The 220,694-nt window shown below is 40.9% G+C and overlaps 4 protein-coding genes across 5 annotated transcripts; all 4 read left to right on the forward strand.

The window, feature by feature from the left end:
• The first annotated feature begins 2,356 nt into the window (after positions 1 to 2,356).
• Positions 2,357 to 2,551, forward strand: LOC121168411 (translation machinery-associated protein 7-like). Its single transcript, XM_040998512.1, has one exon. The coding sequence runs from the start codon at positions 2,357 to 2,359 to the stop codon at positions 2,549 to 2,551; it is 195 nt and encodes a 64-aa protein (XP_040854446.1).
• An 11,728-nt stretch (positions 2,552 to 14,279) lies between these two features.
• On the forward strand, positions 14,280 to 62,797 carry BRDT (bromodomain testis associated). 2 transcript variants are annotated; one of them, XM_040998525.1, is made up of 21 exons: positions 14,280 to 14,329; positions 17,438 to 17,501; positions 24,326 to 24,470; positions 24,609 to 24,848; positions 25,593 to 25,730; positions 27,998 to 28,120; positions 33,788 to 33,791; positions 34,144 to 34,316; positions 35,545 to 35,889; positions 37,251 to 37,379; positions 37,977 to 38,165; positions 39,257 to 39,429; positions 39,514 to 39,803; positions 39,893 to 40,006; positions 40,379 to 40,534; positions 47,476 to 47,537; positions 49,225 to 49,399; positions 51,501 to 51,601; positions 54,253 to 54,458; positions 54,912 to 55,092; positions 62,603 to 62,797. In XM_040998525.1, the coding sequence occupies exons 4-21, from the start codon at positions 24,660 to 24,662 to the stop codon at positions 62,669 to 62,671; spliced, it is 2,817 nt and encodes a 938-aa protein (XP_040854459.1). In that variant the 5' UTR covers positions 14,280 to 14,329; positions 17,438 to 17,501; positions 24,326 to 24,470; positions 24,609 to 24,659; the 3' UTR covers positions 62,672 to 62,797. The 2 variants fall into 2 exon arrangements, with proteins under 2 accessions (XP_040854459.1, XP_040854458.1); XM_040998524.1 differs by lacking the exon at positions 33,788 to 33,791 and having other exon boundaries at positions 27,998 to 28,112.
• Positions 62,798 to 75,397: 12,600 nt separating this feature from the next.
• On the forward strand, positions 75,398 to 116,928 carry EPHX4 (epoxide hydrolase 4). Its single transcript, XM_040998881.1, has 7 exons — positions 75,398 to 75,724; positions 78,304 to 78,389; positions 94,303 to 94,460; positions 98,209 to 98,337; positions 102,605 to 102,708; positions 106,382 to 106,530; positions 116,474 to 116,928. The coding sequence occupies exons 1-7, from the start codon at positions 75,494 to 75,496 to the stop codon at positions 116,703 to 116,705; spliced, it is 1,089 nt and encodes a 362-aa protein (XP_040854815.1). The 5' UTR covers positions 75,398 to 75,493; the 3' UTR covers positions 116,706 to 116,928.
• Positions 116,929 to 130,939: 14,011 nt separating this feature from the next.
• BTBD8 (BTB domain containing 8) lies at positions 130,940 to 199,408 on the forward strand. The gene is made up of 18 exons (XM_040998950.1): positions 130,940 to 131,088; positions 137,437 to 137,634; positions 140,435 to 140,631; positions 147,258 to 147,375; positions 163,939 to 164,028; positions 171,032 to 171,112; positions 172,504 to 172,600; positions 175,094 to 175,182; positions 175,608 to 175,710; positions 183,274 to 183,456; positions 184,196 to 184,333; positions 185,142 to 185,271; positions 187,619 to 187,680; positions 192,174 to 192,885; positions 193,425 to 193,515; positions 193,903 to 194,036; positions 194,964 to 197,267; positions 198,546 to 199,408. The coding sequence occupies exons 1-18, from the start codon at positions 130,940 to 130,942 to the stop codon at positions 199,013 to 199,015; spliced, it is 5,346 nt and encodes a 1,781-aa protein (XP_040854884.1). The 3' UTR covers positions 199,016 to 199,408.
• Positions 199,409 to 220,694: the final 21,286 nt, after the last annotated feature.

Below are 220,694 nucleotides of genomic sequence, written 5' to 3' on the forward strand. Positions count from 1 at the left end.
TGTTTTTGCCTACAAATTCTACCATTATGAAAAGCAAAATAAACAAATAAATAAATCTTTAAAAAAAAATCCTGGGCAATCAATATACACAAAATGATAAGGTGAAATTTTTCTAAAAAAATAAAAAAGCTAACCTTAAAGGATATGGAAATGCTAACTTGCCTGCGTGGGGCATCACAGCGTGAATACATGCCTCAAGCTTCCCATTTCACCCCACAAACTGGTGCAGTTTAAGTAACCATTACAGATCACTTAAAACCAAAAAAGACCCTGAAACTTACCTCTATGCAGTGCAAGAGCCCAGATGGCTACAATCAGGGCACTGGTAGTTTCGTGTTCCCCCTGCGACCCTAGGGAAGAATCTTCCTGGCCACTGGCAGCCCCTGATGGCCCCCGGAACCCTGGGGCCACAGCGCAAGGTCATTTCCATTCAGGTGTGTGTCCTTCTTCCATCTCTCTCTTTGTGCAATATTGATTCTATTTGTTTGAAAGGCATAGAGAGAAGGAAAGAGATCTTCTATCTGCTTTTTTACTACGCAGAGACCTACAAGGATCAGGTCTTTGCTAGGCCACAGCCAGGAGGCAGAGGCTTCTTCAGGGTCTCCCAGGATTTGGCTCCAAGGATTTGGATCATCTTCTGCTGCTTACTCAGGCACATTTGCAGGGAGCTGGATCACAAGTGGAGCAGCTGGGACTCAAACCAGTGCCCATTTGGGACACTACACCATATCACCTGTGCATATGTTACAAGAACAGCTACCATTGGATTTCAGCCACTCGATGATCAGGATATCCTAGTTCAGATTCCTAATCACATCTGCAAACGTCCCTGTTCCAAAGAAAGTCACAATTTTTCGGGAGCCAGGATTTAAGCCATTCCACTTTCCATTGTCTCTGAAAGCCAAGTCATCCACAAGTCCAATAAATTCACCTTCCAATGATCTCGTCTGACCCTCTGCCTTGGTTCACTTCTACTGACGCAGAGAGCATTGAGTGGCTTCCTTTTGTTGACCTACTCTTGTTTTTCCCCACCTGCATCAAATCACTCCTCCTTCATCAGCCTCTCTTACGTCATTCTTTCCTGCCTCTGGGCTCTCTCCTGTTGCTGAGTGCTCCCGGCTAGATTCCAATGCATCTCACTGATTTCCCCAGCTGGACCACAAGACCTGCAGCTAGTTCCCTGCCTCCTTGAACCCGTTACAGGGTCTGAAGCAGCCAATAGTTCTGGACACCAAGCAGGGCTGTCAGTGAGCTTCAGCCTGGCCTTAGGCACCTGAGTGCTGCTGAGTTTGTTTTCCAACCTTGTAAAGTGAAGCCACTGGGCCAAAGTATCCAACCAGAGGCTCCTCCAGCCCCCAAACCCAGGATTTTATGAGCAACAAATCCACTCCCAACATGAGCAGGAGCCGTGAGTGACTTATTTCAGAAGAACCTTACACAGTGCTCAATCAATGGTTTGTTGATTACTTAGGTTTTTGTCCAGTTAGAAAATCAAGGTTTGCCAGTATGAATAAAGCTAGCCGCAGGTCACGAGCTAGTAAGGAAATGCCCAGGTTGGCACACTTCAAAGCCTGTGCCTTCCCTCACTCCGAGCTAGCAGCATCCCCTGCATACCTGTCTGCTGGTGTGCAAGCTTTGTAACAAACTCCCCTTCTTGGGTAAGATCCTAAAAGATATGCATTTCAGGGTTCATACTATGTGCAACACGTAGAAAGCTTTCTTTATTTATTTGGGAGACAAAGAGGCAGACAGAGCTCCCATCCTCTGGGATGTCTGTAACTACCAGGACAGGGCCAGGTGAAGCTGGCAGCTAGCCTCTGCCACGCAGGAGCATGGACTCAGCCCTGTGAGTATCACTGACCGCCCTCCAAGGTGCCCATTAGCAGGCAGATGGAAGAGATGGAGCTGGGAATAGAATCCAGCTCCTCCGGGAAGGGATGCTGGGAAATATCCACCCCTAGTCAGTCTTTAAAAGCTAAGCAGGATGTATATTTCAGATTAGTTGATCAGAACAGCTTAAAACCAACATCAAATTTCCAGGAAGGAGCTGGTGTCCTGGCTTATCAGACTAAGCCTCTGCCTGTGGCATCCAGATGCTTGTTCCAGTCTCAGCTCCCTGCTTGTGTTCTGGAAAGCAGCAGAGGGTGGCTCAAGGCTTTGGGTCCCTGTATCCACAGCAGGAAGATCCTGACTCCTGGTTGCTGTGGCCATCAGGGGAGTGAACCAACAGATGCAAGATGTCTCTCCCTCTCTCTGTGTAACTCTAACTTTCAAGTTATATTTCTATATACAAAGTGAATGAGGCAAAAAAAAACTACTGGGTAGGGCAGGGTCTGGGGAAGGGGCGGCAGGCACCATGTCCGGCCAGGAAGGTGACAAAAAGAAGCCCCTGAAACAACCCAAGAAGCAGGCCAAGAAGATGGAGGAGGAGGATAAGGCTTTCAAGCAGAAACAGAAAGAAGAACAGAAGAAACTGGAGGAGCTGAAAGCGAAGGCCGCGGGGAAGGGCCCCCTGGCCACAGGTGGAATTAAGAAATCTGGCAAAAAGTAATCTGCTCCTTGGCACTTGAAGTGATGTCCCCACACGTGTCTGAACATCTGGTGTTTCGGCCGGAGCATCTTTAGCCGCCCATAGTTAGAACGTAGTGTCACCTCGGACGCCATTGTACATTTAGAAATAAACTTTTGTAAAAAAAAAAAAAAAATGGGGAAAAAACCCCACCACTGTGTGGTAGCTGATTGTCTCCTAAGTTGTTTCATCCAGCCATTCTTAGCTGCGCATGTAAAGTAGGCCCAGCTGAGAATCCTGCCAGAGGCTGCTCTGTGGTCTCTGTTCTCGAAATTCTTTATCACCTGGAAATAAACTCATTGGAAAGGCAAAAAAAAAAAAAAAAAAAAGAAAGAAAGAAAGAAAGAAAGAAAAAAACAAAACTAGTGGGTACTGCGGTTGACCCTCTTGGGATGTTTGCAGCCCAGATGACACACCTGCTTTGAGTTCTAATTTGGCTCCCCATTCCAGAGTCCTGTAATATAATCCCTACAAGGTGGCATTTGGTGACTGATAGACTTGTGGCCCTGCCACCCAAAGGGAGAATCCTAGATTGAGTTCTGAGCTCCTGGCTTTGGCCTGGCAGAGTCCTGGCTATGTTGGATGGAAGATCTCTCTGCTTCTCAGCTTTTCAGAAAAAGACATAAATAAATAAATAAAATATAATATATAAGTATATAAAAGCATATATATAAGCATATATATATAAAAGCATATAAAAACACATGTCTTCCTCTCCTCTCTCCTCACTGGATACTATTTGTGAAAGTATTTTGTCAACTACAAAGTATTCTTCAAATGGAAGGGCTCCATTGAGAAAGTATGTGTGTGCATTCTGCCACCTAGTGGCCACAACAATAAATTGTTTTTATTGTTATTTTGATAAGCACATTGTAGGTGGAGTATAGTGCAACATTTCAGCACATGCATACAGCATAAACTGGTCAAGCAAGGCAACTAACTTTTCTAGTTCCTTATCTTTGGAGCTTATCTTCCCTCCAGGTATTTTTTTTAAAGATTTATTTTTATTTTTATTGCAAAGTCAGATATACTGAGAGGAGGAGAGACAGAAAGGAAGGTCTTCCATCCGATGATTCACTCCCCAAGCAGCCACAACGGCCGGTGCTGCACCAACCCGAAGCCAGGAGCTAGGAACTTCCTCCAGGTCTCCCACACAGGTGCAGGGTCCCAAGGCTTTGGGCCATCCTTGACTGCCTTCCCAGGCCACAAGCAGGGAGCTGGATGGGAAGTGGAGCTGCCGGGATTAGAACTGGTGCTGATATGGAATCCTGGTGCATGCAAGGTAAGGAATTTAGCTGCTAGGCTACCCCATCGGACCCTAAAATTATTTTTAATACACTTATATATGTATTTATTTGAAAAACAAAGAGACAGAGAGTGAGCTCTTGTTGGCTGATTCACTCCCTGAATTCTGCAACAAATGAGTCTGAGCCAGGCTAAAGCCAGAAACTGGAAACTCAACCAAAGTCTCCCATGCAAGTGGCAGAGACTCAATTATTCAAACCAGCAGGCCTGCCTCCCAGGATGGGCATTAGCAGGAAGCTGGGATTGGAAGCAGAGCTGGGACTGGAGTTCAGGGGTTCCAATGGCATCTTAAGCATCAGGCCAAACACCCACCCTTCCCACATACTGAGACTCTATCGTTTCTGGGGACTGACTAGCCCAGACCCTAACAAATGGTGTTTGTATTATTTATCAAAACCAATGCAATATAAATGTTACGGAGGATAAATGCCGTAGTGTATTGTTTAAAGAATCATGACAAGAGAAATGTCTGTGTACGTAGTCGGTACAGATCCATGCTTTCAAATACTTGTGTTGCACATGTTGACTGGATTTGGTCTTTGGCCGTAGCTCCCAGTAGAAATCTCCTAAAGCCTGTGGAATTTACTAATAGGAGCTTTGCTGTGCACTAGGAGCCCCTTGGATCACTTCTGTTGGTACTGACAAGGTGGCTCAGGGTGGAGCCCCTACATAGTCTCAGGGTAGCAGCCAGGCTACAAAAGGCTGCACAGTTGATGACAGGCTTGGCACACTCTCTCTCTGTTCCTACCCTTGGATCTCCAGGGGGGGATAAGAGGGGTGCACACTGAGTTGTCAAAACCCCTGGAACCTGGAGACCCAGAGAGCGCCCCAAATGCTGAACAATTGGGAGTTCTTAGAGGGGCCCCGCCTGAAAGCCTGTGACACTCCTCCACGTTGCCCCTGGCTCTGGGCGCCTCTTCCATCTGCCTACAATGCAGCCACAGCCTGACCTTAAAACTTCAGAAAGGCTAGTGTTGTGGTGCAGCTGGTAAAGCCACCAGCTGCGACTTCAGCGTCCAACATGAGCGCTCTGTTTGCCACTCAGCTGTCTGCTAGTGCCCCTGCAAAGTAAGCAGGGCCCAAGTGTTTAGGCCCTTGGCTATTGGCCAGTCCTAGTTGTTGTAGATATTGGAGGAATGAGATAGCACATGAAAGTTATCTCTCGGGCCCGGCGCGGTGGCGCAAGTGGTTAAGTCCTCGCCTTGCACGCCCGGGATCCCATATGGGCGCCGGTTCTAATCCCGGCAGCCCCGCTTCCCTTCCAGCTCCCTGCCTGTGGCCTGGGAAAGCAGTCGAGGACGGCCCAAGGCTTTGGGACCCTGCACCCGCGTGGGAGACCCGGAAGAGGCTCCTGGCTTCGGATCGGCATAGTATCGGCCCGTTGCGGCTCACTTGGGGAGTGAATCATCGGACGGAAGATCTTCCTCTCTGTCTCTCCTCTCTGTATATCCGCCTTTCCAATAAAAAATAATAAAAATAAATCTTTCAAAAAAAAAAAAAAAAGAAAGTTATCTCTCTTTCTCTCTGTATCTCTCTATTCTCTCTGTAATTCTGTGTTTTAAATAAATAAAAACATCTTTAAAAAAAATAAGGAAGGAAAGGGCTTGTCTGAGTTAACTGACTTGCTCTAGTGAATTATTGAGCCTGAAGAGTAAGATACAGAGCTTCATTTGGGGCTGACATCTTTTTCTTTTCTTTTTTTCTTTTTTTTCCTTTCCTTTTCTTTCTTTGTTTTCTTTTTTTTTTTCTTTTTTTCTTTCTTTTTTTTTTTTAGATTTATTTATCTTTATTGGAAAAGCAAATCAGCTTTGCAACAGAAGAAGAGACAAACATCTTCCATTATGGGTTTCACTCCCCAGGTGAATGCAGCAGCCGGAGCTCAGCCAATCCTAAGCCAGGAACTTCTTCCATGGCTTCCATTGGGGCGCAGCGTCCCAAGGCTTTGGGCCATCCTCTACTGCTTTCCCAGGCCACAGGAAGGAAACTGGATGGGAAGTGGAGCAGTCGGGATAGGAACTGGTGCCATCTAGGATTCTGGCACTTGCAAGGTGAGAGTTTAGCTGTTGGACCCTTGTGCCAGGCCCCAAATGCTTTTTCTTTAATAGCGCATTACAGGTATAGCCAGAATTACAGAATGGGGGGGGCGCTGCAATAGTTATGGCTTAGCCAGATCAAAACCAGAAGCCCAAAGCTTCTCCTGGATCGTCCAGATGTACACAGGGGCCCGGACACTTGGGCCATCTTGCACGGCTTCTTCCAGGGAGCAGAGAGCTGGCTCGAAAGGGGAGGGATACTGATGTCGCAGGTGCTACCTAAGGCAAATGCTTTGCGAACAGTGACATTGTTATTTAGGGGATAACAACAAGGAGAAGTGTGCCCATGTGCAGTTGAGACCAATTTTTCTTTTTTAAAAGTCGGCTGGATTTGCAGGAACCAACAAAGGATCAACTTCAGTTAAACAAAAGCAATTTCATGTTCACGAGAGCTGAAACCCTGAGGAAGAACATGGCCACAGAGGATGAAAAGGAAAGGCCTTGATGAAACTACTTTTAACACAGGCTATGGTAGGTTTTGTGCTATCTTTTGCATTAAAGTTTACCTCCATATCATTAAGAGTTAAGGAAATGGTTGGGTGTTGATGTGTAATTGTTGAGAAACACCTGTTAGAACTCAGTAGCTCAAAATTACTGAAACTGGAGGCTGAAGTTGTGGCACAGTGCGTTAAGCAACTATTTGCAGTGCCGTCAAATCACTGGTTCCAGCCCCAGCAGATCCACCTCTAACCCAGCTACTGGCTGATGCTTCTGGAAAGGCAGAGGAAGATGGTCTGGGTCCTTGAACTCCTGCTACCCATGTGCAAGACCTGAGTGGAATTGTTTACTATGCGCCCAAGCCATTGCAGTCATTCGGCAAGTGAGCTGCGAGATTAAAGCTCTCTGTCTTCCCTTCTCTTTTTCTCTCTCTTAACTGCTTTTCAAGAAAGTAGATTTTTTAAAAAGAACTAACAATGAACACACAGCCTATTACTTAACAAATGAATAAACAATAAAATTATTTTATTCTCATACATTGGTTTGTATTCCTTCAAATTGGTTTTCATTTTAAAATAAAAATATCTCCTGTCCTGGTCACAGTTCTGGGAAAGATCTAAGTGGTCTGCGGCTACTGTGGCCTGTAGATCCGAGCCGTGACTCCTCCAGCTTCAGTCCCATAGCAAAGCTAGTGTCATTCTACAGAGCTAAGTAAAGACAGCGCAAAGGGAACCAAACACGATTACGGTTTCTTTCATGGGTGACTTCTGCTGTCCTCCATTGCACATTTCTGTGGGATCGAACATTCCCGCATTGCCACTCGGCAGCATAATGAAACCATTTAGATTCCGAGTGGCAACAGGTCAGTTGAGAAGGAAGATGGGCCAGGGCAATGAAACAAAGCATCAGTAGGAGACAAGGGTATGGCCAATCAAGTCTCGAATGACCCACTTGTTCAATTTCCAGCTGCAGGATCGAGCATTCATGCAGTTCATATCATGAAGAAGATGAGAGGGACACAAGCGAGGCTCGAGATGAACAGTGCGGCCTCCCCAGCCCCTCCTCCTCTTCCGCTCCCTCCGTCCCCTATTTTATTTCTATCAAAGAATTCAGATGTTGTGAAGACCCCCCTCTCACTCCGACTCAATGAAGGACTTCAGTCCCTTAACAAAGAGGAAGCTCAGCCTTTCCCACTCCTCCCCTCCTCCTCGCCGCCATCTTGATGGCTGCACCAGGTGGGCGGTCCATCCCGCACCTGCGGCAGGAAGATGGTGGCTGCCACGAAGACAGAAAAGTCGCTGGCATCCATCAACTCGAGGATCCAGCTGGTTATGAAGAGCGGAAAATAGGTGCGGGGCTTTAAGCAGTCTCTGAAGGTGGTCCCACAGGGCAAAGCAAAGCTGGTTCTCCTCGCCAGAAACTGCCCAGCCTTGGCCCCAACTGGTATCCATCACGACAGTGGCAATACCACAGAACTGGGCATGTGCAAAACCCTACAGAGTGTGGATGCTTAGTATCATTGGCCCAGATACTCGGATATTATCAGAAACATGCCAGAATACACTGGTGAAAAATAAATCATGGGCCCAGGGCTGTGGCCTAGTGGCTAAAGTCCTTGCCCTGAACGCGTCAGGATTCCATATGGGGGCCGGTTCTAATCCCGGTAGCTCCACTTCCCATCCAGCTCCCTGCTTGTGGCCTGGGAAAGCAGTCAAGAACGGCCCAAAGCCTTGGGACCCTGCACCTGTGTGAGAGACCTGGAGGAAGTTCCTGGCTCCTGGCTTGGTATCGCTGCAGCGCTGTAGCATCAGGCGTTGCGGCTGCTTGGGGAAGACCTTCCTTTCTGTCTCTCCTCCTCTGTGTATATCCGACTTTCCAATAAAAATAAATAAATCTTTAAAACAGAAAAATAAATCATGGCATGTTTTCTTTAATGAAAACTGCTGCAGCTTTTTTTTGTTTTCTTGAGGGAGCCCAAAGGCCAAGTACAAACCCTTGTTCCGTCTATTCCCATTCGGTTTGTTTGCTTTTTAACTGTAACCAAGAATATTCTTGTTGATTTCTAGCCACTTGGTTGGAATTTAGTATATTTAAGTTTTTATGATTTCAACACTGAATGCTGGTGACCTGGTTGAATTGTTGGAAACCACTAACCCAGTCTTTCCTATGCCGATAGAGCCATGCAGGGAGTCTCTGACCTCTTGTTAAGCCACCAAACTAGGGCACAATCTTGCACTTTTTGCTTAGCAAGTGGCATTCTCTGTGTTCCTTTGATTTTGACCTTTGGTGAAGAGTGGTCTTTAGGCGTAACTTGTTCATTCATTATTAGATGCTGATTCACTCACCAAATGCTAGATACGCTCACGGGTATTGAGGGCAAAACAGTGAACAAAACAACAGCTATCACTGCTTCCTGCAGCTTCCTTTCTGGGAAGAGGCAGACATTACATAAACAAGGGCACACGAAATCACACAGATTGTTGTTGCATGGCAAAAAATGATGTGTAAGGACGGACAGGAAATATGAAGATCCCTGCGATTGCTCTGTTAGACAGACGGGTGGGAGGTCTCATCAGGAAGGTAAGTGAAAAGCTAAGAAATGCAATACCGGGCCCAGTGCAGTAGCCTAGCAGCTAAAGTCCTCACCTTGAACATGCCAGGATTCCATATGGGTGCAGGTTCTAATCCTGCTGACCCTGCTTCCCATCCAGCTTCCTGCTTGTGGCCTGCGAAAGTAGTTGAGGACACTCCAAAGACCTTCGGACTCTTCACTCATGTGGGGGACTCAGAAGAGACTCCTGGCTCCTGGCTTTGGATCAGTGCAGCTCTAGCTATTGTGGTTGCTTGAGGAGTGAATCATCAGATGGAAGATCTTCCTCCCTGTCTCTCCTCTTCTCTGTACATCTGCCTTTCCAATAAAAATAACTATATATTTTTTAAAATGTAAAATGATTGCCTGTTTGGAATTCATGGCCATTAATTTACAGAGAGACGTGATAGCAGGATTCTACAGATTTCTTCACTTCTACTGAGCCACAACGCACAAGATAGATACAGACTCTGTGAGAATCTAATGAAATTTCCGAAGGGTTTTAGAAAGCGTGTGATGTTGCCATGCATGAAATGAAGAGACTCAAAGAGAAGGCAAAAGAGAGGCATGATTGCAAGAAGAGATGAAAGAAGAGCTGCTTACGAAGGAAGAGCGGCTTCAGGCAGGTGAGCGTTAGTGAGAAGGGAGGCGACTGAGGGATTCCTGCTCTCCAGCGATGCAAGCTTGTCAGACCCCACAGACTCCTGAGTTCCAAACCCCAGCGAGGTAACAGGGAGGCCATCGGCTCAGCTCCTTTGGAGACCCGACTGGATCAAACACAACTCCTGCTCTGTGATGGCTTCTCTTGGGCCAGACCACGGGCAGCCTTCTCATCTCAGAAGGCCAGGAATTCATGGGAACGCAGAGTTCTCTGTACCTGTCAGCCAGGCCTGCTGCATGTTGCTTTGCTCATACAGCTTCATCGTACTAGTAGTAAAACTAGTTTTTATTTCATCTTTTTCTTTTTTAAAGATTTATTTACTTTTATTGGAAAGGCAGAGATACAGAGAGAAGGAGAGATGGAGAGGAAGATCTTCCATCCGATGATTCACTCCCCAAGCAGCCACAACAGCCGGTGCTGCGTCGATCTCAAGCCAGGAGCCAGGAACTTTCTCCAGGTCTCTCACACAGGTGCAGGGTCCCAAGGCTTTGGGCCATCCTTGACTGCCTTCCCAGGCCACAAGCAGGGAGCTGGATGGGAAGTGGAGCTGCCAGGATTAGAACCATATGGGATCCTGACACATTTGAGGCGAGGACTTTAGCCACTAGGCCTCGGCACCGGGCCCATTGCGTATCTTTTAATCTTAGAACTCTCTCAAAATGATAACCTGTTTTCTTCAGCTTTGTGATGGTACCATAAAAATGCTATGGCTTTATGGGGCTGGTCTTGTGGCACAGTGGGTTAGGCTGTTGCTTGTGACACCAGCGTCTCATTGTGGTTGCTCCACTTTCAATCTAGGACCCTGCTAATGCCTCTCAGGAAAGCAACAGAAGACGGCCCAAGTGCCTGAGCCCCTATCACTTCACATGGGAGAGCGTGTGGCCTTCCTGGCTGCTGTTTTCTTCAGCCTTGCCCAGCCCCGGTCATTGCAATCATATGGAGAGTGGACTATTAGATGAAAGATCTCTTTTTCCCTTTCTCTCTCTTTCAAAAACAAAAAAGCAAATAATTTTTCAAAGATTTATTTGTTTTTATATAAAAAAGGTAGATTTGCAGAGAGAGAAGAAGGTAACAGAGAAAAAGATATTCCACCCACTGGTTCACTCCCAAAATGGCCAGAACAGCTTGCTAAGCTGATCTGAAGCCACAGCCAGGAGCCACAAGCTTCTTCTGAGTCACCTGTAGGACGACATTGTGACCCTAGAGGGTCAGCGAGCACAGGATTACAGTTGATTGGATAATATTTGCATGAGAACCACCGAATGGCTAACTCTTGTATACCTGATTGGATATCATTTGTATAAGAACAGTTGAATGGACTGTATGTGTGTGAGAACACTTGGTGGAATATGCAAGACAAAAGGAGTTCCAAACAAAAGCATAGAAACTGTTACTGGGTTTTGTTGGTGAGCTCAATACTTCCTCCCTTATCCCATACGGCCCTCAGTGTATAAAGTCTGATGCCGCTAATAAACTTCGGCTTTGACCATCACTCAGGGTCCATGCGTGCACCAAGTCCATCGCTGCGGGACAGCGACAGTCACCTGAGTGTAGAGTCCTAAGGACTTGGGCCATTCTTGACTGCTTTCCCAGGCCATAAACAGGGAGGTGGATCAGAAGTGGACCAGCCAGGACACAAAACTGGTTCCCATATGGGATGCTGCCACTTGAAGGTAGTTAGGGATGGCACTCTCCCCCCCCACCCCACCAAATTAATCTCTAGAAAGAACGTTTATGGCTTCTCACAGATGTGGTCTGTGCTTAATGCTCTCCCCAAATAAATACATCTTTAAAAAAAGAAAAAGAAGCCATGGTCTTGTGGCTCATCTTAAGGTTGTTGCTATTTATCCTCAAAAAAAGGGCAATCGAAAGAATTCAGGGCAAGTGACATGAGGAGATAAGGCTTTCCAAAAAGATCCCTAAGCTGCTCTCCCTAGCAGCAGCCTTCCCTTCCCCGCCTCAGCTTTAGTCCCAAACAGGCACCCATCAGCGGGGTCAGCTTGTCTCTGGCCTCAGGGCATCCTTCACAGAAGCGCCACACCCTACTTCTCAAGGTTGCTGCCTTTCCCAGAATAACAAGATAGGCAAGCCCCACCCACCCCCAAAACAAACAAGCCAAGAACACAGAGAGCCCATTTCAACTCTCAAATCCTGTTGCATAGCATTGCTTCTTCAGAACATATTTTAAAATTTATTTATTTATATTGGAAAGGCAGATTTACAGAGAAGAGAGACAAAGATCTTCCATGTGCTGGTTTACTCCCCAAGCGGCTGCAACAGCTGAAGCTGAGCCAGGAGTTTCTTCCAGGTCTCCCACACAGGTGCAGGGTCCCAAGGCTTTGGGCTGACTTCTATTGCTTTCCCAGGCCACAAGCAGGGAGCTGGATGGGAAGTGGAGAAGCCGGGACATGAGCCAGTGCCCATACGAGATCCCTGGTGTTTGCAAGGAAAAGACTCTAGCCACTAGGCCTGTGCGCCAGACCCAGAATAATTTTGGATCCTTCTGGTCCTTAAACACATCGGAAACTGCTTTGGACTCTCTCATCCATCCCCTGCCTCTTCCCCCATCCACCCACCCATCCATCCATTCATCCAGAAATGAGCACCAAGAATGCAGACACTGTTTGCAACAGAATCTCCAAGGCCACTACTGTAGGTAGTTTTCAAGTCCTAGCACTATCAGCCCACAGTTGTTTCCAAACAGCTCTTCAGGGCTGTTTCCCAGATAATTAGCTCGCACAGGCTCCAGCCTCAGCTGCTACCTACTAAACACTCCCTACAAGAAACAGGAGATGGGGGTGGGGTGGAGAAAACCTGAAAACTCAAATCACCACTAAAACAGCCCCAGGCAGACTGAAAAATAGTGTTTTTTTGCCAGCAAAAGCCTCCAGGGCGGCGCTCTTCCTTCCTAATACCCTCTAGCCCCAACTCCCTGTGTGGCATCTGGGAGGGCTCAACCCAAGCGCAGGTGCGCATCCTGGAAGGCCTTCTGGCTGCGCCTCCGCCCCGCCCACTGCAGCCACGTGACGCACGCGGGCCAATGGGCGTGCGGCCCGCCTCGCGGCCCCTATAAAGGCGCGCAGTCCCTCCCAGCAAGCGGCCGCCATTGGGGAGAAGGCTGGCGGCGAGTGTCGGTGGAGAACGGCCTGCCTGCGCCGCTTCATCTTTTGCACCCTGACGGGACGGTCCCGTGAAGTCCTTTTCTTAAGAGGTAACACAGCCTCTTCTCACCAGGGTCCTGTTGGGGCTGGCTTGGGAAAGCGCCCTTCCGTGGGAACAACGGTTTTTGTTCTGTTTTGCCTCTCCCCTCCCCCCTGGGCGTTGAAGTACGTGCAGGGCCGTTGGGGAAGCCCTCTGGGTGGGTGCTCACGGCCCGGGGGAGCCGTTGGTGGCTTTTCTTCGGCCTTACCATCTGTAAGATTGTAGCCAACTGAACCCTTAGTTTTTTTTTTCTCTGTCCCTTTCAAAATGCTTGTTTTTTTTATGGTGGGAAAGGTGAGAAGGAGGTTTCGAAAAAGTGGTAGAAGTTGGATTCTCAAACTGCGTGTTCTCACCCCACAATAAACTCATGGTTGCAGCTAGGAGGTAGCAGCCTCGTAGCTCTTGAATGTGTTTAATTGGTGCCTGCACTGTCTTTGTGAAGTACAGAAGAAAGGGAGTTGTAACTGGCGGCCTTTGGGAGCTCATTCTAGGAGTTCTCGTTTGGGACAGAGAAAATCCTGTCTTTGACTCCTACGTCGGTAACGGACTTTATTACCGCCATAAATTGCTATGCCGTGTTTTGTTGGGTAGTGCCAGAATCGGTGGTCAAGCACTGGCCGTTGGAAGACAAGGTAAGTTACAGGGTGCTGCGGCACCCGTGGGAACAGCTTGAGTGGGTCGAAGAGGGTGAGCGTGATTTGACAGTGGAGGCAGTAAAAGCTGGCTCTGGTGGAACCCATGGAAGTTAAGCCCAAGTGTTAATGAAGAAAGTCGGTACAGAACGTTCAAGGCTTGGGCTTGTGAACAGTGAAACACTGGTAAAATTTGAGTGGTGCGGTGTTGGGAGTTTGTGCAGTGGCAAGAGTTCAGGGAGAATGCCAAGGTGGCTCAAAAAAGTTTGTCATACAACACAGGAGGATCTTTGCGTTAAGTTCATGCAGGAAGTGATAAGTGATTTTAACGGAAGCAATGGCTTAGGGCTGCAGAACCAAAGCACAGTAGGTACCTAGAACACTAAATTCAGATTGTGTAGTTGGTATTTGGTACCTTGGAGTGGGTAAGTTGGCATAGGGCAGGGGTGTATGTAAAGAGAAAAGGAAAAAAAGGGGGGGGGTGCGTGGGTGGGTGGGAGAACCTCTGGGGGGCCTGAATAGATTAGCAGGTGATGGGATTAAGGAGGGAGACCCACCCTGCCCCTCCTTTAGTGCTCCAGTCCCATCTCTGTGTAAGCATAAGTACATTGTGATGGCCTGTTTCTAGGCTTTCTAAGCCTCTGAGGACACTGTGTGTGTCTCAATCCCTGGTTTTGTGGTTGGCGTCCTTGTAGGTGCTTTATAAATATTTAACAACTAACACATAGAATTTGGGAAATGGTATCCTGGAAACCAGAGGAGTTTTAGGAGCATCACAATCATGGTCTAGAGACAGATTGCTGACAAGTCAAGGAAGACAGGATTTAACGCCGAAGTATGGTAAGTAAGTGCTCACCTCTGCAAGAAGTGAGTTTTAGAGGACTGGGGAAACTGGGAGCGGAATGGAAAGCAAAGACACAGGTTTATTTTATTTTTAAGATTTATTTTAATTGGAAAGGTAGATTTACAGAAAAAAGCAGAGCTAGAGATCTTCCATCTGCTGATTTACTCCCCAAATGGCTATAAGAGCTGGACCTGAGCTGATATAAGGCTAGGAGCCAGGAGTTTTCTCTGGGTCTCCCTTGTCGGTGCAGGGACCCAAGGACTTGGACTACCTCTGCGGCCCTTCCCAGGCCATAAACGGGCAGCTGGGTCAGAAGTAGAGCTGCCAGGATATAAACTGACACCCATATGAGATGCCAGCACTACAGGTGGAGGATTAGCTTGGTATGCAACTGTGCCATCACCAAAGATACCATTGTTTTCAATGCCCTGGTATGAAATACAGAAGACAGGCAGTGAGGCTAGCATAGAAATAGTGATGATTCTGAGCAGGTCATTGGGGGGTGCAGGGACATAAAACAAAAACTGAAGGAAGCTTATTGCATCAGCCCCTGGGAAAAGAAAGTTGTGTATTGATTCCTCAGCAGCACAGAACGTATTTTCTCACGTTCTGAACTAAGACAGAAGGACTAGAAGCTGCAGGTGCAGGGAAGACACAGGGACCTGCAGTGGATATCGTCTTGGCCTCCTTGGAGAAGGAGTCTGAACAGGAAGGGCACTTGGCTCTAGGACTGAGGAGCAGGTGAAGCACTGGAATTGTAAATCTTTTGGGTTTCCTAAGGGCTTCCTCTATTTGACCATAACCAACTGACTGTTCTGTTCACTCTGTTTTCTCCTTGAAGGGGAAACTGCTCATTTGATGATGCCACATTTGGAGCAAATGTGTGAGTTTATCATAGAGCAGGGAGCCCTAGAAGTTTGAGTGTGCAGGCCATATACTGCACTGCTTCCATGCCTGGGGAAGACCCACACTGACATTTGGCCAGTTACTGAAATGGAATGTTTTGGAAGCAGTCATTCTTCAAAGTTTCCAAAAGATCTGCTGTTATCTAAAATTGGATGCTTCATTGTTTTCAATAAGCTTCAGGGTACATATGGAGCGACACAATTTAACCCTGAGCACTGTGGTTAGTAATACTAATCACTGGGAATTGGAAAAACAAGTGTTTTTATTGAAAGGAGGGGAATCTGTCAAAAAAGTGGGACCTTGCTGACACATCCCAGTGACCCTTTATAATTGGAGATAAATTTTTATGCTTACTTGGAATAGTCTGGAAACATTTTTTTAGAAAGTCTCCTATTGTATTTTTAAGGGGCAGCTAAAATATTCATAGCCGCCTCAAGATCTTGCTTTGTCGTAGAGGATTACTTCTATCTGTACACATAAATGGTGGAAATAAGCTGAACTAAGCTCTGGGGTAATAAAGACTTGACAGCTCTGACCCATACATTGTAAATAGGAATGTATCCAGTGATGTTGGTCTGTATATACAATGCTGTATTTACTAAGATTTGCAATAGTCCTAAAATCTGCATATAGATGCAGTCATTAAAAAGAAGGGGCAGTAATGAGTCAGCTGCTCTGATGAATTAGGTTTAAAAAAAAAGCCTAGTAAGAGTTAATTTCTAAGCAGGGGATCTGATTGACTATAGGACAAGATAGAGCAGTATATAGTTCACAAAGTTTTTGTCAAAATTTCATATCACATGAATGTCAAAATTCAAACTGATGTTTTAAAAATTCTTCTGTAGTACGTTATCTTTCCCCTCACCCCAAGATTATGAGTTACTGGGAGGGCAGTGGAATAAGACTTTTCAGCAGTTTATTCATGGGATCACAATGTTTTGACTTGATGGTGGCTACACTGTTACAGGATTGTCTTAAAGAAGAACTGTAATCATGCATGATACATTGTCATTGAATAATAACTGGTGGTTACTACATAGCATATTCTTGGCATTAGATTTTGTCTGCCCATGACATCCTTCATTTTAGAAATCTTTCCATGGGCAAAGTACTTTTGAAGGCAGAAATAACAGTAAAATGTCATGTTCTCTGCAAATGTGCAGAGTGACTATGGATTGTTTGCAGTGACACATGTAAGTATAACTCCATACTTTTTCCCTCATGTATAGTGTATTAGAGTGTAAGTGATTTCAAGAAAAACTGTATATATGTAAAATAAAGGACAAATTGCTTGTGACACATCACAATTGGTTATGACTCACTGATTGTTGTCAAGATAAGCTGAAAACTGTCTGATCTGTTACCGGATCATTGTGCTGGCATTTTAAATTTTTATTAGAAATGATTAAATTTTTAAGAAGCTCTTAAAGCTAAGGACTTATTTATGCATTGAAATGTGGAGTTACAATAACAGGGAGAGAGAGATAGCCACTGGGTCTGGGCACACTGAAGCCAGGACCTGGGAACTGCATCTGGTCTCCCACGTGGATTACTGGGCCATCTTCTGTTTTTCCAGGCATGTTAGCAAGGAGCTAGATTGAAAGTGAGGTAGTGGGAACTCAGGCCAGGGCTCATGGCCAGGACTTTTTCTAAAAGAGCTGCCTGTTGTCCTGTAGAATATTCCTTATCTGGATTTGCCCCTTTCCTAATTGCTTCATTTTGTGTATTCTAATACCATCCCACAAAACTCTGCCATGAGTGCAGTCTCACTTGCCTGCTAGTTAGTTAGCTCTTGAAATGTTGACAAATGTTTTGTTTTATTTAATCTTGGATGCTTTAAATACTTTGACATGGTCAGGAACTTTCATGTTGGGAATAGCACAATTTCAGCCCCCAATTTCTCTTGTTAAATGAAAGATAGGTCTCAAAAATTTGATATTCAGTTAAATATTTTTGACAAAAACTTTTATGGTTGTGATGTATTTAGCTGAGGAAGACCAGTGAGAATGTGGAGTGTTGCAGGGTATGAACGATTTGAAGGAGAAGAGTTTCAAGAGTTGGAAAAGCCAGATGATACCAAATCTTGGGTGGAAAGATTTTATGCTAGCAGTCTAGCAGATGGCAGGAGAAGGGATTGGTTTGTTTTTAAAGACAACCTTTTTTTTTTTTTCACTTTATTTTTCTTTCCTTTTTTTTAGATGAGATTAACCACCCAGCGAAATTGAAGCCAAAACTAGTTTTCAGTCTGTGTTTAAACAGCAGGTACTAGATTTATACAGCCTCTGCTCCCAAAAACAGTTTCCCTGAAATCGATCTCTCATAGCAGGGTCGGTGTAATAAGACTGGGTGAATCTGCATTGACATGGCAGTATCCAGCAGGGTTCACCTGTAGCACTGTGCTGTCTGTTGAATTGTGACAAATGTATCCACCATGGTCCTAGGGCACTGGATAGCTTGAGAGCTTTAGAAATCCTCTGCTCATTGACCTCTTCCTCCTCAAACCCCTTTCTAATGTCTTCATGGTTTTCTAGAAGGTAACATAGTTGGAATCCTATAATTTATAACCTTTTCAGATTGGCTTCTTTGGTTAGTCAGATTTCCTTCATGTATTTTTGTGAGTTGATAGCTCATTTTGTAGCCGTTGCATGGCTACACCACAGTTTGTTTATCCACCTACCTGCTGAAGGGTGTCTTGGTTGCTTTTGCTGTTTGACAATTATGAATAAAGCTATTAGAAATATTTGTGTGCATGTTTTGTATGGGAAGGAATTTTTAATCAACATTTAAGTGTTGACTAGAATGTGAAGCAGAAGCTAATTCTAGATTAAAGCAAATGTTAAAAATAAACCCATAAGACAAAACAAAACATACTGCATAATAGTTACATAAATCAAAGTGTGCGGTATGCTAATTTTAGTTATACATCATATAATGAGTGTCAGTCAGATGAATACATCCATCACTACATATGCCATTACTTTCTTAGATTCCACAGATAAGTGGGACCTGCAGTGTTTGTCTCTGGTCTGTTCATAATGTCTTCCATGTTGCAAGTGAAAGATTGCCTTTGTTGCAGCTCAGTAATACTATGGGTATTTACTAGTGTCTGCACTCATCTGCCATTGGACACTTGCATTGTCTCCATCTCTTGACTATTTTTGAGTTATTCTACAGTGAATACAGGTGCCCCTATATCTCAACACTGATTTCATTACTTTTGGATCTAAATACACATAGAAGTGGTAGATCATATAGAGCAAATATTTTTTGGTGAGTTATCTGTTTGGGAGAGCTACAGAGAAAGTGCTTCCCCTCTGGTACACTCCCTAAATGTCCGTAATGACTGGGGCTATACCACTGGGAAGCCAACAGCATTGTGGGTTTTCCACACAGGTGGTAGGGTCAAGCACTTGGATCATCTGCTTTGCCAAGACCATTGGTAGGGAGGCGGATTGGAGGTGGAGTAGCTGGGACACAAACTGGTATCCATATAGGATGCTGGCATTGCAGGCTGTGGCTTAACTAGCCGTGCCAAGCAGTGACCCAGCTCTTAAATACATATATGTGTGTGTGTGTGGAAGGCAGAATGACAGGGCCCAGTGTGATGCCTCAGTGGCTAATTCCTCATCTTGCATGCACTGAGATCCCATAAGGATGCTAGTGCATGTCCCAGCTGATCCACTTCTCATCCAGTTCCCTACTTGGGGCCTGGGAAAGCGGTCAAGAAGGACTCAAAGCCTCGAGACCATGAACCCACAAAGAAGAGCCAGAAGAAGCTCCTCATTCCTGGATTAAGATCAGCTAAGTTCCAGCTGTTGCAACCACTTGGGGAGTGAACCAGCGGATGGAACATCTGTCTCCTCCATAAATCTCACTTCCCAATAAAAATAAAATAGATCTTTTCCTTCTGTTTTCCTAACCAAATGATGACACCAGCTAGGTACGGGTTAGGCCATAGTGAGGAGCTGGGGACTCCATTTGGGATTCAGTTAAACCTGCCTCCCCAATGCATCAGTAGGAAAAGGATTGGAAGCATAGAGAAGGGACTTGATCCCAGGCCCTCATATGTGAGGCAGGTGTTTCAAGATTTTTATTGGGAAGGCAGATTCCAGGGAGGAGGAGACAAAGATTTTCCATCAGCTGGTTCTCTCCCCACATGGCTGCAACAGCCAGATCCAAAGCCAGTAGCATCCACATTTCCCATGGAGGTGCAGGGTTCCAAGGCTTTGGGCTGTCCTATAGTGCTTTCCCAGGTAATGAGCTGGTAGTTGGATGGGAAGTAGAGCAGCCAGGGCACAAACAGGTACCCATGTGGGATTCCACTGTTTATAAAAGGGAGGATTAACCAATTGAGGCATCGCACTGGGCCCGAGGCAGGTGATTCTGAGTAGGGGCAGGCAACAAAATCTCTGCACAGATGGGACTGGAGGTGGGTGAAGGCAGGGAACCATACAGTAAACAAGTCCTTATAACCCGTGGTCGTGCAGCTGTGGAGAAGGGGAGAGAAGGACTGCTTAAGCTACAACTGCAGTTGTGAATAGGTCTGGGAGGAGAGCATTTCAGGCTAACCTAACCTAACCTCACTTGAGGCTGCTATGTTGTCAAGAAGAGAGGCTTGAATCAGTTGGGTGAAAAGAGTAAAAGGAAATGAGATCAAAGAGACAAATCGACCAGGTTATTTTGGGCAGTGATGCCATCTGTCCTTGTAAGATGTGAGAAACAGTGACACTGGCCTTTATTTTGGAGAAGCTGAAGGATTTGCTAGTGCACTGCAGCATGCTGGGAGTTGGGAAGTACTTGAAAGAAGGAACATACTGGGGCTGGTGCCATGGCTTGGTGGCTCAATCCTCACCTTGCATGCTCAGGATCCCATATGGGAGCTGCACCACTTCCCACCCAGCTCCCTGCTTGTGGCCTGGGAAAGCAGTAGAGGACAGCCCAAAGTCTTGTTAGCTTGCACTTGTGTTGGGAGATCCATAGGGAAGCTTGAGGTTCCTGGCTTCTGTCTTCAGATTGGCACAGCTCACACCATTGCAGTCGTGTGGGGAGTGAATCAGTAGATGAAAGATCATCCTCTCTGTCTCCTCTCTATAAATCTAACTTTCAAATAAATAAATCTTTAAAGAAGGCACATACCTGAGTCTGCTTTGAGAAGTCTGTTGGTGCAGTTAGATGCTAAGGGGGAAGAGGGAGACTCCCAGCTAGCCTAGTTGATTTTTTCTGTGCTCTGTAGCTGGATTAGCTCCGAGCCACTAACTGGTTTCCCTGCTTCATCTGCCTACATATAAAAAATTATATTTCAGTCCTTACCCTGGATTGGGCATTGCACCCCACTGGTTTGAGCCACAGTACTGGCATATCTATGTTCTAGGTTCAAGTGCTACTTCTGCCTCCTGTTAATGTGTCCTTGGGAAGGCAACAAATGATAGCTCCAGTCTAAGTGCCTGCCACCTACCTGTGAGACCCAGATGGAGTTCCTGGCTCCTGACTTGGATCTAGAGCCACTCTGGCTATTGCAGCCATTCGTTTGGGCAGTGAGCCAGCAGATGAAAGAGTTCTGTTCATAGTCTCTCACTCTCTCTCGATCTGCCTTGTAGTAAGAAAAACAAAATTAGCCAGTTTTCAGAACTGAGAGAAATCTAACATCTCACTGCCTGCTCCTGCTCCACTCCCCTGTCCGCCCAAACCACCATCTTACTCTGCTCTCCTATTTTCTGTGCTCTTCTGGAATTGTACTTCCCTTTATTTAGGTTACTCAAAATTGCTAGTAACATTGAAATGCACCAGTTTTTTTTTTAAAGATTTAACTTTTTATTGCAAAGGCAGATTTATAAAGAGAAGGAAAGATAGAAAAAAAATTGTTTCTGTGTGCTGATTCATTCCCCAAGTGGCTGCAGTGGCCAGAGATCCACTGAGAACTTTGAGCCAGGAGCCAGGAGCCTCTTCCAGGTCTCCCACATGGGCTCAGGGTCCCAAGGCTTTGGGCCATCCTCGATTGCTTTCCCAGACCACAAGCAGGGAGCTGGATGGGAAGTGGAGCCCCTGGGACACTGGGATCCTAGCACTTGGAGATGGAGGATTGGCTAATTGAGCAACTTCGCAAGATCTAGAGATAAGACTTTTTAAAGCCTACTATGGTTCTCTGCATTTGAATTTTGTAGCTAATAAATAAAAACCACCCAAACTGAACTTTTCCAGAGAGATTCATTCAATTTCAGAATATCGTAAGTAGATAAATGTTCCTCATTAACAGTAACTCAATTCATCTAAGAATACTGTTAAGAGACTGGATATGTGATCCATCACGTGGAAGATGTGTGCGCATGCCAGCAGTGGTGTTGGATTCAGAATACATGAAGAACTCCAGCACATCCATAAGACAGTGACAGCTTGATGGGAAAAGGGTAGACTGCTTTGCAGCTGTTTGAGAAATTGTGACCAGTAAACAAAGAGGTGCTCATGAGAGAAAAACAAAATTACAGATTTCTTGACACACCCAGCAAAATGGTTGAAATGGAAAATTAATAATAATTGTAACAATGATATGGAATGATTGGCATCCTGAAACTGCTGCTGCAAATAAATTGGTACAATAATTTGGAAAACTGTTGGTAGCATCTACTAAAGATGAACTTATGCATATAACCCATGAACCTGGGTTCATTTGCAGCACATATGCATAAATACATATTTGGTAAAGCATATTCATAGTATTATGTAGTATAGTCAAAAGCAGGAAATAACCCCAAAGTCCCATCAGGAGTGGTTATAGTCTGCTAATAATTCCACAGTAGAATATTATGCAGCAATGAAAATGAATCAACTATTAACAGATATATCTTACAACAAGTTTGAGAAAAGAAATGTATTAAAATGTAGCACATAGTACATGAACTTCAATGGCAACAACTTAATCTGCGATACAGTTCAGCCTGGTTAGCCTTTGTGGATAATGGAAGGTATAGCGGTTGGGACACCCAAATTAGGCTCATTTTAAGTACAAACCCATGGGTAAAAGATAGTTTAATTGTAGCACCCTAGGACATCCTCATCACTTTCTCTCTCTTGTTATTTTTTTGTTTCATATGTGTGAGATGACAAGTGAAATCCATAAGAGGAAAGTAATTATGACATTGACAGTCACCTCTGGATTTCAGTGTAGTGGTAGCCAATCCTAAATGCCCATACAAATCACCAGGGACCTTAAAAACAAGTGTATTCCCAAGCCCTGTCTCTGAACATTAGGGCCTTAAATCTGGTATTTTTAAAAACAATTTATACTTTTTTAGGATCGTTAAAAAAAAAAAACTGTTGGTGAAAATGTAAACTATTAAAGCCACTATGAAAAAAAAAAAAGAGATGAGGGTCCCCAGAAAGATTAGAATATACTATTCCCCACTCTACAGCAATTCCACTTTGCATTTCTGGGTGTCTAAACCCTAGGGTCTTGAACACAAGGTCTTGAGAGGTTAGTACACCCCTATTTATAGGCACACTGTTTACTACAGCTGAGAGATGGACATGACCTTAGGATCATTCATGGATAAATGGATAAATAAAATGAAACACATACAACCAAAAGCAAAATGGTGATGTTCAGAAGAGGGAACTGTTCTTAATGGATGGAAAATTTCACTTTGGCAAAAATGAAAAAGTATCCAAAAGTTGATTTCACAGAAATCTCTCTGCTTAAGACGACAAACGGTTTACTTGGAAAAATGGTTCAGATATAGGACTGTATTTTGGCATGGTCAGTAAAGCAACATCTCATATGGATCTGGTGTCCTCCCTGCTCTGCTTCTGATTCCCTTTCCTGCTAGTGGCCTGGGAAGATGCCTTAGTGTTTGGATCCAGCCACCCACTAAGGAGACCTGAATGAAGCTCCTAGCTTTGTTCTGCCCCGCTGTTACTGTTAATGGCCAACTGGGGGAGTGACCCAGCAGATAGAAACTCTTCTTTGTCCTTCAATTCTGACTTTCAAATAAATATATGAATCTTTAAAATGCCAAAGCTGCCAGCACGGTGTTGTAGGTGGGCATCTAATATGTATACTGATTTTAGTCCCTGCTATCCCACTTCCAATCCAACTCCCTGCTAATGTGCCTGGGAGGGCAGCAGAGTTTGGTATGGATCCTTGGGCTGCTGCCACCACATGGAAGGAAAATGCAGATGAAGCTCCTGGTTCCTGGCAGAGTAGCCCAGTTCAGGCAGTTGAAGACATCTGGGGAGTAAACCAGTGGATGGAAGATCCATCTGTCTCTTCCGTCAGTCTCTTAACTCTTTCAAATAAATACACTTAAAAAAATGGCTAAGATACATATTTCTAAATACCTTTGGTCACAATTAAAATGAAAAATACCTCCAAGAAATTGATGTACAGTCAGACTAGAGAACTGACAATGCTTTAATGTGAGCAGATACACTGGCTGAAGGCTAGGGTCAGTTTCTCTGAACAGCAATCCATTCAGGAGTCTTACTTTTCATCTTGCTGCTGTATTGGAGATGATGTATGCATTGATAGTCCCCTAGCTCTTTTATCCTTAAAGTGAGAGTGTAGTGTAAAGATGCCATATTAGATACCATCTTTCTGAAATACGAGATTTAGAAGTGTTTTATTTACTTAAACAGATAGTGTAGAGACAGACCTCCCATCTACTGTTTTATTCCATAGATGCCCACCAGGGGTGGGATTGGGTCAGAGCTGAAGCCAGGATTCTGTAATTCAATTCAGATTGCCCACGTGAATGGCAGTAACGCATTCAGTTGAGCCACCATCATCGTCGCAGATTCTCAGGGCATGTGAATTAGCAGGGAGGCCGGAGTTGAGGCAGGTGCCAAAATCAAGCCCTCTGTAATGGGTCATAGATATATTAAGCTTTAAGCCAAATACCTACCTCATGTTGCATTTTAGAGGTAGTAATATATACCATAGGATGGCATGTTAATGAACATTTGACAATATTCTAATTAGTTAGGTTTAAAAATTAGCCAGAAAAATCCCTTATTTTCTCCCTTCATTGAATTAATAATTGCTGAATGCCTGTCTACTGGCAATATAACAATTTCCTGTAATTTCTTTTTACTAGGAATTTATCTGTTTTTCCTGCTGAGACTTCACATTGTGTCTTTAAAAAGGCAGAAAGTACTGTGAAATGCTGAAACAGTTTAAACCACCTAGGACTAAGTAAGACATACATAATGAAACCATTTGTACGACTTGTGTAGGAAAAGGTTTGTGTTTGTTTAAAATTGGTCCAGCCATCATTTGGAGGGTTTCTCCCCACTCCCGCAGCCCCCCACTTACCGTGATGCGTTTCAAAATACAACAACTGCTGTTCTGGTTTTTAGTTTTTTTTTTTTTTTTTTCAGGACACGTGCTTGTAGAACACATTTGGGTATCTGGAGTGAAAGCAGTTAAGAATGTCTCTGCCGAGTCGACAGATCTCTGTTGTGAACCCTCCTCCCCCAGAGTTTATAAATGCCAAAAAAAATGGGCGAATGACCAACCAACTGCAGTACCTGCAAAAAGTTGTCCTAAAGGCTTTATGGAAGCACAGTTTCTCCTGGCCTTTTCAGCAGCCGGTTGATGCCGTGAAGTTGAAGCTGCCTGTAAGTGTGTCTGCAGTTATGCTAATTATCACTGAAAATGCCTGTAGCTCTTTGTAAGAAATAGTCTGTAATATTATGAAATGCACTTGGCTTAATACATGCCTGACTTGGTAACACTAAGTAAACTAAATAATAATAGTATCAATAAAAGAGTAGCCCAGTGAATATTTTCCCCTAAAATTCAAACTCTTTTTTCTAAAGATGAAGAATTGGTGTTTTAATAGTTTTGTGATAAATTTTAGAGTGCATTTTCTTGTTGCTGTAGTGGATGTTGCTTGACCTGTTAAAGCAGGGTCTTCATGGAGGGTACCTCCTGCTCGAGTCGGTCTTGGTTCTTTGTGGCAGAGTTAGTGGTGTCACACACACAGTCACAGAACAGTTAAGTACTGGAGAGTGTGTAGCTAGTTGGTTGTAGAGCTGGAATTTTACCCTGGCTCTGCCACGTGCAAATACTATTTCTTTTTCCTCATGTCCTTCGGTTTTTTTCTTTTTCACAGTCGTTCTACTCTTTAATTCTTGGTTAATCCCAAGAAAAACAGCTTTTTTTTCCCCTCTGAAAAATAATGCCACAGGAGTCATCATCTTCATGTCCCTTTTCCTGTTTTCCAGAGTCAGTTTGCCAGAATATGACTTCTTGAAGATACTCAACTGCTCTCCCCAACTAAAGTGTATAGCTATTAAATTTCTTTGTGTACCAATAGTTGTAGTGAATATACTGTGATGACATGTAATATTTCTTCATAGGATTATTATAGCATTATAAAAAACCCAATGGACTTAAATACAATTAAGAAGCGCTTGGAGAATAAATACTATGTGAAGGCTTCAGAATGTATAGAAGACTTTAATACAATGTTTTCAAATTGTTACTTATACAACAAGGTATGTAAGCTTTGGATTATCCCTGTTCATTATTTGCTGTTACATTTAGAAGAGCTTTATATGCCCTATTATTGTATAAAAGGGTGACTTCAGATTTGAAGTCTTACTTTGCAGTTTTTCATAATTTGAAGGGTAATGAATGTCTTTTTCCGGATTTCATAATTTTTTGCAAATCAGTATATGTTCAATTTGTTATATTTTGCCTGAATCATTGTAATGACTTTTTATGTTCTTAAGATATAAAATAGCAATAATAGCTAGTGTCTACAAGCAAATTATTTCAAAATATTTTCTCACTGAATTCCTACTATTTTTTAGAAGATAAATGGTAAACCTTATCTATTATATACTAATCTTGGTTAAATTCTGTGGTAGGAGACCCTGGCCATAACCTAAGCAGCCAAATAAATTAACCATTTCTAAACTTTCTTTTTTTTTTTTAAAGATTTATTTTTATTATTTTTTTATTGGAAAGGCAGATATACAGAGAGGAGAGACAGAGAGGAAGATCTTCGTCTGATGATTCACTCCCCAAGTGAGCGCAACGGGCCGATACTATGCCGATCCAAAGCCAGGAGCCTCTTCCGGGTCTCCCACGCGGGTGCAGGTTCCCAAAGCTTTGGGCCGTCCTCGACTGCTTTCCCAGGCCACAGGCAGGGAGCTGGAAGGGAAGCGGGGCTGCCGGGATTAGAACCGGCGCCCATATGGGATCCCGGGGTGCAAGGTGAGGACCTTTAACCACTTGCACCACTGCACCGGGCCCATTTCTAAACTTTCTAACAAGTTGATTTAAAGATCAGATACATTATTATACCTGATTTAATGCTTGCATTTGTGTTAAAGCATTAGCCTGTAAGATGATGTGTGCAGACTTTAAAAAAAAAAAAGATTTATTAAATTTATTAGGAAGATTTACGGAGGAGAGGCAGAAGATTCTTCCATCCACTGGTTCACTCCCCAGGTGGCCGTAAAGGCAGGAGCTGAGCTGATGAGGAGCTGGGAGCTTCTTCTGAGTCTCCCACACAGGTGCAAGATCCCCAAGGCTTTGGGCTGTCCTCAACTGCCTTCCCAGGCCACAAGCAGGGAGCTGGGTGGGAAGTGGAGCAACTGGGATTAGAACCCGTGCCTATATAGGATCCCAGTGCCTGTAAGGCAAGGAGTTTAGCCGCTAGGGTACCACACCGGGTCCTTGTGCAGACATTTTAAACAGTCTCCGTGTTTGCTCTCATCCGTCTGTGTGCTTGAGTTTTCCCCCACATAGAACTAGTATGAAACTAAAAGTAAAATACCTTAAAGGAGTACTGTATCATTTTCAAACTTATACGGTATCTAAGTTGTTTATTAAAATTTTTATTTATTTTAATTTGCTTTCCTCAAAGAAACAGTGTGAGATAAGGAATTTTATATATATCTGCATCCCCTGGCTCACTTCTCAGGGGACCCCAACGGTCAGGGCTGGGCAAGGCTAAAGCAAAGAACTCAATCCAGGCCTCCCACGTGGGTGGCAGAAACCAAAGAGCTTGACCCATTGCCTGCGGCCTCGTGGGGTGTGTATTAGTGGGAAGCTGGATCAGAAGTAGAGAAGGTGGGCCCTAACCCAGAGATGGAGAATTAGCCATTTGAGCCAAAGTGTTGGTCCCGTACATAAAAGATTTAAAACTATTTGGACATTCTGAACTTCAAAAAAAAATTAGTATCAGTGATTCTCTTGATTATTACCAACTTCATTTTAATTTAGCGACAGTTCGAAGGGGTCCTTTTTCACTCTAAACATCTTTAAATGAAGTTGGGTGATTTTCCCAAGGCACCTACCTTAGAAGTAACTGTTCTTCACTTCAAACTGTTGTTTTATAATTTACTTTGCTTTAAAAAAAAAGGCAGAAGAGTTGAGATATAAAAGGCGTCTGCACTCCAGTGTTGACTTAGTATTTGGTTAATTGAAAACCAGAACTGTTGAGGTAAAACCGTAAGTGACCCTCATGGCCAATGAGCAAGCTTTGTTTTAACCTGCGTGTGGGGCGAGATGTCAAGTCTCTGCTCCCTTTCTGTGTCAGGACTGGCTGGGTTGTAATTTTGTCGTGCTTTCTGGAAGATGAAGACTTGCCTGATAGAATTTAAAATGCAAGCTGTCTCACTGTTTCTCAAGTTCATTCATAGTGTCTAGTGGTCCTGTGTCGTGGCCTCCTCTCCGAATGCCTAAATTCAAGCCATTTGATGCAGTGACCAGAAGGTGTTGTTCCTCACAGTGAATGTCCTGTATCTTGCAGCCTGGAGATGACATCGTTCTCATGGCGCAGGCTCTGGAGAAGTTGTTTATGCAGAAATTGTCTCAGATGCCACAAGAAGAGCAAGTTGTAGGCGGTAAGGAAAGAGTAAAAAAAGGTGAGATGGTGAAGAGTTTTTTCCCTGCTGCACATCTGTATGTTGAAGTGACCTGAGCTGAGTCCAGATTCCCTCACTGGCACATCCAGATGTCCTTCTGGATCCTATTGTGCCTAGTTTCTGCTGCCAAAATGTCCCATAGAAGCATTCAGCTAAGCCTTAATCACAGGATGGCGGTCATGCAGGAGGAGAGAGGAGTGCCTTGATTTTGGCATGGAACAGGTTTCCCACTGCCTGGCCACATCGTGTTGTGGGTGCTCAGTACAGTGCCCAGTAGCTGCTGTTACTATTCCCAGTGGCTCTTCAGTGTTAGTGCTGATGTGTCCATCCTTCTCTGTACCCAGAGATCATGTACCTGATGAAGAAACATTGTTGGGTCTAAAGAGAAACATTGATATATTTGATGATTAAAACAAGCAAAAAGGTTTATTTTTTATTTTAGAAGGAAAGTGATGGAGGCTGATGTGGTGGCTTAACGTGTTAGTCCTTCATCTCAGTGCTGGCATCCTCTGTGTGGTGATTTGAGTCTCAGCTGTTCTGCTTCCAATCTTGTCTCAGTTTATAGGCTGAGACAGTATGGCTGAAGTCCTTGGGCTCCCAGGCTAGTGTGAGAGGCCTTTGAGGAAGCTCCTGACTTTGAATCAGCTTGGCTTTGGCTACTGTGGCCATTTTGGGCATGAACCAGCAGATGGAAGCTGTTGCTGTCTGTTTCTCTCTGTAAATCTCACTCTGAAAGGACATGCTGATGGGGAATACACTCACTCTCCTTACTTCCATCAGCTGGTTCTTCCCGATAGCTGGGCACCTGTTACTGCATCTATGCCTCCCTCATGTGTAGCAGGGCCCAAGTACTTGAGCTGCCTGCTGCTGCTTTCTCACACATACTAGCAGGAAGCTTGATTGTAAATGAAGCAACAGGTATCTGGATTGGTTTACCATATGGGATGGCAGTTTAACTCATGGCATCACAGTGCTGATCCTTGATAAATACTATTTGAATACACAATTATTAAGTGAATATTAAAACTCAGATGGATCTGTTACAGATGCTAAAACAAGAATGTCATACATCAAATGTTGGTTTATATTTGGGCAACTCAAGTTGTATAATTTTGCTTAAGTTTCTTTATCATTCTGTTACATCATTCATAATATTAAAAATAAAAATTTTGGCATTGTGGTGCAATGAGTTGAGCTGCTGCCCGAGATGCCAGCATCCTTGTTTGAGTCCTGTCTGCTCCTCTGCGGTCCAGTTCCCTGCTAACACATATGGTTAATAATGGAAAATGGCCCAAGTTCTTGGGCCTTTGACACCCATATGGGAGACTCAGAAGGAATTCCAGGATTCCTGTTTTGGCCTGACTTGGCCCTTACAGTTGGGGAGTAAATAGCAGATAGAAGACCTCTTTGTCTCCTCCTCTCTGTAACTCTGACTTTAAATTAAATCTTAAACAAAAAGAAAAATCAAGAAGGTGATTTCTCTTTGATGGTTGTAAATGTTAAGTATATGGTTAAGAGGGTGTTATGGGAAGCTTTGTGGTGGGTTCATGGTAGACATTGTTTTGTTGGTAGTAATCTGTACTTTATTCTTGACAGACCTTGAAGGTGGGTCGTGACTTGTAGTTTGTTTTAACTAATCCTAAGTCTGACATTTTAATGAAAGGATGAAATTAAACCCTTGCAAGCTAGCTAAGACATAGATCCCTGTAAGTAGCACTTACGTTGTTGAAGCCAGCTGGTAATTATTGCTGATTTAAATTATTATCTATGGCAAGGTAAAACCTATTTTTAGTACGTTAATTTTTTTAAAAAGCAGTATTTAAAATGGTGTGTGGGGAGTGGGAATCTTCTATATATTGCCTCATTATCCCAATTTCCACATCAGCTGGAGCTGAATCAGTCTGAACGCTGAGACCATCCTGCTCTCACAGTTGTGGCAGGAGCCTTCTGTTGTCTTCTCAGGAAGCTGAATGGGAATTAGAGCAGCTAGGTCTAGATGTAAGGTTTAATCTCCTGTGCCACAACAAGAAATCTCCCCCCCGCCCCCTTTCTGTTTCTTTTTAAAATTTATTTGAAAATCAGAGTTAGAGAACAGGAGGAAAGACAAAGAGAGAGGTCTTCTGTCCATTGGTTCACTTCTCAAATAGCTGCAATGGACGAGCTAGGGCCAGGCCAAAACCAGGAGCAGGAGTTCCCTCAAGTCTCTGACATGGTGCAGGGATCCAGGCACTTGGGCCATCTTCCTCTGCTTTCCCAGGGACATTAGAAGGGAGCTAGATGAGAAGTGGAGCAATTGGGACTCAAACCGGCACCCAAATAGGATGTCCGCATTGCAGGCAGAGGCTTAATCCGTATGCCACAAGTGGTCATTTTGTAAGACATATTCCATCTGTTGTCACAGAGTTGTTTGGTTGGATTAGAGGAGTTGGTTGTCTTGTCCTCCATGTGCATCAGGAAATGCACTTCATTCTTTTTCTGGAGTCAGCAATGAGGGTGGCTAGGTCCTGCAACATGTGCTCCGTGATTGGACCGCAAATCCATAGGATGTTCCCTGAGATTGGGGAGCCTTCCAGGTGAAGGCACTAAGGCCTCCCCCCCCCACCAGACCAGATCATCCTGCCAGTTCTCAGGCTCCTTGGGGGGTAGCGTGGCCAATTGGAGTGACCCCCTGAATTCCTACTAGGCCCTTCTCTGGATCCAACTCTTATGTGTACCAGCAGGTATGATGCTGTAAACTGGCCCACTCTAGATTCGTGCCCACGGCAGGATTCCCTGGCCTGGGCGAGATGACCTTCCAGAACCCCGTGAGGCTAGTCTCCAGACCCAGCTAATGAGTGTTATGACCTGACTTGTCCTGCCCCCAGACCCAGCACTTGTGTGTGCTGTTGGGTGCTGTGGGCCTGGTCTATTTTCTATTTAATAGTAATGTGATATCTTAGAAATAAGGTAGGACACATCATGTACATGTTTAAAGGATCTCTTTGGCTTTCAATGAAGAATGAAATTGGAATTCCATCCTGCAGCCTTTTATGAGCTGGCTCTTGCCCAATTCTCTGAGCTACTTTCTTGTCACTGTGATCTGTGGCTTCACTAAATGTATCCTCCAAATCTCATGTGTAGGAACCTTGTTACCAATGAGGGCAGCAGTTCATGTCCCATCCAGCTTCTTGCTCTGGCATGAGAAAGCAGTAGAGGATGGTCCAACGCCTTGGCATCCTACGCTCATGTGGGAGACCTGGAAGAGGCTCCCAGCTTCTGGCTTCAGATATGCTCAGCTGTGGCCATTGTGGCTATTTGGAGTATGAGCCAGCAGATGGAAGATTTTTCTTTTTTTTCTTTTCTGCATAAATCTGCATTTCCCATAAAAATAAGTAAATCTTTACAAAAGAAAGAAAAGACCTCTGTCATCATGAAGCTATTACAGTATTCATGGCTTGAATTGCATGAGTGTCTGTCTCTCGCTATGGGATGGCTCCTGTCATGAATGATACACACATGGCTCTTGCCAGTTGGGATCAGATGCTGATGCCGAGCTCTTGGACTTTGCCTGCAGACCGTGAGCTCAGCCTGGTTTTCAGAAGACTGACAGTGTCACTAAGGGCTTTCAGCCACTGGTTCCCTCGGAGTGCGTTTGCGCTGCCACCCTCTCCACACTTAGCCTGTTCCCTGGCTGGCTTACTGCTTCACCGTGTGATGGCTTTCTGATTGTAACTGTCGGGCCCTCCTTGGCCATGACAGAGCTCTGACTTCCTCAGCACCATGCTTATTGCCTTTCTAGGACCTTGTATCACTTGATATTCATTTGATTACTTGTAGTTTCTGTTTTTTACACCGAACAATATGCTCCACAGAGAGAGAAGCTGTGTCTGTCTGATTCATTATTGTGCCCTAGAGATGGTAGCCAATGCCAAATAAGATGTAATAAATGTTTATTGTGTTTCTCTTACTACCAAGTACTGTATTTGGGGTAAGAGATGGGGATGACCAAACAGATTCCCTTATTCATTTAGAATTTTTTTTTCCTATTTGGAGATGCAGACATAAGTAAGTATACATGTTCTTTTCTATGCAGATCTGTTTAGCTCTTGAGTTAAAAAGAACAACAGTTGGAGTATCAAGTATATAGTTATATCTGAATCTGTTGGGTACCTCAGTTCTAGTTAGTGGTGAGACATCAAATATTGAGGAATATCAGTGGGATTTCAAAGTGCACTCAGACCTGCTTATTTCCTGAGATTATCGAGAATTGCAGAAGCAGGGATACTTTGTGTAAAATGTGACAATGGTGTAGGAACAATGCAGCAGAATAAAAGAGCCAGAAGTAAACAGTGGTAGGATAGCCAAGAGAAGGTTGTTCTAGTGGTTTGGCTAAAAGTCTGAAAACAGTATTGGGAGATGCCATGAGGATATCTTCTAGCAGAGCAAACACAAGGGTTCTTTCAGAGAATTTTTGGATTAAGAAGAATTAAAAGAGAGGCCTATTTTGGTGTAAACACTTTTTAAATCCAATATAGTTTTTTTTTTTTCATAATAAATGTATTTTCCTGGGAGCCTCCCCACCCCCTCCTTTTTTCCGTTTTGTTTTTTGTTTGTATGAGAGGCAAAGACAGACAGAACTCCCATCCTCTGGTCCATTCCCCAATGCCTGCCATGGCTGATGCTGGGACTGAAGCTGCCAGGAATTCACTCCACATCTTCCATGGGTGACAGAGAGCCTTTTACGTAAGCCAAGCCTTGCTACCTGTTGGGATCTGTATCATCAGGAGTCTGATCCTGAGCTGAGGCCAGCACTCAAACCCAGGTACTCCAGTGCAGAATGTTCACAACAAAAGCACTAGGCCAACTGCCTGCCCACCGCTTTTCCCTCCTGAACATTTCCAGGAGTCCTCATTGCAGGAGTTAGTGCATGGTATGGCAGTTGAGCTGTTCCTTGTGATGCCTCTTTCCCAGATCAGAGAGCCTGCTTCAAGTCCTGGCTGTGGCATTGCTGATCCAGCCTCCTGCGAGTGTATGCTCTGGGAGGCAGCAGGTGATGGCTCAGGGAAACCTGTCCTTGCCACACATGTGAGAGCCCTAAAATGAGTTCTGGGTTCCTGGGTGCAGCCTGGCTCATCCTTGGCATTAGGAGAAAACCTGTGGATAAAGGATTGATCTTTTCCCTCTTTGCTTTACTGTCTCTGCTTTTCCAGTAGAATGAAAATAGTAAATAAATATAGTGACTCTCAAAGACTGCTTGTGCTTGCTAAACTTAAGGTCACCAAGAGCAGTCAGTGGGTTTGTGTGAAATAAGGGAGAGGGGAAAGTCGTAATAGGAAGTTGTTGTCAGAACTTTGGCCTTTCCTGGGACCAATGAGGAAAAGTAGGGGAGGGTGTGAAACATTTGATCTGTGCTTTAAAACATCGCTCTGGTTTTTGTTTTGAGTATAGGCTATAGATTGTACCAGCAAAGAAAAGCCTTTGAGGATGCTGTTGCAGTAATCCAGTTGGGAACTGGTGATGCCTTTGACCATATTAATTACTACTTGTGTGAGAGGTGGTTGGCTTTTAGACAGGAAGATAAAGCTAACAGGGTGTGCTGGATTTGATAGAAATGACTCCAAAATTTTTCACTTGAGCAATTAGAAGAATGAAATTGTGTTAATGGAAGGAAGACCTTTTGAAATACTGTCTTTCAGGGTGGTGTGAGCTAAATAGTCCTAGCATTTTCTGAGATGATATAGGACCAAGGAACATGTACAGTTACTCTGCTGGCAGAACTGTTTGAGAGATCTCTTGAACAGAGAGTCATATTCACACCTTTTATTCTGTCAGCCAGTGATGGAGTATCTGTAACAATTTTAAATTCTTAGATATTGATGCAGAGCGTTCTGAATGTTACCTTTGAATTGGTCTAACACTGTCAGCAACAGTATGTTTGGGAGGATTTCAGAGGACACAGGGAGTGCAACTGTTTTGCTAAAACTTTGAAATCAATGAATTAAACCAGGATACTGAATGTCTTACATTGTTTGACTGATTCATTCTTTACTAGGCGCCCAACAGGATGTAGCTGTTAGTTCCATTAAAGAAAAAACATCCCCCAAGATAACCGAAAAAGTACTTGCTCAGCAAGTGATACCCTCTGTATTTCCAGAGACATCCATTTCTCCCTTGAATATGGCACAAGGAGCTCCACCCAGTTCTAGCTCACAAATGATGACCCAAGTAAGTTTGCTATAGTTTTCAAATAATTGATTACTGAAATATTTCAGTGCAACTCTGAACATTGCCTGTTCTTTTTTTTTTGACAGTTATGAAAACTGGTCTTCAACATATAGCAATCTGTGTTTAAATTTTATTTTTAATATTGCTTACATAGTTGAGGGGGATGTATGTCCATGTCAGCCTCTGACTAGGAAGGAGAAGGTCAGGTATGGGGGAAGATGAATTGGATACATGTTTCTGGCAATCTTAAACTGTACAAGTTCTGCTTCTCTCTGTATTTTGTGAACACAGACACCATGTTTTACAGATTTTCTAGGTGGAGCTTAAAATGTTAAAGTGTCTTGATAGTGGAAGAATCTGAAGTTGTCCATGTCCATGATTTTTGTTTTGATTTTTCTTCTGGTGGGGTCTGGGTCACCTGGTCTGGGTCCTCAGGTCCACCTGCGCAGTGGGTGCCTGGTCCATGAGCCCTGGAGATGAGGGCTCTGGAGGGGTCTGTAGGCAGGGGTTGCCTGGGTCCTTAGGGCTGCTGCTTGGTGGATGCTGGGTCCATGAACCTCATGGGTGTAGGGTCTGGCAGGGCCCAGTGGAAATGACAGAGCAGTGGATCATCACAGGCCCAGATGCACACAGAGGATATGGTGACCTATTGGGGCCTGGGGGCCTGCAGAAGACATCTGGTACTACAGCAGGGGAAGGAGGGCAGAACAAAATGGACAAGTACCCCAACCAAATGATGATATGAAATATCTGGATAAATGGAGACTATGTTAGCCAGTGGACATTGGAAGGATTTCCTCATCCTTGGATTGGTGATATTCACAGCATTTCAGAACTATAAAAACCGCTTAAGTAGATGCTGCACATCAGGGGACCCTGGGTTGATATCGGGTGGCCATTCCCCATCCCTGGGTACTGGAAAGGATGGGAGGGTCAGTGTGTCTCCTCCCCTCATCTCCCTCCTTCCCCCCCCCCAGATTAAGGAAGAAGAAAAAGAAAATTTGGAAACACTGGTCTCACCTGCTTTCCCCTAACCCTCGATTCTTCCGCCCTGATCAACTATGTAAACATTATCAAAAATAAAAGTTAAAAAAAAGCCATGTCTGCCTATCAAAATATTGACTGACAGCAATATCCTCTTTTTTTTAGCTGATAAGGATGCTGATCAAAAAATTTTTGAAAACTATTGCTGAAGATGTCACTTTAAATCATTTTGGTTTTGTTTTAGGTTACCAGGGGTGTCAAGAGGAAAGCAGATACAACAACTCCTACAACTTCTGTGATTAAACCAAGTAGTGAATGCCTTACTGAAAAAAAGTCTGTGGGAATGCCACAAATGAAAGAAAGTGTGCTAAACAATGTTTTGCCGGATTCACAACAGCAACATAAAGTTGTAAGAAGTGTTAACGTAACGGAACGATTAAGACACTGTGGTGAGATTCTGAAAGAACTGCTTGCCAAGAAGCATTTATCGTATGCCTGGCCCTTTTATAATCCTGTTGATGTTAATGCTTTGGGACTTCATAACTACTATGATATTGTCAAAAATCCAATGGATCTTGGAACTATTAAGGTAATTGTTGCCCTAATAAGTGGAACAACTTTTCTTGGTTATAAAAGTAATTTGTCATTATGAAGAAATTTTAAAATCCAGGAAGATGAATACAGTTTAAGTCAGCAGAGTGATAATGCATCTTCTCATTTTTAATCATTGGGCACATGCAAAGTTTCTTTGTCGTGCATCTCAGTGACCATATCTAATATAATCTATACTCTGAATTAGACTGCATTTTAGGCATTTTTCTGATACATTTTTAAAACAAAATTTGATGTCTAACTGTAGCTTTTTGTTTTATTTTGGTAAGACATTTAGTTTCTAATTGTCTTCCTGCCTTTTAATCTATCTGATTGGTAAGAATTATCTTTTTAAAAAAGTTTCATTTACTTATTTGAAAAGCAGAGTGACAGAGTTTGCATGTATTGTTTAACTTCCCAAATGACCACAACAGCTGTGCCCAAGCCAGGCCAAGTCCAGGGACCTGAAACTCCATCCATGCCTGTCTTGTGAGGGGCCAAGTGTTTGAGCCATCTTCTGCTTTCCCAGGTTAGCTTGGAGCAGGCTTAATGTGTACCTTGCTCGTATGGGATGTGGCGACCTGTGGCTTAATATAATGTACCACAACACTAGCCCCTTATTCATATTTCTTGGATTCTACACTTCTGTAGAAATGTTCTTTGTGTTGAAATACAAAATTAGTGACTATCCATGGGAGTTTTTAGGTTGTCCACTCTTAACAGTTATGTATCTTAAAGCTGTCATTTTGAATAGTTTTTACACTGACTACACTTCTAGAATGGCAGACTATAGAATTCTGGAATGACAGATTACAAGGTTCTAGGATGGACAGTTCTTTTCCATTAGCATGCGGCAGCTACATCCTGGCATCTGTTGGTGCTAGTATAAGATTCCTGCTCTCTTTGGTAGGTAATCTTTCCTTAGTTGTACATTTAATTTTACTCATCTTGACTGGAAATTAACACTTCCACTTTGAAGACTTATGTCTTAATTTCTGTGAATAAGTTTATTCTCCAAAATAGGAATTTCTGGGGTGGCCATTTGGCCTAGTAATTAGAATGTCAAGACTATACTGTGTCCCATATCAAAGTTTCTGCATTTCTGCTATCAAATATGCTTACACATGATTTTCTGAAAATACTCTATTCACTCAGCTTTTGTGATTTTGTTCTTAATCTGGAATGCTTTCCCCCACTGTCTATGTGTCACATCATCAGATGGTTTTCAGAGTCTAAAAATTAGGAATCGTATTTTTTATGTTCTTGTGTGTGTCTGTATTGTTAAACAAGATAGATGTTCAAATAATTACTGAATTCAACTGTATTGTTTGTAAATCCTAGAACTTTTTCTTAATCTAGGGGAAAATGGACAATCAAGAATATAAAGATGCTTGTGAATTTGCTGCAGATGTTAGGTTAATGTTTATGAATTGCTACAAATACAACCCTCCAGATCATGAAGTGGTGGCAATGGCAAGAACACTGCAAGTGAGTTCTTACCGGTACTCTGAAAGTGTACAGATAAGTTTGAAAGTTTGAAAGCTTTAAACCATCAACTCAAGAGATGAAGAACAGCCCTCACATCCTTGCTTGAATATTCCAGAACTACATATAAATTATATTTTTGTTACTGGGAGATTGTTTGCTTCTTGATTTATAGCAACTTTTAGTAGCAAATCTTTCATGAACCTTCATACAAGGGATATTAGGGAAATATCAATAAAGAGAAAATGGTAAATGCCTAAGATAACGTTGATTGGAACCCATGTTTAATGGAAGGGAATGTTCAAGAACTCCCAAGGCTAAACCACTGAGAGGCAGAAGGGTGCTCCAACAAATCGTAGGACCCTTGGAAGAATGTCTCCCATATAAATTAGGAGATCTCTCTTGCCTTAAAAAAAAGGAGAAAAATTCCTGTTAAAAAGCGAACATATGAAAGCATTAAGGCATATTTTATATTTTGAAGTGAAAAAAATCTGTTCAGAGAATGATGCTGTAGTGTACTTTTTGTTAGAGGGTGTTATGTATTGCTACCTTAAGTCAGAAAAGCAATAGACTGTTACACCATCTAATTTTCTGTTATAGGATGTGTTCGAAATGCATTTTGCGAGGATCCCAGATGAGCCTGTTGAGAGTATGGCAATGTGCTTCATTAAAACAGAAACAGCCAAACCCATTTGTAGAAGAAGCAGTAGTGAAGCTTCTTCTGAAGACAACTCGTCTGGGGATTCTGAAGATGAACGAGTGCAGCGACTTGCAAAACTTCAGGAGCAGGTAGTTAGCTGTGCCGCTGCAAGTGCCCATGGCGTCTTGATTGTCAACATACCTATGATTTGTGTAGATTCAGATCACTTACCAAATGTGGCTTTATATACAATTAGCTTGTTTTTCATGTTTGGTAGGTTTTTCTACTCAAATAACTGTATAGTATTAAAATGCTGTTATTTTTTTAAAAAAATCTTCTACTGGTGTTGTGACACAGTGAATTAGGCTGTCGTTTCCAGTGCCAGCATCCCATATCAGTGCTGGTTCAAGTCCAGGCTACTCTGCTTCCAATTTAGCTCCCCAGATATGCAGCTGGGAAGGCAGCAGGTGACCTAAATAATTGGGCTCCTGCTAAACCTGTGGGAGACCAGGGTGGAGTTCCTTGCTCCTGGTTTCAGCTGTAGGCATGGAGCAGTGAAGCTTCTTTCCCTGTCATGAACATGTTTAACATTTGCTGCTTTTCATGAAACAGTTAGCTTACTCTGATCTTTTTTTAAGATTTATTTTTACTGCAAAGTCAGATATACAGAGAGGAGGAGGGACAGAGGAAGATCTTCTGTCCAAAGATTTACTCCCCAAGTGACCTCAATGGCCAGTGCTGTGCCGATCCGATGCCAGGAGCCAGGAACTTCCTCCAGGTCTCACACACAGGTGCAAGACTTTGGGCCGTCCTGATTGCTTTCCCAGGCCACAAGCAGGGAGCTGGATGGAAAGTGGAGCTGCTGGGATTAAGAATGGGTGGCCATATGGGATCCTGGCGTATTCAAGGCGAGAACTTTAGCTGCTAGGCCACGCCGCTCGGCCCGCTTACTCTGATTGTAAGCCTCATTAATTAAAAACTTAAGATGAGCTGGAACTGTTAATAGTTGTTGATCTGCATCATTTAGATGAATATTTGGGTTTATAGATTGAGTACTTGATGGTGTTTGCAGTGTAATATGTACTTTTCAAAACAGTGAGTTTTTGAAATGCGATAAAAACTTGACGGAAATTCAATATAAAATGAATTTTGCCCAGAGTACTCTTCTATTTTAGAGTGTCTTCATCTAGTGCTTTTAATTTTTCAGCCATGAATGTTTAAAATTTCTTTCTTTTATCAGCTTAAAGCTGTTCATCAACAGTTACAGGTTCTATCCCAGGTACCTTTCCGTAAGCCAAAGAAAAAGAATGAAAAGTCTAAAAGGGACAAGAAAAAAGAAAAAGTAAACAACAGAGATGAAAATCCACGGAAAAAACTTAAGCTAATGAAACCGAAGGAAAAATCCAAGAGCAAGTGAGTATCTTTTTCATGGAGGTGGTGAAGTAAAAAATATCATTAGCCAAAGTAAATTTGGCTGGATCTAATTTTTTTCTGCAGTCAAACTAAGAAGAGGAAGCAACAGGTCTCTGCTGTGAAATCTGAAGAGGAAGATAACGCCAAACCTATGAACTATGATGAGAAAAGACAGCTAAGTTTGGATATAAATAAACTCCCTGGGGAAAAGCTTGGGCGAGTGGTTCACATCATACAGTCAAGAGAGCCTGCCTTGAGAAATTCCAATCCCGATGAGATAGAGATAGATTTCGAAACACTGAAAGCCTCAACACTAAGAGAACTAGAAAAATATGTTGCAGGGTGCTTGAGAAAAAGACCACTGAAGTATCATGGTATGTATTTGCATTTATTAACAGAAATCAGTCCAATATTTGTGATAATTTTTGCCTGTTCTCATGGTACTTCCTCCTGAATCCCACAGCCAAGAAAACCGGGAAGTCCAAAGAAGAACTCAATTCACAGAAAAAACAGGAGCTGGAAAGGCGATTACTCGATGTCAACAATCAGCTAAATGCTAGAAAACGTCCAGTAAAACGTAGGTGTCAGTTTATAAGTTGCTTCTGTGACTATTGACATTTCAATGCGTTTGTTATTCTGTAATTACAAAAGTTTTGAAACTGTATTTATCTGAGAGACACAATGAAGGAGAAATGGGACAAGAGAGATTGCACCCTTAGTCACTCCCCAAATGTTCATCCACTGTGGCGAGGACTGGGAGGGACAAGGGTGGAGCCAGGAACTCAATCCCGGTCTCTGTATGAGCAGTGGGGACCCAGATACTGAGCAGGTCCACTGCCACCCAGGGTCTGCATTGTCAGGAAGCTGGAATCCAGCCAGATGTGCTTAGGAGAGATGTGACAGTTGAGCTGTTCTGCTCAGCGCCTGCTCTTGTTCCCCAATGTTGTAGCTGAGAAGACAGAACCAGCTCCAATAGTTGGAACGGTCTCCCGTCTGAGTGAGAGCAGCAGCAGCAGCAGTAGCAGCAGCAGCAGCAGCAGCTCTTCAGGGTCCGAAAGCAGCAGCAGCGACTCCAGTTCTTCCGACAGCAGTGATTCCGAACCAGGTTAGCTGTCTCCTTATCCATATCTGTTGGCAGGGAAATGTTTTTTTTTTTTTTTTTTTGTTATATTAACACTTACATACATTTTGAAAAAATATGTATTTAATTATTTAATTGCATGCAGACGATCTTAACTGTTTTCGTTAACGAGGTACTGTATAAAATGAAACTACACGTATATTACTTGTAGGTTTGTCATGTTAAAAGTAAGTTTGCTCAAGATAGAATAGTCTCTTAAGAAGTGATTGCAGACCTGAAAAACAAAAAATGTCAGAAAATAAAATATGGGTCTTCACTTTTCATAAAACACAAAGACTTTTTGAGAGCACCTTTCTCTTTACTCTCCATGGTGTTGCATGATCTGTCCCATTCTGATGCAGCATTCTGAATTGAATTATTTTTTTAAGAACGATCATTTCAAGAGCAAGAAGGGAGATTTTTTGTTTACTTTCCTGGTTTCCTCACTGTTGAATATTAGAAAAATGTATAGAAAAATGTACTTTAAATTGGTATGCTCAGTTATATTAAAGAACTATATTTTCTTGTTTATCAGTTGTATTAAGCTTAGATCATTCATGCTTTCTTTGTGTGTGGATTTGTTTCATTGTTAAGTTGTATAGATGACAATCGCTGCCCAAGGATGCTGACCTGGGTATGTTCCATCATTAGTGAGCAAAAAGCAGATTCAGAATATAAGGCACTTTTATGCCTAAAATTTGCTCAATTTTTAGATGTTTTTACATGAAGTGTTTCTTTGTATGAAATTCAGTTCTTTTAAACAAAAAAGGTCCCTTGCAAAATATTGTGACGTTAGGAATTCTTATCACTTGTATGACCATCCCAATTTTTCAGTTTAGTAAGAAGGATCTATTGGCTTGCAGTGTATTCTGTTTCACTCATGCTTCTGTTTAGTAATATGGTGCAGATTGCTACATTTTGTTTTGATATTTTAAAAATATATAGTAGGAAATAATTTTGTAAGAATGAGCAAATATTTAGCTTTGTTGGAATTTGTCATACTGGAACATTTTAAAATCAATTTAGGGCTCTATAAATATTTCCTTTTTTAACATCTAAGCATACAACAGCACTGGAAAAATCTAAGTTGGATTTAGCATCTTAAATTGTAATTAGCAGCTGTAACTTCATCTAATAAAGCATTTGTGGCCTAATGAGTTAGAGCACTGTCTTTTATTTTATCTTATTTTATCTAGTAATTTGAATTACTTATAATTACATATTGACTGTTGAGCAACAGGTGCTTTGAGTACCATATGCAGAAGTATTCAATTAAATACTTTAATATGAATGATCAATTTCTGAGAGAATATTTCTTTATGTTATCTGAAGAATATTAAAATGATGGGATATGTGTGTATACACACATACACATATGTATATACACCATATTATATGTCATATATACACACACATATATACATATGTATATATACACCATATTATCCTTAATCACAGAATAACTCAGCCCTAATCTCACTTCTATTCTTAAAGCAATACCATTCAATTTTTTTATAACTGATTTTCCTAGACAATGTCATCTTTTTCTAATTAAGCAATTCAGACACTGTTGTTAAAATAAAAGCAAGAGACACATTTTAAAATATCTGCCTACATTATGGATGATGCTGACACAGTTTGTGACAGTAAGGTTCATATAACTTTGAATCTAATAGTGCGAACTGTTGTTTATTCTTGAAATTTTAATTATTTTATGTGTGTTGTAAGTTGCAAAATCTAATTGCTTAGTATAATAGATAAATATTAACTTCAGTTATACATATTAAAATTCTTTAAGGATCTTAATTTCTCAAGTATAAGCTAAAAGCACTTTTTTTGTTTCTTTGAAAATCGCATCAGCGAAAATGTTAAATAATACAACTACATTGTGACTAGGCAAGTCAGACCATATCAGTGGGAATGATTATTATCAAATAAGGTATCTGTAATTTGCTAAATTATGGAGAAAACATTGTCAAAAAATGGATTGCAAATTTTATGTCAAAATTTCAGGGTTGGGAGAATAAGAGAATATGATTATGACAATTGTACGCCAAAAACTTTATCTGCTGTAACTATTGAAACATAACCTAAAATATCAACCGGAACTTAGCTTAACAATTATGATTCATATAGAACTGATCAGTACAGTTGAGAATCATGGTTCCCAGAGCCTCAGCTCATAGGGTTTGAATATCCAAGGTATGACCTGCAGGCTTATTTCTTTGATATTCTATGAAAGAACTTTCTTTTTGAAAGCTTTTTTTGTGACAAATTATGTTCTGATAACATAAATATTGATGTATAGTAATTTTTTCAATTTCTTTTAAAATAACTGTCTTCCTGGATATTTAGAGCAGTGTGGCCATCTGCAGTTATCCTAACCGAGTTATAGTCCTAGGATTTCTGTTGTCAGAAACAGATCTCCACAATAGCTTTTCTAAATTCCCTGGTATTACTACTGACTTGTTCACCATCATTATGTATTATGAGCTGCTTTCATTGCTATAATACTCTATGTAGTTATTGCCCATGTGTTAAGGTTAATAACTGGAAAACATTTGTGTTATTAAGTAGTGTTGGAGTTACTTATTCTACCTTAAATGGTTAACTTTTTCTGTCGTTTTAGAAACTTCAATTGATGCACATTTGAAAATTTAGACTTAAAGTAGCATTGACTATATAGCTAACCAATGATTTCCAAGCAAAGTTTGACATATGAAATTTCATTAAATTCTCATTTCAAACAAGATATCATCATTTTCAGATAGTTTCATGAAATTTCAAATTCTTGAAAAACAGAGGTTAAAAAGCTGTATTCTGAAAGTAGTACTTTGTTGGATATTTCAAAGTCATTTGATATTTTTTCATTTAAATTATGTTCTTGGTGGACGTGAAAATAAGCAAATATCCTATGCAGAAAAGTCAGGCACATTGATTAAACATTGGCATCAGTGTAAAACCTTTGAAAAATGTTTTTCATAGCTTTCAAAACATTAAATGTTAAATTAAAACGTGTAGGAGCCAAGAAAAAAACCAATTCCAGCATGCATGTTCTGTGTTGGCATGCACATGTGAGCTATTGAGGGTTTTCTGATGCTCAGTAACCTTTAACATAACATAACTGAGAAAGAATGTAATTAATGGTTTTAATCTGGTGGCTAACAACAATGCAGAGAAAAATCAAGCAAATGGCGTAGCTCTTCAGTAATGGTGCTTTTGATTGAAACCTTACAGTTCTTACAATTCCATTGAATGTCTCAATGCTTAGTTTAGGTACTTGCTTAGTGACAAACAGAAGTTTCACTTGCTCTATATAGTTAAACACAAAGAGACTCAATAGCTATGACAGAAATACACTGTTTTCTTTTACTGGGTTAATTAATTCCTATAGTGTATTTGTCACCTAAACCTAAGCCTTTTTGCTTCTGGCTTTAATGTAAATCAGAGAGTAGAATCTTTGAACTGTTTACCTAATACTTATTTTTAAATCTTTCTTCATCATAGGTGAAGTCAGAATAGGAATAATTTATCTTTGTAGAACTACAAACTAGGTCTTCTACTGAAGTGAGGACATAATTTCTTTTTTCATGTGAGCTTTGAAGACTGGCAAACTTGATGTGAAATTAGATCATTATTAACTTGCTGAGGAGGATAGGTTTGAAAAGGGCTGGGAGTAGGCAAAAAAAGTCTTACATTATTCTTTGACATGTGAAATAGAACGTTTAAAAGAAATGATTAGGTTTTATCACTTAACTCATACATCTTTCAGCAACAAAGTGTTTCAGTTCACAGGAAAAGAAATCAGGACCCAAACTTGATTAAGTAGTGATAAGTTCTGCTCCATGTTTGTAAAATTTTCTGTTCAAATGGCTTCCTGAATTGAGCGTGGAGTGTTACAAGTATCCTCAGAGCTTGTTTTTAAATTATTTTTTAAAAAATTAGTTGACTGCATGTACTTGAAAATTTTCCATCCTCTACGTCCCTGTCCAAATGGCTGAAACGGCTGGGGATAGGATAGTCCAGCCCAAAGCCAGGAGCCTAGAACTTCATCCAGGTTTCCCATATGGAACGCAGAAGCCAAAGCACTTGGATCGTTGTCTGCTGCTTTCCCACGCACAGTGGCAGGAAGTTGGAGTGGAAGCAGGGCAGCAGGGAGCTCAGTTGGCACTCTGATGTAGGGTGAGGGTATTGCGAGTGGCAGCTGAACCCACATACCACATCGCCGACTGTGCTCCTAATGTGCTGCGTGTTGAGACCCTCAGTCTGAGTCCTACTTTCCAACTCTTGATGAATTGCTTTCAGCAAAAAGGAACAGGTGGTTTGCTATTGGTTTGTTCCCTTAAAGATTTATTTATTTATTTTTGTTGGAAAGTTAGATATACAGAGAGGAGAGAGCCAGACAGGAAGATATTCTGTCCGATGATTCACTCCCTAAGCGACCACAACAGCTGGAACTGCGCCAATCTGAAGTCAGGAGCCAGGAGCCTCTTCGAGTCTCCCATGTGGGTGCAGGGTCCCAAGGCTTTGGCTATCCTTAACTGCTTTCCCAGGCCACAAGCAGGGAGCTGCATGGAAAGTGGGGCAACCGAGATTAGGACCAGCGCCCACATGAGATCCCAGGTGTTCAAGGCTCCAGGCCTGGCTTGCTCTTAATATTGAAATAACTACCCACACTTTGATGAATATTGCCAGAACATTCTAAAAAGGGAGTGAAGTTTTATAGTTCCAAAACAAATTGCTTGTTTTTACCAAAGGAATATAGTTTGGGTGATGAACTTTGGGAAGTCCTCCAATATCTACAGTTGATACCTGATGTGTTTATGTAAAATACAGAAGCAGGACCAGGCACTCGTTTTTCCTGTGTAGGACGTCAGAGTGTGTTTTGACATTATGTTCTTATTGAAGTCTCAGAGATTTTAGTCCAAAATGACTTGTTGATGTTTAACATTGATCTCAGTGCTTTGTGGGTGTTGGATATTAAATAAAGCTTTCAATCAAACCTCCTTCATTCTGATATTAAAATTTCGGCAAGCTTTAAAATGAAAGTGTTCAGTTTTATATTGAAATTTTAGGGGGATGTAAAGTTAGACACTTCATATGATTTGAGTGATATGCACGTATTTAGTGCTTTAAGGATGTCACCCAGTTTGAACCTGTTAAGGTAGGTATGTGTGTTTCCACAGTTCTCTGCAGAAGTGAGTTGACATTGTCATTATTGTTTTTCATTTAAAACTACACACATCTGTTCCTTCACAATTCCCTAGCCTCTGAAATTGAGAAATAAGCATACTTCCTAAGCTCAAGATTGTTTCCATTAATAAAGAGCTCTGCTAGGATTGGCAAACATCGAGTTTACGATGCCTTTGTGAAGTCAATTATGTAAGAATAGAATGAGAAGCCAATTTATATTTAAGAGTTTTATGACAATATATAAACTGGTTGGCTTTTCTTTTAAACTGTAATTGCAACTGCTTATTGCAGTATGTTCAGATTTTGAGGTAAATTTTGTAATAATTTTGAACTTTAATGTTATGTGTCAGAAATCTAAGGTGATATCCTTGAATATTTTTAGCAGAGCACTGATGTGATATGTCATTTTGATTATATTTAAGAGTTTATATTATAGGATAATGTAGCTTAGGGGTGTATGTTTGAATAATTAAGAAATGAATAGATGTACATAATTGATATTAATGAAGTCTTTTTTGCTTTTATTCAAAGCTAAAACTAATTTCTGTCTTAAATGTGAAAAATCTCTCTGGATCAATATCCTTCATCTTTTCAGTCTGTCTCCTTTTCTTCCTCTTTCACCTAACTGCAACACTCAAGTAATACTTAGCTGAGTGACATTAAGATGACTCATGTCATTTTATAGACTTGATTTAAGTTAAAGTATGTCATGAGTGGCATTTAGCAATTTTAACAGTGTCCAGCATCAAACATTTTAGGAGAGGAAAGAACAGTAACACATCCAATGGAAACTGATGGCATTTCAGGAGGCAGAAGGTAATTATTGAAATTAGAGCATGTTAAGTTTGAATGGTATTTGGTGTTTACCGGCCTTAGTGCCCTGAAGCCTAAAGCAAAGAACACTCATGTGGTTACTGAACCCTGGGTTGGAGAGATGGATCAAGGCAGTGATTTGCACTTTGGTACTTTCTATTGCTCTGACCTAGGCTTATCACTGGGGAGGATAGCTCCAGAGGTCAGGTGTAGGAGAAAGAGGAATTTCTTAGCACCCTGACATGGAGATACCTCTTTTCTTACTTATCAGCTGTACAGATATTTCTAAAGGTAAAGGAGGTACTACAACACCCATTGGTTGCTATGTAGTCGAGTCTGCAAAAAGGCTTGAAGAGTGTATTAATTAGATGGGATCTTTATTAGTGCTTTATAAGCAGAGCAGACCTGAACTCAGAAACCAAATTATTTCATTTTAAAAGACTGTTTTATCTCAGATAAACAACATATCCCTTCGCTTATAATAAATGATTAATTATTTTAATTAAGCCATGTATGGCTTTGTTTATTACTACTTAGCAAAAGATGATGTTAGTCTGTCCTGCTTGTTTAAAACGTTAACCTCTGTTGTTGCAATTTGTTCCTTTTTAAACTATCACTGATTTAATTCTTTGCTGTGAAATAATATACTGCTCTTTTTGGCAGAAACATAACACACAGAGAAACCGTGAGTGAATGTTTATTCCATGATGGAAAAAAGAAAAAAGCTCAAAAGCAGGTGTCTCTGTAGGAAATTTGACTAAATTCAAAGATGCCAAAAACCTGCAGTTTTAAGAATTTCTTGATGTAACAGATTGACATGAGCGGTGTTCTAAAAGCGCTTTGTATCTTATATGAAAAACTGTAAAATGCTCATTTTCCAGCTGATAAATATTAAAATATTTGTTTATGTGCATTTGCAGAAATGCCTCCTAAATTTACTGAAGTAAAAAAGAATGATCCTTTATCTAAAGAAAATGTAAAGGTAAGTTAATTATTTCTTTTTCTTGAGTTACCTTAGTAAATTATATGTAAAAATGCACTGAAATAGTGGAAACTTTTAAACAGTTTTCATTTACATGAAAAATATTGTCATCTACATATTCAAAAACTTCTTCCCAAAGGACATTAAATAGAGAACCAGTTTTTTGCTAATCAGAGATAACTGTTAAACATATCATAAAATAAATTCTAGAAGCCTCAGTTTAGACTTAGGAAGAGGCTGTAGAGGGAAAGCTTTGATGATTTCTAGTGTGTGCAAGGCATATAGTGTCTTGAGTGTGCAGTAAGGTGACATTTTGGTAGGAAAATAAATTTAAAGTTCTTACAGTGCATCTGGCCTGGCCTTCCGTAGGACAGGCATCATGACATTTTTTTAAAAGGTGGGGAGGAGGGGTCAGTCAATGTTAGGATGCAGCAGGTTAAGTTGTAGCCTACAATGCCAGAATCCCATATTGAAGGGCTGTTTCATGCCCTCAAAGCTCCACTTCTGTTCCAGCTGCCTGCTGGTAAGTCATGAGAGGCAGCAGAGAGCGGCCCAAGTGCTTGGGTCCCTGCCACCCACATGAAACACCTGTATGGAATTTCAAGTTCCTGGCTTCCATTTGTCTCAGCTTTCTGTCACTCTGCCTTTCAGACAGATGGATAGATGCATAAGATGGATGGATCTTTTTAAAATTTTTCAGAATTTCATCAAGTTATAAAGAAATCTGGGAACACTCCCTGCATGCATGGCTTGTGGACTCGGTCTTTGTGACCAACAGTTTTCCAGTTTTACTCGCTGAGCAACAAGGGGATAAATACCGCACTTCTGTACTTCAGAAAGTGATGTTTTTGCTGACTTAATCCTGAAATTTGGCTTTGGAGATTTGTGCCACAAATCTGTTAAGAGAAACATTCCTATGATATTTGTTTTATTCAGGCTAGCAAAGCCTAGGTGTGACTCATACACCTATGTAGCCTCACCTAAGCCTCATACTGGACCAAATTTGAGTTTTACAACTCAAGCCTAGCGGATAGGGTCACTGGGCTTCGTTACTGTCAAAAGTTGTCACTACTTAGCTGTGAGATTTTAAAGCATTTCTCTTACTGGAAACACTAAATGGTGATAATTTTTCTTAATTTATAGGACTGTTGTCAGAATTAAAAGCTATATTAAAGACTAGGCCTGTTATTTTACATATAGTAAGCTAGCAAATGTTAGCTGTAATGGTGCTGAAGCTGGTACTTCGTACTTGCCTGAATGTAACATCAGAATTTGTTGATGGCCTTGTGAGCCAACCCACATATGATTTTAACTTACTCGGCTAGAGTCTGATTCTGGAAGGATGAAGGCGTAAAGTGAAAGTGGATTGCTCTCTAGACTTGGAATAAAAACTGCTTTGATTTTTTATTGCGTCATGGAAAAGCTTCATAAAGGAGTAAAACCTAGATTAAACAAATCACTAGTAACTTAGAACGTTGCTTTTGACTAGTTCTTCCTCATACAAGCCGTAAAATGTCTTACTAAATCTCTGTTTCTTTGTATAATAGGGATAAACATGGGTTTATGTGCATTAAGCCATGTGATATTGAAAAGATATTATTATACTCTTGCTTTTTATGTTTCTCTTCTGGCTGCATACCTTATGTGGTTAAACTTTGAATAACCAGTTTACTTAACTCTGCCTTAGCAGGTACAATCTTCCGTGCAAGACACTACCCCTACTACAAATACTCTTGTTCATCAGGGCATACCTTCGTGTGGAGTGCCGCCAACTCAACAGCAGTTAGCATTTACTTATCCAGAATTGCAGCAATCACAGATTGTGAAAAACATTTCACCTTTACAAGTTCTGACTCCTTCAGGTATGACATTCGTAGGTCAACAATCTTGATTGAGAACTGATTGCTAAACCTGTGTGTGAAAATGTTAACAACTATCTGGGCAGAAATGCTAAAAGTCACAACTAGGAAATGCCTTGTTAGAAATCCCCGCTGAGAGGTAGGCGTGAAGCCTAACTGTGAAGACACCACTTGGGATGCCAGCCGCCTTGGGCAGAGTGCCAGGGTTCGCACCCTGGCCGTGGCTCCAGATTCCAGTTACCATTAGAGTCTGGCAGGCAGCAATGATGCTTTAAGTGATTAGGTTTCTACCACCCAGGGAAGAGACTTGGATTGAGTTCTCGGCTTCTGCCTGACACTTGTGGATATTTGAGAAGTAAAGTTGGAGTTGGAGCTCACTCTTTCTTTTCTGTCTCTCATTCTATATCTCATGCCCATTTTATTTCCATATAAGCTATATAAGTTGAACTGTGAGCTATATAAGTTCTAAGCAGACTTGGGAAATACCACTCTAACTTCCATGACACCAACATGTGTTGGAAATGGAGGATGAAATCAGGAAATGACATTTAGAGATTATGAAGGTAGGAAAATAGATATATATCAAAGATAGTTCATGTTCTTAGTTAAGGGGATTGGAGTTAGGAGTGCTTGCATAATCATCATTTCTGCTTACCAAAATATCTTCTCAAACTGGCTAGATTGTGGTTTTTAAAGTATCCTATCTGTCCTGATAGACGTGAAGATGTTGCCTGTCCCAACCTGATGTTAGGGGTTGAGGAGATATTAAGCCCATTGTGGATAAGGGAATAAGGTTCAAGAAAGCAAATATCTAAGGCAAACTGGAGGGCTTCTCAGGAAAAGCTGCAGATGTCTGAATTATGAAATATTTGTATGCACTCTGCTGGGGAAGTAGAATTTTCAGATATTTTGAGAATGACTGGAGTATAGTAGTTCTTTGTCATGATTTACCTTGAATCCTAGTGTTATTTTCTGTTTGGTATACAACAAGGAATTTCAAACCAGGAGCATAGCTAATGCTGCTCATTAAATAGAGAATAGATTAAAATGAGAATGCCCTGATATAGTTGGAACCAATTAAGGAAGCTGAGTTCTATAGGAAAGAAGTTATTACAACTAAACTTAATGCAGTGAGTATGGAAGGGATGTGGATACATTGCAAAAGGTATTTTTGCAATGAAATTTATAGACATTGTTGGAGTGAGTAAATGACCAACAGGTTGGCCATCAAAAACACAAGATGTTTGGGGCAGTGTGTGATAATATAGAATATGTAATTGAAAATATACAGCTAGAGATGAGAAGCATAATGTATAACAGGAATTATAATTTAAGAACTGACAGTGTATGGAAGCTCTGGGAAGCCATGTGAATGATTGAAAATACCCAGGAAATGTAGCAAATACTTTGTTGGCATATGTCATAAAGTTGTCCAAAGATAGCTTAATCTCGTGGTTTGATGAGGTCTCAAACATTTATTTTTATCATTTTCTTCACCTATGATGAAAAATGAAAACTTCAGAAGCACCAAGTTAGCATAGTTTATTCTTAATCTGGGAGTCAAATTCTGTACTTTTCTCTGTCCTCTAGCAAGCTGTCATCACTGGCTATTCTGTCTACTGCCTTAGTTCTTCGTGTTCTGTATTTTATTTATTCTCAGATGATCCATTCAGGCTGTATTTTGTACCAGCATCTCTGGACCAGACTGCTGCTAAATGCATGAGTTCCTTGTATGGGGACAGAATGATAGGATTGGCATGGTTGCCATAACCAATCTGAGCACCTCTGGAGCCAACATTAAGCCTGCCAACTTCCAAGGCGTGGTAGCTCGAAATCAAAAGATTTTTAGTAGGTCAGCCACAATGTCAGTTGGACTCTGTGCTGACAAGAGCCAACACTAACAACAGTAAACCTCAAGCTTGAAGCTTGAGGGAGAAATGTTTGTTTCACAGTGTACCCAGTCCTCAACTAAGAGCACTAAGTTCAAGAGCACCAAAAAGTTCATTGCTTTGTGTTCATAGTGTGGCTGGAAATGAAAAAGGGCAAATTCTGCAAGAGAGGAAATATATTCTCACTGTACTCTTCTAAAAATGTCTGCCTCTAGGTAGCTCTGAACAACTTTTGAATGGCTCAACTGCAATGCATCCATCCGGTGAAAACACTACACTGGTGCCTGAATCTGAATGTCAAGTGCCTGTGCAGAAGGTAAAAGTAATGCTATTTTTGCCTCAGGAATCTTGATGGGGTTAACACTGAGTGTGGAAAGGGAACAAAGGTATTTTATGCCATAGCTTGAATATGGGTTTGGACCTCTAGGTCTCCTTTTTGCCTGTGTTAGTAAAAATAAAACTTGCTGTGAGCAACACCTTTTTCCTACCCACTGCCTCTAGTCCTCGTACATATTTTTAATCACAGATTCTATCATATTGACATTTGCCTGCTACCAACTATAAATCATTTCGTAAAAACTATCTTTTAGATCCTGGTATAGGAGATGCCCCAAAGGAATTTTAAGCGAACTTAATCTCCAAACGGTATACACTGATATTCTTTCAACAAATATTCTAGATGTGTGGGATACATTGTATACATCAGGTACTGTTGTAGGTGTTTGAGTCTAATTCTCAGGCACCATGAAGGTAATAAGTATATATTACCCCCACCCGTTCATTCTCTTCTGTTTTCTTCCTTACAAATTCTTCAGATGATAAGTTTTTACATTATTGCTTCATGTTCTTTGTTGCATATTTCAGATTGTTTTCTTCCTTACAATTCTTCAGATTATTATATTTATGAAGTGGGTTTTCACCAGGAGTAGCATATTGCTTTGGTCCTTGTACTTCAACTGGCCTCTGTGCTTTTTTTGATTTTCCTAACATAGCACTTTGCTAATGTGATCAAAGACTGTGTGTAGTGTAGGTTTATTATTATTGATGGATATTAATAAACAATTATTTTAAATATGTCTTTTGTAACAACCAATATTAGCTTTTAAATTTTGTATCTTGTCTCACTTAATAAGTGTCATGCACTATCATTAGCATGAAAAGAATACAACTAGAGTTTTGTAAATGTGTTATAGCATGAACTATGGTCCTTATATTGTAAATTAGTAAAGCTTTCATTTGAGTGCTGCAAAAGTGTTTGATAATTTTCAAAGGGTATAGAGGAAACAGCAAAAGCAAGTAGCAAAACATCAAGTGGATGTCATCCATTGTAGTATGTGCCATAGATAAAAGTGGCATGTCTACTCTCTTTGTTATTTTCAATGTGTAGCCAGAGTAGAACATGAAATATTGATAGTTTAAGAAGAAATAGGGTTGTGTAGCTTGTTTGTTTCAGAGGAGGGAACTGTTTCCATTTAGCATATCCTTTTCTCCTACTGTCAGCACTGTTACCACTTACTGAAAGTTTTGGTGTCACAAGAAACACTTGAGAATTAGTCTATGTAAATATACTGTGGCCCACGTGGTTGGCACATCTTGCCAAAAGAGGTGGAATTAAAACAGAGGATTTTTAACAAGCCCTCAACTTTTTGTCTTATCCTCCTATTCCCTAGCTTTGACATTGTTCTCTCTAAGAGCAATCCTTCCGTCCACTGCTCACATCTTGAACTGGAGTTTCTTAACCCTAGCACAGCTTTTGTTGGAGTGAATCTATGCCTTGTGGGATGCTTTACAGAAATCCTAACTGCCAGCCAACTAACTAGCAGCATCCTCTCTCTCAAAGGAAAAGGTGACAAACAAAAGGTGTTTGTGACAACTGAAAATGTCTACTGACATTAGCAAATGTCACCTAGCTCCAGTTGAGAACCAATGCCATAGCTTTGGCTAGCATCTGGCTGTTGCCTGTGCCTGTAATGTGCATTCACAGGAACCAGCAAACTCTGAAGTAGCTGAATTCCACCTATCATCTTCATGAGGTGTACAAAGAGAGTCTTCCACCTCTTTTTGTAGAATGTCTGCCTGAGCTAGGGGCTCTATGCACATGACTTGAATGTATAATTCTAGAACTGACTTCCTACAAGTTTTCCCTGCATTTCTATGGGAGGCCTGGGTGAAGCTCCTGATTGTTTGGCTTTAGCCATTAGGGAGTGAACCAGCAGACAGATCTCTTTTCCTCTCTGTCTAGCCTTCTCTCTCTCACTTTTTTTTTAAAGATTTATTTATTTTTATTGGAAAGGCAGATGTGCAGAGAGAAGAGGAGACAGAAAAATCTTCCATCCACTGGTATACTCCCCAAGTGGCCACAACAGCAGGAGCTGAGCTGACTCAAAGCCAAGAGCCAGGAGTTTCTTCCGTGTCTCCCATTGGGGTACAGGATCCCAAGGCTTTGGGCCATCCTCGACTGCTTTCCAAGGCGAAAGGCAGGAAGTTGGATAGGAAATGGAGCAGCCAGGATACGAACTAGTGCCCATATGGGATCCCAGTGCATGCGAGGAAAGGATTTTAGCTACTAAGCTATTGCTCTGGGTCCAATAAATCTTTTTTAAATGAATCAGAATATTTGTTATGAAAAACTATGAGCAAAGTGTACTTCACCAAAATAAACTTGCCTTTTAATTCCATCTTACACAAACTTTTTGAAGTAACCTCATATACTCACTTGTCTTAAATTGAAATAGCTGGCAAGCATGCAGCCTTAATTTGGTCTTGGATGAATATTTGAGTTTAGGGGATCAGTGTTGGAACTTCATTTTTCCTCTGACTTTAGCAACCTTTAAGTTTAGCAAATAAGGTTATCAAAATTATTCAGACTGATTCTTTACTATCTATATTTTTAAAAATCTTAAACATTTTCCTCCCAGAATATGATGGAAACATATGGACACAGATTAAATCTAATATTTATTTCAGGATATAAAGATTAAGAATGCAGACTCTTGGAAAAGTTTAGGCAAACCTGTGAAAACATCAGGTGTACTGAAACCTTCTGATGAACTCTTCAACCAGTTTAGAAAAGCAGCAATAGAAAAGGAAGTAAAAGCTCGGACACAGGAACTAATACGGAAGCATCTGGAACAAAACACAAAGGAAACAAAAGTATCTCAAGAAAATCAGAGGTTTGTAATCTACGGGATTAAATGGGTGTCACAGGTACAGAGTTGTGTTTCAAATATATTTTTTTGTTAGGTGATCATAATTGAGCTCTTCAGTGAACACATCAAATCATTGTATTAGTCTAAGCAATATTATCTTTTGTAAATTGAAGTAATCAAGTACTAAGGATGTTAATGTTATTAAATTATTAAGGTATCATTTTCTATTATGTTGAGAGCTTTTCCATTTGTATCTAAAAGAAAATTAATAGTATACTAAAGTCAGTTCTCTAAAAATCTTTGTTTTATTAACAAATTATCCTGTGTAAAATTTGAGATAGCAGAAATAAAGCTTAAAAATATGTTATAAATTAAAAAATAATAATGTCATAACATAAAACTGGGTATCTGCTGCACTGCCTTCTAGGCTTCTATAAGGAACTTGAACCTTACTTAGAGCTCTTCTGTTTCGTTAAGGGACCTTGGAAATGGATTGCCTCTGGACTCGTTTTCAAATAAAATGCCCAACAAATGCCTTTGGGAAGAGCAGACAGAACATCAGCAGTCATTGGAAGAGCAAGAAAAATGCAAACTCCAGCTTCTCAAAGACCGGAATTTAGCAAGGGAGAAAGAGCAGGAGCGGAGGAGGAGAGAAGCAGTGAGTCATTTCCACTTACTACAACCGAAGGAAGGAGCCCTGGTCTGGCAAGATACTCTTAGGGTGGCTTGTCAGTGACCATGGCTTTTCATCTGTGCTGATGATCTGGTTCTGAAGTAGCAGCACAAAATAACAATTCAGTTGTCAAAAGAGATAGGTGTGAGGCAGTCATGGTATTGATCTTGGGATTCCTACACTGCCTAATTCTGCTGACTTGGGGCTTGACCGTTTTTCTTCGGTTTTCTCATCTGTAATGTGGGAATAGGAATAAATGAACATGAACAAGTATTAAGCACAAGTGCTTAGCATGTAACTGAAATGACTTATGACTTATTATTTGTTCCTTTTTTCTGGTAAATTATTTCAGGAATTTAAAATTTTTTTAAAGGTTTATTTTTATTGGAAAGGCAGATTTGCAGAGAGAAGGAGAGACAGAGACAGATCTTCCATTCACTGGAATACTTCCCAAGTGGTTGCAATGGCCAGAGCTGAGCTGACCTGAAACCAGGAGCCAGGAGCTTCTTCTGGGTCTCCCATGTGGGTACAGGGTACCAAGGCTTTGGACCATTCCCTACTGCTTTCCTAGGCCACAAGCAGAGAGCTGAATGGGAAATGGAGCAGCCATGAATCAAACTGATTTCATAAATATTCCTGTCACTTACTTTGGATTTCCTTTGTGCTTTCTTTTTTATATTTTTAATTTTTGATGTTGTTCACACAGTTGATCAGGGTGAGAAGGATTGAGGATCAGGGGAAAGTGGGCAAGACCATTGCTCCAAATTTTCCCTCTTCTTCCTGTATCTGCGGGAGGGAAGAGATAAGGGGATCCCGAAGCCACACACCCAGCCTCCCAAACACCCCAGTACCCAGGGATGGAGAACAGCCACCCAGTGTCAACCCTGGGTTCCCCAATATGGAGCATGTCCTGAGGATTCTGCTTAAGTGGTTTTGATAGTTCTGAAATGCTGCCAGTTTTGCCAATCCAAGGATGAGGAGATCCTTCCAAGGTCCATTGGCTGACATAGTCCAGCTTAGAGTCTCTGTTTGACCTGATATTTGCTGTCATCACTTAGAGTAGTTGTACAATTTGTTCCACCCTCATTATTCTGCTATGTTACCAGATGCAATATCCTCAGTGTGCATCTAGGCCTGCGATCCACTACTCCATCTTTTCCACTGAGAAGGCCCAGTTATGACATATGCATTTTACAGTCAGACCACCAATCCTGGATGTGAGTCCTCACATCCCACACACCCCCACTTAGGCCATCCCTCAGACCCCCTGCAAGCCCACACACCAAGTCTCCACAAGTGCACCACCAGTGGCCAGTGTCCTTTGCCCAGCACCATTTGCACTGTAGGCCTCCAGGACTCCTAATCAGGGCTCGTTGACCTGGAACCCACTGAGCAGGTGGGGCTAAGGACCCAGGCCAGGGGATCCAGGCCCCACTGAAACCCCTGACCCTGAGGCTCCTGGACTCAGTAACCATCCCACCACATGCATATCTTTCAAAAATAAATAGAATAGGCAAGGGACTATGCTGGCACACTGGTATGGTTAACACACATTTGATGTGTTTATGTTTGTTCTCTCTATGTAATATGTCTTAAACTGCATTTAACATATTTTATGTATCACTAGATTTTAGCTTGTTGTTTCACCAATTCTTTATGCTTCTTATGCTTTGTTTAGTTTACTGGAGATGTGTTATAGTTTTCATCAAGCTTGGGAAAATCTAGACTATTGTCACCCTATTCCCTTTTGAAGACTCCCATTTCTCATATATTAAGCCATTTAAAATTGTTCCACAGTACACCGACGTTCCTTTACTTATTCAAATTTATTTATCCAGTTACATTCTGTTTTTTTTAAAGATTTATTTTATTTTTATTAGAAAGTCAGATATACAGAGAGGAGGAGAGACAGAGAGGAAGATCTTCCATTCAATGATTCACTCCCCAAGCGATTGCAATAGCCGGTGCTGGGCCAATTCAAAGCTGGGAGCCAGGAACCTCTTCTGGGTCTCCCATGTGGGTGCAGGGTCTCAAAGCTTTGGGCCATCCCCAACTGCTTTCCCAGGACACAAGCAGGGAGCTGAATGGGAAGTGGAGGTGCTGGGATTAGAACTGGACCCCATATGGGATCCTGGTGTTCAAGGCGAGGACTTTAGCTGCTAGGCCACGCCACCGGGCCCTTACATCTGTTTTGAACCAAAGCACTAATGCGTACTCTCCACTCTCTTGGGTAATCACATCAAGTGAATTTTCTGTGTTAGATGCTGTTGTTAACTCTAGAGGTTTGATTTGGGTCTTAAAATATTTTTTATGTCACTATTAACCTTGTTTGTATTGTAAAGGGTTTCCCTGCTAGCTTTAATATCTATGTCAGTTCCAGGTCATTTTCAGTTGATCAATTTGTCTCTATATGAATAACATTCTACGTCTTCCAGGTCTCCCCTATGGGTACAGGGTCATCCGAGGCTTTGGGCCATCCTCAACTGCCTTCCCAAACAACAAGCAATAAGCTAGATGGGAAGTGGGGCAGCTGGGAGACAAACCAGCACCCAAATGGGTTCCCAGTCCTTGCAATGCAAAGGATTAACCAATAGAGTCAATTGCACTGGGCCCTGATATTTTTGCTTGACAAAACATGTGAATTCTTACGACAGATAAAACGTAGGTTTATGGGGGGGGGGCAGAGTCATTGGCTTTGGCTGGCATGTTGGTTTCAATACAAATTATTTCCATTTGGTGGAAGGCCAGACTGTGCCGGGCACTGGCCTAAAGCCAATGGCATGTATGAGAACTGGGTCTGGGAGTGGATCAAGTGGAGGAACTTGGGAAACTCCCCTGGCAGGTCATAGCTCCCACTGGTAAAAATGTGGTCCAGACCTGGGGCTTGGACAAGCTGGGCAAAGTAGCTCCAACAGCTGGCAGATGTGTCAATTGGTAATGGAACAGGGTAGATCAGGCAGGACTGAGCAAACCTTAGCCCACAAGCAAAACTAGAAACCAGGCTGGAGCACAGGTCATGCCGAGCTAGGCTCTTGTACCTACTGGTCTGCGTGAGCCAGGAATGCTAAGCCACAGTGTCTAAGGCAGAGATTAGGACAGGTGAGGGGCTGTGCCAAGCTGAGTCAGAGCAACCACTGGCATGCGAGTGATATATGGCTGGGAACAGGCCCAGTTGGGGAGCTAAGGGGATACCCTAGCTGGGTTGAGGTTCCCACCAAGGGGTGCATGGGCTGGAATGGGGGCTGTGTCTGATCAGGATACGGTTGTAGTCTCCCTTGGCACAAGTGTGGACTGGGATTGGATGCACCGAACAGGGCCAGACTCCAACACCCTCTGGTGTCCTGGAGGACCAGGGTAGATGTGGGATGGACTAGGCAAACCCCTACTGAGCCATGTGTGAGCCATATGTGGGTATGGACAAGCCATGGCTGGGCTGAAACATCCAACAGCAAGGACCAGTTTGGGTTGAAGGTCAGTCAGGAAAGGCCACTGTTCCTGCTATGACAGGAGGTGGACTGAGTAGGGCTGGCTCATGGACGCCACTGGTAAGCATGAGACCTGGCACTGGGAGAGGTTCTGATGGAGGAGCCTGGGCAACTCCTCTGGCAGGATACAGACCCCTCAGGTAAGCACAAGAAGCATGATAGGAAACAGCCCAGAACAGGCCATGGAAAGTTTCCCACTGGCATACAATTGACAGGGGTCGGGGAGAGACCAGGCTGAATCTGTCCACATCATCCACTGGCAAATCCAAGCACCAGAACAGAGTGAGGGTTGAGCCGGGTTCGGTCACGACAAAACTCAGTGCACAATATGGAATGCCAAGGTGAGGTTACCTGTACCGGAAGGGACCGCAGTGCCCAACCAGCAAGCATGAGAACCAGAAAGGGAGAGGGCAGAGCCGGCAGGGGAACATGGGGGGAGGTTCCCCTGCTGGACAGCTACTCCCGCAGGAGAGCATGAGCTGGGTTGGGGGCAGACCAGACTAGGCAGGGCTACAACACCTGTGCGCCTCATGTGGACTAGATCAGGGAAAAGCTGGGCTGGGCTGATTATTCCTATTGGTGCAAACAAAATTAGAATGGGTGAAGGTTGGTTGGGCTTAGCCGCAGCATCAGCTGGCAGAGGCTGGCACTGGGGGCTAGTTCTGTCAAGTCAAACCACAGAACTATCTGGAGAGTGCATCATCCAGGAGTGGGAGAGGCCTGGGAGGGAAATAGTGGGCTCCTTCCTCTTAGGTTACCACTTCCACGGGAGGGCATTAAACTAGGACAGGGGCTGGGGTGGAATGGGGTGTGGGACAGACCGGATTACTGCTACACATACTGGCAAACCAGGGTAGGGGGCTGGCCTGGTGGGGGTTATTGTGGGTCACTCCAACTAGACTGCAGCTCACAATGGTTTATGTGAGGGCTAAGTATGTGCTGGACAGAACCAGGCTGGATTGCAACACCCATTGGTTCCAGTGGAAGTCGGGAGTGAAAACAGAACCAACCCAGCAATTACAACTACCAGCTGATCTATGGACTGTACCGTGCCCTGTACTTGCTAGCACATACAAGAATCTGGTTTGAGCACACCTCAGACAGTTTCTTTGGAGATCTCTCTAATCAAAATGCTGGACTCAGAACCCTAACCAAAAAAAGAGAGAAGACAGAACAGTTCAACCAACCATCTCAGCTGTGATGGACTATGTCAATCAGTGAATTCTTCAAGGACCTCATAGTGCTTGGAGTGGCAAGATTGGCAGCAGTTCATAACTGTTGAAATATCAAAACCACTTGAGCAAGAACCTCAGTGCATACCCTACATCCAGGACTGGGGAAGGGTGGGAAATTGTGTGGGCCTTCTCCCTTAATACCCCCCCTTTAATCGTGAAGGAAACAATATGGAAAAAATACTAGTGTTACCCACTTTCCTGTAGCCCTTGAACTTTTTTTACCCTAATTAACTATGTAAAGATTGTCGAAATAAAAAATTTCCATTTGGTTGCACATGGTAGAATTTCATTGTTTTTGATGGCTGAATAGTATTCCATTGAGTAGATATACCAGTTTCTTTATCCACTCCTCTTTGAGCCGGCATCTGTGTTGTTTCCATGTCCTTGATATTGTAGATTGTGCTGCTGTGAATATAGGATTACAGGCTTTCTCACATGTAGACCTCATTTCCTTTGGATATATTCCCAGGATTTTCAGTTCTCTTAGCACTCTCCATATTGATGTCCATACTGATTGTACTACCCTACACTCCCACTTACAATGAAGGCAGGCATCTTTCTCCCCACATCCACGCCAGCACGTGTTGTTAGAGGAGTTCTGAATGTAAGCCAATCTCACTGGAGTTAGGTGGAACCTTAATGTGGTTTTCATTTGTATTTCCCTGATGGCTATGAAGTTTGAGCATTTTTCCGTATGTCCATTAGCCATCTGAATATGTTCTTTTGAAAAATGTTTATTTCCTTTGCCCAGTTTGTTACAGGGTTGATTCTTTTTCTGTCCCTGGGTTTCTGAAGCTCTTTGTAAATCCTTGGTATTAGTTTCCTATCACTTGTAGTGTGCAGAAATTTTCTCCCATTTCATTGGTTTCTTCTCCATGTTTTTCGTTGTTTCCTTTGCAGTACAGAAGCGTTTTAGTTTGATGTAGTTCCATTTATTTATTTTGGCCTGTACTTTTGGTTTCTATTCCAAGAAGTCTCTCCCCATTCCTGAATCTTATAGTGTGCTTCCTATGTTTTCCTTTAATAGTTTGATGGTTCCTGGGTGCAGATTTAGGTTCTTGATCCATTTAGAGCTGAGTCTTGTATACTGCAACAGGTGTGGATCTTCTTACCTCTGCAGGCTGCTTTCCAGTTGCCCCAACAGCATTTGTTGAAGAGACCAGACTTTTTCCCTGGATTGTTTTCAGTTTTCTTGTCAAAGATTAGTTGTCTATACATGAATGGGCTCTGTTCTGGTGCTTCTATTCTGTTCCATTGATGATGATCTCTGAGTCTGTACCAGTATAAAACTGTTTTGATGACCACTGCTCTGTAGTATGTCTTGAATTCTGAAATTGTGATTCCTCCAGCTTGATTTTTATTCTTCAAGATAGTGTTGGCTATTCTTAGTCTTTTGTTTCCAGATGAACTTTTTTTATCTTCTGTTTCTGAGAAGAATGTTGTAGGATTTTGATTGGTATCACATTGAATCTGTATATTACTTTTGGTAATATGGATAGTTTGATGATGTTGATCCTGCTGATCCAGGAACATGGTAAATTTCTCCATCCTTTAATGTCTTCTTCTATTTCTTTCTTTCTTTTTTAAATGTTTTACAATTTTCATCACAGAGAGCTTCCACATATTTGGTTAAATTAATTTCGAGGTTATTTAGGGTTCTTCTCCAATATTTTAAAGGGGATTGTATTTATAATTTCTTTTTCAGCCGTGGAGTTACTTGTCTATAATAGTGCCATTGATTTGTGTTCCTTAATTTTGTATCCTGCTAGTCTGCCAAAGTCTCTAATGAGTTTCATTTGTCTTTTTTTTTAAGATTTATTTATTTATTGGAAAGTCAGATATACAGAGAGGAGGAGAGACAGAGAGGAAGATCTTCCGTCCGATGATTAATTCCCCAATGAGCACAACGGCTGGTGCTATGCGGATCCAAAGCCAGGATCCAGGAACTTCTTCCGGGTATCCCACACGGGTCAGGGTCCCAAAGCTTTGGGCCGTCCTTGACTGTTTTCCCAGACCACAAGCAGGGAGCTAGATGGGAAGTGGAGCTGCCGGGATTAGAACCGGCAACCATATGGGATCCCGGTGCGTTCAAGGTGAGGACTTTAGCTGCTAGGCCACACTGCCGGGCCCTCATTCATCTTTTGATTGGGTGTTTTGGTTCTCCTTTGTAGAGAATCATGTCATCTGCAAGTAGGAATAATTTCAATTCTTCATTTCCAATTTGAATTCCTTTAATTTATTTTTCTTCCCTAGCACTTATATTATGATGGATGGTTTATTTAAATTAAGTGTTGTGCTATGTATTATGCTAGCAAACTGATTCATTCTTCATGAATATTTTTACATAGAAAAAACTTGATTAGAATAATTATTCTTCTTTTACACAATAAGTGACAAAATCAAGGAAACTCTTTACCTTAACATTACACATTGTGATTCTCTCAAATAGATAAAATAGTGGCTCATTCCGAGAATAATTTTATGTGTCTAGCATTGTGTTGATTTCAAAAACAAAAGAACATGTACTGAGAGATTTCTTCCTTGGAGAGAGGAGTCAAACTTAATTTTCTCACATTTTGATTTTTCTTACATGAGCAATTATATTAGTAAAAATCAATAATGTGAGAATAGAAGTTTTAAAATATCGACAGATTCATTATTTGAAATGAACTGCTTTTAGTTTACATGTTCCAAAATGTTTTGTAATCATTTCATATATAGATGTGATAATGACATGCATATTTAAAGTAACGATAAACTTTTCCCTTTTTACAGATGGCGGGTACCATTGACATGACTCTTCAAAGCGACATTATGACAATGTTTGAAAACAACTTTGATTAAAACGAAGGATACAAAAGGTTTAAATGCATATGGTAAAATGATTGCTTGCAGACACCAAGATATCAATCTTATATTGTATTTTGACTGCTCTAAAATGATTAAACAATTTCACTTACATTTTTAATAGCTCTATGCTCATTTTTTTAAAGATTTATTTATTTTTATTGGAAAGGCGGATGTACAGAGAGGAGGAGAAACAGAGAGGAAGATCTTCCATTCGATGATTCTCTCCCCAAGAGGCTGCAATGCCGGTGCTGTGCCGATCCAAAGCCAGGAGCCAGGAACTTCCTCCATGTCTCCCACACAGGTGCAGGGTTCAAGGCTTTGGGCCGTTCCCAACTGCTTTCCCAGGCCACAGGGAGCTGGATGGGAAGTGGAGCTGCCAGGATTAGAACAGGCCCCCTATGTTCATTTTTTAAATGATAATTTATAGGAACTTTTACAAATTTAGATCCTTAAAAAAATGAATAAAGTCCCAGATGTTATCCATTCTATCAATAGTTGTGTGGTACATTTCATACAAGAAAAATGAAAATAGAAGAAAGACAGTTTTGCATGTTCAAAAATACATGAAAATGTCAAAAGCAATAACTCCTGCTCGGTTTTTATCTTTCAAAAAAAGTAGTTATCTGCCTTCAAAAGTATTTAGAGCTTCTAACAAATGAAACTTGGTTTTCTAGACAGGTTAGATCAGAGTCTGTTGGTTCCATATTCAAAATTTATGTTGAAATCTAAAGACACAGTATTTTACCTATGACTTAGAAGATGTTAATTTTGATGCAGAGGACACTGTAAGAGAAAGTTTATATAGGAACTTGGTATTTGATTACAATGAATTTTTATAAATTTTACTTACATTCTTATTTAAATATTCTGTAAAATTTTTTTTAACATTTTCAGGTGTTAGTTATGTGTAACTCAGAATCATGTATTTTAAAATTTTGAGCTCTTGAAGTGTAACATGATTCAGGCACTATTCTGATACCATCTGAAGTAAAATTCCAACTCATGTATTACAGATAAAAAAATGTTTTCTTGGTTTATTTTTATAATTAATCTGACAAAACCTTTGAGATATGTTTGAGCTGTCAGCTATTTTTTAAGAGTAGTTATTTGAAATCAGAGTTAGAAAAATATTTTCATCTGCTGGGTAACTCTCCAAAAGGCTGCAGTGACCAGAGGCGCCCTCAGAACTTGGCACAATCTTGTGCCTTTCCTGGTCCATCAGCAGGATGAGAAGTGGAGCAGTAGGAATTCACACCATCATCCACTGGTGGTGGCTTCACCTACTACACCACAACACTGTCCCTGTGCCACTGATTTTAGAAACATGAGTGATATTGGCTAAAATGGTGGTGTTACCTTCATAAAACAGCCAGAATCTAAATGATCGTGTGTCTACTGAATATTTCTATCCAAGAAATCAGTATGTGTATACTAAATAAGCATGTATTGTTATTTTTCTGAAAGATTATATGTACTATGTATATAAAAATAAACATATAGGGTATACAAGTAATATAGTATAACAAAAGTATATTATATTATAAAAATTAAAGTATAGTAAGAGTATAGAGAGCTTTAAAACACTTAACCTGCAATTAATCTGTTAAGATGCACATTGTATAAACTTTTGGTTGATAGTTTAATAGATTAAAATTGGCTTATATAACTTACTGTTTACATTTATTTATTCATTTGCTTGCTTGTTTAGGAAAGGATTGTTTGGTTTTTTCCTTGCATGTAACTGTCTTCATCCGCCATCACTGGTTCACTCCTTGTTCCCAGAGATTTTGAACTGTCTCACACTCTTTGGTTGCTACCTGGCAGTCCCTGACCTCTACACATGATCCTTTTTTTAAAATAATGTTTGCATAGTTGAGAGGGACCACTCATGATCTTGAATAGCAAGATTGGCCTTAGCCACTCACTCCTGTATCATTTCATTACTAAAACCCTTCTGTAGTGTCAGGTTCAAGCACCCTGTTCTCACATTGCATCTTTTTTTTCTCTTAAGGATTTTATAAATTTTTTTAAAGATTTATTTCATTTTTTTTTGGAAAGTTAAATATACAGAGGAGGAGAGACAAGAGAAGAAGATCTTCCATCCATTGATTCACTCCCCAAGCGGCCGCAACAGCTGGAGCTGAGCCAATCCGAAGTCAGGAACCCAGAGCCTCTTCTGGGTTTCCTACGTGGGTTCAGGACCACAAGGCTTTGGGCCATCTTCCTCTGCCTTCCCAGGCCACAAGCAGGGAGCTGGATAGGAAGTGGGGCCACTGAGATTAGAACCAGCGCCCATATGGGATCCTGGTGCATGGAAGGCAAGGACTTTAGCCACCAGGCTACTGCGCCAGACCCAGATTTATTTATTTTTATTGGAAAGTCAGATATACAGAAAGTAGGAGAGACAGGGAGGAAGATCTTCCATCCTTTGATTCACCCCCAAGTGACCACAATGGTTGGAGCTGTGCCGATCTGAATCCAGATGCCCAGAGCCTTTTCTCCTCTCCCATGCAGGTCCTACAGCTTTGAGCCATCTCGACTGCTTTCCCAGGCCACAAGCATGGAGCTGGAAGGGAAGTGGGGCTGCTGGGATTAGAACTGGTGCCCGCCCATATGAGGTCCTGAGATGTTCAAGGCAAGGACTTTAGCTGCTAGGCTACCACGCCAGGCCCCTGTAAATTGTTTTTGAAAGGCATGGAGGAAGACAGGCAGGCAGATAGAGATCTTCCATCCAATGATTGATTCTCCAGATGACCACAATAACTAGTCCAGGTTTAAGCCAGGAGCCAGGAACTTTCATCTGGGTCTCTCACGTGGATTATAGGGGCCCAATTACTTCACCAGTCTTCTGCTTTCCCGAGTTGCTTTTCAGGGCACCAGCTCAGAAACAGAGTGGCTGAAATTAAAATCAAGTGGCAGCTTAGTCTGCTGCATGCCAACACCAGTCCCTCTTTTTCTTTGCTAATTTACACTATAGTCCTCATCTTCCACTTAGGACTCAAACCAATGCCAACCTTTTTTATTAACAGTCTCTGCTACGAGTTGCTTCCTGTAACAAAAGCAGTCTGAGGATAACTTCTGTTAAACTTCCCGTCCCGTATTCACAGGTATCGCGTCCTGTGCTCTGCTCTCCATGTATGTTCTTAGGTCATGGGTTTCTCGTGGGTTTTTGTTAGCTCCCAGGTGTTGCTCTAGCAGTCTTGATTTCTACCATCTGGGATCGCTCCTATAGGTAATTACCAGAATGCAAACTCACTAATCTGGAAGATTAGATTTGGTTTTCATCTTTAGGTTGGCTCCTTGAGTCCTTTGTCCAATCTTTGTCTTATGGTTCAAATAATTTGTTTTTCAATTATTAAGATAATGTGCACCTTGTTGCAGGAGTGGGGAAGGTCCAGCCCACAGGCCATGAAAGGTCCACAAAATCATTTAATCTCTGGCTCTGCCAAGGGAATTGCAGGCAAACATGAAATTCACTAAGCCAGGCAGGTTAATTTTTAGGTGATAATTAGGTGTGATTCTTAAATTGTGTTATAAAATCCAAATGGCCCTTGACAGAAACAAGATCCCTTACATGTATAAGTATACAGCTCAAGGGTAGGCATTTGGGGCCGTGCTGAACCACCGCTTGGGACGCCAAGTCCCACTTCCACTCCTGACTCTTGCTTCCTGGGGCACAGCAGGTGATGGCTCAAGTACTCAAGTCCCCTGCCACTCCTCACCTGGGTAACTGGATTGTGCTCCCAGCTCATGGTTGTGCCTGGTCCAGCCTCAACTGTTTTGGACACTTCGGCAAGGAAAACCAGCAGAGGGGATATATTTGTTTCCCCCTTCCAAATTAATAAAGTTTGAATCGGTAGGTTTTAATGTATACAGAAATTTTTAAATTAGTTCTTTATATATTCTAATTGTTAGTATTTTGTGTTAGAAACAGTATCTAAACATGTCACTTTCTAACTTATTTACGCATAATTGTGTAGAGGTCAACAGTTGAAACCAATCTGTTGGTCCAAAATTCATGTTACAAGTCATTTATATATGAAAGTTACATTCAGTTTGAATTTACAATTTTTCTTTTACAAAGCTTTTTGGATAAGATTTAAAGATAAAATTGGGGAGTGAACCAGCAGATGAATGATATATCCTCCTCTGTCACTGCTTTTCTTGTAGAGCAAAATAAATGTTTAAACATTTTTTGTATGTATTTTCTATGTTTTTTTTTAAGATGCATACATGTTGCTTGGCAAGTATACAAAGATAAGCTTACCATAATATAAGTAATTATTATAAGCAAATAATAATTGTTGATCTAGCTTGTGTAGCACAGAGATATCATCATTCATGTAATAGTCCCTTTGGATTATATTGATCTCTGCCTTTTCCCACCATGAAGTGCCGAAGTACCTTGCTTATAGCGCCTTCCATGCTTGAGCTAATATTTCTAAAGGATAGAGATCATAAAATGGTATTGCTGGGACAAGGAGGCAAAAATCAGTTTCCATGTATCATGCAGGATAAGAATTCCAAAAAAGTTACAGCAGCTAATATTGCTCTGAGTTTGAAAATCCTGCTTTCCCATCTTCATCTTTGGCATTGGTTATTTCCATGTGTGTTTGTTGATCTGTATGAATAGTTCACTTGCATTCCCTAGACTACACGTAGAGTTGACCGTCCTGTCTTTGTTTGCCTGCTCATTCTGTTTGAATTATCCTCTCCTTATCAATTTGTACCCTTTAGATGTTGGTGTTTTATTTTGGAAGCACTTTCTTATAATCTGTTGTTTGTCTTTTGAGATTTATTATCTCTTTTGCCATTAAAATTTTATATCGTATGTAATGTTATGTCTGAACTTTACTTTATAGTGTCTGGCTATTCTGCCTTGTTTAGGTACACAGTCCCACATCAAGATGATAAAATCTTCTTAGGTTTTGGGAACTTAGAATCTAGTTTAAAAGATTTTTAAAACATTCTAAAATTTCAAGTGGCATGAGTTGGAAGGCCAGCTTTCCTTTCTGGTCCTCTGAATTGTATAACTCACTCCATGTGAAATGTTGCTAGATGTATCACTTTATCTAACTTGTAAAATTGTATGAGCTTAAACTCCATTGGGATTTTGATTAATATTAAATAGATACTTAATTTTATTTCCAACTTTAAAAATACATAGTTTCTGGAACTCTAAGTATTGCCAGTCAGTTGAAATCTGGAGAAAAATTTCCAGTATTGGTAATGCATGAATTATTCTTGTAGGCTATGTTCTCATCATGTACTTACGCAGTCATCCCTCTGTATGTGCCAGGGATCCATTCGCAGATGTCTCACAGATAACCCAAGTCAGCAGGTGCACAAGCCCCTTACATAAGATGGCACAGTATTTGCATAAAGCTGAGTCACATCTCTCCAGATATTCTAAATCATCTCTATATTACATTTAGTACCTAATACCTTGCAAACATTGTAAGTGCTTGCTAAAATGAAGTATTTAGGGAATAATGAGAATAAAAAGAATTTGCATGTATATAATACAGGCATAGCTTTTTTTAAAAAATAAATTAATACACATAATTTTGGTCCAGGCTTCTTGTATCCGGCTGACTCTCTATGGCTTTTTTCTATACCAGTTTCTCTTTGGACAGTTCTGTTAGGGCACCTAAGTTGTCAGTAACTGTATCTTCATCAGGACCACTGTTTTTTACATTAAGGGTTCATATATATGTTTACATAGGGTCTGTTTGCACACTGTTTAAACATGACTCATTTGTTGCACACAGGAGAGTGTAACCATGAGATTCTGAGTTTATATGGTTTAGAATTTTGAATTGAGTGAAAAGCTGTATGCACTTCAGTGTTGACTACATAACATGTTCAAAGGTCTATGAGTATACAGTATGAGAGTGCTATGCCATATTGTGCTGTATTTATGTGTTAAATACAAAGGAAAGAGTCAGAATAGTGAGCTCAGCAAAACCAAGATGGGAGTGAACAGAAATGTGCTACCTTAGAGGAATGTGTAAGGACTGTCCAGTTTTTTAGAAGGGAGAACAGTTTGTCCCTGTTCAACTTAGTAGCTGTTTGGGACATGTGCTTGCCAAAGCTGAAGCAGCACAGGAAGATAGGTTCTGGGATCCATCCCACAAAACGTTTTTAATGGCCAGACTTGACAGTTGGAACTCTTAATGCTCTCAAGGAAGTACACACATCAATAGCTTTTTCATGTCCTACCATTAACCAATTAGAAATTGAAACTACATCCATAGAATTCAAATGAGGTAAACGTTATATCAGGATCCAAGGAATTGGCCCCGACCTGACTGGAAGCCTGGGATGTTTAGAGAAACTTATGGGGACTGATAACGACCTGCCTCACACCAGGCATTCCCTTCATAGGAAATGCATAAGGCTGAAAGGCATGGAAAGGCACTCACCCTTTTTAAGCTAAAATGGTATCCATAGCATTAATCAGATGTTGGATAGGCTCAATGGGAAGTGATACATAGATGGTCAGGACTGTGAATAGCTTACCATTTCTCTTATCTTTTTAATCATTGTCCATTATATAATTTTGTAGCTATAGGGATTCCTCACGTCCTTTTCTCCCACTATTTTACTCATATTACTACAGTAGTATACTCCAATAGTAACAGTTGCAAGCTTAGCATTCTGCTATTTAGGTTGATGTGGCCATTTCAGAAACAGTTTGATATTTTAAGGCTTAATGGATGTGCTGTCATTACTCAGCAAGTATCTTAATGAAATTCTTACAAACCAGTGGAGGACATGTGCAGGAGCTTACCTAAAATATGTATAATTGTAGTGAAATGGGCAAAAGACAGGAAAGAAAGAACCCAGAAATACCGTTAGTAAATGGATAAACTCTAGCATAACCTCACAAAGGAATATTAGCATCAAAAATAAATTAACCTTGTGGGCAAGTGTTTGGCCTAAGAAGTAAGCCACCAGTTAGGATGCTTGCGTTGCATATCACAGTACCAGGGAAGATTTATTTTTCATTGGAAAGGCATAGTTACAGAGGACTAAGAGAAATCTGTCATCTGCTGGTTCACTCCATAAATGACTGCAATGGCCAGGGGTGAGCTGATCCAAAACCAGGTCTCCCATGTGAACCAAGGACTTGGGCCATCCTCTGCTGCTTTCCCAGGCACAATAGCAGGGAGCTGTATGGGAAGTGAAGCAGCCAGGACTTGTACAGGGACTCATGTGTGATGTCTATGCCATAAGCAGAACCTGCTTGGCCTGTACACCAGTCCCCACCATACCTAGCTCTTGAGTCCAGCTTGCTGCTAATGTGGATCCTGTGAGGCAGTGATGATTGCTCTTGCCCATCGTGTAGAAGACATGGATGTCTTCCTGGCTTCCAGCTTTGTTACCCCTCCTGCCTTCACCTCTTGCCCTTTGAGGCATTTGGAAAGCAAACCAACAAATGAGACCTCAGCCTGTCCCTACCTTTCTGTCTCAAAAATATGTTTAAAAATAAATTATTCATAGTTATATGCAATATTGTAGGGAAAAGATAAAATATTAACCTCCCTTGTGATGCAGTTTCAACTTCCAGTTGGTTCATGCTAGGTTATGACAAAGCTATTGATTTTATATGCTTATCTTGTATTTAGACAGCTTGTAAAAATTTTTTATTAACTAAAGTTTTTTTTAGAACTATAGGAATATACTTGGAAATATGTATGTTTTCCTCCATGTGTGAAAAGAATTACAAACTATTACTACTGAGTTATTCCATATATGAACAGCCAGTGCAACATTTGAAAATCAGTGCAACCTACTTGAGTAAGCTAAAGAGGGGTTGGTGGGGTTGGTGTGATTGCTCAGTTGGTTCATCTTACCCTGTAAGCTCCAGCATCCCATGTGGGCACTGGCTAAGGTCCTAGCTGCTCCATTTCCCATCCAGCTCCCTGCTTGTGTTCTGGAAAAGCAGTGGAGGATGGCCCAAAGCCTTGGGACCCTGCCTTCACTCCTGGCTTCTGCTTTTAAATTGGCTCAGCTCCACCTGTTGTGGCCATTTGGGGAGTGAACCAGCTAATGAAGTATCTTTCTGTTTCTCCTCTGTTAAGCTTTCTTAGTAAAAATAAAATGGATCTGTTAAAAAAAAGGGGGGGGGTGTGTAGGCACTATGATGTCAGAATCCCATTTGGATGCTAGTTTGGGTCCCAGCTGTTCTACTTCCATTAAAACTCCCTGCTGATTTGCCTGGGAAAACACAAGGATGGCCCTGGTGCTTGGTCTCTTGCTACCACAAAAGAGACTCAGATGAAGCTACTAGCTCCTGGCTTTGGACCATCCCAGTTCTGGCTGTTGCAGTCATTTGGGGAGTGAACCAGCAGATGGAAGGTGTCTCTCTGTAACTTTTTCAAAATAAATCTTTAAAGGGCAAATAAGCTAAATAAGAAATAGCTGATAAAATTTTACTCATAACTTTCTAGTATATCACATGAAGACTATAAGATAATTTTATCAGCTATTCCATAAAAGTAAATTGTACGCCTGCATTGATATTTCTTTACCACCCTCCCTCCCCAACACAGTATTTGCTGAAATCTTATATAGTCATTTTCCATATAGTTAGAAGTAAAAACAAGTGAATTCTGTTGCTTTTGTCATTTCATGTTATTTTCAGAAAATTGTAGCCAGTCCTCCAACAAAAAATTTTATTCCCTTCCAACTTGTCTTTTGTGTTCATGCTTTGTTACATAGAATTTTTATTTATTACCTTTCAATATATGTATTTATTTTGAAAGGCAAGAACTTATCTGCCGGTTCACTCCCCAGATAGCTGCAGGAATTGGTACTGAGCCAAGTGGAACTCCATCTGGTCTCCTCTGTGGGTGGCAGACACTCAAGTGCTTGACCATCATCGTTGCTGCCCAAGCACACTAGCTGGAAAAGCAGGAGAGGGATTGTTCCAGTCGACACTCCACTGTGGGCTGCAGTGCCCCAAGTGGTGGCTTAAGCCACTGCACAGGCACACCTGCCCTTGAACTGGGGGAAGTCCATGTGGAGAGGATGAGCATCCTTTACTTGTTCCCAAGTGCAAGAGGACAGCATCAAGTCTTTCGGCACTAAGTATAATTTAGTTTTAGGCATTTCATAGATGTTCTTTTCATTAAAGTAATTGCCTGTATTCTTAAGTTGCTAAGCGGGCTTTTTTTAGATCATGAATGAGTGATTTCTTAAATGGTTTTTCTGTCTCAGTTGATAGGATTGTGTGTGTTTAAGCTTATTTATTTTGTGGTGTTAGTGAAGAGGTAACTCAGTGACTTTGTTGGAGAATTCTATCAGACATTCAAAGAAAAAAATAAATTTTATATAAATACTTCCAGGATATATAAGAATATACAGACAGACACTAAATGTTCAGCCAACTATTAAGAAATTGAATTTAGCAATGTGTGTAAAAGATTGTCGTTTTGAAAGGCTGGTTGAAAATACAAAAATGTGTTAAAATAGGATAAAGTCCTCACCTTGCATACTCTGAGATCCCATATGGGCACCAGTTCTAGTTCCAGCAGCCCTGCTTCCCATCCAGCTCCCAGCTTGTGACCTATGAAGGCAGTTGAGGACGGCCCTAAGCCTTGGAACCCTGCACCCATGTGGGATATCCGAAAGAAGCTCCTGGCTCCTGGCTTCAGATCACTACAGCTCCAGCCGCTGTGGCTGCTTGGGGAGTGAATCATCAGCAGAATTTCCTCTATCTCTCCTCTCTGTGTATCTAATTTTCTAATTAACAAAATAAAAATAATGAAAAACATGTAATCCACTTGTATCAACAAATTAAGGAAGAAAAATGGTGATCTCAATAGAAGTAGAAAACCCTTTGACAAAATTGAACCTCTATTCATGGAACAAGTTTCAAAAACCAGAAATAGAAAGGATCTTCTGCATAAATAGCACTAAAGAATATACAACCGATTTTATGCTTAATAGCAAAAGATTTTATGTTGCTTTTCCCCTAGCATCAGGAAGGTGTAAAAATGTCCACTCTCACCACCCCTACCAAATACTGTAGTAGAATCAATAGCCAGTGCAAGAAAAAAGGGCTCACCAATTGGAAAAAAAAGAAAAAGAACTGTTAGTCCACAGACAACTGATTACATGGAAGACTGCAGAAAAATCCTTGAAAAAGCTGCCATAACTCATCAATGAATTTAGCAAGGATTCTGCATCAAAGATCCAAGATTTAAAAATATCAGCTATATGTGTGCATCCAGACTGGTCATCCCACTTCAAAAATCTGCAATGCTCAAAAATCCAAAAATGTTTTGAGTATCAAATGACACCAAAGTTGGAAAATTCCTCACCTGATGCTAACAGTGAAAATGTAAGCCACAGCAAAAATATTATACAAAATTACCTTCAGAGATATGGATATTAGACTGAGTTTAAGGACCACACCACCTGAGTTCTAGATTTACCATACTTCAGAACAATCACGGTAAGTTCTCACGGAGATTCCCCAGTCCACGGTTTCACCTTTCTCAGTTTCAACTGCCTCTATCACAGTTGTCCAAAGTATTTTTACTTTTGACTCTATCAAGAAAGGCAACATCCATGTATCTTATATTAGTGTACACATTCTATTATTATTAATAGAATAATCTGTACTAACTTATAAAACTTTCCCAGATATGAATACATAGGAGAAAATGTAGTATATATAGATTTTAGTACTATTCGTCGTTTCAGGCAAAAAAAATACCAAGGATCTTAGAACGTGTTTCTTGCAGACAAGGCGGGACTACTGTAATGCAGGAAACATCCCTGTTCAGGTCAAAGAACTATGCTGGAGTGTCCAGAATAGATTCATGTCAATGAACTGATTTTCAACAAAGGTACATAAGCAATTCCATAATGAATATTTCCAGCTTGTGGTACCAAAACAACTGGATAACACTTTGTGAAACATAAACCTCAATCCACACCTTGTCCCATATACAAAAATCAGCTCAAAAAAAGTCATAAACCTAAACAGAAAACTTCTAGAAGAAAACAGTTTAAAAAATTGGTAGATTTGGGGTTAGGCAAAAATTTTTTTCAAAGTTCAAAATAATCAGCAATAAGGAAAAAAGATGGACTACAAGACTAAGAAGTTTTACTCTACAAGCACATTACAAGAGACAAAAAACTGAAAAATATCTACATCACATGATGTATAGTTAAAAAAAACCTCTGTAACCAAAATATGCAATGAATTCTCAAAATGCAATAGTAAAGACACATATCTGTGGTGTATGTGTGTGTTGTAATGAGTAAAGAATTTGAACAAAAACTTTGTAAAGAAGACTATATTCAAGTGACACAGGTGCGTAGAAGTCATACTAATATAGGCCTGGCACAGTGGTCTAGAGACAATAGTCCTGCCTTGCATGCGTCGCGATCCCATATGGTCTCCTGTTCGAATCCAGCTCCCTGCTTGTGGCCTGGGAAAGCAGTAGAGTTTGGTCCAAAGACCTGGGACCCTGCACCTGTGTGGAAGACCGGATCAGCTCAGCTCTGGCTGTTGCAGCAGACGGATGATCTTCCTCTGTCTCTCCTCTCTGTATATCTGATTTTCCAACAAAAATAGATACATCTTTTAAAAAGTCATACTAACATGTAGGTGCATATTAGACATTACAGAAATGTAAACAATTATCTCAGATACCACCTAACGTATCTTAAAATAATGGTTAAATTAACAAGGTTTTTTTTTACAATCCATGCTTTCAATTTAAAATTGTACAGTGACTTGGGAAAGCAGTTTGACTGTTTCTCCCACAACTAAATGCTCTTAGCACCTGACCCAGCACTCCCGCCTCTGAATATTTAACCAGCGAAAACATACGTGCACACAAACACACACAGATTTTATGAGAATGTTTAGAAATTAGCATTGAAAAGATTACAATGCCACAGTGTGGTGTAATCAAAAATACCTTGTACTAAGAGGTGTGAGAAATAAAAGGTTACTTGCATAGTTCCTTTTGTACGAATGCTATCTCTTACGTATTTACTTATCCATCCATCTTCTACGTAATTTGAAAGGCTGAGAGAGCCAGCGACGCAAGCAAGCTTCCGCAGACTGTTGAACTTCTCCAGTGAGATCTCAAGAGCCAAAGCCAGTGGCAGGAACTCAATTGGGGTCTCCCAAGTACTTAATGTTTTTGCGTACACACACATTCACACCCTATCAGAACAGAAAACAAACTGCGGGTTGTCACCAGCTTGTCTTTAGAATCAGTGTGATCGACTTGCCACCTCGTAGAATACCAATATCTTCCCAGGGGACAGTGCCCAAGTAGTGATGACCAGTACGTAGCTGGCAAACAGGTCACCGCCTTCTCCACGCGCCCCACCCTTCCTCCACCCCGTAAAACGCCTTCACGAAATCGCCCCCAATAGCCAGGAGATGGAAGATTTGAACGCTATAGTGCCGCTTCCCTGGGCCGGTCTGGCAGTCTTCTCCCTTAGTTTTCCAGCCATTTTTTTAAAAACGGGATGTCTCCCCTCACCCTTCTCCAGGGAGGAAGGGTCACGGCCTGCACCCGGGCCTTGTCCCGGGCCGCCCCCAGGCCGGGGTGAGGCGACGGGGATCCCGTCCGGCGGCGCTCGGGAGCGGGGGCGGCAGCCCGGGGCGCGCCGCGGACGAGCTGGAGGCCCCGGCGTGACTGGGGACGCAGCCCCGGCGCCGTCGCCAGGGCCGGGGGAGGCGCGCGCCGAGCCGGCGACGGCGGGCGGGCCCTGACGCGCCGCGGCGCGCGCTCTCTCCGGCTGCCGAGCAAGGGCCGCGGGCCCCGCCGCCGCCCGATGGCGGGGCTGCGGGACTGCCTGCCCCGCCTGATGGTCGCGATCCGGTCCCTGCTCTTCTGGTCCCTGGTCTACTGCTACTGCGGGCTCTGCGCCGCCGTCCACCTGCTCAAACTTTTGTGGAGCATCGGCACGGGACCTGCGCAGACCTTCCGGCGGGTCGCCCGTGAGCACCCTCCCGCGTGTTTGAACGACCCCTCTTTGGGAACCCACTGCTACGTGCGGATCAAGGTGAAGGCCGGTGCGGGCCTGGCGGGGACGGGAGGGAACGTGACGGCCGTGAGAGTGGAGGGCGCCGGGCTGCCGGTTTCGTGGCGTCCGGCTCGGCATCTCTGGGTGAACCCGGCTCCGGGGCGTGCTGTGGGCACCGGGAAGACGCCAAAACGGGAGGCTTGAGGGGCGAGGTGTGGCGGCAGAGAGGTAATGTGTGAGGCAGAGAGGGAGAGGGAGCGATGGAGCAAGAGCGCTGACCAGGTGTCTTGGCTGTTTTCTGCATGTGGAGTTTCTCTAGCAGTGTCCCCTTATGTGGCTGTCCGTCCCTCCAAACCTCTGCCACAACAGCCGCGCGTAATTCCGCTCTCGCTTCCCCTGTCAAGGGGCCATGCGCCTGTCACCTCTTTGCCCTCTGGAGCGCCAAGCAGCTGTGGGGAATTGTCCCTGGTGGCGCCCTGCTATCTCAGGAGGCAGTCCTCGCGCAAATGTTAGACAAGAGGACAGCGGATTGAGTCTTTGGAAACCAGGTGTTTATTCTGCCCACAGCCGCCCTGGGCAGTGTGTGAAACAATAAATGGTGCGTATTTGTGGGAAGGGGAGCAGATGGGTGAAGTTGGGGACCAAAGGAATGGCATACAGCGTAAATGTCACCTGTGCCTGCGGGTTTTAAATTGTCCATGCCCACCCCAGCCCTTCTGCACAGCCCACGGATATTCTATTTCCTGAGGCTCCAGGTGGTGAAAGAGTCACCATCATACACTCCACGGGCTGACTCAGAAGCACTTCATATTGGCCAGGGGCGGGGGGTGTTACCACGTCCTGAATTCCTCTTCGGAATTGTACTGCCCAGCGACTGGAGTTCAGAGGGGCTCTGATTGAGCCTGGAGTTAACATGAGAACTGCACGAGCTAGTATTTGAAAATATAAAAAAGCAAGTTAGCACAGTGAACGGCACACAAGTCAGTGCAATGAAGCATCTGCTCATTAAACCCATGCAAGTGGTCACAGCATTTTGAGCCTTCAAGATTCACCACCCAAAAGAAAAGTTACTCAACTTCCAGAAAGACATTCTGCAGTTGGGTTTGTTAACTCTATGCCTCTAAAGTGGAGAAAGTAGTACAACAAGCCTCCCAGGAGCAGGTGTCTGGCCTGGAACCATGCCTGCATCCCACACATTGTACCAGTGTTCAGTTTTCCTGGCTCCAGCTTCCCACCAGTGTAGTTCCTGGGAGACAGTGACAATGGCTCAACTCGTTGGGATTCCTGCCGTTCTTGTGGGGGAGCTCAATTCTGTTCCTAGCTCCTGGCTTTGGCCTTAGCCATTGTGAATAGCTGGAAGGTCTTTTGGTGTGCCTGACTGTGTTTCTTAAATTAGAAGAAGAATCTTCTGGAATTGCTGCTAGCCCCTTTCCCGTGCCTCTATGGGCCTGAAGAGCTTCCCTAGAGACACAGAACCCAGGGGTGGGAAGAACCTTATCCTGGGGGTCTTGTCCCCAGCCAGCTGCCCGTCATCCTGGAGACCCATGTGCACATCTTTGGAGCTGACCAACTAGCTCTGGAACATGGTGCAGTCAATCAGGTGACCTCTAAGATTGGTTGTTTGGTTGTCTAAGGACGGTCTGTGCTCAGCTTTTATTCATGGTTTTGCTGTTGGCTTGCTTTCTCTCTCCCTTTCTCTCTGTCTCTCCCTCCCTCCATTCCTTCCTGTTTTTTCTTCCTTCCTTCCTTCCCTCCTTCCCTCCCTCCCTCCGTCTCTCTTTTCTTTCCTTCCTTCCTTCCTTCCTTCCTTCCTTCCCTCCCTCCCCCCCCTCTCTTTTCTTTCCTTCCTTCCTTCCTCTTGCTCTCTCTCCCTTTCTCGTTTCTTTCTTTTTTTCTTCCTTTACTCTCACTCTCTCTTCCTCTCTCTCTCTTTCCTTCCTTCCTTTCCCCCCCATCTCTGCTGTTTCTGCACTTTGTTTCCGTCTGCTCAGAGCATGCTCATTCGTTATTTTTCGTCTTCCGTGGGCTGTCTTGGTCTCCCTGCCGAGTAGAGGGACATCTCGAGCACTCAAGGCCTTCTGCTGTTGAAAATGTACACTAACATGACGTGAGGAGCAGGCGCGAGGGGAACAGTGCATGCAACACTCAAAAAATAATAACGTGGGAAGGAGAGACCTAAAAATAAGGGAAGGAGGTGTGATTTATGTAACTGATGGCGCAGCTTTTGACGGGGCAAGCTGAGAAAAGTACATGACTGGGAGGTAAATTTGGCAGGATTATAAATCCATAGTCATTTGCATGTACTGCAGAATTTGAATGGGATGAAAAGTGACACATCAGTGAGATGGAAGTTACAAGTGGTGACATTGCTTTGGAAGCTTGTAATGCATGAACTGACCAAAAGAAGGAGGGGTGGGTCAATGATGGGAATGTTGGCAATGACTTTCTAATAATGTGGATAAATTATTCATTTTTGTCTTTTTGAAAATTAATGACATTTATTTCTCAGCATTGAAAATAACACAGATGAGTATTTTAAACTGTAGTAAATGTACTAAATATGCTATGGTGACAATCAGCGTAAAACATCACTAAAACTTCGTATCTTCCATTTTCAGGATTCAGGATTGCGATTTCACTATGTAGCTGCTGGAGAAAGAGGCAAGCCCCTGATGCTGCTGCTTCATGGATTTCCAGAATTCTGGTAAGCTTCCAACAAGCTTTATCCTTGCATTCAAAGGTGTTGGCCTATTGTCTTAGTGCTTCTGTAACAGAATGTCACAGAACAGCCTGAGAAGAACAGAAATCACTTTGCTCATGGTTCTGGGCACTGGGAAGTTTGAGATCAAGGCAACGGCACCTGCAGAGAGCTTCTTGTTTCTAACGTGGCAGAAGGTAGAAGGGCAAAGAGGTTGAAGGGGCCTGGAGTTGATAGGGGAGTGAGCAGCTCATATGTCCTGTCACTTCTTAAAAATCTCAGCTATTAATACGGTTACAATAACATTGAGGGCCCGGCAGCATGGCCTAGCAGCTAAAGTCCTTGCCTTGAACGCACCGGGATCCCATGTGGGCGCTGGTTCTAATCCGGTAGCTCCACTTCCCATCCAGCTCTCTGCTTGTGGCCTGGGGAAGCAGTCTAGGACAGCCCAAAGCCTTGGGACCCTGCACTCACGTGGGAGACCTGTAAGTGGTTCCTGGATCCCGGCTTTGGATCGGCATAACACCGGCCGTTGCGCTCGCTTGGGGAATGAATCATCGGACGGAAGATCTTCCTTTCTATCTCTCCTCTTCTCTGTATATCTGACTTTGTAACAAAATAAAAATAAATCTTAAAAAAAAAAATAACATTGAAATTCCCACTTCAGCTTTGGAGGAGACAAATGTTCAGACCATAACAGTTACCACAGTGTCACTTTATTACAGTGACGTGACAGGCCGTGCTGTCTCCCCCAAATGTCCCTTCATCTCAGCAGTGGTTTTCCTCAGGCTAGGGAAACTACATGCTGCCATCCTAAATTTGTACATCTTTGAGGATGAAAAGAGGTATCTTGGAGTGTCTCAGATTTATGAAATAGTTACAAAATCGTTTTGGAGTTTTTTTTTTCTGCAATACCCACTGTGGACAGAATGTGACAGTGACTGGGGAAAGGAGATTTTACATAAATCAAAGGCTTGGACTGTTTGGTACCAGGACACATTCGGTGAGGCTTGGAGTGGGAAAGCAGAAAAAGTAGCTTCCTCGAAGCTGAAAAGTGAACTATTTCCTAAGCACATAAAAGAATGCATGAGGAGTTAAAGACCTACATGTTTCACATTACAGAATAAAAATCTAAAGACAAAAATGCACAGTTGTTACTTTTTAAAAATTCATTTATTTTTATGGGAAAGGCAGATTTACAGAGAGGAGAGACAGAAAGATCTGTCTGCTGGTTCATTCTCCATGTGGCCACAATGGCTGGAACTGGGCAGATCCAAAGCCAAGAGCCAGGAGTTTCTTCTGGGTCTCCCATGCAGGTGCCCAGTCCAAGGCTTTTTAAAAAACAATTTATTATTATTATTATTATATTTTTGACAATCTTTACATAGTTAATTAGGGTAAAAAGGTTCAAAGGCTATAGGAAAGTGGGTAAATCTATTATTTCCATATTGTTTCCTTCATGTATCTGGGGTTAAGGGGGATATTGAGGGAGAAGCCCCACCCAGTCTCCCACCCACCCCAGGTCCCTGATGTGGGGCATGCTCCGAGGCTCTTACTCAAGTGGTTTTGATAGTTCACCAGTTATGAATTAATGCCAATCTCACCACTCCAAGCACGATGAGGTCGTTGAAGCATCCCCTGATTGATATAGTCCTTCCTAGAGTCTCTGTTTGCCCAGTTTTTCACTGCCAATATATGGCTAGGTGGTTGATTGACTTGTTCTGTCCTCTGTCTTTTCATGGTTAGGGTTCTGAGTTTGGCAGTTCAACTGGGGAGATCTCCAAAGAAACTTTGAAGTGTTCCCAGACCAGATTCTTGTATGTACTAGCAAGTACAGGGCCCAGCACAGTCCATCGCCCTAATCAGCTGGTGGTTGCAATTGCTGGGTTGGTTCTGTTTCCAGCCCTGTCTTCCACTGAAACCAATCAATGGATGTTGCAGTCCAGCCTGGTTCTGCCCAGCACATACTTGGCCCTCACATAAACCAGTATGAGCTGCAGTCTAGTTGGAGTGACCCACAATAACCCCCACCAGGCCTGCTCCCTACCCTGGTTTGCCAGTATGTGCAGCAGAATAGTCCAGTCTGTCCCACATCCCAGTCAGCTCTCATACATGTCAATGGGCATTGAAGCCTAGTTCCATCTAACCAGCTCAACTATCCAGCCCTCACGGATGTTGTTGGATGCCTCTCTGTCTTGTCATCCCAGCCCTTGTCATGGTTTTCGTGCCCTCCAGTCGGAGTGGTAACCCGAAAGAAAGGACCCCACTATTTCCCTACTAGGCCATTCCTACTCCTTGGGAATGCACTCTCCAGGTGGTTCTGTGGTTTAACTTGACAGAATTAGCCCCCAGTGCCAGCCTCTGCCATCTGATGCTGTGGCTAAGCCCAACCAACCATCACCCACTCTAATTTTGTTTGCACCAGTAGGAACAATCAGACCAGGCTGCCTTTTCCCTGATCTAGTCCACATGAGGCGCACAGGTGTTGTAGCCCTGCCTAGTCTGGTCTGCCCCCATCCCAGCTCACGCTCTCCTGTGGGAGTAGCTGTCCAGCAGGGGAACCTCCCCCCATGTTCCCCTGCCGGCTCTGCCCTCTCCCTTTCTGGTTCTCATGCTTGCTGGTTGGGCACTGCGGTCCCTTCCGGTACAGGTAACCTCACCTTGGCATTCCATATTGTGCACTGATTTTTGTGATGACCGAACCCGGCTCAACCCTCACTCTGTTCTGGTGCTTGGATTTGCCAGTGGGTGATGTGAACTGGTTCAGCCTGGTCTGCCCCTGACCCATGCCAAATATATGCCAGTGGGAAACTTTCCATGGCCTGTTCTGGGCTGTTTCCTATCATGCTTCTTGTGCTTACCTGAGGGGTCTGTGTCCTGCCAGAGGAGTTGCCCAGGCTCCTCCATCAGAACCTCTCCCAGTGCCAGATTTCGTGCACACCAGGGGTCCATGAACCAGCCCTATTCAGTTCACATCCTGTCATAGCAGGAACAGTGGCCTTTCCTGACTGACCTTCAACCCAAACTGGTCCTTGCTGTTGGATGTTTCAGCCCAGCCATGGTTTGTCCATACCCACATATGGCTCACACATGGCTCAGTCGGGGTTTGCCTAGTCCATCCCACATCTACCCTGGTCCTCCAGGACACCAGACAGTGTTGGAGTCTGGCTCGGCTTGGTGCTTCCAGTCCTAATCCACATTTGTGCCAAGGGAGACTACAACTGTATCCTGATCAGACACAGCTCCCATTCCAGCCCATGCACCCCTTGGTGGGAACCTCAACCCAGCTAGGGTATCCCCTTAGCTCCCCAACCGGGCCTGTTCCCAGCCATATATCACTTGCATGCCAGTGGTTGCTCTGACTCAGCTTGGCTCAGCCCTTCACCTGTCCTAATCTCTGCCTTAGACACTGTGGCTTAGCGTTCCTGGCTCACGCAGACCAGTAGGTACTAGAGCCTAGCTCGGCATGACCTGTACTCCATCCTGGTTTCTAGTTTTGCTTGTGGGCTAAGGTTTGCTCAGTCCTGCCCAGCCCACCCCGGTCCATTACCAATTGACACATTTGCCAGCTGTTGGAGCTACTTTGCCCAGCTTGTCCAACCCCCAGGTCTGGACCACATTTTCACCAGTGGGAGCTATGACCTGCCAGGGGAGTTTCCCAAGTTCCTCCACTTGATCCACTCCCAGACCCAGTTCTCATACATGCCATTGGGTTTTAGGCCAGTGCCCAGCATAGTCTGGCCTTCCGATTGGGCTTGTATGAGCTGGTGTATGTTGCAGCCTGGCCCACCCCACACCCTGCTTAAGGTGCACACTCAGTGCCGCTGCCTTGACTAGTCCAGTCTGTTGTGGGTTCCTTTACCCATGAGTGATGGCAGGCTCCTTGGTCACACCTAGCTTAATCCATCACCACCTTAACTTTTTTTTTTTTATTGTTAATAACATTGTATTATGTGATACAGTTTTATAGGTGCTTAGATTTCCCCTGCTCCTCCCACAACCCTTCCCCCATGGTGGATTCCTCCACCTTGCTGCATAACCACAGTTCAAGTTCAGTTGAGATTCCTTCATTGCAAACAGATACCCAGCATAGAATCCAGCATCTTTTTTTCCAGATAACTTTAGTGGCTTCTTGGGGAGACCTTCTCTGGTCTGAAGGCAGAGCTAACAGAGTAAAATCCCAGTCAGTTAAAAGCCCCAACAAAACATCAGCAACAATATACAATGTTATGGAATTAATTGACATAGTATTGAGTAAACAATATGTTAAAAATAATGCAAGTTCAATTTTTCAAAACACATGTGTTGAGACAGTATCAATGACAGGTTCAAAAAGAGAAAAGAAAAAAAACAGGTTAAATCAAGGCAAACATGTGGTATCTAACTTTTTGGGATTTGCTCGTTTCCCTTAGCATTATAGTTTCCAGTTGGGCCCATTTAGCCACAAAGAACTGCATTTTGTTTTTTTTTTAATAGCTGAGTAGTATTCCATGGAGTAGATGAACCAAAGGTTTCTTATCCATTCTTCTGCTGATGGGCATTTCGGTTGCTTCCATGTTTTTGCAATTACTGATTGTGCTGCTATGAACATAGGGGTGCGTGTTGGTTTGTCGTGAAACAGGTGTTTTGGATATATTCCTAGGAGTGCTATTGCTGGATCATATGGTATGCAGATTTTGAGTTGTTTGAGTGTTCTCCACACTGATTTCCATAGAGGCTGTACCAGCCTGCAGCCCCACCAGCAGTGGAGTAGGGTTTCCTTTTCCCCACATCCTCACCAACAATTGTCGTTGGTCACCACCTTAACTCTTAAGCTAACCAGTGGAGCTAGAATTTCCACAGGGTTTGGTCCACACGTCCCCCACAGAATCTACCCCCTGGAAATGGTTCTCTCGTTTGCTAGTTGATGTCATGTACCTGCCTAATGTGACCTGTTTCCTGATCCATCATCATGTCAGGTAATAGAATATGATCCTGCTGGACAAGCCCTGAGCCTTAGTTTTTGCATGGACTGGTGTTCAATGGTCAGCGTTGTTCAGTGATTACAAGTTCTACACAGGATTTGAAGGAGTTTGGTGTATCAGTCTTATCCACAAAGATCATCTGGTCACTCTCTCAACCTACCAGGTCTTATTTCCCTCACTTGCCTTCAAAGGAAAAGTTACTCTGTCATTGGGAATCTTTAGGATTGATTCACATCCCAGAAGCACAATGGGTTCAACGTGGAGGTAAGCAGCAATTCAAAGAACTAAAACCCCAGAGCTCGCTGCCAGGAGGCCAGCAGGCAGAGCCTGGTGCCAAATGGCATGCTGGCCGCCTGGGGAGAACTCACCGCATGTATGCAGTGGCTGGCATCAGGGATCTGAGCATGGAAACACCCCGGCCTGACACCCACCAGCAGCCAGCAGGAGTCCCAAGGCTTTGAGCCATCCTCTGTTACTTTTCCAGGCCACAAGCAGGGAACTGGATGGAAAGTGGAGCAGCTGGGACATGAACCAGTCCATATGGTATCCTGGAGTTTGCAAGATGAGGATTTAGTCACTGAGTGATTACACTGGGCCCAAAAAAAATAAATAAATCTTATTAAAAAAAAAAAGAAAGAAAAAGAAAAGAAAAAGGATGCCTTTGAGATAGTAAGAGGCTGGTCTTGTGACAAAGTGAGTTAAATTTCCACCTGCAATGCCAGCAACATCTATGGGCACCGGTTCATGTCCCAGGTATTCCATTTTCAATTTGGTTATCTGCTAATTGGGAAAAACAGCAAAAGATGGCCCACGTGTTTGGGCCCCTGTACTCACTTGGGAAGCTCAGATGAAGCTCTTGGCTTCTAGCTGGTTCAGTTCTGGCCATTGCAGCCATCTGAGAAGTAGTTCAGCAGATGGAAGAACTGTGTTTTCCCAGACAGTGAGAAAGAAAGAGAGATTCCATCCACTAGTTTACCCTTCAACTGCCTCTGACAGCCAGTGATAGGCCAAGATCAAAGTCAGAAGCAAGGGAATTCAATCCAAGTCTCCATTATGGGTGATAGGAGCCCAGCTATTTGAACCATTACTGTTGCTTCCCTGGTTTTAGATCAGTAGGCAGCTGGAGTTGACAAAGCCAAGACTTGAACTTGGGACTCCAATAAGGGTTGTGGACATCCAACCAACCATCTTCACTGTTAAGCAAAACACCCACCCCAGAAAACTATTGTTTTCCAGCACTGAGCTATGATTTTAAGATGGCTCATGATTTAAGTGGATGAAATCAAGAAATGGATGAAGTAAACATCCCTTGAGTTGACCAAAAGGTAGAACCAGGAGCTTCGTCTGGGTCTGCAGCTGGGTTTAGGGCCCCAAGAACATGGCCATCCTCCTCTGCTTTCCAGCTGCACTGGCATTGGTAGGGAGCTAGAGTGCCAGTGGAGTAGCTAGTAGTTGAATCGGTGCCCAAATGGGATGCTGGCAATACAGATGACTTGTCAAAGCAATTTTTATTTACATTATAAATGTAAATGTTATTCCTCTGGCAATAAATTTTACCCAGATATATAAACTTATAAGTTTGCTTGTAGATCAGTAGGTCAGAAGTATTTGATATAGTGGAAACAAAATAATCAAAAATAGCAATGTGTGCGAGTTCTTTTTCAATAGAAAGCACCAAGCAAGTTTGACATTTTCCCTGTGTTTATCATTATTGCCTGAGAATAGATACTGAGAAATTGTGACATTGAATGTGTACTGTTAGATGTTACACAGAAATAATAAAATCTTGGGTCTTTTCTCCTAAACTATACAGGAAATGTTCATCAAATACACATCTATGACATCTTTAGCTATATTAGCCCCAAAAAAGGCTGTTTGTCAATGGGTGATTTTGTTTTCATCTCTCCCTCCTGCTCAATTTGCATTTCTTTTAAAAATATTTTGAGCTGACCCAGGCAATTTCTTTGAGTGACCTTGCTCACCAGCTGTATAGCATGCATGCGTCATCACTCACAGGCTAAGGCCGGCAAGGGCTCCTCCTGCACACCCAGCCAGAGGAGAGGATATTTTGCATCTGAAAGTGGTTCACCTGCTGAAAGTGGGAGTCTTCCATGTCAAGAATAATAACTAGGAAAGGTTTTATTTTTCTTCTTTTCAGAGTTTCCTCTGCCCTTCGCTGAAGCTGCCAGAGGAGGAGAAAAATGTGGATGAAAATAGTATTGTTTATTTATGTATAGTCTTTTAAAGGGTTATTGTTTTGCAGTAGATTTTATTCCTGAATCAAGGGAGGAGGATGTTTTGTTTTATTTATGTAAGTAGCATGCCCATCAGTTCGTTACTGGGGATTGCTCTTTTAGTAAAAATGTCTATTTATTTGAGAGTCAGAAGTGGTGGAGGGTGGAGAGATAAAGAGAGAGCTCGAGAGAGCAAGAGAAATAGAGCTACAGAGAGAAAGAGAGAGGCATAGAATGAATGAGCATTTCCATCTGCTCAAATGCCTGCAACCCCTGGGGCTGAGCCAGGCCAGAGCCAGGAACCCACAATTCCACCCAGGTTTGCTGTGTGAGTGCCTCAGGCCCCCTACTTGAATCATATCTGCTGTTCCCCTTGGGTGCCTATTACCAGGAAACTGGAATCCAATGGAGTAGTGACTCAATCCCAGGCACTCTGGTATGGAATACAAGTGTCTTGTGTGGCATCTTAACCATTAGTCTAAATGCCTGTGGAGTGATTTTTCTTTTTCTTTTTTTTCCCCCAACATTTATTTGTTTTTATTAGAAAGGCAGATTTACAGAAAGGAGGAGGGACAAGGAAAGAGCTTCTGTCTGCTGGTTCACTCACCAAGTGGCTGCAAAGGGTCAAAACTAAGCTGATCCAAAGCCAGGAGGCAGGAGCTTCTCCCAGGCCTCCCGCATGGGGTTGGGGTTCCAAGGTTTTGGGTCATCCTCCACTGCTTTCCCAAGCCACAAGCAGGGAGCTGGATGGGAAGTGGAGCAAACAGGGCCCAAACCAGTGCCTGTGTGAGATACCAGTGTGTGTAGGGTGAGGATTTAGCCGCTGAGTTGTCTCAATGGGCTGAGGATGATTTTTTTATTTCACCTATGGCTAAAGTACAAACCAGTTGCATTTAATTGTGAGTTCTGGGGTGAAGGCATTTAAAAAGTATTCTTTCCTAATTTATTACATGATTACAATTCAGTTTTCCTATTAGAATTGTTTAGGACATTATTTGGCTGTATTCCTTGTTAGCGACAGTAGATAATTTGTAGTTAAGGTAATTTAGGTTATTCACAAAATAATGAAATGTGAAGATATGTTTATATGATTCTTAATACAATTTTAAATGTAAAAGTTTGTGGGATAATGCACATTATTTTGAGTCAAATTTATACCTGAAGATCTCTAATTAAATGAATTCTAAATGAATACACTAATACATAACGTATTAGAACAATGCACAGTTTGATAAAAGGTGAAGATAATTCCCTCCAATAGACTTTGGGATTTTTAATTGTCTCAAAAACCACTGAGGAGATATCACCTCATCACTATCAAAAAGGCTATTATCTAAAAGACAGAAAGCAACAATGCTGAAAAGGATAGGGAGAAAGAACATTTTCACGCTGCTGCCGGAAACATATATCAGTGCAGGCACTGCGGGAAACAGTATGCAGATTTCTTTAAATAAAAGAAAGAAAAGAAAACAGGGCCTGACGCGATAGTGTAGTGGTTAGAGTCCTCGCCTTGGATGCACCGGGATCCCATATATGGTCACCGGTTCTAATCCCAGCAGCCCTGCTTCCCTTCCAGCTCCCTGCCTGTGGCCTGGGAAAGCAGTCGAGGACAGCCCAAAGCTTTGGGACCCTGCACCCGCGTGGGAGACCCGGAAGAGGCTCCTGGCTTCGGATCGGCATAGCATTGGCCGTTGCGCTAACTTGGGGAGTGAATCATCGGACGGAAGATCTTCCTCTCTGTCTTTCCTCTTTGTATATCTGCCTTTGCAATACAAATGAATAAATCTTAAAAAAAAAAAAAAAGAAAGAAAACAGCAATCCCACTACTGGTTATATATCCAAAGGACAGGAATACATTCTGTCAAAGAGATACTTGTTCCATCATGTTTATAGTTAACACTGTTCACAACAGCCAAAATATGAAATCGACCAAGGTGTCCTCCAGATGAATGAATAAAAAATGATGTGTATGTGTATTATACAGCTGTAAGAATAAATTTTTTTGTTTGCATTGAAGCAATTGAAACTGGAAAGCATCATGTTAAATGAAATAAGCCAGTGATAGAAAGACAAATACTGCACATTCTTCATTATATGTGGGGGCTAAAATTTAAAAAGGAAAAAAAAAGAAGAGGCAAAAAAAACTTTAAAAAAGACTGCATGCATCAGTTTTACTGCAAAGACCATGTTTTGTAAATGAATAAATAAATAAATGGGAGGAAGGAACGGAGAAAGGAGAGTTGGGCTTCACTTGCAAAGATTAAAAAAAATCAAGTCAAAACTTTAAAGCCAATGAAAAAATTATACAATCATACCCATATATGTTGAAAGATGAATGTCTTTAAAGAAACAAATTGGTTTACTTGTTTATTAAAATACAGAGACATTAATAACATTACTGTAGTCTACCCCAAAAAACTGTTTATTAATAATTTTAAACATGTCTTAGTTGACCTTGTTTTGCTAGATTTTTGCATCTCATGGATTCCTGGTAATGGATCAAAGATTCTTTACCCATTTATAACTCAATGTATGTGTCTGTCACCCTTCCTGATTATCTGTGTGTGCATGTGAGGAGGTTGAGCTTGTGCGCTATCTTATGCACACCACAGAACCCCTCTCATTAGGATTTATAATCTTACATCACTGTGTCCGCTTGCCTATTGTACTCTGAGAATATTCTCAGACCATGATCTTCTACTTGGTTTGCATCAGATAATTTAGCAGTGTTTCCATGAACAGATGCACACACAGATGCTTTTTTAAGTGCATATTTTGAGTTCCATAACATAATGAATCATTCTGGAAAAGTACATGTCTCTTCTTCATTCGCTCTTCAAATGGCTTTACTTGCTTAAAGAGGAAAACCTCATGGTCTGCACTGCATCCAAGTCACGGTTTCTTGGTCAAGTACAAAGGGAATGCATGGTGCAGCAAAGCTTGCAGGACTTGGTGGCAGCACCATGTGCATTGTAATTGGCCAATGCTGGTGCTTGTGGTTGTTAAATGGCTTTCTTTCTTTCTTTCTTTCTTTCTTTCTTTCTTTCTTTCTTTCTTTCTTTCTTTCTTTCTTTCTTTCTTTCTTTCTCTCTCTCTCTCTCTCTCTCTCTCTCTCTCTCTCTCTCTCTCTCTCTCTCTCTTCTCTATTCTATTCTTTTCTTTTTTCTTTCTTTCTTCAAAATCAGACTTAGGCTGGTCCAGGAGCCTGGAACTCCATCCAAGTCTTATACGTGGATAGCAGGACCCTAAATGCTTAGGTCATCTTCTGTTGTTTTCTTTGACATATTAATACATAGCCAGATAGCAAATGTAACAACCAAGATTCAAACCATGTTCATATGGGATGCTGGCATCACAATCAGTTGCTCAGACCCAGTCCAATATTGCTATCAACATTCTTGCTTGTACTTGTGGTCCAGAAACTCCACAGAAGACCTTTCTCTTGAACAGCTAAAGTATATCTACCATGGCTGTTCCATTAGACTCTTTCAGTGGTAATCCTGTGTGTGTGGGTTTTTTTTCACTTTTTTATTATTATTATAATTTTTTGATACAGTCCCATAGGCAGTTGGATTTCCCTTAACCTCCCCAAGTTACCCCCCTCCTCACACACACACACTGAGTTTCCCTATATTATTGCTATAGTACAATTCTCCATAAACAGTCATATGTCCATCACTGCAGGCATGGACAACAGCAAAAAGTAGAGCATCCTATTGTCAAGATATAGGTAACAATTTTATTGGGAGTCCATCTTTGATCTGGAAGTAGACATGCATACTGTATTGTATCCTCATATTTGGATATGATAGTCTCCATTACACAGTTACTATACATCCCCTTAAATGAAAAGCCACAAAACAAAATCAACAACAGGAAGAAAAGAAATTTAAAATGCCATGAAGTTAAATAACATGCTCCTATTGTGTCTCTGAAGAAATGAAAAAAAAACTTCTTGAAGAAAATGATGCTACAATATGATCTATGAGTCAGTGATGAGTTTAATGAAGAAGAAAGTGTTTTGAAGAGATGAAACTAAATTAAAAAAAAAATCAAAATTCATGAGGTATAGTTTCCACTGTTGTTTGTTGGTGAGATAAGTCTCCTGTAGGCAACAAATAAATGTGTTTTGTTATTTTAATCCAGCCTGCTAATCTGTGACATTTGATTGATGAGTTTAAGCCGTTTACATTCAGGGTTAATAAAAATAGGTGGTAATTTGGTTCTGTCATTTCAGCAATGGGTTGTTCATTGATTTAGTCTTCTGTTGTCATTTTACTGGGATGTTTGCATTTGCTTTTGGCTTTGGTGGGTGCTATTCCTCTTCTCATCAAGAGAACATCTTGAAGTATCCTTTGTAGGGCAGGTTAGGAAGAGGCATTTTCTTTTAACTTGCCTTTATTCTGGAAGAATTTTATTTCATCTTCAAAACAAAGGAAAACTGCTGGATATGTTATCCTGGGCCTATAATTTTTTGCTTTTAGGATCTGGAATATGTCACTCCATTCTCTTCTGACCTGCAGTTTCCTGTGAGAGGTCTCCTGGGAGCTTAATTGGCATTCCTTTATAAGTCATTTGATTTTTTTTTTCACGTGCACATTTCAGGATCTTTTCCTTATGTTCGATTGAAGAGAGCTTGATTATCATGTGTCCTGGTGAAGATTGCTTTTGGTCAACCCTGTTGGGAGTTCTGTGCCCCTCCTGAATCTTGTTTCCCAATTCTTTCTTTAGAGTAGGGAAATTTTCCTTGATTATTTCATTAAATACATCTGCAAACTCAGCTTCTCTTTCTGCACCTTCTGCGACTCCCATAACTCTTATATTTGGCCTTTCAATAGTGTCTTTCAGTTCTTGAATACTTTTTTGAGTCTGACTCAGCTCTGCTTCCAGCTTTCTGTTTGTTTCCAACTGGTGACAGGAAATATCTTCCAACTCTGAGATTCTTTCTTCTGCTTCTTTTATTCTATTTTGGAGACTACACTGTACTTTTAAGTTGCTCCACTGTATTCTTAATTTCTGATATATCAGTTTTCATTTGATTCATTTCCAGTGTGACATCTTCCTTAAATTTCTTGAACTCCAGTATTACGTGTTTCTCATTGTTGATAAGAAACTTTATAACAAGTGTTTTGAATTCTGTATCCCCCATTTACTTGATGTTTTCCTTAGTTAACTCTGAAGTTGGCACAGGGTTTTGCTCCTTTGCAGGGCAGTCTTCAGTAATATTCTTTGTGCCTCTGTCTCTTTTGCTCTTGGTCATTGTACTTCTGCTTATCAGATTCTTCTTCTTCTTCTTTTTTTTTTAAAAAAAAAATTTATTTTTTTATTTTCTTTATTGGAAAGTCAGATATACAGAGAAGAGGAGAGATAGAGAGGAAGATCTTCCATCTGATGATTCACTCCCCAAGTGAGCACAACGGCCGATGCTATGCCGATCCGAAGCCAGGAGCTTCTTCCTGGGTCTCCCACGCGGGTGCAGGGTCCCAAAGCTTTGGGCCGTCCTCGACTGCTTTCCTGGGCCACAGGCAGGGAGCTGGATGGGAAGCAGGGCTGCTGGGATTAGAACCGGTGCCCATATGGGATCCCGGGCGTGCAAGGCGAGGACCTTAACCACTGTGCCACCGCGCTGGGCCCCAGATTCTTCTTCTTGGGGTAGACTTCTAAGCTGTGTCACCACAGGTCTACAGGTCGATTTTACTTATTGTAGTTGGTACACGGCTCTTTGTTTATAATCACTTGTGCTTTTCACTCTAGTGAATTTCAGGCCACTCTTGTGGTAGGGTTTCACTAGACGCCCTCTATTCCATGCCTCATGGTTCACTACTCTCCACCTTCTGTGATACCGTGCTGAGGCTGCACTATTGCCTATACATCCTTTCCCCCACTTCCTGTTAGAGCAAGTCCCAGGATTAAGAAGACAACAGGTGTCCTATATAGCTAGGTTGTTGGTTGTGCTGATCTTGCTGGAACCTGCTGGCTGTTAGGTCTGAGGGCCACACAGACCTATTTTGACTCGTGCGATGCCAAAGTTGGTATTATTTCCTGTGGGACCAGTGCAATGCACTGAACTCAGTGAGTTCTCTCCCAGCTCAGCACATGCTCAGCTCTCTGTTGTCCCTGCAGTCTTAAAGCCTTTGCCACACTGTACAAAATAGTGCCTGATGTACCACTACTAGAGTTCTTGATCTGCTGGCTGTCAGACCTGAGGGCTACCCAGGCCTGTCTTGGGTAGAACCTGTAGAATGCCATGTTGTTGCAGTTCACTGAGCCAGAAATGAGTTCACTTCCAGCTCAGTGCATGCACAGTCCTGCCCATAGCCCTTGCCTCCTTAAACAAAATGATACCTAATTCACTCTAGGAGGTGGTCTGGGCTGTGAAATCCACCCTGTTCCTGCACTGCCCATCTGGGATCTGCCACTCTTGTCTCTGCTCCTGGTCAAATCAAACATGAGCAGTTCTTCATCTGGGTTCACCTCCTGAGCTCCCAGTGAACATTCCTTCCCATGTTGTTATTGGTGGAGTTCTGGCTGCCAGTGTAGTTCAGATCACCGCTTGCTGAATACTGCTGGGGTATCAGTCACTGCAACATTGCACCACTGTGTCCACTGCTCCTGTGTCTGTCAGTCTCCAGGTACCCCTCTGCTGTTGCTCTGTCTTCTCCTATTTCCTGAAACATGCCCTCTCTGCTTCACACTGGCTAATGTTTGTTGTTTAAATGTGTCCTTACCCTATTCACAATCTTGATTCTCCAGTCTTACGATTTTTACCTCTTATTCCTAAATAAGCTCTCTGAGTACTAAAAACACTAAGTTCTATTTGGCAATGAAATAAAGAGTAAAGAGAGTCAAAAACTACTTTTAATAGAAATAAGTTTCCAAGTATTTTTTTTTTTTTTAGAATTGAATGGTTCTGCAGTACCTGAGTGCCTTACTTATGCCACCGAAGTCTTGGGCTGCATAGACAGGATGCCTTGGTAAAACTCTCAAGCTCATCTCTCTAACTTTTTTTTTAAACTATAATGTATTCATTCTGTCTAACAATTCAGGTTACAAAGTAACTCACTTTAATAATGTGGACTCCCTGATGACAACATATTTAAGAAAAGCTTAGAAAATTGACTTCTGAAATACATCTATATGAATTTTAGTACCTAATGCTTGTCATGTTACTAAATATGTGCCTTTTGTTACACCCTCCTAAACCTGGTTTAAAAAAAGAAGAAGAAGATAGGAATAGGCTCAGCACAATTGACTCATCCTCACCTTGCCAGTGCTAGAATCCCATAGGGTACCAGTTTGTTTCTTAACTGCTCCACTTCCCATCCAGCTTCCTGCTTGTGGCCTGGGAAAGCAGTAGGGGACGGCCCAAAGCCTTGGAACCCTGTACTCATGTGGGACACCTGGAAGAAGCTCCTGACTGTTCCCTACAGATCGGCTCAGCTTTAGCCATTGTGGTCACTTGGGGAATGAACTGGGGATAGAAGGTCTTTCTGTCTCTGTTTCTCTCTGTAGATCTGCGTTTCCAATATACAAATCTTTTTTTAAGAAAATGAAAGGACAAGACAGGGAGGCAATGTTGTGGCCTAGCAAAGTTAAGCCATCTCTTGCAACACCAGCATCCTATATTGGGATGCCAGTTTGAGTCCAGTCTGTCCTACTTCTGATCCAGCTCTTTGTTAATGGGCCTGGGAAACCAGCAGAGGTAGCTCAAGTGCTTGGGCCTCTGCCATCCACGTGAGAAACCAGGATGGAACTCCATATGCTTAATGCTAGCCTGGAGCAGCCCTGGCATTGCAAACATTTGGGGAATGAACCAGTGGACAGAAGATTCTCTCTCTTTCTCAGCCTTTCAAATTTAGTAATTGATGGTTAATTAATTAATAAAACATTCAAATAAAAAAAGGTAAGACAGAGGTGGGTATTTGGTTAAGTGGTTGAGACACCTGTATTCCATATCAAAGTCTTTGGGTTTGATACTGTCTTCAGCACCAGCTCCAGCTTCCTGCTGATGTAATGCTGGGAGGCAGTGGCGATGGTTCAGATCATGAGTTTCCATCACCTGTGTGGGAGACTTGGACTGTTTCCAGGCCGTGGCTTTTCCTCTAATTGTCACGTTCACCTGACAAATGAACCAGTGGATGATGACAGCCATCTGTTGATTCCTCTGCTTGTCAAATACATTTTAAATTTTTTTTAAGTTTTAAAAATGATTATTTGAAAGGCAGAGTGGCAGAAGTGACAGAGACCATCGTCCCTCCTCCAGGTCACTGGCCAGATTGACACAACAGCCAGGATAGGGCTAGGAGGAAGCCAGGAGCCCAGAAGTCCATCTAGACCTCGCCTGTGCGTGGCAGGAGCCCAACCACTGGACCCTAAGCCGCTGCCTCCTAGGCTGCGTTATGGAAAGCAGAGAGCCAGGATTCAAACCAAGCCTCTGATTGGGGAAGGTGGGCGTAGCAAGTGGTGGCCTAGCCCGGTGTACTTCAGTACCCATCCCCAATAGATAAGCTTTTTAAAAAGAATGTTTCCAACACAAAGAAATGATGCCTATTTCAAAAGGAACAATTTTAATAAAGAATGCCTTGCTTTCTTCTCAATTAGGTCTCTTTTACCTGCTGACAGGCGACTACCTAACATTTGTAAATAAGCTGTTGTAATTTCTGTATTGTTATTCTTCATTTTCATCATATGTTGTTTTCATTGTTTCTGTTTTTCCTGCAGGTATTCTTGGCGTCACCAGTTGAGGGAATTTAAAAGTGAATATCGAGTTGTGGCTTTGGACTTGCGAGGCTACGGAGAGACAGATGCTCCTAGCCATCAAGAGAGTTATAAATTAGACTGTCTCATTACTGACATAAAGGATATTTTAGATTCCTTAGGTAGGTTAGTGAGTTTTTTTTTTTAAACCACATTAATTCTTTTGAAGGGACTGATGTTCAGCAAGCTGAATGGATGGCTTTTATCAGAGAGAGACTGCATTTTTCATCTGGCGGAACTTTATCTGAATCCTGTCATCAGGACACAAGCTGAGTTATTTGTACAGCAGATTTAAAATAATGTGTCTGGAGTGACTCTTTAGCCAACCAGCCATGAACGACTTTGGCTTTTAAACATAGACCTAATATATGCCATTTGTTGATTTTCGGAATTACTGAACATTTGACTTTTGTATGCAGAAACTTCATTCCTTCAGACTCCATCCCAGAATATTCATTTTAAATTGTCCTCAGTTGCAGAAGCACTTGTGTCTTCTCTGTTGTATCCATCAGCTATTGTCACAATGATTCTGTGTAACAAACCGCCCCAAACTTGGTGACATACACTGCAACTGTTTATGAATCTATGCATGGATCTGTGGGTCACTTAGAGGCTCTTTCCCTCCGTGTCTTTGCCTCAAGTTTAGGTCTCTGCCTGGACTGGCCTCTCGGTTCCTGTGAATCAGAGGCCAAGCTAAAGGAGTATAGCTATGGAGGTGCCGGGAGCTCTTTTGCTGCTGGCTGAAGGGGTGAGAGCAGAGTGCCACTGCACAACCTGCTACTAGCAGCCCATTGCAAGTCTTATGGTATAGCCCAAAATTGGCCAACATGAGACCAAAGCAAAGCACATGGGGAAATCTTTACATCAGAGCAGTAGCAGAGTGTACTCACTCCATGACAGTAGTGGAAGGGGGAGTAAGTGTTTTATTAGCAATAATCTGATTTACAACCTGTTTGACTAGAATGCAACTGCTACCATCAGTGTATTAATGGGATAATATAGTGAAAAATACCATGAAATTAAAAGTCCTTGTCAAATAATCTAGTAAGAGCATAGATTAAGCCAATGTTTTTAGAAAGATTTATTTATTTATCTTAAAAATCATAGTCACAGAGAAATAAATGGAATGATATTTCATTCACTGATTCAATCAAAAAAATGGCTGCAGTGGGCACTGGGGGGTCAGGCCAAAGCCAGGAGCCAGGGGCTTCATCCAGGCCACCCAGGTAGGCAGCAGAGGCCCAAATACTTGGTCCGTCTTCCACCGCTTTTGCCAGGTTATTAGCAGGGAGATGGATCAGAAGTGGAGCAGCCAGGATGCAAACTAGTGCTAGTATGGGATGCCAACATCAGAGGCAGTGGATTTTTCTATTATTCCACAGTGCCAGCCCCCAGATCAGTACTTCTAAAGAAGAAAAAAAAAATGAATGGGTTTTGGAGGTGTCAGCATGCAGTTTTGACACTTAATGGTGTTTTAGTAAAACAGACTCAGACACTAAACTTTGAATAGCTAGCTGTGTTTCATTCAGAGCTTGTGATAAAGTAGTCCAACATGGCCTAAATTTATCAAAAACTTTTTCTAGAAAAGTAATAATATAAACAAGGTGTGTGTGTGTGTTTGTGTAATGGTGGTGGATAATATTTACTTAAAAAGTTATTTTTAAGTACTACAGAAATTCATTCTAAATAAATCTTACCCATACATACGAAGTAGATCCTGTGGAAATCTCTAGTAATTCTAATTCCTAATTGAAATTACCATGGTGAATACTTTAAATAAAGCTTGTATTCATCACTATACTATAATTAAGACTTTTCACTAATTCCGTTTGATGTCATAGTTCCAAGTTAGTGATTTTTTAAAAAAGATATACTTATTTACTTGAAAAACAGAATTATAGAGAAAGAGGAAGAGACAAAGAGATCTTCCATCTGCTGGTTTATTCCTTAAATGACTGCGAGCCCTGGCCGAACCTGGAGCTCCGTCTTGGTCTCCAACATGGGTGCAGGGACTCAAGTACTTGGTCCATTTTTCACTGCTTTCCTGGGTACACTAGCTGGGAGCTGGATCAGAAGTGGAACAGCCAACACTTAAATTGCTGTGCAAGTGGGTGCCAGCCTTGCACCTGCTGTGCCACAATGCCAGCCTCCACATTAGTGATGTTTTAGTGTGTTGAGCTTCAATATTATTGGGTAAAATTAGTGAGAAAAATACACTTCTTGGAGGTTTTCAAGGGACATTTATAACTTAGAATGGCAATTTGTCAGAAAATAATCTAAATGATCTTTCTGATGACCTAATTATATGCAGTCCTTGTCATGGTTTCTCAAACAGGGGTTGACACAGTGGCCTAGCAGGCTAATCTGCCAAGCCAGTTTCAGTTCGTGTCCCAGCTGCTCCACTTCCATCCAGCTCCCTGCTAACGTCCTGGAAAGTGGTGGAAGGTGACTCAGATCCTTGGATCCCACATGAGACACCTGGAAGGAGCTCCTGGCTACTTGCTTTGGACTAGTGCTGCTCTGGCCGTTGTGACCATTTGGAGAGTGATCCAGAGGATGGAAAATCTCACTCTGTATCTTCCTCTCTGTAACTCTGACTTTACAAGTAAAATAAGTAAATATATATATATATATATATATATATATATATTTTATTTTATTTTTTTTTTAAAGATTTATTTTTTATTATTTTTTCATTGGAAAGGCGGATATACAGAGAGGAGAGACAGAGAGGAAGATCCTCCATCCGATGACTCACTCCCCAAGTGAGCGCAACGGGTCGATACTATGCCGATCCAAAGCCAGGAGCCTCTTCCAGGTCTCCCACGCGGGTGCAGGTCCCCAAAGCCCTGGGCTGTCCTCGACTGCTTTCCCAGGCCACAGGCAGGGAGCTGGAAGGGAAGCGGGGCTGCCGGGATCAGAACCGGCGCCCATATGGGATCCCGGGCGTGCCAGGCGAGGACCTTTAACCACTTGCGCCACCGTGCCGGGCCCTATATATATATTTTAAAAAAACCCACAATGAAAGACTTCTGGGAGAGACTGTGACTCAGTAGTGTTACTTGGGAGCAGGCATCTAGCCTCGCAGCTAAGATGCCTATGTCACTCATCAGCAGTTCACTATAGAGTCTGGGCAACTATAGTTGCTAAAGCTGTCAGTTTATTGATTTTAATTGAGGGTTTTTATATTCTTCAGTAACTAAGGCTCAGGGAGGAAAGGAGAAACTGGGACACAAGCCATGGTCTCAAGACCGATTGTTCTTGAGCAGCCACCATATTAACAATAGTAACCAACATATCAACAATAGCATAGGTAATCAGTAACAAGATGTCGGCAGGTACAGCATAAATTACATTCTGAAACAGTTGCTAGAAATAATTGAAGCTAAGCATGTGATTAGCTTCATAACTTCTTTCCCAAGCATCTAGCCAGCCCAGGGTTTTTCACTGGCCCATAGTTCTATATTCAAAATGGCTTCAGTGTGGCTACAGTACATGGCTCCTGACATGGCTTCAGTGTGGCTATACTACACGGCTCCTGACAGCTAAAAGCTGTCAAATAGTTGAGATTCACTGACAAGTTTGAGAACCACTGGATGCAATGTGTCTTTAAATTGCACATAGTTTATGGCATATACGAGAATTCTTCAAAAAGTTCATGAAAAATGTGAATTATGAAAAAAAAAACTATGCATGAGTCTCAAAATATTTTTGCACCAAAATAAACCCGTTTCCATGAACTTCCGGAAGTTTGTCGTAGAGGTAAGGTAATGGTGAGAGGAGTTTGAAATGTATAACAATACTATACGAGATGCTCATGTGCCTGCCTGTTTGTCTTCAGTGATGTCGATGTTTATTTCTCAATTACAGGGTATAGCAAATGTGTTCTAATTGGCCATGACTGGGGGGGCATGGTTGCCTGGTTAATTGCCATCTGTTATCCTGACATGGTGTTGAAGCTTATTGTTATTAACTTTCCTCATCCAAATGTATTTACAGGTGAGTTTTAATTTTTCAGTAGAAATCTCTGCTAATGTGACAACTCACTGTTATCCCTGACATTTTGGATTAAAAGCTTTGACATCTGGTGAATATAATATGCTCAAAATAAGATGATTGAATCATGCAGCACATCAGAAAGATACTTTGGTTTTACATTTTCTTAGGGTCTCAGAAAAATATCGCTTCATATTTACGTGAATGGTTTTATTTTATTTTTTTAATCTTTGTTCACTTGGAGAGGGATGAAGGGGGAGAATGCAGGGGCATTACTTTGGCAGTATTGAATCCTGAAGACTTTGGGTGTCAGGAAGAGCTGCGTTTGGTGAACCAGCAGTTCCCCAGTGTCTGGTCTCAGGGCTTCTTTATAACCTCAAAAGAATTAAAGGCCCCACTGAACTCCTGCTCACAGCTGTTTGATATTTACATATTCATATATAGGGAATGAAAACTGAGACATATTTACAAGATCTCTGTATTGATTCCCTGTTGGTACAAATAATACATTTTTAGCAAAAGCTAACTGCATTTTCCCAAAGTTTTAGTGGGAAGAGTGTCATTCTTTTTCACTTTTGCAAACTCTTCAGTTGTGGTAAAAGACAGCTGGATTCTCGTAGCTTATTCTGCATCCACTCTGCTGTAACGTGTTGTTGAAAGGATCTAGAGGAAGAAATGTGGCCTCAGATTTGTAATTGGAAAAGTGAGGAGTAATTTAATAACCTTTTCCAATAACTCTGGATTTTCATCCTTGATGTTTCACCGAACTCAGGAATGGTGAGTTCTCACAATGTGGAATGTGATGTCATATAAATGAACTATACTTCGTTACAATGAAATCCATCGACTCTCTAACACTTAGGATGGACCCTTTATCAATGAGCAATTTCATATCACCATGCATACATTGGAAGTTATGGGTTCACTAAGTTAACAGCACTTTCTTCAGTTGACATATTTCATTACACAGTGTCAAAAATTCTTGGAAGAGCCTTTATTCTTGCCAGGCTGTCAGGTTCACAGCACCAAATAAAAAACTTCCGAAATTCGAATTTTCATTTGGAAGCTTGAATTTAATCAACAGCAACAAATTCTATCGATTGTTTTCCTAAAAAATGACAGATTGTCTTTGTTCACTTCTGAGAGTTCATCAACCAATACCCATGTCTGACCCAGGGTGTTTGTTAGTCATTCATTCAAATTAAAAAATGGTGTCCCTTTAAAAATGCAGTTAATTCAATCCATCAACTCAAACAACTGCAGAAGTGCTTTTCCTATGGCAACCACTATATTTGTATGTGCAATAGTACCGCTGTATATGTACTTTCTATTTCACCGCACAACGTATTAAAAAGCTGTGTGCTCAAAGGCCAAAATCTGAAAATTCATACCTTCTGCCATTTCTTCCAGGAATTGTTAAGGGATGCTGACACTTATTCATTGGTTGGTTGGTTGCTCTGCCACAGTGTGCAGTGGTGAATGCTGCAGTGACTACCCCAGTTGCAGTGTTTAATCTGTTCTGAGGTGGCAGAGCTTTATCCACAATCGCTTGTGTGCCATCAATGCAGATACCAACATAGTATTTAGTGTTTGCATTTGTTATGAAACCATTGTGACCGCCTGGATACTTGAAGAGCACCTTGAGCTTCTCTTGGACCCACTGGGACTGTTCCTTGAGAATCCCTGCTTTAGTGGGAACTCCTGAAACTTAGTGACCAAAGACCTGTGAGCAATGGTGAAGGCACCAGTTTAGGTTGTTTGCCAAAGTTATAGCTTGTTCTTTTTATCTTTCTCTGGTTAAATAACTGCAGTTCAAGTATTGCTACACCCGCAGAAGCCCTCCAGAGACTTAAAAAAAAATCAACTCACAGAGTTCTATTTCTTCCTCAAAATTAAAGCAGTGAGGAAGAAAGGAATCATGACGATAGAAACATTGCCTATTTAAGCAGAAGAGGTGAGTTTTAGTTATGCATCCACTGGACCCACGTCCGCTAGGATGGGTGTGTAGCATTCAAATATCCTCACATTCATTATATATTTTTTTCTCACTTGAAGCACACAGCAGAAGTCAAATTCTCTGTGTATTCAGCTATTCATGACGTTGACACAAACATTATTTTGGAAGTGATATGATATAAACAGCTACAATTGGTTATTTCAGTAAGAAAATACTTGAAATGGTCCTAAAACTATTTTATCGGTAGTAGTTTCAACTCACAATAAGAGGAGACTTTTGAATTTAACTGTAGTAGTAGTTCTTAATGCAACAATGAATAATCTTACCTAGTGATAATTTCATGCAAAGTATGGCATAAAAAAATGGTACATCACCTAAAAATTGTATTTCTAAAAACTCCAAGCAAGCTGAATTTAATTATAAAATGGGAGATAAGACAAGCTCCGTAGCAAGGACAAAAGAGTGTCCCTGCACAATATGCAAGTGCAGTGGGGCTTCAAAAAGTGTGTGGGGGGGAGCCAGCATTGTGTGGCACAGGTAAACCTGCCACCTGAGATGCCAGTCTCTCAGATGGGTACTGTCTTGTGGCCTCGCTGCTCCCCTTCCAATCCACCTCCAAGCTCATGGCTGCAGAAAAGCAGCTGAGAATGTTTCGGTCCGTGCCACCTATGTGAAAAATCCAGATGAAGCTTATGGCTTCCACCTGGTCCAGCCCTGGCCCTGCAATTCATGTGGGGGAAGGAACCAGCAGATGGAAGATCGCCCTCTTCCTTTTGCTTCCTCTCTGTAATTCTTTCAAATGAATAAATCATTTAAAGAAAAGTTTGATGAGGAGAAGCCAGTGTTTTGGCACAGCAGGTTAACTGCTGATTGCCTCAGCATCCCATAGCTGGGCATCCGTTCAAATCTCAGCTGCTTTGCTCCCAGCACAGTTCTCTCCTGATGCTCTTGAGAAGATGGCAGAAGATACCCTGGATGCTGTTCTTTTCCCACCTTTGCCTGACTGGCTCCCTCTGGCCATGCAGGGCTCAGCCTACATATCACCTCCTCAGAGAGGCCTTCTCTGACCTGTTATTAATATTAATGGCTGTTAAGAATAGCCCTTCCACCCCACCCTCCCACCAGTCTCATTGCCTTGCTTTACTTCTACATAACATTATTACTGTTGAAAGTGATCATTTAAGAATTCGTTACTTCTCTTCTGTGTGAGGTCCTTGTTCATGGGTACCTGTTCTGTCTTCTCTGTTGCTAAATTCCTGGCACATAGTAGATATACCCACACTTCATGTCTGAATACGTTGAGTGTATTCACATGAACAATTTCAGTTCTTTTTGGGTCCAAATGAATAATGTATTCAAGTCATATAATCTGTAAGAAAAAAATACTTTTTTAAAAAGATTTTTTTTTTTAAATTAGAAAGTCAGATATACAGAGAGGAGCAAACAGAGAGGAAGATCTTCCATGCGTTGATTCACTTCCCAAGTGGCCGCAACAGCTCGAAATGAGTTGTTCCAAATCCAGGAGCCCGGAGCCTCTTCCAGGCCTCCTGCACAGGTACAGGGTCCCAAAGCTTTGGGCTATCTTCGACTGCTTTCCCAGGCCACAAACATGGAGCTGGATGGGAAGCAGGGCTGCCAGGATTAGAACTGGCACTTTTATGGGCTCCTGGGGCATTCAAAGTGAGGACTTTAGCCCCTAGGCTACCGTGCTGGGCCCAAGAAGCACTTTTAAACAAGAAATTACATCATTATGTGTTCTTAAGTATTGGGAAACTAATCATGGATGTGAAGGGAAAACTGTTGATTGGGCTTCCTGTTTCCTTCTGGGTTAAGACTTTTCAAATTGGGAGCTGGCACTTTAGCGTAGCTGGTAAAGCCACTGGCTACAACATGACATGTCAAGATCCTGCGTGAGCCCCTGACTCCTGTGAGACTCCTGGAAGAAGCTCCTGGCTCCTGGCTTTGGTCTAGCCCAGCTCCAGCTACCCACTGAGTAGTTTAAAGAGTGAATCAGCTTATAGAAGATCTCTCTCTGTGTCTTTCCTTCTTCTCTCTCTACAACTCCGCCTTTCAAGTATATAAAAATAAATCTTAAAGATTTCAGAAATTGGAATGTCTGTTTGATTTAAAGTGCTTTAAATTATCTAAATATTAGAAATACTTACAACAAAATGTAAGAACATAGAAATTATTCCAAAAAGAAATGCATAGAAGTCATGCGGATTATTTGTGAAATTTTCCTAAAAAGAAGTTCTTTCAATGGTAAATAATTTATGTCCCTTGGAAAAGGCTAACACAGAACTTTACTTTCAGAATATATTTTGCGACACCCTGTCCAGATGTTCAAATCCAGCTATTACTACTTCTTTCAAACACCACGGTTCCCAGAATTTATGTTCTCAATAAATGACTTCAAGGTAAGTTATATAAACAATGTATTGATATTATGAATGGAAATGTTATGTGAAAATTTAAATTTAGACATATTCATTTGTGTAGTTAGAGGATAGAAAAGTATTTTTTTAAAGATTTATTCATTTTTATTACAAAGTCAGATATACAGAGAGGAGGAGAGACAGAGAGGAAGATCTTCCGCCTGATGATTCACTCCCCAAGTGAGCGCAACGGCCAGTGCTGTGCCGATCTGAAGCCGGGAACCAGGAACTTCTTCCGGGTCTCCCACGTGGGTGCAGGGTCCCAAAGCTTTGGGCCACCTCGACTACTTTCCAGGTCACAAGCAGGGCACTGGATGGGAAGTGGGGCTGCCAGGATTAGAACCGGTGGCCATATGGGATCCCAGGGCATTCAAGGCAATAACTTTAGCTGCTAGGCCACACTGCCAGGCCCTAGAAAAGTATTTTTAAAGTTCATTTTAAGAAAAAAGTGAAACTGAAAAAAAAAAGCTCAAGTTTAATCAATGTTATAAGAATTTACTTATAATCTGTGTTTATACATTAGAATATTTCCCAAGTTGTTCATTTATGTGTGTGTATGAGCACTTGTGTCCCGATGGGAATACCTCTTTTTTTGGAGAACTTCTCATTGGGAGATTAGGCAACAGGGAGTAGCAGATGAGAGAGCTGGACAGTAATAGAAGTGAAAGTTCTCAGGTGCACGCTGGGGCATCAGGGACACTGACGCCGGGAGTGTGCAAGTGTTCTGGAAGCTCGCTGAGTGCTTCTGGTTTATCCAGCGTGATATCAGACACTGGAGAAGGTTAAGAAAGATGTAATACCGTTTCACTTGGAAATAACTCTGCATCCGCAGGTATGCTATAAAAAATTCATAGAACATGGAATTAAAGGATATTTTGATTCAAAAAATTTTTGAAACTTCTCATAACACACATTTCTCTGGAAGACCCCTCATATCTCTGAGAGATAAGGGCTTTATTTGCTTTTGTAACTCAATACCACTATCAAACCTAACAAAATGAATGACCACTTCTTAGCATTTATCCATATTCAAATTTCCTTAATTTGTTAGTTATCTTGATATGATTCATTTTTTTTTTTTTGGAGTCAGGAACCAAAGAAGGTCTGCATGTTTTATTTGTTACCACATCTTCAAAAATCTAGAATGCTGCCTCCACTTTGTTCAGAGCCACTTATTTGTTGAGCAAATTTGGCTATTTGTCCTCCTGAGAGTTGGCCAATTGTTGCATTGAGGCAGTGTTTAACTTCTTCCTCTGATTTCTGTTTTTCCCACTTATACTGCTGCTGTTCTAGAGGTTCAACTAGACTGAGTTCAAATGAGCTGTTTCCAAGTGCATCCCCTGCGGGAGGCACGCCATGTACAGTTATCTTGGGCTGAGTAATGCTGACGCAGATCCTTTAAGCTGGGAGTTACCAGCCTATCTGAAATGCCTTGGCAACTCTTCTCCAACTTAATGTTAGTATACATGGATGAGCATGGGCTAGGTCTGTCATATTAATCTGTACAAAATGGTGATTTTCAAATTCTGTCAGTTTTTCTGCTTTATTAACTGGAATTCTGTAAAAAAAAACTATATGTCTTTTCCACATATGCTTATTTGCTTATTCTGAAATAATAATGGCAGGACAGATATTTCGTTTGTTACTGAACACCTTTCAAAGGAATGAGCATATGTGTGATACATACAATTCACTTACAATTGCTATTCTTTTTGATACCCAGGCTGTCCCATACTAGGCAACCCTTCAGGTTGACTCCTCATGACAGAATCCCTTAAATTAGGGGCGACTTGCTTCCTTCAGTGTCCTGAGTTTATCTTTTATTTCCTGTTCCTAATGTGGAATCAGTCACTTAACTGAAGAACTGTGGTTCCATTTAGTAGGAAATTATATTTAGAAACCATAGTCTATGTGATCAAGATGATCATTATAACTGAGCTTTTATTGCTTTTGGAATTTTCCATTGGACAAAACTCGGACACTTGTTTTTTTTGAAAAATAAATACATGCATTGTATAATGGTCAGTTTTTCATTACTCTAACAAAAAACCTGAGACAGTCTATGTTATAAAGAAAAGAGACTTTACCCTGATGGTTCCAAAGATTCACAGTCCAAGATCAAATGGGCCCCAGTTCTAGTTGCTGGTAGTAAGTTCCTTGCTGGCTGAGTCCCCAGGTGCCATTAGGCACCACACAGCAAAAGAAGGGGAGTGTGTACTTCTCTTCCTGTCTTAGGGCCCTCTCCCTAAAACCTGTTCCAGTCTGCCCGTTGTAAAGGTCCTACCCACAAATGCCTAGCTTGTCCATATCACTAAGTCTTTGGGGAATAAGTTTCATACATTTGAGGCCCAAAGTAATACTGAAAACATAGCAAATTTTTACTTACATTTCCAAAGCAAATTTAAAACTAGACAACTTTTTCTGACTTCTGTGACTTTGCATAGAGTATTTATATGATTCCAAGTCAAGGCTTTAAAATAAAGCATATTTAAAGGGATCTTGCCCACCTAATCCTCACCTTTTCATAGGAAGTGACATTGCTTACTTTTATCCTTCTATTGTTTTCTTGCCTTTTCCCCTGTTCTTTAAAAAATGTGTATATTTATGTGTCTCCCACTTCTTACCAGAATGTTAGCAATATATATATTAAAATAATAACAACATGAGTAATTATTCATAAAATAAAATAATTATATAATCATGTATATTATATATTATATATAATTATGTATAATTGTAATATATTAATAATATAATATAATATTATATATAAAATAACATATAATATAATGATGTGCTATATAATAATATATGGTATATAATAATATAATATCTATATATATTATTTTCTATCTTTACTTTTTTCTCCTTCATTTAACAACTAGAGATCATTACATATCAGCATGTAGCTTTTCTTTCATTTTAAAGGGAATTTTTAATATATTAGATTCTCTGGGTCACAGTAAATGCATAATAATGACTATAACATGATTCCCATCGATTCTCGTGTTAGTGTAGCTGGGTCAGACAAAGCCAAGAGCCTGGAACACCATCTGATCCCTCACGTGAATCACAGGCTCCCAGTGACCTGGGCCATCAAGGCTGCTCTCCCAGGCACATTTGCAGGTATCTAAATCTGAAGTGGAGCAGCCCAGACTCGAACCAGCATTCATATGGGATGTCAGTTTTCACAGGTGATGGCTTGACCCACTGCACTACAACTCTGGCCCCATTATCTTTCCAGTGATTCTGTTGCAGGTGGTTCAAGTCTGTACTTTGAGCAATGCTGACGCAGAACAGTGTTTTTCAAATTATGGATGGGACCTTTCAGTGAACAACAAAATCAGTTTAGTGGTTTATGGATAAAAATTTTAAAACTTAAGTAGAATAGAATTGGATTAAAGTAGTATACATTACAGTAAGAACTTGGGAAGGCACAGCTGGGGCTGGGCTTTGTAATGCATCAACAGCCACTGGAAATAACATTAAAGGCAAACCTAGTGAAGCAGAAATGTATAAAGGAGTTGTAAGCAATCATGTCCCTAGCCTCATGGCTAGGACAGAGATCAGAGCCGCATGCCCTTAAAATGCCGATGATGCAAAATATTATTCGATAACTCAAAGGTTTTAGTTGTTCTGTTTTCACTTCAATTAGGCCTTGAAACACCTGTTTACCAGTCATAGCACTGGCATTGCAAGAAGAGGATGTCGACTGACAACAGAAGATCTTGAAGCTTATCTTTATGTCTTTTCTCAGCCCGGAGCATTAAGTGGTCCAATTAATCATTACCGGAATATCTTCAGGTCAGTGTGAGTGAATTCCTGGTAGCTAAGTAAATGATTATGATATGATTCTAAAGAGATAATACTTTATTCTAACTTTTAATTTTATTTTTAATGTTTACATGGTTGAGAGGGATGCATACTCATGTAGATTAGGGTGGGAAGGGATGAGGAGGTGGGAGGGCTAAATGTTTCCTTTTTTTTTTTTTTTCATTTTCTCTTTGTCAAAAGGACAGGGAAAGAGAAGCGGGCCACTCCTTGCTGCCAAACTACAACACCACCTGAGGATAGGGGACAGTCCTATGATATAATCTTAGAGACCCCATTGGGGAACATTGTTTCAAAGGTGTTACTTGAATGGTTTTGATAGTTCTGAGATGTGGTCGGTTTCACTACTTCAGGGTTGAAAGAATCTTTCCAAGGTCTACTCCACCTTGGTGCATCCACAAACCCAAACACTTGCTGTGGAGCTTGGCCAGGATTGTTGTCCAACCTGTTCTGCTTTCCATCTTCTGGAGCACTCAACATCTTGTGCTGGCCTAAATGAGTTGGCTATCATATGCCCTGAGTGCATCTGTGTATGCTGTCTACTGCATGGGCATCAGCAATTGAGGAGACGCCATTGTGACACATGTACTCCAAGGATGAATCCCATATCTTGTGATTCTCCCTGTGGCTGGAGTTTGAGTCCAGAGGTATAATTAGGAGGTCCCCCAAGAAATCTTGCCTGGGGTGATCCCAGACCTGACTCTTGTGTTAGGTAGTGCAGGATCTGGTTCATTCCATCACCTGCAATAGCCAACCCATACAGAGATGAATGCAGCTGCCTGATCAGCTTCATCTCAACCAACAAAGGCATTCCTCCTCTATCAAATATGCCCTCAGCTGCTCTCACTCTAATATGTCCCCAGACTCCTTTCCCTGAGCAATCTGCAGCCCTCCCTCACCAGCCTGAGGGCTGGGGTAGCATGTCCCACCTTGGCATACCCTACCTTCGTCACATATAGAATTATTATAAATAATTATATGTTAATAGAATTGACAACCATGCTGGTACACTGGTATAGTTAGCACAGATTTAGCATTAAGCAGACCTAGGCCTGCCAACTATTGGCTGCATTTCTTCTAACAGTGTAATACTTGCCTAGGTACAAGGTAACTTAATCTGTTGTCTACAACTGGTTTATTTTTAGGAAGTTGCATGATTTTTTATAGAAAATTTCAAAAATATGAAAAATTAGGAAGACTAATATTAATGTGACTTGTTTCATCTATAGCTCTATCCACCTTCTTTCTCCCTTTACCTTACTTTGAATCAATTTCTGTTTTAGTTGTATATGTGTGTGTGTATATATAAATATATGTATGTGTATATATATAATTTAAAGATTTATTTCATATATTTGAAAGAGTTACAGAGAAAGATACCTTCCATCTGCTGGTTCACTCCCAAATGGCCACAATGGCCAGAGCAGCCCAGTCTGAAGAGCCAAGAGCCAGGAGCTTCTTCCAGGTTGCCCACGTGGGTACAGGCACCCAAGCAGTTTGGCCATCATTTGCTGCATTCCCAAGAGCATTAGCAGGGAGCTGGATTGGAAGTGAAAGAGCCAGGACTCAACCAGTGTTCATAGGATGCTGCAGGTGGCAATTTGAATGCTGAGGTACTTAACTGGCCTTAGAGTGGATAAATTTAAGAGGTAAAACCTATAGGAGTTGACAAAGAATGACATACATGGGAAGAAAGATGGCCAAGATACCTACTGGATTTCTGGTATGCACTGTTGTGCGTCGTCCCAGTTTTTACTGAGATAAAGGTAGAAGAGAATTAGTTTCTAGGGGAAAGTCACGAATTTTGACTGATCTTAGGCTAGCTGCATTTGAGGTAATGCCTTGTGTATTTAAAAAGATGACTGGATGTTAGGATCTGGAATACGGAGAATTGAATCTTGGATGAAGATACGTAAAATCAGCCAGACCCTGGCGTGGAGATAATGGAAGCTTTGACTTCAGAAGATACTGTCTAGAGAGGGGAGAGGGTGAAAGATATGACATGGAGATTTGTCAGGTTCTGATTGGACCTTAAAGAGGAGAAAAGATTTTCTTTTGAGAATTAGCAACCACAATTTATGTTGAGAATTAGGGGTCTGAATTTGTGTCACCTTCATGATACTGAAATGCTTGAGGCAGAAATTGCATTTTAACATAGTTTCAAGCTGTTAATACCCTGTAGGAAGCATGACAGAAACAAAGACAAAACTTCTTAGAACACATTTCGATGCTGACCTCACAAACTCCCTGGTGCTGACTTCCAATCCAGTTAGCAAAACACAGCAGGCCACCATTGCTGAGCATCAGAATACAATTGAGTGGAACACCTACACAATTTGCATAATACAACCAGCAGATGATGAAGTATAGTTAAACAATTAAATCAAAGACAAAATTTTTCTTAGGATTTATTTATCTTTATTGGAAAAGCGGATATACAGAGAGGAGGAGAGGCAGAGAGGAAGATCTTTCTTCCGATGATTCACTCCCCAAGTGGCCACAATGGCTGTAGCTGAGTCAATCCAAAGCCAGAAGCCTGGAGCCTCTTCCAGGTCTCCCATGCGGGTGCAGGGTCCCAAGGCTTTGGGCCGTCCTAGACTGCTTTCCCAGGCCACAAGCAGGGAGCTGAATGGGAAGCAGGGCTGCCGGGATTAGATCGGCAACAATATGGGATCCCGACGCATTCAAGGCGAAGACTTTAACCAGTACGCTATCACGCTGGGCCCACAAATTTTTAAGTATAAAGAAAGAAAAAGATAATACCAAGACAAATTGGAAATAGCTGAAAAACAACTTTTGAATACTAAAATCTGAAAGTCCATAGGTGAGTTAAATAGATTTAGAAAAACTAAAGAGAATTATGAATTGAAAATTAGATCTGGAAAAAGTTGCCTAGAATGTAGCTTACAGAGATGAAGAAGTGGAATTTCCAAAAACTGATTGTATTTGACATGGAAGAAGGAATTAAGAAGGGTGTGTGTGTGTGTACATGTATACTATATTTTTTTTTAATAACGTAAGCAGAATGTAGTGTTTTCAAACCAGTAGAAGGGGGACAGGAAAAAAAAACCTGTTAATTCAAAAGGAAACAGGAGAGGAGTGGGGAGGGTAAGCAAATCAGAGCAAATAGAAGACACAAAATAGAATGACAAAAATAATTTCAGACTGTTAATAAGCATAATCAATACTAACGCATTACTTTTACCAGATGAAAAACTAAATATTCGCTTGGAATTTAAAAAAAAAAAAAACCTCTAATTCACAATTAAAGCATTAGGACAGGGATGGGCGTTTGGCCCGATAGTAAAAATTCCACTTGGGACACCCATATTATATATGACAGGACTTAGGTTCAAGTCCCAGCTCTGCTTCCAGTGCCACCTGCCTGCTGCACCCCAGTGGGACGCAGCAGAAGATGCTTCCAATGCTGAGTCCTTGGCACCATTTGGGAGACTCAAACTACATTCTGGGTTCCTGGGCTGGGCCTGACCAGGCATGTGAATGGTGAACCAGTGAAGGAAAGGTCTTTCTCTCTCTCCATCTCTCTGCCTTTCAAATGAAGTGAAAATATTAAAATATAAGAACACAAAATGCCTGGAAGGTGGGGGGAAATTGTAGCAGGTGTTAGCATAAATAATACAAAATCTCTCAAATTCTTTGAATGTGGAATCCAAATGGAGTTATTGGATTATATGAATGAGGGAGAAGAGATAAACTCAAATCTTTGTTGACTAGTAACAACAGCAATATACTTGCAAATACCTGCCCCTCTCCCCAACACAGATATTTCCAAAAGTTTGTGGAAAATGCAGTTAAACATGTTTATTTTAGTGTAAAAAAGAAAATCCATGTACAGTTTTCATTATAACTATTTCCCATGAACTTTTTGAAGGACTCCACATATGTGTGTATGGTATTTGCAGTTTAAAGATGCTAATTTAAATGTAGGTAATAGCTTATCAAACAACACAAATGGAGACTGTAGAAGCTTCCCATGGCATTTTATAGGCTATAACAATAATGGCTGAAGTCCTTGTTGTTTTGTTTTCTTGATGTTTGTTTTTTTTTTTTCCATGGAAAACTTTTGCAAAGAGAATGACGCATTCTCACACAACTCTTTGTTTCAGACAAAAGACTAGAATGATAGTATTTAATATGTCTTCATTTTACTGCTTTGTCAGTGCTATCTTTGAGATGCAGAACGGCATGCTTTCGGTAGCAATGGGGAAGAAGCAAGAATAACTCATCCTGCTGAGGTCCCTTAGGAGATTCATTCCCAAGAGCAAGCACCAGAATCCTGCTAATTAGCAGAGGTGGGGGCAGGGGAGAGAATGCAGAGAAACAGGCCTAAGCCTAAGAATGGCCACAGTCAGTTTTATAAACACAGGTAAGACAGGGTTCTAGCTGGAGTGCTGTAGGTTAGAGGTCTCTGGGCAAAGGTCTCATCAGGCCTGCTCAACACACAGCTGACTTCTCTGAAGCAGTTCTTCAAATTGGATTAGCAAAGTACCCCATGAAAGCAGAGTTATAAGATGCATAATAACACTACAAATATGGCAAAGTACATTATGTTAAGGCATGAAAATAATCTTTATTTTTCACCCCCAGCCTCCCCAGGATCGCAGCCTCCTCTAAGAACTATCCAAGATTTGGAAATGAGGAGCCAGAATGAGCTGGAAATCACATGGGCTATTGGGCCTATGCTGTAAAAAGAGAAGGGCCAGCATTGTGGAGTGCTGAGTAAAGCCTCTGCCTATAACACTGATATCCCCTGTGGACACCAGTACTAGACCAAGCTGCTCCACTTCCCATTCAGCTCCCTGCTAATGTGCCTGGGAAAGCAGCCGAGGATGACCCAATGCTTGGCCCCTGTACCCACATTAGAGACCTAGAGTAAGCTCCTGACTCCTGGCTATGGACTGACCTCCTCTGGCTGTTGTGGGCATTTAGGTGTGAACCAGCAGGCAGAAGGTATCTCTCTGTTTCCCCTCGCCCCTCTAATTCTGCCTTTCAAATGAAATTAAAGATGACCAAGTCTTAAGGGCCAACAGAACATCATATGATGAAGCAAGCACTGAGATATTTATATAGAAAAACGGACAAATCTGCATTACTTTACGGGATTTTAATTCACCTCTTTCACAAATTGATCAGTTTTTAAAAAGTACAAGGGTATGAAAGATTTGAACAAGTACATTAATGTGTTTTCTTTCATTAAAAATTTTAAATCCAGTAATTATGAAATTCGTGTTATTTTCAAGAATATAAGGAGTATTTACAAAGATTGATTATATACTAGACTAAACAGCAAAATTTAACCAATTCCAAAGAAGTTACAAATTAATAAAAAATGTTTTAGGAAATTCAGCATATTGAGAAATTTGAAAAATGCCACTAAATAATTTGTGTGTCAAATATATCATAACGGAAATTAGTAATAATCTAGGAAAGTGATACCATGGACACTTATGGAATATAATTAAAACAATGCTTAAGAAGCAATGTATATCTTCACATGGTAATACTAATATTAATTAGGAAGCTAATAAGCAAAAATTCCAGTTTAGGAACTTAGAAGAACATGTAAATGAAAATAAATTAGCAGGAAAGTAATTTAAACTAGATAAAAAGCAACGATATAATGAAAAACATAGACACAACATAGAGAACTGACAAAAGCAGATTCTCTGCAAAGACTATTAAAGAAAAATTGGGGGGAAGCTTGAGGGAAGGCACAAATAAAGATTATCTTGTTTTAGAGTTTATTTTTATTGTAAAGGCAGGTTTACAGAGAGAAGGAGAGACAGAGAAAAAACCTTCTGCTGGTTCACTCCCCAAGTCGTTACAGGATCCAGAGCTAAGCCAATCTGAAGCCAGGAACCAGGAGCTTCTTCCAGGTCTCCCTCGCAGGTACAGAGTCCCAAGGCTTTGGGCTGTGCTCTACTGCTTTCCCAGGCCACAAACAGGGAATTAGATGGGAAGTGGAGCAACCAGGACACAAATCGGCACTCTTAATGGGATCCTGGGTGTGTTAGGTGAGGATTTAACCACTAGGTTACTGCGCCAGGCCCAAAGAGTATTTTGAATTAGAAAATAGAAAATAGATATATTTATACAAGTGCTTAGATTGCTGCCACCCAGCGGTGAGAGCACAACTGCTGCTGCCGTTTGCAGGATGAGCCAACAGGTGGAGGATCTGTCCGCGTGTGTCTCTCCCTTATCTCTGTCACTCTGCCTTTTGAATAAGTGCATATTTTCTTTGCAAAGATAGCGTGTTGTTTTCTCTTACAAGTGAAAAGCAGGGTTAGTGTGGTGACTGTGCCCCAGGAGGCTCTCTTTGATCCCAGGCCCAGGAGCTTTCTGTTTTGTCCTGCCATGCCTGGGGTACCGTCACTGTCTGTGTGGCCGAGGTGCAGGCGCATGTGCCCTCTGCACTGCAGCTGCTGGGAAGTAGGAAAAGGGAAAGTGACACAACCCAGGGAGTTGCACATGTTGTTTCTCAAAGCCCACACCTTCACCTAGCTGGAGGAAACCTGAAATCTAGGCAGTCTTTGGGCTGAGTAGCCATTTAGCCCACTAAAAACTGGATTTTCTTTCACCATAATGGAATGACGTCTTGTGAAACGATTTCTGACAAACAAGGTAAATGAAAAGCGTTTCACATTCAATTAAGTTAGGAAATTAAATATTTGACAATGATGTGGAACAAAGAGAATTATATGTTGCTTGTGAAGCATATGGAAAACAGCTGGACAACATTCAGTAAGGTTGAAATTTTTATTTAGTAGAAAGACAGAATTACCAAAAGAGAGGAGAGAGAGAGAGATCTTCCATCTGCTGGTTCACTCCCCAAATGACTGCGAGGGCCAGGACTAGGCCAGGCCAAAGCCAGGAACTGGGAGCTTCTTCCAGGCCTCCCATCCGGGTGAGCCATCCTTCGCTGCCTTAGGAAGCATGTAAGTAGGGAGCTGGATCTCAAGTGGAGCAGCTGAGACTTGATCCAGCATCCATATGAAATGCCAGCACTTGCAGGACAAGGCTTAGCTTACTTACTATGCCACTGCTTAAATCCAGATATACGTCTTGAAAACATTCATGCAGATGATAATAAACCAATTCTGGCCCACTCATGACTACTAGAGCAGTGGTCTTTACTTTCTAGTATGTGGCATGGTAACAGGGAGGGCTTATGAAAATGCAGACTGGACCACACGTCTGCAGTATCCGATTCAATGCAACCAGTGCAGGATCCAAGCTCTGGCTTGCTTAACAAGTCCCAAGATGATGATGCTATTGGTCCAGAGACAACACGTTGAGAACCATTGCCTTAGGTCAAGGGGAAGGAGAAAGATGAAATTGTAACAGCAGAACTTTATTCCTTAAGCTGAGTGATGGATATGTAATTGTTATTTTCTACATTAATTTTTAATGAAAGAAACAAACTATTTATTTTTAAAAAGTAAGAATAAAATATGTAACAGTCTGTAAATTGCTACCACAATACTTGTAGTTCAGCTGATAGCTCAAGACTTTAGAAGAATAATATTAAAATTGCAACTATAGTTTTTTAGGTTTTTCAAATTGTCCATATACCACAATTGATGATTTAGTCATAAATTTTTTATCTAGTATTTCCCAACGAGTTATTTATCTTAATAACCTACTCTTAATATGTGTGATATTTTATCTTACTTCATGTGTAATTTATACTTCACATTGAATTTAACAATCTATGGCCTCACAAAGAAAATATGCTTACCTTTTACTGTTCTGGGAACTTCTTCCTATTCTGCCCAGTTTTATCTATGAACAATTTCAATTTCTTTTTCTTTTATCATTACCTGGTTAATTCAATTATTGGTTAAATATAACCAAACTGTACAAATCAGGTTGGAAAATGATTTCATCTTGAGCATTTCAAGTACTGCAAAATTTATTTTTGTCAGTTTATATGTTAATAAAAAACTTAATTTTGAGCTGCATTTTAACAACCAAATGATGCCATCTGCCATGCATCATATGTTAAATCCTTGATTGGCATATGTGGTATCCTGTTGCTGCATCTTACCAACCCCGAGTGGCCACAAGTCAAGTAATATTCTTTGTTTTTTATTATTAACAAGCAAAAATATGAGTGGGTGCTGGACAGCATCTAATTGGACTTTCATTCTCGTTGCTAGTCAAGAGGAATCTAATTAACACCCATCACCTTTCTGAAAAGCAGTGTAGCAGACGATGTCCAAAGCTTTAAGTATTTTGGCTCAGAAATTCCACTTACTGGGCTGTAGCCCAAAAAAAATTTCTGAAATGCCAACATAGATTTGGGCACGAAGTGCTCAATACAGCATCTGTTAAAACAAGGGAGATCCCATCTCAGCTAAATACTCAAGTGATTTGTAAATTATTAGACCATAGGGGTAGTCAAGTCATTTATGGATTTTTATACCAGAGAGTCATACTTTTTACAATTTTTAACGTAAAAAAATTCACAAGATATCATTTAATTTAAAGTGAACATTCATACAATGTAGAGATTGAATATATTTATTATGTAAAAACTGTATGGTCTCAATTACACTCACGGAAAATGATCGAAAGATGATCTTTTTTCTATTCAAAGTTTTTTTTTTTTTTGGAAAGGCAGATTTATAGCAAGGAAGGACAGAGAGAAAGATCTTTTATCTGCTGTTTCACTCCACAAATGGCTACAAAAGACAAGCTGAGTTGACTCAGAGCCAGGAGCCAGGAGTCCCCTCCCGGTCTCCCATGTGAATGCAGGGTCCAAAGGCTTTGGGCCATCCTCCACTGCTTTCCCAGTTCATAAGCAGGAAGGAAGTGGAGCAGCTGGGACAAAAGTCAGCATCCACACGGGATGCTGGCACTTGCAGGAGGAGGAGGATTAGTCAGTTGAGCCATTGTGCTGCTCCCCCACCCCTGCCGCCAAAGTTTATATGTGATGATGGGATTACTCACAATTTTGTTTCTATTCTTTGTACTTATCTCTGTTTAAGAAACTACACAGTAAAAACTTTGTTTTAAAAAGAACCTTCTTGTTGGGAGCTGGCAGGATGGCTCAAGTGAGTAATCCTCCACCTACAAGCACTGGCATCCCATATGGGTGCCAGTTTGTAACCCAGCTGCCCCACTTCCCATCCAGCTTCCTGTTGTGGCCTGGGAAAGCAGACTCAGCTCTGGCCATTGCAGCCCTTTATGGAGTGAATCAGTAGATGGAAGATCTTTCTCTTGTCTCCTCTTGTCTCTGTAAATCTGCCTTTTCACTAAAGAAATATTTTTTTAAAAGAACCGTCTTGCAAAGTAAACATAGTATCACAAAATAGTAAAGCTTAGTCCAAATATATGTGCTGATTTTTCAGCTCTGATTTTTACAAAAAGCACATCATATTATTTAAAACATTTTTCTTAATGTGACGAAATAGCAACACAGTACAAAGCTGTCCCTCATCGTACCATTCCTTTAAAGCAAATTGCTCCTCATAGTGATGAATTTTGTGTTTAACATATAGTCTTCATCATCAATTTTTCTAGCCTCATTCAATCTAAAATTTTATTGGACTCTTTCCTAAGTGGCCTTTTAAAATTTTTATTATAGAGGTTGACTGCCTAGTGCAGGGCTTCTCAACCTTTTTTTTTCCATTATCACCTCACCAGGGAGCACCTTTAGACTTTTTTCTCCTAATCAGCACAGCCCATGAAATTTTAATGTGTGCTTACATACAGTCCATATGTCTATGTTTTGTATATAACAAGTAGACTTCCACCCTCCTAAGAAGCAATTTTCACCCTTTTGCAGGTTATATTATCCTCTAGGGAATACATGGCCTGATAGAACATAATGGGAAAATATTATTTTAATTTTTTGATCATAATCCCAAGCCCACGTGTTTTGTTCTTGTAGCTGCCTGCCTCTTAAACATCACATGGTGACCACTCCAACACTATTACTGTGGGGCGAGAAAGACGCATTTATGGATGTTGAAATGGCTGAAGTCACAAAGATCTACGTGAAAAACTATTTCAGACTAACCATTTTGTCAGAAGCCAGTCACTGGCTGCAGCAAGACCAACCGGACATAGTGAACAAATTGATATGGACATTTCTGAAAGAAGAAACAAGAAAAAAGGACTGACTTGCCTTTATCTTCTCTGAGGGATCTGTAAGAAAATCTCTATGTAAATTTAAAAAAATTTGTTCACCAACTTCTTTTTGTTTTGTTAGGGAAAATCTGTTTCAATATCATGAATAAATGAAAAACCTGAGAATGTGTGAACCTGTAACATAATGTCGATTTTCATCTGTTGTAATTTGCACAGAGGAGTCTGCCTTAAAATGTATGCACTTGTATAGAAAGGAAAGTGGAGAATGTGGCTCAGTGTGGATTTCTTGCTTCTCTTCTGGTAACTTACGGTGCCTTTTACAAGTGTATGTTAAAGACGAGCCATGCCATATTAAAAATCAAGTCTGCAATGGCATACATATTCATTGTATTATTTAAAAGTTCTAATTACTAGTTTTAGCTATTAAAAATCTATTATCAAATTTCAGACTTATCATATTTCTTAGATTGAAGTTCAACGTTATTGATGAATATGCATTCTTAAAATGAGCCATAAGTAAGTTTATTTTTAAAAAAATAAGATTTATTTATTTAAAGAGTTAGAGAGTGAGGCAGAGAAAAATCTCCTATCTCCCGGTCCACTTCCCAAATAGCTACAATTACAGGGTTGCACCAGGCAGAAACCAGGAGCCAGGATCTCCATCTGGAATGCCTAAGTGAGTGGAAAGGGCCCCAACACTCAGGCCATCCTCGTCTAATTTTCCTAGACCCTTAGCAGGGAACTGGATCAGAAGTGTCACAGCCAGAACAGGAACCAGCATTCCTATAGGCTGTCACATTACAAACCACAGCTTTTCCTGCTATGCCACGACACCCATGCTCCCAGAGGAAGGGATTTTTAACTGTATTATTAAGAGACAAGTACCCCAAATCTAAAATAAGGACCTTGTACATTGTAAGCATTCAAATTCTTAAATGCAGGAAGGCTCTTCATTGTTCACAAAAGATATATTCTAAATCCTTGTGGATGTTAGAAACCCATGGATGGTAAAGGATTTTACACAGCAATATCTTTTCCATGTTAAGTAGGCACTGGGGCTATAACTTTGCAACTGGAGATGTAATAGCAAAACTAGCATGGGTTTCTTTTTCATTTTTCCCAATTTTACAGCTAGTACATTTTATTTTTACTATAGAACTTAGCCACTCCAGCATAGAATTTTCTTGTTATGTCAAGAATGTCCACTGTTTCTGTTAAGGAAATGCATTATGGCTTCACTTTCATGCAGCCAAATTGCTAGCATTGCTGTTATTGTGGCTGGGGGCCTTTATTCAGTAAAACAAGCGTTCTTTAAACACTAGCCCTTTAATACAGCAACAGCTGATCTGATCAATGAGCAGGTGGTGCATGTAGTCTACATACGCTGGACAGAGGGATGACTTGCATCCTGGGTGGGAAGGAGCAAGAGGGATCACACTACTCAGAATGGTGAGCATCTCTAAATTAGTGAGTTTCTTATTTCTAAAAATTTTATGTTTTCAAACTGTCATGGACCATAGGCAACTGAAAGTAAAACCATAGACTAGGAGAATCTACTAAAATACATCAGACACACTGCTGGGATTTGTGGGGCACTATAAAAAAAGATGACATAATGACCTAGAACTTTCCCTGATAAAGTGTGTAAGGAATGCAGTTAATCAAGGTGGTTTTTTTCCTTAAGATGTATTTATTTTTTTATTAGAAAGTCAGATTTACAGAGAGTAGGAGAGAAGAGAAAAATATCTTCCTTTGCTGATTGAGTCCTCAAGTGACTACAACGGCCGGAGTTGAGCTGATCCAAAGCAAAAGCTTCTTCCAGGTCTCCCGTGCAGGTGCAGAGCCCCAAGGCTCTGGGCCATCTTTGCTTTCCTAGGCCACAAGCAGGGAGCTGGATGAAGTGTAGCAGCCTGTTATCCTAAGATAGGCTGTTAGCATAGAGCATCACTGACTACCATACACCAGTCCTCACCCAAGCTATGGATGGGGGCCTGTCTGGCAGGGCTAGGTACCATTACTTGACTGGGTGGTGGAATAATGGACTGGTCACATTTGGCAGGGTCAAGACACTATCCAGCACGTTAGAGAGCCAGATTCGGGGGTAGATTCTGTGGGGGAAGTGTGAGCCCAACCCTGTGGAAATACAAGTCCCGCAGGTTAGCCTGCGAGCTGGGGTGGTAATGGGCTAAGTTAGGAGCGACCATGGCACCTGCCATCACTTAATGGGTAAAGGAAGCAATGGCAATTTGGGCAGGCCAAGGCAGCACCACCCGAAGGTGCATCCTAAAATAGGATGTGGGATGGGCCAAGCTGCAGCTGGAAGGGGGCAGACTAGGCAGGGACAAACAAACTTCAACTCCCCCCCAAAAAGAAATCAGGATGGAGTACATGTCATTCCAACCTGGGCTCTTACACCAACTGGTCTGCATGAGATAGAGATACTACGGCACAGCATTGAAGACAAAGGCTGAGACAGGGAAGGGGCTAAGCTACCTGGGTCAGAACAACCACTGGCACATGCATAATCTAGGGCTGGGAATAGACTTGGTTGGGGAGCTGTGAGAGTATACCCTTGCTGGTTGGGATTCCCATGGGAGGTGCGGGGGCTGGAGTTGGGGCTGTGTTCCGGTCTGGATATGGCTGCAATCTCCCTTGGCACAAGAGTGGACGGGCTGGGCACACCAAGCTGGGCTAGAAGCCAGCACCATCTGGTGCTCTGGAGAACCTAGATAGATGTAGGATGGACTAGGCTGGGTCTCTGTCCCTACTGAGCCATGTGTGAACAGTGTCTGAGTATGGACAAGCCTTGTCTGGGGTGAACATCCAACACCAAGAACTGGAATGGATTGAAGGCCAGCAATGAGGGCTGACCCATGGAACCACCAGTACGTGCAACACCTGGCATGGGGAGAGGTTCTGAAAGAGGAGCTTGGGAAACTCTTCTGTTGGAATACAGTCCCTACAGGTGAGCGTAAAAACCATGATATGGAGTAACCCAGACCAGGCCAGAAGAAGATACCCACCATCATATATATAGCATAGGTGGGGGGGGCAGACCAGGCTGAACCTGCTCACACCAACTGCTGACGAATCCGAGCATCAGCATAGACCGTGGGTCAGGCCAGCTTCAGTCGCAACACATACCAGTGCAGATTAAGGAATGCCAAGGTGAGGTGAGCCGTACCAGATGTGGTTGCAGCACCTAAACAGCACATGTAAGAACCCGGGGGGTGGAGGGGAAGGGGGAGAGTCAAAGTCAGCAGGGGAATGTGGGCTCCCCTGCTGGACAACCACTCCTATTGGAGAGCACAACTTGGGAAGGGGGCAGATCAGACCAGCAGGGCTACAACACCTGTGCGCCTCATGTGAGCTAGATAAGGGAGGGCCAGATTGAGCTGACTGTTCCGACTGGTGCAAGCAAAAGTTACAGTGGGTGAGAGTTGGTTGGGCTTTGCTGCAGCATTAGATGGCAGAGGCTGGCACTGGGGGCTAATTCTGTCAAGTTAAACCACAGAACCACCTGGAGAGTGCATAACCAAGGAGTGGGAGTGGCCTAGTAGGGAGATAGTGGGCACCTCCCTCAGGGTTACCACTCCAACTGGAGAGCATGAAAACCAGGACAGGGGCTGGGGTCGCAAGACAGAAAGGCACCTGCCAGTATGTGTGTGGGCTGGATAGTAGGTTGGTTGGGTTGAACTAGGCTTCAATGCCCATTGACATGTATGAGAGCTAAATGGAATGTGGGACAGACTGAACAAGCCTGCAGTACATACTGGCATACATGGGAACCAGGATAGGGGGTAGGCCTGGTGGGAGTTACGGGGAGTTGCCCCAACTAGGCTGCAGCTCCCACTGGCTTGCATGAGGACCGAGCATGAAGTGGGTAGGATCGAGCTGGACTGCAACACCCATTGGTTCAAGTGGAAGACAGGGCTGGAAACAGAACTGTCCTGGCAATTGCAACCACCAGCATGTGCATAAGCTGATTGGTGCGACGGACGGTGTTGGACCCTGTACTGGCAAACTCACACAAGAATCAAAGTTGGGATCATCTCAGATGAAGTTTCTTTGGAGAGTCCTCCAACTGAATTGCTGATCTCAGAACCCCAACCATGAACAGACTGTGTCAGCCAGTGGAGTCTGAATAGCTTTCATCACATTTGGAATCCCAAAATTGGCAGCAATTCAGACCTGTTGAACTATCAAAACTGCTTGAGCAGGACCCTCAGAGCGTGCCTCACATTGGGGAGCTGGGATGGGTGGGAGACTTTTCCCTTTGTTTCTCCCCTGACCACAGAAATAGGGGGAAAATGATGTTATTGTGGAAACAATGGTATTACCCACTTTCCTGTAGCCCTTGACCCTGTGTACCCTAATCCACTAAGTAAGATTATTAAAAATAAATAAATAAATAAAAATAAATAAATAGTATAAATATTCCACAATTGCAGCTGCCTCAAAAGGAGGGAAGATAGGAATTGGAGAATTTGAAAATGATTTAAATTCCCTGTTTAAATAATATTAACTCTGTGTTTCAAACCTGATCATATTTTTATCCTCCTTGACTGGAATGATGATGACTGCATAGACTTCCGAGAATATGTCATTAAGCTGACTGTCCGATGCAATCCTGCCAACACTGCAAAACTCCTGGAATGTCATTTAAACTTTTTGATCTTGATGAAGACAGTTTCATAACAGAACAGAAATTCAACACTTTACCTCAGGCAGCTTTTGGAGCACCAGAGCATGATGTTTCCAGACTCTTAGGAAACTACTGGGCAGAATTATACATTCCATTCAAGAGGTTTAGGGAATTTGCCCTGCAGCATGTGTCATATGCCACGTTGTTTCGCTCTTGCCTACACCTCCTACCATCCTACAGAGATCCATTACAACAAGCACAGTTTTAGCCACTGTAGTCAAACGCTCCAGTAGGCCTGAAACTGCGGTTGCAATAAAAATTATCCTTTGAGGGAAAAATGGCTTCTTCTATCAGTGGTATCAGCACTTAATTAGATTTTAAATGTCCTGGAAGAACATATCAAATGGATTTTATATGCCTGTTTTTTCAGTGTATTACTGTGACCTAAATGTAGAGGAATAAATGATCTAGTCATAAATCTTGTTCATTCAAGACAAAGTCTTCATTTTTTTAGGGCAAACGTAAGACCAGAGAAACATTATAGCCCATCACTTTTCCCTCACTTTCACACAAGAAATATCTCATCAAGAGCTCCTTTGATATTAAATTAGTATTAGTAATCTCTGAAATATGATCTTAAAGATAAATATATCTTTGCCCCTTCACCAACTAGCCTGAATTTTCTCATTTTACAAGCCAAAATAAAAATGTCTTAGTAAAATATTGTATTAGAACACAATGGGGGCAGTTATATATGGTAGGATTAAAAGTAGTTACTCAGAATGAGATAATAGAATATTGTTACAATTTCTGGGATATTGACTAATGTTACATACAAGCTGTAATTATAGACTGAGAAGCTATATTTTGTATAATTTTCATCCAAACACAAAAATAGGTATTTATGGTCTTCATTACTAAGAATGATCCTTTCATTTTTACTAGGTACTAATAAGAACCAAACTCTACTGATTCATATTCTTTTACTTTTTTAAAGACTTATTTATTTTGATTGGAAACACAGATATACAGAGAGGAGGAGAGATTCCATCTGTTGATTCACTTCCCAAGCAACCACAATAGCCGGAGCTGCGCCGATCCAAAACCAGGAGCCCGGAGTCTCTTCCAGGTCTCCCACACGGGTGCAGGGTCCCAAGGCTTTGGGCCGTTCTTGACTGCTTTCCCAGGACACAAGCAAGGAGTTGAATGAGAAGTGGTGCCACTGGGACATGAACTCGCCCCCATATGGGATCCCAGGGTGTGCAAGGTGAGGACTTTAGCCACTAGGTTACCACACCAGGCCCTACTGACTCATAGTCTAACAACAGCAGTTTTAAAACATGTCACACAGTGATGTTACCTTGGGCCCTACCCCTTTGTGTTGTTACTGACTCCAGTTCTTTGGCTCACTTACAAATTTAAATAAGAGGCCACTATACAAGTCAGCCAAGATTTTAAGAGGCCTCTGCTTGAGCATGAGGGAGAAAGTACGGTGGGAACAGGTCTTACCAGCTGACTCAAAAAGGGGAGCTGAGCAGGGGCTTCATCTGGTTCCCACCATAGTTGGTCCTTTGATCTGCACTCAGCTGGCTCATTCCCTAATACATACAGCACTTGGACTTGCACCTGCTGGCTTGGTGTTCGGCACACAGCAAATTCAAAATGGCAGCATGCTCACTATCCACAAAGCAGCAAGGTTATATACAGGTCATCTTGGGTCATTCCAGGCATATGTGCAAGTAGGGTTGGGGCAGCCCCTTGTTGCTGATGCTTGAAGCTGGAAATGAATACATAGGTCAGAAGATGAACACATGTGGGGCCAGGATATAATCTTTGAGTTCTATTTTTAATAATTTAATTATGGGCCCGGCGCGGTGGCGCAGTGGGTAAGGTCCTCACCTTGCACGCCCGGGATCCCATATGGGCGCCGGTTCTATCCCAGCAGCCCCACTTCCCATCCAGCTCCCTGCCTGTGGCCTGGGAAAGCAGTTGAGGATGGCCCAAAGCTTTGGGACCCTGCACCCGTGTGGGAGACCCAGAAGAGGCTCCTGGCTTCGGACAGGCATAGCATTGGCCGTTGTGCTCACTTGGGGAGTGAATCATTGGACGAAAGATCTTCCTCTCTGTCTCTCCTCTCTGTATATTCGCCTTTCCAATAAAAATAAAATAAATCTTTAAAAATATTTATTTATTTATTTATTTATTGAAAGACAGAGAGAAAGGAGAAAAGCCAGGACACGATCTGGTATCCCTTTGCTATCTGAGGCCCAAAACTGATACATTTTTTAAAAATGGAATTCAGGACATGCTGCAGCAGCCTAGTAGCTAAACCCTTGCCTTGCATGCACCTGGATCCCATATGGGTACCAGTTCGTGTCCCAGCTGCTCCACTTCCCTTGGGATCCTTTCCTGTGTGGGAGACCTGAAAGAGGCTCCTGGCTCAGATCAGTTCAATTCCAGCCATTGCAGCTACTTGGGGAGTTAACCAGTGGATGGAAGATCTTTCTCTCTGTCTCTCCTCTCTGTAAATCTGACTTTCCAATAAAAAAATAAATAAATCTCTTAAGAAATTAATCAGTTTATTTGAAAGATTAAGTCACACACAGAGAGAGCTATCTCACCTGCTGCTTCCACTCAACCTAGCGTCACTATGGTTGTGTCAGCAAAATGATCTGAAATGACCAAATAGTGGACAGTATTTGACCAGTCTAGACCATTATCTCTCATTTCTGCAAACACAAAAACACCCAAGAAAATAAATTTCTAGTGACTCTAGAGCCATAGAGCCTTCAAAGGGACTTGTCAGAGTGAGGCCATCAAGCTTAACCCTGCTTAGTTTTTTGCCCTTTGGGAGAGAAGAAAAAAAAAATCTTTCCTGGCTCAGTGACTAGAATCTTCACCTTGCACATGCCTGGGATCCCGTATGGGCACCGGTTCATGTCCCGGCAGCTCCACTTCCCTTCCAGCTCCCTGCTTGTGGCCTGAGAAAGCAACAGAGGAGAAAGCCTTGGGACCCTGCACCCACATGGGAGACCTATAGAGGTCCTGGCTCCTGGTTTTGGATCAGCTCAGCTCTGGCCATTGTGACTACTTGGGGAGTGAAACAGCAGATGGAAGAATTTTCTCTCTGCCTCTCCTTCTCTTTGTAAATATGCCCTTCCAATAAAACTAATATTTTAAAAAATCCTTCCTAAAAATCACTCAAAGCCTAGAAATGATGAAGAGAAAGAATGAGTAAGTTTCACTATATTGTAACAAAACAAAATTAAGCTTCACTTGATCTACCACCCCTGCCCTCCTCAATCACCACCACCACCACCACCAAAAAAGGCCTACAAAAGGCAAGTCAGATGACAAATGATAGTTGGAAAAAGGCATCTTCACGAAGTGCTGACATCTCTGACATGTAAAAATACTTGGGACAAAATCAAAAATGAAAAACAAAAGGCATGAACAGATAGTTCATGGAAGAAATTAAAGTGCAGTTCAAAGAAATGAAGTAGAATTATAATCTTTAAATGGCATGATTTTTACATTGGTGTGAAGTACCACTAGGATATACTGTTATGTGACATAAATAGGCTGCAAATAGTACAAATGATATGCATGCTATCTTATGTTTAAGAAGGGAGACATGCATACATGAGATATACATATGTATATCTATTATATATATAATACCTATATTATAATATTTGTGTGTGTACAAGGAGGCTTCAAGATGGTCATGGAAAACACATTCTATGAAGGAATTTATGCATGAGTTAAAAAAAAAAAAACTGTTGGGGCTGGTACAGTAGCCAGGGGCTAAAGGCCTTACCTTGCATGTGCCAGTAACCGGTACAGGCACTAGTTTGTATCCCAACTGCTGCACTTCCTGTCCAGCTCCCTGCGTGTGGCCTGGGAAAGCAGTCGAGGATGGCCCAAAACCTTGTTACCCTGTACCTCTGTGAGAGACCCGGAAGAAGCTTCTGGCTCCTAGCTTCTGACTTTGGGTCAGCTCAGCTCTGGTCTTTGAGGCCATTTGATGAGTGAACCAGCATGTAGAAGATCTTTCCATCTCTCCTTCTTTTTGTAAATATGCCTTTCCAATAAAAATAAATACATCTTTTAAAAAAATTCTGTCCTAAACTTGTGATGTATCTGGACAGGATCTAATTTGAGACACTGTTAAATTCATGGTGAAACTTGAGTAGAACGGTGAAACCACAGAAGCTTTACAAAAGTTCATGGAGACAGTACCATCTCCTAAATTAGCATTTTAAAAATGGATAACTCATTGTAAACCAAAGAAGACAATGTTGAAATGGAATCCCAGAATAACAATCTACATCAATTAACAAGAAAAAAGAATCTTATTTGTATGAAGAGAGTCACAGAGTAACAGCAAGAGCAACAGCCAATTCCATAGACATCTCAGTTGGCTCAACTAACACAATTCCAACTACAAGCTTAAAAGTGGAACAAACAAGACCAACATTGTGGCATAGTACATGAAGCTTACATTGGTGTTGCTAGTATCCCACACCAGACTGTGAGTTTTGAGTCTCAACTACTCTGCTTCCAATTGCTAAACGTACATGGTAAACTGCTGATGATGGCTTAAGCCCTTGAGTTCTTGTTACTAGCTTTGCAGACCAGAATGGAGTTCCTGGCTACAGGCTCCAGTCTAGCCCAATCTAGCCACTGTAGCCATTCCAGAAGTGAACTAGTAGATGGGAAGTGTATCCCTTTCTCTTCCTCTCCGCCCGCCCCCGCCCCTGCCCGCTGCTTCTTTCTGTTCTGCTGCATGGGTACCAAAACTGTTGTGCCCCAAATCTACTGCATGCACAGAGCAGAACTTTCAAAGATGGAAATTTTAAAGAAGATTAAGATTCTAAAGCATTTTATTCAAAGAATTATCACAGGAGTTTGTATTGCTTTGCCCATATGATCCTGAAGACAGAGCACAAAGTGGTGGTTACCTAGAGATGGTACTGATCTAGTCAAAGCAAAAGCAAAGATCATGGCAACAGGTGGCGGGATGCTCAAGGCACTTTGGTTAACGAATTCCTGGATGGCCAAAGGATGATAACATACATTCGCTGTGAAATTGTTTTGAAAACTTTAGCCTAAGCGTTAGTAGAAAAATGCCCAGGAAATCGTCACCAGAGAGCACTTCTACTAAGACAACACTCCTGCTCGTTGCTCTTAAGTCTGCTAAAACAAAGGCAATTTTGCAAATGTTTCCATGGGAAATCATTAGGCATCCAGCTTCTACAGGCCTGATTTGGCTCCTTCTGACTTTGATCTAGTTCCTAGATCAAAACAACAACAAATATCCTTGGGGCTGGTGCTGTGGCCTCACAGGCTAAGTGTGGCCTTCTCACCAGTGGTGAAAAGTGGAACAAAGCATTATTAGATAAACAGTAGGGAAGGGCGGCAGGAGGGGCTGGTGGCAAAGGGACCAAGCTGTGGAGGTTCACAGTCCAAGGATGTTTATGATGTTTCCTGGGGTTGTTTTCCCAAAGTGGGCAGGGCTGAAACTGGTTGTATTTTGTTGTTGTACTATTGTTGCTGGGCAGGGACCAAAAAAGGATTTTTTGAATTTTTTTTTTAGAATTTTTTTTGTGTGATTAGGCCAGTTGAAACTGAGACATATCTGGGCCCTCAGTAGCGTGTGCTACATCTTATTTCAACAGTCTGAATATGCAGGCAAGAGATTGAAATAAAGAAGTTTGATCAGGAGTAAAGTTAAGTTTCAAAATGGAGTCCACTTGGTCTTTTATCTGTTGGGTCTCAGGGCCCCCTCTCATTGGTACAATGTCTTCTAGGTTTATCCATGTTGTTTCGATGGCAGGATCTCCTTTGTTTTTTCTTTCTTTCTTTATTTATTTTTAGATGGGTGGATAATATCCATTGGTCTACCCAGGGACACTGAGGCTGTTTTCAAATACTGGCTATTATGGGTAATGCAGCAATGAAGGTATGGGGTACCTATTTATGTAAGGTGCTGCTTTCATATCCCATGTGAGTATATACTCAGAAGAGGGGAGATAGATAGATAGATAGATAGATAGATAGATAGATAGATAGATAGACATAGATATATACCAGTTTTACTTTTTTTGAATAATATTCATACTATTTTCCATAATGGCTGGGGAAAAAAAATCAACCAGAAGATGCATGATTCTCTCGCTGTAACTTCGACCTTCTAAATAATATAATATAATATAATATAATATAATATAATATAATATAATATAATATAATATAATATAATACTATGTGGTTGATCAGTAGCTGTGTGATATTGGCCAAGTTACTTATTCACTGGATGCCTTAATTTCCTCATCTATCAATTGGCTCAAGCCAGTACCTACTTAACTGGTTGTTCTAAGGATTGTGTTAATATATACGGAGCAAGTAGAGCAGTGGATGTGACATAAGAGAACTTTCAAATGTCACCCACCTCTGGCAAAAATAATCAGGCTATATAAAAAATTACTGTGGGATGTGTATTGAGACAGAGTTTTTTTTTTTTTTTTTTTTCTTTTCAACACACAGCTTGGAACATCTGATGCAATATCAGGGTGCCTGGATTCAAGTTCTGCCTCTGTTTCCAATGTAGCTGCCAGCTAATGTGCACTCTGGGAGGCAGCAGATGTGGGCCCAAAGGGGAACAAACAAGACCAATATTGTGGCATAACAGATTAAGCCTAAACTGCCAACCTAATGGGGTTTGCTTCTGACTTTGGCCTGGTCCAAGTCTCTGGCCATTGTGAACATTTGGGGAATGACTCAGCAGGTGGAAGAGCCATCCTGTTATGGGGTGCAGCCAGTGATACCCAGCACCCATTGATAGTGGGCAAATGAAATTTGGCTGTGTCCCCTATCCTCTGTCCTGAAGATGGGTCCTAACAGCAATGGAATGATAATTCCATCCTCAACCACTTCCCCCATGTCCTAATTTAGCCAGGATATTGGATGCAGACAAGTTCAATTAGTCTAGGCATTTTTAGCAACAAGCCCAGTTCCTGTTCCTGCCCATCCCAACAAGCACTAATCAATTTCTTAGCCCACAACACTTAGGTATTCGAACTTGCCCACCTGTGACTCACCTATCAACTGAGAGGGGACGGTATTGTATTGTTGTGTAACCACTCCCCTCACAAGCCCCTTTAAAAGGCCCATGAAACAGGGACTCTCACTCTCTTTCTGGCCAGGTTCTTCCATTACTCTGGCACCTTGACTCATGGCTGACCCAGGACAGGTAATCTCCTGAGCATGGTCCCTGTGTACTGCTTAGATGAGGCAACGGTTATAATAATGTTGTTTCTGGTTTGTGTACCATCAGGAGTTCCAGGAGAGGCGAGGCCTAGCAGTAGTGGAATGTGAGCAGAGAAGCCAAGGAAAGGTGAATGTCTGCAGCTTTGTAAGTGTGTCCAGGTTATTTGTTGCATGTCTCTTAGGATAACTTATATTATTAGGGAAGCTAAGACATAGGTTTTCAGCTTAAGGGATAGACTTAAGGATAATGCCCATTTGTTTCTTTGGGAATTATGATTCATTGGATTATGATTGGTTGGATTGCCGTATGGACTTGTGATTTGCTACTGTAATCTATTATCACCAAGCTTAGTTAATAAACACTCTTTAATAAACCTTAGACATGTCTGGTATGATCTTGCTCACACCCTGCAACTATCCTTCTCTCCTAATCTCTCTCCTCAGCACTTTGCCTCTCTGATAACTAAAAGTAAATAAACTTTAATAATAAGATTAAATGTAAGATTTATTAGGGCAGAATATGAGTGACCCAAGTCCATGAGACATGTGACTCGAGCAGTTTAGAAAAGTGTTCCAAAGCAGTCAGATTTTAGCCACAATTTAAGTTTTCTATGCAGGTGATTTTTAAAAATCATTACACAATGAACATACATTGGTTTGGCCCACAATGGTGAGTTTAATCACCAGGGGAAGATGAGTTTCTTGTAGATTGGAGATTACTAATTTTAGATTTGCAATGGTAGTAAGAACTTTCAGACAATATACTAAGAATGCCACTGCTTGATTTAAAAAGGAGGTTTTCAGAAATGGTTAGAAAAGGAGTCATGCAGTATTGTTCCTGATGGATACAGCCGAAACAGACCCTATGATGAACATTATCAAAGTCAAACCAACCTGGCTTAATAGCTCTGTACATGACACTCATCAGAAAGGTCAACATGCTTCTCCTGGCCACTCTGCCAGGAGTTTCCTTTAGGATCACTCTGTTCTCCCTACTATTATAATACCCATGACACTCCTCTTTTCTACAGGAATAATTAAAATGATCCCATTGAATTTTCCAGAGTTTAGATTTCTGAATTTGAGAGAGAACACTCCTTGGAGAAATAGTGGCCTCCTAGCGGTTCTTACACAACCAAGCAGTGGTCATTCTTTCCCTGTGCAGGGCTTGAGAAGGAAATACAACTACAAAAGCATCCCTTATTCCACAATTTTGTTGTTGTTCTAATTTGTACTGATTGTTGACCTTACTTCGTGGCTTCTCACTTAAGGGAATGTATAGTGATAGAGTAATAGAGACTACCATATCCAGATGTGGGGATACAATGCAATATGCATCCCTGCTTCCAAATTGGAGTGGAGATGAACTCCCAATGAAACTGCTGAACATATCTAGACAATGGGATGCTGGACTGTCTGACACTGTCTGTACCAGCAATGTCGAGCCACACTTAAATAATGAGACTGATGGAACCATGACTTCCTACGAAGGACTACGCTATTGTAACAACATGGGGAAAATCAGTCGGAGGGGAGGTAGGAATTTGGTGGGGGAGTCCCAGACTCCAAGAATTGTACCATAATATTAAAAAATTTTTTAAAAAAACTCACACACAAAAAAACTGTTTAAATAATCACCTACAAAGGGTCGTCAATTTTGGGGCTTTAATAAGCAAAGCTCTGTAACCTGACTTTCTCAGACCCAGGAGCAGCCAAAGGGACCATCCCTTGGAGAGGACAGGGATCTTAGAGACGATCTAAACATCCCTTAGGTAAAAATCCCTCAGGATTATTCTGACTCTGACAGAGTTTAAGAAATGAATCCCATGCACCCTGCCTCATCAAGGTTTCTTGCCTAAAACACTAAGTAGCTGCTGAGGAAGTGCAGCTGGCTGCCCAAAAGTCTGTTTTCTCTCTTGCAGTTTACCTATGCCCGGAAAGGCAAAGTTAAGATTGCCCATTTTGATTTGAATTGGGAATCAGTAAAAACGTTTATTGAAACGATTGGTGAACCCCCACTGAAAAGCAAAGACCCGCAGCAATAAGGGGCCAGCGGAAGGGTCTGCCCAGCGGAACCATGGGCATCCCGCGAGGGGCGGAGAGCCCGGGGGTTAAAAACAGAGCCAGTGCGCCTGCGCACACTTCCTGATCACGTGACGGCGCCTGCGTCCCGCCCAGGTTCCCGCGCAGGGCGGTCCGGCTGCTCTAGGCACCGACGGGAGGCGTCCACCTTTTACCCTAGGGGGCGGATTCGGGTAGGAGTGGAGTGTTCGGTCGGAAACGCCCCCTTCTCGCTCGCGGGCGGGACGAGGGCTGCGGAGTGCGCGGCTGGCCGGGCGCCTGCGGGGCATGGCCGGCTGTGGGGACGGCGGCGCGGCCCCCACGGCGCCTCTGGGCTCCCCTGGGGTTTGTGGAAAGGGGCTGCAAAGGAAGGGCCCCAGTGAGAGGCGCCGGCTGAAGGCGAAGGTGGCGGAGCAGCTCAGCCAAGACCTGCTCAGGTAGGAGGCGGCGTGACCTCGGACTGCTTTCAAGCGTCCCCGTGCCCCATCCCCGTCCACCTGGTCCTCTTGACTTCAGAGCAAGTTCTGTCAGGCTCTCATTTCGCTCGCCCACCCCAATAACCAATCCCAAGTCGCTCAGACACCGCGTGCCAAATTCAAAAGGAAAACCAAAAAATAATACCCTAGTTATGGGCAGTGATGGGATCACACTGGGTGTTTGAATGACAAATGGCAAAGGTCAGGGTTGATCCAGACCCTGAAACTTAAAACACTTTTTTTTTTAATTAGCTTCTTCAGTTAAAAAAAAAAAAGACAAATCAGTATTTATTTGGATCGAGGAAGTGTGCAACAAGTTATGAAAGCCCCGAGGAACTTTCTCTTGTGCACTCTTCTTTAAATAATTTACAGAAATGTTTATATGGAATGCTTCCTTATTGCACGCCTTGGCCTTTCACTTAGGACACTGTAGCTCCCAGCAACCGCAGCTTCCAGAACAGCCAAGCAAACGGAAGTCTGCCTTACTGTTGTACACCCTATGGATGTAAGTGGCCAGCTGTTCAGAATGGCAAGTCATTTTAGTTTACAAAGAAAATAACGCCTAGAGATACTATCTGTTACTAGCTGGTTGTCATTTCCAGCAAAACATTGGTCCTTAACGGTGGTTTAGGTTATCCTGAGCAATAAACTTGTTAAGAGACAGGTTTCATTTGAAAAGCTGAACTAAGAAAAAGGAGGAGAGAGTCTTGCTTCTTCCATTTGCTGGTTTACTACCCAAATGGGTGCATCTCTCAAGCCCCGGCCCCAAACCAGGAGCTGGGTCTTATGTAGCGGCCCAAGCACTTGGACCATCTGGATAGGAAGTGGAACAGTCAGGACTGGAACAGGCACCCATATGGGATGATGGCCCTAAAGCAGCTTAACACTATACTGTGGTGCCAGTCCCAGATTCTGGGCTTGTAACAGTGTCTCAGAGGATGCTCCATATTGTTACCTAGAGTCACACTTGGAGAACACACTGGAGTAAACCTAATTACTAAAAATAACCATTTGTGAAGCATTCTGTCATCCAGAAGAGCTTTCTGTCAGAAAGTCACCCACATTTAAAGATCTTGTAGCTATAAACCAAATTTTAAGTAGTAGGATTTCTTTTGGAGTCCGTCTACTCAGAATGTTGCTTTTTCTCCACTGGGGAACTGCTATGAAATGATGGGGAAAAAATAACCCCGTAGTTGTTCTGTTTTTAGGATGAATCTCTTTTAAGTGCCTTTATTCTGTTCTGTGAGCCTTCAAGTGTTGCTAAGTTAAGGGTGTTTGACACAGCAGTGAAGATGGAAAAATTTTCCTCTTCTTAGTAGCTACTGAGAATAGGATCCTGAACCCTCAAGTTCCTGTTATAAACGAGGAAAAATAGATACAGCAGGCTTTCTGTTTTGACAGCCAAAACTCTTCATGTGCTTCCCCAGCCATCTTAAATGCTATGGTATATTAACCTCCAGGCACAGCAATATCAATATAAATGTTATTGAAATACCTGGCTCTAATATGTACGTTGCCCTGTGTTAGATCCTGAAGAATCAAGCGTTAGGAAGATGGTACTTTGATTTTTCTGCTTAAACTCTAGCAAGAGAGATAATGGCCAAACTAAAGTGAGAGTGGTGGTGGGTGACTTGGGGACACAATCTGTAGGGACAGTTGAGTGACTTGGGGATTGAGTAAGGGTTGATTGAGAAGGGAGAATTAGAAGACACCCAAGCAAGGTGAAAGCATGCCAAGATTTCCAAGAGACTTATTTATTTGGGGAATGCATGTTGAATTAGGTTCTTGCAAAGAACAAGGGCTAGAGACACTTGCAGGTTACCTGAGGTGATGTTGTGTGTGGCGAAGTGAGGAAAAACAGGAAACTGTTTTCCAGATCTAATGTAAAAGTGGAAAGAAGCCTAGAATATGACAACTATGCATTAATACCTCATTGGGAATTGCAAATTATACCATTTTTTCAGGGTAATTGTTAAAAACAAATAGTAATGTTGCCATTCTGTTGGCTCGATGCTGGGCTACCTGTAATGTTTTATTTACGTCTCGTGAATCTTACTAGGTGAACACGTGTGTGTGTATGTGTGAGTGTATGTGTATATATGTTTGCGTATGTGTGTATATACATACACATACATATCCATCATTACCACTTAAGGAAGTTAGAGTAAGAGTCATAGTGCTCTTGTTCCAGAGACATTAAAGTGACCTGGCCAAGGTCTCATGACTAGAATATAAATCAGACTATGAACCCAAGCACTTGGCCTTCTCTGTAACAACTGTGCAAATATATCATCTATTTATCTCTGCTTCTCTCCTTAGGTTTCTATATGGGCTTTTTTTTTTTTAACTGTGGACTTGCTTTTGGCATGCCCTTAGAGTACCATCAGTTGGCAACATCTCTTGCATTCTTTTGCCTAAATAGCTACATTGGCCAGTAGCTTACCTTGGTTCAGTCCATCGTTCATGTTTAAGTATAGGAGCACTTGTATAAAATGGGCAGCAGTATACCAAAAACATATGTATTTAGTAGTTCCTCTTGGAAGAAGATGATGAGTGTGGCATGTGCTCAGAGTGTTGCCATAAGGAGCACTGGCTAGACTCAGGTGAGACCACAGAGGCTTTTTTCCAGAGAGATGTTGGGAATGTGTTCTGGGGGTTTTGGGTAAATATTGGTGCCTTTAAAATAGGAGAGCAACAAGTTTATATTTTGAGCTTAAGGGAAGGAGAGATTGGAAATAGAGATCAACCAGGAGATTTTATATGTGACCTATAATGACACTGGGGATGAAACAATTGATGGTCTTGGTAGCTGACTAATTGTAAAGGAACAGGAAAAGAAAGGAGAGGGGAGAGGGAGGGGAAGAAAGGAAGATTGCCCAAAACCTTAGCAATTTGAAAGGGAGAGTTATAATGACTTCAGAAAGACTGTACAGGTGACCATTGGAAATGTGTCTGGAGTTGGGCGGGGAAACTGGACTAGCAGATAAAAATTAAACAGTAGGATTGCCAGAGCCCAGTTATTCAGGCCAGATTTGAGAGACAGCCTCAGTTATTTCTTTCCTCTTACCTTTTCCTGCCAATTTTACTTTTCAGATTTGTTTATTTGAATGGTAGAACTGGGGAGGGAGAGAGAGGAGAAGGCAGGAGACATAGAGAGAGGGAGAGAGAAAGAGAAGAGAAAAAGTAATCTATCCTCTAGTTCACTACCTAAATTCTTGCAACAGTCAGGACTGGGTTGGGAGCTAGGAACTCCAGCAAGGTATTTTACTTTGGTGATGGGGACCCAAGCACTGGGCTGCCATCCACTGCTCTCCCGGGTGTACCACCAGGGATCTGAATCAAATGGGGCAGCCAGGACTTGACCCAGCACCTATATGGGATGTCAGCATTGCAGACAGTAGCTTAACCTGATTTGCCACAAGCCTGACCTTAACTCCTGTCAGTGTTACTGCCTACATTTATTTTATATTTTACTATTTTTAAAAGTATTTATTTAAAAGGTAGAAGTCAGAGAGAGAGACAGAGCAAGAGACAGTGATGTCCTCCATCTGCAGGTTTATTCCTGAAATAGCCACAACAGCAAGATTTGGACCAGATTTAAACAAGGAGCCAGGACCTCCATTCTTGTTTCCCTCCTGGGTGACAGGGACTGAAATACTTGGGCTATCCTCTGGTGCCTTGCTAGCTGCATTACTTTGGAAGCTGACCAGAAGAAGAATATTTAGGACTCAAATCCGTGCTCTGTTATGGCCTGTGTAACAAGTGGTGGCTTAATTGCTGCACTACAATATGTTAATTCCATCTGGTCACCGTTGATCCTTGTGATCCTGTCCTGACTCAAGTCACTTACCTCATTCACTTGTGCTGTACAATAGTTTTCTCATCTTCATTCCCATTTTTCTCTAATTCCTTCCCTAATGATAGCTTATCTTTTGAAAAATAAGGCTATCTAGTTTCAAACTACTTGGTAACACTTCATCAACCTCTGTTGGTTTATCCCTGCATCTTCATCTGTCACTTCTACTGACCAATGTCTGTTCAGGACCCACATACACCTTTATAAGGAATTTGGAGCTGGTAGCCTCTTCCTACCCTAACCAGCTGTTGCTCAATCTTCAGTGTCCTATTGATTTTCATATCCTGTATGAGATCTTTGCTTATGTCTGTCCCAGAAAAGAAATTTACTTGTTCACTGAATATATCTTTATAATATTATATTTATAATCTTTAGTTTTCAGGATTGTTTTCCCTACTATATTAGTCATCTTTATGTACCTAGTACATATTCCATAGTATGTGTTGAATATTAGTGAAAACTGGGTTTTATTAGCAGTCTAAAATGATTTAAATGCTATGATTTAACTGTCCCCTCCAAAACTCAAGTTGAAATTTAATTCCTTTGTAATAACATTAAGAGGTAGAATTTTTTTAAGGTGTACTATTTTTATTTTTACTTTTTGAGAGATAGTTACAGAGAAGGAGAGGGAGAAACCAGAGTTGTGTTGGTCCAGAGCCAGGAGTGAAAAACTTTTGGACCTCCCACGTGGGTGAAGGGGCTCAAGCACTTAAGGCCATTCTTCACTGTATTAGCAGGCAGCTGGATAGGAAGTGGAACAGTTGGAACTTGAGCTGGACCTGCCCTCCTGTAATGGCACCAATGCTATACATCAGGGTGAGGCTCCCACACCCCAGTCACCTCTTATGAGTCCACCTCTTGGGACTGTTGCTGGGGCATAGTGTGTAGTACTACCACCTGGTGAGTCAGCACCCCATATTGGTGCTGGTGGTGTTCAGGCTTCCCATGCAGCCAGTTACTGTTTTACCTTAGAAAATCAGTGGAGGATGACCCAAGTATTTGGACCCTTGTACCCACACAGGTGGACTTGAAAGAAGCTCCTGACCTTAGTCTGACCCAGCCTCATCCATTATGACCACCTGGGGAGCGAACCAGCAGATGGAAGGGTGTGTGTGTGTGTGTGTGTGTGTGTGTAAGTGTTATTCTTAGCTAAATTTTAATTTTAAATATTATGTGTGATAATAATTTATTGATGAGAATATTGGCCAAATCAGGATATAACTTCATTGCTTTCAATATTCTAGAAGGTTTTATGCCCAGAAGCATTTGCTCTATTGAGGGTAAAGTAGGGTCATTAGCAAGCAGCTAGGACCCTTGGCTATATACTGAGGACATAGTTTTTGCTCATGGGGAATTCATTGTCCTTTAGGGAGAGAGACACATAAAAATAATAATGATGCAATGTCAGGTGCTGTAATGGAGGAATGTACCCAGTGTGATGGGATTACTGGAAGGTTCCATTAACCTGCTCTTGTGGGAGTGTGAGAGTCATTGGCAGCTTTCCAAGCTTTCACTGTAATGGGTATCTTTATCCATGATGTGTATCTGCTGTAGTATCCTGGTATGATTACCAATTATGTCCTGTAATACAAGAGGCCTCTGAGAGTACATCCCTTGCTGCTGATATTGTTATAGTGATATGAAATATGATTTAGTATTTAGACAGTGAAAATATGTAGTTACTGCTAAGGGACAAAAGATGATGACACTTTGTGTAATGATACTGTTCTCCCGCACTTGACAAGCATGCAGTCAGTGGGCTTTCCTGAACTATGCCTATACATTAGTAAAGGATTGGATAGTTTTACCCCAGAGACCGTCATTTTAATAATAGATTAGAGCATAATGAATTCTGTTGACAGGGGGAGAAGCGTGGAAGAGGGCTAGATGTCACATTCTACACAGCCAAGGGTACACCGCAGACTCTGTCATTAATGTTAGACAGAACAAAGTGTACCCGTTTCTAATCTGAACTGTCTATTGTGCCCATTTTGTTATGCTGTGTTATTGACTATTCATGTTTGCTTCAATTTTGATAAGATTCCCAAAAAGAGTTTTGTAGTTATTAGTATAACTATGTTAACTTTGGGCTTCATGTTTCAAAATAGATCTAAAGAGGATACATTTTAAAGGACAGATCAACAGAAGTAGCAGAATATAAATTTTGTTATCGGAAGAAATGCATAGGAAAAGATTTTTGCAAAAGTGATTGTACTGATTTATTTAAATCACTTTGATTTCAACTATAAATTTTAGAAAATTAAGATTCTAGGATACAGAGTAAACCATGTTCTTAGGACAAAAACAGAATAAATTCACTTTTATGCTAGTATTTTCATTTTATATTACCTTTTCCTATTTTAGCTTGTCTGTTATTTGAAATTTAATCCTAAATGTATTGTATCTTTCTTGACACCACCAAATGAACTGTGATGTCTTTCTGCTCTGCACAGGCTTCTAACGGAAGAAATTCATGCCGACGTGACTTTCTCTGTAGGTGGCACTTTGTTCAAAGCACACAGAGCAGTCCTTTTAGCAAGGGTGCCTGACTTCTGCCTTGATACTATTGGACAGCTATCGAGTCATTCAGCAGATCAGAAGTCTGTTGCTCTGGAGAATGTTGAAGCTTCAGAATTTAGAGCATTTTTACAGTAAGTAAAATCTTTTCCCTTGGTTTTAGGTCTAAGTGAATACTCAGACTGGACAATGATTGGTTTTTAAACATCCTGTGTTTTAATATGAGGCAAAGTTACTCATTGAAATTCCAAGTCATCTTTCTAACTCGTCTTAGTGGAGGCTGAGAGTTATGGTTAGAGGGATAGTATCAGCAGAGGCTGAGCTGATGAAGACTTGTTCTGGGGGAGGAGGAATGGCTGGGACACTGTGTTGTAGGGACGGTTAGTTATAATGACCAGAATGTCTCTAGACATTGCCAGATGTACTCTGGGCTACAGTTTGTCCCCAGATTGACTTCTGTGTGATTAGCATGTGACGCTTTGAATAAACTATGTTTCTAAAAAATGTAAGATCACATATTTCATTGTCGAAACTTCTTAGTTTCTTTATCTAGGCTGCTATAGTGAAGTACTTTAGGCTGAGATACTAATAAACAACAGAAATTTACTGCTTGCAGTTCCAGAGACTGGGGCGGTGGGGGTTGTCCCAGGTCAAGGCATCCCCAAGTTGGGTGTCTGCTGTGAGGTTGTCGCCCATGAATAGTACCTTCTGTCTCATTATGTGGTAGGAGGGATAAGCAAACTCCTTTGTTTCTCTCGTGTAAGGGCACTAATCCCATTTCTGAGATTAGGGCCTACCAAATGCAAAATGCCTCCTCTGTTATAGTACCACATTAGGGTTTAACTTTTTTTTTTAAGATTTATTTATTATTATTGAAAGTCAGATTTACAAAGAGAAGGAGAGACAGAAAGATCTCCCATCTGCTAGCTCATTCCTCAATGGCTGAATCTAAGCCAAACCAAAACCAGGAGCCAGGAACTTCTTCCAGGTCTCCCATGCAGATGCAAGGTCACACAGGTTTAGCCCATCCTCGACTGCTTTCCCAGGCAGTAAGCAGGGAGTTGGATGGAAAGCGGGAAGCAGCCAGGACACGAACTAGTGCCCTTATGGGATCCTGGCACGTGCAAGGTAAGGATTTAGCCACTGGGGCATTGTGCCTGGCCCAAGATTCAACTATCAATGTATAAATTTTAACCATATGAACATTTAGAGAACCCTAGCCAGGGTTCTGTGAACATTTTTGAAAGTAGAATATCAGTTGAACTTCTTTTTAAAATGACAATTTATTTGAAAATCAGGGTTACGGAGAGAGAAAAGTATGGAGAAATCTTGATTTGCTGGTTCCCTCCCCAGACGGGGAGACGCCAGGCCAAACTCAGGATCCAGGAACTTCTTCCTAGTCTTCCAAGTGGATGACAGTAACCGAAACACTGTGGCGATGTTCTGTTGCTTTCCCAGGCACATTAGCAGGGAGCTGGATTGCAAATAGGGCAGCCAGGATGTGTACTACCACTCATGTGTGATACTGGCATCACATGTGGCAGATTTACTGGCTATGCCACAACCCTGGTCTCTGGCTGAACTCCTTAGTGATTTGGGGGCTCAAATGTTTACTTAACTCAGAAATTTATTATTAACTAAATAGTGGAAGAAGCTAATTTAATGTACTTCGCTTTTTATTGTCAAATGTTACTTCATTGAATGTTCATGCCACAGTTGGTTTATCTATTCATTAATGTTTCCATTTTTTGGTTATGATGACTAATGCTGCTAGGAGCATTCATATGTAAGTTTCCATTCTTTAAAGATTTATTTATTTTTATTGGAAAGTCAGATATACAGAGAGGAGGAGAGACAGAACGATCTGTCTGCTGGTTCACTCCCCAAGTGGTCAGAACTAAGCTGATCTGAAGCCAGGAGTCAGGAGCCTCTTCCGGGTATCCTGCTCGGGTGCAGGGTTTCAAGGCTTTCGGTCATCCCCCACTTCTTTCCCAGGGCACAAACAGGGAGGTAGATGAGAAGCAAGGCTGCTGGGATTAGAACCAGTGCCCATAGGGGATCCTGGGCGTGCAAGGAGAGGACTTTAGTTACTAGGCCACCGCATCGGGCCCAAGTTCTTGTTCTTATGTTTGAATATTTCTTGGGTGTACATGTAGGAGGGCGATTGCTGGGGCCGGCAACTCTGTGATCTTAGGAGGAACCACTAGACTTTGCAAAGGAACAGTACCAGTTTACCATTTTATATTCGTACTGGCAATAGAAGGGAGTTGTGGTTTCTTTGTATGCTTGACAGTACTTGTTATTTTCAGGCTTTCTTAATGTCATCATCCTGGTGAATGTAACTAGTATCTCATCGTGGGTAATTTGTATTTCCCTGATAGCTGATGACGTTGAGCACGTTTTCATGTACTTACTAGCTATGTCTTTATCTTCTTTGTGGAACTATTTATTCATATTTTTAATTGAGTTTACTTTATAGTATTGATTTATCAGAGTTTTTATGTATTCTGTAGTATTTGCCTACTAGCAGACATATAGAAATTTTCTCATTATGTGAATTATCAGTTTTCTTGATAGTGCTGTTTGAGTTGGGTTTGATAGCCCATGTCTTTCTAGGACTCGCCATTTCTTTTAGATGGTCTGATTCTTTGGCTTTAGGTATTGCTTTTTAATGTTGAAAAATTTTATAGACTACTTTTCAAACTTTCTTCTGTTTTAGATTAATCGTTTTACATGAAGTTCTATTTATGTGGCATGTAGATTTACATAAAATATGTAGACATGTGTAAATAATCTATATTTATCACATATAATTATGATACATATTTTTAAATTATATGACATTTAGACAGATAACGTCAACACACACTGGAAGTAGCTTTCATTTTTTAAGTGTCACTGATGTTAATTAGTATTTTATACTTTGCATTTTAGGATTGTGTATTCATCAAACAGAAACATAGCAAACTATGAAGAGCAAAATATTAGAAAAAAGATAGTGCAGAGTGGCCTATCACAAAATGAACTGGACTTTAATTTTCCAAATTCTAAAGAATCATCTGACCATTCTCTTCAACAACCTGAACTTCCAGAGGACATCAAAGACAAAGATGACAACTTAATTTCCAATGGTGAGGTATTTTTTTTCTGGATATTTATAAAATGTTGGAGCCATAAAATTATATTCTGATGTAGTTGGAGAAATGCATATTTCAAAAATCTAGTGTATTTACTTGTCTTTTTATAAAAATAAACATGGGAAAATGAAAGTTTTAATGTCAGTAATGCCCGGTTTTTCCAAGTTATTTGGAATGAGATTGTTATGAATGTATCTATAAATAAGCCTCAATTCTTCTTTTGACCATTTAAGTGTTAATATCTCACTGTCCTTATTCCAATCTATACCAATAAGGAAGCTTTAGAGAAGTATCGTCAGTTCTGTTGTGATGTAATATATGCGTTTCTTTTTTTTTTAAAGATTTATTTATTTTTATTGGAAAGGCAGATATACAGAGAGGAAGAGAAACACAGAGGAAGATCTTCCATCCAAAGGTTCACTCCTCAAGTGGCCACAATGGCTGGAACTGAGCCAATCCGAAGCCAGGAGCCAGGAGCTCGGAGCTCTTCCGGGTTTCTCACGTGGGAGCAGGGTCCCAAGGCTTTGGGCCATCTTCCTCTGCTTTCCCAGGCCACAAGCAGGGAGCTGGATGGGAAGCAGGGCTGGTGGGATTAGAACTAGTGCCCATATGGGATCCCAGTGCATTCAAGGCGAGGGCTTTAACCACTATGCTATTGCGCCAGGCCCTGATATATGCATTTTTTAACCCCATGCAACAGCAACACAAAAATTGCTGTTACACAGAAGCTTTTTTGTAACATATTATAAAAAGTCAGGGACCCAATAAAAGTGATAAACTAATTTTACTATGTTAAATGGTTAAGAAAATGCCTATAGAATCTGCTGTAGTAATGTAGTGGGAAAAACTACTGCCTGCACAATCAGCGTTCCATATTTCTTGTGCCCTATGGCTGTACTTCTGATCCAGCTGTCTGCTAATGGGTTGATTAAAAACAACAAAAGGTGACACAAATGTTTGGGCCCCTGGGGGCCACTTGGGAGACCTGGATGAAGTCCCTGAGTCTTGACTTTGGCCTGGCTCAGCCCTAGTCGTTATGGCCACCTAGAGGGTGAACTAGTGAATGGGAGATATCTGTCTTTTCCTTTCTCTCTAACTATGACTTGAAAATAAATAAATATATCTTTTTGCTAAAAAAAAAAAGTGTGGTGGTGGTTAGCCCTGTAGGATAACAGGTTATGCTTCCACCTACAATACTGGCATCTCATAGGGACACTGGTTTGAGTCCAGGTTGCTCCACTTCCCATCCAACTTCCTGTTAATGTGCCTAGAAATGCAGGGAAAGATGGTCCAGGGACTTGGGCCCCTGCACCCACGTCGGAGACCAGGCTCCTGGTTTTAGCTTGGTTCAACCCTAGCTGTTGCTATCTGGGAAATGAAACAGCAGATAGAAGATCTCTTTCTCTTTTTCATTGTCTTTATGTAACTCTGCCTTTCAAATAAATAAACATGAAATTAAGAAAAATTAAAAATGCCTACAAAACATACGACATTTTACTTTGAAAATGACTTGAATTAGTTTGCTTGTGGAGGTTGGTGTCAGAAGTATTGTAGCTTGTACATCATTGGGACTTGATGTAAAGAAGGTGCTAAGTAGATAGATAGAAGATGTATAGAGTGATTTAGATTTTGACAGAAAACTTGTAGTCTCTGGATCACAAGACAGATCCTTTATTATTCACAGAGCGTCTTAGGGCCAATTGTTGGACCTTGAGCCCTTAGAGGCAGTAAGGGCCTGATGTATACTGCCCAAGGAGTGGGAAGTTATACTGGAGAGGAACAACACACGTAGGGAACAAAGCTTTTATGTACTGCTGGATGATCTGCCTGTCTTCAGAGAGAGAGACAGCTCTTTGTTTGGAAGTTGAATCTTCTCTGGGGATGGGAAAGGAATGGAAGATAGTTTGATGACTCAGGGTTGAAAGTACATGGATGTCAGGGGAGGTAAGCTTCTGTCTTTCTGATGCACTGTAGAGCTAAGGACCCCAAGACTTAGGGAGCATAGAAAGCTTCCCGAGGCCATGCAGAGCGATTGGCAGAGTTCGTGTTTGCTCTTCTGCTGTAGATTAGAGCTCTCCCCTGACCCCACAACAGCCTCTTCATGTGGCCTAAGAAGTTGTGACTCTCAGCGGAAAGAGCTCCTTAGCCCCTTGTTCTTTGATGAATTTCTCTGTCACTGCATAGAAAGCTCCTGTGGTCCCCAGTGACCTCTCAGATGCTACTTTCACACAATTCTTGTTCCCATCGTATGACCTCTTGGCAGACGTTCCTGTCACTGGTGTCTTCCTAGTAACCCTCCTGTCTTCAGTGAGACCATGATCTCCTGATGTGCATTCTTGCTCATTCCTATCTTCTTCACTGATGTATCTTCTGCCCTTTCTCAAGAAATGCAATTCTTGTTTTTCCTGTATGTTGCATCCAAACCCTGGCTAGATGGATCTTTAAATATCAAATTCAAGCTGTCTGTCTCCAAGTATCCTAACCATTTGCTTCTCCCTATCTGCTCTTTTTTTTTTCTTTTTAAATTAGTTTCGTGGTTTTTTGTTTTGTTTTGCTTTGTTTTTGTTTTGGAAAGCTGGATAGAGGTCTCCCATTGCAAGTTCACTCCTCAAATGTCTGCAACAGTTAGGGGCTGGGCCAGGTGAATGCTAGGAGCATTCACAGAAATGATAGGGATCCAAGTACTTGAGCCATCACCCACTTCCTTCCAGTATACACCTTAGAAGGAAATAGGATGCGAAATGGAAGAGCTGGGACTTGCATCTGGCATTTTAATATGAGATGTGGACATCTCTTGCAGGAGCCTGGCTGTTCTATCAAGTGCCTGCCTCCTAACTAGCTTTCCTCTGAAAGCTCCATGTGTGTGAATTATGTCACTGTCTTCCTGCTCAGATGCCCTCCTCCCTCTCATTCAATTCATGACCATGTTTGATTTCCCTCCCAAATACCCTTAAATCTCTTCTCTCTCTGCCATTTCTTTCCCTTTTCTTTGAGAATTTGCAACCTAAGTTGTAGGCGTCATGGTGCAGCTGATTAAGCCACCACTTGGGGCACCCTTGTCGCATAGCAGAGCCTGGACCAGCCCTGGCCATTGTGGCCATCTGGGGAGTGAACGAGTGTATGGAAGATCTCTGTCTCTCCTTCTCTCTGTCATATGAATAAAACCAATCTTTAAAAAAATGTATTGAGTTGTTTCCCACAGCCCTAACTAAAACTTCAGATTTCTTCCTATATTATCAGTGAACTTTGTGAATGGGATCCTGGATAGAACTCTGCTGCCTTCTCTTTTCAGAACCTCCGCATATTCCTTAAGCTATTGTTTTATGGAATTACCTGATGATTCCCCATAGAACTGTGTTTTGCCATCTCTGTGCCTTTACACTTGCTACTTGTTTCTAGAATGCTATCCTAATCATTCATCACATTTTTAATTTTGGTATCAACTTTGTGCTAAGTTTTTAAAGATATAAGAGTGAACAATATTCTGTCTTTCAGTTTAAAGGGAGGTATAATCAGGTAAGTTATGTACAAGATGTTATGAAGGGCACATGTAACCTGAACTTAGCTTCCAAAGAAAACTTACATGGAAAGAATGATTTCTGAATTAAATCCCATCTGCCATTTACTCCCAACAAAGAAGGCAAAAACATTTTAAGCAAGAGGTATTATAAGCAAATGAAACAATATGACTACCTTGAACCAAAACTCCTGAAACCTATGGTTCCTTGGAGAAGGGGGCTTACAGAGTCCTCACAAATGCTAGCCAGAAAAACAAAGGGCCAGGACCTAGGACAAATTCCTGCAACTTCCACCAAAAAAATACTAAGTAACAATTGGAAAATTTCTGCTGGACCTACAGCTAAAGATATTGTTATAAACTGTGGGAGAAGAAAGAATGTTACATTGAACCTATATTGATAATAGTGAAGAAGAGCAGTTTAGCAGGAAATGGGGAAAAGCTTTGGGATAAAAGAGCAGTCTCTAAGGAAAAGTATTTTTGCTTTACTTTGGTTAGGGTTAACAGTTCAGAGAATTTACACATAAATTGTGAGGGGATTAGGTCAAAGTTTCAATGTAGAGTCTTTATGTTGATTTCAGAGGCAGCTCTCTTTTTTTTTTTTTTTTAGAAAAAGATTTATTTTTTGTATTGCAAAGTCAGATATACAGAGAGAAGGAGAGACAGAGGAAGATCTTCTGTCTGATGATTCAGTCCCCAAGTGGCTGCAATGGCTGAAGCTGAGCCAATCTGAAGCCAGGAGCCCAGAACCTCTTCCAGGTCTCCCATGCGGGTGCAGGGTCCCAAGGTTTTGGGCCTCCTCGACTGCTTTCCCAGGCCGCAAGCAGGAAGCTGGATGGGAAGCAGGGCCGCCGGGATCAGAACCAGTGCCCATTATGGGATCCTGGTGCATTCAAGGTGAGGACTTAAGCTGCTAGGCCGTGGTGCTGGGCCAAGAGGCAGCTCTTAACTGATTAACTTCCTCTGCCTCCTACCCACTTGCTTGTAGTTTTAGAACATCTCAAAATTTCTCTTTAGTCGGCTTTACTCTGGAGAGCAGAGAGAGAAGCCAGGCATGTGGCCTATTTGGAAAACCAGAAATATTTGAGAGTGTGTTGGAGCAGGGGATAAGGGACAGAAATGATCACAGGGAAGAGAAGGGCCTGCAGAGGTGAGTGGGAACCAGGTGATGCAGAGCCATCTTGCCCCTGCAGGAGTACCTTTACAGTGAAAAGGTGGCCTTAGATAATTATCCTGTGGCAACAGGACCATCCAAGGTAAACCAAAATATGTAGTGACCTTACTCTTACGCCATGTTAAGGAGTTTGCATTGCATTGTTTCATAGTCTTCAAGAATACAAGGAGGGCAAATTTAGGGTTGAGTGGAACGGTGACTTCTGGTTGGAACACATTGAGTTTCGGGTTTTTATGATTGTGTTGTTTATTTTCTTCATGCCACTTTTGACTTGAGTTGTGGAATTTTTTTTCCCATGCCAACCAATTCTGTGACACCAGCTGGTGTCTGGTAGTTTAATTCTGATGCAATTAAGAGTTAAATGCTTATTCCTATAAGACTGTCCCTATTCCAGATGCCATTGACAAATGGGATACCCAGGCCATGCATACTCTGCCCAGCCAACCATAAATGAAATAGACCCTTAGGAAGGCATGGACTAGGGTGGGTCATTGTGAATATTGGATTTTAAAAATTGCCCTGGGTGCTTTGTTGAAATTGGATTGTGTGTATCAAAAGTGCAAGGGCTGTTACAAGGTTAGTGCAGAAATGCAGCTGAGGGATGTTCGTAGCCTGGATGAGGAGGTAGCAGTGGACGTGTTGACTCGTGTGTGGTGGCGGGATCTCGGTGGAAGCCCCGGTATTGGCATTGCGGTTTACATTTCAGATTTTTAGTTTGATTAGTGGGAATCTGTCACCAGCAGCTGATCTTCATCAGAGGTACTGGCTGAAGGAATACAGTGAACCAGAGGATAGAAGATTCTCTAACTATGCACTTCAAGTAAACATTATAATTTTTTTAAAAAATTGCATTTTCTAACATATTGGTCACGCAATACCATGTCAGTTAACTTCATGATGTTGTAAATAATGGTTGTTGAAGTTGTGCTGTGGCTTTTCATTGGAGGGGATGATATTCTGCCAGCTCTACTTTCAGACCAGGGATGGTCTTCCAATGAAACTGTTGAATTCATCTGGACAATAAGTTGCTGGACTCTGCATGGTCCATGCCTGCAATGAAGGAATCATGACTGGATATGAGCTGTACCACTGTAACAATGTGGAGGAACCCAGTATGGGGGAAGGGCTTTTTGGAAGGGTTGGGGGAATCCCAAGGCTTATGAAACTGTGTCATAAAATGAAATTTGAAAAAAAAAATGTAATATACACCATAAAAAGGACTCTGATTGTTTTTGTTTCAAGATATTTAAGTATTTTCCCTTGACACTTTCTAATTATTGCATGAAACAGCAGAAGCAGATGTACAGGAGCAGTTTCCATCCTTCTGTCTTATTTTGTCAGGAAGCCCTAAGGAATTGTATTAGCCTAGAGGGCTTTTTAATTTTCCACTAGCTTTCTGTGATAATATGTTCTCTGATTTTGAACTAAAAGAATTGTGATGTAAAAAAGGTAGAAAATATAAAAAGAAACAGAGGAAAAATGCTTATTTTCTACACTGCTTCATACTGTGTGAAGTACTCACATACAGTAAGAACTCTTACTATTTCAGATGAATTTCTATCAGTCCACATAGTATTCCAGCCATACATTCATTAAGAGGACAGGAAGGACTTTAGTAACAAGAAAGCATATAAAAATTGGGAATATTTCTGATTTACATATTACTGAAGCAAATTCATTTTTGATGTATAATTTTGTGATAATATGTTTAAAGGCATATCTATATTTAAGTATAAGTAGATGTACATATTTCAAAGTAGAAACAAGTATAAATGATTTATTATTTTTTATATTATTTTAGATTTGCTGCTTAAACATTCTAGCTAATTGAAATAATTATATGGGTAGCCCCTTTACTGATATAAGAAAATATTTTTTGCATGTAAAAGTAGAGAAACTTTTTTTTTAATGTATTTTTCTCTTTTAAAGATAATTATGACTTAGAACCGGCATCTGATTTAGGAGAAGACTTGTTGAAACTTTATCTGAAGCATTGTTGTCCAGATATTGATATTTATATTGATGGGAAAAAATTCAAAGCTCACAGGTAAGTAAGTACACAGGTGATCGACATGGTGCCTGGGATGTGCCAACATGGAGGGGTGGCTGACTTTCCTAACAGCGGTTTTCAGGCTCTAAGTCACGTGGCCACGGTGCTCTGTGGAGATTGCTCAAGGCGTATTGTCAGGAGAGGAGAGTAGCTCTCCAGCAGGATGTGGGCTCACGTGGGCATTCACGCGCACAGGCTTCAGATAGAGCAGCTCTCCTTTTCAGCTCTCCCTTGGCCGTGAACCTGGGGTTTTGTTGGAAGAATGTTCTGTCTCTTAAAATAGGCTTGAAAGCCACTGTCACAGAAAATGTAGTTAAATGCAGTTTTGTAATTTCACAGGCATTCTCGTGTTGAGAATGACGATTTCTACATAAATGGAATGTATTTTCTCTGACTGCATTTTGGCTCGTATTCTGTGATTCAAAATAGACGATACTCATGAATAGCATTGATTAAGAGGTTGAATGTTTCAATGTACTTTTTAAGAACCATTGTTATGCTTTAGAATTGGCTTGCTTAGACATCCCAGGCTCTTAAATTTCAAATTAAAGCCTGCTTTCTTTAGGCTGTTTTGATTGCAAGGAGCTAAAATCTGCTTAAAAGAAGAACAGTTTTAATAAGGAATACAGATTATTTGTTGGAATTCAAGGAAAAGAACTGTAGCTGGGGCTCTTATGGACCATAAGCAGAAGGAGAAAATTGAGGGACACAAATAATTCTTCCCTCCCCCTCTCTTTGTATCAAGTAAAGCATTGTGAAGAAGTTAGTCCTGTCCCTAGAAGCTGACTAACAGCAGAGCAGGAGGCGGTTTTCTAGGCCTACGCAAGGGTCTCCATCCTTGATGACGTGAGCAGTGGATTTATAGTGACACGTCATACCAGTGGTAATATTGTGCACAGAAAGATCATTCTTGATTCTAGCCAGTTAATTGACAGCAATACGATGTCACATTTGGGGATTGCCAGTTTGCATCATATACTTACTGTTTTAAATTTGAACTTTTCTCCCTGGGAAATATTCTTTATAAATTTGTGTACACACACGTTTTCCATATAACATCTGCATTAGATATTTTAACAGAATTTAAAATAAGTTGATGTATCTGTTCTATGGTAGCTGTTTCCTGAAGTGTGGTGTTTGCCTGCCTGCCTCTTTCCCTCTCTCTTATCTTCTCTCCTTCCCTCTCTTTTGGCCTTCCTTGCTTGCATACTTTTTCCTCTCCCCTCCTCTCCCCTGCTCCTTTCCTTCCCTCTCTTCCTTTCTCCTCCACTCCCCTCCCTCTACTCTCCTTCCCTCTTCTCTTTTCTTTTCACCAGCAGTTTTATTTTAAAATTAATTTACTTTAATTTTGTGTCCGTGTTTTTGTTGAGACCACATGGGCACCCCAGCACAGTTCTGCTTACAGAGCCCTAAAACCATTGCTGCCATATAGGAAGGCTGTACCATTTGCAGTTTGTCCACAAACAGTATATGTATTTTTCCCTTTCCTGTGTGCCACCTAAGTAGACTAACAGGCCTATGCTTTATAAGCTGGATTTAGAATATTAGGCTTATATCCTAGGACATTTTATGGGCACAGGTTTGGCTTATTTTCTTTACTCAATGATAAAAAATAAGTAGAAAGGCAATTTCCTGAGAGTGTGTTTCAAGATCTTACTGAAGTTTACCGATTTTATTTCTTGTATGAGATTAGAGTAGCATATTGCAAATCACAAGTTATTTTCCTAGTCCATGCTTGAGAATCTCTGTGTTTAGTACATAAGAATTTTGTTATATTGTTTCAAAGATAATTATGCTAATAGTTCAGAAACTTACATTCATGTAAAGTGTACATTTTTATCTAAAGCCTAATATCAAAATTGTCTAAATTATTTTTTGTTCTAGATAAGTCTTATAAGCACCTAAAAATTCATTTGTTTATTATAATGCAAAGAGAGAGAAAATGAAACATTTTGAGTCTCCCAGATGAGTGACAGGGACTGCTTGCTGACCTCCCGTGTGTTTTAGCAGGAAGCTGAGTCCAAAGTGGCACTGGGACTGACTCCCAGGGGCTGTGAGAAGGGCTGCAGCATCCCAAGCAGCATCCTAACTGCTGCACCACACGCATCCTCTCAGCCTTTCTTCCAGTGGTGCAGCCTTAATTTTCAATTATTTTACTTTTATATTGAAAAATGAATGAAAGTCCCTGTGGATGAGCAAGATTTATGATCAGAATTACATAAATTACATGCAGTTCAGGTCCCAATGATTGAAAGAGCTTAATTTACTAGTTTAAAATGTTTAAATTAATATAGTAAGAAAGTTATTGTCACTTCTACTCAGTTGATTTTTCATGCTCAAGTTCCTGCCTCACAAGTGTTGCTGATAATCCAGTTTGTCCAAGGCTGCCGTGGTTGCTGTATCCATGCTTTGACCTCTCTGCCTGGCCTAGATTGAGGCTACTGCCAGTTACTTGCTTGTCACAGTACAGCTAAGCCAAATAAATCACTTAAAACTAAGTAGTTAAGAAAGTGTAGATCATGGAGCTATTTTACCTTGGGTTTCACTCCAGCTGCACCACCATTTGCTATGTGAATTTGGCCATTTTACCATTTATTTTGTGCTGCAGCATTCACTTCACAGGTGGTGACTATAAAAATCCCCAATCACATAGGGTGAGTGTGAGTACTTACTTGCTTACTGTATTTAAAGCACTTTGAATAGTACCTACTTGATAGCAAGCATTATCTATGTCCTTCATCATCACCCAGATGATAGGCTTTTTAAAAGTCAGAATATCTTTTTTTTTTTTTAAGTTTATCTGAGAGACAGTGAGACAGAGGCAGATGGAGCAAGAGCTCCCATCCACTGGTTCACTGCCTGCAGTGGTTGGAGTTGGGCCAGCCAAAGTCAGGAACTCATTCCAGGTCTCCTGTCTGGGTGGCGGGGACCAAGCCACTTGAGCCGTTATCTGTTGCCTCCTGGTGTCTGCATTAGCAAGGAGCTGAAATCAGGAGTGGAGCCAGGACTCAATCCTAGGCACTCTGATACAGGCTGTGAGCATCTTACAAGGAGCTCTTAGTAGCAAGGTCAAACACCTCCCTGGTGATAGGTCTTTGACCCAAGCCTTATGATGGCAGCTACAGCCTCTGTGCCCTTTGTTTTCCATGTGTAGGCCTTTCCATCTCCAAAGCATAGCTTCTCCACCTTCTCCCTCATTTTTATCCTCGATAATCTCTACCACTTCTGGTCAAATCTAGGAATTAGAGGTTTTTTTTTTTTTAATTTAGAGAGTAAGAGGGCACATTTGTTAGGCATTTTAGGCTTTTTCTAAATGCTGTGTTCTGGGATACTATTGCGTATTACCCCTTGTTGTAAACCTCTACCATTACCTTCCTGCCTCTGTTGTTCTTAGTTACCATATGGTTACCTTCTGGATTGTGCATTTTTCTCTGCTTATAATTCCTCTAGTCACCTTCAGTCTACCCCAAGCACCTTTGTGGCCCACTCCATTGCTAACCTCCCATTTTATAATATGATTTATTATTTAATGTTTAATGAGAAAAATTGTTACATTCTTAAGGTAATGTGTTTGTTTCATGTCTATTCCATAGTTAAGATAGCCTTATGCTTCCTTACTGGAAGAGTATAATAGTGTTTTCTAATTTTATACTTGCGATGCTTAAGATCTGGTATCCGTTCCAAAATACCTTTGGTATCAGTGTCCAATATTATATTACAATTTCATTCATTGGACTAAGATATTATCAGATACTCCTTTAAGATGCATATGTCTCTGAGGATTTTATAAATTGGCACTAACTTAGAAAGTCAGCATTCTTACTGGTATGATCTATTGATCATACCAGTAAGTATATGTGCTTGGAGCATTTAACTAAAAGCATTAGCTGAAGTAGCATACTATCGTAACCACAAAGTTAGTCTTCTTAACTTTAGATTCTGATTCTACTGTTTACTAATTGTTGGGAAATTACTTTATCTGTACAAGTCTCAATTTCCTTATTTGTAAAAGGAGTAATAACAGTAATTATAATGTAAGCTTGTCGAGAGGATTGAACCAGATAACGCACATAAACACTTAGCATAGTATCTGCCACATTTTAAACGTTTAAAAATAAATGTTAATTGCTGTAAGTAATGAATTAGTAACCAGTGAGAGAGACAATAATGTTGCCTGTTCTACTTAGAAGCAAACTCAAGTGACTCTTGGGAAGCACAAGCTGAACTGATACAAACAGAGATACCTAAGTATATTAGAGAATGTTCTGCTAGTGTTGGTGAAGAGTAATTAAGCCATGACAGAAAAATGGTGGCTGACCTGTTTTTCATATAAGATTCCCACCCCCCCCCCCAAAAAAAAATCCCACAGAAGTATTAATTACTATCTGGCTCTTTAAAAAAAAAATGCTTGCTGTTTCCTTTCCTAATAGGATTTACAACATGCCTCAATGAAATATTATTTCAAACTACCATACAGTAAGGTAGTGCACATCTTAATGACACTGGTAAATGGCCAATTCTGTCTTCTTGAGAGTTTTAAAACTATTGGTTAGCTAGATACAAGTATAGGAGAAGAGAAGTAAAATTTCTTGGCGCCAGGGACCATTGAATGATAGAACCTGCTGTCTGGATGCTATCTGGATGGAGGACATGTAAGGGTGAACTCTCGAGACCAGCAGAACATTCTTTAATATACTTAGGTATCTCTGTTCTTACCAGTTCACATTGGGCTTCCCAAGAGTCACTTAGGTTTGTTCCCAAACCTGCTTATTCCTTTTGAACTTACTAATTGTTTTTAAAAAAGATTTAATTACTTGAAAGACAGAGTTAGAGAGAGAGAAAGAGAGAGAGAATGAGAATGCTTATATCTGCTAGTTCACTATCCAGATGGCTGAAACTGCTAGGACCAAGCCAGGCCAAAGCCAGAAAACAGAAGCTTCATCCATGTTGCCTGTGTGGGTGGCAAGGGCCCAAGCACTTGGGTGCTTGGACCATCTTCTACTGCTTTTCCCAATCTGTCAGCAAGGACCTGGATTGGAAGTGGAACAGCTGATACTCAAACCAGCATCCATATGGTAGGCTTTACTCATGGTTTTACTCACCATGCTATGACACTGACCCTGAATTTGTTATTTTGATATTACATATCATAAAAATCAGTAGAAGCCCCTGCAAAAAGTAAGACCTAAGCTAAAAAAGGGTTATTGTTCCAATTAAAATTAAGGTGAATGTTTTAAAATGACTTTTCTTTGCTAGGAAAAGCACTTTTAGAATTGCTGTTGAGAATTGAGGGTTTCGCCAGCTGGGTGAGACACACATTTCACCTCAGAGAACCTGGGTTTGATTCCTTACTCTGGCTTCTGACTCAAGCTTCCTGCTAATACAGGCCTTGAGCAATATTGGTAACTCAAGTACCCCTGCCTCCCAAGTGGGAGACTTGAATTGCTGTCCCAGCTTGGCGTTGCCACCCCCAGCCTTTTGAGGGCATTTTGGAACACATCAGCTCTCTTTTGTTCTCTCCCTCTCTGACTCTGGTTTTCTGTTCCATCTTTCTGCTTCTCAAATAAAGCTTTTTAAAAAATTTTACTTACACTGAAGTATTTGTGAATGGATACCATTTTATTTATTAGTTAGTTGGATGCTGTTCATTGGTGTCATAGAATGCCAAGGGAAATTTAGCTTTCCTTTTATACAACTTTCTAAGAAATGGAGTCAATAATAGTGACAGCTTCTGAACATCTGGATTTTCTACTCTGGGTTTAACCTCTATAGTTTTATGGAATTAAAAGTGAAAAATTAAAATAAGGACTTGGAGCAAAAATACATAATTAGCTCAGTGGAGTGCGGTTACGAAGCAAGTTAAGATCTGTGCGTCTCCCATTAGAATTTCAGGCTTCTGATTACAGCTTCTTACTACTGCAGACCTGAAGAGTGGTATATGGTGACTTGAGAAATTGGGTCCCAGGACTAGTACTGTGGCTCAACAAGCTAAACCTCCATCTTGTGATGCTGGTATCCCATACAGGCACCATTTTGTGTCCTGGATGCTCAACATCTGACCCAGCTCTCTGCATATGGTCTGGGAAAGCAGCAGAGGATGGCCCAAGTCTGGGTCCCTGCCTCTGTGTGGGAGATCCACAAGACATTGTTGTCTCCCAGCTTCAGATCAGTTCAGCCCTGGCCATTGTGGCATGGACCAACAGATGGAAGACCTTCCCTCTATCTCTTCTTCTCTCTGTAAATCTGTTTTTTAAATAAAAATAAATAAATCTTTAAAAAACAATAAGCTGGGTCCCAACCACTCACATGGAAGACCTGAATTGAGTTCCCAGCTCCTGTCTTTAGCCCTCTGGCCATTATCGGCAATTAAGGAATGAATCATTGGATGGGAGAAGTCTTCCTCCTTTTCTACATCTTGAATAAATACATTTTAAGGGTTTTTTTTATTAGTTCTTGCTAAAGAATAAAACAAATTTCTTTTCCTGAGCTTCTCTTCTCTGAGTAATCTAGGCCATTATTGTGCCTGGAGTAATGAAGGTAGCTCAGCTAACATTAGGGAGTACTGAATAACTGTGCACTGAAGCAACAGCACTGGCAAAATCAGGGCATCTGGAGAGAGCCAGAAGCACCAGTGTCAGTTTAAATTAGCATTAATCAAAAGGAAGATGTAGTGTTTTGCATGTTGAAAAATAAAATTATGGCACATATTTTTAAACATATAATCTCATTTATATTATTATTATTATTACCACCAGAGCCATGAAGCCTAATGAAGTTTCTGTTTTAAGGTTAAGGTAATTTTTTAAATTATTTATTTACTCTATCTGAAGGAGTGAGAGAGTAAGGAAGATAAACACACACAAAGAGACACACACACATGCACGCACATGCAGAAATCTTTCATATGTTGGTTGATGCCTTAAATTTTCAGAACAGCTAGACTAAATTTGGGAGCCGGGAACTCCATCTGGGCTGGTCCAAAGCCAGGAGCCAGGAGTTTCTTGAGTATCCTTCATGGGTGCCGGGTTCTGGGGATTTGAGTGATTCTCTGTTGCTTTCTCAGAAACATTAGCAGGGAGCTGGATCAGCATTGGAGCAGCTGGTACACAAACTGGCCACCATATGGGATGCTGGTGCTTGAAAATTAGTCTACTACATCACTGTGCCAGCCCCACCAGTTTACTTGATTCTTGCGACTTGCTTGATGATCTAAAACAGTTTGTGTTAGTGAATGTGAGAAGGAAAGGTCAGTGAGGAATTGGGAAAATGTGGCACTGGCATCCTGTAGGGGTTTGAATCCCAGCTGCTCCATTTCATATTCTGCTCCCTGCTAATGGTCTAGGAAGGCGGTGGGGGATGGCCTGAGGCCTTGGTCCTCTGTCCCCACATAGGAAACCTAGAGGAAGCTCCTGACTCCCGTCTTTAGACCTGCTCTTCTGTGGCTGTTGCAGCCATATGGGGAGTGAGCCAGTGTATGGAATGTCCTTCTCTCTCTGTCTCTCTTTCTCTCTAGAACTTTCAAGTACAAATAATCCTTTAAAAAAACATGATACATTGTCTTAACTTCATGAAAGCCGTAAATTTGTGGATTCAAGAAGATCAAGAAACTCTAAGCAAAATAAACACCGGAAAGCACAAGAAATAGGAAGTTTTAAAACTTACCTTTGAGTAGGGTAGATGTATGGTATGGCAGTTGAAAGCCATTTGGGATGCCCACATCCTGTGTTAGCGTGCCTGGGTTCAAGCTTCAGCTCTGCTCCTTGTTCCAGCTGCCTGCTCTTGCACATTAGCAGGCAGTGGTGAGAGCTGCGGTATGTGGGTTCCCAACCACCCATATGAGTGACTGCATTGAATTCCAAGTTCCTGGCCTCAGCCTAGCCCAACCTTGACTAGAGCATTGAGGGAGTTGACCAGCTGATAGGAGATATCTGTCAAAGAATCAGAAAAATTTTAAAAAGGAAAACACAAGGCACATGACAATCAAATTACTAAAAATTGATTATAAAGAGAAAAATTTAAAGCAACCATGGGGGAAAATATTACTAATAAACAAAACTAGAAATGATTGAAGTTCTCAGACAGTTAATCCAGAAAAACATAAAATCCCAAAGAAGTACTGAAATAAATTTTAAAATTACCAATCTAGGTTTCTATATGCAGTGAAATATATGGAAAAATATTGGATAAATGAAACTTTTTAAACTGTAAATAAAAGCTGAGAAAAGTTACTGTATTTCAAAGAAAGTTCTTTAGCCAACTGACGATTGTAACACACAGCCTGGACATGTACAATACAAAAATTGAAAAGTGTCTGAAAAAGTAGTAAATGAGTAAATATGAAATAGTTTCTCCTTGTTTTTAATTACTTTAAAAATTGTACACAAGTCTTGAAATATTGCACTGGAGTCAGTTCCTACGCTGTTGCTTCCTGTTCCCTACCTCTGGGGATCTTTGCAATGCAATCAGCCTGACTCAGTCTGAGCTGAAGAAAGCTATGGAGAAAGAACTTCAAGACCAAGTCAACTGACACCAAGATGCCACATCTCCAGCCACTGAAGCAGGTGACTGTGGGCAGCATAAACCCAGAATGGCCGGGAATGTTGGACCTCAAAGGAAGGGCAAACGGGCTGCCTCGAATGAGCCAAAAGGGACTTCCAAGGAGAGCACTATGAATGCCTGTGTTGACAAATTAGAGGAGCTCAAGGTCAGGTATGGATTTTCAGAGGCTGGAGTTGGTTCCCAGCTGCACATTCAACCTGAGCTATTAGACCTTGCTTTTCTAATAGTGCAGATGACGAAACAGTCTGGAAGTAGCCAGTTAAGTCTGTACCCAGGGCTTTGTAGGATGGGACTCAAATGGAGTAAGACCTAAGCATATCAATAGGCCTTCCTTGAGAAGTTTTATCTGAGAACATAAAAAACTTATTTATTACTATAATAGAAAAGAAATATTATTGTAACAAAATAAAATGCATTGTACTTTTAAAAAACATGGTACTGTATTTTGTTGGGATGCTGGGCAGCAGAACAAGTTACAGCTCCATGGATCACACCCACGTGATCACATGACTAAGCGGTGATTTTTTAGTATACCCTGATGGTAAGCTATAATGTCTGGGAGGTATATTGAGATCATTTTTGGATTACGATGTTTTTGACTGATGGTGGATATATGAGAGTGTAACCCTATTGTGAACTGAGGCACGTGTACGTAATCTGAATGTTACCCATATAATCTAAATATTATACATGTGAATTGTTAATGCATACCCCTGCTGAACTCAGTTTTACCTACCATTGTGCATTACTGGCTGTAATACCATTCCTTTACCTTTTCTCTTTAGGTTTCTGTTCATTTCCAAAGTTATGTAGGCCAAAGCTTTTCTCCCCGCCTGCCCCATTCAGTGGTTGTTTCATCCATTTATAACAGATTCTTTTGTCACAGTCTGTATTCTGTCTTGCCACGTACTTTCTTAATTCCACCCTCTGATCTCCTGGCCTCCTTCTAGTGTTTTTGTTTTAATTTGCTTGTATTGTAATTCAATTTTCTTTTCAAATTCTGTGACTTTTGATAAATGTCCTGTGTCTACCATTACAGTCTCATTAAGGATGTTATCAATTAAAACTCCTCTGTGCTTGATGTGTGCAACATTCTCTCTTCCGCAAGTTCTGCCAATCTCTTTACTATTTCCACTGTTAGGCTTTTCCTAAAATGTCATATAAGCTGTAATCATATAATATATAACCTGTTCAGACTGATTTCTTTCACTGCCTTTACGAGTCATCCATGTTTTTATGTGGTTTGAGGGCAAATTCCTCTTTTTTTCCTTTTTCTAAAAAATTCTTGTCTTTATCACTGAGTATTCTGTTGTATAAATGTGCCAGTTTGTTTACCCACTCACATTTGAAGGACGTTACGATTGCCTCTAGTTTTGCTGATGATCACTAAAGCTGTTACAGAAACATTTATACACAAGCTTTGGGATAGAATGAATTTTCAGATTACTTGGATAAATACGTTGGACTGCATATGGTGTGGCTATGTTTAACTTTACAAGAAGCTGCCCAAGTGTCTTTCAGTCTCTGTACCATTTTACAAATGCATTGAATTTCACTGTTATGGTGCAGATATGGCTCCTGAATTCATGCAGATGTTTAGTACTCAAAGCTGCAAATTCATTGTACTAAGAGGGTGTGAACTTTTCCAATTATGGTATTTAGAAGGCAGGCCTAATGGGAAATCCCTTCTGTCATAAAGAGTATGACTTTGGAAGGTGGTTTTCAAGAGACGGTTATAAAAGCCCAAGAGTTGGGAACAGCCGTTCTCTCGGCTTCCTGGCTTTGCCATGTGGTCTTCCTCCTGCTGTGCCCCTCTGGTCATCTGACCTCAGCAGGCAAATATCCAAACAAAGTACCACACATCTCAGAATATGCACTTCCAAAACTCTGAGCCAAAATAAACACCTTCCTTCATAACTATTTTCTCTTAGGTATTTTGCTGTAGTAACAAAAAAGCGCACAAATGCAACTAGCACTGAGAGTTCCTTTTTTAAAAAACTTTTTTTATTATTATCATTTTATGATACAGTTCCATAGGCCCTGGGATTTCCCTTATCCCATCCCAAATTCCCTTCCCCATCACTGATTTCCCTTATATCGTTACTATAGTATAATTCTTCACAGTCATATGTCCATCATTGCGGGTATTGATAATGGCAGAGAGTCCAGCATCCTCTTGTAAAAATATGGTAAACAGTTTCATTGGGAGTTCATCCTCACATCTGGATATAATAGTCTCCATTACACAGTTACTATACAGCTCCACAGCCATAGGCATTGTCTGTCACTGAATTTAAGTTATGCTAATAGACATGTGCTGATTCTGCTTGTTAGCTTTGCGTTCCTGAAGGACAGAATCATGCTGTGGATCTTTTCATATGTGTTTTTGCGAACCTGAATATAATTCTTGTTTAAACTCTTGTTCATAGTTTCTCTCCATTTTGAAACTGTAAAAGTTAGATATGTTTTGTATAGTAGTCCCTTATTCTATATATTATTTACAAATATTTTCTCCTATCTGGTGACTTACATTTGTCATTCTCAGTTTTAAATTGTAAGTCAAACATGATTTTTTTCATGGATTGTACTTTTGGTTTTGCATCTAAACTTTATTCCCACCCAAAGCCACATAAATTTTCCTATGTCTTCTCTTAGAATTTTCATGGTTTCATATTTTACACTTAAATTTATGATCTGAAGGCTTTTTTGTGTATCGGTCATCATCTTTGCATGTGAATGTCCAGTTGTTCCAGTATGAAATGTCATGAAGACTGCCTTTTCTTCACTGAATTGACTTTGTGTTTTTATCAAAGGTCAGTTGGCAGTATTTATGTGGGTGTATTTATGTAGATGTATTTCTGGATTCTTTATTCTGTTTTGTTGATCTCTTTTTTTCTTTGTTCATCAATACCATGTTGTTTTAATTACTGTTACTTCATAGTAAATCATGAGATCAGCTGGTGTGAATACTCCTACTCTTGTTTTTTTTTTTCTACTAAGTATTATATTTACCATTTTAGTTTTTGTTTGTTTGTTTTTCCATATAAATTTTAAAATCACTTTGTCAGTATTTAGCAAGTAGGTTTCTGGGATATTGATTGAAATTGCCTAAATTTTTAAAAATCAAATTACCAAAGGTTTTTCTTGCATCTATTGTGATGATCATGAATTTTCTCTTGTTTTTAAAAAAGTATTTATTTGTTTGAAAGGAAGAGCAGCAACAACAGAAGCAGAAAGATGTTGAGAGAGAGAGAGAATTATCCATCTGCTGGTTCATTCCCCAACTCTTAATGGCCAGGTCTATGTGGGGAGCAGGGTGCTAAAGCTGCTCCTGGGTTTGGAAGGGCCGTTGGAAGATGGCGGCTGGCCCAGGGCCAGGAGGCGGAACTGGTCTCACCAGCAGGTAAACAGGAAGTCACAGGGATAGGCTAATGCAGTGGTTACTGGCCTATCAGATAGCGCCAAGTGATCCACGGGAGAAGTGATTGGTGGAGAATGATATAAAAGTAGCCGGTAAAAGCTAGGTGAGGATGACCGATGGACGACAGAGGACTAGGGGTGACGAGAAGACTGGGGAATGAAGCAGAGAGTACGGGAAGAAATGTGGGAAGAAGGGTGGTGGAAAATGGGAGGAAGGGTGGCGTAAGAAGCTGGTAGGAAAGCTTAGACCAATGGGTACAGACGCACTGGAGAGAAGGTTTTAAACGCAGCTGCTTTTGGCAGTGAGAGGTCCGGTTGCTGGTTTTTCCTGGACCCTCAAGCGTATGTCTCATTCCTTTTTAGTGTCGTTGCTGCTGGGTGGCAGTGACAGGTCTAGGCCAGCCTAAAGCCAGGGGCCAGGAACTCTATTCCAGTCTCCTGCATGGGAAGTAAGGGTCCAAGTTCTTAGGCCATATTCTGCTGTTTTTCTAGGTACATTTGCAGGAAACTGCATTGGCTCATCTGACTAATCTGCGCCGTCAAGTGCTAGCATTCCATGTGGATGCTGGTTTGTGTGCCAGCCACTAAACTTCCCATGCAGTTTCATGCTTGTGGCCTGGGAAAGCAGCAGGGCTGGCCCAATTTCTTGGGACCCTGAACCCGGGTATGACCCTTGGAAGAAGCTTTTGGGTCCTGCCATCAGATCGGCTAAGCTCAGCTCTGGCTGTTGAGTCTATCTGTCCCTCTTTGTACTTGTAAATCTGCCTTTCCAATAAAATAAATAAATCCTTGGGAAAAATAGCAGAATAGCGAATATTTAAATTGATGCTTTGAGAATGAGATGCTGGCATCACAACTCTAACTCCTTTTCTCCTTTTTTTCTGTCTTGAGTATGCTAAATTCCATCACTTGATTTAGGATTGAAAAAGCAATTTTGTGTTTGTAGAATAATTTCATGTCAGTTTTGAAGTTTTATTCATTGTATTTGCTGGGTGTAGGGTGATAATATTTAGGACTATTTCATCCTTTTTAAAAAACATTTATTTTATTTTTATTGGAAATCAGATATACAGAGAGGAGGAGAGACAGAGAGGAGGATCTTCCATCTGTTGATTCACTCCCCAAGTTGCCACAACTGCTGGAGCTGAGCCAATCCAAAGCCTGGAACCCAGAGCCTCTTCCCAGAGTCTCCTATGCAGGTGCAGGGTCCCAAGGTTTTTTGGGCTGTCGTCGACTGCTTTCCCAGGCCACAGGCAGGGAGCTGAATGGGAAGCTTGGCTGCCAGGATTAGAGTTGGTGCTCATATGGGATCCCGGCATGTGCAAGGTGAGGACTTTAGCCTCTAGGCTACCATCCTGGGCTTCTGGATTATGCATCTGTATTAATGAGAGGCACTGGTCCATGATTTTCGTTTTTAAATATTCCCTTAGCAGCTTAAGTCTCAAGGTTGTGTTGAATTCATAAAATTAATTGGGAACTATTTCCTCTTTTTTCCCCTTTAGTTTGAAGAATATTGTTTTGCATCACCCTCAAATGTTCATTTGACTTTTAATCTATTTTTTATTAAATATATTTTATTTTCATCATCTTTCACAGTTAAATTGATCGAGTTGGGATTCATAGACAATTTAGTGGCATAATAAAAAGTTCAGTTTGATGAGCTTTGTCCAATAAGTGAATTTATGTAACTCCTAACACAATCAAGATTTAGAAGGGCCAGTGTATTAGCACAGTAGGTTACACCACTGTTTGCAGCACTATTATCTGTAACTAAATGGCAGTGTGAGTCTTGACTGTTGCACTTCTAATCCAGCTACCTACTGGTGTCCTGGGAAGATGGCAAATGATGGCCCATATGCTTAGACCACTGGCCTCCTTATGAGAGACCAGGCTGGAGTTCGTGGCTCCTGGATTTGCACTCACTCAGATCAGGCTATAGTAGTTGGGGAGAGAACTACTGGAAGATATTCTCTTATCTCCACCGTCCTCACCCTGCCATCTTTCTATTTCTCTTTCGAATAAGTAAGTACAACTTTTAAAAAGTTATAGAGAGTTTTAATCAGTGCCCATTGGTCCCTCTACTCTTCCTAACCCCAAGCATCAACTGAGTTGTATATGTTTGTGATACATATATATTTTTTGATGAGTTTTCTGTTACAGTCTTTGAGTCATTTTTAAATTAGTTTGTTTCTTCTTGTTGTGTACATTCACCTGTGAAGGGTTTTTTTTTTAATAGCTCTAGAATTTCGATTAATATATGCAGACCTCACCTTGCATGCTGGGATCCCATATGGGTGCCAGTTCATGTCCCAGTGGCCCCACTTCCCTGCCTGTAGCCTGGGAAGCAGTCAAGCACAACCCATAAAACCTTGGGACCCTGCACCTGCGTAGGAGACCCGGAAGAATCTTCAGGTTCCTGGCTTCAGATTGGCCCAGCTCTGGCCATTGTGGCCACTTGAGAAGTGAATCAACAGACAGAAAATCCTCCTCTCTGGCTCTCCTCTTCTCTGTATATCTGACTTCCCAATTAAAAAAATAATAAATCTTTAAATAAGAAAAGTAACTCATAGTTTTTGTGTTCTCAGAAACCTTTTTTGCCCCAAAGTTGGCAAAGATTCTCATCAGCATTTTTTAGAAGTCTTAGAATGTTAACTCTTTTAGTTAGATTTTGATCTATTTTAAAGCTATTCTTGTATTTGGGTGAGATAAACATCAAGTTTTTTTTCAGATTTATTGTATTTTTATTTATATAAAAATCATATATATATATCTTTGTGATACTAGTATAAATCTTTTTCCCCTTCATTTTCCATTTTTTTCCTTATATTAACAGATTACTTTTGAATGATTGCTGGATGTTTTATTTAAAATATAAAGTGATTTCACACTATGGGTAGTATTATTTTAATGAAGATAACAGCTTCCTTTTACCATGGCTGACAGTTGGACGAAATGCTGCTCACTTTATCCCATACAGAGCCTGAGCTGCTCTGGTAAGGGCTGGTCCAGTCCCTGTTCTGCTCACTTTATCCCAGACAGAGCCTGAGCTGCTCTGGTAAGGGCTGGTCCAGTCCCTGTTCACTCTTCTTTTTTTCCCGTAGCCTTTCAGGACCCACCTAACATTGGCTGTCTGTCAAAGCCCAAGTTGTGATTTTTGTTCTCCAAGCCTCTAAGATGACTCTGAAGAAATTGTCCTGTATTCTCAGTCTCCCAGCACCTGCTTTTAATTTCAGATTTGTCACAGTGGGAACGTTACTTCAAATGTCTGGAACACCTCTTTTGTCTTCTGTGTCTTGTCTTTTTTTTTAAATATTTCTGTATTTGAAAGGTAGAATGACAGATTTCTTTATATTTACTGGAAAGGCAGATTTACAGAGAGACGGTGAGACTGAGAGGAAAAAAAATCTTCCATCCACTGGTTCACTTCCCAAATATCCACAATGGCTGCAGCTGTGCCGATCCAAAGCCAGAAGCCAGGAACTTCTTCCAGATGTCCCATGCAGGTGCAGGTCCCAAGGGTTTGGGCCATCTTATGCTGCTTTCCCAAGCCACAAGCAGGAAGCTGGATGGGAAATGAATCAGCCTATAGGACTGGTGCCTATATGGGATCCTGGCACTTAGAGGAGGCAGGATTAGCCAGTTGAGCCATTGTGCCTGGTTGTAACTTTGCCATCTTGTGTCAGATTTTCATAGAACTTCAAATTATTCTATATTTTCCTTTAGCGAATACATATGTGTGTGTTCTATATTCTATATTTTGCTTTACTGAATATATATATGCATATATATTCTGTTATTTTCATAGGCGGGTTGGTGTGAGGCAACTTAATAGGCAGTTGCAAAAATATTTGCCTTTTCCTTTCCTCCTATACTCTTCTGTCCCACCCCTCACTGGAAGATAGCATTGTCCTGTGCAACTACTTTCCCACTGTATTTATAGCACCTAGAATAGTCCCTAGAACAGGACAGAAGTCAAAGGATATTTGTTGGATTATAGGATGAAAAAATTAACCTTTTATTTGAGAAGATAGGATGGCAGTTGAAAAGGAAGAAAATTTTTTTTTGCCATTGTCTCAATCCTCATATATAATCCAGATTTCTAAGCATATATGGACTGAATTCTGAGCTAGAACTCTGGTGTTTTAGAGATGTAGTCTTTATTTTTTTCATAATTAAAAATTTAGCTGATGAAAGAGTAATTATAGTTTTCCTTACTGATATTTTCTCAGGATGTTAAGTATCATTTTATTCTTGATCTCCCTGGTTGCAAAGGATTTATTATTATTATTTATGAGAATAATTTTAATTATTATTAAAGATCCTTTAAGAAGAAAAAATTTGAAGATAACAATGGATTTTGGAATTAATGTTTTAACTAAGTAATTAAATTACCTATGTATAAACATATTTTTATAATTCTTATTACAATATCTTCTATTAGTGAATATGTAAGACAAATAGATTGTTATGTTTTAAGAATAAAAGTTATGTTTTAAGATGAAAATGGAAAATTTCATTTTAAAAAGTACATTTTTTGTAGTACATAAATGTTTGCCTGTGTTTCCTCCTCCTTCCCCACAGGGCCATTTTAAGTGCCAGATCCAGTTATTTTGCTGCAATGCTGCGTGGTTGTTGGGCTGAAAGCACCCAGGACTACATTACTCTTCAAGGGTAAGCATGGTTTTTTTCCTCAGGACTCTTAACCGAAAATGATTGCAATAATACTCCATGCAGAGTGCTTTTTAGGAATCTCATTTCCCTGTATGCTCAATTAGTTACTTCTCTTAAAACAGAATTCACCAGTATACACTTTCTGGAATGAGAGGGAATAGGGAACATTCAGGAATAGAGGTTCTATATCAGGTTACTCAGTCTCACTTAACAAAATACCAAAACTGGGTGGACTAAATGGCAGAAATGTATTTTCTCAGCCATTGCAGGGACTCAAGGTCAGGATTTCGGTGAGGTTGGTGTCTGGTGAGAACACTCCCTTCTTTTTATGTGCCCACCTGTTCTTTCCTTGGTGAGTACATTTGGAGAGCCCTGGGGTGTCTCTTCTGATGAGAATACTGAGGAAATCAAGGTCCACTCTTATGACCTCATTTAACCTGTTACTTCTTTTAAAGGCACCATGGTGAGCAAATATGGCCGCCCTGAGGCTTAAGGCCTTGCCATATGAATTAGGGGGAGGGAGCACAAGCACTGGGTCTATGATAGGTAGGTTGTAATTATGGAAGATTTGTAACCACCAGGATAAAGATTGTATATCTTGTCAATAAAAGGAATGTGTAAATGAATCTGTTGTTGAATTGTTATCATCACCATTGAAAAACAACATAATTGACATGTGTGTCTCTTACTGATGAGATCTCTTCCTTTGTGGTGATTAAAATATAGGAAAGGCAGTGCTAGCAGTATGCCACTCCAAGATATAACCATTTTCAGTTCATTTTGGAAGCTTCCTCACTGGTTACATTTTATATCTTTCAGGTATCATTTTTCTAAAAAAAAAAAAGTTTGATTGATTGATTTGAAAGTAAGAGTTTCAGAGAGAGGGGGAAAGACAGAGAGGTCTTCCATCACTGGTTCACTTCCTGAATGGTTACAAGTGGCCAGCACTAGGTCAGGCTGAAGCCAGGAGCATCATGGGGCTGCATGGGCCAAAACGTATCACTGTGTGCTGCTTTTTCCATGTTGTTAGCATGGAGCTATATCAGAAGTGGAGCAGCAAAGACCCGAGCTGGCACCCATATGGGATGCTGGCATCACAGGCAGCAGCTTTACATGTATGCCACATGGGCCTCCGGAGCATACTTTTGTTAAAGACTTACTTGGTTATTTGAAGGATTTACAGAGAGAAAGCAAGAGATTTTTCCTCTACTGCTTTACTCCCCAGATTGCTGCAGTGGCACACCTGGGTCTGATGAAGCCAGGATCTAAGTATGCCAACCAGGTCTCCCACATGGATTCAGGGGTGCAAACATTTGGGCCTGCTACTTTCCCAGGCTAGTACCAGGAAGCTGGATCAGATGTGAAGTAGCCAGGATATGAACTGTTGCCAATATAGGATGCCACTGTTGCAGGCGGAGGCTTTATACTCTGTATCACAGCATGAGCTGGACATTATTTGGAGAATAGACATTGTTTTTTAAAACTACCAGTTCACTCTTACTGGAACTAAATTCATTAAAATACAGCTAGAAAAGTAGTACTAGTTTGACTCAGAATGAAACTTTCTGGAATTCCTAAAAAACAGTGTGATTCTCTGTACTGACAAAAGTTAAAAATATATATATATTTAAATATAAATATAAAAATAAAAATATATAAAAATATAAATATAAAATATATATATTTAAGAGGTTTTAAGAGGTTTTTTTTATCAGAAAGAACTAATTTACAGAGAGCATATGTCAAATATTTTCCTAGAACTTTTATTTCATTGTGGGTTAGTGACCATGTACTGCTTGATATTACCATGTATTCCTTTGTTCTTCTCCCCTAACATTTTATCCTTAGTACTAATCATAGCTTATGATCACACTTCATACTTTCTATGCTTGTTCCACAATTTACTGTGCCCTTCAATTTTCAGAATTGATCTTTGAGGTAGAAATGGAATAGTTATGTGTTACAGATGAGTGAAAATAAGGTCTGAGAAGTTAAATGTCTCACAGGGCCATTTGATAAGCAAGTGTTTATGCTGAATATAAATCACATGTTTATAGCTTCTTCAGAGTTCATTCCATCACAGTCAGTGAAGAAATCAAAGTTTTCCCTTTGGCACTTGTTCTTGAACAAGCTCAAACTGCTTTTCTCCTCCACTGTTTAAAACAGTTCTTTTCGAAGTGTTTCATAGAACCCTGTACAAACGTTTAGCTATGGCCATAAAAGATGGTAGAGACTTCCACCCCCATTGTTTTGTGTGCAGTTTTCTTTAATCATCATTCATGAACTAACCAGGCTAAGCAAACACTTAGCCTTTTATTGTACTATTTTTTAAACCTTTATTTGAAAACCAGATAGCAATTCTCTCCTGTCCTGATTCACTCCCCAACTCCCAAAATGCTCCCAGAAGCCTGAGGTTCTTGAGAGGATTTGATGAGAGACACACATAAGAAGAGAATATGGCACACTGTGGTTTGTCCTTTCCTTCTTCCTCTGCATTTGATTGTTGTCGTTTTCTAGGGACAAAGTGAAGGCCATTCCCAATACTAGGCCAGCATTCCCTGTTTTGCATGATCAGCAGCTTCTTTTGGAACTATGCAGCTGTTACGTATCAGCAAGATGTTTTCTACAAATAGATTAGAATGAAATTCTGCCTATCCTTCCAGAAATAACCGCTGTGTTTTTAGTGAGTTGGTAACTCAGAGATGCATGATATTTTTCAAGAGGGACAGCCTTCAGTAATCCTAGCTTGATTCATGCTCTAGAGTTGGAAGGCTGGAAGAGTATAACTGGGAGGAAATTTTTCTGTTTTAGTGAGAAGAAGAGAAGAGTTTTCCACATCCTCTATTGGAAGATGAACCACAGGCAGTACTTATGTAAAGGAACTACTTATATAAACAGAAATCTTTGAGTAATCACTTGCCCAGTGAAGTATAAATTTGAATTTTCTGGTCTTTCTTAGGAGATTCTTGGGATTGCTTTGCACCTTTACCGAGATCTTTTGCAGCATAGATCATATGTTTCTTCTAACCAAAATTTCAGAATTTTAGAGGAATATTAGAATTAAACCAAAGTTCTTTAGATATGAAGAACTGTCTCCTCTCTCTCACTTTGTGCCTTTCTTGCTCCCATTTGTTGTTCTTTCCTCCAGGAAGCTCATTCTTGCTTCAAAGAGTTTAGTTTTTCACCTAGCGTAGCTGGTTTTACAGGATTGAGATTTCAGGTGAAGTGCCACACTGCCAGATTACTGCACTAAGTAGCTCTGTCCTCAGTTGCTGCTTCCTACATTTCTCTGTTGTCTTCATGGCACTTTCCACCATAAAAACTGTCTTCTTTATATGTTTATTTAGTTGTCCATAGTTGTCCATCTCCTCCCCTGCAGTATAAGCTTCTCGTATATTCAAGGTCTGGGATAGAAGCTATCATCAGTAATGCTGAGTTGGAATAAATGAACAAATACATATTTACATGAATAGAGCCCCTCTGTTATCTTATCTCATAAACAGGGAGCCTGAAACATGTGAAAAGTCAGAAACCTTAATAGACGAGGTAATTGTTTAATCTCACCTTAGAGCTTTGTCCTCCTTGGTTTTTCTTTTTTCTAGTTCCGAGTGTATTTAATATTTTTATTTCCTGTAAGCTTTTATTCTGATCATATTTCATTTCTAATAGTCCTTTAAATCTTTCCATATAAACTGTAAGCTATTGGAGTAATTAATTTTCTTACTAGGTCAGTTAAGTATGTCTATAAACAGTTCCAGTAAAAATAAAATGACTTAGAATATAATAATGAGAATGCAGCTTGGTAAAACATCTGTCAAGACAGCCAGAAAACAGAGTCTTGCTGTTTTTTGTAGCTATCACATACATTAATATATGGGCTTAACTATCTAGATTTTGCTATTTATTTTAATACAGGACTTTTGTTTTTATCTAGTCATTATCTTTTTCTTAAATATGTCAAGTCTTGGAGGCAACTTTTGTTTCAAGATGAACAGCCAATTCTTATTAATGTTGCAAAGGATGACCCTTGATGAATCTAAGGAAAGGTCTATGGACATTTGAGTAACTATGCTAGTGTTTTAGATGAACAAATACAGATATTATGTTTAATTATTCTAAGATTAATAACTTTTGTAATAACCGTAGTACATAAGTGAGAGTATTACGTATTTGACTTTCTAATTAGTATTAAAGATGCAGAATTTTGAATCTATAGAAACTAGTGCTTAACCTAGTGGGGATAGGGAAAATTTACTGAATTCATTTAAAAAAAACCCCACATTTTCAGTTCAGCAGTTCTGTAAAGATTTAGGCTCCTCTATTGGTGTACCACTAAGCCATTTACTCAACATCATCAGCAATGTATTGAATGCATATTATTTAAAGACATAGAATCAAAGCAGATATCTTTCACAGTCCTTCTTTCTGGGACGCCATTTCTTCTCAACTTCCTCATGTTGTCCTGTTACTAGATGTTAGAGTTACTATACTCCTTGGTCTCTGAGGATCTTACTGATACTCTTGCCTCCTTCTATTGCAGAGATCCCATATTATTTGGGAGAATAAAATGGTGACCCTAGGGTTCTTGAGTCATTGCTGACATTCCGCTGGTATTTGAGATAGATACAAAGATAGATGAAGATACAACACGGCCCTTAAGGAACGTAGTCCAGGAGAAGACAAATATGTGACCAGAGACATTGTCAGTGGGATAGTGGACATGTAAGAACCAGGCTTTGGAATGATTCTGAATTTAAATTTCAGGACATCATTAGCCATTTGACCTTGGACAAGTTTACTTTTTTCCCCTCCGTCTATTAAATTAGACCAAGCATAGTATCTGTTATTGAGTTGTTATGGTGATGAAATGAACCAGAGGCACTCAGAATGCTCTAAGCTCTGAGACTGGCTCATGGTGAGTGCTCGGTTACTGCTTTTAGCATTCAGGAATTTGTAATCCTTCCTTGAGAGTGTCACGGAAGGGATGAACAAGAACCACATGTCTTGCGTCTACAAGGCTACATAAGTAAAGGAGGAAAGCAATTTAAGCACAGTGAACAGTATGTGTAGATGCATGGATTATAAAGAAATGTATGTAGTTGTGGCATGGATGATGAGTAAATTCATTTTCTCTCTTGGAGCAGCTGCTGGGAAATACCCAGAAGTCAGATAATGAAGGACTTCATACCACAAGATAAGGAGTTTGGACTCTGTTTCTACAGGCTTCTCAGAAAAGTGAAAAAGTTTTGAAAGTGCAGAGCTATCAGATTTGCATTTTAGTTATTTTATGTTTATTAGCCACATGGATTGTTAGCTAAGCTAGAGGCATTGATAGGCATTAGAAATTAAGGAATCTGGCGCAATAACACAGTGGCTGAAGTCCTCGCCTTGCACATGCTGGGGTCCCATATGGGCACCGGTTCTAATCTCTGTGGCCCTGATTCTCATCCATCTCCCTGCTTGTGTCCTGGGAAAGCAGTCAAAGACAGCCCAAGGCCTTTGGACCTTATACCTGTGTGGGAGACCCAGAAGAAGACAGTGGCTCCTAGCTTCGGATCAGCTCAGCTCCAGCTGTTGTGACCACTTGGGGAGTGAACCTCAGATGGAAGATCTTCCTCTGTCTTTCCTCTTCTCTGTATATCTGCCTTTCAAATAAAAATAAATAAATCTTCTTTTAAATTTTTTTTAATTATTGCAAAAATAAATGATTCACTCCGCAAGTGACCGCACCAATCTAAAACCAGGAGCCAGGAACTTCCTCCAGGTCTCCCATGTGGATGCAGGGGCTTGACTGCTTTCCTAGGCCACAAGTAGGGAGCTGGATGGGAAGTAGAACTGCCAGGATTAGAACCAGTGCCCATAGGGGGTCCTGGCGTGTTCAAGGGCCATTGCACTAGGCCCAAAAATAAATAAATCTTTTTTTAAAAAAAGAAAGAAATTAAGGAATCTGTAAGCATAAAAGGAAACTTTGTAGTGGATGGAACTGTCCATCGGAAGCTTTGAGCAACAACATTTATCAGAGATGCTTCTTAGAGGCTTTGTTAATGGTCCTGAGGCTATGATCAGGTTCTTTAGAACCTTGTAGAGGCAGACATTGTGGGGCAATGGATTACATCTCTGCTTGGGATGCCCACATCCTATATCGTAGTGTTTGGGTTCTGCTTCTGATTCAACTTCATGCCAATGTGCATCCTGGAAGGTAACATGATTGCCGTAAGTACTTGTGTTCCTGCCACCCACAAGGAAAACCTGGACGGAGTTCTCAGTCCCCTGTGCTTGGGCTGGCCAGGCTGGAGCTGTGGATGGCAGTCTGTATTTCTCTCTCCTTCTGTTGCTCTACCTTTTCAAATAAAATTAAAATAAATATATATTTGAAAAATAGAATCACTTCTAATTCTGAAAGTCTGTGGTAGGAGATTCTCAATAAATAACCAGTGACTTGATAATATATATTAATAATGTTTTACTGCAGATATAGTAATCTCTAGTTGCAGTTCATTTTAAATTAGTGGTATACCTACATTAATGTCATGAGAAGAGTGTATTTTTCATATAAAAATGAGATTAGAGGGCCCGACGCGATGGCGCAATGGTTAAGGTCCTCGCCTTGCACGCCCGGGATCCCATATGGGCGCCAGTTCTAATCCCAGCAACTCCACTTCCCATCCAGCTCCCTGCCTGTTGGCATGGGAAAGCAGTTGAGGATGACCCAAAGCTTTGGGAACCTGCACCCGTGTGGGAGACCCGGAAGAGGTTCCTGGCTTTGGACCGGCATAGCATCGGCCGTTGTTGTCACTTGGGGAGTGAATCAGTGGATGGAAGATCTTCCTCTCTGTCTCTCCTCTCTGTATATCTGACTTTCCAATAAAAATAAAATAAATCTTTTTTTAAAAAATGAGATTAGAATTCTAACTTGACAGTAAATTATAACACAGTAGGATATATTTTTGATATCAATTAAAAGGTGTTTCTGGATTTGCATTTTCTTTCTTTCATTTTTCAGTATAAACTACATAGAAATGAATATTATGATGCATTTTATATATGGAGGAACTTTGGATATCCCAGACAAAACTAATGTTGGGTAAGTGTTACTTTTTCAGTAGTTTTAAACTTAGGAATATTAAAATTTTACAGGCTATGCTTTGCATAGTATTACATTTGAATTACAAAGTAGAAGCTGCATTTTTATTATTTTTTTGCTAAATCTTATGTTTTGAAAATATCTAAAAACAATCAAGTTAACTCAATTAGAAGAGTTAATTTAGCAACTCAGGGTAAAAAGATTGATAAAATCTTTCTTAGATTTAAATTATGTTGGAAGAGTTTTATTTTTGTTTGGAAAACAGATGAGTGGTCTTTAGGGAAAAAAAAACTAATCATATAAGTTATATTTCCTGCTGTGTGTTTTCCGTTTCATGATTTTTTTAAACAACGTAAGAAGAAAAGAAGCAGAAAATCTTTAAAACATAATAGGAGACACCTCAAAGAACAGCAATTCTGTGATTCTTGGTTCTTTGTGGGGAAATGCCCATTGAGCTTCTGAAGTCTTATCCAGGAGTGAAAGTCTACCTTGTTATTCTAATTTCTCAGATGCCTCTCCCTTTTGTTGTTCTTCTATCTTCAGACAAGTAATATCTGCTCCTTTAATTTTAAAAATTCATTAGGATTTCTTCAACTTCAAATTAAAGAAATACTGTTTGAGGAAGCAGTAAAGTTTTATCTCCCTGGCAGCCTTCATGACAGACACTATGTCATGTTCCCAAGGCTTGTAGGTTTCCCGGGTACCCAGAGTGTGTGTCAGTGAGCAGAGATACAGCCACAGAACACACCCGCAGGTGTGTCTGGTCTTTGGATACATTCTCCAATCAGAGATACTTGTAAGTTTGTCAGTATGATTGGTATCAGTGCATTTCCCCACTTCTGGGCAACCTTTATTGTACAGATTTGTTACAAATAATTTTCTTTGTCAGGCTTTGAAACATTTTCCTGGATTTTGCTCTATACAACAGTACTTCAGGAAGCTCATGGAAAAATAGAATTAACAGATAAGTTTATTTTGCTGCAAAGAACTTTTAAAATACAGGCTTACTTTTTTCATAATACACAGTTTTATGAACTTTTTCAAGAGTTGTTATGCATGAATCTCAACATCTTATCTTTTAGTTCTATTTTCTACCAACTTTTTGAAGTATCATGATGTTATTGAATATATTTGAGGAATTTCAAATATTTCCAAATATACTGCTTGTTATTTCCCACTAATTAAATCATATTTCAGTGATTTCAGCATTTGCTCTTTTTTTTTCAAATTTTTGATTCATAAAGAATATTAATATCTAAGGCAAAAATTTGAATTTATGTAATTCAGATTACTCTTTTTTGCCCAAATGGGCTATGTTACTAAGAAATTAATATATATTGTGCCTTGATTTTTATATTTGAGAATTAACTGTATATCTATTTTTATTTTAGTCAGGTACTCAATATGGCTGATATGTATGGACTAGAAGGATTGAAAGAAGTAGCCATCTATATTTTAAGAAGAGATTACTGTAATTTCTTTCAGAAGGTAATGATCAAGTCTCAAAAATATTACCTTAGTGCTTTAAGTTGCTCATTATTACCTCCTGTATTTTTCACTACTATAATAATAGTTATTTCAATATTAAAAATATTAAGTCAGGGGCTAGCATTGTGGTATAGCAGATATAGCCACTGCCTGCAACACTGGAGTTTCGTATAGGTGTGGGGTTGTGACCGGCTGTCCCAGTTCTGATACAGCTTCTTGCTGATTACCTGAGAAAAGCCACAGAAGATGACCCAAATGCTTGGGTCCTTGCCACCCTTAGCCATTTATCACAGAGCTACACAATGCTTCATTGGTTCTTTTGTCTGAAACTATATACCCTTCTTGCTGGTACTTGGATGGGATGGAGTTCTTCTCTGTCTTCCCAGATACAATGTGAATATCAGCTGTTTTTAATTGTAGTTTACACAAAGGTGAATTTTCCATCTAAGGGAGCTCCCTCACTTCATATTTCAAAACCCTTTTGTATATAATTCCTTAAATTCTTTCTTGTTTTAAAGTACTCTGACTATAGGGTATCTTCACTTTCTTATTTATGCTTTTATAACATTTGCTACAATGAGCATGTTTTACAATCATCAAAAATAAATTTCAAATGACTTGTTTCTATTATATTTCCCTGTATTGGGTACTGAAGGCAATAATATAAGTTGTATAAATCTCTAAGTCATTTTAGTAACGTGTGAATTTAGATTTTCATTTTGGGTGGGACTTCTCTTACCTTCACAAAAGTAAGAGCTAAGGAACCAGTCCACATTTTTAAAAAGAGTCTTGAACATCTATGGCCAGTGCTACCACCACTACTGCCCTCTAGGTTTACTGAGAAAAATGCTTTGACCCTCAACCACCTTTCACTAACCACACACTCCAGCCTCTGCGGGAATTAGGAGAGCAGCCCCTGGTGTCCTCAGCTTGATAGATTTCCTTTGCCTTCACATACCTCCTCCATCTTCCTAGTCAAAGGAATGTATCACAAAGGTCAAAGGTAGGAACTGTCTCCAGCGAGCAGATGATGTTTCCTCATCTCCCAGATGGACATTTCCACCCTGGAGCTTCCAACAAGAAAAAAAAGAAACTGATGAGATTTCCTGACAGTGCTTGGAATATGCCTGAAAAGCCACTGAGAATATCCTGCAGTGTGCCAGTTTCTGATGGGAAGAGACTTGCTGGAGAGGTCAGGACCAGCCTGGTCACTGGCATATAGAAAAATATGTAAATATATGGAGGGTCTGCTTTGCATTTATCCCTGAACCACTCAGGAGGGCCTGATTGGTCCCATGAGAGCCAAAGGAGACTGACACCATGGCCCACCTTGGGAGGCCTTGTTCCTCATGAACCACTGAGAGGCCAGAATAAAGCCTGAAATAGTTACCCCAGCAACAAAGGCTAACAGCATCTGGATTACAGCAAGGTCAAGGACAGCTTCTTGCTGTTCTGGTCTCTGCATAATTACGTAAAGTGACCATAACCCTCCACAGTCCTCTTCCATGTGGCCTGACCCAGGAACTGGAGGAATAGGAAAATGGTCCATGCCACCCTTTGTATTCCACAGCCCTCCTACCATGAACCTGGTCGGTGATGGTGAGAGTGAACATTAACTCAGAAATAAGACACATGTTATCATCCTGTTCTACTGAATTTCAATTACAAAATAACCAGAAAGCCATGGAAACTGCCTGTATTATCATTAAGGGATTGAAAAATGGAGGATTTAACATAACATGATTAGAAGCATTGGCAAAAAAAGCCCCAAACTTAGTATTTTCCTCTAGGCTTTCTCAGTAAACTGATTACATTTGACTAACATAAAAATAGTTTTCTTTGATAAATAATCTTTGGCTCTTTACTTCCAGGCCTTATTATACTTTTGAGGCTATATGGGTTATATGCAGATTTTCATATTTACTTTGAATAATCCACTTAATTTTAGCAACAACAAAGGCATATTTATTAAATCAACAGGAAGACAGGACATCAAGTTTCTTTTTAATTATGAATATGATATTTTGCTGGAGTCCATTTTCACTTTTTTTTTAAACTGTTCATTTATTTACATGAAAGGCAGAGTGAAGGAGACAAAGAGCTCTCCCATGCGTTGATTCAATCCTCAAATGCTGGCAGTCGGTGGGCTGGGCCAAGCCAGGTCAGAGGCAGCAGCTAAACTCTGCTGTTCCACAGAGGAGGTGCAGTCCATTTACATGAGCCATCACCAGTCACTGCCAGGGTGTGCATTAGCAGGAATCTGGATTCAGGAGCTGGAGCCAGAAGCAAAACTCACACTTCGGTGCTGGGTCTGGGTGTCTGAACTGGCATCTGTATGGCAGCATCTCAATCATCAGGCCGAATGCCTGCCCTTGGATTACATGCTTGTGTGTGAAAGTTTAGGTATACAAATCAGATTATCTTTGTGAACCAAATCTTTTTAGCCTCAGTTAATTGAAAAAGATTAAATATGGTATTTTCTATCAATTTTAGCCTGTCCCCAGAACGTTGGCATCTATACTAGAATGCCTTATTATCGCTCATTCAGTTGGAGTGGAAACCCTTTTTGCAGACTGCATGAAGTAAGTTATCTTAAGTAGTTAAATAGTTCTGATTTGTTAATTTTGGGATATTGTCCTAATTTTGCATACAAGTAGATTTAACTTATATTGCTGGGCACATTGCAAGTGGCTTAACTAATTGCATCAATTGAATAGAAATACTGATTTGGACACTATTCAGATACTTGGAATCAATTTTATTTTAACCAAACCATAGTTTGATTATATTAAAATCTGTGTATATAACCCAAACTTTGTTCAAAAATATGGGTCTACTGCAAAGGTAGAATGCTTATGTTCATGTTTGAGCTCAATAAATTTAGTAGTAAAGGTTAATCAAAGCATGTGTATGTAATTTTTAATAATTAAAAGCCAAAAGCATTATTGACTGTTCTAAAGAAAAGTATTTTCATTTCTCTAACCTGAGATTTTTTGATTTTTGATAGGTGTATTGTGAAGCATTTTGCAAGGTTTTGGTCTGAGAGAAGCTTTGCAAATGTACCTTCTGAGATTCAGAAAAGTTGCCTTAATATGTTGATTGAGTCTTTAGTGAGTACCCTTGTTTGTGTATGTGTCAAAATTTTACAAAAAAAAATGTGTATATAGCACTTTCAAAGATTTGTATGTAAATGTGCAATATTATAAAAGCAACGTAAGGGAATCCATTCTAGATAATACAGGAGGAATCCAGAAAGCCAAGGCTTAAGATTCTTCTCCTCTGGAGTTGTTCTCAGTGTCCAGTTCATCAGTGAGCCAAGATGAAATCAAGCAAGCAGAACCATTGGGGCCGAATATTGGTTCATTGAAAAGGGGGACATCATGCCAGAGATGGAGTTTATGCATTGGCTCAGCAATATGGACTTAAAATGTTATAGAGAGTGAGAGAACACAGTTCCAAGACTTGAGCCCCACACTGCCATAGTTGCAGGCTGCTGGGGTCTGCTCTGTGTCCCGCAGATCACCCTGACTCTGGCCGTGGTTGCTTGCCGTAGCAGTGCATCAGACCTGCTGTGCGACTTGACACAGCATAATGCATAGTTCTGAAGGGATGGTCTGCTTCCCTTCTGGGGGTCAAGCAGTCACTCAGACTCCAGTTGGCTTCCCAGGCTGGAGTTAAAGTCACCGGAGGCCTGTGGAAGTCTGCCTTAGCTAGAGCTGCTTGCAGTAGGGCACAAGGCACCTTACTCTTGCCCCGTCTTGGAGAGGTGACAGTCTGTGCCGGAAGTTGTTTGTGCTGCCTGGCCAGCTGCAGAGGTGTGTCTGTCCTCTTTTGTCAGTGTCCATGGAGTCTCGTTTTCTGTCATTTCTCCACTGAACATGTCCGTCTGTCAGCCCCCTTTAAACCTGGCCCTGCTTTTGTTTTTCCCTTATCCTTCCAAAGCTGAAGTCAGTGCAACTTCTGACTCTTCAGTCATTTTGGATCTTCCATTTATGGTTTTAATTTACATTCTCTGGTGATTAGTGATGTTGAGTACCTATTTCCCATTTGTGTCTTTTTCAAAGAAATGTATATTCAATTCTTTAGTTCATTTTCAGATGGACTGCTAGGAGGGATTTTTTTTCTTTCTTTTTCTTAAGATTTACATATTTTTATTGGAAAGGCAGATTTTACAGAGAGAAGGAGACAGAGACAGAATTTTCCATGTGCTGGTTGACCCCTCAAGTGACTGCAATAGCCAGAGCTGAGCTGATCTGAAGCCAGGAGCCAGGACCTTCTTCTGGGTCTACCATGTGGGTGCAGGGTACCAAGGCCTTCAGCTGTGCTTGACTGCTTTCCCAGGCCACAAGCAGGGAGCTGGATGGGAAATGGAGCAACCAGGATACAAATCGGTGCCCATATGGAATCCCAGCAGTTGCAGGGTGCAGGGTGAGGACATTAGCTAGTAGGCTACTGCACTGGACCCATGAGTAAATCTTTAGGAAAAAAAGTTCAGTCTTGTATAATTTGCTACAGGTTTTTTTTAAAGATATATTTATTTTTATTTGAAAATCCATTATTCAGAGAGGAGGAGAGATAGAGAGGAAGATCTTCTGTCTGTTGATTCACTCCCCAAAGAGCTGCAACAGGCCGAGCTATACCGATCTGAAGCCAGGAGCCCAGAGCCTCCTCTGGGTCTCCCACATAGGTGCAGGGTCCCCAGGAGCTTTGAGCCATCTTCTACTGCTTTTCTAGGCCACAAGCAGAGAGCTGAATGGGAAGTATGACTACCGGGATTAGAATCGGCGTCCATATGGGATCCCGGCACATGCAAGATAGGGACTTTAAATATACTACAAATTTATGCTTGATCCGTCCTTTTCCATTCTCAGAGAGCTGAGAGCTGCATGGCTCTTCACTACAGGTAAGGATTCTGGGGAGGAAGTGTCCCCAGTTTCCCTGCCAGCTTCAAATGTCTAATTTTGCATTCACCCAGGCCCGAGAGCCTCAAGTAGTTTCTGGAATTCTTATCAAGAGAATTGGGAGAATTTGCCCATCGGTTGTTATTTAATTGATGTGTTCATGGGGAAGAAGGGCTTAGAACTTCATATCCTGGCATCTTGGTGTTGCCATCGCTCCTCAAGCAGTCTTTGTTTTTTGTTTTTTAGTGTGCCTGTCTGTTTCTAATAGTTTCATTTAGTTATTTTATTTGAAGAGCAATGAGATAGAAAGCTGTCATCCACTGCTTCACTCCCCAGATACCCACGATGGCCATGCAGACTAATACATACAGAGCTGAAACACCACATTCACAGAAGAACCTGTGATGTCCTGGTATTTTCTGTGTCTTTCTCTCACTCCCTCTTCGTTCTTCAGTTTCCAGTGCTGCCCCATCCCCATTTCTTTCTTCATTGTTTTTCTAGTGCAGATTGTGAGCCATTTAAGTACGTGGCTCCAGGCTGCAAGGAGGTATCTAATATTTGAGAATCACAGTGCTCCATCAGATGTGTATTGACAGTGTTCTGGAAGCTCCTGGTGAACATACTACAACCATTTCTGCAGCATCTGGCTGTACCTGGGTGTTTTTGAACAGCACTTTGTCTCAGGTACATCACACATCTCTCATCACCATCCTCAAGCCTTCTCTGCTGCTCTACAAGGGATGCCCATCCCACAGCTCAGCCATTTTGATCCATGTGAACTGCTCATGAAGGGAGTTAGCCCCACAGGTAGTCAGCCTTGATGGATGGGAGATGGTAACCAGTGTTGAAACTCTTTCCAAGTTTTGTCCCAGTGTGTCTTTCATGGCTCCTTAGCAAGCCACCCAAATTACTGAGCCCCAGTTGCCTGCAATAGTGTGTGATCAGTGCTTTTCCAACATTAGTGTAAATAGGAAACATTTGGGGATCTTGTGTAAATCAAGGTTCTAACCTGGCAAGTGAACAGAGGAACTCTAGCTGATGCCCATGCCATTTTGAGTTGCAACGAGTTAGAAAACACACTGTTGGACCCAGCGTGGTAGCCTAGCAGCTAAAGTCGTTGCCTTGAATACACTGGGATCTCATATGGGTGCGCTGGTCCTAATCCTGGCGGCCCTGCTTCCCATCCAGCTCCCTGCTTGTGGCCTGGGAAAGCAGTCAAGGACGGCCTAAACCCTTGGGACCCTGCACCCATGTGGGAGACTCGGAGGAGGCTCCTGGCTTTGAATCGGCACAGCTGCAGCCATTGTGGCCACTTGAGGAGTGAATCAGTGGATGGAAGATCTTCCTCTGTCTCTCCTTCTCTCTGTATATCTGAGTTTGCAATAATACATAAATAAACGTTTACAAAAAAGGAAAAAACAACACTGTTAGGTTGGTTTTGCTTCATTCCTTGTTTGACTCTCCTAGGGCGTTGGAGTCTGTTGGGGCCACTTCCCAAAGTAAGACATCTGTGTCTGGCCTGTTCATCCAGCTCAGTTTTAATGCAGAATCCACATAACATTGACCCAACATTTCCACTTCTAGGAATGTATCCTGGAGCTATATTCACATAGTATCAAATAATTTTACATGCATGGTAAATATTAAGACACTATAAAAATAAAATATGGGTATGGGAACAATGAAAATATCTATATAGGACTGATTAAATTACTTCTATATTAAGGGCTATAACAGCTATTTAAACAAAAATGTGTACACTTTACACACTTAAAAATATTTAAGATATAAATTAAGTATAAAGATCAGGATACAAAGAACTATGCATATTAATGTCCCACTTGAGTAAAATATGAGGAAAATTACATGCACAGTGAAGCATCACTGAACACTAGGAATAGATTCTGAAGATTTTGTTGTGCAAACAACGGAGTGTACTTATGCAAACATACGTGGCTTAGCCTGCTACACTTAGAGACTGCTGTGCAGTCGCTGCTCCTGGACTACACACCTTTTCAGCAGGTTACTGTACTGAAGGTTGTAGTCAGTTATAACAAAATGGTATCTGTATATTTAAGCATACTCACAAAACAGTAAAACACAGAATAATAAACTAAACAGGCTGTACCTGTGAAGGCTGTTTTTCATATGAAAGACGTGCAGGGATGCAAGTTGCTGTGGGTGTCAGTGAGTGAGTACTGGGTGAACTTGAAGGTCTAGGACACTACACTTCTGTAGTGTTCATAAACACTGAACTTTTGACTACACTAACTTTATTTTAAACTATATTTCTTTTAAAAATGTTTTTCATTATTTTTCTTTCTTCAAGAATAAATTAACCTCATTTTGATGTCATGTTGTTACCTGATAATTTTTTGACTGTTTATAATAACACTTAAAATACAAATACATCATATGGTTTACAAAAATGTTTCCAAATGTGGGTGTTTTCTAGTGGTTAAGATGCCCATTATCTGTATTGAAATGCCTTGGTTTGAGAGCTGGGACTTAATTTTAGGTCCTCATGGACCTTGTTTTTTTTTTTTTTTTTAATTTATTTTCATAGGAAAGTCAGATACACAGAGAGGAGGAGAGACAGAGAGGAAGATCACTCCCTAAGTGTCCAAAATGGCCAGAGCTGAGCCAATCCGAAGCCAGGAGCCAGAAACCTCCTCCAGATCTCCCACATGGGTTCAGGGTCTCAAGGCCATTCTGCACTGCTTTCCCAGGCCAGAAGCAGAGATTGGATGGGAAGCATGGCCCCCCCAGGACACGAACCAGTGCCCATGCGGGATCCCAGTGAGTGCAAGGCAAGGACTTCGGCCACTATGCTACCACACTGGGCCCAGACCTTGCTCTTTACTAATGAAAACCTACTGGTGTTGGAGTTCATTTTCAGACTTTTTAAGGAAATTACAAAGGCTTGTAGTTGACCCTTCTTTGAATTTTCTTGGAGGTTCTTCTCTGCCGCTTCCTGCAGATTCCTTTTCTTTTGTCTCTTCTGTACCTTTGCTTTCCTGTTCCACTTTCCTTCTGATGTATGGAGCCACTGTTGAATGCAGTGCCCTGTGAAGCACCATCACGGAGCATATAACTGTTACACTGTGTTTGTATGGTAGAATGTAACAGGAAAAACAGGAAGAAGACAGCATTATAAAATTATAAATTGGGTAGGACAGGGATGAAAAGGAGAGGAAAACTTTTTATAGTCATGTCCTTTATGCATTTTTAAACTGCATTAACCAGTAAATTTAAATGTATGTAATATGGGACTATAATATTTTTTTCTTTGAACTTCAGAATGCTCTAGCATTTAATGACTGTCATATAGTCATGTCAGCATGGAGTAAGATGTATCATCAGTGTTACCACTTACCCATGTCCATATTTTAATAGATTCCAAACTAGATTATAACTACTATATTTTTTAACTGTAATTTTAAAAATTGCTATCAAAGCAGTTAACATGTATATATATATACATATATACATTTACATATATATATTAAACACTTTGCAGATACTTGCCAAATTTATTTGAATACTTTATATTTGGCTGTATTACCCAAAGCAGTGATTATAGTAAATTGGGATTATTGCCTAAAAGTTTTAGTAATTGTACAGTTGCTCAGGAATTCTCCAAAGGAGGAAATGATAATTATACTAAAAGAAAAATGATTTGAATTCTAGAAAAATTAGAATTTTTTGCCCAAAGCAATGGGATATATAATACATTTTAAAATATTGCTAAATGTAGAAATTTTAAAGTTTTGATATTTGAGGATTAAGCTTATTTTTAATAATTTACATGTACAAGATGTCTTCAAAAAGTTCATGGAAAATTATGTGTTATGATAAACTATTCATGTATTTAAAAAATTTTTGTACCAAAATGAACTTAGCTCTTAATTTCATTTTCCATGAACATTTTGAAGTATGCTAACAAATTCTCAACATTTGATCAGAATTAGATCAACAAATATTTGAGTGTCTATTCTGGATCAGTTTTGTCAAGCACTGAGGATATAGTTGTGTTTGAGCAGGCCAGTACAGGGATCCATACTTAGGGAAGATAAGCCTTGTGAGGGAAACAAGCATTAGTAAATGATGATGGTCTTGTTCACAAAATTACAAGAGAATTAAATGCATTAGAGAAGATGGATGTGTTTCCTGAGAGCATGTGTAAATGAATTCTAATGTAGGTGTGGGGATCAGGAAAAATGTGATGCTTTTATGAAGAGCTGAATGAAACGGTAAGTCCACATGGCACTGTTCACATTTAGTATTGCAGATCACCCCAAAGCTAAGTGACTGAAAGCGATATTGTCACCATTCTCTGGATGTGACAGTTGTGCCTGACCCCACTCCCATGATTGTATTCACCCAATAGCTAAGCTCAAGGCTGGACCTCCTGTTCCATGTAGTCTTATCAGGCTTTTGTGTGCCCAGAGGATTTCAGGAGGGGAAAGGCAGAAGCTACAGGGCCTCTTGAGGTAGGCTCTGGATTTTGCATCCCACCACCGTTGGTAGGTTAGTTAAATCAAGTGGAAGAGCCGGTCCAGCCTCCAGGCATGGGGAGGTAGATTCTACCTTTCTGTAGGTGAGGCTGTAAAACATGGTGGCCATGCTTTTCAGTCTACTACAGCCTGCTGGGTAGTTCTTTAATCAGTAATTAGTTACCTACTAAGTATTGTTATTAATAGCTAGAAATAAGATATGAATAAAATGAAGTAATGTACAAGTTGATGATTTTTCCTTTTCCTTGGAGCACAGAATATTTGTGAATTAGCATTTCATTTGCCATAGAGATCAATTTTTGTGAACGTTTTTTTCCTGTAGTATAAAAGCAAATCATCAGTTTGATTAAAAAAAGAGATTTATTTTATTGGAAACGCAGATTTACAGAGAGAGGGGGAGACAGAGAGGAAGACCTCCCATCCATGATTCACTCTCGAAGTGGCCACAATGATCAAAGCTGTGCTGATCTGACACCAGGAGCCAGGAGCTTCCTCCAGGTCTCCCACACAGATGCAGGGTCCAAGGCTTTGGGCCGACCTTGACTGCTTCCCCAAGCCACAAGCAGGGAACTGGATGGGAAGTGGAGCAGCTGAACATAAACTGACTTAAAGGTTGAAGATTAGCTTGTTGAACCATCATGCCAATCCCCTGATCAAATACTCATACAAGTCAGTCTTACCTAATTAGAAAAGGGGACAAAAAATCACTGGGGATTGCAAGCAATTTTTATCCTTTCTAAATTTGCAAACAAGAATATTTGTTTGTTTGTTTAAAAAAATGTATTGAAGAGGCCAGCACTATGGCTCAAAAGACTAATCCTCCACCTTCAAACACCAGCTTCCGGTATGGATGCTGGTTCGTATTCTGGCTGCTCAGCTTCCCATCCAGCTCTCTGCTTGTGTCCTGGGAAAACAGTAGAAGATTGACCAAAGCTTTGGGACCCTCTACCCACATAGGAAACCAGAAAGAAGCTCCTGACTCTTGACTTCAGATTGGCTCAGCTCCAGGCAGTGCGGCCATGTGAGAATAAACCAGTAGATGGAAGATCTTTCTCTCTATCACTCCCTCTATAAATCTGCTTTTCTAATAAAAAATAAAGCAATGTTTAAATAAATAAATAAAGCTAATGACAGAGATTTTAACTACATACCATATTGATTTTTGCAGGGAATATAACAAGCATGTATGATTAAGAAGTTATTTGATGAGGAATAGTACCATCTAACTTTTTTCCAATATTCTTCATATTTTAAGAATGATAAGAATGCTGCTTTTCTTCTGATGGAAAGCGACAGGCTCGTCAGCAGCCTGCCCAGGGTGAAGTGGACAGAAGCAGCACTGACGATGGCATCACAGCTCCAGGAGGAATGTATTGCATTTATTGTAAACAACTTCTCCAAGATTATCCAAAGTGAAAATTTTGCTCTTCTTCTACAGGTACCATGCCTCAAATCTTGTTCTGTATATAGCCCCATCTTTGTGCTCTGATTTTAATTGCATAAGGATTTTAAAATGCAGGCTGCCTTTGATTCAATTAGTGTGTCTTAAGTAAATTCCATAGCAGATGGCATGTTTGCATAGGACTAGGAGCATGAACGGACAGGATTTTTGGCTCACAAGATAATGCAGGCGAGGAGAGACAGGTTTGAGTGTACTAGCAAGGCACAGTGTCACTATGGCCAACTGCGGCCCTCAATCAGCATAGTTACATTTTAGAGGGCAGAGTCATAAAGCTGTTGTTTTGGTTAGCAATACAGTTATGGCTCATGGTACATTTCTTGTTTTACTGGATAGCTGCTTCCTCTAAAAGTAATCATTGAAAATGAAACTTGTGATGTCCATCTTTAGCTTGGTGTTATTAGGATTGTGTTGCCCTTAATGTGTATGAATATATGTAAAGGTGGAATCTTCATAAAATTCTTGGAGAGTGCATATTGTGAAAAAATATACATAGGTTTCAAATTTTTTTATAACAAAATAAACTTTTATTTCCATTTTCCATGAATTTCTGAAGTTCCCTCAAATGTGTGTATGTATACAGATTTTTTTAAACAAAGGAAAAGGAGAGAGTGAATATAATTTCCAGCTGACTTCATACGGGTTATTCTACTGTCATAACAGTTTCATTTTTCTTGCACATGTTTTCCTATTAAATACCAATTTCTGTGTTTTATAGTCACAAGCAATGAGCAGCACAGCTGATCTGTTGGACAAAATTTTAAAAACCATTGAAGAAAACCTTACTACTGAAAATAGCTGCCCTCTCCTCATGGCTCTGGACTCGTTACTAAGTTCTGACAGTACAAAGGAAATGGTACTGAATGTATTACCATTCATTAAAGTAACACAATATCTTAGCATTTTAAAATGTCTGCATCTATTAATCCAGGACTTGATTTCACTGATGTATGTTTGGAAGATTTTGCAATGTAAGATTTTAAAAATTCCATTTACCTCCAGTTGTATTTGGTATAAAAAGTTTTGAATTTGGCACTTTGGCTGACTAATCTTAAACACAGTGTGATACTTACTAATAATACAATTTGGCACAACGTAACTCATAATATTTCTTTCTAGTGACCATCTTAAATTTTCTAAAGATAAAATATATGTTATAGAATTTTTAATTATCCATCTATTTTATCTCATAATTTAGTCTTCATTCTTATAAAATCATATTTAGAATGATACTGGAAAGAAATAAGAATTGAACTATGATTCTTTTAAGTGTAATTAATCAGTGATAATTAATAAATTAATCATAAATTATCATTTGTTTTCAACAACAATGATAACATTTTTCATATTTATTACTGTATCTTGGAGTAGTTGACCTTGTAAAATGATGATTGATTTGAAAACACTATGGAAGATGTCCATGTAAAGTCTATTAGTGTTTTAAAATAATGTTATTTGCAAAGGTAAAATTTGGCTTCAGGTTCACTATGAAATTCTGTTTTTACTGAGTGAACCTCTGTAAATTACATGTACCAGCGATCTTAAAAATCTGGGTGATGACATCATTGATTTAGCTTAGGAGTAAGTAGATTCGGGAAGGAATAATGACTGGTTGCTATGACAATGTGGCTCTTACCAGCTGCTGATTTGTTGCTTGAACACAGGGTTTTACGTGCAAGATCCAGGCTGTGCGTGATAAGCTGTGGATCTTCCTGGTTCAGTCTTTCTACGCTGTTCGTCACACAGAGGGCTGGACGCTGATGAGCACGGATGATCAACACAAAATCCAAGCAGGTATGTTAACCTTGGAATTCCTTTTTATTCTTATGATTTCCGCGACAGCAGATGTTTTGAGGGCATTTCTGCCAAGTGGTCAGATTAACATTTGTATGCTTCAGTTCAGGAATAGGATGCTCACTGAAACTGTGGTAGGATGTTTAAGCAGGCTGAAAATCACACTTTCTTTTTTTCTGTTCGTAGAAAATGAAACTCATTTCCTTTATATATGCTAATTTTTAATCCTACTGCATATATTAGCAACAGTATGCCAGACAAATGTGCTTTAAAGCATTCGTTTGGAGAAATTAGAAGTATTTGAAAATGTAATCCACATTGTACAAATTACCAAACACACTTTCTCTTCCCACTTATATTTTGCCATAAAGCTTATCTATCTTTTTCATAAGCCGTGCTTTCTTGTGGTTTTGTCTCGATTAGAAGGGTTTCTTTTACAGTTGATCGCTGTGTGCTATTGCGGAGAGTCCCTCAGGAGCCGCAGAGTAGTCTCTGACATTTAATAGGTACCATTTGCAACATTAGCGTTAAACAAAAGATGCACATTGCCCAGAATGCTCATTTGTTTAAAAAATATTGGAATAAAAATCTAAGGGTGTAGAGTTAAAAATGGCTTTGTGATTATTTCAGTGTTAAAGCGGGTACTTAGAAAAAATACTGGCATATTCAGCAAGTATACTTTTAAAAATATCTTTAATGGACAGATTATATTTCCTGAAGCAAACATTTTTGTACTATAAAATGTGGGAGCCAAACATGATAAAGTATGTTCTTGATAATGCATAGATAAAGCAAATTCTTCAGTAATATACTGTGTGATCTGCTCTGTCTCGCATTTTAAGCATAAGATGATAGATAGTGCAACAAGATGTGATGTGAGGAGCACTTTTCAAAGAAATTCCACTTTATAAACCAGAAAATTCCTGAAAAGAAGGTCTTTAGAAATACAAGTCTTTTACACTGTGACTGTTTCCATGCTGATTCTTAGATGAGTAGCCTGTTTTTGCTACAAAATCTGTACAAATATGAAGAAACAGGATCAGCATTCTTTAAGCAAATGTCCTTCAACTCCCTTCTGTGGCAGCAAACTTTGGATTCCTGTTTTAAAGGATCTCATAGTCAAGTTGAGCTTTTCAAACAATCTTTAATTATTCAAAGTGCTAATTAAAATAGACATATAATATGCATGTGTACATATTAAATAAAATATTACCAATGAGGCAATTATTAAATATTTTTATTCTGTTGCATTACATCAGTGTGATAATATTTTGTAGAAATCTTGCACATATAGAATTATAATGATTCCTATAATTACTGCATTTGTTATATCAAATAAAAGAATGGATCTGCATTGTCTTGTTACAACATTTCTTATGTTCTGATTGAGTTACTGACCTTTTGAAGGAAAGCTTTTATTATTTCTTCCTGTGTGGTATTGTGCAGAGTCATTTGCTTACTAGAAGTCAATTCTTGTAATGCCATTACCAGGGTCCTGTATTGTCCTACAGCACATACCTAATAAAAAAGAGACGGTGATAAATGCATGAAAAGGTGGTAGATAATGTAATCTATTTCCTACTAGCTGACTTCATAAAAATTAGATAATCTTTGTAGTTCCTGCGTGTTTCTTCAAAATAATCTTAAAACCCTGTAACCTTCAAAGGAAAGAAATGCAGTAAGCTATACTTACGCTCCCATACCCTTTCCTGACGTCATTCTGATTCTCATTTTAATACCGCTAATGTGATCTCCCATCATTCCCATATTAACCGAACTTAAAAAGTGAATTTTCATTTAATTCTAAAAAGAATAATGAGTTTGAGGTTTCTTTTTATTTTCCACAGAACCTTTTCTTAATCTCTTTCCTCTTTGCTACTGATAAAATTCAAAACCCCAAAAATGTTTAATATCAACTGTGTACTTTTATATTATAGGATAAATATTTTCTCACATATGTTAGCTTATAAAATATTATCATTGGTCACAATCCATCATTTTTTCTTGAAAATTGGAAAACTTAAACCAGGTTTTCACAGAATTCAAACCAAATTTCACAGCTTGAGAAAATGATGGTTTTTGGTAAATGCAGGAGTCTCCTCTGAGATTGTGCATTTTCCTGTTTATTAATTTAAGCAACAAAAAGCACAGAGAGCAGAAAATAAGATGGGAAATTATTTTTTAAAAACATATAAATAAAAATTTAAAATATTTTTGTGCACTGCATTGGCTTCACTTTTAAAAATTTCCATCAAAATATAACCTCTTGCTGCTAGTATACTGCTGCCCTACTTGTCTGGTGATAATAATGCTTCCTATGAAAACAAGTTGCTCTTTCTTTTTACAGCTGCGTTTGACAAAGGTGATGATCGAAGACTTGGCAAAAAGCCTATATTCAGTAGCTCTCAGGTAAGTTTTCTGAATTCTGTTGGTCATATAGGAAAACACCAAATAACTTGAATTTTATGTTGTTATATTTGGAAATTTTTTTATAAATCTATTAGTTCATCAGTGGAAGCAATTTTGAGCCTTTTAAAAAAATCCAGTGAACAGATTTTTAAATGATGTGAATTTTTGATACCCAGCTGGCAGAGGAAGTGGGTCTCTTTTTCATTTCCTTGAAAACCTTTTTGGCAACTAATACATTAGCGCTATTCCAGGACAGTCAAAATTAGGATTTTAGACCTAAATCAGTATACATGTTTCTAATTAACCTACTTCTTACAAAAGAATTTGTCCCAATTTTCTCTATACTAAGATTTAAATTCACATAACATTTTCACAGTAATTAGGAGCAAAGTTACAATTATTTTACATTCTGTGCTTGTATGAGTAGTCAGATCTTAGAATGGTGGCTGCCAGGCATTGAGCAGAGGAGACAAAAAGGGGAACTGTCGCCAGATACCTGCAACTTCCAGCCCTACATAAGAACCTTCACCCCTAAGTTGGAGAATTGCTGCACTTCCCAACTCCTCTTTGAAACTTTTTTTCATTTGAGAAGCAGAAAGAAAAACACACAGATCAAGCTCCTCCACCACCCACATGCCCTCCTCCCTCCCCCGCCTGGCAAGTTCCTCCCAAAGCCAGGAGACGGCTACACGATCCAGAGTTCCCACATGACAGGTAGGAACCCAACCACTTGAGCCATCTCTGCTGCCCCCTAGGTGTGTATCAACAGGAAGCTAGCGTCTGGAGCCTGGAACTACACACAGCACTCTGACGTGGGGGGCCTGTCTCTTAAGTGATGGTGCACATTACACCTTCACGTTGTGCAATAACAGGAGCTGGCGTTGTGACTCAGCAGCTAAGCTCCACTTGCAACAGCAGCATCCCATGTCCTATTGCCGTCCGAGCTGAGACTACTCTGCTTTCAGTCCAGCTCCCTGCTGATACAACTGGAAAAGCAGCAGACTGTGGGCAAACTGCTTAAGTCCCTGCCACCCGCAAGGGATACCCAGATGGAGTCACTGCGCCTGGCTTTTGGCCTGTTCCTGCCTTGCATGTTGTGGCTGTTTGGGAAGATGAACCAGCAGATGAAAAAATCTCTCTCTCTTTCTCTCTCTCTTTTTCTCTCTCTCTCTCCTTGGCCCCAGCCCCAGCTGATGTTTTACCTCTCAAATAAAATAATTGTTTTTTTTTTTTTTTGAAGACAGTGCTGAGAAATACTATAGTAAAGAACACTTGGAATTCCGTTTTACCAGGAATTTGCCCCAATCAGATGGCACATCACAATCTCTCCTTCAGCCCCTTTTCAGTATATCAGGACATTGTTGTCTCGGCACAGGTCCCCAGTTATTCCTTTGATATATATTTTTATTGCTCCTGTGAAGTAGCCAGTTGAGTTTTCTTTCCCTGATTGTCAACCAGGCCTTTCCTCCTCCCTTGCCTTGCAACAAAACAGAACAGTCTCATTGTTCTTTCTTATTTTCCTGACTTCAGGGGAATCTAAGAGGTTTTTCTGTTAGTAATAGCAAGAAAGAAATAGAACAGTAAATCTCCCTCCAAGATTAGTTTTATACTAAAATGGGTGCTGGATATAAAACTGTTTGAGACTTCACATCTTGGCTTTGTATTTACTACCTGTGATATCTGTCTTTTGCTTATCTGTGAAATAGAATAATAACACCTAGCAGGGTTATTTTGAGAATTAGGTAACACAGTTTGTGTGTAATTATTTAGTGTGTACTTAGTGCCCAATAAACGTGGGATGAATAAATGGGCTTTCCAAAGTGAGAGCAAACCTTTAGGAGGTAGGAAAAAATGTTAATCAGATCGGGTTAACCTAAAAAAGGATTAGGAAGAAAGCAAATGTGAAATACTTATGGACAAAATATATAATATCTGGGATTTGCTTTCAAATAAAATGGGGGTAGGTATTTATGAGTTGTCCATGAATTGATCATTGTTAAAGCAGAGTGTTAGTTACATAGGCATTCATAATACTGTTCTGTTGGTTTCTGATTATATTTAAATGTGTCTATGATAAAAATTTAACCAAAAACTAGGAAGAGGAAATAGTAGTAGAACAGGAAAATCTATGAAGACGAATGCTTTAGAACAAGGGTCAGGAACTGACTCATAGGCAGTGTAAGCCTGCAAGCTCTTTGGGCCTGGTCCAGCTAAGCAATTGATAATTGCATATGGCCCATGAATGTTACAAATATCTGAATGGCCCTTGATTTTTTTTAAAAAAAAAAAGGGGGGGGGTTTCTGTACCACTGTTTTAGAGGGTTGCCTGCTTTTCTGCATTTTTGTGGGTAGCGTGTGGTAACTTCTACAGCTGACCATTGTACAGTAAATGTCTGTAAGCTTTGCAGATGTGAGTCAGAGACTGCATGCTGAGTCCTCAGCATACTGTGCCACGCTGGTAGGACGTTTCCTGGGAGCGTTGTTCTCCTGTATATCACATCACAATACTTCCAAGTGTACAGATTCAAGGATAGTGTAAATTAAGTAGAATGAGTTTTAGGTGAGAAAAAACGTCTAAAAAAAGGTTGGCCTGGTCTTAAGTATTAAAAACAGAGAAATATGGATTTGGGGAAGGGGTTTGATTCTATGCTTAGCTGAGATTTGATCAAAAAAAATTTTTTTAATGAGAACCAAACTCTCTGTGGTTTAGAAGTATTGAACAAAATCTTAGGCTGTTCCTATGCCTAGAACAAGTCCCCACGCTGTGGCCATGAGGCTGTGTGGCCAAATGTGTGAGCAGCCCTTCTGCAGTACCTCCAGGACAAGGGTATAGGGATTCCTTCATCACCATAGCTTGACTTTTTCATAGATTCAGCCAAGTTATTTATGTATTTATTTATTCCACAATGTGTGTATGTATGAGCATATGTGTACGTTTATATATATTTGTGTGTATATATGCACATACATACACACGTATGTGTATGTAACTCCTCGGTGTTATGATATACATGTAAGTGCATATTGAGCACATTATTTTGTTGCACAATTAAGGTAATTAGCAGCTTTTCATACTTAGAAACAATTAGTCCCTAAACTTTACCTCAGTAGATGCTCAGTTTTCACAACAATTTTCAACATTTTGGCATACCCAGTGTGGGATGAGCAAGGTGCCAGTGGTTTTAGATACAAAAGATGAAGACAACATAGACTGTGCCTCATAATATTAACAGTTTCATACACTTTTCCAAAGAGGGAAGAAAAAAAAGCATTTGTATATTTGTATGAAAAGTGACAATATAATCTTAAAATTTTAATCTAAAATCCCCACCAACTTTTAAAAAAAGATTTATTGAAAAACAGATTTACAGAGAAAAAGACAGACAAAGACGGAAAGGCCTTCCATATGCTGGTTCACTCCCTGTATGGCTGCAACGCCTGGAGCCGGGCCAATCCAAAGTCAGGAGCCAGGAGTCTCTTCTAGGTGTCCCACACCTGTGCATGGTCCCAAGGTCTGGGGTTATCCTCAGGTGCCCTTCCAGGCTACAAGCCGGGAGGCCAGTGGGAAGTGGAGCAGCAAGGAATCAGCGCCCATATGGGTTGCTAACATTTGCAGCTAGAGGATTAGGCTGTTGAGCACAGCACTGGCCTCCCAACTGTTAAGATTTGTCCTTCCCTTCCATATAAATGGTTGGTTCTAAGCAAAATGATGAAGTGGATACATTTGTCTTCAATGCCCTTTTATTTTCTACTTTTTACCTATTTCAGCTATTTTTAGGACCTCTTCTTTCTGCACTTCCTCCAACTGAGCAATTGTGTCCTTTGAAAAACCAAGCTTTTGAGGTGTGTTGTCAAGGAGCTTTGAGAGAAAAGTAATGTTATTTTACAGACTCCAAGAAATAAATCATTCTTAGCACAGAGGATTAACTTTTTAATGGTAAAGTTTCTCATAGTTGCCTTAGGACTGAGGTCGTAATTGTTGGTGATACCTGTGTAATGTTGAGGCAGCTTGATCATAAGCTCGAGCTGTGTCTGCATCTCTTACCAAATGTGACCTCAGATAAGTCACATACTTGCTTTCATCCCCAAGTTCTTGTCTGAGGAATGGAAAAAGCCACAGGAGCTAGTTTATAGGATTTTGTGAGGATTAAATGAGCTGAGGTATTGATCAAGGTTCGTGAGCACAGAATCTGCGGTATGGTTATTATTCACTGAAGACATCCTGGAACTTTAGGTATTCATCTCTACTTCATAAATTAAAATAGCATGCCTTTTAAATAAGGATTTTATACTGTATTTCAGGATATAATTGAGGTAATAGAGCCAAACAGTTTTGATCAAAATGGTAAAACAACAGTTCAAGTTTTGACTGGACCCTGAACCATAAAAAGAATGTTGCTTTTGTTTTCTCTGTTAAAAGTAGTGCTGAAATAGTAAGTATCAAGTGCCAAAGATTTTAATCAGACTACTAAGTATTTTTTTCTTCTTTGTAGCCAAGGAGACAAGTTTCTGACCCAAATGTTATAAACATAAACAAAAAACCTTGGAGGGCAAATCCCAAGAAAGACTGTGGGAGTTCTGCCTCTGCTAATCAGAAGATGAAATCGGATGGATTAGGTGCCTCAGGACATTCAGTAGGCACTCACAGAAACAGTACAAGCAGCACTGGGAAGCAGGATGGTTTCAAGGAAAAGAATGGTACGAAAGTAGCATCAAAGACTACGAAAGAATTAAAAACTGGGGGAAAAAATGCTTCTGGCAAGCCTAAAACTGTAATAACGGCGAGAACAGAAAGCAATGGCAATGCCAAGTTGGACACCACGGCATCTGGACAAACAGTGGAAAGGCCAGCCCCAGCGGCAGCCACTGCCCAAAACAACTCCATCAGTGGGAAAGAAGTGAGAGATCACCAAGGGCATGTGACAGGGGCCAGACCCAAGGCACTTACTGGAAACTCAAGCATGCCAGCCAGAGCAAAGCCTTTAAAGAAAATGACTGGAAAAAATTCTCCATGCCCCAGCATTGCAGGGCATTCCAGCAGATCTACAAATTCAAGTATGGAATACCTGATTTCCACTGAAAGTCTCAATGAGGAAAATGGATCAGTAAGTGAAGAGAAGTCTTCTGGTCATAAGCCATCCCTTTGTGATTCTCGAGGACAGACGGTAAAGAATTGTGTAAGCGGTGTCAAAACCTCCACTGTGGGTAGGTTTTAGCAATCTAATGTTTAAAAATTTGTTTGTTTGTTTGTTTGTTTAAAAAGTGAAATGATAGGGAGAGACCTTCCATCTGCTGGCTCGCCTTCCACATGCTTACAGTGGCCCTGGGCTGGGTGAAAGCAAACCAGGGAACCCAGAATTGCATCCAGGTCTCTCTCATCAGCTTTAGGGACCCGAGCCTTTGGGCCATCCTCCACTTCCTTCCCAGGCACATTAGCTGGGAGCTAGGAACAGAAGAGGAACAGCTGGGACTTGAACCTGTGCTCTCATGTAGTCTTGACATCATAAGCTGTGCCCCTACAACACTCTAACAGTTTAAGCTCCTAGAAAAAATATGATTCTGTGTTAGGGCTTTTATTTAATTTCACATGCCAAAAAGTATTTATCTGTTGTCTTCATGCAAACTGAGAGAAAACAGTCTTTCCTACTTTGACATTTCATATAGTGTCTGACCAGTAAATTTACATGCAGCTGTTACATATTAAATATATCCCATCACATGACTCACTTGTTCTTAATTTATAGCAGTAAAATGTCGACCTGTTTCTGGAGTAACCAATGGAACTTTTGCTAATAAAAAGAGCATTCACGAACCAGACAACAATATAAATAATAGGTACGTCTCCATCCCGTATATTACATGTACCTTAGCTTTCTCTGGAAATTAACTGTCTACTAATGTCTAGTTGACTATCTTTAAAATACATTTTCTTTGTTAAAAAATTAAGTTTTTATACAATTATGTTTGAAAACTGTTTTCTTACTAAGCATATGCAAAATGATTGAAAGAATTAGAATACTTTTTCATTTGTGATGCATGATTATATTTTATTACATTATCATACTTCAGCTACAGTTGTATGGACTAGACTTACCAGTTATTTTTCTGATTTTCAGAAGAAATAGATCTTATTTCTTGAGATAATATATGTCATGTATGAATCTTTTAAAAGCTATATTTTAGAATCTCAGTGAATTACTGAATGGAAACCATTTTTCTTAGCATAGTGAAGAAGGTCGGTGGCAAAGGTGATCCATTACCACAAGCAGTTTTGAAGAAAAGAGGAAATGGCAATGGATGGGCTGCAGCTCAGCAGAGAACAAAGAGTGCCCCGTGTCATTCTGCCAGAGCTCAAGGTACAGCTGACAGAGTCCTGGATACCATTAGGATTATTTTTGTAAAAGCTGGAAAACCAGGAGCCTATGAAGCATTTACCTGTGTGAGAGCAGTTTACCTGTGTGAGAGCAGTTTACCTGTGTGAGAGCAGTTTACCTATGTGAGAGCAGTTTGTAAAATCTTAAATATGATTTTATCTAAGTTAATACCAAAAATCAATAAAACTAGGGCATTAAATAATTATTCATGTTCTAGTAATAGTTAAAAATTAGTCATTTCAAATGTTTGACAGTTGTTACATTTGAATGCTTAAGAAATTATATATAATACTTAAACCAGTATAAACAAATGGGTTAAAAAAAAAGCCAATGGATTTTTCAAATTAACCCCACTTTCTTTCCAACAATCAGTTTTCATTTCCACTGCTAATCTAAATTGTTAAACCTAGTGAACTGCAATAATAATTACCTGGTTATGAGAAGAAGATTGGATTAATTTATGTTTGAGAGAAGAATACTGCAGCAGCTCCAATAATTCTATTTTGTATTTAGCTTGATTCACTTTCCAGTTTTATAAAGTAAAGTCTATTTTTTTTTCAAAAAACTTCAAAGGGAAGGCCTTTCTTGCTTCTTGAACATGAGAAAATTAGATTTTTTTTCTGCCAGATATTTGTACAAATTCAACTTTGACATAAGGATTAAGGCTCTTGAAGAAGAGAGAGGATATTTTTATTGTTTTTAACTAAGATTTGCAGTAGTCCTATACTTTTAATTTTTTAAAAAAAAATTCAACTTTATCCTGTGACTAGATCCTGTTCACCTAGTTACAGATGTGTTATCTTTTTACCATTTTGTTGACTTCATTTCTTTTCAAGCAATTTTTAAACAAATACTGAACTTCACTGAAAAAAAAGTGGAAATTATATTGTATTTTTGAATTCTTCTTAGGACCCCAAGGAGAATCATCAAATTCAGTAAAATCTTCAGTCTCTTCAAAGCAATCTGGTGAAAACGCGACCAAGTTGGAGCACAAGACAACTACAGATAAACAGACACCTAAGAGAAAAACTGAAACGCCATCACAGACCACTGTGATGAAGGCTAGTGCGAAAATGGTAGCAATGCCAAAAAACCCCAGTCAGCCAAAGAAAGGTGAAACGTCAAATAATAAAAATGCAAAACAAAAGCTGCTTCCTGCACAAGTTGCATTGAAGACACAGTCTTCTTCTCAAAGACCATCAAAAAATGAAACATCAGTTGTCCAAAAAAGCATGCTTCATGATGGGCATGAAAGGAATGACAAGGACAGCAGTTCTGAGCAGAAGTCTCACAGACCTGTCAGTTATCCTGCCTCTGCCCAGTCGCCACATGACCCACAGAAACCAGCCAGCAGTCAAGACAAAGAAAAGTTGATGTTAGAATACCAAAACATCTCTAAGCTAGAGAAATCAATACATCATGAGCTGGAAGCAAAATGGGTTTGTTCAAATGAAAGTGAATCGAGATTTTCCATGCCCAAAGATCACTACAGCATAGCTAAAGTCCCTCACTTTGCTGGAAATGACAATGAACATGCAAAATCTGTTAGTACCACTGCCCGAAAACCCCTGACTTCAAGTCCAAATGAGAACTCCGTGAACTCTAACCCTGACTGTGATATAGACAGCTCACCAAATACACAGCAGATTCACTCAATATCAGATGAGGATAACCGAGTCAGTAGAAACGGTACAGATGAGAAGTCAAACATCACATGCGTGAAAGATGCTTTATCCTGTGTTCCTGACGAGACAAATAGCACCCTAAATTCTGTTCCAGGTAACGGAGAATCAAAAGGTTGTGTAGGAGAACCAAGGATTCCTAGTCAGTTGTCTGATGACTGTGCCATAGATGAAGACCAACATGCAACAGCAGACTCAAATATTTCTTCCCAAAGTTTTTCAGGAAGACTCTCAGGAAAAATTTCTCCTAAAAACATGGAGACGTCAGAAACTCCAGAGGGCCACGAAACGCCTGAAGGTTCGTTCGTGGGTCAGTGGAACGTGAGTACCAGTGTCCTGCCACAGCGAGAGAGCCCTGAGTCTGACACTGCCAGTGCCACCACATCCTCTGACGACATAAAGCCCAGATCTGAGGACTACGATGCTGGAGGCTCTCAGGATGACGATGGCTTCAACGACAGAGGTATCTCCAAGTGTGGCACTGTACTGTGCCACGATTTTCTCGGGAGAAGTAGCAGCGATACCAGCACTCCTGAGGAATTAAAGATGTATGATAGTAATTTAAGAATTGAAGTGAAAATGAAAAAGCAAAGCAGTAGTGATCCTTTCCAGGTTAACTCCACGAGCGATGAGGAGCTCCCTAGGAAAAGGCCAGAAGTCTGGCCACGATCTACAATAACCCACCCAAGGGAGAAAGAAAGTATTTCACGAGGCAGTGTACATTTCTCTCAGGAAATAGATCAGGTTTCCTCTTCAGCGGATGAAACAGAGGATGAACGGTCTGAAGCTGAGAATATTGCTGAAAATCTCACTGTCTGCCACACAGCGCCTCAGCAGTTTCAGGGAATAATTAATCTAGCCTTTGAAGATGCAGCTGAAAATGAAAGTCGTGCATTTCCTACAACTAACAGGTTTAAAAGGTCAGTTCTGCTTTCAGTGGATGAGTGTGATGAGCTGGCATCTGATGAAGGGGAGGCCCACACTCCCTCGCAGCCGTCCCTGGGCGTGCCTTCACCTTCGGACGTTTTTGATGGCATTTCTAATGAGCATCGCGCGAGGGCCTACTATTCCAGATTCTCAAATCAAGGAAGAGAAGACAGTATTTTAGAATATAAACAGCAAGGTCAACACAATGCTGTACATCACAATGCAAACTCTCTCGTATGTCTTAGTAGCACTGATTCTTCAAGAACAGATCCACAAAATATTTCAGCCATAGACCAGAAAACGACAAGAGATGTCCTGCCCAAAGGAGACAGACAGCTTCCCCCAGAATATAAAAAAGGGAACAGTGGAAGACACGTGGCTCTTGACTTTCAGCAGCGCAACAGACTCTTAGAGAGTGAAATGAAGTGTCAAGAAAGACCGTGCCACTTGGAGCTCCAGCAGAGGGAACCTAATTCTGACATACCAAAGAACAGCTCTGCAAAATCTCTCGACTCCTTCTGGAGTCAAGTTCTGCCTCAGGAAGGTCAAATCAAAGAGAGCCATTCCGCAGCTGCTGTAAGAGCTAATGTTGCTTTATCTGCAGGTAATGTACAGAAATAGAAATGCTAAGTGCATAAAATGAAATTATAGAATGTTAAAGTTGTATATAACCCTGAGTGCTATCTTTCAGTGAGATGGAGTGATTAAGCAACAGATTCAGATTTGAAATGGTAATTTAAATATCTCAATGAAGAAAAGTTAGCTAGTTAATCATTTGTATGACTCACTTAGAAATCCTGAGAATTGATACCTAATAAAAAGTTGGGTTGCTTATTAGTGCTAACCTACAAAGAGATTTTACATGAAGGAATGAAGAAAAAAACTTAGTTTGCTATTATTTATAGTTATTTATATATAATTTAAGATAAGAATTCCTAAGAAATTTTATTATACATCAGATATGATTTATGAGCTTGCTAGTGTATATCTAAGAGGGCTGTGCAATAACTATAATATGTAACTAAAAACACTGAACTATTTTAACAACTAGATTGATTATTACAATTTATATGCATTTTACAGAGATTAAGACTTTTAAGATCACCATAATTCTATTCTAAAATTTTTAAGTGATGTGATAAATTTCCTAAAAGAAATTCTATTTAGAGGTATCGATAATATATGAAAGAATTCTGGGCTTCTTTCATATGCTTAGATTATTTCCTTTGTAATTTTTTTGTTTTGCATTTTGTGTTCCTTACAAGTAATTCATATTAATGACCCAAATTGGAAATATGCAATAGTGGCTGACTGAGCAGCCATTGTGTGTCACAACTAAGGAGAATACTGACGAACAATCCCTATTCAGCAGAATTACAAGAATAGGGAGATCTTTCCAAGTTGTACATTTATGTTTGTTGGTCCCTGCTTGCATCCTCCTTTGCATGTGCAATATACAAACAAGCCTTTAGAGAAAATGAATTTATTCTCTCTTTTGGAATTGACTTACCTTATAAGTCATCAAATAGCAATGTCATTTTTTTCTCTTTAAGTTTCTGTTATAGTGAATTAGGTATATGTGCCCATTCTGTGTTTCTGTTTCAGTAATTTATGTTGTTTTCTGTATTGCAAGTTTTCAAAGCTACGGTATGGACAGTTAATGTTAGTTGCCTGTGTTGAACTTGCTGCTGAACAATGCATTAGAATTTTTTCCCCATAGAAAAGAAACATCTCCAAAATGTCAATTTTTTTAAGTGTTATTTTTCCCATTTTGTGTTTCCTGGACTATCACTGTTCTATTATGTTAATATTGTTCTACAAAGCTCTGAGGAGTACCAACATGTGCAATTTTTACATTGTGTAGTATTATGAATTATTTCAGGAGACATAGATGATTGTGACACACTGGCACAAACCTGCATGTATGAGCATCGGCCTTCAAAAACCCTCTCTCCAATATATGAGATGGATATAGTAGAAGCTTTTGAGCAGAAAGTGGAATCAGAAACACACGTTACAGATCCTGCTTCTGAAGATGATCAGCACTTTGCAAAACAAGATTGGACACTGCTAAAGCAACTGCTCTCTGAACAGGTTTCAAACTTAAATATTACAGATTCTGTTCCAGAAGACTTAAATTTAGCACAGTATCTTATCAATCAGACCCTACTTTTAGCACGAGACAGCTCAAAACCTCAGGGTACAGCACATGTTGGCACTTTGAACAGATGGAGTGAACTCACATCTCCACTTGATAATTCCTCGGCAAGTATCAGCATGGCCAGTTTTTCCTCTGAAGATTGTTCACCTCAAGGTGAATGGACAATTCTGGAACTGGAAACTCAGCATTAAGAGTGTTAACATTTTAGAAAAGTTTCAACTATGGCACCCCTTTGTTTTTCTGATGCCTAGATTCTGTCCAAATGATACTTGCCATTAGCCAGATAAAGACTACTCTTAATATTGTGGAAGTCTTTCCAAATTATTGCGGTAACAGAGTTTACTTATTAAAATGATACCATATGTAGAAAAAGTTGTTTTTCTAACCATTTCCAGCATGTTTTGTATAATTATTAGAGAAATTAGAAAACCTGCAAGGAAACCCTTGGCTCGGTTTTCCTTTCCTAACTGAGCCTTTGATCACTTGCTTACTATTCCGTTACTTCAAACCTGAACGCATGGTACATCAGCCCCTTTCCTTTCTGCTTGGCATATAGTGACATAGTAATTTAACAATAAAAATCTCACTGTGTTCGTGTCATTGTATATAAAAGTATTCTGTGAATTACATTCAGACTCAGGTGGGAATGGTTCAGGCTGATGACTGAATGTGGGGAAAAAAAAATAGCTTTTCCGGAAATTCAGGTGCAGGAAATTGTGAGAAAATTTCCTCTCCAGTGTCATCCATGCCATCAGTGAAGCAGGGAGAATCCTGTCTCTCCCTTTTTGAGACATGTCCAGAAAGAGGCATCTGCCAACGTTTAAAAGCAGTGGGGAAAGTGTCTGCCTGTCTTATCAATAGGAACTCACTTCACAGTTCATTACTCTCCGGTGTTTTCCATTTTGTGTTAGCAATACTTTGGAACTGCACCTACACTAAGTTGGCACTGAATGTTAACTTGAACATGGGTATGTGAGGTACTCAAGGAATTGAATTTAAATTGTGTGTGTTGCCTTTTTGGTTGTCTCTAAACTTTTAGTTCCTTATATTCTTTATAGGATTGTCTTTTGCTCTGTAATTTTGGTAGAAAGGCAAAGATGAAAACATTTCTACAAAGTGCTGCTGGGGAGTACTTGAAGCTTTGCTCTTGATAGATGTTAGGATAATGGGATTTCAAAGATTGATTTCTGAATGGTTTAAGCTAATTATCAAATATCTGTAGATCAGAAATTTTAAAACCGTTATAATTAAAAATCTTTCTAAATTAGTAAAGTTTTTCATCAAGTGATCAATGCAGAAAATCTGTGACTATATTGAAATATCAACAGATGAATGTGCAATTGTTTGTTCTGATGTAATAATATAATTACACTAGCTTTAGTTGTGTATTACACCACAAATTTGCTATTTTTTTAACTACAGACCCTATGCAAAAGACACTCATTCATTTGAGAAAGTTATGCATTCATTCATCCGAAGTCAATACAGAAGCATTGAATGTAGACACTAGTATGTGAAAAATAAGTAAGATTTGAATCTTGCCCTCATAAAAGGGTTCAGGGATGGACATTTGGCACAATGGTTGTGCCACTGCTTGGCACATCTGCATTCCGGGTGGGAGTGCATCAGTTTGGGTTCCAGCTCCGCTTGTGATCTCAGCTTCCTGCTGTTGTACATCCTCAGTGGGAGCAAGTGGCTGTCTTAGTTGGGTCCCTAGGAGATCAGGATTTAGTTCTAGGATCTTGGCTTCAGCTAGGCCCAGGCACGGCCATTGCAAGATTTGGAAGTTGAACCATCAGACAGGAGATACATATCTCTGTATCCATCTTTCCCTCTCTTTCTCCCTCTCTCACTCTCTGCTTTTGAAAAAAAAAAAATCTTATTTTTAGCAAGGAGAACAAACCGTGTAAGAAAAAATTTAGATTACATTGTAATTAAATCTTTGTGTTCTAGTACTGATTTGTTTGAAAGGCAAAGATGGGGAGAGACAGAGATTGTCCATCTACTGTGTACTCTCTTGAAGGCCACAATGGCTAGGCCTGGGCCAGACCAGGCCAAACCCATGAACTGGGAACTTTGTCTAGTTCTTGTACGTGTGTAGCAGGGATCCAGGCACTTGGCATGTGCTGCTGCTTTCCCACATCCTTTTAGCAGGGAGCTGGATGGGACAGGGAGCCTCTCAGACTGGAACCAGCACTTACACGGTGCCAGCATCACAGGTGACAGCTCAACCCAGCACCACAACACTGGCCACAGAAACTTAGAGTTTAGAGCTGGATGGGAATTTCGAGAATATTTAGTTTTATACATATGCTCTGAAACCTGAAGGAATTAAGGATTACCTGAAATTTCACAGCTGTTGTCTAAGATCCTACAGCTAATTTGTGAAGTTGAATCCAATATTTCTTAATTCCAGTTTGGTATTAATTTGTATTAAGCAACACACTTGTCTCCCAAAACCTTAAAACAGACATATTTACAAATAGTTTGTAGTATAAAGAAGTGTATAATAGAGTCAAAGACTGAATGTTCTGTATCTCCAAATGTAAAATTGTTTTGTTATTTTCAATAAACTTCCACAAAAGCTTGCAATTTGATAATTAAACTTCATTTCTTTCTCAACTTAAAAGTCTTAGAAGCTTTGTTAAACTAATAAACATTAAAATAGGAAGATATTTTACTTAAGTAGTGACCACCTGGACAATTTCTGGACATATGTGTTCTCATAGTGTACTGTTTTTTTTTTTTTCCGATGACAGTGTCTTTATATTCTTTTTTTTTTTTAAAGAGGCAAGATACATTTTATTTATTTATTTGGTCTATAGACAGATTTTTTAAAAATTATTGATTACATTGTATTATGAGACACAGTTCCATAGCTACTGGGATTCCCCCCACCCCTTCCCCAACCCTCCCCCCATGGAGGACTCCTCCACCTTGTTGTGAGACCACAGTTCAAATTCAGTTGAGACACCTTCATTGTAAGCATATGCCAAGCATAGAGTCCAGCATCTTATTATCCAGATAAGTTCATCTGCTTCTTGGGGAGACCTTCTCTGGCCTGAACGTAGGGCCAAGACAGCAAGATCCCAATCAATTAAAAGCCCCAGCAGCAACAATATATATCGTTATGGAATTAATTGACATTGTGTTGAGTAAACAATATGTTAAAATTGCATGTAAGTTCTTAACAACCTCCTGTGACTATTTCAATGTCATTTTAACAATTGAGGTGCATAACAGCTTTGGGGGGGAATGCAGAGAAATCTTTCATACCTAGGTGAGGAGTACTTGTTCTTTGTGTTCTACCTAGTAGGGTATGTGTGAGTCCATGATGACCAATCTTTCTTTGTTGTTCTCTGCTTATCTATTCCTATTTGTGTGTGTATGTGAGTGTGTTTTTGTGTGTGTGTGTGTATGTGTGCGTGTGTGTTGGGGGGGGGGGTCTGGAGCAACCCTATTGGTCATTGTAGAGGGCGGGGGGCCCAGAGATAGTGTACATATATCTCCTAGTCTGTTTGCTGGGCGACTCTGCACTTAGTGCATCTTAATTCAATAAACATGTATTGAAAAGCAATTGATGGGCCCAGCACTATGGCTCAATGGTAAATCTTCACCTTGCATGTGCCAGGATCCCTTGTGGGCACCAAATCATGCCCTGGCTGCTCCACTTCCCATCCAGTTCCCTGCCTGTGGCATGGGAAAGCAGTGGAGGTTGGCACAAGCCTTGGATGAGTACAAATTTCCTTGGTGATTACATGTGCATTAAGGGATGTTTACTTGGAAGGGTATTAAAGATGAGGAGGTAGAATTGAAGAGCTGGATTCTGAAAGGTAACCAGATACTGTCTTTGAAAGTGCTTCAATAGTCTAAGCCTTGGATTTTATAAATATGAATGTCTCCTTCCATTATGCATTCATTTATTTAGTTTTAGCTCTTGGTGGACAGTCAACTTCCAAATTCTTAAGAAATAACCACCTACAGAAGTCAACATTGTGGCATAGAGGTTACAGACATTGCCTACGACACCAGCCTCCCATACGAGCATGGGTTTGTACACCAACTGTTCCACTTCTGATCCAGCTCTATGCTAATAGCCTGAGAAAAGCAGAAAAATGGCCACTCACGGCCATTCCCTGCCACCCACCCGGGAGACCTGGATGATGCTTGGCTCCTGGCTTCAGCCTGGCTCAACTCAGATCATTGCACTGAGGAGTGAACCAGTGATGGAAGATAGCACTCTTTCTCTCGCTAACTTTTCTCTTTCAAATAAATTAATGAATCTTTAAAAAGAGAAATAGTCACTGTTAAGTCACAATGGACTATTGTTGATGTCTTTGTTTAAGTGCTTTAGAAAAATAACCAGGTGCTTTAGAAGGATAACTGTCAGTAGTTATGATGATGGCCTGACTTGGAGAAACAGCCCACCCAAACCTGTGAGGATGTAACTAGAATTGTTCGGTCAACCTTAGAAATGGGGAGTGGAGAAGGATTTGGTAGTAGGGATAGTAAATAGATTGAGGTTATATAATTTAGTGAATGATCAGAAGGTAGGAGCACTGGAAGGTAATTTTAAAATTTTTATTTTTGATGATGTTTACATAATTGATTGGAATGAGAAGGGTTGAAGATTAGGGGAAAGTAGTTGAAACTACTGCTCTTTTTCTTCTTCCTGTATCTGGGGGAAGTGGGAATAGAAGAGGAGAAACCACACCCAATCATCCAATAACATCAGCACCCGAAGATTGAGAACGACCACCCAATGTCATCCCAGGGTTCCCAATGTGGAGCATGCGCCAAGGGTTCTGTTCAAGCAGTTTTGATAGTTCTGAAATGCTGTTGTTCTCACCAGTCTAAGGATGAGGAAATTCTTCCAAGGTCCAATGGTTAACATAGTCATTGAACCCCCCCCCCAAAAAAAACCCTCTAGGCCCTCCCCAAGTCCCAGTTGTGTGCCTGCCTCTATGTGCAGCAGACTGGTCCAGTCCATCCCATGTCCAATTCACCTCTTATACAAACCAATGGGCGTTAAAGCCAGGCTCAGCCCAACCAACCCCACTATCCAGCCCCCACTTATGCCAGCAGGTGCTACCTCCTGTCTATCCAGGCCCACACCCAGCCATGGTTCTCATCCTCACCAATAGGAATTGCAACCCATCAGAGAAGTGCCTAGTTTCCATACTAGGCCCATTGCCAGCCCTGGGATCTTGCACTCTCCAGGTGGTTCTGCGGTCTAGCTTGACAATATTTGTCCCCAGTCCCAGCATTTGCCAGCTGATGCTGCAGCAGCGCCCAACCAGCCTACATTTACTCTGGCTCATGCATCACCAGTGGATACAGTTAGTTCAGCCTGATTCTCCCCCAACCCAGTTCACATGCAGGCCAATAGGTGTTTCCCTGCCTGGCCTGGTCTGCCTTGGGTCCCATTTCTCACCTCACCAGTGGAAGCAGTGGCCCAGCAGGGAAGCCCCCCACAGCCCTCTACTGGGCTTCCCCTGCCCTGGGTCTCACATGTACTGGTTGGTGCTGTGGCCCCATCTGGCATGGCCTGCCTCACATTAATATTTGCTGGTGGGTGCTATGGCTGGCGCAGCTCAGGCTGCCCTCAGTTCCAGCTCATGTTGGGTGCTGCAGCCTAGCTCAGCCTAGCCCAGCCCAGCCCAGCCAGCCCCCAATCCTAGCCCTAATGTAAACAGGCTGGTGTTGCGATTCAAACTAGCCTCTCCTGCGCTTTGTCCTGGCTCTTAGGTCTGCCAGTGGGTGTTATGGACTGGCCCAGCCTGGCTATCCCGAGACTTGACCTACATGTATTCAGGTGAGTACCATAACATGGCCTGGTCTGGGCTGCTCCCAGCCTTGGCTCTTGCACTCACTTGCAGGGACTATATCCTGACAGAGGAGTTCCCCAAGTTCCTCCATCAATCAGGACTCCTCCCAAGTGGCAGATCTCATGCACACAGGTGGGTTCTTGGTCCAGACTGAGTCTACCTCCTGTCCTGGCAGGAACAGGGGTCTTGCCCAACCAGCCCACACCCATTCTGGTTCTCACTGCTGAATGCTACAGCCCATCCACAGCTGGTCCACTCCTAGACACAGCTCTCACATGGTTCAGTGGATGGTGAGACCTAGCCCAGCCCTTCCTACACCCATCTTGGCTCTCACGAGCACCAGTGGGTGCTGGAGTCTAGCCCAGTCTAGCGCACTCCAGACCTAGTCCACACTCATGCCAAGGGACATTGTGGCCATGTCCAGCGTAGATTATCACCCCCATTCTGGCTCTCACACTCACCAGCCAGGGTGTCCTTTTAGCTCCCCAACCAGGAACATTCCCAGCCACAGACCTTGGCCGACCCAGATCAGCATAGCTAATCCCCATCTTGGCCTTTGTCATTGTATTCTGCAGCCTGGCCTGGCCTGGCCTGCCCCCAGTCTCAACTCTTGCTGGTGGGTGCTGCAGTCTAGGCCTGCCCAGTCCGCTCCAATCCCTGGCTCATGCAATCTGGTAGGTGTGATAGCCTAGCCTAGCATGACCTGCACTCCAACCTGTCTCCTGCACATTCCAATGGGCTAAGGTTTGACTTGCCCCAGCCTGGTCCATCCCCCTCCAGAACTAATCCACACACTTGTTGACAGGTGGAGTTATTTTGCCAGGCCTGAAGAACTCCCAGACCTGAATCACATGCTCTCCAGCAGGAGCTATTTCCCACCAGGGGAGCTGCACATGCCATTGCAATAACAAGTTATAGAGAAAGAAATGCCTGGGAGAGAGACTGAAAGGGAGAATTGGGAAGCCAAGGTAAGGAGAATGAATAAAGGTTGCTTCACATCAGAGGAGGACAAATCAAAGCTATAAGGTTCTACTTCTGCTTATTGGATATATAGAATTATAAATGAGTTTTTAGTGTTTTTAAATAGGCAGAGAAACAGAGAGCTCCCATTTGCTGGTTTGTGCCTCAGGTTCCTGCAACAAGATGTATTTTGGAGTCAACCAGGAGCAAGAACCCAAAACAGATCTGGTGGGAGAAATCCAATTGCTTGAATCCTCACCACTGACTCCTAGAATCTGCATTGGCAGGAAACTGGAATTAGGATCTCAAGCCAGGAATTGAGCCAAGGTACTCCAATGTGAAATGTGGGCATCTTAACCAGTGGTTTAGTGGCTATGCCAAACACCTGTCCCTAATTCTTTCTTAAATACAATGCTAGAGGTAAGCATGTGACATAGCAGGTGTATATGTTCCATATCAGAGTGCTAGCTACTCCACTTATGGTTTAGATCCCTGCTAATGCATCCTGGGAGGCAGGAAATGATGGCTCAGGAACTTGAATTTCTGCCAGTCACATGGGAGACCCTGGCATTGTCCCTGGTTCCTAGTTTTGATTTTGACCTGACATAACTCTGGCTGTTAAGGAATTTACAGGCTGAACAAACAGAAAATCTCTCTCTTTTACTCTCTCTCCCTCTCCCTCCCTCTGCTTCTCCTCTACGCCCTGTCATTTAAAACAATTTTTAAAAATTAAAATGCAGCGTTAGAATATGTTCAAAATGCTAATATATTTTTGTGGAAGTTTAAACAACCTATCCAGTAATTGGGCAATCAATATAAAGAATATTCATAGCTTCATTCCCTTAAGCTAACCCTTTTCCCTCTTTAAATAAATAATATTTATTGGCAAGATAGACCCATCAGTGAAAAATGAACACTATCTAAGTATCAACAGTAACAGTAGGAGAAAGGCTAAATAAAGTATGACACATCTCTCTAACTCATTGAAATCTGTTTAATAGCCAAGGAAGATACTCATGAGGTTAAACAAAACCCTAAATTACATGTTTAATATAATTGTGTCCCAGTTTAATTCTCCTTTTCTTCCCTCTCCTTCATTTTAGTTTTTGTTTTCTGCGGTGAAATATTTAACCTCTGCTGTCTTAACAACTTGCAAGTATATCATACAGTATTATTAACTATGCTGTAATTAATTTCCAGCATTAATGAAACATTATAGTATTTAACCAATATCTTCCCATATTCCCAACCCTTAACAAGCACCATTCTATTCTGTTTCTATGGTTGGGATTTTGTATGAGCAGTATTGATCTTCGTGAGCCTGCCTGTTTCACTTAGCCAAATGTTCTCTAGGCCCATCATGCTGGCACAAGCCACAAGATGTCCTTTTATTAGGCAGAGGAGTATTCCTTGGTATGTACATACCATATTTCCTCTCTGCTTATTCACTGAAGGATTTTATGTTTTGGCTGAGTAAATGTGGGAAAGCAAGTATCTCTGGCAAACTCATATCTGTTCCTTTGGATATATACCCAGATGTGCATCTGTTGGGTCATGGGTGAGTTCTACCTTTAGCTTTTTGAGGAATGCTCCATAATGTTTTTCATAATAAACATGCCACTTTACATTCCCATAACAGTGTACAAGATCTCCCTTTTCCCACATCCTCACCACCATTTATTGTATTTTGTCTTTGATAACAGTCATGCTAACAGAAGTAACTGGTTTTATTTTGCATATCCCTGATGGTTAATTTGATTGGCTTTTTTCATGTAACTGTTGGCCATTGGTTAGTCCTCTTTTGAGAAATGCCAATTTGGGTCCATTGCTCACTTTGTTAGCAGACTATTTTCTTTTGAATTCTTTGAGTTTCTTGTACGTTTTGATTGTTAACCTCTTGAATATATTTTACTTGCAAGTACATTATCTCATTCTGTAGGTTGTCTTTCACTATTTGCTGCTTTTTTGCTGTGCAGAAAATTTTAGCTTGGTATTACCTCCCACCTCTCCCACCCCTACCCCTGCTTTTTTTTTTTCCTGTTTATGTTTTGTTCCCTGTGCTCATGGGATCAGATCCAAAAAATAATCACTGCATGAAACAACGTCAGCAGGCTGTTTCCTTACTTTTTTTCATAGAATTGTTACGATTTCAGCTCGTACATTTAAGTCTATCTCATTCAAGTTGATGTTTGTGTATGAGATAAGCGTATGGGTGCATTGTCTACATGTGGCTATCCAGCTGCCTCAGTTCTACTGCATGTTCTTGGCAGCTTTTTTCCAAGGATTAGTTGACTGTGTATGTGTGGGTTTGTTTCGAGGCTCTCTGTTCCATTCCATTGGTCTAATATCTGTTTCTTTTTTTGTCAGTATCATATTATTTTTATTACTGTAGCTTCATGGTATTCTGTGAGCTCAGGTAGTGTGAAACCTACAGCTTTGATATTTTTGTTAAATATCACATTTGTTATTGGGATCTTTTGTGGTTTCATGCAAAATTCAGAATTTTTCCCCATTTCTAGGAAAGTGGTCTTGGCGTTCGTGCTTGAGGTTGCAGTGAATCTATGGCTCTATTTTAAGTGGTGTCTAGAATGAAATGGGGTTTTATAGATTGTTTTTGTCTTTTAATTCACCCATATTTCCCATGTTTTCTGGTACAAAAAAGTGAGGTTGATTTTTTTTTTTATACAAGTAAGTAGTATTGATTAAGTGGAGAGCTAATAGTTCCTTGTTGGGGAAAAAAAAAAAAAAAGGACAGTTTTCAACTTAGATGTGTCACATTCTCAACTGCATTAAGACCATGAAGGCACACTTTTTTTTTCTTTTTGTGAAGGGCAAAAGTGGGTACTTGCATGGATATTTGGTTCAGTTTAATGAACTTTTGGAGAAGCTATTTTACAGCTGGAATGATCTGCATATTCCTCTTCTATTGATTCTGATCCCCCCCCCCCTTTTTTTTTGGATTGTAAATTCTGATACCAGGACTACTTCAAATCTGGCTCAGCTAGATATGAAAAGCATATTTTCTCCCCCACTCCTTCTCTCTTACATTTATTCACTTTACCTGAAAGAGTTACAGAGAGAGAGAGAGAGAAAGATCTTGCATCCGTTGCTTCACTCCGCAAATGGCCACAATGGCTGAGGCTGAGCTGAGCCAATCTGAAGGCAAGAACAGGAACTTTTCCTGTTTTTCCCACGTGGTTGCAGGGGCCAAAGGCCTTGAATCATTGTTTACTGCTTTTCCAGGCTGTAAGCAAAGAGCTGAATTGGAAGTGGAGTAACCAGGACACAAACTGATGCTCATATGTGATGCTAGTGCAGCAGACACAGGATTAGCCTACAACACCACCATGCCAGTCCCAAGAAGTATATTTCTACTGTGTTATTATTACGTAGTGTCAATGATCCATCTCTTGGGTTGGTGGTGTTGTGGCACTGCAAGTTAAGCTGCCGCCTGACACCTGCATTCCATATAGGTGCCAGTTCAAGTCCCAGCTGACCCACTCCCATTCCAGGTCCTTGCTAATGTTTCTGAAAGAGCAGTGGAGGATTGCTTCCCACCCCTGACATGGAGAAGCCAGAGGGAGTTCCAGGCTTCTGGGTTTGGCCTGGCCCCGATCCCCATTGATGAGTGGACCAAATGATGGAAAATCTCTCTCTGTCTCTTGTCTCTCAGTTTCTCTGTAACTGACTTTTAAATAAATTAATACATTTTTCAAAATGACTCACCTTATATTTCTTAGTTACTTTGAAATTTAGGCAATATTAACATGAGAGTTTTAAGTCTAAATGAGAATTTCCACTCCCTGATTCTGTGTGTTTATAATACTATCCCAACCAATTAAACATTAAATTTCCAAATCAGGAATATATTACAGGAGGGTAGTTTCATCTACAGATATAACGTTTTTCTCTAAAAGGTTTTTCACAGAAGGCATACGAAGCTTTACCTTTTGTTCTTTCTTCAATGTGATCTCAAATTTGGAGCCTGGAAAGAAAGATTAATTTGTTAGAAATTGTAATTGAACTAAGTATTTAAATTAGCATGTGCTTGGAGAAGAAGACATCAAAACCCTTACAAAAATGTCCTTTTATGTATATGCGATCAGGTCTCAAAAATACGTATCGTCTACTTTGTTAAGCCAGCAGAAGGCATCGACCTGTGTCGTTCTGACATCTTGAGCTCCAACCTAAGAAACTATAGCCTAACCCGGCAGGCAACAAAAGCCAAAGCCTCACTTAGGAGCGCAGCTGGCCGTCTCAGCCAATCACAGGCATCCATCCCTCAGCCAATCTCAAGCTGCCAAGGATCAGACCACGTTCTTAAAGCCAGTTGAGCTACTTCATGTTTTGTTTCCCTTTTCAGGCTATAAATAAGAACCACTGCAGAGCTGAATGGCTGAACCTATTCTGCATCCGAGTACTGTGCAACTCGTGAATTCGCTCAAACCCAGCTAAATTTAAAACCTCAAAAGGTTTTTTGACCACGTTCAGTTCAAGAATGTAACCTACCTTGTGGTTTTCTGATTTAGAGAACATATATTTCTCTAATGAAGAACAACACATATTTGAGAATTTAGAAAATAGTCTAGGTTGAATCAAAAGAAAGAAGAAAGGAATGAACACAACAGGGAACATAGAAATAAGAAAAAGAGTAGAACTGATAAAACTAACAGCTGATTCTTAAAAACAAAATAACCCACACACAAGCTTGATGGAGAGAGAGCAGGAATAAACAAGAGAAGAAATAACAGGAATTAACATAATAAGGTAGCATTTCTGCATAAATACACAAGAATGCAGTTGAGAATCTAGACAAAATGAATGGTTCAGAGCAGAATATAAATTAGAAAATCAATGCTTGAGCCTGGATCAACCTGAAAGTGCCAGCATTCCATGTGGGCACTAATTCATGTCCCAGCTGCACCACTTCCCATCCAGCTCCCTGCTTGTGGCCTGGGAAAGCAGTCAGGATGGCCCAAAGCCTTGGGACCCTGCACCAAAGAGGGAGGCTCAGAAAAAGAAGCTCCTGGCACCTGGCTCCTGACTTTGGATCAGCACAGCTCCAGGTGTTGTGTCTGTTTGAGAAGTGAGACAGCAGGTAGAAGATCGTTCTCTCTGTCCCTCCTTGTCTCTGTAAATCTGCCGTGTAAACAGAAAGAAAGAAAATCCACATGAATTGTTAACCATTGAAAGGTACCCAGTATTCAAAATAATGCAAACTTGTGTCACAAAGTCATCTCAGCATTTAGACAAGTGAGAATCTATAGATCCAATTGAAGAAGCAAGTTTGTGAACAGCCCAATAGCACACAGTTCTGAAAAGACCCAGCAGTTTATTAGAACAATAGCTGATTCAATGTCAGAGAAACTGTGATATAATATTAAATGTTATATAATATGCCAAATTTTAACATGAAGCAACAAAATCAAAAGAATAGTTTAAGAAAACCTGAGTTGGGGGTGGCTAGCTGAGTGGCTGAGCAGGTAATGCTGCCCCCATGTGATGCTGGTATCTCATATAGGCATCAGTTTTGTCTCAGCTGCTCCACTTCGGATATAGCTTCCTGCTAATGCTTCTGAAAAAAGCAGCAGAAGATGGTCCACGTGGCAAGATCCAGATAAAGCTCCTGGGTTCAGCCTCTCAGTCATGGCCATTTGGGAAGTAAACCATCACTTTCTCTCTCTCTTTCATTCTCTCTCTCTCTCTCTCCCCTGCCCCCTCTTCTTGGCCTTTCAAATAAATAAATAAACCTAAAGAAAGGTATGAGTGGAGACCAGCGTACAGCAGAGTAAACGAAGCCTCTCTGCCTGTGGCCCTGACATCCCACATGGGCACTGGTTCGTGGCTAGCTGCTCCACATTCAATCCAGCTTTCTACTTATGACCTGAAAGCAGTGGAGGGTGGTTCAATGCCTTGAGAATCTGTACTCACATGGGAGACCCAGAAGCAGCTCCCGGCTCCTGGGTTCAGATCAGCTCAGCTCCAGCCATGGCAGCCATTTGGGAAGTGAAACAGCAGACAGAGCATGTTTCTGTCTTATCTTCTGTCTGTAACTATGCCTTGCAAAGGAAAAAAAATTAAACCTTCAAAAGAAACAAAAGCCCATTAGTGGGTTTTTTTTCCATAAAGTTTTTTTTATTGTTAATAACATTGTATTATGTGATACAGTTTTATAGTTGCTTAGATTTCCCCTGCTCCTCCCACAACCCTTCCCCCATGGTGGATTCCTCCACCTTGCTGCATAACCACAGTTCAAGTTCAGTTGAGATTCCTTCATTGCAAGCACATACCCAGCATTGAGTCCAGCATCTTATTGTCCTGATAACTTTAACAGCTTCTTGGGGAGGCCTTCCCTGGTCTGAAGGCAAAGCTAACAGAGTAAAATCCCGGTCAGTTAAAAGCCCCAACAAAACATCAGCAACAATGTATAGTATTATGGAATTGATTGACATAGTATTGAGTAAACAATATGTTAAAAATAATGCAAATTCAATTTTTCAAAACACATATGTTGAGACAGTATCAATGAAAGGTTAAAAAAAAATACTGGTTAAATTAAGGCAAACATGTGGTATCTAACCTTTTGGGATTCGCTCATTTCCCTTAGCATTATAGTTTCCAGTTGGGCCCATTTAGCCACAAAGAACTGCATTTTGTTTTTTTTTAATAGCTGAGTAGTATTCCATGGAGTAGATGAACCACAAAGCTTTCTTATCCAATCTTCTGCTGATGGGCATTTCGGTTGCTTCCATGTTTTTGCAATTACTGATTGTGCTGCTATGAACATAAGGGTGCATGTTGGTTTGTCGTGAAACAGGTGCTTTGGATATATTCCTAGGAGTGCTATTGCTGGATCATATGGCATGCAGATTTTGAGTTGTTTAAGTGTTCTCCATACTGATTTCCATAAAGGCTGCCCATTAGTGTTATTTTGATATAATCTTGTAGCAACAAACCCAGAAAAACAGTAAAACTTTGAAGTTAAAAATAGAAGATTAATACTTTTGCTATTTTAAATTTAGACTTAAGATATGCCCAAAATATTTCAAAAATACAATGAAAAGACAAAAGGAAAACTGAGGAGCCCAATGCAGTAGCCTAGGGGCTAAAATCCTTGTCTTGCATCCACCAGGATCCGATATGGGTGCCAGCTCGTGTCCCGGCTGCCCCACCTCCTGTCAAGTCCCCTGCGTGTAGACTGGGAAAGCAGTAGAGGGCAGCCAAAGACATTGGGACCCTGCACCCACATGGGAGACCCAGAAAAAGCTCCTGGCTCCTGGCTTTGGATTGGCTCAGTACTGGCCATTTTGCTACTTGGGGAGTGAACCAGTGAATAGAAGATCTTTCTGTCTCGCCTTCTCTCTGTAAATCTGCCTTTCCAATAAAAATTAGCAAATCTTGTAAAAAGGGAGACTGAGGAGAAACCTTTGCTTTGTAACAAAAATAAAAACTGCAAGTAGCTAGTAAACAATAAAAAGCTGTTTACCCAGATTCATACATAAACAAAGTTATTAGACAAAGAACCAGGCATGGGTGTTTGGCCTAGAAGCTACGATGCCTGATGGGGCACCATATCCCTTATCAGAGCTCTGGGTTTAACACCCATCTCCTCTCCTGGCTCCCTGGAAGGCAGTGTTGATGCTGCACATAGCTGGATCCCTGCCTCCCATGTGGGAGACTTGGAGTGAGTGCCTGGACCCTGGCTTCAGCCTGGTCCAGTTCCAGCTGTGATTCAAGGGGAGTGAACCGATGGTTGGAGGCAAGAGTTACAAAAAGAGCTAGGGAAATACTGATCTTCCGTCCACTGGTTCACTTTCCAGAAGGCTGCATCTGCCAGGAGACAGGAACTCACCCTTGGGGGAGGGGCACGAACACCTGAGGTACCTGTGCCATCCTCAGCTGCCTTTGCAGGCGCATCAGCAGGGAGCTGGCTCGGAGGCAGAGTCAGTGGGACTCAAATTTTTGCTCATCAGATGCTGGAATTGCAGAACAATTTAACCCTCTGCACCATCATGTTGAGCCTTCAAATTTTTTCTAAAACCAAAAGAACTACAAAAGAAAGCCTTTTTGAGATCCAATTAGCAACGATACAGTCTAAGTGTGGATGAATTATTGAATATTCATAGCTTGTTTTTATTACTTTGGAATTGCCAATGAAACATTAGGGCATTTTGTTGATGCTAGTGTTACTCACATGTTCATCTAACCAAAATTAAGTATTCTTATCTTATGTACGCTTAAATTATTGCATAAGTCAAAAACTTGTTTAGAATCAATTCTAGTTTTCAAAAACAAGTTGAAAATTCGGGGCAGAGTACATTAACATTCAATCCAAGGACAGTGTGTAGGGTGAATGTATTTTTATAATCAATGAAGTAAGACAATTTAAAAATTGCTACAGAGGACATGGAAATACCTCGGGCTATCACATACGGCACCGAAGTCTGCGTCAGTGTGTCTCCCGGTGGATTTATTGCATCATGTCAACACCCAGCAGCTTTTACTGCCATCACAGATGTAGCATCCTTATCTGCTGCTTTTAAATTTCATTAGAAGCAGAAATAATAAAACAATAATAAGATCACTATTTAGTTCATGATCCTACAATATTTCCTTAAAACATTTACTGGGCATCTTAAAATGTATTTAGATAGGATGTTGACGGTACATATTTTAAATGGTAATTCAATCCATATTCTAGAGTTAACATTGCTACTATAAGAAGGAAAATGTTACCTGTGTAAGAATTCTTAGAGGAACAAATGTATTTTACTTTCCCAGTTCCTGTTTTTGAAAGGATATGACTCCTTATTGGGAGCAGTGCACCATCTGTCTGAAAAGAATCTCATCTTTATGTTTCAGGTCTCTATTTCAGTCACCAATAATAAAAGTTTGTGTTTATTACTTTAGTCTGATTACCCTATGTGAAAAGTTGAAGTATGTGTGGTTTCCTTCTTCAAATGACTTATTATATTTCTTATTTCTTATTATATGTAATAAGAAAAGTAGGAAAGCAAGTTAGGAAAACTATTTGCAAGGAATATAAGAAACATTTGCTTTCTTAAGCAATTCTTTTAGAGATTTATTTTATTTACTTGGAAGTCAAAGTCACAGTGAGAAAGAGGAGAGAACAAAAGAGATCTTTCCTCTGCTATTTCATTTCCCAAAAGGCCTGCCAAGATCTACAAACTTTATCTAGGTCTCCATTGTGGGTGCAGGGGTTCAAGCACCCACTATTTTTCAGAAACAGAGCAGCTGGGACTTGAACCAGCACCCATATGGGATGCCAGTGTGCAGACAGGAGCTTTGTGCACGCTATCACATCACCAACCCTATATTCTTACCTATAAAGAGTTCTCATATATCCAGCAGAACGCTAACAGCTCAACAGAAACTATGGGCAAAACAACAAACAAGTTAATGAAAGGAAGCTAAAATGATTAATAAAAATTATAGTGATAGTGAATGATACAATATTTAAACACTAGCTAGTAAGAAGAAGTAGAAAGGTTAGTTTCTTTGATAAAGATAAAATTATGAAATCTAGTGTTGGCTGGAATAAAGTGAGATCAGCGCCAAATTTGTATAATGCTAGTATAAGTGTAAATTGATGCAAATTTTTGGAAAGCATTTTGCTCAAAGGAACAACAGCTTTAGAGTAATATTCATTAATTGGGTAATCTCACTTTCAAAAATTTAATGATTCATCATAGTTAAAATACACACATATATGTGATTTTTACTGTCCTGATATGAAAATGATTAAACACATTTAATTTGATATGTTGAGATATTAAGTGGTTGTAAATTAATATGTTTGATAAAACTATTTGATACTTTGAGGAAAGCTGATCATAACTTTAACAAATTAGATATTGATGCCTATGTGTAATACAAACTTAATCTTTTCATGATAAAGATAACGGTATTAGTTTCATGTGTCAACTTGGCTAAGCCATCACACCCAGTGATTTCATCAAAGGTTCCTGCAGGTGTTGTGTGAAAGTATCTTGTAGATGTGTTTGATCTCTGTAACCACTTGCTTTTCAGGAAAGAGAGGGCCTGTGACTATGTGGGTGAACTTTCTCTGATCAATTGAAGGCCTTAAAGGTAAAATGTTTCCAGAGAGAAAAAATCCACCTCAGGACTGAGGTTTCAAACCCCACCTGAGTGGCCAGCCTGCCCGCCCACCCTGCAAGCTTCAGGCTTCCCCGCTGTCACAACCAAGGCAGCCAACTTTTGAAATCGTGAAAGTTCCTTTTCATTCTGATTCTTTGGAGAAGCTGACAAACCCGAGCAGCTAACATCCCAGCCTACTATCAATTTGTTCCTTGCCAACAGAAGCCTGATTTTTACGGCTGGGCATTTGACTACTCAAAATGTAGACGCATTATCCGGACCCCCTGGCAGCTATTTGTAACCACAGGACTAAATTCTCTTCAGTGAGAGAAGAATGAAAGTGTGAAGTCAGGGCCCGGCGCGGTGGCGCAAGTGGTTAAGTCCTCGCCTTGCACGCCCGGGGTTCCCATATGGGCGCCGGTTCTAATCCCGGCAGCCCCGCTTCCCTTCCAGCTCCCTGCTTGTGGCCTGGGAAAGCAGTCGAGGACGGCCCAAAGCTTTGGGACCCTGCGCCCGTGTGGGAGACCCAGAAGAGGCTCCTGGCTTCGGATCGGCATAGTTGCCCTCACTTGGGGAGTGAATCATCGGATGGAAGATCTTCCTCTCTGTCTCTCTGTATATCCGCCTTTCCAATGAAAAAATAATAAAAATAAATCTTTTAAAAAAAAAAAAAAAGAAAGTGTGAAGTCAGACCTCCTAGAAGTTTCCATGAAGGCAGATCATAGACCTTTTTTTTCTTTGCTCTAGTAAACTAGTTGGGGCATAGATGTGAAGGCTGAGTTCCACCAGCACTCATGGGTCCATGAATGTGTCATGAAACCACTACACCCACCATGGACTTCCTCTCTCTAGATTGCCATTATGTGAGAGAATAAGATTTTGTGTTCCTAAGCTACTGCTGATTTGGAGTATCTTTCACATGTGGCCAAATCTAAACCTAACTGACCAACTGAATGTAAAGCAAAAAAAGTGAAGGACTGGGCTCAGTGCAGTAGCCTAGTGGCTAAATCCTCACCTTGCACACCTGGTATCCCATACAGATATGAGTTTGTGTCCTGGCTGCCCCATTTCCCATCCAGTTTGTGGCCCAGGAAAACAGTCAAAGACAGCCCAAAGCCTTGGGACCCTGCACCTGCGTGGGAGACTTGGAAGAAGTTCCTGGCTCCTGGCTTCGGATCAGCTTATTCCCAGCTGTTGCAGCCATTTGGAAGATTTTTCTGTCTCTCCTCTCTGTAAACCTATTTTTCCAGTGAAAATAAATAAATCTTTCTAAAAAAAAATTACAAAGTGATTTGAAGAACTCAGGGGAAATGGAATGAAAAGATAACTGTATTTTGGTGCCAAAGATGTTGAAGTCCATGCTCTCAGACAGTGTCCTCAAGGAAAGTCACTATGCTGAAGTATTCATGGATTCCAGACTTTACAACAAGGCTATCCTTTCATTTCATTGTGCTGGAAACATTTCAAAATACCCTCATCTATAAACACTCAACTCTGAGCTTTGGGGTTTGATATTGCTAATCACTGTTTTTATAGCAAAAAAAATTATTTGAAACACGGGGGGGGGTGAATTTTCCTAACAGCTTACATCATAATCATAGGTATTTGCATTGAAACCGAGGGGAAGGGATCCCTTTAGAAGACAGTTAGGAATGGGCTGAGCTTTTTGGCATGCCTGCATCCTGTACTGGACAGCCTGTGTTTCAGGTCCAGCCCTCCTACCAATCCCAGCTTCCAGCTAAGGCACAGCCTGAGTCAGCAAGTGATGGCTCCTATTGAAGAGACTTGGATTAATATCTGGCCTCTGGCTCCAGTAGCCTGTCCCAGATGTTTGTAGGTATTTCAAGAGTGAATCAGATGTATACAATATGCAATAATCAAATGAGGCAAATTACTATATGCATCAACTTAAATGTTGCATTTCATTGTGGAAAGAACATTTTAAAAGTTCTTTTCTGGCTAGGCTGAACTACACAGTACACCCTTCATTGGTAACTACAGGTGCTCTGTTTTGCAGCACGCGCCCAGGGCTTGTTCCTCTTAGCTATAACTTTGCATGCGTCCCCTCCCACTCCCTTCCACGGCCTCTGCAAATCAGCAGCTGTTCTACATTGTACTTCTATAAAATCTACTTTTTTCACATTCCACATGTGAGTGACATCATGTAAAATTCCTCTTTCTGTGCCTGCCTTATTTCACACAGCACAATGACTTCCATATTCATTTATGTTGTTTTAAATGACAAAAGATTTCATCCTTTTTTAATTGTGGGGGAGGTGCTTCAAAAAGTTAGTGGAATTGTGCACTTTTGTTAAAGATTATTAATTGATTGATTTATGTACTGATTTGTTTATTTATTTTAGATTTATTTATTTTTATTGCAAAGTCAAATATACAGAGAGAAGGAGAGACAGAAAGGAAGATCTTCCATCCAATGGTTCGCTCCCCAAGCAGCTGTAATGACTGGAGCTGAGTCAGTCTGAAGCCAGGAGCCCAGATCCTCCTCCATGTCTCCCACACAGGTGCAGGGTCCCATTGGGCCATCCTCTACTGCTTTCCCAGGCCATAAGCAGAGAACTGGATGGAAAGTAGGGCCACCAGGATTAGAATTGGCGCCCAATGGGATCCCAATGCATGCAAGGCAAGGACTTTAGCCACTAGATGTTAGGCTACTGCACAGGACCCGCACTATCTTTTAAATGTAAAATTCTGCAGGTGAGCACAAGAACCAAAGCAAGGAGCAGCCCAAAGCAGACCAGGTTGCAGTACCTGCTATCATTTGTGTGGCCCAGATAAGGGGGCAGGCCAGGCTGGGCCAGTCCATAACATCCAATGGCGTAACTGAGAACCAGGACTCTTGGGAATAATGTTGCAATGCATATGAGAATGCAGATGAATCTCTGACATGTTTATTTCATTTCCTCTGGATATATAGCTAGTAGTGGGATTGCTGAATCATATGTTAGTTCTATTTTAAATTTTTTGAGAAACTCCCATGCAGTTCTGCATAATGACTGTACCAATTTATATCTCCACTGGCAGGATGCAAGAGTATTCTCCATGTCCTCACTGACACTTGTGCCCTTTGTCTAGCTGCGAACGGTGTAGCACTGTTGTTTTCATTTGCATTTACCAAATGACTCAAGCACCTGCTCATATACCAGTTGGCCATTTCTGTCTAATAGTTTTTCCTCATGTTTCAAATCTTTTTTCTCATTGTGCTGTTTGAATTTTTTATACATTTGGGTTATTAACCCTTTATTGCATGTATTATGGATTATTTGAAAATATGTTTTTGGGCCTGGCGGCGTGGCCTAATGGCTAAAGTCCTTGCCTTGAATGCGCCAGGATCCCATATGGGCGCTGGTTCTAATCCCAGCAGCTCTACTTCCCATCCAGCTCCCTGCTTGTGGCCTGGGAAAGCAGTCGAGGACGGCCCAAAGCTTTGGGACCCTGCACCCGCGTGTGATACCCGGAAGAAGTTCCTGGTTCCCGGCTTCAGATCGGCATAGCACCAGCCGTTGCAGTCACTTGGTGAGTGAATCATCAGATGGAAGATCTTCCTCTCTGTCTCTCCTCTTCTCTGTATATCTGACTTTGTAATAGAAAAAAAAAACACATCTTAAAAAAAAAAAGAAAATGTGTTTTCCCATTCTGTGGGATGTATCACTCTGTTGGTTATTTCCTTTACTGTGTGGAAATTTTCTACTAAGTTAGGATAATCCCATTCACTTATTTTTGCTTTTTTTCCCCCTCTGTATTTTTGAAGTCTTATCCAAAATTTTTTTTTGTAATTTTGAATTTTATGGTACAATTTCATAGGATCTGGGATTTCCACCCCTCTGAGCCCCCTACCTCCAAGTTGATTTTCCCATATTATTACAATAGTATAGTCCTTCATAAGGAGTCATAATTCCATCAACCTGTTATTTAAGTGTGTCCCAACATTGCTAGTACAGACAATGTCAGACATTCCAACATCCTATTGTCTAGATATGTTCAACAGTTTCATTGGGAGTCCATCTTTGATTTGGAAGTAGGGATGCATACTGCATTGTATTAGCACATCTGAATATGATAGTCTCTATTAGGCCATCACTATACATTCACTTAAATGAGAAGCCAGCAGCTTCTACAAGAGCAAAGACATAGGAACAATCCAGATAAATGTCCAAAGAAGAGTGGTTAAAGAAGCTGTGGTACATCTACTCCATGGAATGTTACTCAGCCATTAAAAAGAATGAAATTCTGCCATTTACCACTAGATGGTCCCAACTAGAGAGCAGTATGCTCAGTGAAATAAGTCAATTCCAAAATGACAAATATTATATGTTTAATATTTGTTAGCCTTAATGCACATTGTATGATCAATAACCCTTTCCACACTGTTTTTCTGCCTCTCATTTGTTTTGATGTTTTTGTTTTCATTTTCATTTCTTCCAAATATTTTTTTTTCTCTTCTTGAATTCTTTGCTGGCTTATGGATCACATAATGGCATCATTTTGCCCAAGAAGCTTTTGTGTTTTCTTTTTCATTTATTCACTGACATGCTGAATAGTCAGTGATGTGTTTTTCAACTCCATGGTTCTGTAAAATTTTTGTTTTAATGTCAAAATATTCTTATCTGTACAACCCAAAATAATAGAGCTATGTTGTTTTTTTTCCATTAGTTTCAGTTTGAGGTCTTACACTTGGGCTTTGAATTCATTTTGAGTTAACATATATGTGTGCTGAGATGATGGTCAACTATTTTATCATTCTGGTACTCTTTTTTTTATGTAGGTTTTTACTGCTACCAGTTTTCTTCTTAAAACTGCTTCTCCTGCATCCTGTAAGGATTAACATATTATATCTGCATTTTTGCTTGTAATCATGCTTTCCTTTATAAAGAATTTTGATCTTTGTCTTAACCTGCTTTCCTAGAAAACAGAGCATAAAACAAAACTTGGGGAACCGATGCTT

This window comes from Ochotona curzoniae, unplaced genomic scaffold (genome assembly GCF_017591425.1).
Source record: "Ochotona curzoniae isolate NIBS_2020 unplaced genomic scaffold, NIBS_Ocur_1.0 scaffold_1037, whole genome shotgun sequence".
NCBI classification, from domain to species: Eukaryota; Metazoa; Chordata; class Mammalia; order Lagomorpha; family Ochotonidae; genus Ochotona; species Ochotona curzoniae.

What these genes read in the sequence shown, in the direction of transcription:
- LOC121168411 (XM_040998512.1), top strand. Translation starts at nt 2,357, where the DNA reads ATGTCCGGCCAGGAAGGTGACAAAAAGAAGCCCCTGAAACAACCCAAG.
- BRDT (XM_040998525.1), top strand. Translation starts at nt 24,660, where the DNA reads ATGTCTCTGCCGAGTCGACAGATCTCTGTTGTGAACCCTCCTCCCCCA. An exon ending in TTGCAAAACTTCAGGAGCAG is followed by an intron (nt 38,166 to 39,256) that starts GTAGTTAGCTGT and finishes TTCTTTTATCAG; the next exon opens with CTTAAAGCTGTTCATCAACA. An exon ending in TAGAAAACGTCCAGTAAAAC is followed by an intron (nt 40,007 to 40,378) that starts GTAGGTGTCAGT and finishes CCAATGTTGTAG; the next exon opens with CTGAGAAGACAGAACCAGCT.
- EPHX4 (XM_040998881.1), top strand. Translation starts at nt 75,494, where the DNA reads ATGGCGGGGCTGCGGGACTGCCTGCCCCGCCTGATGGTCGCGATCCGG. An exon ending in ACTGCTACGTGCGGATCAAG is followed by an intron (nt 75,725 to 78,303) that starts GTGAAGGCCGGT and finishes TTCCATTTTCAG; the next exon opens with GATTCAGGATTGCGATTTCA. An exon ending in CATGGATTTCCAGAATTCTG is followed by an intron (nt 78,390 to 94,302) that starts GTAAGCTTCCAA and finishes TTTTTCCTGCAG; the next exon opens with GTATTCTTGGCGTCACCAGT.
- BTBD8 (XM_040998950.1), top strand. Translation starts at nt 130,940, where the DNA reads ATGGCCGGCTGTGGGGACGGCGGCGCGGCCCCCACGGCGCCTCTGGGC. An exon ending in CTCAGCCAAGACCTGCTCAG is followed by an intron (nt 131,089 to 137,436) that starts GTAGGAGGCGGC and finishes TGCTCTGCACAG; the next exon opens with GCTTCTAACGGAAGAAATTC. An exon ending in TGACAACTTAATTTCCAATG is followed by an intron (nt 140,632 to 147,257) that starts GTGAGGTATTTT and finishes TCTCTTTTAAAG; the next exon opens with ATAATTATGACTTAGAACCG.